The 288358-nt window shown below is 39.5% G+C and overlaps 2 long non-coding RNA genes across 2 annotated transcripts; one reads left to right on the top strand and one right to left on the bottom strand.

Moving 5' to 3' along the window:
• Window positions 1-83850: 83850 nt before the first annotated feature.
• LOC119620070 (uncharacterized) lies at window positions 83851-246885 on the bottom strand. Its single transcript, XR_012092662.1, has 3 exons — window positions 246604-246885; window positions 216042-216183; window positions 83851-84170 (listed from the first exon to the last, which is right to left on the bottom strand). It is a non-coding gene; the product is annotated as an uncharacterized lncRNA (long non-coding RNA).
• LOC119620069 (uncharacterized) lies at window positions 132096-138573 on the top strand. The gene is made up of 3 exons (XR_005236467.2): window positions 132096-132266; window positions 133511-133566; window positions 138066-138573. It is a non-coding gene; the product is annotated as an uncharacterized lncRNA (long non-coding RNA).
• Window positions 246886-288358: the final 41473 nt, after the last annotated feature.

Here is a 288358-nt window from a genome sequence, read left to right as displayed (position 1 = left end):
GGAACTTGGGAACACCCGGGCCTAACACAGGGCAGTTATAGACGTCCCTTTTGAAAGGCAAATTGGAACAACTCAAGAGGAAGGTAGCAGTAATACACAAACTTCTAAAACTCTGAACTCACCAGCTGGAGAAAGGGATTGTGCTGGGAGAACTTAAGAGTCACTGGAGGGTTATTTAGTTTTCCAAGTGAGTAGCAAAACTGTGCTAATGAGGTCTTTAACACCTGTACTCCAACCAGCAGCTGAGTCTAAGCAGAACCAGGTGGGGGTGTGCCAACAGCTTGGAGGTGGCCAGAGGGAGGAAGAGAAATCGCTCTTCCTGGTTGGTAGGCTACAAATGACGTTTGTTAGCCTTTTTATGCTGTTCTCTCCTTTCCACATTTTGCACATATGAGTGTATATTTACTCATAAAATAGGGCAAAATGTCATTTTGAAAAACAAAAGATTGCATTCAATTTATTTTTCCCAGATATTCATTCTTTGGTCACTTCTTTTTTGTCTCTGAGCAAAATGTAATTGGGTCAGGCACAGCTCTGATTCTGTCAATTGCCACCTCCAGAAAGAGTATTCTCACAGATGGCAGAGATGGAGAGATGGGAGGAGGGAGGAGAAAAGATCTTTCCAGGACCAGCCGCCTTGGCATGCTCTGGCCTTGCTTTCCTTAGGTTTCCTTTCCTTGAGAATTAAGTAAGTCTTTCTATAGCCCTCCTCCTTCAAAATACATCCTGGCAATTACTTGTTCCTCATCCCCCAACAGGTTCTGACGAATCAAATAGCGATGACTAGATAGATGAGAAATGAGATAATGTACTAATCTAGGTAAGTAGCTGAAAACTAGGAAAGGCAAGACTTCAGGTAAACCTGGTAGGAGATGACTTAGAACCTAGGCAAATGTGAGACCTCCTACCTTGAATCTAAATTTTGAATTCTTTATGGGGAGGTGTCCTACGGAGAGGAGAGAAACTATTTCTGCATCTGTAGGGCTCCTGGGCACAGGTAGAACGACAGGTAGTTTGCCCTGCTCCCTGCAAATGTGGTCCCATAAATTTCTCTGACCAATCAGATTAGCGACTCTGCCTGTATCAGAGGGGATGAAGAGAGTTCCCACCTGGGGAAGAGAGTTCGTTTACAGCCTGGGGAATAAAGGTGGGGCATGAAGGACAGAGGAAAAGGATGTTCCTCCTTATCTTCTCTTTCTGACAAAGAATCCAGCCCATTTCAGAGTCCCCCATGACTGGATTCTTCAGCCCAAGTGGTTCAATTTTTTCCTGAACCAAATCTTCATTTCAATAAAAATGTAAATGTCACAAATTGTACCCTTATAACAAACATAAAGCTAGAATTTACCACAACCCCTTCAGCTCCAAATCTGGCTTCTATAGAGATATCGGCAATAAACTGTATTCTACCTACCATTTTTTGAGAATAGGAAAGGTACCTCATGCTATGATTGTATTTGGGAAGAGCTGTGCATTATGAGCAAGACGAAAGCCCAGAATAAGGATGGTCAAATTAAATGTAGTAGGTTATCATTGTTTGAATAACTGGAATTTTAATCAGGACTCCTAGATGCTACGGTAGTTAATAGCTCATGATTAAGTTTCTGTTGGCAATTAATATTAGCTTTTAAATCAGTGTATGTTACCTGCGTTATGCATTACATTTACATTTTTAAAGCAATGAAATATTTATGTTTATTGCACAATGTTCTTATGAACGTTTACAAGCATCCCAATTATAAAGCAGTGCTATGGCAAATAGTTTTTGTGAGAACATTAATATTTAGATACTTGTTTCACAGTATAAGTTTGCAATGCCTGTATTGTCTAATGTTTGCACATTGTGTTTGATAGAAAAACAGGTCTAAGTAAAGGCGGTATCCCAAGTAGCCTAATGAACAGAGGCAGCTTACACCTTCAATTGAATTGAATCAATGAACTCACAGGAAACATTCATTAGTTGGAAATGAAAACGACTTTTTTCCTAATTATTTTTGGGATTTGGTTCATGAAGATATTTTTTGGAATTGACAAGAAAGCAAATTTATATACAAATATATGTCCTTTCCTTAACTGAAAGAAGTAGGGATGTTCTAAATGCTTATTTAAAAAAAAAAAAAAAAGCAATAAAAAGATGTTCCGCTTCTTCTACTCTGACCTAATTAATTTTAGCTATGTTTTGAGATTAGGCTATCAAAGTAATTATGATATTGAGATAATTTAAATAAGAACTACAATAAAAAGTCTTTCTGTTGGGGACAAAATGAACTTGGTCTCTAATGATGTCTATGATGTATATATTGCTTTAGGACTTTAAAATGTTCTTTCATGCCCTAAGGTGTATTTTCTTTTTCTTTTTCTGACGCTGAAGAAACTAACACAGAGCAGTAGTGTCCCACAGCAAATTACTGGCAGAACGCAGGGTAGACCCAGGGCAGTTCACCCTTTACTCTCAGACCTCTCAGACTCCATACAGCTCTCTTGTAGTATGCTGCTAATTTGCAAATTCTTTGGGGTCACAGAAATCTTTTTTCAATGAAACTGCATGAGGAAGCCTAATATTTAAAACACACTGGAGCTGCTTGATCATTCTAAGCCAATTTCAATGCTTCCCTCAATTTTCAAAATACCTGCCAAATGGCAAGAGTTTCCAAGCAAACTGATTTTTCCCTACTTCATCTCCAAAAGAAATGAAACTCAAAGATCTTCTAAAAGCTGCTTCCACTACTACAGGCTCCATCACTGCTGATGGACAGACAGTTCCATCACCCAGGCAGGTTAACACCCAGGGACCTCACACATTTCAGCAGAACCAGAAGATGGGAAGCTCAAATTGTTGTTAGTGAACAGGTGATATTTGGATCAACAGCCTGATGCAGCCCCTATCATCAATATTCTACCTGGGAATGCCCAAGCACTTTCCACATACTAGCCTTGAATTCTGGACCATGCAGAAAAATACAAAAAGGGAGACTTGCTGAATCTTCAAGATTCCTAACCTTAACCACTGGATAAGTTAACACATCCTTTCTTAATCTGCCTGTAAGAAGATGAGGACAGAAGTTAACCTCATATATTTGAGTATCTGCTGTAGGCAAGGCATCAAGTCTCAACTTGATGATTTCCCTATTTCATTTGACGTTATGAGATGAGGAGTTTTGTTCTCACTTAACAGATGAGGAAAATAAGACTTATGAAATCTTGGCTTCATACCTTACCAAGATAACTCTGTTAAGAGTTGGAATTTGAATCTAGACTAGTCAAATTCCAAACCCACGTTCCTTCTGCCATTCCTCTGAGCCTCTTACCACTGGTGCCTCTCCTAATCACCAGAAATAAAAGACTACTGAGCACAGGTTTTACATCATAAGCTACCTTTTCTATTGTAAAAGCCAGATACCCTTAGTAGACCATATGCACTTTTGAGGAGTTCAGATTGTAGTAGACTTTGCTTCAACAAGTGTCTAGTACAGAGAAGGGAATTCCTTAGTTTCATTCCCTCTTATTTTATTTTATTTTGTTTTTTGACGGAATCTTGCTCTGTAGACCAGGCTGAAGTGCAGTGGTGCCATCTCAGGTCACTGCAAGCTCTGCCTCCTCAGTTCACACCATTCTCCTGCCTCAGCCTCCCGAGTAGCTGGGACTACAGGTGCCCGCCACCATGCTAGGCTAATTTTTTAATTTTTTAATTTTTTGTATTTTAAGTAGAGATGGGGTTTCACTGTGTTAGCCAGGATGGTCTCGATCTCCTGACCTCGTGATCCGCCCTCCTCGGCCTCCCAAAGTGCTGGGATTACAGGCATGAGCCACCGCGCCTGGCCCGCATTCTCTCTTTTCTAAAGAATAATACTGCCTGCCATTATAATCTGTATTTATAATTACCTGCTATACCATGTACCTACTTGAAAGATATTAATGCACACTAATAATCAAGTTTTCCAAACCTCTTTCCAGTTTATTATAGGATAGTTTGTTTTGATAAGATATATGGGTCTATTCATTTGAGTTTCTTTTGATTAGGAAAAATAGTTACTCAAATCAAGGACATAGCTATCATTCATATACAGGGAGATTCTTTGACAGGAGAGGAATACACATTTATAAATACACTAATTGACTTCCCTATTCTTGAGTTTTCATAACTATGGATGATGCTTTGCATCTGGCCACACAGAAAACACACCAGAGCTGTAATTTCTGAATGTGCTAATGATGAATGTCTCCTCACTGAGTAGCTCTTGCTGAAGAGTTCCTGAAGGGGCATATCATTTGAGCTCTCAATAGCCAGTGCAGTTACCCATACTTAGAAAAAAATTATTGTATTACTTTCAATTTTTAAATAATCTAGACTTTGCTCTGTTCTCTGCAGTAACTAATATTAGGAGATAGGAGAACGGTCATTTTGCCAATTTCTTAGAAATGCAATTGATTTTTCCCAAAAACTTTGCATTGCATTTGGCATTAGATGACAATACTTAGAGCACTGATATCCAATAATGAGCCTGGAAAATATCTATACACCTATACACACAGATGTTTGAATAAAAAGAAATAATTCCTGTTTTCCTGAAAGTGGAGTTTCTCTGGTCGGAAGAAGGACGCTGAAGTTGCCCCAGTCAACCTTTTCTTGCCCCCCTTTTTCCTCTCTTCTCCCTCCCCACTTCTTGTCCCCAAAGGGACTCTGCAAAACCAGGTTTGGAAACTCCTGTCCCAGACCTCCCCATGATTTATTTTTCTTGAAGACACTTCCTGGACAACGAAATCATTTTTTTCCCTTTGTTCAAATAGACACATAGCTTTGCTGTACCAAAGCAGCCCCCAATCCCCACCCCACACTCCATGTTCCAGAATAGTTCCCACTGAAGGAGCCAGAATTCTGTAGGTGGCCCCAGGAGCCAGGGGAGGGGAGAGGAGTAAAGCTGGAATAGAAGCAGATTTTTAATCTTTCAAGACCCTTTTTTTGTTGTTGTTGCCACAATATTTTCTTTTCTTCTTAAGGAAAATATTTGTTCAGTGAATAGTTTTGGTCAATTTAAAAATAATTCTCAATATTACAAAAGAATTTGTGCTTATTGTAACTTAGTGCAAATAAAGGATATGTCCACAAATTTGGGTTTTAAAAACTTGTAAAAGTCTAGCCATTTTGGGGACATATAGAAGAAGCTGCAACTCCCTGTGGTCAGATATTGTTAATTAGAAGGTTCTGTGATGTTTCAGAAATATGAAAAGTCTTATGCTTTGAAGACCATTGGCAACAGAATAAAAAAAAAAAAAACAGACAAAATCAAAACGTGGTAGGGTCAGAGTGATGCGTATTTACCTGCACAAGGGCAGCCTGAGGCAAGAGGATCTGGCTCAAAAAAATATGAAAGCTGAGAGCAATTTTCCAGATTCTGCAACAATCTTCCCTGCATATTCCCTCCTGCCGCTCCCATCCTCCCTGGAAGCCTGCTGGGACCTGAAACTGTCCAGAGGGAAGGCTACCCCTGCCTAGCTCACTCTGGATGAAAGGGGACAAGGAAATGCCTCCACAGCCTCCATCCCATACTCTTACAATGACAGGTTGCACCAACAGATCTCAGGGAGTAGGGGGAGTTTGGAATGCGTAAGTTATCACCACAAACAGTTAGAGGATATCAAAGTTTTTAGGTAACAAACATAAAAACTCTGAGTGTAGATTCCAATAAGAGGACATCCCTATGATAACACCTCTTTTGTTCACCAGCATTCTAATTCACTTTCCTGAGCAGGGGAGAAAGTGGTGGGCTTTCAGCCAGCACCTGCAGAATTAGACTTCACTCATGGTCTGTTTTATTCACGCAGCAGCCAGCAGTCTTGGCCCATGGGAATAAGCCACCCGGGGGCATCCCCCACCACATAAGGTTGAGAATTGCAAGGTGATGAGACACCCAGCGGCTGCCCTCTCTGCATACAGGGACTCTGCACTCTCTGAGGTTTTGCTCCCTCCACTTCCAGAGGCCACAAACACATGTTCACTAAGGAGCAGCAAAACCCAGAGGAAACTTGACCCTTTAACCCCGTCACTGAATTCCCCTAGAGAATTTTAGTGGAAATTTAATAAGATTAAGCTGAGGTTCCAAAGGAAATTAGAGGTGTCCACATTCCCAAATGAGAATGTATACACCTGTTTTGGGCAGCTCCTTGGCTCTGTTCCTGGCCTATTTTTCTACTATTTTCATCATGGGAATGGCTCAACTTATTTGAATAAAGAAATTGTAGTATTTTATTGCTTTACTAGAGTATACATAGTTAAAGTGTTTTATGGCGACTTTTTTGTTTTTTTTGTTTTTTTTTTTTTGGAGACGGAGTCTGGCTCTGTCGCCCAGGCTGGAGTGCAGTGGCTCGATCTCAGCTCACTGCAAGCTCCGCCTCCCGGGTTCACGCCATTCTCCTGCCTCAGCCTCCTGAGTACCTGGGACTACAGGTGCCCACCATCAAGCCCGGCTAATTTTTCTATTTCTAGTAGAGAGATGGGGTTTCACCGTGTTAGCCAGGGTGGTCTCGATCTCCTGACCTTGTGATCTGCCCACCTCGGCCTCCCAAAGTGCTGGGTTTACAGGTGTGAGCCACTGCGCCCGGCCGGCCATTTTTTTTTATAAAGCAAGTAATTGTGTTATGTATTGCCTTAACTATGAATTTGGCATTTCATGTATTTTATCAGGTTAAAGTAGGGTGTCTCTATATTGTAATCCAGTCCATGAAATCTATGGTCTATTGAACATTTCATAAGAAATGAAATATTTGTGTCTTTTATTCAATAAGATGAGTGTGCCAGTGTCTTATATAAACACAGATTTTGAGAAAAGGATGAGGCTGAACAAGAGAGATCTGAACTCCTATCCTGGCCTTCGTTCTGTGACATAGGAGTGGCTGGGGGATGTTCTCACGGGGGGGAGATTCAGAGAGCTTTCTTCAGTAGCATGCCTGCAGCTCACATGTAAATCCATTTTAGGATAGAATGCAGCTTTTATTCTACAAAGACAGCTTTATCTCTGCACCAGGGCAGCTGTTTCTCTGTGGTGGTCATGAAGCCTTCACAAAACACATGTGGAAGTCACCAGCTTGAATTTTGTCCTTCAGGGTGCAGTTCAGTCCTCTCAAGGCTGCTGAGCCCTGGGATGCACTCCTCAGGCAGGAAGGTCCATCACGAGGTAGTTTATTTAGTTAAGGAATCATGAGTCAGGAGACAGGGAAATTCAGAAACCGAAGTCAAAAGTGATTGCGTGTAGAAGAGGAAACCAGCTGCACCTGGCAGCCTGCTACCAAGTCAGAAAGGGCTGTAATGGAAAACGGATGCGTTTATAGAAAGTCTACCTCCCTGTCCCCAGGCCAGAGCTGCTGCCCTCGTCACAGGGAGTCAACGCATTAAGTTTGGCAGTTCTTGCAGCACTTGCCATGCCAGGGAGGTTATTAAAACTGAACTGAAATGGTTTCATAACTCAAACTGGAAACAAGAGTGAGGAAAATGCTAACACTAAAGTGACAGACCAGAACGAAATGGAGCTAGATCTGTAGGCTCTCTGGCTCAGGTTTCAGGAGGTTCCACGTGTTAAAACAGGCTGAAAAGTTAGTTAAATAAAACAAAGTGCCAAGCCAGACATTTAACACCCTCGAAAGGGGGCTGGCCAACAAGAGTATTCTGTGATTCACGCTGTTTACTAAGCTTCACTTTCAGAAGTCTGAAAGCAAGATTAATTATAACTACATGCCCTAAAATGCCTGTCACATGCAAGGGACACCCCCAACCCCAATCTGCTTTTCATTTATTTGAAGGACTTCAAGGCTATTTCTTGATTCTCAAGGATAACCCCTAAATAAAGCCCGGATACCGAGACCGCAGATGGGAAAAGCAGATGCGTCAGTGCTTTCACTGTCACAGGCTTGAAGGTGTAGGTCAAATCCTTTTTGGAAAGACATACTCATTGCAGAATAACACAATTTAAAACACTGAAACACTTGCTATAATTCTGGAGGATCTGATGCTAGCAGAGTAGTTCAGGAGAGCCACTGAAGGACAAGGGGCAGAACTGAGTCTTCTAAGTGGTATTGTGCGTGTCCAGAGAATGCCATTGCTGCAAAACATCTATAACATCACAGAGCAGCTCTCAGTTGAGAAGCAGCACATGGCTTTCATCTTCACAGCCAAAGTGGAAGTTTCCAGGCCCATTGAACAAGGTAGTTTCAGGCTTTACCTGCTGGTAAGACCAAATCATGCCAATGCAGCTCAGAGGAGAGGAACGGCTGAGTCTGCAATACCAGTGGCCATGGCCAAAAATGGTGAGAATTCTCATCATAAAGAAGACAGGGAACATCGCCAATGGTCAAAAGCTAATGCTCTTTGTGGCTTCTTGGGATATTTCAGAGAGCAGTTTTTGTTCATTTCAAAAATAAAACATTTTCTATGTTCACGTTTTTCATAAACTTGTTGCTTTTTCTCAGTCAGCAGTAAATCCCGGTGGCTTCACTTTCACAGATGTGTCCAGATTGCAATATTTATCGCCACTACAACTGATAAGAGGTGTTTGAGCCATAGCAACTCCATCTTGAATAAGGGCTGGGTACAATAAGGCTGAGACCTACTGGGCTGCATTCCCAGGAGGTCAGGCATTCTCAGTCACAGGATAAGATAGGAAATTGGTACAACTTACAGGTCACAAAGACCCTACTGATGAAACAGGAGGCAGTAAAGAAACGGGCCAAAATCCAACAAAACCAACATGGTGATGAAAGTGACCTCTGGTCATCCTCATTACTCATTATATGCTAGTTACAATTCATTAGCATGTTAAAAGACACTTCCACCAGCACCATGACAGCTTATAAATGCCATGCCAATGTCAGGAAGTTACCCTATATGGTCTAAAAAGGGGAGAAACCCTCGGTTCCAGGAATTACCCACCCCTTCCCCAGACACTTCATGAATAATCCACCCCTTGCTTAGCGTATAATCAAGAAATAACTATAAGTATACTCAGTCGAGCAGCCTAAGCCACTGCTCTGCCTATGGAGTAGCCACTCTTTATTCCTTTACTTTCCTAATAAACTTGCTTTCACTTTACTCTGTGGGCTTGCCCCAAATTCTTTCTTGCATGAGGTTCAAAAACTCTCTCTTGCAGTCTGGATTGGGACCCCTTTCCAGTAACACAACCCTATGGCAAGGAAGCACATCAAATCTTACTTGGATTATTGGAGCAGCCTCCTATCAGGACAGCCTCCTATCCCGCACCCACCCTTGCCTTCCTGAGGTCAGTTCTCAAGGTAGTGTCCACAGTGATCCATAACCTTGGTGAGGATCTGTTCAAAAATTCACTGATACTGAGTTCTAATGTTCAACAGCAGAATGGGGTGACTATAATTAGCAACAACATATTGTATATTTCAAAGTAATTAGAAGAGAGAACTTGAAATTTTCCCAACACATAGAAATGATAAATAATGAGGGTGATGAATACCCCAAATACCCTGCCTTGATCATTACACACTCTACCCATGGAACAAAATATCACATTTATCCCATAAATATGTAAAATATTATGTATATATGTGTATTATTGGTTTTGACACTGCCAATAAAGATATACCCAAGACTACGCAATTTACAAAAGAAAGAGGTCTAATGGACTTACAGTTCCATGTGGCGAGTGAGGCCTCACAATCATGGCAGAAGGTGAAAGGCACTTCTTACATGGTGGTGGCAAGAGAGAAAATGAGAACAAAATGAAAGGTGTTGCTCCTTATAAAACCATCAGATCTCTTAAGATTTATTCACTACCATGAGAACAGTATAGGAAAAACTGCCCCCATGATTCAATTATCTCCCACCAGGTCCCTCTCACAACACATGGGAATTATGGGAGTACAATTCAAGACGAGACTGGGTAGGGACACAGAACAAAACCATATCAGTATGTACATAATTTTAATCCATGATTAGAATTCAAAATGTATTTAATACATGGTAAAGGAGATTTGAAACTAACCCAAATATGATCTTGTTTTTCCAGGACATTCTCTCAACTCACCCTAAAACTGTAACATATTATTTGCAATACAAAGTTACTAGTAAGGTCCCAGTGAACACATTCTGTAAGTTTTCCCACACTAACTCAGTCTACAAACAGTTACCAAGTCAGATATGACCCAGCAATTCTACTCCTAGGTATATGGCCAAAAGATTTGAAAGCAAGGACTGAAAGAGGTATGTGTACACCCAAGTTCATAGCAGCATTATTCACAACAGCCAAAAGGTGGAAGTAGCCCAAGTGTTCAACTGACTGAAAAAATGGATAAACAAATCATGGTCTATCAATACAGTGGAATATTATTCAGCCTTAAAAAGTGAATGTTCTGACACATGCAACGTCATGAATGGATCTTGAGACATTGTGCTAAGTGAAATAGGCCAGTCACAAAGGGACCAGTTTGTACAAATTCACTTATATGAGGTAACGAAAGGAGTCAAATTCCTAGAGTCACAGAGTTGAATGCTGCTAACCAGGAGCCAGGGGAGGGGGAAATGGGAAGTTGCGGTTTAATAGGACAGAGTTTCAGTTTGGGAAGATGAAATAGTTCTGGAGATGAATGGTGGTGATGGTTACACAACCATGTGAATGTATTTATTACCATTCAACTATGCACTTAAAACTAGTTATGATAGCAAATTGTATGTGATGGGTATTTTATCACAATAAAACATGGGGAAAAAATTACTGATGGCTTTCTATTTCACTCACAGTAAGACCCAATCAGGCCGCACATCAGTGCTTCACAGTTCCCACTGGGCATCAAGGTCATCTACAAGCTTTAAATAACACATATGACTGGGCCCAGCCCCACCATTTAGGTTTGGGTTAGTCAGGCTGGGGCCCAGGCAGGCTCTGCTCCCTGTGCAGCAGCGTCTCCTACTGCCCTCCCCTCTCACCACAGGTGCCATGGTCTCCCTCCTGGCCTCTTGAGGCTTCACTCTGGTCTCTCACACGCCTTTCTTCTTGCATGCCTCCTCTTTGAGCTGATGCTTGTAAATATCTATTAAATAAATGAACTATCCTGAGTTGAACAATGAGAACACATGGACACAGGGAGGGGAACAACACACACCAGGGCCTGTCAGGGGGCAGGGGGCAAGGGGAGGGAGAGCATTAGGACAAATACCTAACACATGCAGGGCTTAAAACCTAGATGACGGGTTGATGGGTGTAGCAAACCACCATAACACATGTATACCTATGTAACAAACCTGCACATCCTGCATATGTATCCCGGAACTTAAAGTAAAAACAAAGAAAACCGTAAGAAAATGAATGAATTATTCTAAAGAATACATTATGGTGGGGGAAAGAGCATCACTGTTTTTGGGGTTGGACCTACTAAAAATTATACTCATTGACTTGCATATTTTGAACTTCTCATTCCTTTCGAGAAACATAGGTACTGTCTCACTTGAGAGGCAGGTGCATTTGGAATGAATACTGTCCTGGCCTCATCATTTTTGGAGCTAGAAGGACCTGGTGGGATGTTTCTGCTCAGTGCGTTGTAAATAACGATGAGAGAAAAAAAACGAGCATCACAATACCCCTCCATGACTGGGGATTTTCTTTGGGTTCTCATATCTTAGTTTTATCCATATATATTTTTCATTGTATGTCATGATATGTCCATGAATGTTTAAATATTTAAAAGTTTATGAAATTACATGTCATAGAAACATGCTCCCTGTTTCTTGTAGCCTAGAGAATCCTTAGCTGCTCTGTACCCAGGAGCATAGTTTCCCTAAACTAAAAAGTTTTATCTTACCCAACTCCCTAATCAAATCTGAAGCAACTTAGGTCCTAAAAGGGAAAATTACTTAACCAAGATCATACAGTTAATTGGAAACACAGCTGGAATTTGCCTGCAGCCATTGGACACCAGGCTTTTGCTGTGTGCCTCTTTTCTGCTCACGACACATGGGAAGTCTGTGTCCGATGGAACACACTTCACACCATCTCACACTGCCTAACCACATTATTTCATGAGACCAAAGTCAAGGGAGAAGGGAAGCTCAGGGCATTAGGGAAAAGCACAGAAAACCTTTTCAAGCAAATCTCCATTTTCTGATGATGAGTCAGAATTTCTGCAAAAACATTCAACAGCAAATCAAGTTATCTAAATCAAGTTATCTAAAATCCTCAATAGAACTACAGTCATGGAATGGGGGATGTCAACCAATGGTGAACAGAGGGTGAAATTCTGTCTTTCCATAGAAAAATGGGTGAATAAACTGTAGCAATATGTGTACGATGGAATCTCATGCAACTTTTAAAAACAGTAAATACCTTATGGGTTATCCATAAGGTAACATAAATTGACAAAAGCAAGGTAGAGTCATATATGTAGGATGATATGAAGTTTTAAAAAAATTAATCGAACAACGATCCTATATTTAAGTATTCTTGTATGAGTACGGAGAAAATCCTAAGGGACAAATGCCAATTGGTTTTCATAGGAGTGTGAAAATGGAAGGAAGCCCAAAAGGGGTCGTTCACTTTCTGTTAAGGCAAGAACTGGACCACCTTCTCCTCATGCAAGATTTTCTCTTTCGAATTCCAGAAAGTCAGATGAAAATCAACTATTAGGAAAAAAAATCAAAGCATCCTAACTGCCTCTTCAGAGGAATAATAATCTGATTTGGCGGTTAAAGATAGTTATGCAAAGTCAAGAGGGTGTTAATTGTCACAGGTGAAAGTCTCTAAGTCTCTACCTGCTGGTGGTCCCTCATTGAGAGGGACCAGTGGTGGGAAAAAAAAAAAAGGACAGCGTGGAGACCATGAGGGCATCAACAAGATTCCATCAGAAAGAAAATGAATTCAGGTAGAATCGAATGAGAATTCCAACTGTAAGTTAAGGATGGCAACTCGATAGGGCATCTGTCTTAAGTCAAGGACTAGACTGGGCAATCTTGTGTGAAGGTATTAGTCTAGGATCCCCACAATTTTCCACAGACAACAGTGACTTGGACGATCCTCGGAGAACAAAGTCTGACAATTATGACAAGTATGCAGCCAAGCGGGAATAGTCTTATTTCCTTAAAGGTTAAATGCAGGTCACTGCAATGTCTCAAAAGAAATGTTGAAGTCAAGACTCATTCATTCTTTTACAAATATTATTAAATTCTGACTTTTGGTCAGGCACTGTCCTGTGAGCAGAGTGGTGACCAAAGAAAAATTCTTGCCTTCCAGGTGTGTCCATTCTAGTTTGTAATACAATAATAAGCAAACAATCTAATGGTAAGAAATAGATGTTATAGAGGTGCGAGCCAAGCTAAAGGAATAGTGGTGGACAGGTATTACTTTAAATAAGGTGGCCAGGAGCAATCCCCTGAAGCGCTGACATACAGCAGAGGCATGAATGGGATGAGGAAACAAGTCAGGTGAAGATGTGGGAACCCTGGAGAAGGCAGAGGAAACAGCAAGCAGCAAGGCCGGGGCAGGACCAGACTGGTGTGCAGAAAGAACAGCCGGAAGGCAGGTGTGGCTGAGGTAGCCTGAGCAAGCTGCAGTTTAGAGGAGATTGTTACTGGCCTGCAGGCCACTGGAAGGAAGTCAGATTTTATTCTGGAGGGCTTTGACGGAATAGTGACTTGATGTGACTAACATTTTTAAAAGATTATGCTGGTTGCAGGGTAAAGGTTAAATTGCAGAGGAACAAACACGGAAGCACAGACTGGTATGAAAGCTCTCACATTGCTTGGGGCAAGATAAGTTATTGGCCTCATTAATCTAAAGCAATGTTGACTTAGACTGGGGTGATGATGATGAAGATGGTGAGAAATTGTCAGATTTGGAGTATGTGTTTTTCTCTGTCCCTGTCTCCCCTACTCCCATCCAGTTATCTTGGTTTATTTCTTCCCTCTACATCATCACTTCCTTAAATATGTTTACATATTTATTCAGTTCACAATCTCACATTCTCCACTAGGATGTATGTTCCACTTGGCTCTGTAACTCATTGCTATTTAATCTGGTGCCCAGAGCAGTGTCTGGTACATAGTAGGTATTCAATAAATATTTGCTGAATAAATTGATTACCAAGCTATAGAGCGTTATTTTGGCTCCAGGATATATTTTGAAAATAAAACCAACACAACAAGCTAGTGCACTGGATTTGGGATGTAAGAAAAAAAAAGGAACAATGATGAATTCTAGGATTTTGGCTGGAGCAATTGGGCGCAATTTACTAATTGAGACAGGAGCAGGTTTTGGGAGTGGGAATCAAGAGTTTAGGTTGGGACAGATGCCTTGGTTTGAGTGTTTGTTTCCTCTGGAACTGGTGTTGAAACTTAATCCCCAATGTGGCGCTTTTAAGAGGACTTTGGGCCAGAGGGTTAATGGATTAATGAATTAATGGGTTAATGGATTAGTGTGTTATCGCAGGAGTGGGACTCTGGCTTTATAAGAGGAAGTGAGATCTGAGCTAGGATGCTCAGCCCCCTCACCATGTCATGCCCTGTGTTGCCCCAGAACTCTGCAGAGAGTCCCCACGAGCAAGAGGGTCCTCACCAGATGTGGTGCCTCAGCCTTAGACTACTCAGCCTCCATGATTATAAGAAACAGATTTCTTTTCCTTATAACTTATCCGGTTTCAGGTATTCTGTTGCAAGCTACAGAAAATGGACTAAGACAACAGGTTAAATGTTCATGCTTCTCTCAGACAATCAAGAGGAAATATCACATCAGCAGAAATACATGCACCTGGAGTTCAGTGGAGAGGCTCTGACTAGAGACATAAATTGTGCGGTTCTTGACCTCAGACAGCATGTAAAGCCACGAAACTGCAAAACAAAGTGCAAATAGGAAAGACAAGTATGAGGACTAATTTGGGGGCCACTCAAACTTTTAGAAGCTGAGAAATGGAGAAAAAGCTGGCAATGCAGCCTGAGAAGGTGGGGACAGTGAGGTAGGAGGGATACCAGGCCAATGGAGAGTTCCAGGATACAAGAGAATGGTGTCAAGGAGGAAGTGGTCAGCTGTTTCCACTGCTGCTAAGAGGTCCGTAAGATAAGGTATTAGAAGTGATCATTTGATTTGGTTACATGAAGATCCTTGGTGACTTGCATATGCACAGTGCATTTGTTTGCTAAGGCTATTGTAACAAAGTACCACAAATTGGTGACTTAAAACAACAGAAATTCATTCTCTCACAGCTTTGGAGGCCAGAATTCCAAAATCAAGGTGTCAGCAGGGCCATGCTCTCTCTGAAGGATCTAGGAAAGAACCCTACCTTGCTGCTTCTTAGTTTCTGGTGTGGGCTGCCAATGCTAGGGGCTCTTTGGCTTGTAGACATGTCACTCCAATCTCTGCCTCCATTGTCACATGGCACTCTCCCCTCATGTATTTCTCTCCTCTCCCAATGAGGACACAAGTCATACTGAATTAAAGGCCCACCCTGCTCCAGTGTGACCTCATCTTCACTATTTACAACTGTGATAACTCCATTCCCAAATAAGGTCCAACAGGTCGTTTTGGGGGACACAATTCGACCCACAACACACAGTTGCAGAGAACCAGTGGGTGAGGGCAGAATGTGAGATGAAAGCAGTGAGTAGAGACAACTCTTGAAGATTTTGGTTACTAAAAAGACCATAGCAATGGAACAGTTGTTGGTGTGGGGTATGCAATATCTAAGAGAGTTTTGTTTTTTTTATTTTAAAATGGGAAATATTACACTGGGATTGGATACTGATAAGAATAATTCGGTATAGAAGAGGAAATTATGATGCAAAGAAAAAGGGAAGAATTGCAGGATCAAAGTTCTTGCACAGGACAGGGACGATGAGATCCAGTGTGCCAACTGAGCTATCTAGAGAGAGGGGTAGGATCAGTTCATCCTCTGGTAGCAGGAAGAAGGGCAGAATACAGACACAGGTGAGATGAGACATGTACACTTAAATGTATACTGAGCAATGTGGATACTACAGGGAATAAGACAGATGTGTTCTCTCTGCCCTCATAGCAGATAAATCAATAGGTTGCAGGCAGTAATTGAATAACTGAATGTATTAAACCCTGGTGAGTTCCATGGTGAGCAAATGCAGGTAGGTGTTCTTGGATTTATAGGTACTCATCTCCATTGACATCTCTACCACCACCCTCTGGAGTCTGCATGGAGGCTCAAACTTCCTGCACCGCCAGTCAATGTTGGCCTCCTCTGTTCCTCCTCACTCTTATCTTGGTTTCCAGGGTAGAGCCAGTTGCCTGGAGTCGCATTTCCTGGGATCTACATTTCTACAATTTTGGCAGGCCTGATATCTGGGACTTTCTACCCAGGAGTTCTATTGGAAAGTTAACCTAACACTTTTTTTCATAATGGAATTCAGTGATGTGGATAAGCTCATCTGTAGTCAGCCAGCTCAGAGCCTCCTCCTTCCTACCTGGGAAAGCTTAGCTTATAGAGGAAGTTGAGCTCCTTAGAGAAAGGAGGGATTTGAATTTCAGATGAATATTTTATAGAATGCAAGATAATGCTACTATTACCCCAGCCCACCCAAGGTTTCCCTGCAAATACCCATATTCACCCATACCCAGCACCACCACCCTCCGCCACTCTCACCTGCAACCAAACACACACACACACACGCACACGCACGGCCTTTAGATGTGGCAGATTTTTTCCACAAAGGATTCTTAATAATCATTTGAAAAACAAACTTTTCTCAAAAACAACAGTTGTTGCAAGTCTGCAGAGGAAAGGGAACAGTTACACACTGTTGGTGGGAATGTAGATTAGTTCAGCTACTATGGAAAGCAGTTTGGAGACCTCTCAAAGAACTTAAACAGAACTAATATTCGACCCAGCAATCCCATTAGGATATATATCCAGAAGAAAACAAATTGTTCTACCAAAAAGACACATGCACTTGAATGTTCATTGCAGCACTATTCACAATAGCAAAGTAATGGAGTCAACACCTAAGGTGCCCATCAGTGGTGGATTGGATAAAGAAAATGTGGTACATATACACCATGGAATGTTACATAGCCATAAAAAAGAAGGAAATCATGTCCTCTGCCACAATATGAGTGCAGCTGGAGGCCATTATCCTAAGCAAATTGATACAGGAACAGAAAACAAATACCACGTGTTCTTACTTATAGCTGGGAGCTAAATATTGGGTACCCACAAGACAGCAACAATAGACACTGGGGACTTCTAGAAGGAGAAGGGAGGGAAGTGGGCAAGGCTTGAAAAACCAACTATTGGGTACTATGCTCAGTACCAGGTGATGAGATGATTCATACTCCAAACTTCAGTATCGTGCAATATACCCAGGTAACAAAGCTACCCATGTACCTGCTAAATCTAAAGTAAAAGTTGAAAAAGAAAATAAAGACATTAAAATACCTTCTTAAATATTAGTTATTCCCCATTTTTCTATTTTGAGTCTATTTATTATGGAAAAAACATCACTAGGACCATTCTTTCTTTTGGAAGGTATTTGTCATCTGTCATAAATCTGTATGGCTGGCTTTCAATAGGGACATTAATTTTAAAAACATGAATTATCTATTTGATATTCTTCCTATTCACCATTCTCTGCATTTGGAATACAAATTATGATGATTTAGTCATCTGTATTCTTTTTTTTTTAACCACAACTAGACAAGTTTGCCTAGAATTTTTTCTCTTCATTGGAAAATATTTTAATTTAGTACAAACATAAAAATATTTGTCAAGTTGTATTTCAGAAAATCTTGAGGCAATTTTCTCCTGCTTGTCTCAATTCTGCCTGACATTTGTTGTGCCCTTCAAGCAACAAGAAAAAAGAACAATAGATTTTTAAAATAAATAAAAAGCTTTTCAACGTTGATGTTGATTTCTGTTATCTTATAGAAATAGGAAGTCATAGAAGGCATAGTAAGTGGGGAAGTCAAAAGATCTTGGTCAAGTCTGGATTCTATAATTGACCAACTGTGTGAGCTGGACAATTTGGTAAACTGAGCTTCATGTTTCTCATCTGAAAATTAGATAATTGATCTAGAATCAGTAATCCTCCAACTGTCTATTATTGTGAAATTTTATTTTAAGAAAAAAAAGATTAAGTATGGAGGAAAGGATCTCCAAATTTAAGGCAGATAAAATCAGAACTGCCCTGTAAGAGGTAAAAAAGAAGCCTATTCAACTTCCTCTTTTCTTTCTGTGGTGTCCTCTGCTTTCTCCGAGGAGACCTGTAGTTCGAAATGCAGCCAGGAGACCACTGGCCTAGAAGATAGCCATGTTTCTTTCAGCTTCAAAAGCTGGGATTCTACTCAAACTGAGCTAACAGAGCTTGGATATGTGTTTACCTGTGAAAGGGAATCTGACCTCAAGAAGCTCCTCCACCCAGATAATAGGTGGTTTGGAAAGAAAAGAAATCACATAGGTTAAGAAGGAAGGTATTAAAAAAATAAGTTCTAATTTCAAGAGAAAAAATAATTTTGGATGAAAGAATAAAGGATCAGGAAAGGAATGTGTGATTTGAGGACATGGGAGGTAGAGAACATTTTAAAAAGTAAACAGAAAGCTAGCAGCTATTATTATTAAATTGTAAAGGCAAGTCATCCTATATTTTTTCTGCCAAAAATGACACCATGAATGACTGAGGTTACAGGTTCTAACTATGTTCATAAGGTCAGGGATGCCTGAACTCCAAGACAGCAATAAACAGACCAAGAAAAACTTCCAGGAAGGTTGAGGGCAGGAAAGATACACTTTCTTCCTCTTGTCTGCCCTTCTCCCATCCAGCCCCTATCAAACTTGACACAAGATTCCAAATTCAAGATGTTTCCAAATGACAGGAAAAAAAGAGACCTTCTGAATCAATTTGAAAATGAAAGACAATTTAATTTATTCAGAAACGCTTTCAGTTGATTCCAGAAATATGTTACAGCACTATGTGATGAAGCCGTCCTGATAACCCACTGCATATGTCTCCTAACTGAGGGATATTAAGCACTATGTCATAAAGGACTGAAAACTGCACCTCAATCATGATGCAGCTTCCTGATGTGCCAACTTTTGTGATGGCAAGTTATTTAAAAAGCAATTTTTTATCTTTATATAATATGCATATTATTATGGAGCAGAATGCAGTATTTACTTTTTTAAAAGATTCAATTGTGAGACTTTAATGATATCTAGCACGCATGACAGGTTCTCACCACTGTGTGCCCTCATTCAATCTCTTCCCCATTAGGCATATGTCTTTTTTTTTTTTTTTTTTTTTTGAGACAGTCTCTCGCTCTGTGCCCCAGGCTGGAGTGCAGTGGCGCAATCTCGGCTCACTGCAAGCTCCGCCTCCCGGGTTCACGCAATTCTCCCGCCTCAGCCTCCTGAGTAGCTGGGACTACAGGCGCCCGCCACCGCGCCCGGCTAATTTTTTGTATTTTTAATAGAGACGGGGTTTCACCGTGGTCTCGATCTCCTGACCTTGTGATCCGCCCGCCTCGGCCTCCCAAAGTGCTGGGATTACAGGCGTGAGCCACCGCGCCCGGCCTAGGCATATGTCTTTTGATGGCACAACATCGACGACACCCTACCCCTTTAAGGGATTTGGTATGTCTGTTATAGAAAACAAATTTCTCTAGTGTAAAACAATTTGAGAGCAACCAGGGCAACATCATGTCCACAAAGAGAAATAATCAACTGGATCTTTGCATCCATCATATGTTCAACAGGTGTTCTCAGAATAGGAAGAACTTTCTAGCATGTAATCATCCTTTTGGGTGTTCTCAGACTTTTGGATATCACAGGAGTAACTTAGCATTTCTACATGTAAAGATTTCTATCCATTAATTTCTGATAATTCTATAAAGCAAAGTAAAAATTTTATAAAAAGCAATCCCAAAGCATAGAAAATAAAATGGAGCCTCTGAGCTTAAATCTAAATGTCACTTGGAATAGTTCTTTTATTTGTGGTCAAGCCTACCTTGGTTGTCAGCTTGACTCAAAATAAAAGAACTATTTCAAGTGATTTTTAAATTCGGTAATTGGTATGTTCTTGCCACTACACTCCAGCCTGGATGACAGTAAGCCTTTGTCTCTGGAAAAAAAAAAAAAAAAAAAAAATCAGTAATTGGGATATACCCTACAGCCAAAACAACTACAAAAAAAGAGAAAATCTTACACTGTTTTCAGAAATCACAGTGTTGGTAGTAGTTTTGGTGTTGTTATTCTTAAGCCGTTTCAGCTGTTTTAGACACATGGTAAAATAGAAAAAAATGGGTGGGTAATTATATGATACTCTAATCATCAATCCCACTGTCATGGAAAACTTAGATACTTAGCATAGAGAAAGGAGACATAGATGGAAGATCAAAAAAATAAGACTCTACAGAACTAAATTTGCTTTGGAAGTCTCAATATGAACTCTCAATATACTTCATGCTAAAAAAATCCCAAGAAACAATGAACAACCTAGTAACAATGAATGTTCTTAGTTTCTGGACTGTGGCCCCAAGATACCATTTTTCAGTAAAAGAAACCAAGATTCTCAAGAGAAATGATGATTCCAGATCTGAAATACACAAGATGAACCAAATGATTCACGAGCCAACTCAAATAGGCTCCCACTGGCCAAAGATGTGAAATTTATGCATTCAAAAGAATAAAGACTGCAATTAGCTAAAAGATGCAAAATATATTTAAATTCATGACTTCATAATGATTTTTTTTAAAAAAACTCATTAGTCATCTTCAAAGATTTTTCATTATTGAAAACAGATAAATTAAGGGAGAGAATCAAGCACCTATCCTGCCTTTCCCATAAGAAACAGTTCTGGATATCAATGAGGGAAAGTTTCTCTTTATAGAAGTTATTATTTGGGCTAATAAATGAAGAAGTAACATAGACTAACACCATTTTAAAAATCCCTAATGAATTAACAGAGAAACATGTTAATTAATGCCACAAGGATACAATTGACAAAATCCAAACTGTGGGAAACTTTACAGGACAAACCTGGTTTATTCAATAGATAAACTGAAAGTACTACATAACAAGAGATGGAAGTAGAACTTATTAATTAATAATGACTTAGGAACATATCCACTAGTCACAAGATTTCCAGTGATCTCACAAATATAATTTTTAAAGTTTGGTTTATTTGAATCCCATTTCAAAGAAACTGAACTTTAAAAATTATATTTGTGAGAACACTGGAAATTTGAAGACTGAGTTCTCTAATCAGCAGAAACAGATTTAATCAGCAGAAATGGATACTGAAGATTATTTTTAAAATATAGCCCATAAAGAATTTGCAGAAATCCTTGGGAGGGTATTGGACTTCCCATGATCTATGGGAGGGCTACTGTAGTTCCAAAAGCTTATGTCTAGCGCCTTCCACCCCATAACCCCTAATACATGCATTAATCACCCTTTTTTACCCAAAGTGACCAAATAACCGATTTGAGGAAGCACCCAGGAGGCTTGGGATATACTCCTGATTGTCATTCATTACCATGTGACTTATGACCGGCACTCAGTTTATTTGGCCCTCAGTTACCACATTGGTACAATGAGAATAGCTTCAGGTTCTAAACATGACAATGACTGTATTTTAATTCGTGGTGTTGTGAATTGGGGCAGGGGGCCGGTAATCAGCAGCCAGCAGGCTGAAACTCACAGACAGACCTGCAGGTGATATGTCCTTTCTTGTGTTGGCATCCCCAGAGAGTCGGACTACGGCCAGAGCGGGGACAGACACACGGAGGGGCCGTGAACCAAGGGAGTCATCCCACTTCCTGTTGTTTTCCATTGTTATGGGAGTGGGGTCTGTGTCTGAATCATAGCCTCTTAGTGTGAGAGCAGTCTTGCTCTGAGAAAATCAGTATTTTGGCCTCAGCTACCAAGCTGCCTCAGCTTAGGTTCTAGCTGTTTAGGGGATTGCTAGGAAATGCCAGAGGCCCAGCACCTGGAGGCCTTAGGGGTCCTAAACCTGTTGGAAGTTAGTTTGAGACAGCCCCTCCCACTGGAGAAAGGAATGTCCCTGGTCCTATGGGAGCTTGTAGCCTCTCCTAGGAGAGGTGGGGCTTTCAGGCTACCTTGGTGGCCAGGCAACCTAGAGGAACCTCTCAGGCCAGGGTTATTTACATACTCATCTGCTAGTCTCCTCAATTAGGTATCTATGTAGGTAATTCACTTAAAGAAAGTTTGTCATTTATTCATATTGTTACCAAGCAAAAGGCCTTGCTGCCTGATGTGCTAGAAACCAATACTATGACACTGGGGATTTGAGAAAATAAAAGCTTTTTATTGTAGGTCGACCAACATGGGGACAGAAGTTCAGCTCAAATCTGTCTCCTTGTGCTGACTTTAAGGCAGTATTTTTATTAGAAAGGGTTTAGGAGCAGATTCTGAGATTAACAGTGCCTTCCACTGTGCTTTTTCTCCACACCCTGGTCACTTTCATGGAACCTCCTTAAGTGCGCTGGTCAGGTCCCAGAGTGGGTGACAGAACGCTGGGTGATGAGTCTGTGCCTAAATCCATGTTTAGCTGGTGACATTGCCAGCTCCTTTCAGTCTAGGGAAAGTCAAAAGCCACTTTGGGTTAGATACCTTCTGTTCTTCATGAGTCCCTCGGCTGAACCTTCTCAGTTGAGCAAGTGCAAGGTAAGCACATATTGCTTGCCCTTTTCCGTCACCTGTCTTAGTTTTCTGTTAGTACACAAAGCTCAGAGAAGAAGTGAAGCAGTTTGCAGAAAGAGTTCTGAAGTCTTGTGAGGGAAAAGATTCTAGACCCCCAGCCCTTCCTTCTCTGCATTTGGAGTTTGGGAAACCTGTTCTGGTAGAACAGAGTTGCCCCATCTGACAATTTTGTACGTTCAGGAAAGAGAGAGTATCTAGAGCAGCAGTCCCCAGCCTTTTTGGCACCAGGGACCAGTTTCGTGGAAGGCAATTTTTCCATGGACCGGGGGTGGGGAGATGGTTTCAGGATGATTGAAGTCATTCTGGTTTATTGTGCACTTTATTTCCATTATTATTACATTGTGATATATAATGAAACAATTATACAATCTGACATAATGTAGAATCAGTGGGAGCCCTGAACTTGTTTTCCTACAACTAGATGGTCCCGTCTCGGGGTGATGGGAGACAGTGACAGATCATCAGGTATTAGGCTCTCATAAGGAGCATACAACCGGGATCCCTCGCATACACAGTTCACAATAGGGTTTGCACTCCTATGAGAATCTAATGCTGCCTGCTGATCTGACAGGAGTTGGAGCTCAGGGGATAATGCGAGCTGTGAGGAGCAGCTGTAAATACAGATAAGGCTTCTCTCACTCACCTGTCCTCACCTCTTGCTGTGTGGCCCGGCTCCTAATAGGCCACAGACCAGTACCAGTCTGTGGCCCTGGGGCTGGGGACCCCTGGTCTGGAGAGTATAGAGTAAACTCTAACAGGAGTGCGGAGGCTGACTCTGGCACTTTGGGATACTGTGGGGTGGAGAGCCTTGTTTTACCTCAAAATATAAAATTGTATGCCCCAGTTAATCTGAGTAGAAATAATATCATTGACTCCCTTTAGCATAGCTGTGATAGGCTGAGAGCACTCTCAGAATTTAATTAATTTTCAAGGAAAAGCAATGGGGGTGAAACACAGATATATAAGATAGGATTCAATTTCCAAAGATTACCATCTGATCCGGTCACACGAGGTGCTTCCAGGCCTTAAAGGCCTTATCATCTTTTCAAAGTCACATTGTTTTGAAACGCCTGTATCCTATCCTGCATCGTTGTAATTCTGTGGAACCTCATCCATGATTCTACTTACTAAGTCTGAGCATGTTTATGACTAGAGAGTACCAGGTTAACAGCAACTTTTCAAGAGCTGTCTCATAAACAACTGGAAGCTTCTGAAATGAGGGCAAAGAAATTCCAGTTCCCCACTGTCCTCCACCTAGGGCTCTCCTTCTGAGTTCAGTTTTCATTTGACTCTCTTCCAGGTGTCTTTTCAATTACCATAACATTCATACAACAAGACTTCTGCCCTGAAAAGATCCTTAGAGTCTGTAAATTCCAATCTGTTCCCTTTACAAGAGAAGAAATGTTACAGAGAGATAGAGATAAGAGGAAATGGAGTGAAGAATCCATACCCTTTTGTATCTTTAGGGCAAAGCATTACAGCGAACATAGGGAAATGAATGGAAAATTATAGACACTTTGGAGATGACATAGTCTAGAAGGAAAATTCCATGAGCCATCTGGCCTCTTCACTGCCGTGTCTCTGGTTCCTCTCTCATGCTAGAAACTTAAGACATTTTGTAGTATTGAAACTGTGACCCAAACAGTTAAAGAAACCAGTGACTGACAGAAATTATTAAATTTATAGGATGGCAGATAAGAAAAGAAAAAACTTGCTGAAATGTGGAAACTCCCTCTGCTTGCAACATAATAAACCTAGCTGAAATCCGTTGGAACCAATATGGCCAATGGGAGTCAGTGCAGAATGAGCTTGCTGATGTCACAACCCGAATTTCCAATGCATGTTTCACACTAATTTCCCCCAAATTTGCAACATGTGACCCATGAGGAAGTATGCAGAGATAACTGTGTATGCCAAGGATTTTCTAGATCTTCCCTTTCCTTCCACCAAGGCAGAGTGGGTGCTGGGCCAGCTGGTCTCTAGACTGCAGAGCTATCAGACTTCCTGGCAGTCTTAAGTCTTAGAGCATTGGCGTTTCATTTTATTTAGAGGCTGCCTTCTTCCATATAATCTTCAGAAATGGGAAAGGAAGCCGGGCACTCTGTCTTTGTGTCTTACACCTGTAATCCCGGATGCTCAGGAGGCTGAGGCAGGAGATTCGCTTGAGGCCAGAAGTTTGAGACCACCCTGAGCACATAGCAAGACCCCATCTCTATTTCACACACATACACACAAATAAACTTCAAATATTAAAAATGGGAAAGGATTGTGTTCTCTTTACTCTCTCTTTGTCATCTCTGACTACACTATACTTTTGTAATTAGTGAAACACAAAATAATCACATAGCTCCAACAGGGAGTTGAATATGTAAAGGAATTCTTTAGAAAACAATGAATTTTGCAACATGAATAATTTTCTCCAAATTCTTCTGATTGTAAGTCCCCATTTTTCCTGCATATCTGTAGTCGGACTGTTTTAATGAAGCAATGGAAACCTATTACAGGTGTTTGATCTAGGGGTAGACCTAGGATCTATCTTCTTTTAAATAGAACATTGTGCTATGCCTACGAGGTTAAAGGCTCAGAAGTGTAATCTCTATAGAGGGACCTCTGAGCTGGAAATGTGGTTGTGAATTTACTTGGACATCCTTGGATAACATTGAGAGACGTATTCTAAACTTGCCCACTTAGGAAGCTATCTGAAGCACTCGCCCATCTGTAAGGTGGGATAATTCTTGTCCTATTTATTACACAGAGATGTATATATTATTCTAGCTGTAAATCAAAATGGATGCTCTCATATGAGGAAGGGGAAAGAAAGCACCAATAGGAAGCTGACTGAAACTTCAGAAAATGAAGGAGAATAAGTTTGTAAAGCATTGAAGGGAAGTGATGAAGACACAAGATACTGCTAGGTGGACAAGCGGGAACAGCCATGTGCAGGGCAACAAGAGATTGATTAAAAAGACAGAATATGTCTCTTTTTGGTTCCAGCTGTCTGCTGGGATGAATAATACCTTATACAGAATATAAAACAAAAATTCTTCCTTCATAACCTTTATCTCATGTGGGTCTACATCCCTCCCCAGAGGCAACCGCTGGTATCTGTTAGGGGCTATCCTTTGAGACTATACCTATGCAGTAGTGATAGTAAATGTACATGGATACCTAAATTAAAATTTTAAACCTATATTTCAGGAAACTAGACTTTAAAAATAAATTAATAACTTGTAACTTCACTAAGACTTTCAGGACATGCAATATCTCTTTATACAATTTTAACTCAGAATTTTTATTAATTCTATCATTTTAATTATAAGGATATACTAGGTACATGTTATGACACCAACATTTTCATTAGGATTTTATGCACATTGATTAATTTTTCAAAGTGAATTCTACTACGCATACTTTAATTATATGGCCCATTTTCTATATGATGTTATGTTTTTTGTTTTGGTTTGGTTTGTTTTTTCCTGGGATGGAGTCTCACTCTGTCACCCAGGCTGCAATGCAGTGGCACAATCTTGGCTCACTGCAACCTCTGCCTCCTGGGTTCAGGTTATTCTCTTGCCTCAGCCTCCCAAGCAGCTGAGATTACAGGCAATCACCACCACACCTGGCTAATTTTTGCATTTTTAGTAGAGATAGGGTTTCACCATGTTGACCAGGCTGGTCTTGAACTCCTGACCTCAGGTGATCCTCCTGCCTTGGCCTCCCAAAGTGCTGGGATTACAGGCCTGAGCCACCACATCTGGCCTGGTTATGCTTTTCTATCTTGTATTTGTGTTCAAAAAGTTATTTGAATTAGTATGATTTGTCATTTCATCTTTTAAACACCTTTTCAAGATTTAGATTACTGATTTATCATAATTTGTAGAATTTTGCCAGTGTGAATTTTGTTCTGTATCTTTTTATTTTACTCTTACAAAATCCAACTTTCTTGTATCAAATTTTGCAGATCTAAAATTCTTCAGGATTTTATTTTTTCTTGTTTACATTTGTACATAAGCAAATCTCACTTTGTGTAGTTTTAGCTTTTGTTATTTCTCTGTTCTTTTCACCGGTGACATTTGTTATGAATTGAATACATTACCGATTGTTTTCATTCAATTCTCAGATAATCCATGAGGGAAGTATGAGTAAATCCTTCTTCCTTGTGTTTCAGAATTGCTCTGTTGCTTGAGTTATTCTGTTGTGTTGCTCATCCTAGCCTTCTTTCTTTCACCTCTTTGAATACCAGTGTGGAACACAGAGCAAGCAGTGGGTTGACAAGACCTGAGCTGCTGCAAGAAATAAGAAACAAAACTGCCATGAATACATGTCTACAAAAAAGATAATTTGGCATCTCTAATGCCAGCTGGTCAGCATATGATGCCACAGTGAATTCAGAGCTCTGCCCGTCTACTGCCTTCTCTAGGGAAGGTGTCACTTTGACAGTGAGGCTTAAGTAGCATCTGGGTCCAATTCATCCATGAGGCCCCACAAGCATAGTACTAGGGCCACCATCCTTTAGGGGCTTACAAAAATGTCCTAACTTCTTTTAAAATCAGAAGGAGAAAACAAACTATTAGGTCAAAGAAAGGTTTTATATTCATCTATATAGCAATACCGTCATAAAATATAATTCTAGAAAGTAAAATTTTGAAGTATTTTGAAATTTAATTTAAAATTTTTTAAAGGGGTCCACAAAGGTAAAAGTGCCTAAGGCCCATGAAAATCAAAATGCAGGCTTCTTGGCATGAGGATATCAAATTGGTGCAGCAGCAGCGCATACCACACACCTAAAGAATGAAGAAGAATTCTTGGGGACAAGCATTTCATAACATGATAAAAATAAAGCTGACCAGTGTAAAAATATTCAACATTAACATGGCTAGTATTTTCCCATTTTTCTTCCAGGGAAAATTAGCTCAAATACCAGACTGTCTGGTCCAAGGCCAGACACCTGGCTACTCTGGCCCCTGGTTGGCCCTGGTACATCCAGTCTCTATATCCCAAGTGGCTGGTCCTGGCCTTGAACAGATGAGGTCCTGGCAGACCCATGCCTGGCCAGCTTGGATATGCTCAGAGAAACCATATTTTATAGGGGCCTTGCTGCTGGTCCTCTGTGTGGGTTTGTCATTTGTATCTTTGCACCTCAGCACCTGATGTAGGGAACTCAGTAAGAAGTGAATGAATTGTTTTCACTGCTCTGATGTGCAATCACACATCCTTAAAAGTTGTATTGTCTTGGAAAAATAAATAGTCTCTGATAAAATTTTGGTGAGAACTGAAATAACATTTCTTCTGAGAAAGCATAAAGTGCTTTCCCCCATGAATTTCTATTGCTGTCACTCCCTGTGTTTCCTTCCTGCTTTCTTCCCCCTTCCATGAAGTCAGGCATCTAGAAAGAATTTTGCAGGGCATCAGAGCCAGTGGCAATATGTTCTTTGCCTCCTGGGTTAGGTTGCTTCAGCTTCTTATAATTTCACTCCTAAAACCAAGGATCAGAATTTGGCAGTTTCTGCCCATGCCTTCCAGAAACAACAGATTCATTCTTCTACCTCCCCCTCTTTTCCCTTCTTTTCTTTCCTTAAAGGGCAGCAGATCTGAGTTCCTATCGATTTCAGGCCTATTTGGACCCTCTGAGGTGATGGCCAAAAGGAGCCCCTATACAGTGAACTTTGCCAATATGCTCACATTCTTTCCATCTCAATGTCATCAAAGGCATTCTAACTGCTTAACACTCCACTGTTCTTCCAAATCGTGCTATACCATAGACATGACCTCCAAGTTATTTACCATTAGCCCTTTAATGACATCATGGCTTGGCAATTTGACCTTTTCTCCCACTAGCTGGAAGCAGGAGTTTTGTTTTGTACAATAAATAAATACGTAACTTTCCTTACAGGCAGGCAATAGAGAGACAGGGTGAGAAGGGGTTACACTATGATTAATGAACTGTTTGCTTTGGAGTCAAGATAAACTGGCCAATTTGGATGTACTTTGGGACTGCAACCTGATTCTGGGCAACCCACGGACGCCCTCTAAAATTGTGACATCTGCACTCCTCACCAGACGCTGCCACTGATATTCCTGGGAGCCAAGCAATATTTTAAAACTAAGGCTGGGCATAGAGGTTCATGCCTGTAATCCAGCACTTTGGGAGGCTGATGCTGGAGGAGCACTTGAGCCCAGGAGTTTGAGACCATCCTGGACACATAGCAAGACCCCATCTCTACAAAAAATAAAAGATTAGGTGGGCATGGTGGTGCTCATAGTCCCAGATCCTTGGGAGGCTGAGGTGGGAGGATCACTTAAGCCTGGGAGTTTGAGGCTGCAGTGAGCCGTGATCATGCCACTGCATTCCAGCCTGCTGACAGAGTGGGACTCTGTCTCAATAATACATAAATCATAAAACTTAAAATATGCAGTTGTACTGTGAGTGCCAGTCTTTCCCCTCAAATCCTTTAGAATACTAGGAAAGGGAAATTAGTCCAATACTTCCTCATACTACTGAGCTACCTGAAAAAGGTTGGTACACTGCTTTGCGAAATTCTCTTTCCACTGAATAATCTCACAGGAGAGACCTTGTTTCTGTTACTTAACAACCTCTTTTGGAGATGTTCCATGTTACTACACAGAAAGATTTCTCATACTTTTTTAAAAAATAGACTTTATATTTTAGAACAATTTTAGGTTCACAACAAAATTGAGCAGAAAGCTCTCAGATGCCCTGCTCCCTCACAGGAACAACCCCTCCCACCATCAACATCCCCCACCAGGGTGGTACATTTGTTACAATTTGTGAACCTACATTGACTCTTCCTTATCACCCACAGTCCATAGTTTGCATTAGCGTTGTCTGTTGGTGTTGCATATGTGTGGGTTGGGACTAATGTATAATGGCATTCATCCACCATTATGATATCATGCAAGACAGCTTCAGTGCCCTAAAACCTTTCTGTGATCGGCCTATTCATCCCTTCCTCTCCTTTAACCCCTCTCCTTTAACCAATCTTTTTGCTATGTCCATAGTTTTACCTTTTCCAGAATGTCATATAGTTGTAGTCATACAGTATATGGCCTTTTCAAATTGGCTTCTTTCACTTAGCAAAATGCATTTAGGTTTCCTTTGTGTTTTGACAGCTTATTTCTTTTTGGTGCTGAATAATATCATCTGATATACCACAGTTTATTGACCTGTTCACCTACTGTTGAACATTTTGGTTCTTCCAAGTTGTGGCAATTATGAATAAAGCTGTTAAAAATATTTGTGTGCAGGTTTTTGTGTGGACAGCTTCATACATTTTTACAGCTGTGTAATTTTATACTATGAAGATACACCATAATTTTTGTACCATTCCTCCACTGATACTTAGATTATTCCAAGTCTTTTGCCACTACAAGTAGTGTTGCATTGAACAACCTTGTGCATACAACCTTTCACATGTGTGAAAATGTATTCTTAAGATAAATTCCTACAAGTGGAATGTTTGGGTCAAAGGGTGAAAGTATGTTGTAATTTTTATGTGTATTGCCAAATTGACCTCCATGGAGGTTGTAAATGTACCCTCCCACCAGCAATGTGTGAGAGTGCCTGTTCTTTCCCAATGGGAAACTTTATTTGCCATTCCTTCCCAAGGTCCCTGCAAGTAAGGCAGACCTGCTGCCCACTGACCCTACATAGTACTAGCCACGTGTATTTCTTTTTTGTGTAAACTTAGCATCATTTGCTGAGGGATCACTGAGTTTAAGCAAGTCAGAGCTACGCTGATCATGGGCATAAGGATAGCTCCCTTTCTAACTTTTTCTGCTCATTATCTGTGTCAGACTGACTATAGCAGTTTGGTGTTAGATCTACTTCTTATGGTTCTCTTTGAAATGTGCTCTCTTTTCTGGAACTCTCCATGCCATCAGAAAACTCCCCAAGCAGCCCTGTCATGGAGCAAGGGTTTCATTCAGGTCCAGTCTTTTCTGGGGGGCCCAGGCAGTGTTGGGCATATCCATGTTTAGTAGGTAGCTTCCAAGATGGTACTCAGTGATCCCCACCCCCTGGCATTCATGCCCTTGTGTAATTCCCATTGAGTAGGACTGGATCTCATGACTTCCTTCTAACCAAAAAAAAAAAAAAAAAAAGAGAGAGAGAGAGAAGTGATGGGATGACACGTTCAAGATTAGATTATAAACAACCTCAGCACTGTCTCAGATCACTGTCTCTTGTTCGCTCTTGCATCACTCAGTCTGCGGGAAGCCAGCTTCCGTGCCTGAAGCTCTGACCAAAATCTTGACTGTAACCTCCTTAGAGACCATGAGTCAGACCTATCCAGCTAAATGTCTTCTGGATTCCTGGACCTCAAAAATTATGAGCTAATATGGGTTTGTTTTTTCTAATTTTGTGAAAAATGATGTTGGTATTTTTATAGGAATTGCATTGAATCTATAGATTGCTTTGGGCAATGTGGTCATTTTCAGGATATTGATTCATCCAATCCATGAGCTTGGGATGTGTTTCCATTTGTGTGTGTCATCTATGATTTCTTTCAGGAGTGTTTTGTAGTTCTCCTTGTAGTGATCCTTCAACTCCTTGGTTAAGTATATTCCTAGATCTTTTATTTTTATTTTTATTTTTTGCAGCTATTGTAAAAAGGGCTGAGTTCTTGATTTGATTCTCAGCTTGGTTGTTGTTGTTGAATAGCACTGCTACTAATTTCTCTACATTGGTTTTGTAACCTGAGGTTTGCTAAATTCTTTCATCAAATCTAGACATCTTTTAGAGGAGTCTTTAGGGTTTTCTAGATAAATGATCATATAATCAGTGAACAACGATATTTTGACTTCCTCTTTTCCTATTTGGATGCCCTTTATTTATTTCTCTTGCCTGATTACTCTTGCTAGAACTTCCAGTGCTATGTTGAATAGAAGTGGACATCCTGTCTTGTTCTAGTTCTCAGGGGGAATGCTTTCAACTTTTCCCTATTCAGTATGATGTTGGCTGTGGGTTTGTCATATATGGCTTTTATTATTTTGAGGTATGTTCCTTCTATGCCTAGTTTGTCAAGGGTTTTTATGATAAAGGGATGTTGGAGTTTATCAGATGCTTTTTATGCATCTATTGATGATCATATGGTTTTTATTTTTAATTCTCTTTATGTCATGTATCACATTGATTGACTCACATATGTTAAATCATCTCTGCATCCCTGGGATGAAACACACTTGTATTATCTTTTTGACGTGCTGTTGGATCCAGTTTGCTAGAATTTTGTTGAGGATTTTGGCATCCTAAAATTCATAAGGAATCAAAAAAGGGCCCAAATAGCCAAAGCAATCTTATGCAAAAAGAATACATCTGGAGACAACATATTGCCTGACTTCAAGTTATACTACACGGCTGTGGTCACCAAGACAGCATGGTAGATACATAGATCAGTGGAACAGAATAGGGAACCCAGAAATAAAGCCAAATACTTAAAACCAACTGATCTTTGACAAAGCATACAAAAACATAAACTGGAGAGAGGATACCCTATTTAATTAATGGTACTAGGAAAACTGGATAGTCACAAGTAGAAGAATAAAACTTATACAAAAATCAACTTAAGATGAATCAAAGACTGAAAATAAATAAGACCTGGAACCCTGACAATTCTAGAAGAAAATCAGGAAAAAGTATTCTGGATGTTGGCCTAAAAAATTGTGACTAAGACCCCAAAAGCAAATGCAACAAAAACCAAAATAAATAAATGAGACCTAATTAAACTAAAAAGCTTCTGCACAGCAAAAGAAATAATCATCAGGGTAAACACACAACCCACAGAATGGGAGAAAATATTTGCAAACTATGCATTTGACAAAGGACTAATATCTGGAATCTAAAAGGAACTCAAACAAATCAGCAAGAAAATAAATAATTCTACCAAAAAGTGGGCAGATGACACAAATAGACATCTATCAAAATAAGATATACAAATGGCCAACAAACATGAAGAAATGCTCAACATCACTAATTATCAGGGAAATACAAATTAAAACCATAGTGAGATACCACCTTACCACTGCAGGAATGGTCATTATTAAAAAGTCAAAAAACAACAGATGTTGGTGTGGATGTTGTGAAAAAGGAATGCTTATACACTGCTGATGGAAATGTAAAACAATACAACCTCTACAGAAAACAGTACAAAGATTTCTTAAGAGAATTAAAAGTAGATCTACCACTCAGTCTAGCAATCCCACTACTGGGTATCTGCCCAAAGGAAAAGAAGTCATTATATCAACAAGATACCTGCACATGTATGTTTATTGCTGCACAATTCACCATTGCAAAAGTAATGACCTACCTAAATCCCCATAGACCCATGAGTGGAAAAACAAAATGTGGTATATATATACCATGGAGTACTACTCATCCATAAAAAAGAACAAAATAATGTCTTTTGCAGCAACTTGGATGGAGCTGGAGGCTATTATTCTAAGTGAAGTAGCTCAGGAAGGGACAACCAAATATCATATGTTCTCACTTACAAGTGGGAGCTATAAGTATAGGTATGCTTATAATGGACTTTGGAAGCTCAGAAAGGAGAGGGTGGGAGAAAAGTAAATAAAGAGGCATTATTGCAGTTCAACCAGAGCCTGCAGAGCAAACTCAGTTTTCTAAAAGTCAGTTCACTGTATCTGCCATCTTGGACTCTGAAATGACTAGCATTGGAGAAGTGAGAATTGGGAAGTTGCTTTTGTTCAGCTCTCTTCTGTCAGTGTTTAATACTCACATTTCAATATTTTTTTGAGGTAGTATAGAAAATCTAGGAAATCAATTATAGACTAAAATTGTCTTTGTTTAAATCCTGGCTCAGTCATTTTCTAGCAATGTGACATTTAAAACTTAGTCGAATTCTCTCCCTCCTTTACTATGAGGAATTTTTTTAATGAACATGAATAGTCACAGTAGTACAGGGTCCCCATGTACCTATCACCCAACTTCAACAATTATTAACTCAGCCGATCTTGTCTACTCCCCAGCCTCCACCATACATTATTTTGAAGCACATACCATATATTATTTTGAAGCACAATATATCATTTTATTCATAAAATTTCAGTATATATCTTTAAAACACAAGGATTCTCTTCAAACAAATAAAACTACAGTACCATTATCACACTTTAAAAATTAAAATAATTCTTTAACATCATAAAATATACAATCAGTGTTTAAACTTACAATTATTAATTTCCCATTTTTATAGTTTGTTTGAATCATTTTGCAAATAATGTTCACAAACTGCAATTGGTTGATACATCTTGTCTTGTCTCTTTTAATCTGTGCATTCTTCATATGTACTTTCATATTTTGTCTATGCAATTATTGGCTGAAGAAATAGCTTGTCCTTTAGAGTTTTTCACAGACTGTATTTTGCTGATTGCATTCTTGGGTGTTTAATATGTTCCTCTGTCGTTTGGGTTTCCTGTATTTGGATCAAAAATTGATCAGATGCCGATTCAGGGTGATTTTTTGCTTTTTCAGGGGGCCCTTTTTGGACAAGAATTCTTCATAAATTACATGACATTTGTTCTTCCAACAGGTAATGCATATTCATTTGTCTCTCTTGGTGAAATTAGCAGCTGTTTATGTTCAATGTCTACATTCATTAGGGGCTACAAAATGGTGATATTCTAATTTTGTATTCCTTCTTCACGTTTTAGCTGGAATATATCTATAAAAACAAACTTCCCCTCACCTACAATCTGGATACCCAATAGTACTGTTTATTTAGGAAAGGCTAGAAGAATGATTGATGTTCAAAATAGAGTTCGTTCTCTCCGGTGGTGACCAATTAGTCATGATTTGTTTCATTTTTTAGTGTCATCATGAACTCGTGGATGTCTACATATTTGATGTATTTCCATTTATTTTTGTCCCATGGGAGCCTATTGAAGGCTCCTGTGTCCTTTTGAAATGAGCTTATTATTATTTGACATGACCACTGTCCCAGTTTGCCTGAGAATGAGGGGGTTCCTGTGACATGCGACTTCCTATTTTAAAAGAGGGAAAGTACTGGACAAATCGGGACAAGTTGGTCATCCTAAGCTTATTAGTCTTTACAAGCTCCACTGCCATCTGGTAAGATGAGGTATTATAGGCTCATCGTGTACATTTTCTGCTCCAGACTTGAAGTTAGACTTTTCTCCAATAATAGATGGTTCCTTTTAGTGGGAAATGAGATTTGAAGAACCCAATCTTCTAACCTCTTCTAGCCATCAATTTCTGCTTCTGTAAAATGATGGTAGTAATAATCCATACACACTGGCTTGTTGTGAGGGTTTATATGCAAAAACACTTGCAAAGCTCTTAGCACAGTGCCTGGAACATAGAAACTGCTCATTAAAGATTAGCTGCTGTTACAAAACTCCCACAGGCAATATGGCCAGTGCCAGGGCTCATTCACGCAGCAAAACTCAATCATCTCAGGGAAATATTCATACATTTGGGGGTAAGCCATGTTAAAGAAACACAAATGGGAACAGGAATGTATTCTTTAGGAGTTGCTGTACAATGGCTACAGACTGCAATGTGTTTTGTGCCATTCATTATTTTCAAACTTCAAAATTCAAACCATCAAAGCTGTCCAACCTTCAACTACACAAGGCTATGCAGGTGGACATAAGACTGGTTCTAGAAATGCCTTGAAATGTTTGGGTTTGACACCTGAGATGTCCATATTTGTTGTAAGTTTGTCTTGTGTGGCAAGGGAAAGAAATCTCTTCTAATAGTTGAAAAATCAGTGAAAACTCATGCATTGAAAGGGATTCTCAAAAAGTAACATTGGGAGATTCAGAAAAGAACTGTCAGTAAATTATTGAGAAAATGATGTGATCCACACCAGCCCTCTCAATGTGGGTATTCAGCGGAACCATCTGAGGTTGATGGCTCTGGTGAGCATCCCATGTTTATGATGTACTTAAAGGAGAAATAGATCAAAGAATTCTTACTCTGTGAACCATCGCAAACAACTACAAAGGAATTGATGAGTTCAGTCTCGTAGTGACTGCTTTTCTTTGAAAGTGTAAGTTAATGCTTGACATATGTGAATCAATTTGCACCGATGCTGCCCCTGATACACTAAGTTCAAGATCAATGGCTTTATAAGAAAGTTGACCCTCTTATCATTATCACACATAATATTCTACCAGGATGCTTCTGTAGCAAAGAATTTCCCCGAAATATTGATGCCTGTCTTGAATACTGTACATTGTAGTGAATACAGTACATTGTGTCAGAGGATGTGTTTTTTTGACAAAGAAATCAGGATCTACCACATTATACAGAAACAAGGTGGCTTTCAATGGCCATGTGCTGACTTGATTTTTTTCTCAACCAAATGTTATTTTTTAAACAACTGTTTACATATAAATGAAGGTGAAAGATATTAATATAACAACTGAGTAGTACATGCACAAACCAGGCTGCAGGAGGAGAGGATCATTATTAAATGTTAGATGACAGTCCCTGAAGAAAATTATCTCAGCAATGTTTCTGGGTCATGGACTTTAGCTCTGCCCACAATTTACAAGAGCCTCTTCCAGGGAGTGAGTGGACAAGGCCTCGAGTAAATCAGAAAAACAGACTCATCACACCTGGCACCTCTCAGGGGGCTGGTGGTGTGAGCCAGCTGCTACGTATCCAACCCAAATGTGGGAGTGGGCTATTATGTATTTTCTAAGCACCCAAGGCCTCCGCATCACAGGAGCGGGGAAAGTAGAATGCACCTTAGAGGTGAAAAGAATGTCCTTGCAGTTATAGGGCATGGAAGGGAGAGCAGAAATTTCATCAGTGCACCAAGAAGGCAAGCCAAGTACAAACGAAAATGGTGGCAGGCTCGCCCAGGAGCTCTGTCCTCAGGTTCCAAAGACAGTACAATGGCAGGACCACCCTGATGACAGCCTTACTTCATCTACCTCTCAGTCAGCCTGCTCCTGTCGGCTCCCTATAGTACACGAATATGTGGTTTTAAATAAACCAATGCATACATTCAAATAAAGAATTTTAAAATAGCTTATTCTCTTATACTACATGGCAAATGGAATTCAATCCCAAATAAATTTTACACATCTATATATATATATAAAGAATTGAGATGAACACAGTAGATTAGCTGTACATGTGTATTAGGAAATTCCCAGTGTAGATATAGCATGCTGGAGAAATGAATTTCATTCTCCCCTTTCTGGGGAGGGATGAGGGAATCTTAGAAAATCAAGTAGACAGCCTGGGAAGAGATGTGACAACTCACTGGCGTGAGATGAATAACACCTTCCTTCCATGCTTTTTCCACAGGACGTTCCACTCTTTGTGTTTGGCTTTCTAATTTCTGAGGGTAGAGTTTTTTTTTTTTTTTTTTTTTGGTCTATTTTTGTCATAACTTACAGGTTTTCTTTTTTTCACTGGGCTCAGAAAATATATTTGGCATCTTTTCAACTTATGAGATCTATTGAGGATTCTTTTGTTGCAGTTTTTAAATGTTGCCTAGTTTAAAAAGAAGATGTTTTCTTCATTTTAGTGACATAATTAGAAAAAATAGATGTGTGTGTGTATGTGTGCGTGTGTGTGTGTTTCGGGTAGATCTATCTTATTAATTATGTTATTTAGGGTTCATTTATTCTTACTTTTTTTTCTTGCTATCATGGGATGAGAGAAGTGAATTAAAGACATTTCAACCAGCAAGTTCCTCCTTAGTCTTCTTTATATTTCCAATAACTTTAGCCTTGATATTTGACACATATTCATGAAAATTAGAGTTTCATTATGTATTATATCCTTTTTATTATAAAAATTTCCTTCTTTCTCTTTAATATCTTGTCTTTAATTCACCTTGAACTAATGTCCCAATCTGTTCAAGCTACTATAACAAAATACTTTAGACTGGGTAATGTATAAACAACAGAAATGTATTCTGCCCAGTCCTGGAGACTGGGAAGGCCAAGATCAAGGTGTCAGTGGATTTGGTGAGTACTGAGGGCCTGTTCCTCATAGACAGCACCTTTTATGTATCCTCAGGTGGCAGAAGGACAAAAAGCTCCTTCAAGTCACTTTTATAAGCACATTAGTTCCATTCATGCAGGTGGATCCCTCATGACCTAATCACCTCCTAAAGGCTCCACCTCTTAATATCCTCACCTTGGAGGTTCAGTTTAAACATGCATTCTGTGGAGACACAAGCATTCAATCATAGCAACTAATATTAATATCAGGAGAACTACTTCTTTTTGCTGCATTTTCCTGGCATGCTTTTAGCCATCTGTGCCAGTGTATATAGCATATATTTGGATTGTGTTTGGCAATACAAGCTTAGAATTTTTTTCTTTCAATAAATTTACATTTCTGGATAGAGGAGAAATATTTAATCATATGGATTATGCTTAGTTATGTTTTTCCTTCATAATGTTATACACACACAAATTAGACACACACAAAGACACAAATACACACACAAAATTATTTTCCCATATGGTATTTGTTTTCTTTATTGTGTGCTTTTATTCTGAGAGTTTCAAAGGTTTATAGTCTATTCTAGGATCTTTTAGTGGTTATCTTTGTAATTTTATGTACTATTTTACCATATTTTAAAATTTCTTATGTAGTAAGTGATAACCTGTCATAACGAAAGATGAGAAAATTACTACACTTGCACTTATTCCATCTTGCTTGTCCTACACTGACCAATTTTGGCTTACTATATTATCATTAATGCTTCTAGCTTTTACCTTTATACTTTTGAATAATACATTAATACCTCTATTCCTTGGTTTTTCAATTACACAGTAGATTTGAAAATCTAAGACATTACTACAAAAGACAAGGAACTCATGCTTACACTGCCTTCTTTCCTTTTCTCTACCTCTCATTTTTGGCTCCTTTTTCTATGATTGTTTCTATGTTTTATTCTATTCTGTAATGATAATTCCTCCATTTACTTCACCTATTTGTAAATCCAGTGCTTATCCTCATTACTCCATGGCTCCTCCCTTGATCGCTTGATTGGCAGCCTCAAGTTTTGTTTGTTTTAAAGAAAGAACGCATAAGTTATTTTTCCCTGAGTTATTACATGCTTGGAAATATCAAACAATAATTTGGCGAGGTAGAAAATTCTTGGGCCACACATTTTCTGAGGACATGACATTTTTCTCCATCTTCTAGCAGTTAATATTGCTGTAAAAAAGTCTGAGATCAAACAAATTTTTCCTCTTATAACTTTGATATTTTTTGTAAGCCCAGATTTTTTACTCTAAGTTCAGTAACTTTACTAAGCCATATTTTAATGTTGATTTTTTTTTCTGAAACAGCTGGGTTCATTTCAAACTATGGTCTTATTTGAGGAAATATTTTATGTGTTATTTCTGAATATTTGTGCTGTTTCCTCTACTAGGAATGCCATTCATAAGGGAGCTGCAATTCCTTTTCCTGTCTTCAATATCCATCCTTTTCTCATTCATTTTAAATATTTGGTTCTTTTCTATATATTTTCCTTTTTATTTTCAAATATATTCTCTTTATCCCTGCCCTATTTTAAGCAGTATCTTTTTTTCTTCTTCTAATGTTAACTTTCACTTCTGTAATTACCTTTTACTTGAGCCAACATAGCTGTTCTTCGAATTATTGTTTCAGAAAAGCCATTTTTATACCTTCTTAATGGAAAAAATGTTTCTCTACAATTTTTATCTATATTATGGCATAATTCTCTGGAATGTTAGTCTGCCTTTTGTCATGTTTCTCATTTATTTTTCTTGCAATATATTTTCAGTATGTTCCATGCAAACTTCTTTTGTATTATTACTCATCTTTTTATGAGATTACTCAATGTTTTATGTGGACTGTTCTTTATGGGTGAGATATATTTTATGGCAGAGAGGGCAGGGAAGTGAGCTGGGTCAACCATCAGCTTGGCCTTCTCTCTGTCCTGTGGTTTTTTCCCCATCTCAGCAGGAAGTAGAGTTGGCCAGCCATGATGATAAACAAAGAAGGATTCAGCATTTTACTTTTCTTCAATTGCAAGGCCAGTTGCCTGCCCATCCCTGCTGCCTTTTAGCAAAGATGGCATGTCTTTATCTTTCTTCATTCAGCTCTGTATCTTCTCACAAGGTTCAGGGATGCCCCCAAAGTTCACCTTCCCACTCAAACCTGGCTGTTCCACAAGGATAATAGCTTCCCTCCTTAGAACGATAGGTCTACTTCTGGCAGGCTCCATGTTACCCGAGCTCTGCAGAGGCATGGCTGCTTCCAGCCACCTCCCTTAACCAAGTTTGACCCGACTGCGCTAATCAGGAGCTGGGCTATTTTCAAGTTTGATGTATATTTTCATTTCTAATTTTCAAAAGGTATTTTAGTTGTTTTCAGTGAGTTTCACACGGAAGAGTGAGGCCAGATGCCTTGACTCTGCCACTTGACTAAAGACCCTGATGTGGCCAAGAAATGATTCTGGATCCATTTCTTCCAAAAGTGGATTTCATAAATAATGTGATCTGATGAGAGATGTACTCATGGAAACATGGGTCTTGGCTGAATGCAAATGCAGTTTTAGACAATTAAGTTTGATAATCTTTGGTGTGGTCCAAAAAGTGCCATCTCCGTAGCTGAGACAGTATCGGAGAGCCCTGAAGCAGGAGCAGTCGTCTGCTGGTGTGAGCTGGGATCTTCATCACACCTTGTTACTTCACCTCAAAACAAGCCAGGCGGCCACTTCAGAAAAAGTTCCTCATTGTTCAGTAGCACTGAACAAAGGATGCCTCAGAAGAGTCAATGAGCCCCTAAACCTAATTGGTTTATGTGTTATTATAAGATTTTTGTTAAATTAAGTTGTAATTCTCTCTTGGCCTATAGTTCCTATAGTTTTTAAGATGAAAGAACTAAACTGAGCCACTGTTTCTTGTGCATTGCTCTTTTAAAATATTCTTTTCAGAGATATATTGAGAAGTGGTGGTAGAATATATTTTGAAAATAAAAGAGACTCAGGCTTTAGTCAACATGAAGAATTGCTGTGCTTGTTGCAAAGAGGCAATGATCTCACGCCGGGAGGATGCACAGCTAACTCTTACAGAGCACTTCCTATGTGTGCCTCACCCAGTCTCCTCAACAGTGCCTCCTAGGGAGGTTCTATTACATTATCCCCATTTTACAGATGAAGAAACTGAGGCACAGTAAGCTTAGGTAATTTGTCCAAAGTAGTAATAACAGCATGCCCAAGACTGGAACCCAGGCAGTAGAATCACAAAACTAAAGCCCACATAAAACAAGCAAAGAGCATTCAAGTACTAATAGAATGGCCCTAAATTTAAGTCTAGTTTTACCCTCACTCATTTTTAGAAACTCCTCTCTTGAAGATTACTCCATAATCTTCTAGTCACTAAATACACAGGCATTTCTAAGATCTTATTTTCTCCTGTCTCTCTGAAGCTTTTGTTACTCTTGAACAAATCTTTCTTTATGAGGTAAGAGGCATCATTGCGCAGAGAAACTTGCACTTGACCCTACAGTAGTCAATACGGAGCTATTGAAGATCCTTGAGCGAGGGAACAATGGGCTTAAAGTGGTCCCTTAGGAGGATCAGCATGGCAGAGTGATTCAGGAGAGTCCAGCTGGGCTGGGTGAGCTGGAGAGCTTTTCTAGGTAAGATCAGCCAAGAGCTGCTACAGGAAATGGCATGGATTCATGACTGAACTCTAAGAAATGTTCATGCTATCAGGAACTTGATTAACAGAAGTAACATTAAAATACTCAGAATGTGATTTTTTCAAATGTCCTTAAGAAACTTATTTTCTTAGAGTTCAAGGCTACCATGGAGAATATGGTATGGCCAATTACTCAGTGTTTCCTTTGTCAGGATCCACGGGAAAATATCTCTGAGGTCGTGCTGCTCCTGAGCAATGTTATGGCATGTTATCAACTCTGAGTCCTACAGGTGCACATGGGCCCTCTTTGTAGTTCCTCCTCGGAAGCTCAAAAGGAAATGCATGACTTCTGCGGAAAAGAGACATGCAATTTTATAGCTGGCCTTTGTGTCCTCACCACAATCTTGGCTCCATCTGTCTTTTCTTCTTGTACTCACCTTTTGCCATATTTTCTCATTTATTTTGGAATTAATTCATTTTACCATGCCATATGTATTTTTTTTAAAGACAGGGTCTCCCTCTGTCACCCAGGCTGGAGTGCAGTGGTGTGATCATAGCTCACAGCAGTCTTGAGCTCTTAGGCTCAAGCAATCCTCCTGCCTCCATCTCCCAAGCAGCTAGGACTACAAGCAGGCACCATCACATCTGGCTAATTTATTTGGTTTTCAGTAGAGATGAGGTTCCACTATGTTGCTCAGGCTGGTCTCAAATTCCTGAGCTCAAGCGATCTTCCTGCCTTGGCCTCCCAAAGTGCTGGGACTTAGGCATGAGCCACTGCACCCAGCTCTCATATGTTATCTTTGAAAGATACTTTAAATATTTCTAGAAGATGGAAGGGAGAGAGAGAGAGAGGATAAGAGAAATGAAATTTTAAAACAAGAAACATGATTCAAGCAAACCAACTCTAAGAAGACGTATATTTATTTGTTTGTTTTGTTTCAGAGAGACGGGGTCTTGCTCTGTTGCCCAGGCTGGCCTCTAACTCTGGGCCTCAAACAAGCTTCATGCCTCAGGCCTCCCAAAGCACTGGGATTATAGGTAGGAGCCACCATACCCAGCCAAATGAGACATTTTTAAGACAATTGAGAAAACTGGAAAATGAGTACTATAATTGATTATAGTAACGAATTGTTATTAATTTTCTAGGTGGGATAATGGTACTGTGATTATTTTTTTAACTTCTTATCTGTAGCAATACACAGTGAACTATTTATAAGTTAAATTTTATATGCCTGAGATTTGCTTTAAACTACTCCAGAAAAAAAAATAGGAGGTAGAAATTAGGAGAGAAAAACATAAAAATAATTTTCAATGTGGGAAACTGTGAAGATGATGGCATTTCTCACAGCAATAGTGTATTTGAGAAAAGGCATGGAAATTCTAAGAGAGTCAGAGTGCATGGCTCCTTACCTGATTTTGTAGACATTTGGCTTAATTTTTAGCATATGCCTAAATAGTCTGTTTGCATTTGAGAAAGAGGAATGGATGCATTTGAGTCATGCAATGTTTAACAAAGTTAATAGCTGATCCTAAACTTTAGATTTTAGTAAGGAAAACAGGGAGGAAAAGAACAGATACTCATTAAATCCTTAATTTATTTCAGGCACCGTGCTCAGGGCTTTCCTTCACATGCATTATCTAAGTTTTTCCAACAACCTGGTTGGAGAAATATCCCCTTTCTCCTCTCCATTTTCTCTCCTCCCCTCTTTCCTGAGTGATGGGTGGGAACTGGACCTGGGTAAATGCCTGGCTCCTTTTCTGACCTGTTGGAAGCTGTCATAGTTGGCCCTGACGTCAATGATATTAACAGCGAACACTGACTTTTCTCATCTGTGGGCCAAAAAAGCTTTGTGGGCTAGCCAGAATGATGTCACACAAGACAAATCCTCCTTCAGAAGTGAGAGTCTCTGTCACCAGCAATGTTTTCAGAGCCATGTGAGCCACAGGGTGACTCCCAGAAAGAACAACACCAGGGGAGTTAAGGACCTGGACTATGGAGCCAAATGACAATGTTGGTTTGAATCCTAGTTCTTCCACACCCTGTGCGGTAACTTATCGTTTCTCCCCGTATGTCAGTTTCTTTGTCTGTGTATTGGGAATAACGGCAGTACTCATTCCATAGGCTGCTGTGAATGTTAAGCATGTTCATACACACAGTGTTTGATGCAATGAGAGGTGCTCAGAAGCTCTCAGTAAGTATTGGCTGTTGTTATTTATTATTAATATCATCATTATGATTATTTTCTAACTTACAGCCTTTTTGTCCTCTAAAATTAGATATGATCATATTTTGGAGAATGTGTTTGTTGCTTCTATAAGTAAGAATAAGCACGCGTATGCTGAATACTGTAAAGCGGCATTGTTCCAATAAAATAGGATGTGAGTCACATATGCCATATTAAATTTTCTAGTATTCACATCAAAAAAGCAAAAAAGGTGAAGCAAACTTTAATCATGTATTTTATTTAATTGAACACATCCACAGCATTGTCATTTAATGTATAAAAATATAGAAATACCAAAGAGTTATTTTACACTCATTTTATATACTAAGTTTTCAAAATCTGGTGTGTATTTTACACTTGTGTATTTTACATTTGGACTACATACATTTCAAGCGCTAGACAGTGCAGCTAGAAAATGTGCACCTACACTTTACAATAGCGGGTAGCAAGCCTTTAGAAGGAAGACCTCTGAGGCAGGCAGGGTCAGGTGGCAACCCCTGGTCAGCTACAGCTCCCTGGGAGTTAGTGAGTACCTCAAGTACCTGGCTGAGCTTGTGCAAAGTGACACTGGGCAAGTCAAACCATATTTTTGAACCTTAGCTTCTTCTAGAAAGCCAAAGAAGGGGGATAAAAAGGCTCACAGAAAGACATGTTAAACAAATTATCCTAGCTTTAAAATTTGCACAGGGGTCCAAGTGTGGCAGCAGGCCCCTAGGCCAGTGAAAATCATCTTCCAATCAATATGCTGAGATTGCCTATGTTCTGAGCAGGCAGGAAATCTCAATATCATATTATTAATAATTTCTGCTTTTCATGGGCTTCTGTTGAGTACTTGCTCTGTGCCAGCACTGTCCCAGGCACTGTGAAAACAGGCATGAATATAACGCTGACCCTAGGGAGTCTGTGGTCTTGTGGAGGGAGCCACACACACACAGTGCTGTACCTAAGGCCCAGACCCCACACCACCACGTGGACACAGGAGGGAGCAGCGAAGCCTGCACTGGATCATCAATGCATGAAAAAGTCACCAAATGAGTCACCTCATGGCTCACCTTTCAGCTTGGCTTGTAAGGAATAGGAAGTTAGAGGTCACTTGAAAGGATGGATAGGGGTAGGAAAGAACATTCTTGGCAGAAGGAGGAGCAGGAACCCAGGTCCAGTGGAATGAGGGGTGTCCCAGGCATTATCACACAATGACAGGGATCTAATGGTTCTTCCTCTTATTTGGGACACATGGGGACAAGTGATGGAGAGCCCCACTGTTCATCAAGTTGATGGATGTTAGAAGGTGGCAGCACGCAGGTCAGGCATAGGTGATCCTGGAAGAGCCAAGGCCAGTTTCTTACATATACCCCTTCCTGACCCCTCTCCTTTCCCTCAAGGTCCATTTTATGGGTTAGCTTCTGAGGGAGGCTTTTCCCGAACCTCTCAGGCAGCTCTGGCCACTCCCTCCTGGATGATAAAGATCACATAGCATTGACCAGCCTGTGGGCAGCCCCCGTGTGACAGGGAGCCCATGGAAGGTATTGTGTCCCAGGCACTGAAAGTGTCTTTCACAAAGGAGATGTCCAATAAATATTTTTGAATTGACTTCACAATTTCAAAAGCACTTGTTTAATATTGAATTCATAAAAATAGCCAACATGTACATTTGATGTATTCATGTTTGCATTTAAATCATCTAGTTCCTCAATATCATTGTCAACTCTGAGCTATTTTATGATAGCTGTGCCAATTTTCAACCTACTGGATGACTTAGCAGTATTTACCAAGGCATTCAGCACTGTGGATAGAATTCCACTTATTCTTACTCCTTTTTTGTCTCCCTCAGGTGGGCATACTGTCACCCGCTTGATGTAGTGCACAGGTTTGCTTTGACTATAAAGCGAGATGCTGTGTTGGAAAATGCTTTGCAAAAGACAATCTGCTCTTTGAAGGCAAGATGCTGTTGTTCTGGTATCTTAGGATCCAGGGCTGCCACAGGACACATGATGACTTTTGGGCTTCCATCTGACGTGGGTTTTCTTAGGAACTTATTTTCAGTGGTTGTCTCAGAGATGCCACCATTTCTTTCTAGCATGCTGTCCCACATAGCCACATGCCTAAGAATCAGGGTTATGTTCAATGGACTGGAAGAGGAAATAGGGATCCTGCTTTCCTTCCAACACAGGAAGAAGATAACACTGCACCTTTTGGGCACAAAGAACAAGCCCACTATGTGCCTGACACTGAGACTGTGGCTTCAGATTCATGATATCTAATGTTCGCAAAAGTCTTGTAGGAAGGTATTAATATTATTCCTTTACATATGAAAAAATAAGCCCCAGCAAGAGTACAAGATTTGCCCAAGGTACCACAGCTAAGAAATGGTGGAGCCAGTATGGGAATAGAGGTCTGAATTACTCCAAAGCAATTTTAATTAAGCAAAAGCCTTGGGAAGGTTCACTTTCATCATTTGTAAAATAGACTGAATAATATCTAATAGGAGTGAAGTGTTTCAAGACAAAGCAAGTAGTTTTCTTAACGTAAAAGGACATGCACAGGGGTAACAACACTAACAGCAATAATAGTTATCTAATGCTTCACCCTTTTCACAGCATGTCTGCATATATCTTCTGTAAGCAAGATGATGCTTTGCATTCTGAAAAAGATATCCTAATGGTTACAGCCATTGGAATCCTTATATGCATTTATATGGGGAAAGAAAATCTCCTCCTGGACTTTCCTGGAGGGCAATGTAATGCAAAGGTGAAGGGCACAAGCTCCAGAGTCAGACTCTGCCCTTACTGACTGAATGACCCTGGGCAAGCTACCTAACCTCTCTGTACCTTAGTGGTAGATAAATACACAGCCTCCGTTGTGGGCTGATTTGAGATTAAATGATATAATATGTGTGAAGCACATAATAAGTGCTAGTAGATGTTGTCAACAATGATTAGAGATATGCTAAACAGGACTGCTGGGCTTTTTCTACAGGTGAGATTTCTCCCCTCATTTTAATTTCCTCCTCTTTCCTCTCCTCCCAAACTCCAGCAACAGTTTACAGACCTTGTCTTTATTCCTTTCTATTTTGGTGATAATAGCAGGCCAATAGATCATTTCCAAAAGCAATAACTTCATGACTACATGTAAGATTTGCCGTTTCATGTGTTAACCAGATTAAATAATTTACCTCTCCTACATCCATTAAAAAGTGATATATTTTTATGTATTATTTTGCTAGACAGCAGAAACACACATTTCCTGTCCAACTTCATCAATCATTTTGTAACCTAACTGATGAGATCCCCGACTGAGGGGCTGAGTGGTGATTTACTCCACATCAGTGTTTCCAACTCAGTCTCCAATGTATCTGCTGAAGATACTCACACCTAGAAATCTGGAAAGACATACAATTTTTTAAGACATTGTTATCTATGAGGGACTAACCTAATGGAAGAGCAAGGTGGCAGACGAGGAGGGATGGAGACGGGAATTCTGAAAAGCAATACAAAATTTGTGGGAAGAATACCTAGCAGGTCTTCAATGTGATTCTCATGAAATGTGAGAGTCGCATTCCTGATTGAGATTAGAGCTTCTGTCCTTATTATCAATATTCACTCCTCCTTCTCCAGAGAACATGGGGACAAAGATGAACATTATCTAGAAACCATTGTACAAGAAATATCAAAGCTATAGTAAAGTCCTTGAATGGACAGAGAAATGCACCTGGCCCAGCACTGTTCGGGGGAAGAATTGGAGGGAGCCAATTGCTCTGCATAAGAAAATGGCAGAAGTTGGTGAGCAGGAGTAGCGGGGATGTTCCTGAGAGATAAAGAGGGAGCAAAAGAACCAGAGCTCTTTTAACACCAGGAATTTCGGGCACTGTTGCAATATAACCCCCCTCCAGTTCCCCAAACCTTCAGTAAAGTCTGGCATAAATATGTTCGTTTGTGGGTTTTGTTGTTGTTGTTTGTATGTGAGGAAATCATGGGAAAGGGCTATATTCCATGAACCAGTGGCAAAGGCAAAAGACTAAGCAACTGCTCTGAGACACAGCAGAGAAGCGGATGCAATGAAGACTGGAAGATGGAGCCAAATGTGACCACGAGGATATAGGAGCTTCAGACATTTGTAGAAACCATGATGCAGGTGTCAGATTTCACAGGGTTTGGAATGGGGATTATCTACTCTTAAGAACAGCATGTCACCTGCAAACATTTAATTTGGACACCTTAGGTAGAAAAAATACGCCCACTGGAAGTTCTACTAAAGCTTTGACATTTCTTGTTCACCAATGTCTAGGTAATGTTCATCTTTGTGCCTCTTTGCTAGTGGACACCTAAGTCAGCTTGTGCTCTTCCAAATGGGGAAGAAAACCTAAGGAAGGGTGTCCATCCAGAAGTAGTAGAAAAACTAATAATAATCAGAGAGTATTTAACTAAATTATCAAATGATTCCAGCACTGTTGATTTTGCCATAAATTTTCTCAATCATAAATAATAAAACCAAGATGCAAACATAAAAGAAGTATCATCAAACTGACTCTGAAGAAAAGCAAAGACACTTAAATAAAAGGGAATGACAAGATTTTTAAAGCAACCTCAGAAACTCTCAAAACTGCCATAAAAATTCCATGATGAATTATTCAAGTTGGATTTGAGTTCTGTGGGGGGAAAGGTCAAAAGGATAGTTTTTGTTAAAGCCTATCCCCAGACTGACTTTGACAGCTGCTGGCAAAGCTCTGCCGTTGGCTGGGAGTTAACTCACCAGGACCCACCTGCTGCTGTAGCCCATTTAGCAATGAGGAATAAGGCAGGCTAGATGCAGCCTCAAACATCAAAGGTGTGAAAAGACTCCCTTACCTGGACACTAGGGTTGGGCATGTGATGTGGAGATAACAGATGTGATGATGCTGTGTGCCGTAAGGAATACAGAAGATATTCAAACCCTTGAAAATGAAAAAGTCTATGCAATTCTAAGTATTCCTTTAATTAGATTATTATAACTTGTTAAAGTTATTTTCCATATGGTAATCTTACTAGTAAAAAAAGAAAATCTGGAAAAGTTGTCTTGGGTTTCCTTACACATTATACGGCTTATATTTTATGGCCGTGAGGTCATAGCTGTGAAATATCCCCCTTTGACAATTTGACTATGATGTATGTATGCTCTTATATTTCAGTAGCTCCGGGTGATTTTTCAGCTGTATAAAAAGTTCATTTCATTCCATCACTGCTGATATCATCTGCATTTCCATTTCACCCATGAAATGCAAAATGTCAGAGAGTTGGGGATACCATTTGGGACAAGTTGTGAAACAGTACAGATTAATAAGAAGGTAACAGAAATAACACAGACATATTAATATAGCAACACTAATAACTTAAATGCCTCACATTTCATTGGCATCTGACTTTTTCAATGTGTTTTCTCATTTGTGGATGGCTCAACTTTTTGATAAAGTGAGATAGAAGTCCCTGTGTTGGGAGAAGTTGAAGCAACTGCTGCTGCTGTCTAAAATACAAATAGTGGCTCAGAACTTTCCTTCTTCTTTGCCTTCCATTGGCTGCAGCGCCCCCAGCACGACCATGGCTGGCCTCCAGTTCTAATTCACTGAGATGTCCAGAAAGAATAATGGTAGAGCATGCTGGCAGCAGTGAACATTTCAGGAATATATAAAAAATAAGAATTCAAGAAAAGATGGCAGTTGGCAAATGCCACTGGAAAAATCTGATCATGTCTGTATGCCTGGTGACATCTATGCTAATGTTATTCTTTAAACCAAAGACAAAGAAATACACAGAGAGATAGTCATTATGACTTTCTTTATGATAGCAAAAAAAAAAAATAGCAAGAATCTAATGAGGGTTGAATTAAATAAATTACTACACACATTGTACTCTAGCTACACAATAAAATGTTGCACAGATATAAAATTCACACCTTAGCAGAATATTTACTGAAAGAGGGAAATATTCATTATAAAACATTTTATAATACACTTAGAAATTCATATAATTATAATCCAAATTTGAGGTACATATGAACATAGCTGTATTAAAAATAATAATTTTCGTAATTATCAAAATTTCTGCAATGAACATCTAAGAAAACGTAAAATTTTTTTTTTCTGGTATTTTAATATCCCTCTTGGCTGATTTGGTCAATCTCAACAGTTAAGTTTTTTTTAAGATATATATATATATTTATATATAATTTATATTATATTATATTTATATAATATATATTATATATAAATTTATATATAATTTTAAGTTCTATTTTAGATTCAGGAGGCACACGTGAAGGTTTCTTATATGGGTATATTATGTAATGCTGAGGTTTGAGGTATGATTGATCCTGTCACCCAGGTAAGGAACGTCATATCCAATAGTTTTTCAACTTTTGACCCCACCCAGTATTCCCCAATGTCTATTGTTTCCATCTTTATGTCTATGAGTACCCAATGTTTAGCTCCCACTTACAAGTGAGAATATATGGTATTTGGTTTTCTGCTTCTGTGTTATTAATAATGCGCTTAGGATAACAGCCTCCTGTTGCATCCATGTTGCTGCAAAGGACAAGATTTCATTCTTTTTTACAGCTGCATAGTATTTCACGGCGTGTAGGTACCACATTTTCTTTATCCAGTCTACCATTGATGGGCACCTAGGTTGATTCCATGTCTTTGCTATTGTGAGTAGTGCTGTAGTGAACACATGAATGTACATGTCTTTTTGGCAGAATGATGTGTTTTCTTTTGGATATATACCCAGTAATGGGATTGCTGAGTTGAATGGAAGTTCTGGCTTTAAGTTCTTTGAGAAATTTCTCAGCTGCTTTTCACAGTGGCTGAATGAATTTACATTCCCATCAATAGTATGTAAGTGTTCCCTAGAAAATGTAAAATATTAAAAGCATAATTTTCCCTCACTGTTTGATGAATTTTTAAATGTACACCAAGACTGAACTTTCAAATTTTAGGAAACTGAGAATGGAAGCTGGACTTTTCCTTTAATAAAGATTATCAGAATATCACCATCATAGGAGAAATACTAACAGATGACCATAGCCTGCCACACTATAACCAGGTGAAGCCCTCACCATTAGCCTCATTTCTAGTAATATCAAAGGATGAATAGCTGGGCCCTCTTTTTAAAATGGCATAGGTGTTCGTTTGTTGTTTCCCCCCTCCTTTGAATACCGGGAATTAAACTCTTTTAAGAAGTCACAAGTTTTAGAATAGTTTCTATAAATATAAATGTCTATATCCAGCCAGGTGTGGTGGCTCACACCTGTAATCCCAGCACTTTGGGAGGCCGAGGTGGGTGGATGATGAGGTCAGGAGTTCAAGACCATCCTGGCCAACATGGTGAAACCCTGTCTCTACTAAAAATGCAAAAATTAGCTGGGTGTGGTGGTACGTGCCTGTAATCCCAGCTACTCAAGAGGTGGTACGTGCCTGTAATCCCAGCTACTCAGGAGAACCACTTGAACTAGGGAGTAGGAGGTTGCAGTGAGCCGAGATCATGCCACTGCACTCCAGCCTGGGCAACAGAGCAAGATTCCGTCTCAAAAAAAAAAAGTCTACATCCAACAGGAAGGAAGTAGATAATCTGTCAGGTCTGGGAAGGGCCCCCATTGGCCCAAACCACTCATTGATAATCTTATGTTTCTTAGGAGACTCTGATTCTCTGGGTGAAAATGTGTTTAACTCGAGAACATGAGAATGCAGCTAAGACAGGCAACTCTTCATTAATTGGAGGCTAATTATGTACTTTCTCCATCATCTCAGGTCTGACTGTCCCCTTTTCCTCCCCTTCAAGCTACTGGTAACCTTAACTCTACCACAGGACGGGGCCCAACTAACCCCAGTGACCATGCTAGACAGCAGGTACAAGGGACCTGTATAGGCCTGAATCAGTCTTTGTGTGCTTGGGAAGTATAGACTCTCCTAAGGAATAGATTGGAAAATGACAAGGTAAGAAAGTCCTGGACTAAAGAATAAAGGACACTTTGGAGAAATAGGATCAGAAGTGTCCTGAGAGAGGACATTCACCAAACAGTGAATTTATGCCAGAGAGAGGAGAGAAACCTCATCAATGTTCCCTTAACTTATGAGTACATGAAGCATGGGTTTGATCCATGTTCTCCAATCCTATAGTCAGGCTCTGGGTGCAGTTACTATGGGGAAGTCTAATAAATTTAAGATTTTTTAACAGAGAGGATCACTCTGGGAAAAAAGAATGGCTTTTTTTTTTTTTTTTTTTTTTTTTTTAGGCGGAGTCTCGCTCTGTCACCAGGCTGGAGTGCAGTGGCATAATCTTGGCTCACTGCAACCTCTGCCTCCTGGGTTCAAGTGATTCTCATGCCTCAGCCTCCCGAGTAGCTGGGATTACAGGCACGCACCACCACATCCAGCTAATTTTTGTGTTTTTAATAGAGACGGTTTCACTATGTCGGCCAGGATGTTGTTGATCTCCTGACCTGGTGATCTGCCCACCTTGGCCTCCCAAACTGCTGGGATTACAGGCGTGACCCACCGCACCCAGCCTGGACATTTGTTAAGTGCAAACTATTTGTTAGATAGTAAGAGGAGGCAATGAGAGGTGGTCTGCCTGTCTTCATGGTAAAAAGTGCAAAAAAACAGGGTCCAATCAGCATTTCCATGTGGGGCCCTCCCATCTCTCCTGGACCCCCAGCTTTGAGGGCTGCCCTCTCCAATCTCCCACCTGAATTCTCATCCAATGAAGAGTAGCTCATGCTTCAGAGCTCTCCTTTTAATTTCCTCTGTTAAAACATCCGAAGCCCCCTTCTTCTGTAGTAGCTAGACTGAAAGAAAAATCTCATGAATTAATTCCCACTTATAGGCTGATAACTAAGAAGCAGTTATGAGTTTTGACTGATGACAAAACAGATCCGAAGAGTTTAAACTACTTACTCGATTGCACATAATGGGCCAGAGGAGACTCCATGACCCTTATTACTTGCCCAGCGACTCTCCTATGTATCCTTAACACAAAGAACTCTATAAAACCAAGAGTTTTCACCCAACGGAAGGAGTTGTTTTCTAAGGCAAATTTTCAGGCATTTAGGTTTACACGTGAAAAAAATATTTTTGGATCAATGGAATTTTGGGGCTTTTATTACACCACATAATTCTATCCTACTTGTGTTTAGGACTAAACTTGGCACCCCAAAATTCAAAGTTTGCTTTCAGGCACAAAATCCACATATAGGAAATTGAATGACTTAAAAGAGGGGAGCATGTGATGGTGGAAAGGAGTAAAGAATTAAGAGTTCAGGGGCTTTGTTCGGAGGCCAACTCTATTAGCTCCCGACTATGTGACTTTAGGCAGGAAACCCAGGCAGAATTGCCTTGAGATAGAGAAGGGAGAGCTAGTGCAGATCACAGCTGGCACAGAACATGGATTTCATCCAGTTACATCTTAACTTACACTCAACCAGATATGAGTGCCCATTGATGCATGAATGGGGCCAGTCCTGTGCTTGAGGAGATGGAGGGGAGTTTGGATCATAATCCCGAAAGACATAATCCCTAACACCATCATCGTGAATGTCGAAATCCCCAAACAAAATTCCTAAACAGAAGATGGGAAAATGCAATATGGGATGCCCAAGTTGGTGTATGACAAATCATAGAAGAATTTCAAAAAGAGCAATGCCACAGAGAAAATGAATGTGAATATATTCTCCAAAGAACAGCCATATCCCTAAAGAAAGAAAGCAGCTACTCATCATGATGCAAGCCTTCAAAATATAGTTAATCAGCCTGTGTGTGGTGGCTCACGTCTGTAATCCCAGCACTTTGGGAGGCTAAGGCGGGAGGATCACTTGATGCCAGGAGTTTGAGACCAGCCTGGGCAACACAGTAAGACCCTGTCTCTATAAAAAATAAAAAAAACAAAAATTAACCACGCATGGTGGCACATGCCTATAGTCCCAGCTACTCAGGAGGCTGAGGTGGGAGGATCACTTGAGCCCACGAGTTCAAGGCTGCAATGAGTCATGATCATGCCACTGCACTCTAGCCGGGGTGACAGAGCAACACTTAGTCTCAAAAAAGAAAAAAAAAAAGGTAAAGATTGCAAAAGTTGGCCAGATGTTATGTACCGTTTCCTTGAAATTGCCCATAATCTATCCCTGTAATATGCTTTTTCATATGTCAAACTTTTTTCTTTTTATTTTTTTTTTAGGGCTTTTTTGTTTTTTTCTTTGCTTTTTCTTTGTTTTTTTTTTTTTGTTTGTTTGTTTTTTTTGAGACGGAGTCTCGCTTCGTCGCCCAGGCTGGAGTGCAGTGGCGCAATCTCGGCTCACTGCAAGCTCCGCCTCCCGGGTTTACGCCATTCTCCTGCCTCAGCCTCCCGAGTAGCTGGGACTACAGGCGCCCACCACTGCGCCCGGCTAATTTTTTCTATTTTTAGTAGAGACAGGGTTTCACCATGGTCTCGATCTCCTGACCTTGTGATCCGCCCGCCTCGGCCTCCCAAAGTGCTGGGATTACAGGCGTGAGCCACCGCGCCCGGCCTTTGCTTTTTCTTTGTTTAGGGTTTTTTTTTTTTTTCACTTTTTAAAATTATCGGCACTATGTTTTACAATTCACTGTGTAGTGTATTACATCTTTGCATAATTTCCAATAATGGAGGTAAAGATGTTTCGAGACTTTTAGAGTTCTAATTTGTTTCATGCATATTTTGCAAGTTCAACTTCACAAAAGTGCATTATCGCAATATTGACTTTGTGTGTGAGCCTTGTGTGGTATGCAAAAACATGCACAATGTTTTTACATTAATTATCTCCTCAGTAAACGAAGAGATATCCTTTTAGTACATCCATGTTTGTGAAAAATAAAACGTCTCAAGATCTTGCCTCTTTGGGCGATTGCATATGCAGTGGTGACCCATCTCAGCTTTGGATTCAGATGACCTCAGTTATAAAGCTGGGTACACGCCATTACCAACCATAATGATATACATTTACACATTTTGCTTTTTGACCTATTTCTTTATGAATATGGCTCGTCCACTAGTAACTGTTATATCAATGCTGCTATCATTAGTATACCTGTGCTTATGCTGGCAAAAACATGTATGTTATTATTGCGTATCTTATTGTGTAAAGTGGCCTATCAGGTTTTCTGTGGTGTTTTTATGTGTTTCTCAAATTAGTTCCCCTTTAAAGTGTGAATAAATACCTTTAAAGGAATATTTTTACTATTTTTTCCAGAATTTTATTTTTAAGATTTTGATATTTTTGGGATTTCAACATTTAAGATTACAACATTGGAGATTGTGTCTTTTGGAATTGTGATGGGCTCTCAGTGGAGAGAAGTCCTGTAGCTCTTAGCACCTTCATAGAGGCATCTTACAATACCACCCTCATCTTCAGGGACTTCGTCCTCCCTCATCTTTCATATTTTGGGTCTTAAAGTCTCTGTTTTTGCAGAATATTTGAGTAGCTTGACCTCCTGGTTAAAACCCTCTCCAGGCCAGGCACAGTGTCTCACATCTGTAATCCCAGGGCTTTGGGAGGCCAAGGTGGGTGGATCACTTGAGATCAGGAATTCGAGTCCAGCCTGTTCCTGACCAACATGATGAAACCCTATCTCTACTTAAAATACAAAAATTAGCTGGGCGTGGTGGTGGGCACCTGTAATCCCACCTACTCTGGAGGCTGAGGCAGGAGAATCGCTTGAACTCGGGAGGTGGAAGTTGCAGTGAGCAGAGATGGCACTACTGCCCTACAGCCTGAGTGACACAGTAAGACCCTGTCTCAATAAAACAAAATAAAACAAAAAATAAAACCCTCTCTTAGAGGCCTGGACACCTTCAGAAAAATACGTGAAAACAGTCTATGTCTAGTCCTCTGGGAGGTATTAGTTTTTATTGATTCTTACACAGCTTCCATAGCCTCGTTTGATTGTCTTCCACCATTTTGGGTTGATAATATTTATGTACAATTTTATACCTTTATAAAATTTACAACTTGCTCATGTTTATTTCTCCTATTTAAAAAAGTAACACATATTCACTGTGGAAAATTTGGAAAACAGAGAACAAAGAAAAATAATAGTTTCCGGTAATCCCACTCTCAGAGTACCACTTTTAACCTTTTGGTGTTATTTCATTTCAGTCTTTATTCTCTGGATATAATATATGTTTCACTTAGTTGGAATCAATTTTATATCCAGCTTATTTTTTCATTTACATGTTCTCATACATAGATGTATGGATATTCATTAACGTCATATTCTTGATCACTCTAGGTCAATATCTAGACCGATTGTAGCAATTCTATTGCTACAATATGCAGAGAGATGTTCAAATAATACCTTGAAAACAGCATAAACTCTCTAGCTCTTGGGCTTTTCATCAATAAAATATAAAATACACAATGTTGATCTACAGGGTCCCCAGTACAATTCTTTAAAAACAGGATATGAATTTGGAGGGACATGCTTCCTACCGGGACTCTGCCACAGGGCCTCTAACCATAAGCACCAAGGACTTGCCTAAAGAGTCCAAGAACAAGGCTCCTTGGTCCATTGTAGATATAGACCCAGCTGACATAAGAAACCAAGACTGGCATAATTTTGTTCTCTGTGAGTAAAGCCTGAGATAAGTGAACAATTTTCAGCATGAAAACTCCAACTCCTGCCATTTCAGATGCCACATATTACATCTTCCTGGGACACTAGTTTCATGTTGTCATGTAAGGACAGTCAGGAGAGTGAGGCATAGCTTGGAGTTTTCCTCTAAAGGGCTCATTTCCATACTGTTAGCTGCTTGTTGTTGTTTGGCCTGTTTCAGCAAGTCCTGATTGTTTTGACTGTCCTTGTTTCAATTTGGTTCCTGACTTTCAGCTCTGTTTACTTAGCATTCTATCTTCTTTATTTAGGCCACCTTCTACCCTAACCTTGTTTTGTCTTTTTGTTTTATTCCAAAAAGGCTTCAGAATCCTGACAAAACAGTCATCTCTCACCAGGCCCTTTGCTGTGTGTAAGGCTGGAGTACAACTTCTGAGCAACCTCCTTTTCCTCTTTAATAACAATGGACCTTTTCTGATTTTATGCAGAACTTGGGAAAATGTGTAATTTCAGAAATGTTCCAAAAGGAGTGGAGGAAGTGAAATTGGGCCTTCACTCTTTCTTCCAAGGTTTAGAATCTTCAAGTTGTACCTACAAACTCCTGGAAATAATTTTACCTGAAAGCACACCATTTCTCCAGTAGTATATAGTTAAACATGGTGTCACTTTTACAAAAGTGCCCCAATATGAATTTTCAGTATGATTACTCAGTTTCGCTTTTGTGTTCACTGTTTCCTAGCAGGTTGAGAGCAGATGACTCAAAAGAAAATGATGGACACATAAAAACATATCTAGTTTCCAGGGTGGTACTGAACCTTGGTAGATCAGATGGCACTAAAATCTTTCTTCCACTAGAAGTGCTCTTTGGAATTATACCATCTCACCGGAAGGCCTTATTACAAAGCACACATGCTTGTCAGCAATGTGGTGAACTACATTCCTTCACCTGGGAGGCACAGAGAACGATATGGCAAAGGATGGGGATAGATAGTATTTCTACTGGGAAAGAGACACAGACTTGGGAGAAATAATACCATCTATCAAAATTGCTTTCATAACAATAGTAATGTAATCGTACCTTTTCTTAGCTCTAGTTTAATATAATGAAGATAGCAATAATCATTGCACAGATTGTTTTTAAAACTAAAGGAGCACATGTATTTATAAAGGTTGCCTCAGAACCTGATACATTATAGAAGTTTAATAAACTGGTTAAATACAAGAAAAAAAAAAAAAGCACACATAATGCAGGAGACAAGTAACAGGTGAGCACCTGGCATAGTTTGGGAGCAAACCAAGGTAAAAATGAAGACAGAGGAGAAGTGGGAGGGAGTCAGAGTACGGGAGCCAGCCTCAGGAAGGTGAGCCTAGACTGGGCATCCCAGGGGTATGCATGTCCAGGGTGCAAACCAAGAACTAAGTTCCAAGGGTGGTACCAGAAGGGCATGAGCGTGCAACAGAGGAGGAAGGGGGGACACTTTAGAAAGAAATCCTCTCCAAATTCTGCTGGACAGATACTGTCCTCTGAAATGACCTTTCCCTGCTAGACTCCATCTCTGATTATCAAAAAACTAAAAACATTGAGCCTTTCAAGGAAAATTACTACATTCACTTTTTCTTGGAAAAATGTGTTTAGATTCTCTGCTTTCTGAGCCAGAATATTGTTTAAACGACAGGATGGGATGTACTCTCACCCCATTCTCTACATTTCTATCCCTTGGGAGCCAGATGCTAAATTGTTTCCAGCCAGTTAATAACGATGTGGTCTTGAAGCTCCCAGGGGACCCCAAGGAAACCTGCCTCCCTTTCTAAGGCTCTGTTCTACGTGTTGGCTGCTGGGTAGATTCAGGTTAGTCAAATAAAGGGAGGAAATACAGCATGGAAGTGAATTCATCCACCGTACACCCCAATAGGGTAAACCCATGAAGTCATCACCTGTCAACAACATACTTTCTGCTCCCACCCTCCGGTATGTAAATACCTGACATGTGTAGTCACTTTAGTGGAAACGCAAAGCCAGGCTGAGCCAAATGATAGGATGCTTGCCTTAAGAGAGCATTCCACATGGTGCCATTGATAATCTTTCTGTTTATTTAGTCACTGGTGCCATTAACAAACACTCTCTGAGGACCTACTTGATGCAGGCAACATAGTAGGCGTTTCAGAAGACAAAGGGATGAGTCATCCAAGAGCTATGCCTTGAAGGAATGCCCAGTATAAGGCTCCAGGCAAGGCATGAACACAAATACAGTAACTGAAAATATGTTATTTTTGGTTAGTTAGTATGTAATAATAATAGCTATCATGTGTCAGCCCCTCCCCCGTGCCACACAGCTCAGGAACATGATGGCCGATCATTAACGGTCACCTTGCCAAGCACGTCACACACGTTTCATCAAGCGTGTCACACACGTTTAGCAGACAGGGAAGCTCAAGGTCAGAGAGATTAACTTACTTGCTCAAGGTCACATGGTTAGTGAGTGACAGAGCCAGGCTTTGAACTCTAAAGCATGGGCTCTTAACACACAATACAGTGACTCCAATCCATTTGTCCTCCGGGAGAAGCTCAGACCAGGTGTCCATGTCATGGGAGCTCAGAGGAAGGAGAGAGAGCCTCAAGCTAGAGGAACTAAGGAAGGCTTGTGCTCTTGAGCTGAGTTTTGAAAGATGAATAGGCTTTAGATGTGAGGAGATGAGAGAGAGAGAGAGATGGGGTGGAATGGAGAGATCTGGGAGGAGAAGGAAGCGTGGAGAAAAGGTTCCCATGGGGAAAGCCTTGTGGGTAAAGAGGAATGATCACAAGATACAGGAGGTGGAATGATTCGGAAGCTGCAGAGGCAGAAGGGCAAGGGATGGGAGCCTGAAACAGCAGACCAGGATCTGAGAATACATTTTATAAAGCAATTGAAAGTTTCTGAGAAGGGGAATGACCCAGTTGAAGCCCACGTTCAGAATGGTGGTGGGCAGATGGAAGGCAGAGAGAGGACCAGCAGGGATGAAGGCACTGCATCTCCTCCGGTGAAGAGGGCCAGTGGCAGTGGGACTTGTAAGAAGGGGACAGCTGCGAAAGCATTGAAGGAAGTAGAATCCACCAGATGAACAGTCAACATGAGAGGTGAAGAGAGGGGACAGAGGCCAAGGATATTTTTGTGCCTGTATAACAGGGAGGATAACTACTAAAGTAGCCTCTAAATAAATTTAATAAATTAATAAATTAATTACTAAATTAGCCTCTAAACTGACTGTTTTTAATCACTGGCAGTGCTGTTTCTCAGAATGTTTTGACCTGTGGGCAATGTAAGTGGACCCAAGACCCTATTTAATATCTATACTCTTGCTTATTAAAAGAAAAAAAAAAAAAGAATGAAGCTGTGTTTATGAGACAATGAAATACATAAAATTCTAAAAGTAACTCATGTCAAAAGCAAAAGCCTAGACACTGGGAAAGCATTAAAAACACTTTCAATATGGCAGCTCAGGACCACCTGGAGGAACCTAGAATCACTAGTGGGCCCACACCCCCATTGGAGAGGCCCCAGTATTTACTCCGAGAGGAGTTGAGGTTGGTCGCAGTTAACACAAAGTGAGCGCCACCATGTGCCATGTTTTGTGCTAAATGCAAATTCCTTTCCTGACCTATGTCCCCATCACCTACATCAGCTCCCCAGCCTCCTCTTTGAAGCTTCCCTACCCCACCTCATCCCAAAGGATCTTTCATGTAAGGCAAAGTGTTGTCTCCCACTTTAAGCCAAGAGAGACACAATCTCTATCACACCCAGGCCCACACCAACCAGTGGCTCCCTGCTGTTAGCTCCTGCCTGTGTTCCTCTGTGCCTTGGTGAAGGAAGAAGCCCTGGGTCCCTATCTTATGATATCCCAGCCTTTCCTTTGCTTGCACCAGCTCACAGTGGAGCCAAGCAGGGCTGTAAGTCTAGCAGACCCCTCACTGAAGTTGAGTAATTTGCAACCTTGCCCTGATCTAATCTGCAATCCAATTTGCTACTTACTCTCCCCAAGCTCTTATCAACAGTTTACATTTCAATGTGCCTTTTCTGGGCTGTATATCTGTGTTTTCAATTATGTCAGCCCAGGTGAATTAGCCTTCCATTGTTCAAGGTCAAACCTCAAGTTGTTATTTCCTGCCCATACAGCTAGTCCCTTTCCCCTCTATCCCTCTGGGGCAGTTTCTCAATTGTCGCTGGTGTTCCCAGATCCTATCTCTATCAGGTTTCATCTGTGAATTTAATTATGAAGCTATGCCCCATTTGGCTTATTTCACTCCATGGTCCAAACGTTTATTATGCATTCATTCTCCACAAGGCACCCTGGATTCCACAGATATGCGAGACATGCCCTCTGTGGCCATATGAAAAGAAAAAGTCAGGAGTCCCAAAAAGGAACTAAGTGAGCCTAATTTTGTTCATATTGTTGAGCCCCTTCACCTGACCAGCAGGCCCTCTGATCCTGCACTTAGGCGTTTCCATGGCCACAGAGGGCTCTTCTAGCACAGGGATCCTACAGTAGTTCAAGCAAGAAGAAAGCAGAAGCAGAAAAGGCTAAGCCAGAGCAACTCTTGAAAGCAGCCCTGACTTGAGTCTTTGAGAAAAGCCTTGGTCTGCCTTCCTCCCAGGGGCTCAGCTCCAGCTGCACTTCACCTCTGCAGGTGCAGGCTCCCAGCAAGGCTCTGCTGAGGGCACTGCCGTGGCTCCCTTGCTCACTTTGGGGTCCTGTGGCTGAGTTTAGCCTGTCTTCCTCCTGCACACTGCCTGCCCCATCATTTCCACAGAGGGGAGCACCCTCAAGTGCATCTTTGGAGGGGACAAAACACTGCTTGATATCCTGAAACAAAAAGGCAGCATGCATCACTCAGTCACATAGCCCACATGTCACTTCTGTCGGTGAAGCCTTTCCAGACCCTTCAGTTTAGACCTTTCCATTGCACCCCTGGCAAATGTGATGGCTCCAAAGGCTCTTTGCTCAATGTGATGGCCCCCAGGCACCCTTTGCTCATCTTATGTTCACTTAAGTGGCTGACTGTCCCATGAGCAGAAGCCGGGAGCATGAACCACAGTATCTCAGTGACCTTTGTGTCTTCCACCTCTTACCTAGAACGTAAGACGTCCTCGGTGAGTTTATCAAATGACTCCCTGAACAAATGCACATTAGGGAATGTAAATCTTCTTTTCAGATACTGCTCTTGTCTCACCAGCCAATTGCCTTTAAGTAAGTCACTGGTTTTCAATTTGTTTTTGTGTGTGTGTGTGTGTGTGTGAACAAAAAGCTTCCTTCACACCAAGTCTTACTTGGAAGACCCTGGCCCCCAATATATAAAACGATAATAGTGAAGTTCATCTTATTCACATAAAATAGGGAGGCCATGGGAGCCCCGGTATCACCCACTTGCCATCCCCTGAGCTAAAATCCTCCACATATATAAGCTCTTTACTTTTCTCTGACTCAGGCCAAATCTTTCTCCCCCTCGTGGCAGCTTCTCTCTGATCATCCCAGCCATGGGGGCCCTGCCTGTTTTTGAACTCCTAGGAGTCCTACCATGTACTCTTTTAACATATACAGAGTTTGTACCAATGAACACTCACCTTCACTAAGTCTTGCTGAAGGTCAAGTCCAGTGACATGTACCTTACATACTTATCCCATTTAATCCTCAGGGCAATCCTGGGAGGTATATACTCTCATTATCTCCACTTCACTCATGAGAAAATAGAGGCTCAGAGAAGTTAAGCAATTTGCCAGGGTCACACAGTATGAACTGGCAGCACTAGGATTTAAACCCCGAGCTAACCCATTTACTGTTTCTGCTTCTGATGTGCCATTATTTGATCTTTTCAACTATATTGTGAACTAAATTGTAGAAACTGTGTCTCTACTTCTTTCTCTTGTTGCCCGATTTTTAATACAATGCCTTTAGCAAAAGTATAATTAATAATTTTTCAGATTCACAAATTCCCCAACGTATATTGTATCTTTCCTCACTTCTGCCTCCTCTAACATCTGTCTGGCTAGAGGCTGTCAGCTGCTGCAGAGGCTATGGTCTCACTTTCTTTTTTCCCCAAAGAAAGTTGTCTTTCTGAAGCCTGCAAAGGAAGTCTCCACTGCTGAAAATATTAAGCACTTTCTCCAAAGGCTGGAAGCTAAGCAGGAGTTTCACAGGAGGGAAAAAATAACAGTGACCCCCTCAAATGCAGAGGGGAGGCTCAAGGCAGGAAATCGAAGGTAAGGTCAGAGAAGCTCCAGGGAGCAGGGAGATAGACTGAAAGTGAGACTATTTAGATTTTTACCATTTGGGACTCTCCCCGCAGTTTAACTTGACTAAATTTTAAAAACAGCCCAGTAGTGAAAGCCCTGCTCTCTGTGAACTCCGGCCTGTTTGGGATGTCACAGAGAAAGGCTGCACTTTGTGTGAGGCAGACCCTGGGGGCCGCCCGGTGGCCCAGGTGGGGTGATTGATTGGGAGAAGTCCCAGGGGCACTGCCTTCCCACCACCGCCTTGCACCTGCGCTGCGGATAAACAGAGGCTGCGGTCTGCAGCCCCCTCCCCCCTCCACCCCCGCCTGACCTACCCCCAGCCTTCGCCTCCTCTGGGCCTCACCCCATGGGGTCCTCTTACTTGAAAATTAACCACAGGCTTAAAGTGAAAAGAGAAGAGCCCTACACTGGCCCAAAGCATAGGCAAGTGAAATAAACAGCAAATAGAGCCACAATAACGCAGGCACCTCTGCACACGAATCTCAGAATCTGTTCCCTCTCATAAAACTCAATTCCAGTTTTTTTAGTCTTTACTACAGTATATGTCACAAGATTGCTAAAATGTCAGATGATTAACCACCTTTCATTCTCATTGCTGATTCAAAAAGTTTGAAGTTAATTGGGGATTTCAACAGAAGTCTTCTTTATCTTAAAGTATTTCAAATATTTATCTTTTCTTCGAAAATATAATAGTCTTCAATACCAGTATGTTTACAATATACTTAATAACTAATCAAATTTTCTCTTTAGTGACCTTTGCACTGTGCACATGAGCAATATCTTTAAAAACAAAACACACGCACGGGCGTGCACACCCACAGAGCAAAATGTGCTTTGACAAAGAAAAGCAAGAGACAGGCATAGACATGGTTAGGTGACTCTGTACACAGTTGTGCTTTCTCACCGAGACAAAAAACAAAATTGTTTTAAAGATATATATATTCTATTATCGTACTATACACTAACAAAAGTTGCTATTGTTATACATAGATACAAAAACTTAAAACCCTTAGTAAGTGCCGAATTTAAAACGTTCAGTGTTGCCTATCAATTTCCCGAGTCTCCTAAGACCTAAATCATATGGATAGCTTTTTGCCCTGAATCCTTTACTTCTTTCTCTTTCTTTAGAAAAATCAGATTAGATTATGCCACATATGGAGTTAAAAAAAAAACACATAATTTGAAAGAAAGTTATCTGCAGAGAGAAAATAAATAAAGAAGTCTACAAATAAACCCAATAGCAAAAGCCACCACAAGTAAGTCAAAAGCAAGTCAACTAGAAAAAAATTGCAAATTGTATCACAAGGGATTCATTTCTTTTATACATAAAGAACTCTGACAAATCACTAAGAAAAACTTCAACAATCCAATGTAAAAAATGAGCAAAATAAATGAACAAATAGCTCACAGAAAATGAACTGAATACAGCCATTTAAAGTATGAAAGGATGCTTACTCCACTCAAATGGAAAGACTGAAAAAGGAGAATGTTGGGGGAATAAGCTTATAAGGGGTGAGAAGATACAAAACCTCTACAGAGGATAATTTAGCCAAATATGTCAAAATTGTAAATGCATTTACCCTTTGACCTAAGAATCCCAATTCTAGAAATTAATCCCATGTATGTTATTTTACGGGTGTGAAGTGACATACAAAGTTATTTACTACCACACTGTAATAGCAAAAAGTATTTTTAAAAATCCAAATGCCAGTCAACAAGGGTCTAGTTAAATGAATTACAGTACAGCTCCACAGTTTTTTATTTGAAACCCTGGGTTTTGATGTGGTTTGCATGTCAGAATGTTTTGAAATTTAGAAAGCTCATACGGTGCATCGTACCTTATATATCAGTCCTTGTATCAGTCTAAGTCATGTTTTGCCACCAAATGAGTTTGCTGTTTGGTTCACAGAGGTTTGTTTTGTTTGGTTTGGTTTTTAATTTTAGGAATTACTGATAGGAGCTTGTAGGCATGCACACCCATACTACAGAATACCATACAGCTAGAAATAAATGAAAACACAGTTTCTGCACTGAACAATCGTGAAGATATACTGCTAAGTTACATTTTTTAAAAGATATAAGCATTTATGTACAAAAGAGGAAAAAAGAAAAACTACAGTCATGTATCACATAACAACATCTTGGTCAATGATGAACTATATATATAATGATGCTCCTACGAGATTATAATGGAGCTGAAAAATTCCTATCTAGTGACATCATAGCCATCATGACATTGTATCACAATGCATTACTCATGTTTTTGTGGTAATGCTGGTGTATACCAACCTACTATGCTGGCCTTCTATAAAATATAACAAATGTGATTATGTACAGTATGTAATATCTGATAATGATAATAAACAACTATGTTACTGGCTTATGTAATTACCATACTACACTTTTTATCATTACTCTACAGTGTAATCCTTCTACTTAAATATAAAACTACTGTAAAACAGCCTCAGGTCCTGCAGGAGGTATGCAGAAGGCGGCCTTGCTATCATGGGAGATGACAGCTCCATGCATTATTGCCCCTGAAGACCTTCCAGTGGGACAAGATGTGGAGGTGTAAGAATGTCCACAAGAAATGAAAAAGAAAAAAAATGTCCTTAAGAAATGAAAAAGTTTAAAAATTTTTGAAGTTGTAGTAAGCTAAAGTTAATTTATTATTGAGGATAATTTTTAAAAATAAATTTAGGGTAGCCTAAGTATACAGTGTTTGTATAAATTACAGTAGTGCAATGTCCTTAAAACCCTCAAAATCACTCACCACTCACTCATTGACTCACCCAGAGTAACTCCTAGTCCTGCAGAAGGGGACTCTTTCTGTAGCTGGTCCTGCAGGCTCCATTCAGGTAAGGGTCCTGTATAGGTGTATTATGTTTTTATCCTTTTTACTGCATTTATGATGTGCCCCAGGTGAGGGCTGGAGAGGTGAACTCCTCCATGACAGAGAGCAGATGGCAGCCGGGGCATGGAGTCCAATGTGGGTTCCTGCTGTAGACAAGCAGTGTAGTTGGAGAATGCACTGTCCTCTTCTCTGGATTGTTCATAAGCACTGACTGGGGAGGAAGAGGTGGGAAGGGTACAAATGGGTTTCTCTATTGAGGGAAATCTAGCTGCAGAAAGAGTCCCCTTCTGGTCTCAAGTACTGTATATTTGAAACTATAGTTTGAAATTCATCAGAATCCACAAATATCAATCCCATTAGACTTTTCAATCTTTATTCCCTTTGTTCCATGATGGGGAGAAACAAAGTGGGACAGTTCAGCGACTCTTCTCAGGATCGAGTACCTAGTAGAGGTCTGAACCCATTCGTCTGGGAAAGACTGATGGAGTCAGTGTCTCCTCTAAAACCTTTGGGTCGATCCCTTCCCAGAACCCCAAGAGCCCACACATCTCCCAGTCATTCTTCTGTTCTCACCCACCAGGAATGAACACCAGGTGGGAGTTTTTGAGTTACGCTGATCTTTAGCCAATGACCCCAGAAGAATTAAGGAAGAAGTAGTGAGTTCTAACGATACACACAGACTTTGAAGCTAGAGTTCTAGGGTGACCAGTTGTCTCCATTTGTCCTGGAACTGTCTTCATTTCAGTACTGAAAGTCCCACAACCCGGAAACCCCAAGAGTCCTGGACAAGTCAGGACTGTGGATCGCCTTGTCTAGGTTTCGATTCTAGCTCCACCACTTATCAGCTGTGTAACCTTGAACAAGTTACTTGACCGTGTCTCCATTTCTCCATGTGTAAGATAGGGAGAAAAACAGTACCTGTCTCATAGGGTTATTATGAAGATTAATGAATATTTGCAAAGTGCTTAGAACAGTGCTTGGGAAGAGCTCTATAAGTGTTGGTTAAAATAAATTATGTTAAACTTTGTTGAGTCTCATTGTCATCATTTATAACCAGTCTGTAACACAAAGCAATGAACACTCTTAAACTGTATGACTGTGCCGGTTGAGACACAAGACAGTTATTTGGTGGCTCAATATACTATGAAATCAGGGCTGGAGGCCAGCGATCCTTTTGCCCCAGTTCAGCCCACTCTGCCCTGTGTAACTCAGCCAAGCTTCTGATCCTTGCTAGTTCACACCTCTTGCCCTAACTGACTGACACACAGTAGGCTCCCAAAAAACATTTGTTAAACGAATGCACAACTTTTTCTCACACAGGCCTATCCAGGATTGGTGGATGGAGTTTATATTTTTTGCTTTTTGTTATTCTTTGCAAAGGAATGTGGCTAAGGTTTCGAGGTACTCCTTACCTATGATGAGATTTCCTGAGACTGTAAAATGAAGCAACAGCAGAGAAGAAAGAAGGCTTCTCTTCTTTGGCAGTTATTTATGGCCCTGAATCTGTGGGTAGCCTGAACACAGAAATGTACATCTCAGTCATAAACTGGTCAGCATTCTGGACACCTGAAGCCTTGAGATAGTGTAGGTTGGTTTTCGAGCTGCTTCTGCAGAGGTCTGCACAGAAATTCATATGCACACACTCAGTCACTTCCCTGCCGGCCTGTGCACCCTTGCCTGTATTCTGGGGACCTGCCAGGACACACAGGCCTGTCTGCTCGCAGGGTTCCACGCCAGCTGAGTCCTGAGTCAATGTAGGGCTGGTAGCTGAACCACAGACCTCAAGATGCTCAGGCAAGCCCTGCAAAAGTCTCTGTTCCTGCACTGCATCACAAGCAGCATATTGTTTTTGGCTAAAAGGTGTTTAAATGAAATCTTTTTTTTCCATATTACTTTGAAAAGTTTATTTCATCAAGCATGAAAATGTGTAATCGTATTATTTGGAGGTTTTAAGAAAACTCACCATATTGAAGTTGTTTCTGTTTTACTCACTTGAGGGAAAGAACAGAATGATATTTAACTTTCCTCAAGAGGCACAGCAACTTAGACTTGAGATGAGCAGTGCTTTAGGAATCACAGGGCATGAATGAGCCCAACAAGGAAAGAAAAGTCTACCCCTGACAGACCCATACCAGTGTAAAGTAACATGTTGGGTTCAGTTTGAGTGATGGTTCTAATAAAATCGATTGGGGCCCGCTGCCCAGCCAGCTTGCAAAGTCACCGATGCTCCACTAAGAGAGGTTGTACCATGTTTGCTCCCCAAGGCTGACTCATTCTAGAAGTAGCACAGCCCTTCCCCCAGAGAGCCACAGTCCCTTGAGGGGGCGAACACTTAGATAGAAAAGCCCCAGGAACCCCTAGGAGTCTGGGTCTGGGGAGCTGGCCTCCAGCCTCTCCTTTCATCCAGCACAAAGCACTTCTCTCTGATAGTTTTTGCCCCCATCAACAAAATCAGATTGCTCTAAGCTGCAGTCCCAGGCAGGCCTGCCTAACACCTTCTAGCAGGTCTAGGGAAGAGTATAAATGGAGGTCTGCCTAGCACAGGTCTAGATTTGTAAATATTACACAGAAGCTCACAAATCATTAAATGTGCTTGCTCCTCTATGTTGATAAATATATCCAGAAGGCTGAGGACCCATTTAGAATTCAGACTCCTCACAGTTCTGCAGCAGAACGTCAGAGCTTCTGGAAAACGTCAGAGCTTCTGGAAAACGTCAGAGCTTCTGGAAAACTGGATCACTTAGGTCCCAGCCTGCAACCCATCCTCCTGCCCTTTCCTCCCTGGCTCAGTCCAATATCAGTTCTCACGTCCATGCTCCCCATGCACTGCCCACACAGTTCCCCTTGGCCACCCCTTGATGGAACACACTAGATTGCACCTGGGCCTTGGAAGGGCCTTTGCTGTTTGAGTAGCCACCAAGGGGCAGTCTAGGGGGCAGTGCAGGCAGGCCAAGGGAAGCCGAGCTGAACCCCCTGAATAACAGGGCCCAAGCTGGGACTCGTGCCTGGGCCATTAGCACCAAAAAGCAGATCCAAGGCAAACAACCAGCAAAGGGGAGGAAAAGGTCAGGACTGCTGAGTTTCTTGGTGATGGGGCAACTTTTGTTTGCGTGAACTGGGAGGAGGTGGGGAGAGGATGGGAAAGGGGAACCAAAAGGTCTGAGTGATGCGTCACCCAAGGGGTGTGAGTGAAAGAAGCCGAGCATTTGACTTCAAGATGAATCAGGGTCAACTATTTGGGATTTGGCGTGGACTGAAAATGGTGGATCAAAATTTATCTCTGGAGATATCCCCTGCCTTTCTCAAACGCAATGTCAAAGAAAGGTCAGACATTAAAGTAACCACAAGGAACCTAAAAATATGTTCTTCATAGCTGTAAGACTTTGAAGAGCTTTTCTTTTTAAATGAAGGGGGGTGGGAGTGCCATCTTAATCAAGCAGCCTTTCGAAGTCCTAATGGCTTTCAGGTTTTCTCAAGACCTTCCTATAAAATCAAAAGTCACAGATGAATTTATTTTACAAATTTAAGCACATATGGGAGAAAAACAGCACAAAAAGCCTGAGGTTTGGTGACAGAAAGAAATCAAGAACAAAGCAGCAGGAGAGAAGTCTCTTAGAGTTTTTCAGACAAATGAGGAACTGGCTGAACATGATGCAGAGAGGAAGACGGTCTCAGAGCAGCCTCCTGAGACTCTATAATGCAAACATTCTGTTTATTTAACAACTTTGTTCCCAGAAGTTCAAATTCTCACTCTGCCTACATTCAATTCTGTCCGTATTCTACAAGGCAACTAGCATTTCTTCACACCCTTTGCCCAGCTGGGAGAATCACAAAAGACCCGTCCTCTCTCTTCTCTGTGCCCTGGATCTTCTAGTCATATCCAATAAGGTTTTGAGACCTGGGGAGGATAGATGACTATGAGAATGAGATCAATAAAGCAGCCAGGCTTGGGTGTAGAGGTTAACAGAGTATGAGGGGATTGAAGGAAGAGACAAAAATTACTCTTGTCACCAATGAGAAATTTTAGACTCCAAGAGGTTTAATAACTTGTCCTAAAGCAAGCATGGAAGCCAGAAAGAGACTGCAGACCCCCAAATGCCAAACCCTGCTCCATGCAGCAGGATCCAAGCACAGCCCAGTTACCCTCATCCCCGTACAGGGCAGAGAACCAGAGCACAGAAGATGACAATACCCAGAGGAAATCTGAAAAGCAGCATGAAAGTAATTATGGATTGGAAGGAAACTTATTCCAAAGACTTAGAGCTATACAACCTGGCCCAGCGACCGCATTGCTAAAAGGAAACACAATAGTGGTGGATATGAAATGAACATTCAAAGGGCATAAACAAAGGCTTAGGCTACTCCAAGGGAAACATAAATTCAGTGATGTGATGGAAAATATAGGCTCGATTTGAGGAGAATTACTATATTGGGAAGATCTATTAATCTGTTGACAGTCCCTCAAAGAAAGTGATGGCAGCCTGCTAGCTTGCTTCATTTAAAGTCAGTCTGTACGAGGAGCTGGAAAATACATTTTGGGGAGCGGGACTGAGCAACGGGAGAGGGATGGGTTGCCCTCATAAATCTTGTTCATTTTTCATCTTGATGATTTTTCTCTCATTTCCTCCCATTCTCTTTGTATTCTCATCCAAATGCCCCTCAGAACAACAAAATCCAATCCCATGGAAATTTCTTCCTAGGCTAAGGGAAGGGAGGTGCTGCCCCATGGTCTGGGATTGTGAGTGGGGTGGATAATCGGTCTGTTTCACTCAGGTCCTGCAAGGCCAACAAAAGGGGGATTTGCCCCATGGGTTATCTTCCTCTGCCGGTCTGGCTTCCCTGTGTTCAAGCGGGGCCTGCGTCTCCCTTGTTTGGTACCCAAGGACCAAACCTTTAAGATGCCAGCTCTTACAATCAGGAGTTGAGACTCCGACACAAAGGGCTGAGATGATCCAGGTGAGCTAAGACACCTTTTCAGCTGTGGTCAGGAGACTGAGCGACAGCCTTTCACACCCTTATGGCAGGAGTGTGACAATTTCCCTAATGCTTTTTCAAGGGCTTTCATTTTTATCCAAATAGCTTCTAGCATTGCCAAGTAAAAGGAGAGGTGTTGCTATTGTCCAAACTATAAGCGAACAGCACAGTCTTATGTGAATCCAATTGAATGAGAGTTTTGCTGGAAGGTCCAAATAGCAAACCACTTTTTCCAGATGTCACAAAGCCCGAGGTCTGTGTGAAGGAAAATGCAGTGCTCTGGACTTTGCATCTGGTATATCTGTGGAAGGGCAGAGATGAAAGGCCCCTTAAAGAAAATGTTTGCTTCACACTCAAGCTGCTCTGAGCTCTGAGGGTGCCTCAACAGCCCCTTGATTTAGTATTTCAGAAACACACTCTTGTGTGAGAGGTGAAATTATCCTAGGAAAAATGGGACTTGGATCCTAGGTTTTATTTACTAAAATAAAGATTGCAGAAATAGATAGGGACAGAGAAAATGGTTTTGAAATATGTTCCTTGTTATAACCCTGTTGCCAGCACTTAAATAAAAGGGTGGTTTAAAGAAGTAAATCCCTGCTCAGCATCCCAGGGGAGCAATTCTGTCTTAGGGATCTTTGCTGACACAGCTGATGCATACTCAAGACATCTGCAGGATGAAGTGCTCTGTGGCTAAAAGTAGAAGTGAATCCGCTAAGAAATAGCCACACTGTGTGGAAGCGAAACCTCATCAAGCTGTGCAAATGTGGCTCGTGGAGAACCTAGCCTATTTTCCTGGATTTACACAGCACCCAGTATACATCATAAAACCCAAAGAACAAATGAGACTTTTAATCATAAAATATTAGCATATAAAGGCCGAAAGCTGACACCAGCTTTGTTCTCCAAGGCACACAAAGGGCTCCCTTAGCCTTCCCACCTTGACTCACTCACATTCCTTGTCTTACCACTCTGTCCCAAGTCCCTGTGCTCTGCCTGTCTCCTAAGCCCAGTTTATCAGACCAAATGTGTGTCCACTGTCAGAAAGCTAGCTTTGTTCCCTTCCTTCCAAGTGGGTACATACACTTACCATTCACTGGGGTTCCTACATGTTCCAACAGGCTAGGGGCACCTTGTTCATGGATAAGTAAATTGGCTTCTGGGAAGCTCAGCTTATTATGCAGTATCTCTGGCATTTCAGAGGATGGGGAGCTTGGGTTCTTAGTGTCACTTCTGGCTCTTATTCCTGCTCCTGAATGCCCTTTCTCTTGTCTATTTCTTACCTCTGGAATGTGCCATCTCTTTTCTGTACTACATGACCTTACATTGAATATCCTACCCATCTACCCCAAAGCTACAGACTTTTACTGAAGGTTGGGGATAGCTATGGTGTGAATGTATACGTCCCCCACAAATTCGTATGTTGGAACCGAAGACCCAGTGTGATAGTATTAGGAGGTGAGGCCTTTGACAGGTGATTAGGCCATGAGGGTTCTGTCCTCAGGGATGGGATTAATGCCTTATAAAGGGCCCTAGCCAGGCCCTCTTGCCCCTCCACCTTGTTCTGTGTAAGAACATAGCACTTGTTCCCTCCAGAGGATGCAGCAACAAGGTACCATCTTGAAAGTGAAGAGTGATCCTTCATCAGACAGAATCTGAAGATGCCTGGATCTTGGACTTCCTAGCCACCAGAATTGTGAAAAATAAGTTTCCATCGTTTATAAATTTCACAGTTTAAGGTATTTTGGTATAACAGCAGGAATGAACTAAGACAGGCTTTATGAAGTCAGGCAAGCAACTGCAATGCAAAACAACACAGAAAACAATGTAAAATTAGGCATCTCCGCCTAAAATTTCCATTCTCACAGCTGACATGGTCATTATCCATCCCAGACTGTTTTTGCCTCTTGCCTTGGTTTCTCTCTATTCACTTGCTCTCATCTTCTCTATTTGCACCCATTCTCAAATTCCCAAACTTCTCCCTCTTGGTGTCAACAAGGAAATTTTAAAATATTCTAACCTTACTATATACAGCAAGATACTATTTTGGGCAATAGAGCTAGACTGCCTAAGTTGAAGTTCCAGCTTCGTCACTTCCTTGCTGTCCAGCCTTGGGCAAATCACCTAACCTTTCTGTGCCTCGGTTTCTCATTTGGAATAAGAATAGTACCTACTTCAGAGAGCTTTTGTGAGGATTAAATTAGTCAATATGTTTAAAGCACTGGAATCATGTCTGAAATCAGATTTCAATAAGTGTTAGTTACTATTATATCATTTATTTCACCCCAATATCTTCCTGACTATATTCTTGTTTTTTTGCCATCAAATGGTCAAAACAAAACTAATAGTTTATTCTCTAGGAAGAATTTGTCTAATAATTTTGATATAAATTGTTCTGCTTCCCGATGGGTAGCCACAAACTTTTAGGAAGCCAGAGAAGAGGTGGGCACTTCTGGGAGACTCTCCCTGAATAATCATGCTGAGCACCCAGGCCCTACTGCTGCTACCTTTTATCCATGTATTCATTCCCTAATCCACAAACATTTATTGTGCACTATATTAGTTTGGTAGGGCTGCTGCAACAAAGCACCACAAACAAGGTGGCTTAGAACAACAGAAATCTATTGTCTTAAACACTAGGTTCAGCATTGCTACCAGTGACGTCATTTTCGAAAAGAGTAAACAATTCTTGGTAAAGCGCTGAACAAAACAAAGCACTAGCTTCCCTCAATATACACAGTAGGACCATTCTTGGAAAAGTCTTATATATACTAAATTGTGAAGAAATAGATGTGTATATACATACATCTGAGTTTACATTCTAAATTTAGATAATTATACATATTTGAGTGGGGTCCTAAGCTCAGATCATTAAAAAAAGAGTTTCCACCTACGTGAATGTGTGAGCCATTGGGATGCTGTGTATGGTAAGAAACCATTCTTCACTGTGCAGGACTGTTCTGGGAATAGCAAGTCATGTAACATCCCTGGCCCCGTCCCCGCCACCACGAGCCATGGTTTACCCTAATCACTGCAACAACCAAAAACATCCCCACATTTCCAATGCCCATGATAGTGGGTACTGTCCCCATTGAGAACCACAGAGTCGGTCCAAAGCACTTTTGGTTCTTGAATCTCCTCTATAACATCCTAAGCACATACGGAATAAACATTTGTTGAATGAAGAAAAGTTCAGACTTGTTGAATAGTACAGACTCAGAAAAGTAATTAACTATCAGTTAAACCATAACTGTAATAGGTATACAAAGTTTCTCAGGCAACCATGCACTCAGAATGCCTTTTAAAAACAAAAGAAAAAGAAAATGTATTTTTTAGCAGTGAGTTCTCACTCTGTCACCCAGGCTGGAGTGCTATAGCGTAATTATAACTCACTGCAGCCTCGAACTCCTAGGCTCAAGGGATCCTCCTGCTTCAGTCTCCAAAGTAGCTAGGACTGCAGGCACCTGCCACCACACCAGGCTATTTTTTTTTTTAAGAGACAGGGTCTTACTATATTGCCCAGGCTGGTCTCAAACTCCCGGCCTCAAGCGATTCTCCTGCCTCAGCCTTCCCAAGTGCTGGGATTACAGGCATAAGCCACCATGCTTGGCATCAGAATGCTTCTTTAAGGATACTTAGAATATTCAATCCTTTCTTGAATTAGTAAAAACTTTAAGTTAGGTAGAGAAGTGTTAATAAGTATAACCACATACCTAAACTTTGTGGGAATCTTATTTATACCCATCTTCTGCCTCTTTCTTTTCAAAGCCCTAGGTCATACCCTGTATTATAACAACTCCTGTGTTTTCGGCATTCGCTCCTCCAAACAGCAGTGAACATCATGAGTCCCCTTTCTAAGAGCCTACGAAAGCTCCCAGTTGTCCTTCATAAAACATTAAAACTCTAGTTAATGTCTTCAAGAGATTTCTTCTTCTTACAGGCCCTGGCTTCTAATCTCTGGCCTATTCTAGCAACACTGCCCGCTCCTCTGCCCTCTCTGCCCTCATGGCAAAATCTTGCTCCTCCCCGTTTTCCAGTTGCTCTTTCCTATTTTAAGAATCACCATCTCTATGAATTCTTTCCAGATTCACTCAGTTAATGCTATTCACAAAATTCTTAAATTTGCCTGTGCAGTGGAGTCACCTGGAGAGTTTTGAAAAGTCCTGAGACTAGGCTCCACCCAGGACCAATTAAACCAGAATCTCTAGGGAGTGGAACCCAGGCACTGGAATTTTACAGCTCTCCAAGATCCTCAGCGTCAGCCACATTGGAGAACCACTGCACGTGCACTACACACAGCGCCTGTATCTTATTAAGCTTGAATACCATCCGCTGCACCTGTAAAGGGTTTTCTGGCATGGGCCTACCCTCTCTCCCTTCACAGTAACACAGGAAACTCTCAATACCTCTCAACCTTAAATGTGGTTAGGATTTACCTGGAGATCTTATTCAGATATCAGTTCTGATTCTGGAGGTCTGGGGTGAGGTTCTACATTTCTAAATAGCTCCAAGTGTCCCAAAATATGCTTTCCCAATGTGACCCTATATGTTTAATACTCCTACCTATATAACCTAATATGTGAATTCCTCTCAAGCTAAGAATTTCAAGACATGACGGAGGGGAAGCCTATCTCCTGACTGATTCTCTGAGGAGTTCTTTTAATCTGTTCCTAGGATATGCGGAATGTTGGGCAAATATTTTCTTACCAGGTCATGTCTAAATAAGTGATTTGATTAAAAATACATTCCAGTAAGTCAAAACCACAATGAGATGCCACTTCACACCCACCAGGATGACTACAATAAAACCTAATGGAAAATAACAAGTGTTGGTGAGGACGTAAAGAGATTGAAACCCTTGTGCACTGCTGGTAGGAATGTGAAATGGTACAGCTGCTTTGGGAAACAGTCTGGCAGGGCCTCAAATGATTCAACATAGAATTAACATATGACTTCACAATTCCACTCCTAAGAATATATCCAAAAGAAGTGAAAACACATATTCAAAATAAGAAAAACTTGTGCAGGAATGTTCATAGCAGCACTATTCACAATAGACAAAAGGTAGAAACAACCCAAATGTCCGTCAACTGATGAATGCATAAAGAAAACATAGTATATCCATACGATGAAATAGCATTCAGCCATAAACAGGAAAGGGAGTCCTGATACATGCCACAACATAGATGACTCTCAAAAACAATATGCTAAGCGAAAGAAGTCAGACACAAAAGACCACGGACTCCACGATTCCATTTCTATGAAATTTCCACAATAGGTAAATCCATGGAGACTGGAAGCAGAGAGGTGTTTGCCAGGGGCTGGGGAAAAGAGAGTGGGGGAGTGACTGCTTGGTGGGTATGGGGTTTCCTTTGGGAATGATAAAAATATTTTGGAATTAGCTAGAGGTGATGATGCACAACATTGTGAATATACTACATGCCACTGAATCGTACACTTCGAAATCATTAATTTTATGTTGTGTGAATTTAACCTCAACAAAAAATGTTACTACAAAATCCTAGGTCCCTGTGAATATAGTAATTTCTGTCATGGGTGCGGAAGCGTTATTTACGTGTTATTTTGTTGTCCAATCAGTGGAGGTGGTATACAGGCACCACCTCCTTCTGTTCAAGTCCAGGAACTATCTCTTTAGGTTCTTTATTTCAATAATACCCTGACTGACTAATTACATGTCTTCCACCATGAGGAAAAATGTAGCCACACTGTTATTACGTACAAGGCCATGGCTCTTCCAGGCCTATTTCTACTGAAATATTCTAGATCTTCTGGCCTCTGCATTTATTTGATGCTGATGATACCATAACCAGGAGGCTGTACCATCCACGTAAATACTGGCTTCCAATGTCTCTTTCCAAGATTGTTAGTGTGCTTGGCATGGGTGATGACAAGAAATGCAAATCTTACCCAGAGTATGTATGCAAATGTAGACAACAATTTGTTTTCTGGTCATGTTAAATGTATTGTTCCGAACTTTACAGGATAAATGTAGAACAACACATCTTCCAGCCATATCTTCTGAATTCTTTAGGCTGTAATCCCTGCATTCCTGCAATGTGATCTCTTTCAGTGCTGGCTGTATGGCTGCTTTCCACACATGACACCAACAGGGAGGGTAGGAGGGTCCTATGGCAGAGTGTTAAGAGTGGTTCCACTCATGCACGGATTGTCCTTCCCTCACCCTGGGCAGCTTAAAACTGACCTAAGAGAGCCTGAAGTCACTACATTGGGTGGACCCTACAAGAGAGGGCATGAATTGATAGGGTCACTTGTCATTTAGGAGTGATTGTCTTGAAAGCCCTTGAAGGAGACAGGCACAGCCTTCCTTGCTCAGGTCTAAGAATAGTACTGGTCTGGGGGCAAGTTGACCCTCTCTCCTCTCTGTAACGCAGCCTTCTGTGCTTGTGGGGAGGAGGGATGGGCACATATCCACCTCTGTAGAGTTAACAGCTCTTTCCCTCTCGTTAAATTGCAAATCCACCAAGCAAATCTATCATGTTCTGAGTCTTCAGAAACACAATCTCGGGGCTACACAAAATTTGAGTTTGGTTTTTCAAATGAATGCAAATTGTTGCAAATAACAGAAGTAAGCATTTAGAAAGCAAGAGATACTGATGGCTAAAGATTGGCTCTGTGGATTTATAAATGCTTTTTGAGAAAACATCGAGTTAGACTCGACCACATATGGAAGATCAAAGTTTGTGCTCTCACCTGATTTTAACAACTTGCCTTCAAAACCTTGTTTTCAATGATGTGGGAGAGAGCAGGGAGGAAAGTCACATTTTTCTTCAGTTTGTCAATTTTATGTCTTTTTCTTCTTTGTTGACTTATGCTTCTTTGACATTTATTCTGGAGATTTATCCTTAAATTAGCAAAATCTGGTACCAGCATTGTTGCTTACCGGAAGACAGTACATGGAGATGGCCTGAACTTTGAACTACAGTGAAGACTCTTTAGTTATGACCCACAAGGCAGACTCAGTGACCATCATTCTTTGGTTTTCCCCAGTGGTATTTTAATACATCTTCATTATGAGAAAATATGAAGGCTTGCTGACAGGTTTGAGTAAAGAGGAATCTAATTTTGATATAATTCTCCTCCTAAAATATAAATCTGGTATAATTGAGTTGATCAATGCTATAAAATAACTGTAAATAGGCACTACCATCTAGAAATCCAAAATTGTCTTCGGAAAAATACGTATCCTTATTTCAACAATTCATCTAGATAAATTTATAGCTTTTAAAAGACATTAAATTGATCAGAACAATGTAATTCTCTGAACACCTCAAACACTCATAAGACATAAAAAACAAAATGTAATACCTACTGTGTGCCAGACATGGTGTTAGGAGCTAAAAATACAGAGGAGAAGACAACAGACATGGTCTTTGTCTTCATGAGAGAGGAAGATCAAACAAATAATTACACAAGTGACTGCATAATTATAATTGTGATTAGTATTGCAAAGAAAAGTCCCAAGGGCTATGGAATTAGAAGAGGAGAGACTAACATTTTCCAGAGGTCAAGAAAGGCCCGCTGGCCAGGGGAGTGGTTATTTATAGTCATTTAAGCTGAACTCTGAAAGGACAAGAAAGAAGTAGCTGTAGTCCTCTTGAATAATGGATTTTTATTCCCCAGAAGTCTTCAACATTTATTTTTGTGCTATTTTCTTTTATCCCTTCCAAATATTCACTCAATTAAAATATCTCTAAGTTGGCACATAGTTGAAGAAGAGGATACAACTGCTAGTGGGGCTCAATTATCGTGATTAATTATGATAAATTATAAATTATCCAGACCCTAATCCTACTTCCTAAATCTAAGCTTGTCCCCATTTCTTGCTCACCAGTATTAAGGAAAAGAAACTGAACTCACAGCTTCTGCTTTACTGTTGGCTCTCACATTGCTCATTAATCACGCTAAGCTGTTGAACTGTTTAGACACCTTTCCAGGCGACTTACAACAGCACGTCCCATACGTCTGTCAGTAATGTTTCAGCTCCACAGTAATTGCAGTGTTCTCTGTGAGACAGTTTGAGAAATAATTTACTCAAGTGTGATTATTGTATTTGGGTAGAGATCAACAGGGAATAGAAAAAGAGACTATGTTAAAAAATCAATGATGCAGGTCTCAAGTTCCAAAGTTGCTTCTCCTTTGGAATATTTTTAGGAGAAAATACATTCCCATATGCCTATTAGAGATGGCCTTATCCTCTTTGTTTCTTGTTTGTTACTTTTTTGAAAACCCAATGGCACTTGATTACTCCACCAGCCATCTTGAATCTCCAAATGCCTTGTTCAATCAGAGAAAATCATTTTGATATATTTAGCCAAAAATCATTTACTGTATCAGAGACATTTTTCAACGTCAATTTTGGGATATCCCGCAAGTTTTCATATGTGCATAGATTATAAAATTAGATTAGATTTTTATATCTATGCACATGTGATAGGTTAGATTTTTATAATTGATACAAATATGACTAACGAAAAAATACTATGAATTAGGCCCGGCATGGTGGCTCATGCCTATAATCCTAGCACTTTGGGAGGCTGAGGCAGGTGAATCACCTGAGGTCAGGAGTTCGAGACCAACCTGGCCAACATAGCGAAACTCTGTCTCTACTTAAAATACAAAAATTAGCCACGCATGGTGGCAGGCACTTGTAATCTCAGCTACTCAGGAGGCTGAGGCAGGAGAGTCACTTGAACCCCAGTGGGGCAGAGGTTGCAGTGAGCTGAGATCATGCCACTTCACTCCAGTCTGGGTGACACAGTCAGACTCCATCTAAAAAAATAATAATAATACTATGAATTAGTCTCTGATGGCCACACTCTAAGTTTGAATAATTTGCAGCAGAGATTCCTTAACTTCCTCCATATCATGAGCTGGTTTTGCCCATTGGGAACACTGCCTGTCCACGTGTCTCCAACATCAACATAGCGGCATTCAAACTCCATTTTTGATTCCTACTCCTCTACATTTTGTGGGCTCATGGTCATATTGCTCATGCCCTTCTGAGATCCCACATCAGATCCTAGCCAGGGAAGGGACTCCTCAGTGTCAGCTATCAGCCTTCACTTCCCAAAGCCTCTCTCCCAGTCCCTGAGGTGATAAAAAGCTCTTCCAAAAGGCCAGCTACAAGGGTCTCCAAGAATACAGAAAGAGTTTCCTCCATCTGTGCCCAGGGTTGTCCATCTCTATCACCCTCCCAGGTGGGAGGTTCTCAAGAAGCCTCTTCCATTTTGGCTGCATGTAGTTTATTTTGTCCAGCATTTCAGAGGTGTCTCCTGACTCTGTCCTCAGCATGGAGAAGAGACTCAGCAGAAATAACAAGGGTTTTTTTTTTTTGTCCTCAGTTGACCTCCAAGGAAACTAGGACAGTGTGAAGCAAAGAAGGCAAGGTCTCTCAATAACACACCAGTGGTCAAGGCTGGCTTTCAGTGGCGCCTCTCCAAACAGTCAAAATCGGTGTCAAACCACCAGCCTGTGCAGCCTTTCCAAGATGCTCCAAGTGTTTATTTAGCCACTAAGTGTTCTGCCCAAAGTGGACTCCACCCAATGGTGAGCTAAGACAAATCAAACATTCGTTCACATAGTCGGGAGTGACATGCCCACCCAGCCCGGCCCTCTGATGCCTGCAGAGTCTAGCTGCAGTGGGTTCCATGCTTACAGGTGCCAGGCACCTGGCCAAGTATGGCAGTGATCTCTGGGGTGGTGCAGGAGGAGATGTTTGCACAGGGCACCAGCACCCCTGCCAGAAGCAGCAGTGAAGGCCACTGTTTGTTGTGGAAAGAGGATAGTTTTTGAGCCTTACTGATCAAGGTTTGGATCCTAGCTCGGTCTCTTTCTACCTGGGCAACCTTGAGCAAGTTCCTTAATGGCAACAGGACACAGCCTACCCATCTACGAAGCAAATGTAATGATAACATGACCTCAAGGGGTTGCTGTGAGGGTTAGCTATCACAGAAGTAAATAGCCTGATACAGAGTCTGGTTGTAGCAGGGGTCAAATAAATGACAGCTAAGAGAGAAAAGCCCTTTCCAAAGGAGGGACCAGGCTCTGTTCATGCTGCAGCTGATGTGGTAGGGTTCCCTTTGTCCCAAGTCTGCTCTTGAGACCGTACTGGACTGCCTATGACCCACTGTATATACAGCATAGTGGCAAGACACCAGCTTGGGAGACAGAGGCCTGGCTTAACTTTGCTTCTAGGCTATTCCATTGACTTGAACAATTCACCTCACACCTCTAGGTCACTTTATGCATGTATAAGATGGGACTGTTTTGAGTTGTTAATCTTTAAGGCTTTGGGTTTGAACCATTCCCCTGTCACTTACTTATTAGGTAACTTTGCAAGTAACTTCTCTTAGAATTTCTTTCTTCCCAAGGAGTTCATGGCAGAACAGGCATACAGCTACCCAAAACCTTAATTATTAGCACCCCTAAAAGGCAGTGAGCAAGGCTTTATGAGGGATTTGATCCAATATCCAACATCTATAGACTATCCTGTGCTATCCATTTAGACCACGTTGTCAAGATCTCCATTGCACACATACGGGAGGCTACGCGCACATCCAGTGGTGCAAGATTTTCAACCTTCAACAAAGGCTCCATCATAGTTTCTAAACAGTATTTCCTAGTGAAGGTAAATATAAACAGACTTCCTGGAAATATTTTTAACTCCACACATGGAAACAAATAGGAGTTTCTATTAACAGAGTCAATCAGAAATTCAAATGTCTCAGAACCTCCCTTTCCACATCCACAGCCTTGACTGGAGGCCCCAACAGGCCCCAATTATGCAGCCAATGGAGGAGCAAAGAAACCTCTTCCAAAAACCAAGTCTTCCTGCTGCTGGAACTGCCGCCCCAATCTTGATTTAAAAGAATCTGGGAAATACTGAGTAACAATAACTTTCCTACAGTGCTGTGGTTTCTTCCTACCCACTCTCTACCGCAGAACTCAGCTAAAAACAATACATTATGTCATCTCAATAATTTGCTGATTAAAACTCCCCTATAAAAAGATACCCTTCTTCCCCAGGGGGCCACCTACTCAGGTGGCCACTGAAGCAGCGTTTATGTTTCCAACTTTAGCCATCAAGGGAAGCTGAAAATTTTCTATACAGAGTTGGAATAACCTTTCCTACATCTCAGGGTTAGGCTTCTCTGCCTGAGGAAGAAAGGCTAATAAAATACGTTAGCATGTCCCTGTGTGGTGTTTATGCATATGTCATGAAGGAAGTATCTGGTCCTGGCTTCTTCCGAGACATTCTTCTCTGGTGCTAGAACTGGTAGTTATTTTGATAGACAACCATTGGCATACATACCTCCATACACATCTTACGGTAACATTTTCCACAGAAACACCAGGATTAAGTGCCTATCTTCTGCAGGAAAGGAACATCATGTGTTTACTTTTTCCCAACATATTACTTTGTTGGATTTTTCAACCAGCACCTGTAAAAATTCTCCTTGGAGTTTACTCAGCTCATAGAAAGTGCTCCGAAAGCTTTCTCTGTTGTCCTGCTATGTGTCCCTGGTGCCTGCAACTAGTGGGCACTCAATAAACATTTTCTGGATAAATGAGAACGCCTTAAAATTTTAAATTATAAAACGGAGAGAAAAGCACAGTTAGGAGACATTAAATCATAGATGGGGAAGAAAGCATGTATTTGGGTTAATCAAAACCCTGTACATAGAGGGTGAGTTCATGTTTTTTCCTTTAGGTTGTAAGAAAAGAAGAAAGTGCAAATAGAGAACTGGGAATAAATGGGAATGAGGCAGATTTGCCAAGCAACAAAATGAAATACATCTTAGTTGTTTGGGGAATACACACATACATGTACACACACAGATACACACACATACACACAGGTACATGCACACACAAAGAAGTTCACATACATGCATATACACACATATAAGCTCACACATGTGCACACATGTACACATATGTGAACATGTACACATTTGCACACATCCATATATACATGTAAGTGCACATACATACACATATAAGTGAATATATGTACTCACATACATATATGAGGGCACACATGTACTCAGAGATACACTTGCACACACATGTACTCATAAGTACACATATACACACATGTATGTGTGTGCACGCACATACACACAGGTATATGCATACACATGTACACACATACACACGTACCCATGTAAGTGCACATTCAGACACATACATACACATATAAGTGCACACATGTACACACGGGCATATGCATATGTGCATACACACATGCACACGTAAGTGCACACACAATATGCATGTACACACATAACTGCACACACAGGTGCATGATACACACATACGTGTGTATGCACATACACACTGAAGTGCACACACGTACACACTTAAGTGCACACACATGTACACACATAAGTTCACATGCAGGTACACCCACATGTATGTACACCCATATATCACACAGGTCAGGCTGGTGACAGATAAGTGCACAGAGTTTCCCAGGAACCCTCACTCCCTCTGGTATTTCTTCCTAAGAGTGTGAGACTTGCTGAATGACATACATCTTTCCATGTTTGTATCACTTGCTGAGGGCACAGTGAGGACAGGGGGATTATAAGATCTTATTTTTACATTGCGGTAAAACTTATCTGGACTCAAAATATGACCTCCCCCATTTTCTTCTCATCTATCCTGTCAAAAGTTTCATAGATTCTTTTGCCTGACATTCCTGACAAATTTTTACTTCCAATGCGGAGCTCTACAGGAAATGTGAGAATTTAGAAACAAAAAGCCATGAGAAATGTTATTTTCTACCTCTTTTTCCCCACTTCCCTCCCCCATAACTTTGTGGTTTTAATATGACTTGAACTAAAACTGCACAATACGCTGGTAGGCGAGTGACACATTCAATGGGTTATGAAGAAATAACAAAATGCTCAGATGTTCAGCTTGGTCCAAATGGATTCGCAAATCCCAAATCACATGCATGCCACAACCTCTTGAATTCACAGCACATGGTCAAGCAGATTCTTTATTCACTATTCAGGTAATATGAATAGTTATCATGACCATACCACATATAATGCAGACTTTTAAATTTGTATATATGGTTTAGGCATGATTATATAACACATATGTGTTGTGTATACAACATTACAGATAAAATTTTAATGATTCAAACTATATTACTCTTCAGTCTTGGCTGTAGGAGCCAGGGCAAACCAGAGGTCCATTTACTCTGATCCCCATCTCCACCATGCTCAGGAATTGAACAAAACTGCAAGAGCAACATTCACTCAACACATATTTATTGAGTGCTTGTTTTATGTGACACACTGTAGTAGGTGGGAGGAATACCATGGTAAACAAAACAGACAAAGATCCTACTCTCATGAAGTCTGTATTCCATCAGAGGGGCATATTTAATACATAATTAATGCATTAAAAATACATAATATGCCACATGGTGGTAAGTGCCTGTAAGAACAGTAAAGCAGAGTAAAGTAAAGCAGAGATCAATGTGTCCTTGTAGATAGGGAAGTCAGGGAAGCCTCTATAAGGAGATGACTTCTAACCAGAGACTGGAATGAAATGAGGGATTGAGCCATACTTGGGGGAAGAAGGTTCCGGGCTGGAGATCAGCAAGTGCAAAGGTGCTGAGGTGGAGCCTGCCAGGGGTTTCAGGCAGAGCAAGCAGGCCAGTGTGGAAAGCAGTGTGGCTGGTCGTGAAATTGAGAGTACTTACCCTGTTTCAGGCAGGCAGGTAGGTCCTACTCATCTCCAGGTGACTGCTGTCCCATACAGAAGCAGCGCTAATGTTTACCAAATCTTTAACATTTTTTCAAGAGAAACTGGGGAATTTTGACTTCTGCGTGAAATCTCTTAATGTTTTCATCTTGGCTCAAATTTTTTAAAAATTCTGTAAGCCAAAATAAACACATATGCAAGTCAAATCTAGTCTACAGACACCAGTTTGTGAACTCTGCTCTAAATAAATAGAAAAAAATTAATGTGTTTAAATGTCAGATCTTTTCACCCTATCTTTAGCCATCATTTTTTTTTTTTAGTGCATACCGGTGTCTAACCCAAGCTAGAGCCTCTACTCTACGTAGAGCACTACCGGTAACTCCTGTCACATTCCATCCGAGTTTGTTGTATGGGTCTCCACTTTCCTGGTTTGATTATAAGTTGCCTGAAGACTCCTTCTTATTTGATTTGGTATTCTCAGTGCCCAGTAGTTACCTGTGCTACATGTTTCCATAATGAAGCTACTAAGATTATTAATCAGAATAAATCTTCTGAATGACGTTGTATCTGAAATAATTGATATGCATGTTCAAAGTAATCACAAATATGTAAATAAAATCGGAAGAGAAAAGGTATTTTAAATACTTCAAAAATCAGCATAAGAAATTACATTGCACTTGTAACAATCACATTATCAATTGACGGTAACAACGCATTGCCATTATATTAGTAGAAACACGTTACCATAGTATTGATAACAATTATGTTTCCAATTGATTACCATGATACATGGTAACTTCAAGATGATACACTACCATTTGAAGGAGTGTCAGAATTATAAGCAAGAATTTGGGAATTTCCAAACTGTCACTCCATGGAAGCAAAGAGAGAAGACAGGAAATGAACATGACATAGCTATGACGATGCTATCTTCCACAGTGTAGAACTGGGGCATGTCTTGACTAATTCTAAATGGACATCAGATGGAAATAATTTTTTTTGAGAAAGAGACCCTTCTTTCATGAATTCTTCTCATGCTTCCTTCATAGGTGGGCAGCTAAAGCTTTATTTGCACTTAGAAAAGAAGCACACACAAAGCTCACACAAGCCATTACAGTGCATTGCATTTGGAGATTCCCAAAGCATCTTCTTTATATATTGTCTCATTTTATTCTCTCAACTACTTTTTGAGATTATAAGCAAGCTGAAAAAATAAGCTCAGAAAAACTGAGAATCCAGCCCAATGTCTCACAGTTAGCCCACACTAGAGTCAGGCCTTCCAAACCAACAGCCAGCAATCTTTCTAGTGTATCATATTTCCTTTTTCACATTCATGAAGCCTAAGAAATAGACATCTCTTCTAATAAAACAAAACACAATCAAAAAAAACTGAGTATGAAACACTTATTTAAGCTTAAAGCTGAACCCCATATTCATGATTCCTTCCATACTATTATGGATTTTTAAAATTTGTGATACTTCAAATATAAATTTTTTGTGCCAGATAAAATGAAATACATTCTAATATTTCTCAGAGGAGAAAGACAGGACCATACCATCAGAGCTGGTATGATAAAATAGGAACTATTTCCAAGACATTAATTTAGTCCTTGCTATTTTGAGTTTGGTTGGAATCCACTAACAAGAAAACAAAATAATTCTGGTGATGGTGTTAAGCTGAAACATGAGCATCAAATCTTGAATCTTCATTTGTTATGAATGATTTGTAGTTTTTCACCACTCCAAAACACCATTTCTGAAGCTACTAGAAATTCCAGCTATTACATATGACATGACAATGTATCCAAGTGGAAGAAATAAAATAAAGGCCTAAAGAAAAGAGTTGACACATCTATTCCTTAATGAAAATTGCGTTACCACTGTAACATCAAAGTATTGAAAAACAAGCATATATCTTGCTTAAAAGGTTCAACCTAAAAATGTTTTGCTTCTACTAAAAGGTAGAAATCTAGGACGTCATAATGTTAAGCGATTCATATTGTTCCCAAATTGTGAGACTACAGCAAGCACTACTAGCTAATCTGAATACAACCTACATGAATTGGTTAATAAGATGGTAAGAATTTAAATCATTGAACCTACAAAATAGAGAATAACACAAAAGAAAAATTATACACAATGCAACAGCATTTTCAAATATAGTATTGAAAAGAACATCACAGTATTTACCCACATCAGCCTAACCAGAATTATAAGGTTAGGGCTATATATAATTTAACCTTGAGAAAAAGCAAGCATATGTTGAAAATAATAGGTTTTCTTTGTTGGCAATTCAAAATAGGGCAATTGGCACCAAAAATTATATGGCAATTTTAAAATGAGAAAAAATTTGCTAAGAGTATAGGTAAAGAAGACAAATGGTGTTTAGTTGACTTTGCAGTTGAAAAATATACTGTCTTGGCCAGCCCTAGAGATAGTTCCCAAGCATGCTAAATGTGGAGCATTGGAGAAGTTATTTCATTTCTATAAGCCTCAGTTTCCATATCTGCAAGATGAAAACAATAGTATAAGTCCTAATTATTTCATATGAATGGTGTGGAAGTCAAATGAGAAAACGAGTTTGAAGACTAAATAAGCAAATATAAGATTATTTTTGTCATTAACTTCTGTATCATTAGTAGTTTTTGTTAAGATAATGCAGCAGCCATTAACTCTTCATTATGACATTCTTAATAAAATAAAAAAGGAAAATAGATGTTTACTCTAGTGGATATTTCTGGTTAGGATACAGAATCCATTCTTCTCTTTCTCCATTGAAACCACACTTGAAACAGTCTTTGGGAAACTATGCATCCACCATTATCAGTCATGTTTCATGCTGAGCTGGATTGTCTTATTTCTCAACACCCTGACCAGAATAATTGGCACAGAGATGAGTACATATCATAGATGAGCACAAAATTAATCAGAATCAATGAGATATTTTCTGAGACTTCCAGGAAGAAAAGCAAAAAAACTTTTTAGGAATTACAGGGCCCTCTCATTTCCTCTTTGACTTAATAGCTGAACTACCATTAAAAATAATTTAGAAAACAATTGAAGAAATAGTCTTAGATATCAAGACTTATGAGGTATAACTAAAACTGGAATACAAGACAAATTAATGTGGCATTTCCTATTTGAATATGTCCCCTCCATTACTCAGGTATTGCTAATGTGACAGTATTAAGAGGTGAGGCCCCTAAGAGGTGATGAGGCTACGAGGGCTCTTCCTTCATGAATGGGATAAGAGGCCCTTATAAAAAAAAAACTTGACAAAGACGGTTTGTCATGTTTGCCTTTTTGCCTTCTGCCATGTGAGGACACAGCATTTCTCCCCTCCAGAGGATGCAGCATCAAGGTGCCATCTTGGAAACAGCGAGCAGCCTCACTAGACAATGAATCTACCGGCACCTTGATCTTGGACTTCCCAGCTCTGGAGCTGTGAGAAAATATATTTTTGTTCTTTATAAATTACCCAGTCTGTGATATTTTATAATAGCAGCACAAGTGAGCTAAGATAGTAAATAAAACAGAACTTTAAAAATGAAGTAGAGAATAAGAAAACAAATTTAAGAAAATAAAATCATCAGAAAGAAGAAAATTTACAAATTAACAACTATAAAACTTGGTTATTTGAAATCAACAATGTGGAACATAAAATTCTTGCAAAGTTTACTAAGAAAACAGAGAAGTAACCAAAAATTAAACACAAAGAAGAGATAAAAATACAGAAGAAATTCAAATATTGATCATGAAATGACAGAAAAAAAAAGAGAAAATTTTAATAACCACTCCAGAAAACAAAACAAAACAAAAATCAGTAGAATAAATTTGTTCAGAAATCTTTTAAAGATAGAAAGCAGAGAGGAATGAATTGATGGAAGTAAACAGGACCTGTAATTATACATGAGAAGACATTTGTATAAGTTGGAAGTAGGGTTAGCAAACTCTGAATGCAGAAGCAATGTATATGAGAAACAGGGTCTGAAAATGAGTTACCTGATCATTGTACTCAGAGCATCCACAAGGGTGACTTTTTCTATCCACCCACTCATTCCTAACTTGAGAGAATACAGAAGCAGCAGACTTTTGCTTCTGAGTTTGGAGTAAGAAATATGAGTGTTTCAGTGTAAAGACAGGAAAGTCCCATTAGAATCTAGTTATATCCTGAAAGAAGAAGCAATTCCACTCATCCAAAAGATGGGCTGCCCAGCTAAACAACCTATCTCTCCTCTACAATAACTGAGAATAACTGTAGTAAAAAAACAACAGCATACATAGAAAAATAAAAAGCAAACGCAAAAAAAAAAATAAATAAGCCCAGAATCAATGAGCACCCTGATAAAAGCACCAAACTCAAAAAATAAGAGAGCTAACACTTGTGAATACACAGTTTATAGAACAAATAAACAAAAAACATTCACAAAGGATAATTAATATTCTCAAGGGATAAGAGAGCATATCACATCTACGAAATAAAAGAAAGCTATTATGTAAAAGAACTAGTTCAAGATCTTAAAATGTAAAAGATATGATCTTTGAAACAAACTCAAGAGACTGGCTGAATACCAGAATAAATACTGATTCAGAGCAAATTAGCAACCTCAAAGACTAAACTAAGGAGTTCTCCCAGAACACAATGTAAACAGAAATGTGATGAAAAATATGAAATAAAAGATTAGAGTATAAAGGAAAGATCCAAAGTTTCAACGTTTATATAATAAGCATTTAATAAGGAGAGAACAGAAAAAATAGGAGGAGGGGTGGAAGCTAAAAATTAATTTAACTATAATAAAAGACAATTTCACAGAGCTAAAACAAAACACATCTATAATCGTGAAAGAGCCCATTGAACAATAAACAACTCATATTTTGATATAAACAAAGTCCAAAAACATTTAGTAGCAGTACCAGAGAAAGTACGCCTTAGAGATGGAGGTGAGCCATCCCTGGAGTGAAGTCTACCCCACCCTGGCCTAAGTGAAGTTTAAAAACAGGTTTCAGTGGGAGCAGAGTGACCTGAAAGAACCTTAACTGCTTGCTGAAACAAAGCTCAGCAGTCTCTGGAGGAAGACAAAATCCAAACACTCAATAAGATAGCATCACAATGCCTATCATTCAATTAAACATTACCAGACATGCCAAAGGACAGAAAATGTGCAGATAATCAGGAGAGAATCTATGAATAGAAACCAATGCAGAAGTAACAGAGATGATGGAGTTAGTAGACAAAAACATTAAAGCAAATATTATGACTACATACAAATATTTATAGAAAAACGTGAGCATAATAAAGAGAGAAATGGAAGAAATTTAGATGAACCTAGTGGAATGTCTAGGGATAAAAAATACAATATTTGAAGTAAAAATTTCACTGAATGGGATGAATGTCAGATTCTATATTGTACAAAAAAGGTCAGTAAACCTATAGACCTAAGAATAGAATTTGTCTAAAATAAAACACAAAGAGTTGTGAGGCTGAAAAAAAATATCAGAGCCTCACTGATCTCTGAGGTGATATCAAGCAGTCTAATATCTACTTAACTGGAGTCTCAAAAGGGGATGAGAGCAATAAGGGCTAAAATATTTCCAAATGTGACTAAAACTCTAAACCCATTATTTCAGAAGCTCAACAAATCTTAAGCAGAATAAATACACAAATGTAATGCACACATATACCACATACACCACAACGAAAGCATATAATAATTAAATTGCTAAAAATAAGTGAAAAAGAAACATCTTAAATGTAACCATAGGGAGAAAACGACATTATGCACTGAGGAACAAAGAAAATCAATATACAAATCCTCAACAGCAGTTATGCAATCAGAAGACAATGGAATTATATTTTTAACAGAATAAGGGGAAAAATGATTTCTATAGTTCTCTATGCAGTAAAATAGCCTTTAAAATGAAGGTGAAGTAAGAACCTTTTCAGAGAAGCTTCAGAAAATTCATCAATAGTAGCCCTACATTATAAAAAGTAAAAGGAAATCTCTGTGCAAAAGTCAATAACAAATGACAAAAGGATCAATTCACCATGAAAACATCTCGATCCTAAATGAACATACACCCAGTAACAGAACTTCAATCTATCGGAAGCAAAATTTGGCAGAACTAAAAGGAAAGATTTATGAGCCAACAGATATAACTGGAGATTTCATCATTGCTATCTTAGTAATAGATAGGAAAAGTAGAGAGAAAATCAGTAAGGTTATAAAAGACTTGAACAATACCAAAAATTTCATCTAATTGACATTTATAGAAGACTTTTTCCAACCACAGCAGAACACATGTTTGTTTTTTAAGGATACATTCATTAAGATATATGCTGAGCCATAATAAAATTTCAATAAATTTTAAAAGATTGAAACAATAACAGAATATGTTCTCTGAATACAATGGCATTGATGAAAATCAATGACAGAAAAAAAAAACCTGGAAAATCTGTACATTAAAAAATACACATACTTTTAAATAACATGGGAGTCAAAGAAAAAATCAAAATGGAAATTAGACTTTTTTAAATTGAATGAAAATGAAAACAATTTGTCAAAACTCATGGAATGCAGCTAAAACAGTACATACAGTGAAATCTATAAATTTAAATGCTTACATTAGGAAAGAAAATCTAAAAAAATCAATCATTTAACTTCCACATTAGTAAGCTAGGAAAGAAGACCAATTAAGTGCACAGTAAATGGAAGGAATAAAATAACAAATATGAGGACAAAACCAACAAAATAGAAAAACAACAAAAAAAATAAAGAAAATGAACAAAGTCTAAAGTTATGTCTTTGAAAACACTAAATTTGATAAAAACCCTAGCTAAACTAATCATCATCAACAATAACAAAGACTGAAGTCACAAATCTATATCAGGAATGATAACAAGGGCACCACAACAGACCATACAGGCATAAAAAGGAGAGTAAAGGAATATTATCAATAACTTTAGAACAATAAACTGGACAACTTAGATGAAGTGAACAAATTCCTTGCAAATTTCATATTACCAAACTGCTTTAAGAAGAAACAGAAAATCACAATGAGATACCAACTACACACCCACTAGACTAGCTGAAATTAAACGGATTGACAATACCAAATGTTAGAGGAATCTGGAGTAACTGGAACTCTTATATACTTTTGACAAGAAAAGTGTATGGTTTCTAAAGAAAACAATTTGGTGGTTTCTTACAAAGTTATATGGGCACTTACTATTTCACCCAGCAACTCAGTTCTGAAAGTATTTACTCAATAGAAATAAAAACATAGGTCCACACCAAGACTCACACATGAAATGTTCATAGCACCTTAGTTCATAATGGCCCCAACTGGAAACAGCATAAATGTCCATCATCAGGTGAATGGATAAACAAATTGTGATGTATCCAGACAAAATAATTCTACCCATAAATTCAAGGAATAAACTATGATACCCTAAAAGCATGGATAAAACAAAAGCATGGATTAAAAAAAAAAAAAAGGCTGAATGAAAAATCCTGACACAAAACAGTACATACTGTGTGATTCCTTTTAAACAAAATTATATCAAAGGCAAACATAATCTATAGTGACAGAAAGCAGATTAGTGGTTTCCTGGGTCTGTAGTGGAGGAATTGGCTGGGAAGGACCACAAGGAAATTTTTGGAGATGATGTAAATATTCTCTGTCCCAATTATGGTGGTGGTTTCATGAACATATAAATTTGTCAAAATTCATCTAAATGGACACTCAAAATGAATTCATTTTGAATCAGTACAGCCACTATGCAAAACAGTATGGAGGTAAAAAAAAAAAAAAAAAAAAGTCCTCAAAAAATAAAAAATAAAACCATCATATGATCCAGCAATTCCACCTCTGGTTATATACCCAGATGAAATGAAATCAGTATGTTGAAGAAATATCTGCACTCCCATGTTCATTGCAGCACTATTCACAACAGCTAAGATATGGAAGCAACCTCAGTGTCCATCACCAGATAAATGGAAAAGAAAATGTGGTTTATATATACAATGGATGGTACCATTCAGCCATTTTTTTAAAAAAGGAAATTCTGTCATCTGTGACAGCATGGATTAACTTGTAAGACATTATGTTAAGTGAAATAAGCCAGGCACAGGTAGACAAATACCACATGATCTGGCTTATATGTGGGATCTAAAAAAGTCAAACTCATGGAAGCAGAGAACAGAATGGTGGTTACCAGGGGTGAGGGAGAATGTTGGGTAGATGTTGGTCAAAGAATACAAAATTTCAGTTAGATAGGAGAAATAAGCTCAAGAGATCTATTATACATCATGGTAACTACAGTTAATTACAATGCATTGTACTTCTGAAGATCTCTGAGAGATTTTTAAGCGCTCTCAATATAAAAAATAAGTATGTGAGGTAACATTCATGTTAGTTAGCTCAACTGAAATGTTCCACCAAGTGTACATATTTCAAAACGTCACGCTGTACATGATAAACATATGCAATTTTAATTTGTCCATTAAAAAATGAACACTTTTTAGAAAAATTGATACACTCTATCCCATATAAATTATACCTCAGTAAGGTTAATTTTTATATACTTTTTAAAAAAAAAATCCCTCTTCAGACTACATTTCCCATTTCAATCACTGCTCCATTTCTTTTGCTAAACTCTTTTAAAGAATTGTTCATAATATTTTTCTCTAATTCCCCTAATCCTATTCTCTCTTAAACATGCTACAGCCAGGCTTTCCCTCATACCACTCTAATAAAACTACTCTGGTCAAAGTCACTAATGGCTTCCTCTTTGCTAAATCCCTTTGTGGAACCAATTATCAAGTCAACTGCAAGTCAAGGAGAGAGGTCTCTGAAGACACTAAACCTGCAGACACCTTGATCTTTGACTTCCAGTCTCCAGAGCTGTGAGAAAATAAATTTTTACTGTTTTAGCCTACAGTTTGTAGTATTTTATTATGGCAGCTCTAGCAAATTAATACAACTAGCAATAACCAGTTAGAATATAAAATGGGGGACATATTCCATTTATTATAGCTACACAACAATAAAATACCTAGGAGTAACCCTAACCAGGCAAAAACAATGTTTTATTTAATTATTCTTAGCATCTATCATCTCCATGAGACTCTAGGCTAGATAGCGCAGGGACCAGGTTTTTTTCATCCACCACTGTATCCCCAAGTGCCCGGCATAAACAGTAGTGGGATTATCTGCTCATGGCTGCTAGAGAGGTCTTGGTTTGACATAAGTTTTAGGTGTTAAGAGATTAGATTGGGGCCTTGATTTTGGGGCCATTTCTATACCTCCAGATCAAGCAGGCTTGCTTTCCCTCATAGAGGCTTACCTAAAGCAAAAGTGATCACTTCAATGACATATTCCTTTAACAAGTGGAGATCTAAGCCAAAGGTACTTGTTACAATGGAAATACTATGCCTGATCACAGTGAGTTCCAGCCTCTGAGGACCTCGGCAATCTGTCAGAGGACCCTGCGAGTCTCCTCTCCACACCATTGCTGCCAGTTCAAAAGGGAGGTTCAGGAGAGCACTGTGGTCGGTCCTGCAACTTCTCCCACTGGCACACAACCGCCAGCTGTCATCCACCTTCCTAAGACAGTCCAAGATCATACTTACCTTGAGGACTCAGCTGCTACACATTCCAGGAGCCCTCTCCTTCCAGAGCTTCACATGGCTGATTTTTTTCTCCTCATTCTTTAAGCCTCAGTTTAATGTCACCTCCTTGGAGGCTCATCCAGACTCAAGCCCCACCCCTACACCCCATCTCCTTCTATCATCCTATTGTATTTTTCTTGGCTTAACATTTCTCTTTGCGTTCTCCATTGTGGTCTGCATTTCCCCCTCTAGACTGCAAGCTCCAAGGGACTTTCAATCTTGTCTAGAGTCTTCAGAGTTAACTCCCCCTCCCATGACAGTGCCTAGAACTATCCCTGGTGCAGGGTAGACACATAAATATTTGATGAACACATAAGTCATCAGCCCAATAAAGTCAAGCCTAATTCTCAGGGTGAGATTACATGCAGAGCTGTAGTTCCTGACCCTAACCTTAACTACTGAGAGGGATTGCTTCTTTTCCCTCCTGGTTTTCAAAAGGAAGGAATTTTTTTTCACTAAATGCCTTCTTTACTCCTCCCACCAAGGGAAATATATTAATTTGGGTGTAAAGTGATAGCCATTCTCCCACATTTCTGGGTTGAGATAATCTATCAAAGTTCCCAGGGAAAAAAAGACATTTCCTTTCTCTCTCTTTCTGTAGCTGAACTATAGGGGGCTGAGGCTGAGGCTGAGGGGCTCATTTTGGCTCTCATACTGGTCTATACCCTCAATTTAGCCTTTATCAGTAATAAAGTTGTCCATCTGCTTACTTATATTTCATCAGTTGGCTTATAAATCAGGCAGGGAATAAGGGTAGATTTATTAGGCCCCCTCAAAGATCCCAGTAATGATTATTTACTAGTGTTTTTGTCTCAGTCCATTACATTGTTTCAGCAGAGTAAGAAGGCCAAGACTCATCACATGGGCACCTGACCATTTAACCCTTAGTTGAACCAAGAAAGAAGGCATAGTAAAGTCAACTATTGGGAAAGTTTGGTATTCGCTATTGCCATTGCAATCTTGGCATCAATACAGTGGTAAAGGGCATTGAGATTAAAACGTCATCTATAAACATATACTGGAAGGATGCTTTCATTGAATTGAGGAGAGTCATTGATCTGCCTACAAAGGCCAAATCTCAGAAGGTTTATGTCAGATGCCAAGCTTTCGCTGTGTGTGTGTGTGTGTGCTTTCTCTGTGTGTGTGTGTGTGTGTAGATGCACACACACACACTTGCACATGCACAAAAGTGAAATGGCCTTGCAGACTCTCACAGCAGACACTAGTTAAATATTCGTTGACTGATTGATCTTGAAATGTGCATGACCTATAAAAGAAAACTTAACTTTCATAACATATATGGTAAGAAAGAGGAAAGATCATGTCTTTGTATGGGAGACTGAATACTTTTAAATTATTTCTTTGTTCAATAGAGATTTATTTAGAAATAAAATAATCTGAAGTTCATTTGAACATATAAACAAGCAGAAACAGGTAAGAAGATTTTGAAAAGGAAAAGTAATCCAGAAGACTTACATGACCAAGTATTAAAATATATGACAGCACTATTTAATTAATCGGTGTGATATTGGCAAGAATCATAAGGCTAAAAACAGATTATATTACATATAAGAATTTGATGTTTGATAAAGAACCACAAGTTAATAGAGAAATAATGAATTATTCAACTACTCTAGGTAATTTTTAAAAATTAGAACTTTATACATTATATAAAAATAACCTCGGCCGGGCGCGGTGGCTCAAGCCTGTAATCCCAGCACTTTGGGAGGCCGAGACGGGTGGATCACAAGGTCAGGAGATTGAGACCATCCTGGCTAACATGGTGAAACCCCGTCTCTACTAAAAAAATACAAAAAACTAGCCGGGCGAGGTGGCTGGCGCCTGTAGTCCCAGCTACTAGGGAGGCTGAGGCAGGAGAATGGCATGAACCCGGGAGGTGGAGCTTGCAGTGAGCTGAGATCCGGCCACTGCACTCCAGCTTGGGTGATAGAGCGAGACTCCGTCTCAAAAAAATAAAAAATTAAAAAAAATAATAATAATCTCTAAATGGATTACAAAGTTAAATGTAAAAATGATCCTATAAAGTTGGCATACAAGTGTCTCTACTGGGATGGAGAAAACTTGCTAGGCAAAAAGTAACTCTATAAATCTAAAAGTAAAGTTGATTACATAAAGAATTAAAACGTCTATATGTCAAAAATATCATTAACAAATAACTAAGTGGCAGAAAACCCTGCCTCTGGAAGACAATGTATTAGAATTCTTAACAGACAAATAATCCTCACAAGTCAACTACAAATACTTCAAAACCTACATACATACACACACACACACACACACGCACACACACATATACACATGTATGCACACACTTTTAACACAGGCCATTTTGAAAAGGAGGGGACTGAGGCCAAGAAAAGCTATGTAACTTACATGAGGCCACACAGTCAGCAGGCAGCAGAATGCAGATTGTTTCCAGAATCCAGGCATGAAAGCACCATACCTTGAGATATATTCATAGACAAAAGATGGGAAGGGGAGGGCAACAGCAGACACCAGCAGTGTTTTCTTCTGACTTGCAAACCAATATATAGTTTGTATTCCTTCTTTGGAACATGAGGGTTGTCTCTCCACCCACAATAGATCCCATGCTGGTGGCTCTGCTCTTTCAGACAAGAGCATTCTCTGGTGAGTCCAGGACCATGTTCTAAACAAAGGATCCCATGCCCAAGTCAATACAGCTCTAGGTTGAGTGCTGGCCAAAAAAAATAGCAATCTTACAAGCCAAAAAGGCCCTTTTGGGGCCCTAAGGTATGGCTTTGTCTCCTTCTGAAGCTGTACCCTGAAACTCTGTCTTTCCTAAAGCAATCCACTCATATGAGACATTCCTCTAAGCAATAAATCTCTTAACATTATTATTTCTGCAGGAGTCAGAGGGCCCAGACTGTCAGAATTTTCTTGGGAGATAAAATTGTTCTGGAACTGATATATTGGTACATTTCTCTTCAGTTTGTGCCCTATCCCCCCAACCACTCTGTAGATCTGCAAAGTCCTCTCCTGCAGCAGAAAGGGCTACGTCTTGGCATATGAAGCAAAGCAGATATCTACCTTTCATCCTTTCTCCACCATTCCACCATGACAAAGAAAACCCAAATTTTTGTTTCACTTCCTACACACTTTCAGATAAGTCACCTGAAATTAGTATCCCAGCCCCCTCATACTTTTTTTTCCCTATACTTGGGCTTCTCCTACTACATACCAATTATCGAAATTCTTCTCATAATTGGCTACAAATGTCACTGTTTTCTGCTTCTGACCTTGTTCCCTGTTGAGTCTGCAACATCTCAGACCACAAAAAGCAAATAGCAGGAGTATTTTGGGGAGACATGGCCAGCTAACTTCACAATTACTTAGTCTGCTCCAGGCTCTCCCAAAATCAAAGTCTGCTTGAATTTTGCCAGTGCTTTTGTTCCATGGCCTAACCTTGACCTCTTTTTCAATATCTTTCTGCACGTAGGTTGCACATAGCATCATCTCCTACCTAGAAGCGTCCTCTAGCTATGAGCAAGTCTCTCCAATCCTGTTTTCACAAAAGAGGCTTCCATGCTTACCCAATTCCCTGGAGGGCAAGCCATCATCCATCACTGTGCTACAGGGTGGTCTCTAGAGCTATCACATCCTCCACTTCACTGCTTCTCTGATTTCTGCTCCCAGACCCTGGGAAATCCCTCTGAGTCTTATGGGTGGGATGAAATTTTAAAACAGCAGTTCTCAATTGGACCCTTGTGGGTAAAAGCCACCTCCCTTCAATCCACACTCAACACTTTCCCATTCCCCATTGCAATTTTTCTTTGTTTACTTTTTTATTATGTGTGCAGATGTCACCCTCACTCTTAGAATGAAACCCCATAAAAGCAAGAATTATTTAATTCATTTTTAATATCCCCTAGGCGCTTTTTCACCAGCATCTGGTTCTAAGTTTTATTCATAGCAGGCGTTCTGCAAATATTTTATTTACTTACTTTCTTTGTTTGTTTGTTTGCTTGCTTGCTTCCTTGCTTTAAAGAGCACCTAGATTTTGAGGCCAGGGGAGTGTGCTCATGGCCATCTTAAAGTTTCTTCAATATTTTGATTACTAAAGCCAACTGACATGAGGGATATAGGGCTAGAAAGAGAGGGAGCGCAGAGCAAGTCCGGAATTCTTTCTTTTGATCTTCTGTAATAAACTTGCTCTGTAAATATGGTACTTTCCCTCCCAAGGCTGCAGCAGGTCCCCATTCTGACCATTACTTCAACATGCATCACTCTTCCTGCTCTGCCTAACTTTGTCACTGCAACAAGCTGCCAATCCTTCTTCAGGACTCATTCAAGGATTTCCTTCTCTGGAGAGACTTTCCTGCCCCCTGCTGAGGCTCCTCTGCTCTCAACCCCCATAGGACCCGATGAGAATCCCTAACATATCCTTTATCTGTTTGACTAGTTTGACTGCATGGAATAAACAACTCCAAAATACAGTGGCTTAAACAAGATAGAAATTTTCTTCTCATGTTAGGAGAAAAAAACCAATTATGAGTAAGTAGTTCAAGGTTGGTAAAGCTACTCCATGGAACCATCAGAGACCTAGGCTCCTAAACTTCAACACTCTTGTACTTGGCTTCCATACTCAAGGTCACTTCATGTTTCAAGATGGCTGCTGGAGTGTTAGGCCTGAAGAAGGAAAAAAGGCAACTAGGAAAAAGCAGCCCCTTCTCAGTTAGCTTCCTTTAAAGCACTCCTGGGAAGTCCACATAGCACATTTCTATTTACATTTCCTTACACAGACAATATTTTTGCTTCTTTATGATTTTCTTAATAATATTTTTGTTTTTTTGAGACAGAGTCTCGCTCTGTCGCCCAGGCTGGAGTGCAGTGGCACAATCTGGGCTCACTGCAAGCTCCACCTCCCGGGTTCACTCCATTCTCCTGCCTCAGCCTCCTGAGTAGCTGGGACTACAGGCGCCCGCCACCTCGCCCGGCTAGTTTTTTGTATTTTTTTTAGTAGAGACTGGGGTTTCACCGTGTTAGCCAGGATGGTCTCGATCTGACCTCGTGATCCGCCCGTCTCGGCCTCCCAAAGTGTTGGGATTACAGGCTTGAGCCACTGCGCCCAGCCTTCTTAATAATATTTTCTTTTCTCTAGCTTGCTTTCTTATAAAAAACACAGTGTAAAATACAGTATATATGTATTATAAGGAAGAAAAAACATGTTTATTATTGATTAAGTGGAAGTGATACACTAAAGTGGATTAAGTTCTCCAACCTCATCATCTTCATTCTAAGTAGGTTGAAGAGAAAGATGCGGGATTGGTCTTGCTGCCACAGGGGTGACAGAGACAGGAGAAGTAGACACATTTGGTGTAACTTTACAGAAAAACATCATAATTTCTGCCTTTTTTGCTTTTTCATTTCTTGAGAAATGATGTTTCTGTATGGTACCAATTTTTCTTTCACCATTTGCTTTAGTTTTAGTGCCCATACCATGGAAGAGTCCATGCGTAAAGGAAGTCAAAAGCAGTCTTGAATAATCACCCTTCTGCCAGACAGTCAACTGTCAATTTGTCTTCTAGCACTGCTTCTGGGTCATCTTCCTCATCACCCGGCAGTGGTTCAGAACCACTCATCTCCATCAAGTCATCCTCTGTTAATTTCTCTGGCATGGTGTCTATTAGCTATTGAATTGGATAACTGGAGAAACAAGATCCATATCTTGAAACCCTTCATCTTCCACCTTTATTGCCTTATCCACAATCTCTTTTATGATTTCCCTGGTTGGCTCCATCATAAATCCTGTGAAGTCATGCGCAACATCTGGACACAGTTTTCTCCAGCAAAGATTTATTGTTTTAAGCTTGATGGCTTTCATGGCTTCTTCTATAACAACAATGGCATCTGCAACATTGTAATCCTTCCAGACTTTCAGGATGTTCTCTTGGGCTCTATTCCACAGTATTGACAGTCCTTTGCAAAGGGTACCATGTGTAATGAGGCTTAAAGGTCCTATGACTCCTTGATATAGAGGCTGAATTAGAGACGTTGTGCTTGGAGGCAAGTAGACCACTCATCACCTTCAATGTTGAAGGCATGAGGCTCTGAGTGGTCAGGGGCATTGTCTATTATCAAAGGAACTTTGAAAGGCACTCCCTTAATGCAAGGTGCTTCCTGACTTCAGGAACAAAGCATTGTTGGAACTAATACAGACAAAGAGTTCTCCTTGTCCAGGCCTTCTTCTTGTACAACTGAAAGACTGGCAGCTGGTGTTTATCCTTTCCCTTCAAGGCTTGGAGATTGGCAACTTTCTGGATATGAGCAGCCCAGTCATAAACTTGACTGCATTTGCACAAAACAGGAGAGTTAGCCTAACCCTTCTGGCCTTAAATACTGGTGCTCACTTCTTTTCCTTACTAATAAATGTCCTTTGTGGCTTCCCCCCCGCCCCCCAGAATATGGCATTTTTGTCTGCATTAAAAGCCTATTTGGGCAGATATCCTTTCTCTTCAATGATTTTCTTTATACCATATGGGAACTGGTCTCCTGTCTCTTGATTGGCAGAAATTGCTTCTTCTATTAGCTTGATACTTTTTAAGCCAAACTTTTCCCTAAAATTATCAAACTATCCTTTGCTAGCATTAAATTCTCTAGCTTTAGATCCTTTACCTTCCTTTTGCTTTAAGTTGTCATATGATGACATTGCTTTTTCTCTAAACATATTAGAGTCTACAGGTATGGCTTTCTTGTAGCAATCCTGCACCCACACTAAAGCTACATTTTTTCAATACAAGATTAAACGTATTTCACAAAAGTGCAAGATTTCCACACCTGCTTGTGTCACTGCAGCAACAGTTTCACAAATTTCCTTTTATTTTTTTACTATGGTCCTTACACTGGATTTACTTATTTTGAAACGGTGGGCAACTGCAGCTGCAGACCTCAATCTATAGTATGTATCAGGCAATTCAACTTTTTCTTGTACCATCATTACATTTCTCTGCTTCTTGGGAGCACTTCCAGCATCACTATGGTGTGATTCAAGGTTTACTGTATTGTACCAAACATGATGAAAAGTATAGGAGAGGACTGTAGCCCAAGATGGCCAAATAGGAACAGCTCCAGCCTCCAGCTCCCAGCATGAGTGACACAGAAGATGGGTGATTTCTGCATTTCCAACTGAGGCACTGGGTTCATCTCACTGGGGCCTGTCAGCCAGTGGGTGCAGGACAGTGAGTATAGCCCACCGAGGAAGAGCCGAAGCAGGGCGAGGCATCGCCTCACCCGGGAAGCACAAAGGGGAAGGGAATTCCCTTTCCTAGCCAAGGGAAACTGTGACACACAACACCTGGAAAATTGGGTCACTCTCACCCTAATACTGCACTTTACCAAAGGTCTTAGCAAACGGCACACCAGGAGATTATACCCGTGCCTGGCTCAGAGGGTCCCATGCCCATCGAGCCTCCCTGATTGCTAGCACAGCAGTCTGAGATCCAACTGCAAGTCAGCAGTGAGGCTGGGGGATAGGCACCCACCATTGCTGAGGCTTGAGTAGGAAAACAAAGCGGCTGGGAAGCTAGAACTGGGTGGAACCCATGCAGCTCAAGGAGGTCTGCCTGCCTCTGTAGATTCCACCTCTGGGGACAGGGCATAGCCAAACAAAAGGCAGAAGAAACCTCTGCAGATTTAAATGTCTCTGTCTGACAGCTTTGAAGGGAGTAGTGGTTCTCCCAGCATGGAGTTTGAGATCTGAGAACGGACAGACTGCCTGCTCAAGTGGGTCCCTGAACCCCGAGTAGCCTAAGTGGGAGACACCCCCCACTAGGGGCAGACACACCTCACACCTCACATGGCCGGGTACCCCTCTGAGACGAAGCTTCTAGAGGAATGATCAGGCGCAACATTTGCTGTTCAGCAATATTCATTCTTCTGCAGCCTCTGCTGCTGATACCCAGGAAAACAGGGTCTGGAGTGGACCTCAAGCAAACTCCAACAGACCTGCAGCTGAGGGTCCTGACTGTTAGAAGGAAAACTAACAAACAGAAAGGACATCCACACCAAAACCCCATCTGTACGTCACCATCATCAAAGACCAAAGGTAGATAAAACCACAAAGATGGGGAAAAAGCAGTGCAGAAAAGTTGCAAATTCTAAAAATCAGAGCATCTCTCCCCCTCCAAAGGAATGCAGCTCCTCGCCAGCAATGGAACAAAGCTGGACGGAGAATGACTTTGATGAGTTGAGAGAATAAGGCTTCAGAGAAGCAAACGTCTCTGAGCTAAAGGAGGAAGTTCGAACCCATCGCAAAGAAGCTAAAAACCTTGAAAAAAGATTTGACAATTGGCTAACTAGAATAACCAATGTAGAGAATTCCTTAAATGACCTGATAGAGCTGAAAACCATGACACGAGAACTACGTGACAAATGCACAAGCTTCAGTAACTGACTCGATCAACTGGAAGAAAGGGTATCAGTAATTGAAGATCAAATGAATGAAAGGAAGCAAGAAGATAAGTTAAGAGAAAAAAGAGTAAAAAGAAATGAACAAAGCCTCCAAGAAATATGGGACTATGTGAAAAGACCAAATATACATCTGATTGATGTACCTGAAAGTGATGGGGAGAATGGAACCAAGTTGGAAAACACTCTGCAGGATATTATCCAGGAGAACTTCCCCAACCTAGCAAGGCAGGCCAACATTCAAATTCAGGAAATACAGAGAACACCACAAAGATACTCCTCGAGAAGAGCAACTCCAAGACACATAATTGTCAGATTTACCAAAGTTGAAATGAAGGAAAAAATGTTAAGGGCAGCCAGAGAGAAAGGTCGGGTTACCCACAAAGGGAAGCCCATCAGACTGACAGCAGATCTCTCAGCAGAAACTCTACAAACTGGAAGAGAGTGGCGGCCAATGTTCAACATTCTTAAAGAAAAGAATTTTCAACCCAGAATTTCATATCCAGCCAAGCTAAGTTTCATAAGTGAAGGAGAAATAAAAGCCTTTACAGACAAGAAAATGCTGAGAGATTTTGCCACTAGCAGGCCTGCCCTACAAGAGATCCTGAAGGAAGCACTAAACATGGAAAGGAACAACTGGTACCAGTCACTGCAAAAACATGCCAAAATGTAAAGACCAACGATGCTAGGAAGAAACTGCATCAACTAATGAGCAAAATAACCAGCTAATGTCATAATGACAGGATCAAGTTCACACATAACAATATTAACCTTAAATGTAAATGGGCTAAATGACCCAATTAAAAGACACACACTGGCAAATTGGTTAAAAAGTCAAGACCCATCAGTTTGCTGTATTCAGGAGACCCATCTCACATGCAGAGACACACAGGCTCAAAATCAAGGGATGGAGGAAGATCTACCAAGCAAATGGAAAACAAAAAAAAAGGCAGGGGTTGCAATCCTAGTCTCTGATAAGACAGACTTTAAACCAACAAAGATCAAAAGAGACAAAGACATTACATAATGGTAAAGGGATCAATTCAACAAGAAGAGCTAACTATCCTAAATATATATGCACCCAATACAGGAGCACCCAGATTCATAAAGCAAGTCCTTAGAGACTTACAAAGAGACTTAGACTCCCACACAATAATAATGGCAGACTTTAACACCCCACTGTCAACATTAGATAAATCAATGAGACAGAAAGTTAACAAGGATATCCAGGAATTGAACTCAACTCTGCACCAAGCAGACCTAATAGACATCTACAGAACTCTCCACCCCAAATCAACAGAATATACATTCTTCTCAGCACCACATCGCACTTATTCCAAAATTGACCACATAGTTGGAAGTAAAACACTCCTCAGCAAATGTAAAAGAACAGAAATTATAACAAACCGTCTCTCAGACCACAGTGCAATCAAACTAGAACTCAGAATTAAGAAACTCAATCAAAACGGCTCAACTACATGGAAACAGAACAACCTGCTCCTGAATGACTACTAGGTACATAACGAAATGAAGGCAGAAATAAAGATGTTCTTTGAAATCAACAAGAACAAAGATACAACATACCAGAATCTCTGGGACACATTTAAAGCAGTGCATAGAGGGAAATTTATAGCACTAAATGCCCACAAGAGAAAGCAGGAAAGATTTAAAATCGACACCCTAACATCACAATTGAAAGAACTAGAGAAGCAAGAGCAAACACATTCAAAAGCTAGCAGAAGCCAAGAAATAACTAAGATCAGAGCAGAACTGAAGGAGATAGAGACACAAAAAACCCTCCAAAAAATCAATGAATCCAGGAGCTGGTTTTTTGAAAAGATCAACAAAAATGATAGTCCGCTAGCAAGACTAATAAAGAAGAAAAGAGAGAAGAATCAAATAGACGCAATAAAAAATGATAAAGGGGATATTACCACCAACCCCACAGAAATACAAACTACCATCAGAGAATACTATAAACACCTCTATACAAACAAACTAGAAAACCTAGAAGAAATGGATAAATTCCTGGACACATACACTGTCCCAATACTAAACCATTGTTCTATTCAGGGAAGAAGTTGAATCCCTGAATAGACCAAAAACAGACTCTGAAATTGAGGCAATAATTAATAGCCTACCAACAAAAAAGTCCAGGACCAGATGGATTCACAGCCAAATTCTACCAGAGGTACAAGGAGGAGCTGGTACTACTACTTCTGAAACTATTCCAATCAATAGAAAAAGAGGGAATCCTCCCTAACTCATTTTATGAGGCCAACATCATCCTGATACCAAAGGCTGGCAAAGACACAACAAAAAAGAGAATTTTACACCAATATCCCTGATGAACATCTATGCAAAAATCCTCAGTAAAATACTGGCAAACAGAATCCAGCAGCACATCAAAAAGCTTATCCACCATGATCAAGTGGGCTTCGTCCCTGGGATGCAAGGCTGGTTCAATATACACAAATTAATAAACATAATCCAGCATATAAACAGAACCAAAGACAAAACACATGATTGTCTCAATAGATGCAGAAAAGGCCTTTGACAAAATTCAACAGCCTTCATGCTAAAAACTTCCAATAAATTTGGTATAGATGGAACATATCTCAAAATAATAAGAGCTATTTATGACAAACCCACGGCCAATATCATACTGAATGGGCAAAAACTGGAAACATTCCCCTTGAAAACTGGCACAAGACAGGGATGCTCTCTCTCACCACTCCTATTCGACATAGTGTTGGAAGTTCTGGCCAGGGCAATCAGGCAAGAGAAAGAAATTAAAGGTATTCAACTAGGAAAAGAGGAAGTCAAATTGTCCCTGTTTGCAGATGACATGATTGGATATTTAGAAAACCCAATCGTCTCAGCCCAAAATCTCCTTAAGCTGATAAGCAGCTTCAGCAAAGTCTCAGGATACAAAAATCAATGTGCAAAAATCACAAGCATTCTTATACACCAATAACAGACAAACAGAGAGTCAAATCATGAGTGAACTCCCATTCACGATTGCTTCAAAGAGAATAAAATACCTAGGAATCCAACTTACAAGGGATGTGAAGGACCTCTTCAAGGAGAACTACAAACCACTGCTCAGTGAAATAAAAGAGGACACAAACAAATGGAAGAACATTCCATGCTCATGGATAGGAAGAATCAATATCATGAAAATGGCCATACTGCCCAAGGTAATTTATAGATTCAATGCCATCCCCATTAAGTTAAAAATGACTTCCTTCACGGAATTTGAAAAAACTACTTTAAAGTTCATATGGAACCAAAAAAGAGCCTGTGTTGCCAAGACAATCCTAAGTCAAAAGAACAAAGCTGGAGGCATCACCCTACCTGACTTCAAACTATACTATAAGGCTACAGTCACCAAAACAGCACGGTACTGGTACCAAAACAGAGATATAGACCAATGGAACAGAACAGAGTCCTCAGAAATAATACCACACATCTACAGCCATCTGATCTTTGACAAACCTGACAAAAACAAGAAATGGGGAAAGGATTCCCTATTTAATAAATGGTGCTGGGAAACCTGACTAGCCATAAGTAGAAAGCTGAAACTGGATCCCTTCCTTACACCTTATACAAAAACTAATTCAAGATGGATTAGAGACTTAAATGTTAGACCTAAAACCATAAAAACCCTAGAAGAAAACCTAGGCAATACCATTCAGGACATAGACATGGGCAAGGACTTCATGTCTAAAACACCAAAAGCAATGGCAACAAAAGCCAAAATTGACAAATGGGATCTAATTAAACTAAAGAGCTTCTGCACAGCAAGAGAAACTACCATCACAATGAACAGGCAACCTACAGAAAGGGAGAAAATTTTTGCAATCTACTTATCTGATGAAGGGCTAATATCCAGAACCTACAAAGAACTCAAACAAATTTACAAGAAGAAAAAAACAACCCCTATTGCAAGAACAGAAAACCAAACACTGCATGTTCTCACTCGTAGGTGAGAATTGAACAATGAGAACACTTGGACACAGGAAGGGGAACATCACACACCAGGGCCTGTTGTGGGGTGGGGGGTGGACAGGGATTGCATTAGGAGATATACCTAATGTAAATGACGAGTTAATGGGTGCAGCACACCAACATGGCACATGTATACATATGTAACAAACCTGCATGTTGTGCGCATGTATCCTAGAACATAAAGTATAATGATGATAATAATAATAATAATAATAATAAAGTACAGGAGAACCCAAAGAGATCACTTTTTACTTTGATACACAATTCCTTAGCATCACACAGGATTTAAGCAAATATTCCCAGCAGGGGAACTCACTGCAATAGCAACTGTAGGTGGCTGCAAAATTATTATAGTAGTACAGAATGTACTACAGTTAATTTTATGCAGCTATGATTTGATACTGTATCATTACTTTTAAATATTTCTACTGTAAATGATGCCATGTATGGTCTCTTTGCATAAGTTTTAATAAATTTTAGCTTTCTATAATAGGTTTGTGTATATTTTATCGTAGTAAATCACAAAGTAGACTAGTACCTACATAGATTTTATGGATTCATGATATACCCCTTTTTCTAGGCTAGTTTGTCTGCAAATTTTTTCAAGCTGTTGCAAATCACCAAGACATTTTCCAATATATTTATTGAAAAAATCCCTATAAGTGGACTCACACAGTTCAGACTCATGTTGTTTAAGGGTCAACTGTACCATCTATTTTTAAGACCCTGGAAGGAAATAAGATCAGGCTTCAAACAAAAGACTCTGCATATAGTGTATAAGGATTTGACAGAAGTAGCAGAAACCTGATTAAGCCAAGGTATTATTAGAAAATCTAAACTGACACGTAAATATGGAAGAACTGTACCTTGTCAGCATCCTATCTCTCTTGACTCTGAGAATCCAGTGTCAGTTGCTCTTTCTCTCTGATTCACTAGAATCAAACAGCTTTCACAGACCAGCACAAGAGGCTAAATGATTTGCCTGCTACTAACATGTTTAGAGAGAAATTCAAATCTTCTGGCTTTAAGTGTATTAAATTACTCAACATTAAATTACTGACCACATTGTCAGTTCATGGCAAGTTTCAGTTGATAGGTTCTTTTTGATCAGTGACCAATGGTCATTTCCCAGTTTTGGTTTCTACCTAAACTTCACTGCTGGTCAGCCAGAAACTCAATTCACTCTTGGGTGGCTGGGTTTATTCCCATCAAATGGAAAACACTTCTGGTTAAATAGGAGTTTGCTAAGAAAATGTAAGGACAGCACAAATTGATGAACAAGTACTAATCAACCCAATCTGGTGAATCTTCCATGAATAAAACCAAATCTAAGTTCCACAAAATATCTTGATGACTCATTTTTATGGGAGAATGTGTTGTAGTCCCAGAGCTCTCTCTGAGGACACAAACACTCTTAGACTTCTGAAATAATTTGCCCTTTGTACAAGATAGACTCAGCTAAAAGAAACTATAAAAAAGTTATTAAATTGTTTGACTAGTTATTCTACTTTGACACCATGAAAAGTCTACTTCATAAGAGATTTTCAACATTTAAATAATTTTTAAAAGAGTTAATGGTTTTGAAAGTGTACTGTATAAAACGTAAGGGCAGCTTTTTCAACTTTTGATTACCAAATGTGAGACCCTGTGAAATGGAACCCAATATGACCCTGTTTTAAATGTCTATATTTATTGTCTATTTTATCCTGGGAACAAGGCCTAATCCAGAGATATTTTGAGCTCATCAAATATGTAAATTGTTTTTCAAACACTTTGGGGTTACCACAAAACCTAAATTGTTTTTAGCCAACCAAGCACTTTCTCTCTTTGGTTTCAAAAGCCAATTGTATTTTTTTTTCAAGAAAATTTAATTCAGATGTTTCTGATTCACTTGCACTTAAATAATTAAAACGCTATTTTGCAAGAACTGATTGGTGTGCAAGAAAGCTCTTGAGTCCCTTGTCTAAGATTCTTTAAATCTGTTTTCTGAAAAACATGAAATCTTGCTTTGCCAAAAGTAAACCAACTCCAATGGCACATTTGGGCCGAAAGTCTGATTTCAGAGCAAATCCAAAGCTGTCCATTTGGAGGAGGTTGAATCAGGCCAAGGCATCTCTTTCAGAGGCTTTGCTGAAAACCTGCTTCTAGGCCCAGGTAGATTTCCAACACAACATGCTGGGAGGGAGTGGTAAAGGCACAGAAGTTTTTATCACAAACACAACTGGAGCGTCTCAGGCTGGTAATATTTATTTTTAAAGATAATCTTGCTTTAGTTGATTTCCAAGCATCACTAATGCTTCAAGCTGAGATTTGTTTGAACCGTGAAAGTTCATATGCATATTCCCAGGAATCTACAGTTCTCTATCAGAATTTAAGTGTTTGGGGTTGAGGGCAGGTGTTACTTCTATCAATAGCTTCTGAAAATTACTATAAGGATATTCTGGATCATCTGAATGACAATCTTGGAGCCAATAACCATTGCACAAACACATTTTTGTTTGAGATCATTGTCTGACTATACCAACTAGTTATAAACCACCGCCTACTAATGAGTAAGGCATTGATTGCCTCCTCTCCTTCCAATCCAACACTATCATTGTGAAGACTCAATGGAATAACACAGGGAATGAGAATCTAGCACATTGGAAGCATTCCACAAATAGTAGGTACCATTATTTTGCAGGCTTTCCTCCAACACATGACACTCAACAGTATATAGTTTTTACCACTTCTTAAGGTGAAACCATTAAAAATAGTCTACATCAAGTTATTGCATCTAAGTGCAATATCAGCCCAGGTCATATCAGTTTCCTGGGTTTCCCTAGCAGGTTCTAAGACTGTCTCCCCTTAACCTCTTAGCTATGGGATCCAGAAGGTATCCTGTGGCCCTTAACAAATTCTCACCTACAGCCAGACTTATAGCTGTTTTAAGGCAAATGTAAACCACGAGCCATTAGCAATGAATATTCCTGGTGTCCATGAGGAGGGGATGTCATAATACATATGCCATAATCCAGAATACTTCATGTTAACAAAAGAAACTCTTAAAATTCTTAGGTTAATAATGTCAGTTTCCCTGTCTTCAAGGGAAAAAAAATCCTCCAGGTCTCTGAAAATTTTCTCTCTGGCTTCCAGATGAACACCTAACCTTGAAGGAGTCTCGGGATTTTGTCCTTAGTTACACCAAGATCACACCATCGACAAAGGCAACTGGATATAGACAATAAAAAGCCATTAATGAGGATTCTACTGGTTGATGCAATTGAACAAATATGTATTAAGCACCTATTGTCAGTCACCGTGCTTGTCGCCATTGAAGACAGAAAACGAGACCCAATGTGGCACCTATCCTCAAGTTAACGTGACTTGAGAAAAGCAGATTAGATAGAAATACAAATAACTAACAATGCAAGCCAGAATGTGAAAATTTTCATTAGAAAAACATAAAAAGGTCTAAGGTAGCATAAAGGGAAATGAAAGCATGTGACAGACATGCCATCTGAAATGCCTCTAGAAAGAGTGGTAATATTTAACAGTGAAGGACAATACCATAAGTAATTAATTCGTTTTCTACTCTCAACGGTTTCCCCATTAAGGGGTTCAGGCAGTATCTTTGTATACCCAGCTGTTAGTGCCTAGAAAATAATAAATGTTGATTAATGTTGAATTCAGTAATGAGATCATCAATAAAGTTTTTAAACTTAATTTATACTTGGAAGGTACAAATAAAGGCTGAATAACTGAATAAGTAAATGGGTTGAGTACTCCAAATAAATTAACTTTTTGGGAAGATCACATCACCTACCTCATTTACCAGGGAAGAAAACTGAAGTGCAGAGAACTGACTGATGGGCCTGGCCCTGCTCACAGTGCTGGAGAGTAGCACAGCCAAGACTAGAACCTCAGACTTTTGATTCTCAGTGGCCTTTCCACTCATTCCAGAAGCGAATCACTTTTTATTCTCATAATTCAACTGAATTCTGCTAAATAATCTCTAATTCAAATTTGTATGATTTTATGGCAAAATGGAGCTTAACTATGTCAATTCCTTTATCTCATAGCTGAAGCCAGATTGATTTCGCCACATCACCATGGCGATAGCTGACTACTCTCTACAGGAACCCAACTCCAAACAAAAGGACTTCATGACTGGCTGTGGGTCCTGCTGATCAGGCCTGGCTGGGAGAAGCTGGCATGGAGTCTGGGGCACTCCCCCAACAACAGGGCCACAGTGTCAAGGGTGCATGCCCCCCACAGAGCCACAGTGTTGAGGGTGCAGAGATGAGTGGAGAGGGAGCAGAGGGAAGCTCAGGGTCACTGAAAGGATTGTTTTATTTTATTGCATTTTGTTTCTTTTTTTTACAACTGGTATCCACATTTCAAAACAAAAGAATAAGACTTCTGGTAGATTTCCTCAAAGGCAACTACTGAGAGATTTGCCAAAGCCATTGCTCCGGGGGTTGGTTTACATAAACAAGGGCATTGGAAAGCCATGTAATCTGAACTTTTCTCTCTGGCCTATGCCAGCATTTTAGCTGCCAATAAGTAGACATGCTTTTTGTTTCCAAAAATAAAAAGTTATTATACTCTTGCTACCCTTGGCCACTCCACGGACGATCACTAAGAGAAGAGGGATGCACTTTGTGGTGTTGTTTTTGGAAAGCTCCTGTTTAGAAAACTCTTGAGGGCATGCTGTCATGAAGGGGCTGGCTGCTGTGGACAGGCGGTGACCATCTAATGGAGCCCCTGGAAGTACCTCTCCTGCCAGGGACACATGGCTTCCATTAGTCAAGAGCATGCTGGCTTTCTGACCTGGAGTTCTCTCCCATTGTCGTACATATCTGGTGCTTTTCTAGCCTGGACATGAAGGTAAAGAAGGGAAAACATGGAAAATGGTACATCTTCTGTAACTCTGAAAGAGAAAAATATCCTACGTTACTGTCAGGAAGGACTCAGAAATGTCAGCTTTCTCTTGAAATAATAGAAAATAGGGGAAGTTCTGAAATCGCCATTTCAAACCGTTTTTCTCTGCTCCCCACAGAAGTCCTCTCCTCACACTCTGTCTTCTACTCAGGGTGACCAACTTGTCCCAGTTTGCCTGGGACTTTCCTGGTTTTGGTCCTGGAAGTCCCTTAATGGCCCATATACAAGGAATGCCATCTTACAATTAATAAACATAGAAAAACAGGAAATAAGAAAGAGGAACATCAGGCCAGCCTCCACTCCTGCAGGCACCATTCAGAATTCTCCAAGGAGGGAAGAATATTGTCTTCTAGGCTGGAAGTTAGAAAATGAGCACAAATATCAAGAGTTCTTATAATAGTCTATTGTGAAAGATTTTGAGACCCTTGCACTTAATATGACTTGTGCAAGAAATTTCATCATTACTTTTACATTTCCAAAGTTAATTTTCTTCTAAATGAGTGGTACCAGTGAAATGCTCATTCTACATTCCTCCAGTCCCTGCTTCTCTTATCACACCGCCTTCTCCCCGTATGACCTTCCTGCATTCCTCTGACAAGTACCTTTGTGATAACATTGGGCCCCCTGGATAATCTAGGATAATGGCCCTATTTTAAGATCCTTAACTTAATAACATCTGCAAAATTCCTTTTACCTTGTAAGGTAACATATTCATGGGTTCTGGGGATTGGGACCTGGGCAGCTTTGAGGGGGCCATTAGTCCTCCTACCACAGGAGGGGAGAAGTTAGAGGTGGGAAGGGAGGTGGGACATAGAATGGTAAATCAAGATGGTCTGGCCTCCTTAATAGCAATAGGCAAGATTTCTCCCTGAGACCTCTACCAGCTAGCTATTCTCCCTGTATAACAGGAGTTAATGTTCCTCACAGGCACATTTCCGTAAAGAATGCTAGACTTTCCCTCCATGTCTTAAAGGTAGGACCAAAAGCTTCATCAAAACTCCAGCAGGCAGCTAAACTTTTTTTTCTAATGTGGATATTAGAAGCAAAATCACAAAACAGAGAAGCATAGGAAAGAAGAGATTTAATTTGGGGGTTTAGAATATGGATGGGTCATAGCTCCTCTTTTCACCCGTGTTTTAGCTATGCTTGTGCAGAAATGTTGTAGATTTAGAACAACTGTCTTATTCCGTTAAGGATAAACACAGAAGAAGAAAATGTGTATACAAATGTACACACAAATTACAGAGTGGGACTTGCACCACTCAGCATGTTGAATGGTATGGATAAAATGAACCAGAGCTATTTTATATCAGAGACAAATATAAGGCAGAGAGTCCCCAAAGTCGCCTTGTGTGAGGGTTTTGTTGATAGCAGAGGTTAAAGGATGCACTTAGTCATCCAGTCACTTGGCAGTCTGAGGCTTCCTTACCCTCCATTATCCCCGATGAGCTAAGCAACAGCAGACAGTGTCTTCATGCAAGGGGCACTGAGCACAGGCCTCCAGTCTTACAAGGCTACATCCTTGCCCAGAAAGGAAGGAATCCTGCAGATTGGTTATAAAGATCTCCATACAGGGCATTTGGTGTGGAGATAAACATAAACCATGCTTTTCCCCCTATAATTATGTTTACAATCTTTTAAAAATTCAACTTCTGCAGTAAATCTAAGTGCCAATGTGAGAAGAGCTAAGCTGTCCATTTTCACTTTGCCAATTTCCACAAAGAGAAACAAAGATTTTTTTCATGTGTGCAAGAATTCCCAAATTTAGTCAAGACTGGAATTTCACTGTTTTTATTTTTATAGCAGCAGTGTTTTGCCCTTGGGGTGGGAGAAATAAAGAAATGAGAAAAAGAGACAATTTGCCATTAGCTTAATGGGAATTGAGGGTGAGGGGTGAAAATCACAAAGTATTTTTGATTTTCTTCATGAGTGATTGGGTCAGTTATTTGGTCAAGTCCATAGGAGGATGTCAAATAATGCTGATACAGGGACCTTGAAAAATTACCTTTTGTTTTTGTGGAAAAGGGAGAGAGGAAATTGAGGTGAAACTGCAAAATGTTTCATTTTTTTATGAAACCAGCAAAAGAGAAGGTCCTCTTCAGCCGCCAGTGCAAATGTTTTTGCAGAGTTCAACTGCCAAGTGTCCTTTGATGCCTGCCAATTTTCATAATTGAAAGATACCTTTTTAAATGAACTTGCTGGTTTTCTATTGGGCTAGAGCAACCTTCCCACATCTCAGTCATTCTCTTCCCTCCAGCAAGGCCCAGTTCCTTCAAGGACTTCAGTGAAGATATGTGACATTAGAAGGCATATTGCCATAAGAACGCAATACTCTGTGACACTATTTTAGACCAAAGGGATTTTTCATCATAGTTTAAGACTTTTTACTACAAATTATATAGTGAAATGCAAACCAATAATCTCCAAGCAGTGTCAGACAATCCGTTCATACATGAGAACCCTATTGGTCTGCTATGAATAAAACCAACTCTCGCCTTGTTATTGAACAGCTTTGCATAAAACCTGAACTGGGAGAATAACCAAAGAAGTAGAGTGAAGGCAAACACTAGTGTCTATAAGAAAACGATTATTTTTGTAGAGGGAAAGGCTGCAGAAAGACACCAAAAGCGTGTTTTCATTGCACTTCATCAAGTCATTTAATAAAACTGCCATTCTTAACACACTACTGGCTACTTTGGAATTGTTTTCTCAGTTACTCAGCAGGAAACTAACATTTGAACTTACGAATCTTTTGAGTTGCAAATTCAATTTTAAACTTTTTATTTACAAAGCCTCAAGAATATCTATCACTGCAGGCAGAGGAATGATCATAACATTACGTTTTATGAATTATTACTTTCCAATCAAGGGTGACAGACTTGCTCATAAGAACAGGGTGAGACTTTTCATAAGCAGTAAAGTTCCATCCAAGTTCTCCTGATTCTCTTTTGCCAAAGAAAGGAAAGGATATTACATTTTAAAATAAAATTCCTCCAAATAAAATCCTACCAACGCTTAATGTCTGTGAGTTCTTGTGGTGGCTTTATGTTGTAAATGCTAAGGTTTTATATTACTTATATAAGCTTTAGTCTCCAATAGAGCTGGCAAACAAAACCCAAGAATGCTGAAACAGCTGTAGTACTGTATCTGAGTCATTTGGACCAAAACAGGCATGGGGGCACGAAGCCGGAGCAGTGTTCTCTCAGCCCACTACAACTCTTAACTTTTCATTTCAGCTTCCAGACAAAAACTAGTGATGGCTGCGAATCTCATGAAAACTCAGCGAGGCATACAAGTTGGATATTAAGGCAGGAACTTGCTAATATTTTTAAAGGGTCACTTCAAAGGAAAATTCCAGGTTCTTAGAATTAAATCCAATTCCGTAGAGGCTTTGATTCTATTCTTGCAAAGGGTGAATCTTACAGATATCCAAACAGCCAGTGCCAGTCCAGAAGAGATGTATTTTAAACAAGAAAGCCACACAGGGACGGTTACAAATCCTCTACATTAAACTGCATTAGTTTACACTTCCATTAATTCAGAGTCAGTTACAGAACTGGCCTGAAGTTTGGTAATCAAATCAAGGATAAAAAGAATTATAATTTAAATAGTTTAAAACAGTTTATTAGTCTTCTAAAAATAATTTAGAAGGATTTCGTCAATTATAAATCACTGACATGTTAATTATAAATAATGTTTAAAGAGTGGCACTCTAATTACAAATAAGGCTCATCTGTAGGTCTTCCAAGATCCCCTGCGAGGCAGCTGTTCTTTGCATACATAGTTCAAGTTACTCAGTGTGTGAGAAGGTGGTAAACTCTTTAGCTTTAAACACAGTTTATTAAAATGTGTGTCTCACAAATTCAGGTTGCCTCATTTCCATTACCCTAAAATAGTAAAATGTTTACTGCAGTCCTTTAGTGCACATTTATTCTCAGACCACCAATTCCTTGTGGAACCTTAGGCAAGTTACTTAACCTCTCTGAGCCTAAATGCATTCCTCCAGAGAAATATTAGTGCCATTCAATTAATGAGCTAATGTATATAACACACTTAGTAGAATACATGGAACAAGGTAGGCCCTTAGAAAATGATAGCTATTATTGATACTAGTTGTCAGGCCTCTGAGCCCAAGCCAAGGCATCGCATCCCCTGTGACTTGCACATATAACCAGATGGCCTGAAGTAACTGAAGAATCCCAAAACAAGTGAAAATGCCCTGCTCCTGCCTTAACTGATGACATTCCATCACAAAAGAAGTGAAAATGGCCTATCCTTGCCTTAAGTGATGACATTACCTTGTGAAAGTCCTTTCCGTGGCTCATCCTGGCTCAAAGAGTTTCCCCACTAAGCACCTTGCGACCCCCACTCCTGCCCAGCAGAGAACAAATCCCCTTTGACTGTAATTTTCCTTTACCTACCCAAATCCTATAAAATGGCCCCACCCTTATCTCCCTTCACTGACTCTCTTTTCGGACTCATTCTGCCTGCACCCAGGTGATTAAAAAGCTTTATTGCTCACACAAAGCCGTTTGGTGGTCTCTTCACACGGATGCGCATGACACTAGTTGTAATCATAAAAATGGAATATGATAGATTCAGCTGATGTTTTAAGCCACTGATTTAGAATTTCTCAGATTTTTTGAACCATAAATCTATAATAATTAAAAATGATTTTGACAAGAGTTCAAGAGGAAATAGGTCCCTTGTTTGCCAAAGGGATTTGGTAAATAAGGGTTGGGTATCAGTGAAGAAAGCCATGTGAGTGAGGAGATCCACAAAGACTCAGACTGATCACTGAGATAAAAATCATATTTCACCATGTCCCCGGCCGCCTTCTCCTCTACACTGCAAGTCTCCAGAAAATGATGATCAACATGCTGATTTTAATATGACCGCTTTGAAACACTTGTGCCCCTTCACCTCAATTTTTGGGAAACCTCATTTTTCTTAACTCTCCAAGGCAGTTTTCCAGCCAAGGAATCTATGAGCTAGTTGGGTAGAGCTAGTTGGGTTCTTAATCCAAAAGAATGTCACGTTTCAGTGTCAGAAAGGAAGGGAATCTGAAGCCATTCTCACATGCAGCACTGTCTTTCATATGGTAAATAATGCTTTGGTGGTGAATGCTATCAGTGTCTGTCTCTACTCAAAGGATTAGTGGGGGTCTTTTCCCCTTAAGTAATTAGAGAACAGACCTTTTTTTACTAAAACATATATCCTAGAAAGATATGTTTTGATATCTTTATTGAGCTCTTTCTACATGCTAGTTATTGCTCTACATTCTTCTGAGGAAAGAGGAGTGATAAGACGTGGGTTTTGTCCTCCACTTACAAATGCAGGTACCATGTGCAGGACCTATTGCTATTTGCAGCTCCAAGTCTTAGACCTATGGTTTTGCCTCTAACCCTCACCTAGAAAGAGACATCACAACCCAGCATAGATCTCCGTTTTATGCTTTTCCTTGCTTAGGAGGAGCTGGATTATACAAATTTCCTTTGCAATAAAGATATTTATCTGATAGGCAAAGGCTTTATTTCGTAAAAGTGAGTTCAAACAAGCCTCCAGTGATCTGGTCAAAAAGAAAGTTTACTTCTACTTCTTCTATTTTAAAAGGATCATTTTCCAAAATATAATTTTCCATTTCTAAAAGTTCTTCCTCAGCTCTGCCACTTATCTGCTGTGAGAGATCCTGGCCAATTTGCTTAACCTCTTGTGCCTCAGTTCCTGCATCTGTAACATGGGAAAATAATAGCCCCTGCCTATAGGGCTGTTGTGGAGGCATAAATGATAAAAGACAGAAGTCTCTTGGAGCAGTGCTTGGCATGTAGTAAGCATCCAACAAAGGTCAGTCATCATTATTATTTTTCTTTTTCTTTTTCTTTCTTTCTTTTTTTTTTTTTTTAAGACAGAATCTTCCTCTGTCACTCAGGCTAGAGTGGAGTGGCGTGATCTTGGCTGACTGCAACCTCCACCTCTCGGGTTCAAGCGATTCTCCTGTCTCAGCCTCTTGAGTAGCTGGGATTACAGGCACCCACCACCATACCCAGCTAATTTTTGTATTTTTAATGAAGATGGGGTTTCACCATCTTGGCCAGGCTGGTCTCGAACTCCTGACCTCGTCATCCACCAGCCTCGGCCACCCAAAGTGCTGTAATTACAGGCATGAGCCACCGCGCTTGGCCATCATTGTTATTTTTCAACTACATTAATATTGGTTGTAGTATTCTCCTGCTAGGTTGTTAGGTAGACACTGTGATGGAGTGTCACAGATGAGTGAAGTGGTTTTATATGTATTATAGTATCTTCTTAGTAGACCAAAGTGCCATTAAACCCTTAACCATGTTATATAGCTTAGAGAATAAAACCACTAAGAGTATAAAAACTTTATTTTAGCCCCAGTTCTTCTATGCATTTGCTGTGTCATTTTGGATAAGCCAATTGCTAGGATCACCAGGTAAAAATATAGAATGCTCAGCTAAATGTAAATTTCATATAAATAACATTTTTAGTAGAGTATAAATATGCCTCATGCAAATGATAAGAAGTTATTCATTATTTACATGAAATTCAAATTCAGCTGGAAGACTTGCATTGTAATTTGTTAAATCTGGCAGCCCTGAGCTTCAATCTCTTTATAGATAAAATAATAATATTGAATTAGGTCAGTGTTTTCCTAACCCTACAGAACATTTTCCAGGAAATATGTTTTAATAAAAAGAATCCATTCCCCAATTAATTAGGGAAATGCAACTGGTTGTTGCCCCCTGTTAGAAATTTACAGTATAAAGTAGTATACTGAAAGTTACAGAAACCCCAGCAGTAAATAAACCTGCTTGACTTTGTTTAAGCCACATTTACTCAAAGTATTTCTTCACAGGATTGTCCCTTTGCATTTATAAACACCTCTAGAACACCTTTTGGGACATGACAGACTAGATGATACCTAAGGATGTTTCCATCTCTAAAAGTTTAGGATTCTAAGGATCCAAGATTGAAATTTTGCAGTCTTGGCCAGGAGCAGTGGCTCACGCCTGTAATCCCAGCACTTTGGGAGGCCAAGGTGGGTGGATCACAAGGTCAGGAGTTCAAGACCAGCCTGACCAACATGGTGACACCCCATCTCTACTAAAAGTACAAGAATTATCCAGGTGTGGGAGGCAGAGGTTGCAGTGAGCTAATATTGTTCCACTGCACTCCAGCCTGGGCGAAGGAATGAGACTCTATCTCAAAAAAAAAAAAAAAAGAAAGAAAGAAAGAAAGAAAGAAAGAAAGAAAGAAAGAAAGAAATTTTGCAGCCTTAAAGTACCAATAAACAAAATGTAAGCATTAGTAATCTACTTAGTATAAAGCGTCATCCATACAGACAATATTTCTGAGGAGAATTCAATACCTGGTCTTGACTAGAGCAGGTGGTGCTACCAGAAACTGAGAATAATAATCTTTTCACTCACCTATTCAGCACTCAACATAGTATCAAATACAGACAACTAAATAGTGTTGAGCATTTGTTTGACTGTAATGTCTATCAAAGTGACATTGGATTCAGTCAGCATTGTTTAGAGAAGGAGTAATGGTTCAGCCGACTCCACTTTTCATCAAGGTTGCCAGGTGAATTAAACTAAATTCTGTTCTTATTAATTCAATATAAGTTCAATAAACGGTGGCTCATTTAGGTGTGATTAAGAGGAAATTTCAGAATTCTTCAAAAAATTCATTGAAAAATAGAACTTGAAGTGATGTCAGTGAAAATGACAAAGTAATGACTTCTGAAAATCCTTTCCCCCATAAAAGTAATGAGAAAACCAGCAAAAATTGTCAGAATTAACTTTTTCAGAAGTCTAGAAAGGAATCAAAAGCTTGCAGGAATCCAGAGAGTGTTTATTCAGAAAAAATGGCTGAATCTCAGTAAGTACAGAGAGTTTTGTGGCATTTTAATTTGTCCTATTCCAATCCACTCTACCTTCTCCAGCTCTACAGTAGATATAAAATAACCCACAATCTCAATGAAAAGCAGCAGCATTGTAGTCACTGGAAAGGGCAAAACAAGGTTGGAGCTTCTTCGAATCCCCATTCCCAGAAAAATATAATTATTTGACGTCTCTGGAGGTTCTCTGGAAGACCCTACTCAAAATGTTGTCCTTATAAGATCTGCTTCAAAAGTCATCTAATGCAAACAGCCTTTTCCTGTGGGGCATTTGTTGAAAACAATCTGTTGAATATTGCAGCTCCCTGAAGCAGTGAGACACAGTTGATACAAATAATAGACTAACCAAAGGCTTCAAAGGAAAATCTGAGATGTTCATGGGGAACTTTGAAAAGCTGACATATTTCTGGGAATCTAAAAGGCTGCATGCATATGTGGAGCCATGTACAAGTTCAGGACTATGCATACTGTCAGGAAAAACAGAGAATGCCCTGTGCTCTCAGTTCTGGCTAAACTTGAAGCTTCGTATAAGCAGGAAGTAAAGGTTAAGGCAGAATTGTCAAGTTCTTGACTGAGTGTCAAAGCCATGCTCCAAAACGTACACAGAACCTCTCAGCAAAAACTTGCGTATTTATTTCTTCCAGGCATGTAAAATACTTTCTGTCTGATCATTAGCTGACCACTGAGCAGAAAATTCAGTAGCTACTCATAACAGTAACAACAACAAATACAGGCTTTGTATTTAGTTCAGAAACCACTACCACCAGCAAAGAACTGGTTCAGAAAACCACTACCACCAGCAAACCCTAGAAGGAGGAAAGTCTGATTTTCAGTGCCACATCAAATTATTTTAAATACCCAGCTTCCAGAAAAAAAAAAATAGGACATGCAAAGACAAAGAATAGTCTATATACAGAAAAAATAGCATAACCAACAGAGATTATCCACAAGAAAATACAGCCATAGGACTTACTAGACATAGACTTTAAGTCAGAAATTTTAAAAATGGTCAAAGAACTAAGGAAACCATATCTAAATAATTATGGTAAGTATGAGAATGACATTTCAGCAAATAGAGAATACAAATAAAGAGAAAATTATGAAAATGAACTGAATAGAAATTCTGGAGTTGAAAAATAAATAATTGAAATAAAAATTTACTACAAGGGCTCAACAGCAGATTTCAGCAGGCAGACAAAAGAATCAGTAAACTTTAAGATATGTCCATTGAGATTATCCAGTCTAGGTAATAGAAATAAAAGAGAATTTTAAAATAAGCAGAGACTCAGAGATAATAAGGCCTAAAAACATGCATAAATGTAGTCTCAGATGTCAAGGATAAAGAGAAAGGGGAAAAAATTAAAAATAATGACTGAAAACTTTCCAAATTGGAAGGAAAAGGTTAGACTATATATCCAAGAAGCTCAACAAACTCCAAGTACGATAAAGTCAAAGAGATCTACACCTAGATACATCATAATGAAACTGTCAAAGGACAAAGAAAGAATCTTGAAACCTGAAAGAAAGAAACAACTATCAGGTCGATGGATTCTCAATAAAAATAACAAATAATTTCTCATCAGAAACCATGGAAGCCAGAAGCAATGGAATTACATATTCTAAGTGTTTAAAAAAAAAAAAAAAAAAAAAAAAAAAAAAAAAAGTCAACCTAGAGTTTTCTATCCAGCAAAAGTATTCTTCAAAATAGTGAAGTTAAGACATTCTTAATAAACAGCTGAGAGGATTTATCACTAGCAGGCTGCTCTACAAGAAATACTCAAGATAGGCCAGTATCAGTGGCTCATGCCTATAATCCCAGCACTTTGGGAAGCCGAGGCAGGCAGATCACCTGAGGTCAGGAGTTCAAGACCAGCCTGACCAACATGGAGAAACCCCCCCATCTCTACTAAAAACATAAAAATTAGCCAGGCATGGTGGCACATGCCTATAATCCTAGCTACTCAGGCAGCTGAGGCAGAAGAATCGTTTCAACCCTGGAGGCAAAGGTTGCAGTGAGCTAAGATCACAGCACAGCACTCCAGCCAGGACAAGAGCAAAACTCTGTCTCAAAAAAAAAAAAAAAAAAAGAAATACTAAAGATAGTCCTTCACACTAAAGTCAAAGGACACTAGACAGTAACTCAAATTCAAATAAAGAAAATAAAGGGCATTAGAAAAAGTAACTGCATATATAAGACAGTATAAATGTATTTTTTATTTGTAACTCTCATTTTTCTAATTTATTTCAAACCCTCTTAAAGCAATAATTATGAATCTGTGTTATGAGTATATGATGTATAAATCTAACTTGTATTATAATAGCACAACATTTTGCTGCTGAAATTTTAAATATAGTTAAAAAACTAAGGAAAGCAAAGTTAAGATATTTCTAATAAACAACTGAGAGGATATATCACTAGCAGACTGCTCTACAAGAAATACTAAAGATAATCCTTCAGACTAAAGTAAATTTAGTAGATAATAGCGCAAAGGAGGCAGGAGGAATTAGAGCTATACAATGCAAAATTTTTATATATTATTGAAATTAAATTTATTTTAATCTGAACAAGATGGTTACAAATTAAGACAACTGAAAAAACTTCTGGACTGGCATGTCAGCAAGACAGCTGTCAAGACTTGCCTGGTATTCAGCTTCCCCCACAAAAAGGGACCAAAACAATGAAGAAACAACTATATTTTCACTAGCGTGAATGAGGAAGTACACTGGAGAGCACTAAGGAAATTGCAAAATCCTTGTGGAGCACAGAAACCCAGGATAGCACCATAGACAGGAGAGTGAAGAACCCTATCTCAGCCACACTGTTTTCCCTGTTGAGATCAGCTCAAAGCCAGGATAAACTTCTTATGGGGAAAAGGTAAGCTACAACTGCTCAGAAGTCCTCATCACTGCTGCAGATGCCTGTGGTCTTTGCTACAGCAGAGGGAGATAGTCCTCACATGTTCTAAACCAGTTAGGAGAGTGGCCTAGAGTTCATGTAACTGCATTGCCTCAAAACAGGAGCCCATTTTGTGCGTGCACACACACACACCCCACTTCCCGTACCAAAGCTGTATGACTCAGTGAGCCATCTTGAAACTGGACCCACTACTAGGGTGAGTCCTGCCCTGGGATCAAGTAGCCACTATGTCTCCATATCCCTCAAGCCATGCCATCATTCCAGTATGCTCACTTGAGTGGCTGCATCACCACTACCTTAGCTGCTTAGAGCCTATTGCTGTGTGGAATAGCTAAGATTTTGGTGTTCAAACACATAGAGCAGCCCACCCATAAGGGAATAGGTGGACTTGCACAGTATGGAAGATGACACACAGCTGGACAGTCTGATATACCTACACACTTGGCCTGCCAGCCAGCCCAGCAACCCCTACCTCCACCCCACCTCGCCCAGCAAAAACATAGCAATGCCATCACAAACCAACAGCCTAGGTCACTGACACAATTGCAGACACTATAAATGAGGATTGCAGCTGAAGAAAATGCACAGAGATCATGCTACTGAGTCCATCTAAAACCAAAGCCCCAACACGCCATATTTGAACAACATTCTATGACTCATGTGCAGGAAACAGATTCTCCCTCTGAAAACTACTACTCCAAATTTGAAAAGATGACTGTTCCACTGGTATGCACAGATATCAACAAAGGAACACACACACACACACACACACACACACACACACACACACACACAAAAGTAAGGAAGTATGACATGTCTAAAGGAACAAAATAACTCTCCAGTAACAGAATCCAAAGAAAAGAACAAAATTCCAGAAAAGGAATTTAAAATAATGATCTTAAGAAAACTCAGTGAGATACAAGAGAATACAGCCAATATTCAACGAATATTGAATAAGGCCAATATTCAATACAATTCAATGAAATTAGGAAAACAACAGAGATTGGTATCATGAGAAGAACCGAATGAAAATCTTCACACTGATGAACACATTGAATGAAATAAAAATACAATTAAGAGTTTCAAAAACAGACTAGGTCAAACAGAATAAAGAATTTCTGAACTTTAAGATAGTTCTTTTGAAATAACTCAGAGGTAAGACAAATAACAATAAAAAGAATGAAGAGATCCTATGGGACCTACAGGACATCATTAAGCCAATAAACATAACAATGCCAGAGGGAGAAGAGATGAAGATAGGCACAGAAAACCTATTTAATTAAATAATAGCTGAAAACTTTCTAAGTCTTAGGAGATACATAAACACCCAGACTCAGGAAACTCAAAGGTCCCTAATTAGATTCAACCCCCAAAAATTTCTCTTTGAGGCACATTACAAACAAACTGCCAGACTCTAAATAAACCTATAACAAATACAGAAATTGAATTCATAATCAAAAAACTTCCCACAAAGAAAAGCCCATGACCAGATGTACTCACTGGCAAATTCTAACAAATGTTTAAAAAACAATTAAGACAAATCTTTCACAAACTCTTTCAAAAATAGAAGAGGGGGGACTATTTCCCATCTTATTCTATAAGATCAGTGTTGCTCTGATATCAAACCCAGACAAAAACATCCCAAGAAAGGATACTTGCAGAACAATATCCCTTATATATATAAATGCCAAAAAAACCTCAAAAAATACTAGAACACTTAATTCAGTGTGCAACATTTTAAAAAGAATTGTACCAAATAATCAAAGGGAATTTATCAATGGAATGCAAGGTTGGTTTGATATACCAAAATTTTTCAATGTCATATAACATGTTAATAAAAAAGACTAAAATTACAGAATCATCTCAAAAGATGCAGAAAAATAATTTGTCTGAATCTACAATAAAAATGATTTCATGATGAAACACTCAATAAATCAGGATGAAAAGGAACTTCCTCTACTTGGTAAACAACATCAGAGTAAAATGCACAGCTAATACCATGCTTAATGCTGAAATCCTGGAATCTTCGCCACAAAGACCAGGAAATGAATGTTCTTTCTGGCCCTTCTATTCAACATTGTATCAGAGTCTCTAGCCAGAGCAATTAGTGAAGAAAAATAAATAAAAAGCAGCCAAACTGAAAAGGAAGAAGTAAATCTATCTGTTTGCCAATGACATTATCTAGAAAATTTTAAGGAATTCACAAAGGTCTAATAAGCCAGTTTAGCAAGGTTAAAGGATACAGGAGAAATATAGAATACTCAATTATATTTTCATACACCAGCAATGAACAACCAGTAAATAAAATAATTTATAACAGCATTAAGAAGAATAAAATAATTAGGAATAAATTTAACAAAATAATTCCAAGACTAGTATACTAAAAACTATAAAATATAATTGAAAGAAACTAAAGAAGACTCAAATAACTGGAAATACCTCTTGTGTTCACAGATTGGAACACTTAATATTGTTAAGGTAACAAACTCCTTGAATTCATCTAGAGTTTTTGCACTGTCTCCATCAAAATTCCAGCTGCCTTTTTTGTATAAATTTATAAGCTAATTCTGAACCTCATGTGGAAATGCAAGGGGTCCAGAATAACAAAAATAATCTGAAAAAAAACCTCAAAGTTAAAGAACTAACACTTACTGATTTTGAAATCTACAGCACAAAGCTACAGCACTAAAGATTGTATAGTAGTGGCATAGGATAGTCATATTTATCAATGGAATAGGATTGAGAGTCTGGAAATAAACTCATACATTTATGGTCAACTGAGTTTTGACAAGAGTGTGAAGACAGTTCAATGGAGGAAACAATAGTCTTTTAAACAAAAGGTGCTGCAAAAATGGGATATACACATATACACATACCAAAGAATGAAATTGGATCCCTATCTCTTATCCTATACAAAAATTAGCACAAAATGTATCAAAGACCTAAATGCAAAAGCTAAAAGCATAAAACTCTTAGAAGAAACCACAGCTGTAAAATTTGTGACCTCAGATTTAGGCAATGGTTTGTTGGATACACCACCAAAAGACAAGCAAAAAAAGAAAAAAATAGAGAAACTGGACTTTATCAAAATAAAAAACTTGTGCTTCAAAAGATAATATAAAGAAGTGAAAAGCCAACCCATAGAATGGGAGAAAATATTTACAAATGATACACTGTTAAAGGTCTAGGATCTAGAATATATTTAAAAACTATTGCAACTCAACAATAAAAACATAAATTACCCAATTAAAACATAGGCACAGGATTTGAATAGACATTTCCCTAAAGAAGATATACAAATATCTTGTATACACATGAAAAGATGCTTGATATTAGTCATTAGAGAATGCAAATCAAAACCATAATGAGATAACACTTCATATGTACCAGGAGAGCTACAATAAAAGGCAATAATTAAGTATTAGTTTAAATAAGGAAAGACCGGAACTGTCATACAATGCTGGTGAAATATAAAATGATAGTTACTTTGGAAAATAGTTGGGTAGTTTCTCAAAAAGTTAAACATAGAGTTACAATCTAATTCAGCAATTTTATCCCTAAGTATCTACCCAGGAGAATTAAAAACATATAACAAAAACTTATACATAAATATTCCTAACAGCATTAATTATTATAGCCTAAAAGTGAAAACTCATGCACGTCCCTGTGAAGAGACCACCAAACAGGCTTTGTGTGAGCCACACGGCTGTTTATTTCACCTGGGTGCAGGCGGGCTGAGTCCGAAAAAGGAGTCAGCGAAGGGAGATAAGGGTGGGGCCGTTTTATAGGATTTGGATAGGTAAAGGAAAATTACATTCAAAGGGGGGTTGTTCTCTGGCAGGCAGGAGTGGGGTCACAAGGTGCTCAGTGGAGGAGCTTTCTGAGCCAGGATGAGCCAGGAAAAGGAATTTCACAAGATAATATCATCACTTAGGGCAAGGACTGGTAATTTTCACTTCTTTTGTGGTGGAATGTCATCAGTTAAGGCGGGACAGGGACTTTTTCACTTCTTTTGTGATTCTTCAGTTACTTCAGGCCATCTGGGCTTATACATGCAAGTCACAGGGGATGCGATGGCCTGGCTTGGGCTCAGAGGCCTGACAAAAACAACCCAAAGATTTATTAATTGATGAACAGATAAACAAAATGTAGTATATTAAGACCATGTAATAGTATTCAATCATAAAAAAAATGAAGTTCTGGTATATGCCATAACATGGATAAATCTTGAAAACATGTCTAAAGTAGGCAAATCCATTGTAGAGGCAGAAGTAAACTTCCTTTCTGCCCTTTCTGAAGGTTCACTGAAATAAAGTGACAATAGACAGATTAACAGGAGAAAAAGTTTACACATTAATTAATATGTATAACCATGGGAGCCATATAAAATATGAGACTCAAAAAAGGGCCATATGGTTGAGATTTAAATGTCCTCTTCATAGGGGAGAGAAAAGTAGGGAGCTGTAACCAATTGAAGAAGGTTAGTAAGCGATTTTCAGAGGAAACGAATGGACCCAGGAGGCAAATATTATTTTGTAAATAATTCTCTTAGGAAACTGAATGGGACTGGCAAGTTAAAGGAAAGAGAGGGGTGGAACTGCCTTGTGAACGAATGCTGTCTTAGTACGTAGAAAGTCTCCTAGGTAATCTCTCCAACCTACCCTCAAAAGAATAGATGAAAAGTCTAACTGCATGTAGTGATGACTTTCATAGTTTCTTCTTTTCTCAGGTGGGTAATCTTTCTGGATTATTTCATGAGATTCCTGTAGCGTGAGTCTTAAGACAATTGCATTTCTTTTGAGAAGTTTCCTTAGTTAGATAAGGAAATTCCAGAGAGAGTCCCTCCTTGCTCTCGAGGTCAAGGGAGAAGAAACAAAAGAGGGTTAAAACATTTTGGGTTCTGAGGCAGCTTCTAAGGTACTCCAACTTCATTTAATTCAAAGTACTCAGTATGCCAAAGCACCACTGTGCGGGGTATCATTTTCTCAGCCCCAACACCATAAACACTAAGAGTAGTTTAGTGGTTACCAGGGATGGCAGCAAGAAGTAATCAAGGGTTACTGATAATGAGCATAAGTTTTCTTTTGGGGGTGAGAGAAATATTCTGGAATTAGATCATGGTGACATTTGCACAACTCTGTGAATATACTTAAAAGCCACTGAATCGTACCCTTTAAATGGATGACTAGTGTATGTGAGTTATATCTCAATTAAAAACAAAAGTCTAGAACTTGACATATAATTCCAAATACTCAAATTAGAAGAGTCTGCTTCTAAGGTAAATAAGTGGAGAGTGGTCACAAGATCTAGAACAGAGGCTATTAGGAGATGAGGAAAATCAGGAATGAGAAGTAGGAAGCCAACTCTTCATAATTTTTTAGGTGAGCAGCAGAGGGAGCCCTTGATAGCAAAGAAAATTACAAAAATAATGTTTATACTTCTAATCATAAAGTTAATACAACCTTTTTACAGAAGATTTGAAAAAGTACCACATAAAGGTAATAAAAACCCACTAATCATTCCACTATCCTAAGAACCACTATTAACATTTCATTGATGCAAATCCTTCCAGTCTTTTTTCTGTGTGTGTACATATGTATGTATGTACATATATAGCCAAATCTACCCACAGCTCTATTGTACATGCAACTTTGCCTCTTATATTTTTCACTTCATGTTACTTTTTATATTTCTTCCAAAGCCTTAAATATTCCTGAGAATGTGGTTTTCCATGCCTACAGATGAACTGTCATTAATTAAGCCTATTTCTAGAATTTTTCAGTCACAAGTAACCTTGCAATAAACATCCTCATACCTAAATCCTTGTATTTCCTAAAATTGTATCTGAAGCAAGGATAGATTCCTTAAGAAGGAATTATTAGGTCAAATATTGTTTACAGTTTTAAGTCTTTGAATACATACATATTGCCACATTTCTAATCAGAAAATTTAAAAGATTGTTATACTTCCATCAGCAGTGGATAAGATTTTCCTTTATCTTGAACTTTTACCCAACTATGTAATTATCAAGGTTTTTTGAAATTTAAAATATTTACTAATTTAATGGATGGAAATTGGTGTCTTTTAAAATTATTTTTAAATAAATAGTGAGCCTGAAATTTTTTCATGATTTATTGTCTAATTTTTTTCTGCTTGTACAAATTACTTTTTTGTGAATATTGAAAATTTTTCTGCTTAGGATATTTAACTTCTAATCATTGACTTCGGAAGCTCTTCACGTATTAACCATGTTAACCTTTGTCTTCTATTTTGCCTTTTTTTCAAGTTATTCTTTGCCTTATGCTTTTTTAATCATGAGTTTTGATGTATATGTTTATAATTTTTATGTAAAAACATTCTGTCTTCTGTTTTATAGATTCTTCCTCTACCTTTTTGTTTAAAAAGTGCTTCTATACATTGCGAGTTGATGGATATTTACCATAATTTCTTTTACTCATTTGTGTTTTCATATTTTAAAATTTAATTATTTAATTCATTCAGACTTTATTTAGGGATATGATTTGGGTCTCTTCCCTTAAAAACTGAATTAATTTCCCCAGCACTATTCACTGGCATAATCTTTCATTTCCTTCCCTAATTTGAAGTGTCTTCATCAAACACTAAGTTCTTATATATATTCGAGTGTGTTTGGGGACTCTATTCTCTTCTCTCTGTCTAGTTGTATACCAATATCATGTTATTACAGCTTTATAACAGGTTTTAAACATCTGAAGTACAGTTTACCTTGTTTATAAATCTTTATTGGTTATTTTTATCCACAAATTATTCTAGATAAATCTTACAGTCAAAAATATTCCAATTGGGATTTTGATTGGAATCATATTGGATCTAACAATCAATTTGAGAAAAAGTGACATCATCCAATAATATAAAATATGTCTCAATTTATTCAAGCCTGCTTTCATATTAACTAAAGTTTTACAGCTAAATTGATAGAAGCCCTATATAAACAAACAAGTTTGTTTCCAGGTTTTATTATTCTTATTCTTGCTGGTTTTGCTTTGTTTTTCCCCTATTGTAAGAGATCTTTTCCCTCTTTACAATTATTATCTAATTATGGATTTTTTTTATAGTTTGTATCCAGGTATCATAATGAAGCATTAGTTGTAATAGTTGATATCTTAGGTTTTTCTAAATAGGTTATCCTTAAGAATTTAGAAATTCTCTACATAGTCATGACTTTGGGGTCTCAAAACCAATTCAACTTTTGGAATTACAGCTCTCATGCTTCATAAACATAACTTCTTTTTCTAAATAAAATCAAAAATTAAGTGTGTAAAATGACCACCTAAAAAGCACAAACAACTCTGAAACATACAGATTCCACTCCTCCATTTGGCTCTTAAAGGGTTAATACTTACCATGAAGAATTTTTTTTTAATCTAATAAAAAAACAACCCAAAATATTCTTAAAGAGGCATTAGTGACTCAAAATGTTATTTGGTTTTATATGGCCTCCAAAACTACAGTATTTTTAAAAATCAGGCTTATCGAGTTATAATTTACATACAGTAGAATTCACCCCTTTCAGGCACACCGTTCTACACATTTTTACGAGCATATACAGTCGAGTAGCACCACCTCAATTAAGACAGAATATTTCTGACACCCTGAGAAATTATCTGTGCCCCTTTGAAGTCAATCTCCTTCCTCTCACCCTCAGCCCCTGGCAATCTCTGATTTATTTCTGTCACTAGATATTCTGCATAGCATTTTTGTTTCTCAAGCTTCCAACCGGAGTCAAAGTTGGCCAGTAGCAACTAGGACAGAGTCCTCTGCTGCTCTTTTGAAAACCACCTTTTCTTTGCTGACAACCAACAGATGAGTCTCCATAGTCAGCAAAGCTGAACTCCAGCTTTAGACACAGGCCAATTCCTCGCGTAAAACTTGGCCTGGCGTCAACTGGGCGGACATGCCCAGACAAGCCTGCTGGGGTAGCCACACCCACAGGAGGGGGTCCTTACAACGTGGAGCACCAGTTGCACACTGTCCCCTTTTGATCTCAGTTCTCTTTTTCAGTTTGGAAGTGTGTATGTGTGCATGCGTGTGGGTGCATGCATTGCAGAGCCCCAGTATACTTTGACATGTTTTGTGCATTTACAGTGTGAGTAATACACTGGAGGGTAGATGAGCCAGCCCTTTCTGAGAAATACAGTAGTCCTCTTTGAACCTCTCCTCCTCCTGTCATCTGATTGCTGGATGGCGTGAGCCTGTGGTGTACTGGTGAGAGCTGGAAGGTCTGAGGCTAGATCACTCCTACTGAGTCAAAATACAACATAAAAACCTTGGGGGGAGGATCTGAGGCTGAGAACCAGCTTCAGAAAATTATAAGTTGCCAAAGAAACACACTTTTAAGCAACATGTCTGAAGCAGTTAGGAAGGTTTTTCACTTTTGTCATTTCTGCTAAGGTCCCCTTTCTCCTCTGACACTTCTTTCCCCAGCTTTCTCCACATGACTTGGGCTGCTTTCCTAGTTCCCTTAAATACTGCTGTAAAGAAACCTATCTGTGGTTTTATGTTACCCCATTGGAGTGTTGTCTGTGAATACAGGGCATAAAAGGGGATAAATTGCCTAACTCAATCCACCCTCGAGGCCTGCCACATTAAAAAGATATACCACGGAACTTTGGTCTGCCCTGAAATGATTGGAAATACTGTGAGACTGCAGAATTTAATGAAAACGCCAAGTCTCACTTGATGCAGACAGGTAACTCTCTGATCTACTCTTGGGCTTATATATAACATTTTATATTTGTCAAGGCCTCTCAACATTCACGGTTAATAACTAGTCCTGGAAGAATATTTACAGCTCATGTTAATTCTTATCCTGGAAACACGCAAGGTTCAAATAGGTGGGAGAAAAGCATATTTGGGTAGGCTTAAATTCAAACCCACGGGCACACCAACTCTACTATCCACCAAAGTCTGCAGCTGATCAGGTAGGGCCTCTTTATCTCAAGCACAAAATATCTGAATGGTACGCTACAAAAAGAAGTTGCCTTACTTATTTCATCCGGTTCTCCCTCTCTCTCTCTCTCTTAATATGCCCTGGTTAATTGTTTACTTGCTTGGCAAATTGCTTAGCACTATGTACAGAAAAGGGCACTAGGTGTTTTTCTAAATTGACTCAGAAAACGTTAAAATGGAGAAACTTCCATCTGGTTGCTTGGTCCTTCACGGAGAATTCCACCACTTCCCTTGGTCCAGCTCACTCAAGGCCGGTACCATGACAACTCCTGGTTTGAGAATCACTGATTTAAATGGGATTTGACCACATCTGTCCCCACTTGTGACTCTCTGCTCTGTAGATTTGCTGACTCACAGAGTCCACCGGCAAAGATGCTGACAGGCATGAACTGGTTGCAGGACACTTGGAAGGCATAGCGGGACATCTGCCTCACCAGCTTCCTTCAGGTGTTCCACTGAGCCCCAGCATTCAAATTTTCATCTGTGGGAGAGGAAGGGAAGGGAAGGCTCTGGTCTGTGGTGCCATAGGATTCCAGCGATGCCTCTTAAGCATCCCCCACCATTCTCCGATCGTTTCCCACATGCAAAGTGCCAACCTGGTCGTGCAATAGTGTAGACTGTGGTGAACACCAAGCGCCCTCCCATGAGACTTCTGCAGCATTCCAGCACTCCATCCTCCCCCAGCTTCCTGTTTAGGACAGGCCCAGGAGAGGAATGGTGAGGACAAAGTTAAATGTGACTTTTGATTCATCGTGGGTTCCTTCTTCCCATCCTCCCGGCCATCAGACCCCCTCCTATAAACAGATGTGTGCTCAGATTAGCTACTTTTTGGAAAAACAAGGAATGCTAATACTAGCAAAACTTTATTGAACTAATGTTTGTCTGTGTACCAGGAACTGCGCTAAATACATAACATTTATCTCATTCAATTCTGACAAGACCCCTATACAGACAGGTGTTGCTGCTGTCCCATTTTGTAGACGGGAAAACTGTGGCACAGAGGTGAAAAAGACTTACTTATATGGATAGATTGCATCAAAATTCAAGCCGAGGTTCTGATCCTAACGCCTGTGCTCCAAACTAGAGTCCTCCTGTGCACATTTCATGTCTGGAATTATTATAAAGCATTTTGCAATGACTAAAATAGGCACATGAATGAAGATGTATACAGGTCTGCCTGAGACGAGACGCGAAGCCAAAGCCCAGCTCAGCAAGGTCAGAGAATTTCAGCGTATCTCCATGGGCTGCTGGAACTTCGTCTGGGTGCGTTTGTTTTTATAAGCCTGGGTACTGCACAGTCACTTAAAAACATGTGCTTGCCAGAGCAGAACATCATCTGATGGCAGCAACCACCTGGTGCTGGCCATGACTGAGGAGGGAACACATCAGGTGAGTGTGGGCCAACCCTTCCTGCACAGAACAGGAGGGTGGCGGGGCGGGATGTTTCATTTTTAGTGGGAAGGATGAGGAAAGCAGTTCTGAAATGTTTTTCACAGAAATAGAAACTAGTGAAATAGAAGCTGGCATTTGACTACTTTAGAAAAAAGGGGGTAACAGGGAGACAAGTGATTGGCTGCTGCTGCCAAACTCAAGAACTTTAAAAATTTTGTTTGTTCCCCCAAAGAAGTGCATGCCCAAACCACCAAGAGAGAGTAAGTGATGACAAGCAGATCTGCAGGTCCGGGCTCCAGTCACAGTGGCAAGCACCCTATCTCACAACAGCCCTGTAACCGGCAAAGTTGCAGCTTCTGCTACAGTGTGTGTGCGTACAGGTGCCCTCTCCCCTCTCCCCTCTCTCTTCTCTCCTCTCTTCCTTCAGCCCAGATCCCTCCCTACACCAAGACCATTCCAGCTGCGTGCAATAATCCGGCAAGCAACTTCTAACCCAGCCTAGGGGACTCAGACGAGATAATGCTTAATTTTTCTGCAACGCCTTCTTAAGGCTCCAGGGATCTGTACCCCAGGGTGGAGAACGCTTTCTCAGAAGCAGAGCCTGTTTCTCCAGCCCGAGAGTGTATGTGCTGCAGAGCTGGGGACCCCACCCTGTATCTAAAGTAATTGCTGTATCTAATGGTGTGGTGCTGCTGACTTCCTTACCAGCTGTAGCATTCTGTTGCCCAACCCTGTTATTACTGGCTCCTGCTTTATTTCAGGGATGTTAACCTGCTCGTATGTGTCTGCTAGTACCTTGCTGGTAAACTCCATCTTAAAGGCTCTTCAGAGAAGGGCTTCGTGAGTTTTCCTTTTACAGGTCTTTATTGCATTTTTTTCCTCCAGGTTCCTCTCTCTTCCTCCTCTCACTCCTTTCTGCCTGATCAGAGCAGGGGATGTTAGCTTTTCCTACGGACACCTTAGTCACATTATATGAGAATATGTTGTTCTAAGAGCCTGCCCCTAGGTCACAGATTCAGACCTGTGGAAACGGCCTGGGCTATTCTGAAATGCTCAGATGGGGTTCCAGCAGCCTCCAGGTAAGCTCCATCCTTGTGAGCTGTAAGTTGGAATGAGTAAGTAGGCTAGACATCTAATCCTCCCTGTGCCAGCATCCCACCTGAAGGGCATGGCAGAGAAAGGGGAGCATGGGGACCCAACTCATTCACCATCAACAGGTCTTGTTCATTTCTTTTCTCTAGGAAAAAGCAACACTTCTCTCCATCTGCGCGAGGTGGACGCCAAAGGCCTGTTTATTGTAAGCACGCTTTTCTCCTCTGCACAGAGTGCTGTCATTGCAGCCCTATCTGTGCCATGGACCCACACAGTTCAACAGAAGCCCACCAGGGGCTTAGGTGTTCTTTCATCTAAGTAGTTCCAATATCCTCAACCACTACGGTAAGATGTCTACATGGCAAGTTAGTTCAGGCATAAAATACAGTGCGGGCAGCATATGTGGGTGGTCTCCAACCAGTTCTGGTGGCTGCTTGGACCACTTCATAGAGACTTGTTCCAAAGAACAAGGAGAGAGCTTTGTGAAGTGCTTTGACTCCCACTGAAATGGCTGCTACAAGAGGTTATTTCTCACTGCAGGAGGATTTGGGAATAGGGATAAGGGATAGGAGATTATAAAGCCAGACTAAGTCCAGCCCGTTTTGACCTTTTTTTTTTTTTTTTTTTTTTGAGACGGAGTCTTAATCTGTCATCCAGGCTGGAGTGCAGTGGTGCGATCTTGGCTCACTGCAACCTCTGCCCAACCAGGTTTAAGCAATCTCTGCCTCAGCCTCCAGAGTATCTGGGATTACAGGCGCATTCCACCACGCCCGGCTAATTTTCTTGTATTTTTAGTAGAGACAGGGTTTCACCATCTTGGCCAGGCTGGTCTTGAACTCCTGACCTCATGATCCACCCACCTCAGCCTCCCAAAGTGCTGGGATTACAGGTGTGAGCCACTGTGTCCAGCCCGTTTTGATGTTTTGTGGCCTTGGGTGTTTCTGAACTACAGTTTCCTTATCAATACAATGAAGATTGAACACACCCTATAGAACCATAGTGAGGTTCACATTACCTAATGTGAGAAATTGCTTTGTAAACTGGAAAACACCACAAATAAAAAGAGGCTATTGTTATTGGGCTTATTATTCTGAGCCAGGAGAACCAAGGTATAAAAAAGAGAAGTAAGAGTTAGATACCACACAGTCTGAGATGCTGGGAGAACAACACAAGCCTCTATAGAGCCTCCTAGGACCTTTCTTCTGGAATGTTCTACGATGACAGTGGCAGAAACGGGGGGGGGGGCAGCACTGCTCTTGTTAATGACAAAATGGACAATTCTGCAATTCTATCAGCTGTGATAGAACTCAGTCCAGATCATTTTATTGCTAACCCTCGAATCACCTGACTAGTTATCAGCTCATTGGAAAGAGAGTGTAGTGTTAAGAGCATGGACCATGGGACCTGGCTACCTGAATGTGAGCCCATCTCTGTGTCCCTCTAACTAGACAATTAGAAGTAAGTGACATGACTCATCTGTGTTTCAGTATACCCATTTAAAACATGGAGATGATAATACTGTCTACTTCATAGTGTGAGAATAAATTGAAAAAGAAATGGAAAGTACTTCAAAAAACTTCTGACATGTATTAATAGTAAGCTAAGTGTAGCTACTATTGTTTTCCAATAAAATAGCCCACTCTTAAAAATAAAATGTGTATTCTAAATTGTAGGAGGAGATGGATTCTTCAGGCACGATGGAGAGTAAATCCAATCCTTCTTCCTCCACTCTAGCGTGAAGGGTCTGCCATGCCAAAATAAGTTAGATTACAGAGTCCGGTGGAGCTAACATAGTGTGCATATGTACTTTGATCCTGGAAATAAAGAGTAGCAACATTTCCTCTCGCTGGCAGAGCCCAAAACTAGATAAAAACAGGCAGTGTGGCTGAATCTGCGCTCCTGCATCAACTGCAATGTGACTGTGGATGCCTGACTTCTCTCTGTGCCTCACTTCCTAAACTTGCAATGGAATAACAATAGTATCTGCCCTGTAGGGTTGTTGTTTAGAGCAGTCACTGAATAGCTACACAATACAATTCAGCTATTATTGTTATTAGGATACCATTTGCCATTACCCAACTTTGTGATTCGGGATCTTGAGAAACTGCATAAATTTCATCTTTCAAGTTAAAGTAGAAGAACCAAAACCCAGATAAATGTAACCTAAAGCCGTATGTTTTGTTAAAGACAAGGAAAGGAAATGCCACAGCATTATAATCATGTTGTTTGGTCATACAGTATGACAGTGTCTACAATCATCAATTCATGTCACTTTTTAAAAAATTACAGTGGGTTATTTGAATTAGAAAGCATTTCCATACATGAAAGCTTAATCCCCCTTAGACATTCCTCAATGTTCACAAATAAACTGACCTGGCAGGCATGCGCGTTCCTAGTCTTTGTGTTTAACATCAGATGTGGACGATAAGGGTAATAAACAATGTCTACTGATTCTGGTCATTCTGAAGTGCCACTTTTTTTTTTTCAGTTTCACTAGAGCTTGGCACACCTTCATATTTAGAGGCGATGTATCCTCAAGGATTACTCATCAGAATATTTGCACAAACTCATAAGTGGCAAGAACTGAAAATGCCTTGTGATTTTCAAAGTTTTAAAATAGTCCTACGGGACTGGTGACCTCAGGCAGGTCAGCCATCGAGTTTGGAATCCAACAATAAAAGTCATAAAGTGAGTCAACTGAGTCAGAGAGGATGAAACAGCATTATTTTTCTCTTCTGGCTTCTCTAGTAAAGCAAAAGTTTTGGTGTTAGGGCTGTCTCTGCAGATAGGCAGTTTGGTTTCCAACACGCTGGGAGCATTCCTGGAGAACGCTGAAAAGCAGAATAGGCTGCCAGAGTCCAAGAGCTGGTATCAGTAAAGTTAGCACAAGATTTAATAGAGTAGAACATACCTGCCCAATCCATTTCTCCAGCCTGATAATCCAGGGCAATTAAGAGAAATTGCCCTGGTATTTTTAGCATTTTTAAAGTTTCATCTGGGCAAACACAGAAATGGATAACTATGTTATCCAGACCTTACCACTGTTTGTTTTTGAGACTCTAAGATTAAAACTAAAGACCGGCCCAGCACAGCAGATATGTTTGCCCTTGCCTGAGAGGAGACAGAAACTTGGGAAGAAACAAGGGTCTTTGGAGTTACTGGGCTTCCATGAGGATCCTCAAGGTTTGCAAACACCAAATGGACAGGACTCCATCCCTGACGTGCAGGCCAGTCCTACCTCCTTCACAATGACGTGCTGACATCATGGTGCAAATTTGCAAACATTTTTTGCCTTATTAAGAAAATTATTCAAACATAGAAAAATGCAAGGGTTAAAGCCTTGCTTTCATGAACACAGCCTGTGTGTGTTGCAGAGTGACTTTTAGATATTATATGGAAAAATGCAGTAAATAGTGCTGAAGTAGCCCATTTTGTTCCATTGAATTGTTAGGCAATGATGGTCATCCCAGCCTTAATAAATTAAAATACATGATGAAAACCCAGTCTAAGGACATCAACTGCTATGTACCAAATAAACTACATATCCCATTTAAAAAGCATTTAAAATTGTGTCAAGAGAGGCTATGCTGGAGGGACTATAATTTTAAAATCATTTACTGTACAACCATACATTTAAATTTTAACTTGAAGCTAAATGTTGCAAAATTAAATCAATTTTATTTGATAACATGAGGCAGTTTACACTCTTTAATTTGGGGGTCGATGGAGCCCCTGGCACAGTCTTGAATTTAAGACCCCTACCCCACAGGAATAGTTAACCCTTGATCCCAGCACACTCTCTCCTCCTGGAAGAGTTATTTAAAGTTAGATGTGTTTCTTGCTGCTTTTTTTTCTTAGCCACTTTTCTATCCCAAGCCCAGCAAAGACATTCAATTCATCCCCCCTACACCTCTCACTCTTTCTTTCTCTTTCCTCCCTCCCCTCTCTCCCTCTCTTTTTCTCTCTCTCCCTCTGAAGTTTCTAAATCAGTTCCTACAGCTTCAGTTTTCTTTTTCTAAAATTAAAAACGTGGCTTCTGGCTATAAAACGAATCTCCCACCTTCAGCAGCCCCAGTCCCCAGGGACTGTTACTGGCATGATCTGTAAATGAACGGGAGTCACTTTAGGGCCCTCAGTTAGCTTTTAGTCAAACATTAGCAGCAGTGTTTACCCTCATGTAATCTGCAGTTGTTACTTCATTTAATGCCCGTCAGCATTTTTTTTTTAAAGAACATGTTCAGCAAATCCTTGGCACAGGCTGTTTGAATTCCTTACTCTTCCGTTCCCCCACCTTGACCCAAATCAAGCTAAACGTATCTGAGTAGAAGCTTGCTAATATTTTTAATTTGCTAGTGTAGTTTTCCTTCTTCTTGAGGAAAGTAAGAAGAGTTTGCTTTCTGTGCCAATCCAACTACATCCCACTCAGAGGCCTGGGCTTCGTGTCCCCACTGCACCTTACATCAAAGAGGGTAAACTGTAAATTGTTAGGGTTCCTGTTTCTTGTTGCTCTGGCAGTGATCTGTGAGTGATGTAAGATGGGAAGCATCCTCAGATTCCCATTTGGAGGATGCTGGTGTGGCCCCCCTGAAGAAAATCCATTGAAAACAAGCTTTGAAGTGCTGCCCAGTAGAGAGCTAAAAGCTGAACATATCACATCATAATTCATACATAACTTTGTGTGTTTTGAATCTTCCTCCTCCACAGCCACCACCTCGAATGTAAATAAATAGAGCCCTGGCCTTCCTACAGGGCTCTGGTGCTCCTTTCATAATGTGAGATCCATTTAGATTCAGCAGGAGAACTTCTCTAAGGCCATGATAAAGGCAGTAGGAAGTACCGATCTCCAACAGCACATAGGAGGCTCCCCTCCAAAGAAGAGTGAAGCACATCATTAGAGAATAAGAACACAGGGGGAAATTAAGAGGTGATCTTCAAAGGCTACAATGAACAGCTCCTCTCTGCTTTCACACACTGTACAAGAGAAGACTTCCTTCAGTTCAGGAGGCTTTGGTTAACAGCCACATTCTCAATATTCTGAGTTTCAAGGACAACACAATAAATGTCACGGTGGAAACCTCATGCTTTTTCAGGTGATATGATCCAAAAAAAATGTGTACATCTCAATAGTATAAAGGACTCTGAATCAGCCAGGGCTCAACTTGCTATTCTCTTCCTTTCCTGCAAGACTTGGCCTTGAGTTTCAGGGTCTCTCAGCCGTACTTCTGCTTCCTGGTGACTAGAAACCAGGATTCTCTCCCGTTTACTACTAGGGAAAACCCTACTGCTAAGGACCGTAAATGTCGGGGGATGACCCTGAGTCTCACAGATGGCACTTGAAGAGGAGCAGTGTGGAGACATAGGACACGAAGAAGGAAACAGAGACCCTGAGGACAGAGGCTCATCCGACAACTGCAAATGAACAAACACCAAAACAGGCATTTTTGCACTTTCAGACAGGGAGTTCCAGGACTGAGTGCACATATAGTCCATGGTTAGATTTCCAGGAAAGCCTCCGTGAGGGGCTGAATTATGTGCCATTAACACAAGATGCAGCCATCTTGGGAGTCAGCATATCTGTCTGAGCCCAGGTTATAAGTGCACACTGGTGATTTATGGTTGGGGGCCGGTGTCACTGTCCTGTCACAGTCCTGAGATCTCCAAAGCAGCCCAGGTGACACATATGTCCCTGTCTTTGACTCTCCTCCAGGCCAACTCTGTGATATTACTATCAAGGCTCCAAAATGTAGCTGTTTTGCTACATAAATTATGAATAAGTTCTACAAACTTCTTGAACCATCTGGAAAGTGCTCAAAACACAAGACTGCACAGACAAGGACTTTAAGGCCCAACTCACTCCCAGGTGATATTAGTAGCTCTTCTCAGCAAGACCATGTGCCCAGGTCCCAATAGCACTATTGAAAAAGAAAGGTCTGCTGTAGAATAGGTCCCCCTTTTTGCTATTTCCACTGCTGAGTGCCCCCATCATGGGCATGCAAGATTTCTTCTGCCATTTTCCTTTCACAACTTTCATCAACTGCCTCTGCAATTTCCTTGTCTTGCGCAGTCTCAACTCAACTTACTTAACAGCACTAAGTGTTCAGTTCTTATGGACAGTGTATGCCTTTAGTCTTCCTCCAAGGAGAGTGCTTGACAAACATAAAATGGAAATCTTAGGAACGCTTTTACACTGTTGGTGGGAATGTAAATTACTTAAACCATTGTGGAAGACGGTGTGGTGATTCCTCAAAGATCTAGAGCCAGAAATACCATTTGAACCAGCAATCCCATTACTGGGTATATACCCAAAGGAATATAAATCATTTTATTACAAAGATACATGCATGCGTATGTTCACTGTTGCACTGTTTACAATAGCAAAGACATGGAATCAACCCAAATGCCCATCAGTGATAGATCGGATAAAGAAAATGTGGTACATATACACCATGGAATCCTATGCAGCCATAAAAAGGAATTAGAGCATGTCCTTTGCAGGGACACAGATGAAGCTGGAAGCCATCATCCTCAGCAAACTAACACAGGAATAGAAAACCAAACACTGTGTGTTCTCACTTGTAAGTGGGAGCTGAACGATAAGAACACATGGACACAAGCAAGGGAACAACACATACTGGGGCCTGTTGGCAGATGGGGTCGGGGAGGGAGAGCATTAGGACAAACAGCCAATGCGTGCTGGGCTTAATACCTAGGTGATGGGTTGATAGGTGCAGCAAACCACCATGGCACATGTTTACCTCTGTAACAAACCTGCACATCCTGTACACATACCCAGAACTAAAAATAAAAATAAAAACAAACAAAAACAAAAGAATGGAAATCTTTTTAGAAAAATGTGTCACTGAATTGGAGGTGGAATCCATAATGATCAACAACAATAAATTCTTTTCTTCTCTATGAGGTCATCTCCCTCAGTCTGTGTGTGTGTGTGTTCATGTGTGTGTGCCGTGCCAGGTCCCCACTTTCCTCAGCACATTTGTGCATGTGTTTGTTTACTGACCAGTGCCCAGTTTGTGAGGCTCCCCCAAAGGCAGCCTCAGTCTGCTAGTGCCTGCCCAGGACCCTGCACTAGTCAATGAGAAATCAAACAAACTGGCTGCAATAAGCCGTTTACACCAGTTCTCAAAGAGAAAACTTTGGGCCCATTCCCAGAAGGCCAGGCATGTGAGTGAAAGGAGCCTGACTTGCAAAGCTTCCCCCACACTCGGGGTTTATTCTGTTTATTCTGTCATCCCTGTTTATTCTTTCAACTGTGGTTTCTCCGTGGAGCAGCGCATCACACTGCACCCAGATTGTGGAGACACACAGAAGACGTCCAGAAAGGGCCAGAGAAAACACAATCCCGCTGATTCATTCGCTAAGCCATTTGTTAACAAGCTGGTTTGGGGCTTTTCTTTTCCACAATTTTTCAACACTTGGGGAATTGAAACTGCTAGTTGTTTTCATCTTTAAATGAAATAGCCTGAATAATTGGGAATTTAAGCTAGTTTTCATTATTATAGTCCCCTTCAGAAATACATCTGACCAAAATAATGAGCTAAGGAAATAATTTGGACATCCTGACCATGCAAAACAGATGTGTAAAATATTAAGTGCAGAGCCAGTCAATACTTAGTAAATGTTGATGCAGACTTGGTTTCCTAAGGTTTAAAATGTATAACTAAATGACATTAACTTCTGAAATATCAGGGCACCAAGAGGGAATTAACAAAAGGCCACCAAAAAGCAGACTGCACATAATATAGCCTAGAGACTGTGGAATCAGGCACACTCGGACTAAACTAGATTCCACGCTGGCTGTGTCACTGGAGCTGACGGCATGTTCTCAGCAAGCCTCAGTGCTCTCACCTCTAAAATGGGGTTCAGAAGAATAGGGCACCAACTCAGCAGATTGGTGTGGGGATTTAAATTAAAAAATGCATGTAAAACACTTGACTAACTACAGTTTCTAGCTCAAAATAAACTCCTAGTAAATGAAAACTACTGGGCACTCTTGTCTTACAGATAATGGCTTTAAAAACTGGGAACTTAAAATAATTCTAAGACTCAGGAAACAAGGAACACCTCTTTGAGGGAAATATCTGACTCCCAAACCAGGTAATGGAACATCTTGGAAATGCAGACCTCTCAGAGTAGACTTGTTAAAAGTGCGAGGGACAGGGCTCATACTCAGTTGACACTCAATAAACATTTATTGATACTGACCATGGTTTCCTCAAGTTTAAAGTTTAAAATAAAATGTCTGGAAGAATTACAGAATTAACCACTTGTGGTTATTCCTGAAATATGATGGCATCGATGTGAAAATTGAAAACATTACCCCCCATAAAAAGCTGTATACCAATTTTGTTTAAAAGACTGGAATGACCCTAAATACAAAGATATCATGAAAAGTAGAGATTCGTTAAATTATAAGAACAAAATTAAGAAGTATTTCCTAGAAACGGAGGGAGCTTCACTAACTCCAGCAGAGAAATTTTCTTCGTGTGTCACCCGCTGACTCCACAGGGTCATGTAACAATGCCAGGGAGATGTCTGCGCAGACCCAGGGTGAGACCACCAACCCTTTGCATTTAGCCAAAGGGCTACCAAATTATGGTGCAACACTGGCTGATTGAATCATTCAGAGTCAAATTCAAACAGATGAACTCACAGAGGAGAGCTCCCACGCATAGATGGAGAAAATTAAGGGAGGCCATAGTTTAAAATGTTTCTTTTTATCAAGGTAGAGTTTGCAATGTGACAATGATTAAGCTGTAGGGGAGGCTTTTAACAGAATTCCCTCTGGCCTTCTACTAACTTACTGAAATACATCATTTGCTTTTCTCAACTTCCTTTAATTTCAGTCTAGCAATAACCATTTATCTTAACATTCACTCTCACATGGGACAAAAGAAAAAACAAATTTTGCAGAATTCAGAGAGGCATTGATTAATTGATGCTGGTCTGTCTTTGAGGAATACCTGGGAATTAGAAGGCCACTAAGATATATTACCTCCATCCTTGAGAATATGTTCCTCATCTTTAGGGACGAACCCTTTAAATGAGCTACCTCTCCTCACTAATATTGAATAAATTGATTTCTGGGACACTTAAAATGCCAGGCTGTGTGTCTGTATGGTATAGTAACAGCCCCCACACAGACAGGCATGCACACGCACACACACATATGTGCACACACACATGCCCTGAGTTGAAAGGAATCAGCAGGGACTTTTTCTTTGGCTCGCTTTCCACAGTCATTTGCACTTTTCCAGCAGAGAGCAGAACCATAATAGTCAACCCTTTGCAAGAAACGGGCACATCTCCACATTAAGAAGGTTTGGCTGCAGGTGGGTATGAGAATGCAGAGTTTATGGAAACTTTGTCTTTTATTTATTTTTTTATATCCTCTGTTGCAACTGCAGATCTGTGTGAGTGTAGCCAGCCTCCCTACCACGCCTTGTGGGAAACACACCTTGAGGTCTCAGCAGCCTCCTGGCCTGATGTTTGCACAGTTGAGTTGAGGAGGCTGGTAGTTTTCGGCCCAAACATCAACCCAGAGGTTTACTTTGCCCTTGTATTAGATTAAAATGCTTGAACATATTTATAAGCTAAATTCGTTGTTGCGTTGTTGGTCAGTCTTCTTTAAAAAAAAAAGAACTTATTCTATAATTATATTTAGCAGAAAGCCATTTTCTACTTTTTCCTAATGCAGGTCTCATGCTTAACTGTTCTGACATCACCTGGCCCCTCTACGGCTTAGCAACAAAAACTTCACTGAAATGAAGAACGCAGTTATTTATGCTGGCTACTCTGGCAGGAAAGAAATTCAAAACATAATTTTTTAAAGTTATAACTATGGCTTGCATATAAACATGAGCATGTGGCAAATATTTACGTAATTCGTCAATGAGGTAATGAGCAGAATGATAAAACTGGTGCAGAGACTATTTGAGAAACTAAATATATGCAGGCATCTGAGAATGAATGTTGGAATAAGATTGCTAGATTAGACAGAACACAAGTTAATACTACACTTGGCAATAAAAGTATAACCTTTAAAGTCATCCTTTTTTTACCAGACCAAAATCACTTGCATCACTACTGAATAAAATCTTACAAATCAGCATGTCATTTCATAGAGTGTGAGCCTTAATTAGTAACAAATAGTATGTCAAATAAGATACACTTCCCCAGAGAATCAGGTCATCTTTGGGTGGATCCTTTAAATGCTCTTATAAGACAGTGAAAACTGAGGCTATTCTACTGCCTTATTTCAAATTTGATACTCTGTCTTAACATTGGTAAAGGGATTTGGGGAGGGCAAAGGTGCCTCATATTAACAACTGAGGTCATGGGACAAATAGTTATAGAAATATTAATAGAACAATATCACCCCTCAGATTATGTTGAATACCAAAATACAGAGTTGGATGTAGAAGCAACCAAGCATCCCTCAAGGAATGAATGAATGACATGTGGCCTATCCATACGATGGGATATTGTCCAGGCTTTAAAAGGAAATTCTGACACATGCTACAACATGGATGAATCTTGATGACATTATGCAAAGTGAAATAAAACAGTTACAAAAAGAAAAATACTGCACAATTCCACTTAAGAGTTATCTAGAGTGGTCAAATTCACAGAAACAGAAGGTAAAAGGTAGTTGCCAGGGCTAGGGGAAGGGGAGAATGGAAAATTGTAGTAAAAGGTATATAGTTTTCGATTTGCAAGATGAAAAAGTTTTGGAGATCGGCTGCACAACAATATGAACATACTTAACACTACGGAACTGTACACTTAGAAATGGTTAAGATGGTAAATTTTATGTTATATGTTTTTTACTACAAAAATTTAAAAAATTGACAAAGTTGGTATCATCAGTTCAGATGCCCGTTATAAGGCAAGGGAATGATTCCCACCAGAGTGAGATCAAAGTGTGCATGGCAGGGAACCATGTTTTTACTGCCTGAAGTACTAGTTTATCACTTAACTTACAATGGGACACGAAGGAAATAAATGCAAAGATGCCAACCTAGCTGTGGTGGACTTCACCTCACATCATGGAAAACATGAAGCAATTTAGCAAAGTTGGCTGCCTACGCAGCCAAGGGCCCTGTGGTGCCTGTTAAAATCCAGCAGGAGCAGGGATGAGGTGCATTGGCCAGGGCCCAGTGTGCAGCCCCACAGCTGCAAAATGCTATCTGGCCTTTGAGTCAGCACTCAGTGCTCCCCTTACCACTCTTAACTCTTAACTTCAAGAGTTAAATGCTGAAAAAGCTCAACCTAAGATTCACTGAACAAACACTGAGAACCACCTTTGTAATCATCACGTTTGCATCTTTTCTCATTACCTCCAGACTTCTGTCACAGGCCCTTGAGAAACTGGACCTCCTGCAAAAAGTGCAAAGAAAATCTTCTTTTTGTCCAAGGGCAAAGTTCTCACCCTTTTCTGATGTGACTACCTGAAGCGGTGTCTACACTCCAGCAGAAAGTGGGAAACCCTCACATAAGAATCTTTACCACATCCCTACAAAATATTTTTATTCCTTTATAAAGTTGATTAATCTTCACAATAGAGCAATTATGTCTCTTTTCTCTCTTCTTCCTTCCTCCCTTTCTCTCTTCTTTCTTTCTTCTTTTTCTTTCCTTCCTTTCCTTTCCTTCCTTCCTTCCTTTTCTTTCTTTCTTCCTTTTCTTTTTTTCTTTCTCTCTCTCTCTCTTTCTTTCTCTTTCTTTCTTCTTTCTTGATCAATAGAAAGTTTCTCTAATTTTTATGGTGAACTGACATGATGCCATGGAATGCTGATTTAGATGGAACATTAAGCCCAGTTGGATTTTAAAATCCTTTATGCAGTCAAGGAAAACTACGCCCACCTCCATTAGGCAATGTCCTTCAAGGCCTTGCATTCCACCCACAGAGTATTTTACCATATGGTCATTAATTTTTCAGCATTATAAAAATTGAGAAAATTTTTTTATTTTCAAAAATGTTTAACACTAACACTTAACCCTACACTAAAAATAAAAAAGCAACAATGTCTAGAAATATGTTTTGTTCCATCATAGCTTCCATTGTTAAAATGTAGAACAACAAGCTGTCAAAATTCAAACACCCCTTAGCGCCAAAGAAAAAAAAAAAAATCGTTCATTCTGACTTAGGAGCCTCCTCTTGGTATGATCTGCTTCACCCTAACTGAATTCATTGAGGATTACCGAGGTTGTGCATTGAAGTGTCCCTTCCAAAACCCAAACGAATCTCTCACACAAAGAGGACAACAGAAAAAGAAGCATGCAATTTACCAGGGCAGGCTGCTTACTGCCTTTTTTCTCTGATTTGCTTTGCTTGTTTTTGTTTATGTTTTCATAAATCCTGTTTTGTTTAGCAACAGGTGTAACTCAGTTGCACCCACCCTAAAGTTTTTCTATTTCAGACTGTCTCCTGACATGGAATGACTCCAGAAGGCTCAGCCAAGAAAATAATTATGACAAGCTCAGAGAAATCTATAAAATGTTTAAACAGCTAACTAGCATGTTAACTACTGGAGGAAGCAGGTAGAATTAAATGGAAATACTTTGAGATTAAAAAAAATAAAAGAAGACAGCAAGAAAGCAAGCCACAGGGAAAGTAAGGGAAAGGAGCAGTGAGCCAGGAGCGAGAGGAGGCCGGCCTTGGAAGCAGCGACAGTCTGAAAATATAGGTGCTGTAAAATATTTACTTGTCCTAAGTGCTTTCTCCTCCCCTGCCTGGTTGTGCCAACTCAAAACCTCTTGTAAACTCTTCCACTTTTTATGGTTTTCTAGGTGCAGATGCTCATCAGCTCAAAGGTGAACTGCAGCTATTTCACAGAAAATAAACTTGGAATATGTTTATGTGATCGTTACTCCAAGACAGCAAGGAAAAAAAGAAAACGAAAAACAAAACGAATTCAGCACATGAGCCACTTTAAAAATCTTGATCCTCGCCAAACCCCACACCAAATGTGTGTCTTAGCCCCCTTTCACGTTCCTCCCCACCAGAATATAATCATTTGGACAACCCTAAGAGTCGCAAGCTAAGTCACTATTGTCATTGCTTGGCTTGTCTGGCAGTTTTGACACTGCCCAGCGTCCCCTCCAGGGAGCAGAGGAATCCGTGTAAAGATTTTACTTAATCATTATTTTTAACCTTTGGGGGTTGCAGCTAATGATATGAAAAAAGGCTTCAAAACCACACAATATACTGGGGCATAAAAATGGCCTATATCTGAAAATAACTCCAAGTTTAGTTGTTTTGGAATAAAGCAAATGTTGAAAGTAGCCCGAAGTGAAACTTGAATGTTTCAATAGGCCCAGCTGCCTCTGAGGCTGGCGTGGGGCTGGGGGAGGAAGCGGTGGTTTCTCTTTGAAGCCTGGCTGCCACAAGTCCAGGAGCGGCCAAACTGCAGAGAGGAACTGCCTCCCCAGCCTGCGGGTGCCCCCCGGGAGCCGCTGAGACAGAGCCATCATCATCTCACTTCTTTCTTGAAGGCAGAAAAAGAGGAGGAAAACAAGAAACACAAAAGGAGGACTTGGAAGATTTAGGGCTCTGGATGCAAATGTTTTTGTGGCAATAACAGTTTAAAGAAACCAAGCCGCCGCCTGCAGCGGGAGGCACTACGTTGAACACCGAGCAAACTGAGGAGGAGAGAATTGGAGTTTTTATTTTCTATTTTGATAAAACAAACAAACAGACAGACAAGAAAAAACTGGGATCCAAGAAATGAAGGAGACAAGATGACTGAGTGGGAACCTGTCTCCAACGGATTGTTGCATTCTTTGTTTTCGGTAATGAACCACCAGCAAATCCAAAGCACCCTATACCCTACGGTGTCCCCTCCTTGTCTTCCAAGTGACCTAGCAGCAAGCCTTTTTTTTTTTTTTCAAATTCTGTGGTCTATAATGTGTGTCAGAAGAGAACCTCCTCCCCCATCCTCTTTTCTCAGCAGAAAACTGGCTCCCTATGTCACTAACATTACAAAAGAGGAACTTCCAAGCACTCCCACGTCCATAAATACTCACCTCTGTTTGCAAACCTCACGTTCTGCTTCCTCTCCTGTCGCTCTGTATGAACAGTCCATAACCCTTCGGCCACCCTCCACCTATGTGCTGGAACCCAAACGCATTCACCTACTCCAGGACATCATTTGTCCCCCGTCTCTTCTGCTGCATCATCAACTTATACTTTTTTGACTATATTATTCCTCCATACAAACATGCTGCAATTCTCCCATTTCAGGAGAAAAAAAGTTTCTCTTTACCCCACTTCACCACCAGCTACCATCCCATCTTCTGCTCCCCTTTATAATAAAACTATGAAAAGCATTATTTATATCAGTGCTGTCCAGTAGACATATGTGAGCCACATCTGTCATTTTAATTTTTCTAGTAGCCACGTGAAAAAAATTTAAAAAGAAACAAATGAAATTAATTTTAATAATAAATTTTTGGGGTTATTTTCAGATACAGGCCATTTTTATGCCCCAGTTCTGTACAGCCCCAGTTTCTCCTCCTTCCATTCTCTTTAGAAGCCATGCCTCAGGCTTTTGCCTTCACCACTCAACTGACACTGCTCTTATCAAAGTCTCCAATAATCTGCTCTATCTAGAGGTCAGTTCTCAGCCTATCACTTGCCTAATGTTCAGCACTGTATTAGTCAAGGTTATCTAAAGGGACAGAACTAATTGGATAGATGAATGCATGAAGGGGAGTTTATAAGGAGAATTGACTCACGTGATCACAAGGTTAAAGTCTCACAACAGGCCATCTGCAAGCTAAGAAGCCAGGAAGCCAGTCTGAGTCCCAAAACCTCAAAAGCAGGAAAGCTGACAGTGCAGCCTTCAGCCTGTGGCCGAAGGCCCACGAGCCCCTGGCAAACCACTGGTGTAAGTCCAAGAGTCCAAAAGCTGAAGAACTTGGAGTCTGATGTTTGAGGGCAGGAAGCATCCAGCACGAGAGAGATGGAGGCCAGAAGACTCAGCCAGTCTAGTCCTTCCATGTTCTTCTGCCTGCTTTTATCCTAGCTGTGCTGGCAGCTGATGAGATGGTGCCCACCCAGATTGAGGGTGGGTCTGCATCTCTCAGTCCACTGACTCAAATGTTAATCTCCTTTGGCAACACCCCCACAGACACACCCAGGAACAATACTTCGCATCCTTCAATCCAATCAAGTTGACACTCAGTATTAACCATTAAGCATCATTTAACCCAGCAGATCACTCTTTCCTGCTTGATAAACTTTCTTCCCTGGGCTTCCAGGATACCACCACACTCTCCTGGCTTTCCCCTTACCTCACTGGTGGCTGCTCCCCCGTCACCTTTGCTGGTTTATTCTCATCTATTCACCCTCTAAATTATGTCCCAGTGGAAAGTCCCAGCACTCGTTCTTCCATCCTCTTTACTTTTCTAGTCACTCTGTCTCCTGGATGCTCTCATCCATCTATTTGTTGACAAATCTCTACCGTGGATCTCCCTTCTGAACTCCAGTCCCATAATCTCCCTTTGGGCCCATATATCTCCATTTGGACACTGCAAGGCCTATCAAACCTAATGTGTGAAAAATTGATCTCCTGATTACCACCCTTCAAACTTTCTTCTCCTGCTACTTATCTTATCTCAGGATATGGCACCTTCTTGCTCCAGTCTTGAGAACATCCTTGTTCATCTTTCTCATACACTAACTCCAATCCTTCAACAAATCCTCTCAAGTCTACCTTCAAAATATATCTCAAATCTGCCCATTTCTTTCCTTCTTGTCTGCTTTGCTTCTCACAGTAGGTGGCTGGTACTAAGTGGTCAATGATAAATGAACGACCACTTCCTGAACCCATGAGAAGCAGAGACAGGCTGGTGTTCCATTGTTTTATGTTCAGCTGCAGCTGATGTTACAGACACTATAATAATACTACAGAGCTGGGGGTGGGAACCAGAGGGGGCTGGAGATTTCCCTGAGTAGGGAAGAAGAGACACAGCAGAGTTGCTTGGTTGTGATCATTTGCAGCCTAACTAGGTGGAATGCCATGGCTGGGCCACTCCACTTTGCCATTCCTTATCCATCAAATGCCATTAACCTAAGTGTGCTAATCGCCTCCCCCCACTCCCTTCAAGAATCACCATCAATCTCTCTGGCATTGGTTGCTCTGATTATAAAGGCCCTCATGCCAGTCCCATGTGTCATCTTCCCTTCTCCCTCAACTTGATAAAAGAGATGGAAAACCCTTGTAGGCTCCTACTCTAAGGTCTAGAAATCAGTTTTGTGCTCAAGGAATTTTTTCTATGTCATTGAATCTAACATCTTAAAATCAAGTTGGAGAAATCACAAACTAGAAGATTTATAGATTTTGTATATAAAAATAAAAATTACTGCATTCATAAGAAACTAAACAATCTTAAAAATTACTCAACAAACTGGAAAAAAATAGTCACAGAAACTAAGTCACATAATTAATATTTAAACAAAGCTGTAGGATCCAAAAGATGAATAAATATGTAAATGATATGAACATACAGTCCTCAAGAGCCAATACAGGTGGTTAGCAAATATTGAAAACTGAGTTGGGCAAGGTGGCTCACACCTGTAATCCCAACAATTTGGGGGACTGAAGAGGAAAGATGGGTTGAGCTCAGGAGCTTGAGACCAGCCAGGGAAACATAGGGAGATCTCATCTCTAAAACTATGTTTAAAAATTAGCCAGGCATAATGGCACACACTTGTGGCCCCAGCTACTCAGCAGGCTGAGTGGGAGGATTGCTTGAGACCAAGAGGTCAAGGCTACAGTGAGCCATGACTGCTTTATTGCATTCCAGCCTGGGCAACAGAGTGAGACCCTGTCTTAAAAAAAAAAAAAATAGGATTTGGACATTGCTAAGGAAATAAGAAATAAGAAATCTGAAATAGGAAAAATAAAACTTGTATTTAAAAGGTTTTATAGTAAATATATTTTTCTGATAATAGTAAGACAGTTAAACTATTACACATATAATACTATTATACGTAATTATATATATATACTTGGTAGAATATCATGGAGTCATTAAAAAGAATGTTATACAAGAATTTATGATGATATTAATAAATACTTATGTTAAAAGAGTAGATGTTAAATTATATATATGGTAGGATGCCAAATTATAAATTGAATAATAACTACACATGGAAAAAGATAGGATGAAAAGACACTAAATTATTAGCATCTTTGAATAGTGATAGTATGAACATTATTGATATTACCTATAATAAACATGTACTATTTATAATGCAAAGAATGACCTTATTTTCATAATAAAAGAAATGGGAAAAAATATACTTCTCATTCCATTGACTCAATTCTCACCTAAGCCTCAATTGTTCACTAGTTGGTTTGTATTTAATAAACACAATTTTTGTGTTCATTTAAGGGCATTATTTTAGAATTTAAATTATTTGCAAACATGTTTCCCAAAAAATGGAGCACACAGACCAGGTGAAGAAATAAGCAATCTTAATTTCTTATTGGCTTAACAGAATAAGAAAGAATTTTAAAGAATGTATCCCCCCATCCCTCGCTGTTCCTCAAGGAGCTAAATAGGGCCTTATGTCCCTGGGGTTTCCCTTCCTTGTTTGTTTTTCCTTTATTTTAAAAATATTTCTATTAATTTATAGAAACTCTTTGTGAGGTAAAGCTATGAATTTTTTATTTTCTATATGTGCTACAAATATATTTGCTCAAAATGTGACTTCTTCTTATCTTTCTTGAAAATGTAGGATATAGAGGTAAACAAATGAATTCTCTAAGCAAAGAGTAGAGAGACTGATGTGACACTAATCCAAGAAAGCCAATATAACACAAAACAAATTAATACTAATATTGTATCATTGAACACCCTTTCAATATTCAAAATTTCCAGGTAATCTTGAAAATGCCTTTGTATTATTTGTTTCAATCAGGATCTAAACAATACTCATTATTTGATTTGGTTATATGTCTCTTAAACCTAAGAGCAAAATATTCAAAATGATATAAGTGCCCAATAATAAGAAAATGCTTAAATAAATTATGTCATCACCATGGAAAGAAGAAATACACAGTTAGTAGAAAAAATAATAATAATTGTTTTAAAAACCATTTACTAGTATGGGGAAATGCTCCTGCACTCAAATTAAATAATAAAAATGTCATGCTCTTATTTCCATGGGATAAGTTTCTAGATATGAACTTTCTGTGTCAAAACTTATATATGCAATTCCAGCAAAAGTGTATGAAAGTTCTCACTTCTTCTCGTTCTCACCAGCACAGGATACTGCAGGTTTTAAAGCAATTTGATAAGGGAAAAAGTATACCTGGACACTTTAATTTGGGTTGTGATACAGTTTGGATATTTGTCCCCTCTAAATCTTATGTTGAAATGTAATCCCCATTGTTGGAGGTGGGCCTGGTGGAAGGTGTTTGGGTTGTGTGGGCAGAGCCCTCATGAATAGCTTTATTTCCTCCCCATGGCAATGAGTGAGTTCTCACTTTATGAGTTCACTTAAGAGCTGGTTGCTTTAAAAAGCTTAGCATTTTTCTCTTTTTCCCTCTCACCATGTGACATGCCTGCTTTCCTTTTGCCTTCTGCCGTGAGTTAAAGCTTCTTGAGACCTCACCAGAAGTCAAGCATATGCTAGCACCATCCAGAATTGTGAGCCAAATAAACCTATTTTCTTCATAAATTACCCAACCTCAGGCATGCCTTTATAGCAATGCAAAATGGACTAATACAGAAAATTGATAGCAAGAATAAGTGGTGCTATAAAGATACCTGAAAATGTGGAATTGGCTTTGGGAACTGGGTAATGTGCAGAGATTACAAGGGTTTGGAGAGCCTAGAAGAAGGCAAGTGGAGAAGGGAAAGTTTGGAATTTCTTAGAGACTGGTTAAGTGGTATCGAGCAAAATGTCAATAGAGATATGCACAGTGAAGTCCAGGCTGATAAGGTCTCAGAAATGAGGAACTTCTTGGGAACTGGAGCAAAGGTTACCCTCGTTACATCCTAGCAAAGAACTTGCCTGCATTGTGCCCATACCCTAGGGATTTATGGAAGGTTGAACTTAAGAGTGATGGCCTAGGGAATCTGGTGGAGGAAATTTCTAAGGAGCAAAGCATTTAAAAAGTGGCATGCTACTTCTAACAATCTATGATCAGATATGGGAGTAAAGGAATGACTTCAAATTAGAACTTATAATTAAAAGAAAAGCACAGTATAAAAGTTTGAAAAATTCACAGCCTGGCCATGTGGTAAAGAAAGAAAGAGAACTTGCCTTGAGTCTCGGAAGAGACTTTGGACTTTGAACTTCTGAGTTGATTCTAGAATGAGTTAAGACTTTGGGGGACTATTGGCAAGGCATGATTATTTTTACAATATGAAAAGGACAGGACATTTGGGGGGCCAGGGGAAGAATGATATAGTTTCGATATTTGTCTTCTCCAAATTTCATGTTGGAATTCGATCCCCAATGTTGGAAATGAGGCCTAGTGGGCAGATCCCTCATGAATGGCTTGGTGCCCTCCCTACAGTAATGTGTCCTCATTCTATTAGTTCATATGAGAGCTGGTTGCTTAAAAGAACCTGGCATCTCTCTCTTTCTCCTTCTCTCACCATGTGACACACCTGCACCCACTTCATCTTCTGCCATGAGTAAAAGCTTCCTGAGAACTCACCAGAAGCCAAACAGATGCTGGCACCAAGCAGAACTTTTGAGTTAAATAAATCTCTCTTTAAAATAAAGTCCCCAGCCTCAGGTATTCCGTTACAGCAATGCAAAATGGACTAATACAGACTGTTTTTATGTTGAGGTGAAGGTAAAAGTTATCCACATATTTATTGGTCATTGTATTTCTTTGAAGGATTGCTTTTTTCTAGATTTTACCAGTCTTTACTTGTTTGTTTTTCCTTTCTTTTAAAAATATTTCTATTAATTTATAGAAGCTCTTTGTGAGGTAAAGCTATTAATTTTTTGTTTTCTATATGTGCTACAAATATATTTGCTCATTTTATCGTTTGCCTTTTCATGATAAACATTTTTAATTAACATATTGTGACATATAAAAGTTTTGAATTTTTATGTAGTCAAATACAATTTTGCTTCAAAATTTCTTCTAAAATATTTATAGGTTTACATTTTATATCTAGGTCTTTAGTTTATCTCTATTTTTGTATACGTTAGGAGAGGAAATCTAAGAAGTTTTTTTAAAAAACATTGATATTCTAGTATAATTTCTTAATAATACATGATTATCTCATTGATTTGAAATGACATCATTATTAAATCTTAAACTGACATATATATACTTGAGTCTGTTCCTAGATTCTACTCTTTTCCAATAATTTGCTTGTCTTTCTCTGCAAGTACCACATTATTTTTATTATAATAGCTTTAGTGTATGCTGAAATATCTGGGCAAATCTCTTTTCAATAATCTTTTCCAAAATGTGTTGGCAAGCCTTACACACTTTTTCTTCTACAAAATTTTATAATACATAAATAAATTATATACATATATCCCTCAATATCTGTGGGGGATTGGTTCCTGGACCTCCTGTGGATACCAGAATCTGGGGATGTTCAAATGCCTGATATAAAATGGTATAGTATTTGCATATAACTTATGCACATCCTCCCATATACTTTAAATCATCCCTAGATTACCTATAATACCTACTACAATGTAAATGCTATATGCAAAGTAGTTATACTGTATTGTTTAGAGAATAATGACAAGAAAAAGTCTTACATGTTTAGTACAGATGCAATTTTTTTTTTTTTTTTTTTTTTGAGATGGAGTCTTGCTCTATCACCCAGGCTGGCATGCAGTGGTGCAATCTCGGCTCACTGCAATCTCTGCCTCCTGGGTTCACGCCATTCTCCTGCCTCAGCCTCCCAAGTAGCTGGGACTACAGGCGCCCGCCACCATGCCCGGCTAATTTTTTTGTATTTTTAGTAGAGACGGGGTTTCACTGTGTTAGCCAGGATGGTCTTGATTTCCTGACCTCATGATCCGCCCGCCTCGGCCTCCCAAAGTGCTAGGATTACAGGCGTGAACCACCACGCCCAGCTACAGATGCAATTTTTTCCAAATATTTTTCATTCACAGTTGAATCCATGAATGTGGAAGCCATGGGCATGGAGGGCCGACTATATATATATATATATATATATATATATATATATATATATATATATATATATATATGTGTGTGTGTGTGTGTGTGTGTATGTGTGTGTGTGTGTGTATGTTTGTATTTATAATAACTAAGTAAAATAAATAAAAGTTCTCAGTTTCTGTTTTTCTTTTGTTTTGTTTTGTTTGAGATGGAGTCTCGCTCTGTTGCTGGACAGGCTGGAGCGCAATGGCACGATCTCGGCCCACTGCAACCTCCATCTCCCAGGTTCAAGTGATTCTCCTGTCTCAGCCTCCCAAGTAGCTGGGATTACAGCTGCATGCCACTAAGCTTGGCTAATTTTTTTGTATTTTAGTATAGATGGGGTTTCACCATGTTGCCCAGGCTGGTCTCGAACTCCTTAGCTCAGGTGATCCACCCACCTTGGCGTCCCCAAGTGGTGGGATTACAGGCATGAGCCACTGCATCTGGCCCTCAGTTTCTTAAAAATGTATATTCAATTGCAATAGCATTAGATTTGTATATACATTTAAAGACTGACAAAAGCACATGAAAATTATGTTCTCTGCAGTAAAGTTTACAACTTGAAATAATTTAATATTACTTATATAATATTTAATAATTTAAATACTCCAAATTATTATAACCCAGTAGGGGAATGGTTAAATAGGTTATGGTATATCCACACATGGTAACTAGTCTCCAGCATTGGCCCCTTACTGAACCACACCTCCAAAGATGAAGGTATGGCTCTTGTCTAGTTCCCTCCCACATTAAACCAAGGCTGGCATGTGTGCCTAATAGAATATAGAAAAAGTATATACAATATCCAAGATTGGTCTTAAGCATTTCAGATTTCACCTTGGTCACTGGGAACACATGCTCTGGGGGAAGCCAGCTGGCATGTGAGAAGTCCAGATACCCTGAGACCTTCCTGTTAAGAGAAAGCCCAAGCTAGTTCTGTGAGAAGTCACATGGAGAGGGAGAAACTACCTGCTATTCTCAGACTGTTGCAGCCATTCTAGCTGAGCCACCAAAAATATGTAAATGAAGAAGTCACCTTGGATATCCAATTCAGTCAAACCTTGAACTCCAGTCCTGCAGTTCCTGCCACCATTTGACAGCAACCTCATTAGTAACTTAAAATGAAAAGTACACAACTGAGCTTAGTCAACCCACGGAACAGTGAGAGACAAAATAGCTGTTTTCAGTCACTTACTTTTGGAGTGAGGGGTTATCTGGCCATAGATAGCCATGACAGAAACTGGTACCTGGAAGTGAAGTGCTACCTTAACAAAATCTAAATCTAAAACATGTGACATTGGCTTTGGATGAGGCAGTGGGCAAAGGCCAGAAGGCCTCAAAAAGATGATGAGGAGAATATTATTGGAGGCTAAAAGTAGAACTAGAGTTATGTAATGGTGAAAAATTTGGTAATATCTTACCCATGACAATGTAGAAGATACAAAATATTTCTAATGAATTGGTGAATTTGACTGGAGAGTTCCAGACAGAACATTCAAAGTTCTGCCAAATAGTTTCTTTTAGCTACATATAAAGTAGATAAAAAGAGATGAGCAGGAGACAGAACTGTTCCCTTTTAAAATATAATTTGGAGAAAATATAGAGGTCCTAGAATCCTCTGTGTAGTCAGCAGAAGGGTCTCAAAGTAAGAAAGAGCCTTAGGGTTATGATAAAGTAAAAGATGTGGCTGTAAGACATTTTATGAAACCTTAGATTTTAGGTTACCTATAAGAGATTTATAAATATTGCTTTTGTCCAATTGAATGACCCCCAGTAAGATTCACAGGCAATGCACAAAATTATTAACAGACTAGTACTGAGAAAAACACTATCAGCTTAGACTGAGACAGAAACAGTTCAAAATCAAAAGAGCCACAACATCCTACAGTCAGCAAGTCAACTGAGATAACTACTCAGTAACAATTACAACTTATTTCTTATGGATAAGAAGAAATGTCTCAGCAGAGCTAAGGGCTATGAAGAACCATTTCTAGGTAACAGGACTGGGCCCTAATTTGGCACCTGGCACTGCCAGCCTGAGATTCAGAATTGCTGTGAAATAGTAACTGCTGCATGCCCCAGCTCTCCCCTTTTTTGTATTACCCTATGTCAGTTTTACCATTGTTTTTTGGGTCTGGGGGCCATATAACGTGTCTCTTCAGTTAACAGGCCTTACACTCAACAAGTTGCACCTGAGAAACAGTACATGCAGTGTACTGAACCTGGTCCTGATTTCAATAGTGAGATTCTGGACCTTGAGACTGAGCCTATTTCTATGATGGGATGAGAACTTTGGGGCAGTTTTAGGAGGAAATAAGTGTTTTTTCACATGAGAGACAAACTGTGGTGGCCAGAAGGTAGAGTAGAGTACTTGTCACCAAGTGGCTACCATCAATTCCTTTTCTCCTGTATGCGTATGGCACTCCCCTGTCAAGAATTGGAGTCAGGAAGATCTGTTGTGCAGTGATAACCAGTACAACACACCAGGAACACTATGGGACATTCAAAGAATATGATAGACTTATATGCACCTGGAAGTAAGCCTGTATGTAATATAGCATTATGAAAAATAAGTATTTAATATATGTAGTATGACTCTATCATTAAACAAAATATATATACACACACACATATACATGCTTTCTATGTTTATCAGCAGGGATATAGACACATAGATACATAGAAATGTAGACAGATATAGAGTTGGTATATGTATCAATATATCTGTATAAGCATAGAATAAAATAGTCAAACTATACCTCAAACTGCTTATAGAAGTTATCTCTAAAGATTAAATTAGATGGACAGAGGGAAGTGAAACTTTTGTTTATTTAAATAAATTTTTTAAATGTGCTGGAATTGTAAGTAATTTCTGCTTTGAGGGATTTTCAGGATATTTTTAAATAAAATTTTAATTTATTATGCTTAAATGAGTGCTAGTATGTAGAAGGCAGTGTGTTCCTTGTCATTTAAGTTACAATAACAATATCAACCATCCTGTAAAAGTAAAAAATCATTTTAGAAAAAATGATGTATTTTTATGACCAAAGAAAAATTATGTACTTAATGCAAAATATGGAAAGAAATACAATGGGTTCTCCTATAAAGCTACATTGTTTTCAAAAACCTAGAACCTCTGCAAAGTCAGGCATTGCCAATAATAGGACTTATCAGTAAAAGTAGAGTCTATACAGCCCTGAAAACTTACAAAACTATGTAACGAAAACAACAGCACAGTAAAATCTTGTGTGGCATTTGCCCAGCATCACAGTCAGATGATCTTTTTCAGCTTTAAATACTGGAACTTAGAATTCCTTCTTCAAGAGGGAAGTCCTTGAAGGCATTTGCTTCTAGTAGACACCAGTTTCATCTCAACTTTAAAATCTATTTAAACTCTATAGGAATTCAAAAACATGTACTGGGATAATAAATACTTTTTATTATACATCAGCTTTGTTTCTTGAAGCATATTGATTGGGCTTTTTCATGAATTGTAAGAAAGCTTGCTTTTATCTCTTCAAAACATTAAGGTGCTGGGAAGAAAGATCTCATATGAACCTACATGACTTCTTTTTTTTTTTTTTTTTTTTTTTTTTGAGACGGAGTCTCGCTCTGTCGCCCAGGCTGGAGTGCAGTGGCCGGATCTCAGCTCACTGCAAGCTCCGCCTCCCGGGTTCACGCCATTCTCCGACCTCAGCCTCCCGAGTAGCTGGGACTACAGGCGCCCGCCACCTCGCCCGGCTAGTTTTTTGTATTTCTTAGTAGAGACGGGGTTTCACCATGTTAGCCAGGATGGTCTCGATCTCCTGACCTCGTGATCCACCCGTCTCGGCCTCCCAAAGTGCTGGGATTACAGGCTTGAGCCACCGCGCCCGGCCCTTACATGACTTCTACCACGATATAAGCATTCTTCTATTTATCAATCACCTATGAGTTAAATGACATTAACTAAATTCATGTTATAGCAGAACAGATGGTGCAACAAAATACTAATATTAGTTCTTTCTAGCAAAGCTGCATCATAGGAGAGGATCCTCAAAATTATGAGACTTAGAGCTTACATAGGGCAACTAGCGCATTTTCCCCTCATTCCTTCTGGAAAGAGAGAGTGACTTTCACTCTGGAATGTAAGAAACTCTCTCTGAGGATGTGCGGGAAAGGTCTCTAGGTTTTTGTTACCCAGAAACGTAATGCAAATGACTCTACGGCAGCGAATTCTCTAAAGCTGTCTGGAACAATACACTATTTCTAGCTTCTCAGGCATATTTGCTATTCAATTATTGTTTAACCATTTTTGCCAACTTTCTTTGCTCAGAAAGCCAATACTGTGCAGAAACACGAAAATATTCATGGAAAATTGTCTCCCAGCACTACCCTGGAACTTGTCATCACCCCAAACCTCACTACCACCCAAATCACTAAATCAGGTTCCTACTAACTCCTTTCTATCCAGCTAGCTAGTTCGACTCCTCAGATTACAAGTGTTCTTCAACTTCTTCAGGACCCCTATTCCATTGACTCTTCTACTCTCTTCCAATCTATCAGCCTTCTTTTTCAAATCCCTCCTTTCCAAGCTTGAATTCTATTATATGTCATTTCAAGAACATATTTGCCAGGGCCCCAAACTCCATTCCTTTCTGTCTTTATATCAGCAGCTGCTAACAAGATCCCAGTGTTGCCTGAACCCAACTGTCTTTTTTTCCTTTTTTTCCCTTAATCTTTCTAAACCCAAATACAGAAGTATTGCTGGAGAAAGCCACACACAGAGCGGATCTGCACTCTTGTGAAGTCATGAACATCAAAACCAGCATGTCCTCGACACATCTCAGCAAGATTCTTACAAGCACCTATCAGTTCTCTCTCCTACCTCTCTAGTGAATTTCTCAAACTTTCTCCAGTCTCCTCAGATCTCTGACTTGCCTTTCTATCTCACACCTTTCCTCCCACTCTTAACAAATGACCTCACTTCCTACTTTCCCTAGAAAACAAAAGCCAGAAGACATGAACTCCCACAATGGACCCTTGTATCTGCACCCATTCCATTTTTTTCCCCTTTCTGTAGAATAAAATTAGCGCTTCTCCTTTCTAAGGCCAGTTGCTCCAATCATTACACTGGCTTTCAGGAACCTTTCAGTAGCTCTTTTTTCTTTTTTTCATTCAGCATTTCTCTCTTGCTTGGATCTTTCCTGCTGACATTTACACTTACTCAAGTTTCTCCCATCTACAAAGGAAAAAAACAAAATAAAACCTCCTTATACCTTCTAACCAGTCTCCCCACATTGATACTTGCTGCCTTCCCAATCTGTTCTCCACCCTGCAGTCTTTGTGTTCTTTACAAATTACACAGTCACCGCCCCCCTCCACAACTCTACCCCACTTAAATCTCCTCAGTGGTTTCCCTAACCCTTCAATTGACAACTCAAATCCTTCACATGCCTTACAAAGTCCTGAATGACCTGACATATGCCCACATTTTCAGTTTTATTTTACACCACCCTCTTCCCTCACTCTCTGTACTACAGCCTGACTGTTCTTTTCACAGTCCATCAAACGGATCACAGCCCTCTGTCCCCAAGGCCCTTGCACATGCTGCTCAAGAAGTTACCTGTGGCCTCATTCTGTTAACCTCTCCCCAGTCCTAAGTGACCAGCTCACCCAGTTCAAAAATTATCTCATTTAGGCAAGACTTCCCAGAAAAACAAAGTCAGATAACTTTCCTTTAGAATAATTACCTCTGAAATACATATTTGTGATTATTTGATTAGTATTCATGTCCTCCCACCAGATCATAAGTTCCATTAAGGAAAAAAAAAAAAAAGATTATTTCACTGAAGCCCAGTTAATAGTAGGTAAAGTACTAAAAATACTTTTGACAAATGGATGAACAATTTAAAAAATGAATGAAAGAATGAATGAATAAATAAACTAATGAATTAATTAAGACTGACACATTACTGGTCCTGTAATCTAGTTAGGATCTATAAGGGGTCATATGAGATATACTGGAACTCTCTGTACTTGTTGCAATTTTTCTGTAAACCTAAAGCTGTTCTAAAAATAAAAGTTTTTAAAACAAAACTAAACTAAAGATACATTCTATACAGAGAAACAAAAATGAGAACAAACTTCTCGTTGGAAACCATGTAAGCCAGAAGAAAATGGAGTGATATCATTAAAGATTTTTAAAAAATTGTCAGCCAGAGTTCTGTACCCAGGAAAACATCTTTTAAAACTAAAGGAGAAATAAATTCTTTCTTGAAAAGAAAAACAGAGAATTAATCGGTAATAGGCCTGCGTTACAAAAAATGTTTGAGAAGGCTATCCAAGTAGAAGAAATATAGCACCAGAGAGAAAGTTGGATCTACACAAACAAATAAAGAGTTGGGGGAAAGGAAATGAATAAAGGTTTAAAAATGCATATTCTTACTCCTAAGTGCTCTAAATGATAATCGATTATGCAAAGAAAAAATAGCGATATACTATGTGCTTGCAGCATATGTAAAATTAAATGTATAGCATGAGGTAAGAGATGAAGGAATTTGGATATACTGTTACAAGGTCCACACACTACATGTGAAGTGATTTAATATTATTTGAAGGTAAACTCAGATTAATTAAAGATGCATGTTGTAACTCTAGGGCAACCACTAAAAGTAAAAATATAAAAGAGGTATAAATAATAAGCCAATAGTATTTTCAAGAGCTATCTGCATTTCCATATTCACTGCAGCATTATTCACAATCGCCAAGGCATCAAAGCAACAATCTAAATGTCCACTGACTCCTAAATGGATAAAGAAAATGTAATATATACATATAAGGGAATATTATTCATCCTTAAAAAAGAAGAAAATCCTGCCTCTTACAGCAACATGGATGAACCTGGGATACATTATGCTAAGTAAAACAAGCCAGACACAGAAGGACGAATACTACATGACATTACTTATATAATTAATCTAAAGTAGTCAAACTCATAGAAGCAGAGAATAGGAGGAGAGTGGTCAGAGATTGTGGGGAGGGAGAAACGGAAGGTATGAGTCAAAGAGTACAAAGTTTTGATTACGTAAAATGGATAATCTTAGAGATCTACTGTAAAGCATAGGGCCTGTAATTGCCAATAATATATTGTATCCTTAAAATGTTGCTTTAAAAACAGATCTAATGTTGAGTGCTTTTATCACAAATAATAATTATTATTATAATAAAGAAAGAAAGCAGGAGGAAATTTTTGGAAGTGAAGTACAGGTTTATGGCATACATTATGGTGATGGTTTGATGAGTACATACTTACCTCCTAACTCATCAAGTTGTGTAAATTAAATACAGACAGATTTTGTATGTCAATTTTACTTCAATAGAGTGGTTTAAAAATATAATAATAAAAGCCAAAAACTGGAAATAGTACAAATTTCCTTCCATGGGTGAATGGATAAACAAACTGGTACATCCATACAATGGAATATTGTTTTACAATAAAAAGAAATAAATTACTCATGCATGAAACAATATGGATGAATCTCAAATGCCTTCTGCTAATGAAATAGGTCAGACTCAAAAGACTATATACTATAGTTTCCCTTTATATGTTATTCAAGAAAAGACAAAACTATAGGGATGGAGAACAGATCAGCAGTTAGCAGAGGCTGGAGGCAGAAAAAAGACTGATGACAAATGGGCAATATGAGAAAATTTTTTGAAGTGATGGAACTCTCTGTATGTTGGTTGTGGTAGTAGATACCTTAGTCCCAACTATATACCACATACTTATACACAATGGAGTACTAGTCAGTTATAAAAAAGGATGAGATCTTGTCATTTGCAATAACATGGATGGAACTGGAGGTCATTATGTTAAATGAAATAAGCCAGGCACAGAAAGACAAACATCATATGTACTCACTTATTTCTGGGAGGTAAAAATCAAAATAATTGAACATATGGAGAGTGAGAGTAGAAGGATGGTTACCAGAGGCTGGGAAGGGTAGCGGGATGCTGGGAGGAGGTGGGAATGGTTAATGGGTATAAAAATAGAAAGAATGAATAATATTTTCTGTTTAATAGTACAACAGTGTGACTATAGTCAAAATAATTTAATTGTACATTTTTAAATAACTAAGACAGTATAATTGGATGGTTTGTAACACAAAGGATAAGTGCTTGTGGGGATGAACACCCCATTTTCCACAATGTGATTATTATGCATTACATGCCTGTATCAAACTATCTCATGCACCTCATCAATCAATACATACACTTACTATGTACCCACAAAAATTAAACATTAAAAAAAACTATATACCACAAATTCAAATTAAAAAAAATGAAGCTTCTCTTATACAAAGAGAAGACAGGAATGAAGAAAAACAGTCCACCCTCTACACCTGGTCCTCTACAGAGGGGGGCTTGACACCAAGAAAAATCACTGCCCTACCAAGCCACCAAGGCCTTGGGCAAACCATTTAGCTCTGTACTTCACAACAGCTTTCAGGAAAACAAAAATGCACGTTAAGATATAATAATCAAATCAGATATGTCCTGACACCCTCCGTCCCTCCACTAAGCCCCTGATTAGAGGCCAGCGCTGCAGAATGTTTGAGCAAATATAACCACTTTTTTCCTCTTCAACAAATCGAGGACTGGAAAGCCTATAAATGTGCTATTTCAGCTGTTTTTAGCAGCTTATCATGATTTTGTGAAAGTCTGGCCCCAAGACTTTGGATCCCTTCTTAATAACATTTAATGCTACCATTATGTAACTGAATCCATTTTGTCAGTGGAGTGGGAATATCATTAAACTGTAATTCATATTACTGTCTTCTAGCTTTCAGGCCCTCAAGTCCCTGAGTCCCAAACACCAGGAACTTGAAGCAGGGAGTGATCCTAATCCTTCCCCCGCCCACCACCCTCCTGAGTCAGGCTGTTTTCCACACTGTGGCGTTACCCGTTTCGTTATCATCAAGACCTTGTGATGGATGCTTGAGGCTCACAGAGTGCGTGCGTGGAATCTGTAGGGCTCCTCCTTATGTGTCAATGCCTTAAACTTCCTGATGCTGAGTGACATTCCTCATTTTGCTGAATCTCAGTCCGGGTGCAGAGTATTTTTGGAAATGCAATCATATCAGGAGATGGTACTTTTTACATCAGTTGCCCCCTCAACAATAAGTATATACCTGGCACTTTGCCACCTAACATGCAAGTAGCCACATTATTATTGAAACCACATGTTCATTAGCAAGGTTGGCACCAACTCAATCTCCACTGTCCGAAGTTAACGTTATGTTCCATTATAGACCAGACAACAGGACAGTGTAGGATACAGTTTGGGCATGAGAACAAACAGTCTTATTTGACGAAATCTGAGTCTTCAACTGTTAGAAATATGATCCAGATTCTATCTTGACATATGTCTGCACTGATGTTTCAGAAAAGGACATGTTTTGAAAGAAAATACCATTCTTTTAGTGTTATCTTTGCAAAATTGTATTTAATTCTTTCCACCACTTTCATGGACAACCGGAGTCCGCTGGCTTCTTGCTGGGCTAATCACTTCATCCCTAGAGATTCCGCAAGAGTATTTCACTTAATATAAAGGAGTGACTCAGAATCATTGCTTTCAATTAAGAAAGCCTGAGAGAGTTCTGAGAACAGTGTTCTCTTCTTCTAGAAGTAGGGAGGAGGGGTGCTAAGATAAGGAGGGAGAGAAGGAAAAAAGAGAGGGGAAAAGAATATAAGAAGAAAAAGACTTGTGTATTCAAAATGAAAGCATCAATTCCATGCATTTTGTTTCATAAAATTTAATTCAGATTGCACAAGTTGTCAGGCTTTCAGACATTATGACGTACAATGTGTAATTAATCTCTTGCTCCATCCTGATAGAAAGACATACTAGATTTTTTAAAACTTATTATCATTATTTATTGTCCTGTGTGTGTCACACGTAGGTCAGAGAGCTTGGATTTTTCTGTATCCCTTACTGGTGAGGCAAACCCACTTTTTGCATGTATGCTTAATAAAGCTGCCAAAAGTATTTGTTTAAACCCATGAGTTGCATTGCTTTACAAAAGTTTCTTATAGCTCACATATGTTCAAGTCCTTTCTCATTTATATGTGGCAATCATAAGCAGAATTTCATGAATTAAGAAACCTACGTGTGGGACATGGATCAAAGGATTTTTATGTTTGCTGCTGGAAATAGTGGCCTTGAAGACCAGGTATTTTCCCCAGATGATCCGTGAGGTATTATAATCTTCCCATGAATAGCTAGGCCTATTTAATAAAATATTTTCCAGAAATCTGAGGGTAACCTAGCCTCACCAGTTTCTCCCAAAAGTAGCCATATTCCAACCAAAAGTAGAGTACTCGTAGATCAGTGTAAAAGCAGCAGTCAATAAACTACATTGGCGAGCAGACCATCCTACCAAGTTTCCTGACAAGTAATTTCTTGGACTTCCCGAGGAGATGGATCTGAGCCAGTACTAGATTACCCAAAAGCAACACAAGTGTTTAGGCCCCAACAAGGCGAGAACACTAAATGATGACCAAATAACCTTTGTGAGAATTTGATACTTAGTTTTTTATAAAAATGATTAAAATAATCACATGGAAAAAGAATAAAAGTGAAAGTATTTTTTACTATCTTGTACTTATCTGTACTTTCTATGCTTATAGATAGTTTATTATTTTTCTTTTAACTGGTGTTGGAGGGGAATATTCTTTATGGTGCTAGAGGCATCGCACAGTCATCTTGCAGCTCTGGTCCGCTTACAGTCCTGAGACATGAGAGGAAAATCCCTGACCTGTTGTTTCATAAACGTCTTCTCTTTTCTTGGACTCAGACGCCACCTCCGTTTTGGGTCTTCCCAAGCCCTAACAGAGCAAGCAAACATTTCAGTGATTCACTCCTGTTTTCTACTTCACACAAATTCAGTCCAAAACCATCTGAAGATAGAAACACGGCCTCCTTTTCTTGGTGTGAGCAAAGGGTTAATGCTGACAAACTACGTGGTGAATGTGTCCCGGTCTGCGTGTGCTTGCACGTCTAGTCAGAACCGCTCTGCTCATGCTGGTTTCTTATATGACCTTTACAAGCAGCGAAGAAAGGCGTCCATTGTTTCCTTGCATCTCGTGGACTTAAAAACATGGTCCCCACAACAACTAAAAAGGCAAGTCAGGGAAGGAATGCCAAAAGCAAAAACAAACTATTTCACCCCAGGAAAAGCTATATATAGTCAGTTATGAGACAGTTTTTGACTTAGAAATTGCACCCGTATCTGTGAGATAGGTGGTGGATTGGATAGTTGTAAAATAAAGTTCGAATGCTCTCTTAGTCCCCATTCAGCTCCCTACAGTCTTCCTATAGTACTATGTAATTTTTACTTTCAAGCAAAAGATGGGGCTAAAAGTCAATAATGTGAGCTCACCTGGCTGAATTGGTACTAAGGCATAATTCTTTTATATGATTGATAGATAGATAGATAGATAGATAGATAGATAGGCAGATAGATAGTAGAGAGAGAGATAACAGATAAATAATAAATGATAGAGAAAATTAGATTAAATATATTATCTACAGTACTTATGTAGATATATACATGTAATATATAATTATGTATTATATATTACATCATGCATATTATATTAATATATATTAAACTAATATAGCATATATTATAACATAAATCAGTATTATACATTATTATATACATATGTTGGCAACCACCAATGGTAATTGCCTGGATCTGTTAATCCATTAAATGTTGCTAAGTGATAATACTTTAATTCTCATTTCTTTCCCATGCATTACCTAGACTCTACCTCTAAGAGAAATTTCCTTTCATCATTTGTTTATTCCAAAGTACTTTTAGTATAGGAGAGGCAGGATAAATGCTTCATATATCTTTTCTATTTAGTATTCTTTAAAATAATGAATTGGTTCCTCAAGTCTTCCTAAGGTGACAATGTGATGTTTTTAGTACCATTAAAAGTCATGCATTGAAATATATTTCACGTATCATGATTCATTGATATCTTTTGTCTTATTGTTGCTCAAAACTTAGTCAGTGGGAGCTATTTCAAAGCGTTTCCTTTTCAGCATATCCTCTTACGTAGTCTTATAACTTCCTTGAGCTTCATTGCTTTCTGGTGTGACAAGATGCTCCAGACTGTCCCTGAACATTGTGTATCCCAGAGTTAGAATCACCCATTTCTCTGGAGTCCTGGTTCTTTCTATGGGGAAATGGGACTTAAAGAACACAATCTGAATCCTGCAGCTACTCATTGTTACTGGACTGGTGATGGGTCTTATTTCTTTGCATTAAAAAGATGGATTTTTTTAGTATGTAGGATTTTTTTGAGATAAAATATATCTCAGTTTACACTGCTGCCTTTTTACTTAACCTCTTTCATCTTATATTTGAATTTTCTTTTTTGCATGTGAAAAACTCTAGCTCTAAATGACGCTCAAAATATGTTTTTAAACTTGGGTTTTTATCAATCTGATAGTTAAGTGCTATCTCAACATAATTTTAACTTGCATTTCTCTTACTATTCATGAGATTGTGTATCTGTTCACATGTCCAAGGGTTTTTGCATTTCATTTTTTTGTGACTCGTGTCTATCTCTAGCTGACTTTTCTACAGAGTCATTGGTCTCTAAAAACCTCTCCATCTTTAGAAGCTCTATTATATAAAAATATAACATTTTGTCCATTATAGAAATTACAAATAATTTTTCCCATATTTGTCTCTTTTTGTTTTTTGCTTCTCTTATGGCAGTTTTTTCAGTCATGTAAAATTTGTTTGTATGCATATATTATCAAGTGTATCAACCTTTCCCATTGTTTCTTCTGCATTCTTAATCATAGTCAGGAAAGTGCTTTGCTATTTTTTTTCTGTTACTTATACAGTGTCGTTGCTTACATTTAAATCCCTAACATATTTAAAGTTTATTTTGATGTGCAGTGTGAGGAATGGATCCAATTTTATCTTTGCAAAAGGTCATCCAGTTTTCCCAAAAACACTTTTTAAAAGTCCATCTCCTTTCTCCAGTAATTTGCATATGTAATTGAATCCATTTCTGGATTTTCTATCTTGATCCATTGGTCTGTTTATTTGTGTATGCAAACCATACTTTCTAAATTATAAGGCTTTATAACGTTTGCATTATCAATTTCCATTAGTCCATTCTCTATTTTTGTTCTTTACCTGGCTATTCTTTCTTGTTTCTTATTCCAAATAAACTTTTTAGTCAACCTGTCTACTTGGTTATTAAAAAAAATGGAATTTTTACTGAGATTGCATTACATTTATAAATTAATTTAAAGAGGACTGACAACTTTATTATGTTGAATTTTCCAATCCAAGAACATAGTATGCCTTTTCATGTGTTCAAGTTTGCTTTTACAAACTAACACTTATTTTTCAGTAGAATGTTCATGAAGTCCCAAGGGAATAATATTTTGAGGTTTTTTGCATAGTTATTACAGTTTATCTCTGACCTTTATAATGAAATAAGTTTGTCAGTTTCACAAGGTATGATATCTTTGACTGTTTCAACTGTTGACTTTGTTAAATGCATTATTGTATGGTCTGCTGCAGTAAAGTTGAAAAGTCTTATGTAATCTCATTCCCTTTCCCTTATCAGTGACTTCATTTTTTTGCCTGATTGACCAAAGGATTGTTTCTTTTTCTTTAAAGTTCATAGTTTTAGTGAAAATATCTCTTGAGTCATTTTCCCCAGATTTGCAGTAGTATCTTTCAATAGTTTCAAGTCAGGAAATTTTTTTGTGAATCATAATTTCAAATACTTGTTCTATATCATGGTTTTGGTTCCCTTTTGGGGAACTCCTAATATACAAGTGTTGGACGTCACTGCCTATCTTTATAGCTGTCACCTTCTCTTCCATCCTTTTAGTGTCTTCATTCACTTTGTTTTTAAAAGTTTTTTCTTTGTTCTTTCTTCTATTTCTCTGAAGGTATCCATTTGTTCTTGGGTTTTCTCTAATTTAGATTTCAACACTAAACTTGATTTTTTTTATTTTAAAATTATTTCCCAAGTTCTGCCATCTTTCCAAATCTTATTTTTCTCCAATCACCTCATTTATGAGTTTTTCTCATTCTTATTTGTGTTGTTCTCTCCTATCTATTATTTGCTTCTCAACTTCTTTTGGCCTGTTTTGAAATATTAGGTTGCAGTTTTATTTGCCTTGTGGACTTATCTTTCTGGAGTGCCTTCATTGTAGACACATTATTTTATTCATTTTCTCTTTTTGCTTACAATAACTTTACATGATATTTTTTACTGTAATCCTTTTCTGTTGCTCATGTTAGGGTAAAATGAGTATTCTTATACTTTACAATGGTAGGGAGGACCTAACTTTATACTTGGAATACTTGCATCTGTTTGTTTGCTTTTTTTTTGATTTTGTTTTATTTTTTATTATACTTTAAGTTCTAGGGTACACGTTCACAACGTGTAGGTTTGTTACATATATTTACACATGCCATGTTGGTGTGCTGCACCCATTAACTCATCATTTACATTAGGTATATCTCCTAATGCTATCCCTCCCCCCTCCCCCCTCCCCATAATAGGACCCTGTGTACTGCTCCCCTTCCTGTATCCAAGGGATCTCATTGTTCAATTCCCACCTATGAGTGAGAACATGTGGTATTTGGTTTTCTGTTCTTGTGATAGTTTGCTGAGAATGATGGTTTCCAGTTGCATCCATGTCCCTACAAAGGACACAAACTCATCCTTTTTTATGGCTGCATAGTATTCCATGGTGTATATGTGCCACATTTTCTTAATCCAGTATGTCACTGATGGACATTTGGGTTGATTCCAAGTCTCGGCTATTGTGAATAGTGCCGCAATAAATATACGTGTGCATGTGTCTTTATAGCAGCATGACTTACAATCCTTTGGGTATATTCCCAGTAATAGGATGGCTGGGTCAAATGGTATTTCTAGTTCTAGATCCTTGAGAAATCGCCACACTGTTTTCCACAATGGTTGAACTAGTTTACAGTCCCAGCAACAGTGTAAAAGTGTTCCTATTTCTCCACATCCTCTCCAGCACCTGTTGTTTCCTGATTTGTTAATGATTGCCATTCTAACTGGTGTGAGATGGTATCTCATTGTGGTTTTGATTTGCATTTCTCTGATGGCAAGTGATGATGAGCATTTTTTCATGCATCTGTTGGCTGTATGAATGTCTTCTTTTGAGAAGTGTCTATTCATATCCTTTGCCCACTTTTTGATGGGGTTATTTGTTTTTTTCTTGTAAGTTTGATTGAGTTCTTTATAGGTTCTGGATATTAGTCCTTTGTCAGATGAGTAGATTGCAAAAATTTTCTCCTATTCGGTAGGTTGCCTGTTCACTCTGATGGTAGCTTCTCTTGCTGTGCAGAAGCTCTTTAGTTTAATTAGATCCCATTTCTCAATTTTGGCTTTTGTTGCCATTGCTTTTGGTGTTTTAGACATGAAGTCCTTGCCCATGCCTATGTCCTGAATGGTATTACCTAGGTTTTCTTCTAGGGTTTTTATGGTTTTAGGTCTAATGTTTAAGTCTCTGATCCATCTTGAATTAATTTTCGTATAAGGAGTAAGGAAAGGATCCAGTTTCAGCTTTCTACTTATGGCTAGCCAATTTTCCCAGCACCGTTTATTAAATAGGGAATCCTTTCCCCATTTCTTGTTTTTATCAGGTTTGTCAGAGATCAGACGGTTGTAGATGTGTGGTATTATTTCTGAGGGCTCCGTTCTATTCCATTGGTCTATATCTCTGTTTTGGTACCAGTACCATGCTGTTTTGGTGACTGTAGCCTTGTAGTATAGTTTGAAGTCAGGTAGCACGATGCCTCCAGCTTTGTTCTTTTGGCTTAGGATTGTCTTGGCAATGCAGGGTCTTTTTTGGTTCCATATGAACTTTAAAGCAGTTTTTTCCAATTCTGTGAAGAAAGTCATTGGTAGCTTAATGGAGATGGCATTGAATCTATAAATTACCTTGGGCAGTATGGCCATTTTCACAATATTGATTCTTCCTATCCATGAGCATTGTATGTTCTTCCACTTGTTTGTGTCCTCTTTTATTTCACTGAGCAGTGGTTTGTAGTTCACCTTGAAAAGGTCCTTTACATCCCTTGTAAGTTGGATTCCTAGGTATTTTATTCTCTTTGAAGCTATTGTGAATGGGAGTTCATTCATGATTTGGCTCTCGTTTGTTTGCTTTTTAATGAAGGATTCAACAATGTGACTTCATGCTTTCTAAGATCTGCTTTCTCTTCTTCTCTACCTCACTCTTGGCTGGACTTGCTCTTTCCTTCACTCCTGTTGTTCTCATCCTCCTCAATATGAGTTCTAAATGAAGTCTCTCCTCAGTGCAGAGCTTTGTTCTGAAAGTGATCTTCAGTCAGTTTCAAGAGTTTTGACTCAGACAGCCACAGCATCATCAAACCTAATGATGGCCTCCTTGCAGTTACCTATGAATTGAGTCCTGTAAAGCCTCCTCAAAGAATCAGTTGTTCCTCTCAGAATACACCACAGAGCTTTCCAGTGAGTATCATTGATGATTTGGGGGTTCTCCACCACTCAAGTCCATCATAAGTCTCAATTCCTTCTCTCTGCTTCTTGCAAAGTTTTAGTGATACCACACAAGTCTTTTTGCTATCAGAGTTTCATCCCCACATACACATGCATTAGGGTGTATGTTTTGTTGCTTTGTTGTAGATTTCATCTGTGCAGTTTTGGTTTTGCTACTCTGCCTATGTTCATTAGAGGATTCAGGGATAGTCATAAGCTATATTGCCATTGTTACCATCTTCCCAGAATTCTTATTTCCGTAATTTCTTATGGAATAGAACTTGAAATAATTGTCATTTTCCTTCTATAAAGATTATATCTTTTCATACATCTCTAGGGCAGCTAAGGAATAATAAAAGCTTAGAAGATAATAAACATTTAAATAAGACATGCTTTCCACCAGTACCTGCAAGGGCTGTGAGCTAATTTTCTAAATGTAATTTTTAGCATTGTAGGTACTAAGATATGCATGCTGTAAAGGTACAATGCATGCTATTGATACTAAATTCTTTAGTTCTCTGTATGCTCATTCTTTTCAATTGCTTTAGGTTTTCTCTAACTTTGCCAGCTCACCATTTTGTCACAGAACAGCAATTTCTTCTAGTATATAATGTGTAACAGTCTATTCAATCATTGGTAACAGTTTTCCATCAATATAATAGATGTTCCAGATTTATTGTATGATTAAATGAGTTCCTGAATATAATATACTTAGGAGAGTTAGCAGAAGTTATACCTCATATATGGTAAATACTACACAAACATTAGCTACTATGACTACAATTGTGTTTATCATTTGTATTGTTTTTACCAAGGGCATACATATTCTGTCCCTTCCCCACTTGACCTTCTATCATAGTTTTGAATAAGAGAGTGCATTGTGTGTTACACAGAATATTACTTCTGCAGCCTATTAGGAGGCATTGCATACCAAATGTGTTCTATTGTCAAAAAAAAAAAAAAAGAAAAGAAAAAGAAAAACTCTAGATTAGAGGAAGGTAGGATTTCAGCAGCCCACTAGAGTTCTCAAACAGTGAATCTAAAGCACTTCTTCTCTGTCACTATGCTTATCCCACTCTCTTCCTTTCTCCTCCTCCCCCACCATGCTGCCCCGAGAATTATCAGCACTTGAAATTTACTCTCCGATATAGCACACCCAAGCATAGCATTCACCTCAGATGCAAATTCACACACAATGCTTTTTGCCTCAAAGGAAACAATGGATAGACGGACACAAAAGCAGATTTCTGAGTGGAGTTGTTTCTTAAAAAAATAGAATTTGACTGGTCATGATGGCTCACACCTGTAATCCCAGCACTTTGGGAGGCCAAGACGGCCGGATAGCCTGAACTCAGAAGTTCGAGACCCCTCTGGGCAACATGGTGAAATCCCGTCTCTACTAAAATACAAAAAAAAAAAAAAAAAATTAGCGAGGCATGGTGGCACTTGCCTGTAGTTCCAGCTAATTGGGAGGCTGAGACACGAGAATCACTTGAGCCCTGGAGGCAGAAGTTGCAGTGAGCCGAGATTGTGCCACTGCACTCCAGCTACAGAGTAAGACTCCGTCTCAAAAAAATAAAAATAAAAATAAAAATAGAATTCACTTGTACCAATGTCTGTAATTTACTTTAAGACATTCCATATAATCAACGTACTATGATGTTTGACCAGTTAAAGCTTTAATTCTAAGGATGGTTAGCTGACATGATATTAAGAATGCATAGTTCATGGGTGGTCACCTATATTACATCAGAAAAGACCATGCTCTGAAGAATGTATACAAGTCCTTCAGATACCAGTACCTCAATCGACAAGCTTTGCTAATTAGCATCCCGAATGCTTTAAAAAAATGGGTTTTATTCATTAAACTAGTGACTAGCATGATGAATACTAAACTTGGCTTCAATGGTGACATTAGAAATACCAAGACAGGGAAATGGGCCAAAACAGTTTAGAAACACTATTGAATGAATACAGTCTGAAAATCCAACAAATTCTGTGCTTTGAATGATTAGGAATGATGCTTGATTTCAATCATTGGTTTAAGAGGATTTCTGATTTCATGGTGCCTATTGTAGGTTACAAAATCCTGACTCGAATATCACATCTGCTTGGAGTCAATCTTTCATATGAAATGTGGTTAGCAGCCAAAAAGAAAAGAGAGCTTAGACTTTACCAGACCTACAAACTATATGAACTATTTTGTACCCATTTGCTAATGAAAGGCAGTAAAATAAGTGCATGGGGGCAGAATCTCTTCTGAGATGTGTATTTTTACAGTTCAGTAGGATGTCTGTGGGGGAGCAGGTAATCCTAGCCACCTCAAATTTCTTTGGTAGCTACTGCTACCTACCAAAAAAGAAAATAAACAAGTAGGACAAAACACTAAGAGTTGTGCATTAATCAAAGTATCACTTTTAGAAATGGTTAATTGCCTGTCATTCAAGGAATTCAAGAAGACACCAAATCTTGGCAGAGTTCAGATCACTAGAAGGATATCGGCCAGAGAGTTGCCAAAGTGCCTTTTAAAAATAAAATGGACATTACCTTTTAGAGCCGTTTTAGATTTACAGAGTAATTGAACGATAGTACAGAGAATTCCCATATAGCCCACACCCAGTATCATAGTCCATTTTGTGCTGCTGTCACAGAATAGCTGAGACTGAGTAATTTATAAACAACATTTGGCAAAGGCCTTTTTGCTGCTTCATCACCAACAGATGGTGAGAAGGTGAGAGAGGGAGGGTGAGAGAGAGAGAGACCAAACATACCCTTTTATCACAAACCCACTCCCTCAATAACAAATAAATCCATTCGTGAGGGCAGATCCTTATGGCCTAATCACCTCTCATTAGGCCCTACCTCCCAATACTGTTGGATTGAAAATTAAGTTTCCAACATGTGCTTTTTGGGGGATGCATTCAAACCATAGCACCCCGTTTCCCCTAGTGTTAACATTTTACATTAGCATGATACCTTGATTACAATTAATGAGCCAATATTAATATAGTATTATTACCCAAAGCCCATAGTTTATTTAGACTTCCTTAGTTTTTATCTACTGCCCTTCGCCTGCACCAACATCCCAAACAGAATACCACATTACATTGAGTTATCTTGCCTCTTTGACTCCTCTTTGCTATGGCAGTTTCTGAGAGACTTCCCTTGGTTTTGATGACCTTGACAGTATTGAGGACTGCTCGTGAGTTATTTTGTACAATACGCCTCTACTGAAATTTTTATATTGTTTTTCTCAAGGTCAGTCTGGGGTTACGGGTTATTAGGAGGGAGTCCCCAGAAGTAAAAATTTTCATCCCATGATACCAAGGGTACATACTGTCAACATGCTTTATAACTGTCAACATCGGCCTCAACCACCTGACTGTCATAGTCTGACAGGTTTCTTCATTGTAAAAATTACTCTTCCTTCCCCTTCCCTCATTTCCATACTGTACACTTTGGAAGGAAGTCACTACATTCAACCGAGAGCTAAGGAATGGAAGTTATACTACCCTCTTCGAGTAGGGGGAGTATCTACATAAATTATTTAGAATTATTCTCCATGAGACCACAGCACATTTTAACTTGTGCTTTTATGATCTCATGAGCTAGCTTAGGAACCCCATCACCTCCATACATATTCTTCCTGTTTTAAAATGATTTGCAATATTTTCTAATTTTCCTAAGTACTTTTCAGCACAAATCTAGATTTTGTATTTCACCAATTATCTCAACTGTCAGAAAATATATTACAAGGTCAAAGAAATGTCTAACATTTTAACATGCTTAAATGTTCTATTAGTGATTTCTTGAGTTTGCAAACAGCATCATTCCTAAAACATATACAAGGAGTACCCCCTAAAGGCAATTCGATTCTGGGGAAAACAATTCTGTAACACACTTACTTGCTACTGCAAAGCAATAGAAGCCATTTAAAAATATAAAAATAGAAAGAAATTAGCAAGTAGTATTTTCTTTTGTTTTTAGTTTAGGAATAAGAATTTAACTATGATAACTCTGTACATTTTCAGTACTTAAGAAGACAATAAACTACTCATTTGGAGGCAGAAACCCAGTATTGAACCCTAGAGACACAATCCCGTACAATAACGGGATGTTCTATAAATATCTCTTCCTTCTTGCAACTACTGTGAGATGAAGGCTCTCCATGAGAGCAGTATGGGGGAGGTCAAATGTCAAAAGTCCAATCACGAATTCCCAAGGGAGAAGACAAGATCCCGTAGGGTTAGGAGTTTCCAGATGTTTGTTTCATGCCAAAATGACGCCAGAAGCAATGGAAGGAAGTCTGAAAAAGCAAAAGAATGCTCTTTTCAGAGAAATTATTATTTTGGACCTGAACATTAAATGTTCCCATTCCTTACTATGCAGCCATAAGAAGGAAGGAGATCATGTCCTTTGTAGGGACATGGATGGAGTTGGAAGCCATTATCCTCAGTAAACTAATGCAGAAACAGAAAATCAAACACCGCATGTTCTCACTTATAAGTGGGAGCTGAACAATGAGAACACATGGACACATGGCAGGGTTGGAGGACAACACACACTAGGACCTGTCAGGGGGAAGTAAGTCAGGAAAGCATCAGAAAGGAGAGCTAATGGGTGCTGGGCTTAATACTTAGGTGATTGGTTGATCTGTGCACCAAACCACCATGGCACACGTTTACCTATGTAACAAACCTGCGTGTCCTACGCATGTACCCTGGAACTTAAAATAAAAGTTGAAGAAAAAAAAGTTCCCATTTCTCTGGAGAAGAGGCTAAAATAAAGTTAAAATAATTCTTTACATTTATAGTCATGCACAGATCAGGCATACTAGCAGGCAGGGGGGAGTTGGATAAATCTAGGATAAAAAAAGATAGTTGCTGTGCTTTCCTTCACCATTGATTTAAGCACTTCTCGTCACCCTCTCTTCTAAAGTGAAGATAGAACAAACATTTGTAAAATAAATATTGAACACCCTAGCCAAAAATGTAAAAATTATGGTGTATTTGAACAATACTCAACTGTGTGTGTGTGTGTGTGTGTGTGTGTGTGTGTGTGTTGGCAGTAAGTCTTTGCTATCTGCTTTAAGTTCAGGTATGGCAGTCATGGTATTATAGTATCTTTATTTGTTAGCACTTTACAATTGGAAAACTTTTGACATTTATATATGTACATTCTTATCCCTATGGATCATAAAAGGATATTATTATTATTTTCCTTTCACAGATGAGAAGACCTGCTCACTGAGTCGAAGTGACTGGCTCAAGGTTTCAGAATTGGAACCCCAGCTGAAAAGGAACCCAGCTCTTTGAACTTCTGCCCCTGTAACTTTGCTACTATTCTGTCCTGTTTTTCTTGATATTAGAATAAACTGAGCTTCTCCCAGGCAAAAAACTGAGCTTATCCCAGGCAAAAAGTATGATCTTTATATGCTGAGATGCTGAACCTAGTTTATTAAAAGATGAATGGATATATTTATATGTATTATGTACACACACACACGACACACACACACATCTTCCTTTAATGTATTATAAAATCTGCTTCCCAAAAACTGTTAAAAATCATTGCCTTGGCCAGGCACAGTGGCTCACGCCTGTAATCCCAGCACTTTAGGAGGCTGAGGCAGTCGGATCACAAGGTCAGGAGTTCAAGATCAGCCTGGACAACATGGCGAAACCCTGTCTCTACTAAAAATACAAAAATTAGCCAGACGTAGTGGCGGGCACCTGTAATCTCAGCTACTCAGGAGGCTGAGGCAGGAGAATTGCTTGAAACCGGAAGGCGGAGGTTGCAGTGAGCCAAGATCGCACCACTGCACTCCAGCCTGGGTGAAAGAGCAAAACTCTGTCTCAAAAAAAAAATAATAATAATTGCCTCTTCTTTATACCATCCCAATTTTGACAATGTTTACTTTAACTTATATTAAGAAAATTAAAGTTGTTATTTATTTTCAAATATAAATAATATAATGTTGAAAATACTTTTTGAAAGACACACTAGATTCCCATCCTCATTTAATGTTATGACTTTTTGGAGGATGCTAAACTTCCTTTTCATTATTTCTACCAATGCACATAAGTTTCCTTCTCCTGGCTAAGGAAAAATAAAATTAGAAGTAGAGGCCACTTATCTGAATATGTACCTGGCATTTGTATTTAGTCTGAGACATTAAAAATAATGCCAAGAAATAAAAAATATTGCAAACTTTTATTAAGGCTGATGAAAAGATCCTTAATCCACACACTTGCCTTCCAAAATATCTAGAGTAAGAAATGTTTGTAACATGCAAAATGATGTTGGAAATTGAAGTCATTTTCCAGATAATTTAAATTCAAAGGCTTCCTTTCCCTCATTTTGTTGTAGCATTTTGGCCCAAATTAGCCAGGTGTTTTGCCTTCATTCTGCACCTGATTTTGGAACCTGAAGAGCTCCTACCTCTGGAAGTGATGATGCACGTTGACACTGCACTAAGAACCACATTTCTGACTAAATCTACACAGACTTGCATAGCATAGTTCCCTCCCTGAAAAGAACAATCTGTCAGTCTCTCCAGCTTTCTAACCCAGTCATCAGAGAACTTCAAGGGGAAAAATACCTATTAGATCATCTTGTCCCTAAACTTACAAGCATGAGAACACTTCCTATGGCCTATTCGCTGGTACTTTGTCTGACCTTACATGACTCAAACAGCAGACTTCATCTTGTCCTTGGGGACTCTGTTCTACAGCTTAATATACTTCACTGTCAACATTTGCTGTGCACTGCTGACATTTTTCAGCATTTCTCATCCTGACTTTCTGTCCTACTCCCTGATCATTTTTACATTTTCATTGTCCTCAGAGAGAAAATAATAGCAGCTAACAATCAATGAACACTTGCTATGGAGCTAGCATTTTCAAAGTGCTTTAAATAAATTAATGTCTTTCATTTTCATAACAACTGTATTGGGTGGGTGAGTACAATCATTATACCCATTTTAAAGATAGTGAAGTTGAGACACAGGAGGATTAAGGCAGTACAACGGGCAAGAGACTGAGTCAGGACTTGGAGTCCAGAGCCCAGCTCCAGAGAGTGTGCTGTAACCACCATTCTGAACTGCTCCAGCAGTCACCATTGTCTATTTGGCTCATGTGAACCCCAAAGGTGTAGGTTTCCTCATAAATGAATTATTTTACCATCTTCTGTTGCAGGGAAGCTGAGGATCACCCTACAATTCATTCTACTATCCAGTAATTAAAAGACTGGTCTCGTTAACTGAATCCTCTTTATCCATGCCGTAAGTTTAAAATCTGGTCTTCTGAGCACAATTTTCAGAAAGAGCACTTTAAAAACAATAATAACAAAATAATTTTATTTCTTTATCCGAATTCCTCAAGAAAATGACCTGATCACTTGGCCACTGTGATTGTTTTACCAAAGCCTATTAAGGCCAAAAGAGATCTTTAGTTTTCATACTAAGCCTTATTTTTAATAATTTTATTTCAAATTAATTTTATTTCAGTGGTCTCCATTATCTCTCATTCCTAGTTTCTCATATTAATAATAATAATAGCTATCATCAAGTGAAACTTACAATAATCCAGGCATCTTTCCAAATGTTTTTCAGGGATTTTAAACTCTACCTATAAGGTAGCTACTATTATCACAAAAATATGCAGTTATATCTATAAACTGAGGCACAGAAGGGTCAAACAACCTGTCAAGCAACCTGACACAGCTAGTAAGAGGCAGACCATTATCTTCGGTATTAATAATTGGGATTCCACCGTCATACTTCTCACTAACTCTATTTTCTGAAGTAGAGATAGTAGGACTCACCAAAAGTTCCACATGCTCCTCTGTACTTCTCAGGTGCCTTGCAGTAGGCAGGGCTATGTGACTGGTTCTGATCAATAACATATGAGTGAAAGTGATATGTGAAAATAAGCACTGTTGTGCCAAAGCAGCCGTGGGTTGAGATGGTGACATCCTATGTTGGAGGGAGCCTAGATCCCAGAGTCTCTGCCTAGAGGAGAATTGCTCTAGAAGGTTGCCTGACCTGCACTGGACTTTGTGTAGCAAGAAATTAGCTTTTATTGTATTAAACCATGGAATGTAGACATTTATCTTATTAGTGTTAAGTGAGGTATATCAGCTGTATATTATACACTGTACATTGACTCTTAATACATTGATCTTCTTCCTCCTATTTCCCTGCTAGCTATAATCATATATCTGGACTTTTGATGACCATAATCTAATTTCATTAGGAAGGAAGTGATGTAAAGGATTTCTAAATTTACCAGTAATCAACAGGACCATTGATTTCATGCAAATGGAAGAAAATTTTTTAAATATTGGTCTTATACTTGGACAGTAATACTTCTAGGGATAATTAATCCCTAACTCTTGTTAATATTATTTTATCAACCAACTCATAAAAACCTTTAAAAATTAACACATCATGTTCAAAATTTCAATATACTTATTCAACAATCATGGTTTAAGCACTGACCATAGGCAAAAATGAATGAACTTATTAGCACTTATTTGAACTTAGTCAAAACAGAAAGAACAGTCAAGGACAGAGGAAAACAGGGGGTAGAATTTTGCTTAACTGAATTACAGAGTGCAAAAAGTACTGTAAAGCCAAATAGAGAGGTGCTTGCATGTAGACTAGGGAATTTGGACCTTTTCCTATAAAGAGTGAAGGTTTTTGAGTAGGAGAGTATAAGAGTCATGCTTCAAGAAAAGCCCTAATCCGACAGTTAAGCGTAAAATGAATCAGGCAGAAAGACTGGAGGCAAAGAGCACAGTGATTGACAGTCTGAGATCAGGGACAGCGGAGTGGTGAGAGGAGGAGAGGGCTTGGAGAAATATTACAGAATAAAATCAACAGGGTTTCCGTGTACATTTGGACTCGGGTAACAGAGTGAAAGACAAGAAGCAAAGAGATTTTCCTTTGAGATTTAGAACCTGGAAAACTGACAGGACGTTGGTTCCATGAATACACAAAGGAAACACATGTGTATTCCACGAATACACAACGGAAGCAAACAGGAAAGAAAAAAATCACGTATTCAGCTTTATCAAGTTATTTGATGTATATTTTAACACTGTGTCTCTCCAGAAAATTAAAAAGCTTCTTTCAGAGATGTCAGAGATGTTGTGTGTAACGATTTTCTCTCTTCCTGGAATTCTCCTTATCAATTCTGCTCTGAAAAGTCCTTTCATCAGGAGAGGCCTAACTCCAATGACAATTCCTCCTCTGCAAGCCCTTTCCTCCCCAGTACTCACTGTCAGGACCCCTCCTATTGGCTCGTAACCATATATACACCACTCTTTAATATTATGTTATTAACCAACTCATAAAAACCTTCAAAAACTTAGCACGTCATGTTCAAAACTTCAGTATACTTATTCAACAATCATGGTTTAAGCACGGACCATAGGCAATAATGAATGAACTTATTAGCACTGCTTTGAACTGAACTGAATGAACTTATTAGCACTAATATGTTCTGTTTTGAACTTAGTCGAAACAGAAAGAACAGTCAAGGACAGAGGAAAACATGGGGTAGAATTTTGCTTAACTGAATTACAGAGTGCAATTAGATTGCAAGTCTCTAGAAAACAGAAAGATGTATGCTTCCCTGTGTGCTTTGGCATCATCACAACTGTATAATGAATCCGTTCATTAGGAGAGAGCTAGCCTGTTGCTATATGGGGAAGGGGTTGCTTATTATTCATATGTTTGTACTATGGCATTCTCACGCTTGTTAAAATACACACTCAATATTTGACAAATATGAAAGTTTAAGCACTGTTAGCATAATTCTACCATATGTAATTTGCTCCAATTATTGGAAAATACCATGAGAAGAAATGTAAAAGGTTAATACAAAACAGATGGCCTCTCCCTTGTTGACCAAGATGCCGCCATGAACCCTACTCATGTATTTCAACAACTAAGAGTAAGGAATGGCCATCAAACACTAGGTTTTACAGATTGCAACACAGACACACTCAGAGAGAACTTTCTTTGAAGCTTCAGCAGTACCAGAAATAAAACTTCTCTGCTTCTCACACCCAGATTTGTAGTCCCTTCCTTCTGAATTTTCTAAAATGCGTGCATTACCCAAGAGATCATATGAAGCATATCTCGTGCAATCTGAAACTTGAGGTAGATAAATTTATCTTCCCTCCCCTCAGCTATAAAACTGAAATGCAAAAGTGAAATAGGCAATCTGAATAAGTATTAAAAGCAAAGTTGCTTCAGGATCCAATGCCAATTTTTCTCTGAGACAGGGCTCAGATTCACCACTTCTTTCCCAAACCATCAGGCTCAGAGCCCATTTTTAAATTCACTCAGAGGAGCCAAAGGGTTAAGAGATGATCCAGAAAGCATAATATGGCATGTCAAATCACTCTATTTCCAATTGAAATGCAGTGTTTATTATTTAGACTTCCCCTTTCCCTTCCTGCCCTCCTTCCCCCAAGCAGAAAGGCACTCCTTTTTTTTTATTAAAAAAGAAATACATTCTGATCTTAATTTAATCATGCAACTAGCATGAAAATGAATTCAATGAATAAAATTGTCACGAGGGGTAAATGATAGGATTCTCTCTTAGCCAAGTGTTCTGCCTAAAATTAGACTGCCTTTCACGATTTACTGCTGTTATTAAGTGAACGTCCTTTTGACAATAAAGTAGTGCTTCTTGGATAGAGAGTGCTCTGGAGCCCAAGCTAAAGTACTCAGTGATGGACGACTTTGATGGGCTCCAGGGACCTCACCATTTCAATGCTATAGCCTGTTCTTTGTTCACCAGATGAAGACACTCAAGAAGGGATATGCAGTTCAAGACCAGCACTTGGAGAAGGGCGCATGTAAGGACGTAGAGTACCTTGTTTCTGCCACGCTAACATGATGAATTACAGTGTATTAAGAAAGTGTTGACACATGTGGGAATAAGTTCTTGACAGGCTTGCCAGTAATTAAGGCACATTGTATGTAAAGTCACTACAAAACATTGCAGTCTGGTTCTTTGTTCAGGGTCCTCTGCCAAGGGGTGTTATTCATAAGCTTGATGGAAAATACTTGTATCTACAAAATCTCTGTGGTTCACAAGATGATGAGGGCAGAAAGGAGAAAGCTTGGGCTTTATAAAAGCTTTCAATGTTCCTGCCGCTAGATAGATACAGTAATGATTTCCCTACTGCTCCAGAGGGCTGTCGATTTGAAAAGATAAATCACCTGAGAAGTATGGGGGCATAATAGGACATAGGGGATGTTCGGGAGAAGCAGAACAATTTCTGCTCCTATGCAATGCCTGATCATTTATCCTTAATACTGCCACCTTTAAAGTTCGATGGAAAAACCAAGAACTGCATAATAAAGCAGTATTTGTGTCACATTCCTTAAGACCACCTGGCCCCTCATCCTTGGCTACTGCCAAGAGACTGAGCTTCCTATTTGTGATAATAACCAAGTGGACCCAGAGCTGACAAGCCCACAGCCCACGCCAGCTTCAGACCAGAGCCAGCAGACTTTGTCCAAGGCTGTCCCGCTTTGCTTCCAACTATCTGCACAGTCTCATTCTTTAGCCCAGCACAGACCTCAGGACCAAGCTCCCAGCCAGAAGCCCTAAGGAAAGACATATCTGAGTTACCTCTCTTGCTGTCCAACAAGATTTAGGACATATAAGATTTGCAAGGGCCGTACTATATGTCATCTGGCACTTTTAAACCTTATTTTCCTAATAAATTGTTTTATTGAGTGATAAGAAACAGAATTGATATCCAAGCCAGGTGTAATGGAAATTCTTGGAGTTGCACATCACTAGGAACCAAACTAAACCTCTTGTTCCCTAAGAAGAGTTGAACTGAAAAGTTCATGTAAACAACAGCCTCACACTGAGTAATTTTCACTGGAGAGCTATTATTCCAAATTGCATCTCAGTGAAGGACAGATATTCAGACTGGACAACCTACACTCAAAGGGCCAAAAAGACAGACTGAAGGTAGGGATGAGCTTTCGCTGGTCTCAGCTTATCCTGCCAAAGGGACCCATGGCTTCCACTTCATTTGCTGCTGAAATGAGTTAAAATGTCAGAACTCACTAAGACATACACGGTGAGCCTCTGACAATGGTTCTGGACCGCACTGTACTTTAGAATCACCTGTGGAGCATTCAAAATGTATACCAGTGCCCAGGAGATCATTTTAAAGCTTCCTAGATGATTCTAACATCCAGGCAGAGTGGAGGGCCACTGGCCTAGGGTAATCTAAAAGACCTAAGAACAACAGTGACAATAGATACTCCACAAAGAGGCCTTTCCAATGCAAAGTGGATGTTTGTCACAGAATTGCCACACTGTGCTCAGGTGACCTGTCATTCGCTGTATTCACAACTACTTTCTTCCCTTCAAGAAAAAATGATGCATTGATTTTGTATATAAAACTATAACATTAAATTAAAAATATTTCATGTTCAATATAATTTGGAAAATAAAATGTAAAGAAAAATATAAAACCTCGAATCCCACCAATCAGATATGTGACTTTAACTATTTAAAGTATTTGTTTCCAATGTTTTTTTCCCTATGCATAATAGCCTGCACATGCATTTTGTTGATAAAATATTGGCATCATACAGGGTCATACAGGAACAGCTTACTTATATCATTGAGACTAATTTGTTCCTTGAAAGTTAAAAATAATTTATCAATAGAACTATACAGTTTTGAAGGCTTTTGTGTATAAATCTTTGACAGTAATTATTTTCATGATTCTATTTGCAGATACCTTTTTTTACTTTTAGAATCAATCTTGATAATTTATAATTTTCTATGTAGAAGGTCCATTTATTTGAAAATTTCCATTTTTATTGGCCTAGAATTGAATGCAATATTTCCTTATAACCCTTGCTATGTTCTCATATGAGTTATTCTCAACAGGAGGAGGCAGGCAGTACTGAGAGAAACCATAGCTCATCATCTCCTGGAGGGCATTTTTAGAGCACATACCCCAACATTCTGCTAACGTCCCCAGTGCACCCGACTCCCACCCACCATCTGCCCCTGCGATTGTTGAAAATCACTGAAGTGGAATGAGAGCAACTACTGAGGGGCACACATTACACATGTGAATGGCATAAAGTCATTAAGAGAATGCTGAGAACCACCCCACAAGGGTCTCCTACTCCAGCCCCTCTTCTAATGGGAGAGACTGCAACATCACTGGGATAGTATGACTGTCATCTGCTTTGCCCGATAAGAAGCATGACTTGAACAAACACACGTTATGCACATGGTAATTTGGGGCTAACATTGCTTAGATTCAGTGTGGAATAGACCATCCAAACTCATAAATCCTATGCATGTTCCTGCTATAAACAATTGGGCTACACAATTAGATCCAATTACTTTTCAATTCCAAGAACTCAATCACCTCTGTCATAAGATGTTCATTACATCTGAATTTTTATTTTTGCTTTCTTGGCAATTTACAATCCTTTTTAACATTGGCCCTGCGGAACACATGGAGAGCTTCCAGACCTGTAAAAAGAACTAGGCGTCTTTCTGGACAGCTCGATGAAGATGTATGCTCAATGTGCAGTGGTAGTCCAAGAAAAAAAGCAATAGAAGTTAGAGGGATTTGGGAAAATATGGGATATATTATTCTGTTTCATAAATCATTCATGGCTTATCTTTATCATTTAGGGTCACTCTCTCCCAAAAGGAAAAAAGATTCCACAAAAGAGCCATAAAAAGGGAGCAAGACAGGGTGCAGATTTTCACATACAGAGAGATTGGAAAGAGCAGGACTTTGTTTTAGGAAAAAGAGGGCAATAACTCAGAGTACTTAGAGAATGTGAAATAATGTGCCGAAGTATAAGAAAATGAATTAAACAAGTGAATGAATGAAAGTTCAGCATGCTATACAAATTAACCAACTCACTTAAAACCTACATAGCCACAATTATAACAATGATTCAGAAACTAACCCAATTTTTATGAACTGACCCAGATTATGACAACATTTATTTAAATTGAATTAAAGACAATTTTTGATATAAAATCATATAAAACTCCAAGTCCTAAAAGACTAGCAAAACAAATTGCTGTCTGACTTCTTTTCTGTACTAGAAAAACTACCAGCCTCTAATTTAAATGTTATCAGCTACACTTTAAGAAATTATGCAAATAGATCAAATTAAGTAGTTTTGGGTAAAATACAGTCCTACATAAACAAAGGTCCACCATGAAAATGTCATTTTCCTGGAGGACTCAGTACATTAAATGAAATCTAAAAATCATATAATAAAAAAGCAACTTTGTTAAAACAAGACTCTCTGGGAAACACTTAATAAAGATGATTAACTTCCTACTTGGAACAACTGAAGAATGAAAAGCTTTGGCACATTTATGAGGGTAATGATGAGCGGCCTCACATAAATGGAGTACACACAGCACCATGGATAATGTACTCTTCCTTATTTTTACATTCCACTTAGCCTATAAATGAGTTAAGAACATAACTACATGTGTCACAGACACAAAGATTAAAAAGTTAAGACTAAGTCCTTAACAGAAACGCATCAGCAACAGACAGCCATCCCTACCTCTATCCTTTAAAAGCAAGCTGAAAACTTCTTGGGGGAGAAAACAGTATGAAGACTTAGGCCGTAAGAGCCAGAGGACCAGGGGAAAGACTGATTTGAGTTAATAATGCTTCCAGAAGTATCAAACCAAGACCATAGGTCTTCCAAGGTTCCAGCATTATTCAAACAGTAATTATTTCCTATCTCTTTACAGTATATCTTCTTAATCCTTAGATTGCATACCTAGCAAATAACAAGTAGTTTAATAATTAAGTGCATAGGGTAGCACAGTGGTTAACACATTGGGTTTGGCATTAAACGAACCTAGTATGAGTCTCAATTGTGCCACTAACTAGCATGCCACCTCAGGTGGGCTCCTCAGCCTCTCTGAATGTCAGTTTCCTCACCCTACCTCATGGGCCTTTTGTGGGGATTAAATGAGAGGCAAGTGCTTTGAACAGTGCTTCTCCAAAGGCAAGAACTCTATAATGTTAGAAAAACAGCAGCAACTGCCTACATTATGTGAAAACATAGACTTGTATAAGCTGTACGAACCTTCCTAAAAAGCATTCTGACAATGTGCTTCAAAAGTTTCAATATGTTAATACAATATCCAGCAAAAATGTCACCTCTAGGAATACAGCCTAGGAAAACAGATGCTCGTGTGTACAGAAATGTTCATTGTATTAATGGCTTTTATTTAAACTTCTCATTTTCAGATAATTGTAGATTTACATGCAGTTGTATGAAATAATACAAAGAGATCCTATGGACTCTTTCCCAAATTATTTCCTAATGGAAATAACTTACAAAACTACAGTACAATATTATACCCAGGATACTGACATTGATACAGTCAAGATGCAGAATATTTTCATCACCATAGGCTCCCCCATGGTGCCCTTTTATAGCCACTCCTACTCCCTTTCTGCCCCCACTCCCTAAGTAATCCCTGGCAATCACTAATCTGGTCTTCATTTCAATAATGTTGTCATTTCAAGAATGTTATGTCATACAGTATGCAATCTTTTAGATTGGCTTTTTATACTCCATATAATTCCCTGAGGATCCATCCAAGTTGTTGTTATGTGTATCAACAGTTCGTTCCTTCTTATTGCTGAATAATAGTCCCTGGTATGCCATGTACCACAGTTTAATCATTCACCCATTGAAGGGCATCTAGGTTGCTTCCAGTTTGGGGTTATTAACATATAAAGCTGTTGTGAACACTCGTGTATACGTTTTTGTGTAGGTATGAGTTTTTCTTTCTCTCAGAGGATGCCCAACAGCTCAATTGCTGGATTGTATGGCAGTGAATATTTCGTTTTCTTAAGAAGCTACCAAAATGTTTTCCAGAGCAGCTATACCATTTTACATTCCCACCAGCAATGCATGAGTGATCCATTGCATTACTTTAAACATCAAAACCAGTAAAACACCTCGATTTCTACTGACAAAAACAAATCATGCTACAGCCTTGGCATAGACCATTATTCAGCTATTTAAATTCATACATTTTAATTGGAAGAAAATGCTTACCATTTTATGTTGTTTAAAAATTCAAATATGAGTACGAATAAATATAACTATTGAAATACATACATTGTGTGTGTGTATATATATATACACACATATGGGCAGGTACACATGCACATATACACACAGAACTAGAAAGCTAATGAAAATATAACAGGCCTAACTCTGAGAAACATAAAAGTTTTTTAGTACTTACTATCTGGATTTTCTACATTAACTATGTGCCGCTTTTATAATTTTAAAAAGTCAATTCAATTAGGATTGTCCCACTAAATCAATATCTTTTCTTTAAAAATTAGCCCCCTAATATTCTACAGTATAATGTATCATTATTTATTCAGTCTATGCCCTGATTACAAACACTGATAATTTTTCCACTTTTTGCTACTTCAAACAATGCAATAATAAGCATCTTTGAATATATATTTTGACACCCTACTGGTTTCATGCAGGAGAGATTCTTAAAAGGCAGAATGGGTCAAAGAACATGATACATTTTTCATTTTAATCTGCTGGATAACCACTTTCTTAAAAGAGGACATTTCACATTCCCAAGAACAATTTATGAGAGCTATTTCCCCACACTCTTTTTACTTCTTGTTATAAATCTTTTACATTCTGGCAAATAAAATGCATGAAAATGATAGCTTGTTTCTGCTTTGGTTCACATTTCCAACACAACTGGTAACGTTTGCACCTTTTCATGTGTTTATTGTCTATCTGATTTCCTCTTATACCTGTTGATATCTGTTGTCCATTTGAAACTGGACATGAGTTTTTAATTTTTCTTATCAGTTTGTAGAGTTTTAAAAAAAATATAAGAACATTAAGTTCTTATGTTAACATGTATTAAAAGTATTTCTCCTTATTTTCAACTTTGTTTACTGTGTCTTTTTCCAAGCAAAGGTCTTTATTTACTTATTTTTATATTGTCAAAGTCTTTATTTACTTGTATTTTATACTGTCAAATTTGTCAATCTCCTTAGTTTCTGGGTTTCTTGTCTTGTTCAGAAGTTCACCTCAAGGTTATAAAAAGAATGACCTAGGTTGCCTTCTATTATGGTTAATGTCTTATATTTAAGTTCTTAAATTTATTTTATTTTTATATAATAGTCTTTGTATAGGATGCATGGTAAGAATCTACACAGATGGGAAGGAAAGGAATTATTTCCTTACCAATTTAAAATGACAAATTCCCATATGAATTTGTAATTATTCCTGGACTCTCTATCATGATTTATTTTTTGTGCTGATGCCACACTATTTTGATTAAGTAGCTTTATAAGTCAATTTTCAAAATGGTCTTAGAATTACAATCACACTTTTTTGCTTACATGAACCTTAAAATCAGCTATACCCATGATATATTAAGTGAAAACATCAAGTTATTGAACAGCATATATAGTATGATCTTATGATCATAAAAAAAAAAAATAGCAAACACTGTGGAGGAAGGAGGGAAGTGGTATGCATGTGTGTGTTTGCATTAGTTTGTGTGAGTGTAAAGAAAAGTCCAGAAGAACACAAACTAAGCTGTCAACAATGGTTACTCCGGAAGGATGAGATTAGGAGGAGTAGAAATAAGCCCTCTCACTCCCCCAACTCTGTCATTTGGTTGCCTTGTGGTTTGGCTTGTTACAAATATGCTGGTTTGGTGGGGGAAAAAGTCCAATTAAATATTTTAAGTAAATAAAATATAATTTTATTATTAGATCTGGAAGAGACCTTAGAATTTATTTCTTCCAACTCCTACTCAAATAGGAACCTCCTTGGCAATATCTCTGCCAGATGGTCTTTCAGACTGTTTGAAAACTTTCAGAGACAAGGAGTTATCTTGTTTTTGCTCAGCTGCCTGCTCTGTCATTGGAGAGCTCTAATTATTAGGAGCCTCTTTCTTACATTTATCCTAAATATATCAGTTTCTAATATTCACCCCGATACTGGGGTCTGCCTTCCAGAGCAACATAGTATAAAAGGACTTTTTTTTGCAGTTTTCAACACATTTAATTGTATGCTCCACCATGAGTTAGGCCAATCCTTCAACTGTAATATTATTATTAATTATTAGTTGTGTTTTTAGAGTGTCTCATGTATTAATAGTAGTCATTGTGCTAAGCATTTTACATGGACTTACTTATTGAATTCTCACAACAACCCAGTGATGTGGCTATTGTTATTATCCCCATTTTACAGATGAGGAAAGTAAACCAGAGAGGTTAATGAATTTGCCTGAAATCATTTCACTATGAAGTGATAGCACTAGGACTCAAATCTAAGTCTGTCTAGCTCCAAAGACTACATCCTCACTACTACACTGCATTCCACTGCTCCCTTATGTGTCTGCAGTAAGCTGGCAGGCCAGAGGCTGGCTGGTCTGGGTTGGCCTCAGCTGAAATGACTTGTCTCCGTTCTGTGTGGTCTCTCATCCTCCAGCAGGCTAGCCCAGGCTTGTTCTTATGGTAGGGTTTCAAAAGACAAGGTGGATATACCCAAGGCCCCTTAAGGCCTAGGCTTAGAAATGACCCCCACCCCCATCATTTCCATTGCATTCTGTCAGCCAAGGCGAACCACAGGCCAGCCACATCCAAAAAGATAAAGAACAGATTCTCAACTGAAGGAGCAATACAATCACACTGCAAAAGTAAGAATATAGGGAGGCCATTAATTGGGGCCACCGATGCAATCAATCTACCAGAATTAGATTTACCCACAGCAGAAATGTATGTCAAAGAAAGACAAGGGCATGGAACCAGTGGACAACATTTGACCCTGTAGGTACATGGAAGAATGCATCACCTTCTGAGTCAATATGAAATAATGCCATCATCCCTCCATCCTCAGAGTGGTAGGGTGCATCATCAACTGTCACTTGGTCAGTGGCTGTGCCATACTTTCTAAACACTGGCATTTCTTATTATCATTATTATTGGTCGACAGAAGGTCTCAGTTGATTCACAGGCAGCATTTAGTAAAAATATTATGGCAAATAAATGCTTTATCTAACACCACTATCTCTAAAGCATAGAACTGTCCATAAGAGGTGAAAACTGGCCTGTTTGCACTTGGATAAAGGCCCTAAGACCTCCAGACAGATCCACTGTTGAAACCTCTATTTTCTATGTGTTCTATTCTATGTAAAATTTGTATGTTTTTCTAAGGATCAGCTGGATATGACTTTCACATGACCATTCCAGAAATAAACAGACAAGGATTTAGTGACTGTGTCAAAGCATGTCGTTTTGTTAACTTACAAATGTTGACACTGACTGTTGACAGGTAGTTAGGAACTGTTTATAAGAATTGCAGGCAAAAAAAAAATGTAGGCTTTTTCAAGTGTGTATTTACTCAATATTTTAAAAATTAAACTTAGATTTTCTATAATGTATAGGAACACATCATCTATTTTGAACTTAATATGACACATAAACGTGTTTATAAGAATCGTATTCCTTTCTGAAAAGTTTTTTTAATCCTAAAGAATTTTTATGTGTTTTGGAGCATGTATTTATATAATCAAAGGTTTAAAAGTTTTAAGAAGTATAAAAATGGCTGAACCATGTGAAAGAATTCTGAGAAACCATAGATGAGAGGCTAATGAAATATTGGAGAAGTTGTTCAATAAATCCCAAGACTAAAATAAAATTCTAGGATGATAAAGACAGTGAAGGAACATTTGAGAAAGAGAAGAACGCTTGGATATAAGACGAAAAACCATAGGCAAAATCAAAGAGAAATACCCAAAGCAAATAATTTTTTGGAGAAGTACTTCAAAGAAAACATATGAGTTAAAATATGCACAAGGCAATGCAGATAATGTCAACAAGAGTTATACACATAGAATAAATACAGTCACATTCTGTTAATAATTGCTAAGAGCTGATAGATGACAGTACATTATGTCAGAGATGGCTAGCGTACAACAATGTGAGATGATCACATGCTACTACTTACTAATCTGAGGGTTATAAATCACCTTACATGTGTTAGTAAATTCTTATATCAGCTCAGCTGATGTTGTAGCATCTTCCATAAAGCCAGGAAAATAGGACTGGGGAATGGACCCAGTCTCAGGGCATGTTAATAGCATACCTGGAAGAATACCAAAATCTTAACCTATAAACTTCTTTCCTACTCTTGGTTCCACTTCCCCAAAGCAATCCATTGAGATGGTAGACTGATTGCCCCTGAATTAAATTGCCAACTTGTAACTGTTACTTTTATTCATGCAATGCTGCCGGGCTGCAGAAACTCCAGTTTGAAATAGTCCCAGGCTCTGCCTATTTAGCCCAGCTACAGGAAAAGTTAAATGCTGGAAACCAACATCTTCATGTATTTCCTTATTTGATTTAGTCAAGCTTAGGGGAAAACTCATGTGCCTATTTCTGTGCCTGGAAAGCCAGCTTGATGACCAGAGCTATTGAGTCAGGAGCCTGGACACAGGGAGCTCTTGGCCACTCCTTCCTTTGTTGCCAGTTCAGCTCAAGTGCCATGAAGACTTTTGAGTTGACCGTGACAAAAGAGAATATGTCGACAGAAAATTCATGCTTGGAAATATTTCTTACACAACTTCAATGTTTCTTTCAATGAAGTTTGTAACCCATTCAATAACTAACAGGGTAGCGACAATGTGTACCAATCAGCTGAGTCCAATCTTCAGACCAAAGGTACTATGTCACCTGTTGTGTACCCAGGACAGTGGAATGTAATTCCACAGCAAGAGAGTTAAAAAAAGGCAAAGGCACCCACAGGCACCAGATCCAAAAGGGAAGGCACTCTCCCTTTTCATTTCATCCCATTCTTCATATACAGAGAAAAGGGGAAATATCTCCAGGGTGGAAGGAGTTATTATCAACAGATTTCAGCAAAGTTGAAAAAGGATTGAGGGAATGAATGAAGATGACCATAGGAATAGGACCCATAATGAAAATTACTGTCATGACAAATAAAATAATGACAGTTTGGAGCATTATGTGTAAAATACAGAAGGAAGACCATAACCGTAATGAGAAAGCAAACACAGAGTAAATGTGCAACACAGAGATCATAAAGGTATATGTGTGTGACAGAGAGATTCAGAGACAGAAACACAGAGATGGAAACATAAATGAATAAGGCTGACATGCAGATGCAACTTTCTTTCCCTAGGTTTACCTGATTACAGCAATGAAGCCATTGTCCAGTCCTATTCCTGAAGGTTTGGGGCTAGAAATGAGAACAGGAAAGGAAATCAAGAGTAGAGAATGGACCACCATGTTAAGATTGGCTGTAGCTGCTGAACTAACCTTTAGAGATTGGAAGGAGAGGTCTTGGAGGACTTTGGACACACATGGAACAAAGGGGATTCCCTTAAGCAAAAGCAGAGCAGGCATTCTGGTGATTGACATTAGATAGGAAGAACCGGGGCTTCCAATGAGGCCATTTTCTTCTCCGTTGAGACTGGACCAACACAGCTTGGTTACAAGCTTCACTCAGGTATTTTTCTGCTTGTTAAAAAACCCCATAGTAGTTTTAACTCCGGGGTCTGCATGAGGAAGTGAATGGAGGAGGCAGGGGTTCTATCCTCCTGTGCAACTGACCCACACTGACCCACCAGCTCATGGGCCCAAGCCACCCAGACACCTCCGTGCCACCCTCCAGGTGTTTTTCCCCTACCCAGTCACACTGCTGAGTTGTTCCAGGAATGGAATGGAGCCATAACAGTGTCTGGCAACCACACACAAATTCACAGTTCCAAAGTAGGATTTGGGGAATGAGTTCAAGCAGCCACAAGATCTAGCCAAGGGCATAAAGCCAAGAGTCACAGTGGACAACGAGGCTGGAGGGCAACCCGAAGATCATGAGTTATCCAAGAGAAGAGGAAAGAGGAAAAAGCAACTGACCTTTTTCTTAGTAGATGGTTCTCTGTTGTCAGTTGACTTTTATTTTTCCTCATCAGTTACCACAAACTTTAAATTCCACCTCACAGTTGTGTTTCCTTAAAATATTCCTTCTGGGACTTGTGAATTTCATGTTGCTTCTCATCATTAGCCTATATTGTTGAGTTTTGTTGTCCTTGGTTGCCTATCTTTTTTCCTGAGTAGTTTCTGGTCACCAGATGACTTTGCTACTCATCCGTCTCCTTGGCAACTGATTAAAAAAATTAGCAGTCAGTACTAATCCCAAGGATTAGCTCTTTATTATTGCATTATTAATACTGTGTTTCATTAGCGACACTTTGTTGTTTTCTTTTGGCCTGGCTTCTGGTCTTGATTTGAACTGTGTGATTTTAAATCTATAGTTTAATACAGTTGAAAATGTTTACACATATGCTATGTATGTACGCCTACGTGTGTGTGTGCAATTATTCCAAACAATTATGTATAATATATGCCAGGTTTTTTAAACTTCCTTTTGTTTTTTTCAAATAGGCCCAACATATCTGAAAAGTACAGTTCACCCTTCTAAATATGCATTCTCACATATATCTTATATATTTTGTAAGAGTTTCTCGGTCACTTTGGAAGCTGTTTGAGAAGGAGACTCTCAAATGAATTTTTCAGCCTTTCATAAAGAGAGGCAACTGTTCCAAAATCAGGCAACAGCCTCTAGAATTCTAATTTCTGCAACAATAATGTCATGCCCCCACAGACAGGCTTTCTACTGAAATATGTTTCACTTACTGAAAAAGCCCCTTTAAGCCCTTGTAAGTATAGCCTATTTTTTCAAACAATGTAATATGCAGGATGAAATTCCTGATTCGTTAACTAAAACATTTACTACAACGTCACAGATAATAAACTCCGAATTATTTTTCAGTCAATCATAGCATAAAAGACTCCTTTTTGAAAAACTAGAAGTGGATTTGTTTGTGTGTACGTGTGTGTGTGTGTGTGTTGGTCATACATGTTCATGGCAGAAAAATTCAGAACTAAGAAGAAAAAAGAAAATGAAGTTGCCCATTATCTGTAATATGGCTGATTTGTTCATCTCATCAGTCTTCGCAGTTTAGGATTGATGCTAACAGATATCGCAGGTGAGCCAGACAGCTCTCAAAAGCGACTGAAGTATTAATAAATGCTCAACCATTAATTTCCCAGAGAGAGTCAGAGCCTTCCATTTGCTCCAATCTCTCTAATGATAGTACTGATAATAATAACACTCATAATTATTATTTTCAGTTCAGCTAACATTTGAGTATTTATTATATTAAGCCACTAGTTAAACACTAGGCAGACAGTATCTTACTTAATGTTCACAAATTTTTTATGAAGGAGTCATGATTATTCTCCCCATTTTGCAGGTGAAGAAACTGAAGTAATAGTTCAAATTCCCACAGGTGGAAGGGGAGGCTCTCAGCCTGGTGATCTGTTTCCAAAGGCAGGTTTTACTGTCACACCAGTGGACTGTCAAACTTGAGCGGCCATAAAAATCACCTGGAGAACTCATTCAAACGCCAGATACCCCAGCTCCAGTTCTTGATATTCTGATTCTGTAGGTCTGGGTTGGGGTCTAGGGATCTACATTTTCAAAGCGGCCCAGAGGTGATACCGATGGAAATGGTACACCAGGAAAGTGCACTACTCTTCTGCCTACAGGAACGCAGAAACCATGAACTCCCTTCAGATAGCTCTCTGTTCTAGGAGGTCTTTATCCACAGTGCTTCTTAACCTTTTTGGAGGGATCCCAAGACCTCTGAGAATCTGATGAAAGCTATAGACCTTCTTGCAATCAAAATGCACCAAAATTTTTTTTTTGCATTCATTTTCGGGGATTTAAAGCCCATAACCCCAGATTAGGGCTCCTGTTTTATTTAGTCTTTCTCTACCTCTTCTTTTCTCTTAGCCTCATTATTCCCACTTCTGAAATAGGGACACTAACCCTGCTGACTGCCTATTTTGCAAGGCTATTTTGAGGATAATTTTTTTTCATACAAGGGTTTTGAGATACAGAAATAGAAACACTGCATGTAAACTTCATGCTCATAACAGAAATAGAGAAAGAGGGAAGAAAACATGTGAATAGAAAGAAAAACTTAGCACTGGTTAAGAAAATTACGAGCAAACAAGCATGAGCATAATCACAACTGTCGTTTGCCATTTGTTGAGCATCTACCATGTGCCAGGCATTGTTCTTCGAGCCTTAAAATAATTTTTTCTAGTGTTCACAACAGCCCTTTGATGGTATTATCTTTATTATACAAATGAGGAAATCTAGGCTGAGAGAAACATTAAATAATTTGCCCAATATCAAAAAGCTAGTAAAGTGACTCAAACCCAGGTCTGTCTGTGTGCAAAGCCCGTCCAATTTTTATGACGTGAGGATACGGCCGCGGCTCCTTTCCAGACCTGATTCCATACACGGACCAGTCATTAGTTTCTGAGGCCAGCCCCTGGAACAGGGAGCCTTAACCACCTCACTCTTCCAACCATCAATTTCCCTCCTATGATGATAGCTTGCAGCACTCCAACAGGCCTTAGTTACCATTATCAATCAGTTGCTTTGCAAAACAACAGAAGGCACTGGAAATACTTAGGTTTCTGGTGGCAGGGCCACAGAAGACAAATCATGGCGTTATAAAGGTTAACATCTTTAGGCTTGCTCTGTGGCAAGTCTACTCTCGAGGCACTTGGGACCAGCTGCATGAATCATACTTCTAGATGTCGTTCCAACTAGTAGGAAACAGCTTTTCCTTTAAATAAATTTCACTTTCAGAAAAGGCTTTAAAGCACATTACAGATAGGCCCATGAAACATTTGGCTACATGTAAATCCTTCCACAGCAAAAGGAAACCTCCTTATGCACCAAAAAAGCGAAAACGAAGTCCAGGAAAGTCTTAGCTATAAGGACCAAAGAGATATCTGGTGGAAAAGAGTGCTTCATTCTCTTTCTGTTTCAAACCCATAACCATTATTTTGAAGGACTCTTTAGTAATAGATTTTAATAGCTAGAACAATAACCCAGAAAAGTGTTAACTGAAGTGTTCAGCCCAGCAGGTCATCTGCTCTCCTTCCCACAAGTAACTCTACGCCATTCTCCACTGCCTCAGCCCATCCTAATGTCTTTTCCTAGGGCTGCTTTTCACATCCTTGTTTTATGGAATAAAGCAGTAACCCAAGCTTGCCTCAGCACTAACAGATGTTGCAAGGAATCGCTTCAGCTTGAATCCTGTCTCTCTGCCTTCGCCCCACAACTCCTCTCCTGTCAACACCACCAGCCTTTGCAAAGAAATTTGTAACTCCAAAGGCACTGGTTATTTTTTTGCACCACTTGGTGAATCTTCTTCAGCAGAGTTTTTTAAAAGGAGAGCTGGCTCCACTAAATATCTTAGCCTATTGTTGGCTGGTTAGTAGAAGAAATTTGTTACACCAGTCAGTTGCTTTTCTTGTTGTCAAAGATAAGATTTTCTGATCTGCCTTTGCTATTTATTGACTAACTTCATGACTTTCAACAAATTATCGTTTGTCTCTGAACCTCAATTTTCTCCTCTGCAACACTTTCCCTTACCTCTGACATAAGAGATCATGTTTTCAAATACCATAAAAGAGGGTACAAATATAATGCTTTATTATAAGTTATTGCCATCAATTTTATATTACATGTCATCCGGAGGTCACTGAAATACCCAGGAGCAATGATTTATTAACACAACAGACAAGACCATCCTAAACCTAGGCCCTGATGAATAACTTAGCAGGCTCAACAGTTTTCTGAACACAGAATTTAATATGTAACAGATTCAACATTTTATTAAACATAATAAAATGCAAAATCGTGAATTTCTAATTGCTTACCACTTACTAGACTATAGTGGAAAAAAACACAATAGCTGGAATTCAGGAATCAAAAGTAACACACCAGCAGTTTTGCAAATAATTGTCTAAAACCAAGGCAATAGTAACTGGGGAGGGAAACCCTCTGTAATACCTAACTCAGAAAGTTTGATTCAGCCCCTCACTGGCAAGCTGTAGGGTCAGGGTTTCACTGCAAAGAAAAGAATTCAATCTGGCTAACTTAAGCAGAAAGGGATTACAATATACTAAATAGCTTACAGAACATTGGGAGGGCTAAAGAAACAAACTCTAGGTTCTTCTAGAAACAACTTACAAGTCACACAACAGAACCAGGCCTCCAAAGCTGTTGCCTGCTGATTGGGAAGCTGAGCTACAAACACACCCACTGCCATGATATAGACTTGGGCAAGCCCTGACTGTGGCTGTGGCTCCAGGACTCCATCAGTTGTGAGATGATCTGTGTCAGCAACAAGGGTGTCCTGTTCCCTGCCTTCCCACATCCATACTCAGTCCACACCCATGGCTAATGGCCAGGCAGTGGGGCCTTTGCTAATACTGCTACAGAGAAACCACATGCTTCCTCAACCATCCTTGCCAGGGGAAGTGATGCAGTTTGAATATTTGTCCCCACCCAAATCTCATGTGGAATTCTAACCACCAGTGTTGGAGGTGGGGCCTAGTGGGAGGTGTTTGCAACATGGGGGCAGATCCCTCATGAATGGCTTGGGCCATCCTCCTGGTGATAAGTGAGCACTCGCTCTGAGTTCACAGTTCTGGTCATTTAAAAGTGTGTGGCACCTTCCCCACTCCCTTTGTTTGCTGCTGCTTTGCCATGTGACATGCCTGCTCCAGCTTTGCCCTCCGCCATGATTGTAAGATCCCTGAGGCCTCCCCAGAAGCTGAGCAGATGAAAGCACCATGCCTCCTATAAAGTTTGCAGAACTTTATTGCAGTGAGTCAATTAAACCTCTTTTCTTTATAAATTACCCAATCTCAGGTATTTCTTTATAGCAGTGAGACCACAGCCCAATCAATACAGGAAGCAATGCCCCTGCTTCTCTTTGCCTTCCAAATAAGAATGCATCTAAACCACATCCACAACTCTGACTGCAGAGGACTCCAGAAAATGTAGTTTTTAGCTTTTAAACCTCTGCATTATATAAAGGTCCAGTAGAAGAAGGTTGAAATGGATGTTTAAGGACAACTACTCATGCCCATCACATAAGTCCTTGACTAAAAGATTCACCTTTGCAATCCCTTCTCCCCACCAACCACCAAGATTCCTGGAAGGCATATGGGAGAACTAAGGTGACAAATATAGCAAGGGTTTGGTTGTACAAATAAATGGCACAGAGTTGGCAGAACTGTTTACATTAGGCTTCTTAGGAGGGTAGGTTACAACCAAGTTGAGTGAACTTCCCCTGTATAGTAATCAGGCAGCAAAATTTAACAAAAAGCATTATTCTTCCACTTAGGTCCATCAGGGGACATGGAATCGTTTCCCTCCCCCTGGGGTCTGAGTTCATTATGTGTCTTTACTATATGCTCTACTCACAAGACAATATAGGGTGACTTATCTTCCAGTGAGACAATCAGATTACTTATTGGGCAGAACTTCCTGGCTCATCAAGGGTTCTGTTAGAGAGGATAGTAGAAAATCATCTATTTGTTAATAAATACCTAGTCAAAATAGCCTTTTCCCTGCAAGGACAGTTGCTGTAGTGTTGATGTTTGTATGTATTTCACAATAGGGTCTTGCTTTCAGTCTCATTACTATAATGCTGTGTTTGTACCTTCTGTCATGTGACTCTGAATTCCAAGTTCCCATCACATACTGAACAAAACTCTCTTTTTTGTTCTGTGATGAGGTTTTGCTCTGTTGCCTAGGCTGGAGTACAATGGTATGATCATAGCTAACTGCAAGCTTGAACACCCGGGCTCAAGTGATCCTTTCACCTCAGCCTCCCAAGTAGCTGGGACTACAGGCATGCACCACTGCACTCAACTACTATTTTTTTGTTTTAGTAGAGACGTGGTCTCACCATGTTGCCCAGGCTGGTCTCGAACTCCTGGGCTCAAGATTCTCCAGCCTCAGCCTCCCAAAGTGTTGAGATTACAGGCATGAGCCACTGCACCCAACTGGAACAAAATTCTACTGTGCTACTCTATGCCAGGTGCAGGAAACACAGAAATAAATAAAACAGCACAGTCCCTGCCCTCATGGAGCTTACAGTCTAGCGACAGGTTCTGAAAAGATGCTTGGCACAATAAACAATACCATTACAGCTCTGCAATCTGCGTGGGAGTTCTGAGAACGAATTCCTCCAGAGCTACTCACCTTTGGACTTTGTTCCCAAACATTAAGAAGTCTTAGCTACAAAATAAAATTGCTTCATTGTTTGAATGTGGACAATCATCTGAAAGAACACACTAGGTCAGGGCAATCTATGGACCAGGTGTAGTTTGCCAGGTCCTAAGGCTAACTCTGGGCAGATATTTCTGTTCTGAAGTGAGGAACCTAGAACTGAAATAGCCCATAATTGAGGAGTGGGGCTTCTGGTGAAGGTGCTGGTGTAGTTATGTCACTGCAGAAGCCTCATGGAAACTCCACCTCACTGATGATTAACTGGCCATATATCATATCATTTCCATTATCTTCCTGGGAAACAGGATGACAAGCAAGCAAAAGTAACCCAGTCATGATGAATTCCTTCACCGTCTGAATCGTACCTGCTTCCATTTAGCAAAAGAAAAAAATCATTTTTAATTAAATTTCCCTCAAAATCCACATGGGTTTAGATTGGGGGAGGTGTTAAACAAAAAAAGGGAAAGTTTTGCCAAAAAGATTTTAAAGGAGTTCTCTAGAGAGTTAGCGAAATGCAGACTGCTAAGCTCCCCTACCCCCAAGTCAATTCCAGTTTGTTTTGCATTTACACTGGAATTTGTGGTGACATTTCCTTCTATTGAAACAAGACACACTAGTCACGTTGGGCTTTCTGGTTCCATATTTGACAAGAAAGGGCCTAAACTTTGTGCATAAGACTTCTTTCCAGCTCTTTTCAACAATCTATTATGAGCAAGTGCTGGACATTTAGATTATTGAGATGAGTAAGTTATGATCCTTGCTGTCCAGAAAAAGTGCCTGCACCTCGCAAAGAGACCAAGTCAAGTTCCATTAAAAACCAAGGGCCCTGTCTGACAATGGCTACACATGAGCCATTCTACCTGGGCTTCAAGCAAGTATGGACATAAATTAAGACCAACCAGATGAGAAAAGTAAAGGCTGCTTATTCAGAGCTTGCCATAACAAGAGAGTCAGCTGCCATCATTTGCATTTTGGCAGAGACTCAAAGGAGGGCAGGAGAGTGAGAAAGATTTAGAGTGGAAAAAAGGGAGAGTCCATTCCCACTTCCTTATGCTGACAGGCTCCAATGAGGCCATACCTGGGGCTGTGCCTGAGGAAGCTGTAGCTGAGCTAACCAGAAGCCTGGCCTTCTATGGGATCGGCTAGGGGTCATAGTTGGCTTTCTCTGTTTGGTCCAAGTTGGAAGTCAGGACAAAAATTAGGGAACCTGCCAATTATTAATCATGTCCTGGCCATTTGGGGCTGATTGTTATAGAAGTTATTGTTTGGCTTCTTGGATCATGACTAAAGATAACGATCTGGTTTCCCGCAAGTCTGACTTCTAGCAGGCTGGCTACCTGGGCTTTTCACTGTAGATAAGAGGATTGGTTTTTTAGGCAGGTTGCTGCAGGCTGCGGGTCAGAGTTTTATTTTTATATGGGGTCCAGCCAACGTCCATTTGTATATTCAGCTCTCACAAGTCTGGGGTTCACTTCTGTCCTGGCCCCAGGACTCCATTTGGCATTGGCTCCCCTTCACAGTGCAAGCATGAGAGGTTCCCACCTGGGCCTCCCTGGTGTCTCCTGACACACCGAGCCTGCCCCTGACTGACTCCCTCCGAGAATGGCTCTTTTTTGCATCATTGCCCTTATTCCACTCCGTGTAACATAAGAAGAATAAGCCTTGTCCACAAAGAAACAGCAAATTATCCTCTATAATAAACAGCAAATCCTTGAGTCATTCAAAACCCTATGCCAAGGACCTGGTTTATTTCTAATGGTTTTAAGCATCTATGGGCATAAGAATCCATTTGCAAGCATAATAGCAACACTAAGGCAAAATAGAAAATATAAACATTACTGAACAAAAAGGCACTTACAGAACAGCAATGTACAGCGTTCCGTTTTAAATAATATGTGTATACATAGAAAAACATAGAGAATAGACAAAAATCTCAGTTAAGTTCTCTCTGTTATAGAATTAAAGGTGTCTTGTTTGAGTGAGTTCCTACATTTTTTTACTATCAGTGTGCATTTCTTAGGAAATAATAAAAATTTTCATTTATTGAAAGTCTATAGCATATTAAAAAAAAACTGGACCTTCTCATAGCAAAACATCTGACTTGTTAATTCAGTAATAGCCGCCACCTACCAATCTCCACTTCTATAGTTATTATCTTCTTAATAACTACAGCAAACCTATGAAGTGGGTGTTTCTGTCCATTTTACAAATGAGGAAACCAAAGTGCAAAAAGTTTTTTAAAGGACTGGGCCAAGATCAAAAAGCCTGAAACCCACGGCCTAACGTGAGAACGTACATCCTTGTTTTCCCGCTTGAATGTTGCCTTTTCCTAAACCACCCACGGCCCCGCCCCACCCCATCCTTTGCTTATAAAGACCCCAGACTCAGCCGGCAGAGAGAAGCAGCAGCTGGACAATGGAATGACTGTGGCTGGACGTCAGAGAGAAGCAGCTTGACTTCACAGGGACAACCTGACGGTGTAACTGCAGAGAAGAATCTGGCCCTGTGAGGGGTGGATTGCAGCTGATCCCAGTGAGGGGAACTTGTTCCCGCCAGTACCGAAATGGTTGGCCAGTTCCAGCACTTGTGCACTCTAGTTCCCTCCTCATTTGCTTGCATACTCCCTTCCCTGAGGAGCTGAAAGCAGGCATGCTGAGTAGACAAGGCACCCCCTTTGTGAGTCCCACAAAGGGGTCAGGGAAATATCCTGCTTCATATGGAGGTTCTTCAAAAAATGAAAAATAGAACTACTATATGATCCAGCAATCCCACTTTTGGATATTTATCCAAAGGAATTGAAATCAGAATCTTGAAGAGCTATTAGCACTCCTGTTCTTACTGCAGCATTATTCACAATAGCCAAAATATGGAATCAACCTAAATATCTACTGACAAATGAATGAAGAAAATGTGATATATACATATAATGGAAAGGTATTCAGCCTTAAAAAAAAAAAAAAAAAAAAAGTAATTCTGCCCTTGGGACAACATGGATAGACCTGAAGGACATTATGATAAACGACATAGCCAAACACAGACAAATACTATATGATCTCACTTATACATGGAAGGTAAAATATTCAAACTTACAGAAGCAGAGAGTAGAGCAGTGGTTGCCAAGAGCCAGAGACTGGGGGGAAATGGAGAAGGGATGGTCAGCGGGTACAAAATTTCAGTTATGCAATAAGTTTGGAGATTACTATACAACATAGTACCTGTGGCTAACAATACTGTATCATATACTTAAAACTTTCTGAGAGGGTAGATCCTATGTTAGGCATTCTTACCAGAAGATAATGATGATAAACATAAAGGGACAGGAGAAAACTTTGGGAGGTGATGAATATGTACATGGTCTTGATGGTGAGGATGATTTCATGAGTGTATACTTATGCCCATACTCATCGAGTTGTATACATTAAATATATACAGCTTTCAAAAAACAAAATTATTATTTGCTCTGGGGCCTCGCTATGTTGCCCAGGCTGGTCTTAAACTCCTGGCCTCAATTATCTTCCCACCTCGGCCTCCCAAAGTGTTAGGACTACAAGCTTTTCACATGTTAACTATACCTCAATAAAGTGTTTTCTTTTAAATGAATGCTAATCAGACTCTTGTTCTTTCCTCCCCTGAAACAATTAATTTTCAGATTATCTGCTGCTTAATGTGGCTATTTTGATTCTATATTTTTGAATTTGAAAAAGGAGTGGATATTCACGGAAGAGATCTGGTGTAGGAATTATCATGAGAACTTGAAGCAGTATAATTTAATTGTGTAAAATGACCCAAAAGGAAAACACTAAGACTCAACTTCAGAATTTGTGAACCTTGTTAAAAGGTTTTTGGAAACTAAAAATGTCACACCATCTTAGATACCAGATCTGTACTAGGAAACTGAAATTTAAAACTGTGCAATTATATAGAGTATTCAGCACACATCCCCAGGGGTCCCTTTAATTTGCGTAAACTAAATAAAAGAGATAAATGTTTGCATGGAGTTGGGGAAGGTTAGAATCTTGAATCATCTCAGTAATTTACTAAAATAAACCTCACCATAAACTTTGCTTACTTTCTTCACCCAAAATCAAGAGACCTAAAAGTAATGAAAGAATGAGAGGAGAGGGTTTATATATTTTTTATGTTTATGAGACAGCTGCGTCTTTTACTGCAGAAAATCTCACTGTCAGGGTTAAAGACTAATTTTCATCAAAAACTCTCTTTTGTTGATTGCTTATAAATATATGGTCTTTTTTTCCAAAAAAAAAAAAAAGACTGTAGCTTCCTTTTGGTCTTGAATGTCTCCGACTCTCAGACTTGGTCTCTGCTCCCCAAGGTAAATTACTTTGCAGCAATTAAACAAAATAGCCTTCAGCAAAAATGCTATTTTTCACATTCAATGAAAAGCATCTCTCCCTTAGTGTTGCTCCAAGATAGATCTAAGTCCAGGACTTCAGACTTGGCAAATGTTTTTAGAAGCACCTATGAAGAGAAACAGAGCCAAACCTGACCCCACTAGCTGAGTGTTTTATTTAAAATGCAAAGGTTTTCATCTACAGATAAACTAAGTGCTGTAATAGGAGTATTTCTGCTCAGTGGTGAAGTCTACCAGAAACAAAATCTCAAAGGGAAAGGCTACCAGCTAAATTGAACTCACTAAAGTTTCCTCCAGACAATAAAAGCCAGGTAAGTAAGACAATTGGAATAATTCATCCTCCAGGATCATAAAGCAAAAGGGGCAATATGAAATATGATTCTTAGATTGGAAAAAGAAGTATACAAGAGTCAGAAACATCCTTCCAAAATAAAAGTGTGAGTGGAGATTAACTAAATGTTAGAAGTTGCTCTGATACATTTTAGTCCACAAAAAAGAATTCTTTCCTGCCAGGACTAAGTGTCAGGTAGCAACCTCAAGTCTAGCCACTTTCAAACAAACACACAGGTATGGCAGCAGTTCAAAGCAGTCAGCTGTGAGTTACATCCAGCTGACTTCATTTTGGACCCTGTCTTCTGCATTCATTCCTTATCCAGCATACAGCCCACAGTGTGAGTCTGTCTACGGAGCTGGCAGACATACCTGGCACTTCTTTTGTCTCCACTCTCAGCTTAGAGTTTGCAAAAAAGCCTTTCTTCTCCAGCTTTTCTTTATCTCTGGTATTTGACATCCTCCAAATCCTTATTATCTACTATTATACCCATCCCTATACACATTTGGCTATATTCTCTTAAGAAGATAACTTCAAAATATATAAATCATAAATTGATGAGTTATAAAAAGAACCTGACACATTACAACTATAGTGAAAGATTTTAATGTTCCCAAAACAAATGAGGAGGAAATAAGTAAAGATACAAAAGATTCAAACAATGGAATAAACAAGCTCAATCTAAGAATGTGTATCACATACAGAATGTCATTCATTTTAACTACACACAAAACAATTTTTTAAATATCTTTGAAGTAAATTAAAGTGGTCTCAACAAATGCCAAACAAATGACATCATATAGACCACAGTCTCCAATAAAGTAAGGAATCAATTAAAATTTTTAATTCATGTATTTAAAAACTAAAAAATACTTCTAGATAATTCAAGGGTCAAAGAAGAATTGTAATAAGAAATATAAAATATTTATAATTAAACAATGGAAGCATTTGTATTCATGTGCAGCTAAATAGGAAAAGGTATAGACTTAATATCAGATTAGGAACAGAAATTTGTAAATTATTAATTAATACATTTAACTCAAAACATTATTTTAAAAACTACAGAGTAAGGGCTGTGTGTGTTGGCTCACACCTGTAATCCCAGCACTTTGGGAGGCCAAGGTGGGCAGATCACTTAACCCCTGGAGTTTGAGACCAGCCTGGGCAACATGGCAAAAGCTCATCTCTACAAAACATACAAAAATTAGCCAAGCATGGTGAGGCACACCTGTAGTCCCAGCTACTCTGGAGGCTGAGGTGGGAGGATCATCTGAGCCCAAGGAGGTCAAGGCTGCAGTGAGCTGTAATTGCACCACCGCACTACAGCCTGGGTGACAGAATGAGACCCTGTCTCAAAAAAAAAAAAAAAAAAAAAGGAAACTCAGAGAAGGTAAAAGGAACAAAATATGGTAAAAGAAGAAATTAATTAAACAGAAGAGAAAGAAAAGACAGTATCAACAAAATTGCTTTCTCTGAATAGATAAGTCTTTGGTAAAAGAAAGTAGAAGAAAGAGAGAGTGTATACAAAACAATATTAGAAATGAAGAGAGACTAAGTATAGATATAGTAAATGTTTTAGTCTATTCAGGCTGCTGCAACAAAATACCATAAACTAGATAATTTACACACAAAAATTTGTTGCTTACAGTTCTGGAGACTGGGAAGTCCAGCATCAAGGTGCCTGCAGATTTAGTGTCTAGTAAGGGCTGCTTTCTGCTTTACGTATGGCATCTTCTTGCTGTGCCCTCATATGGGTAGAAGGGCTAAGAAGCTCCCTTCCATCTCTTTTATAAGAGCACTAATTCCATTCAGGAAGACTCAGCCCTAGTGACCTAATCACCTCCTAAAGGCCCCACTTCTTATTCTATAGCATTGTGGATTTGGTTTCAACATATGAGTTTTGGACACAAACATTCACATTAAAGCAGTAAAGATTTGGAAAACTGTAAGAGAATACCATTAACAAACTTGCCAGTAAATATGTAAGAACTTAAAGACCATGGAAAGTTTCCTGGAAAAATATTACAATTTCCCAAAACTGACTCAAGAAGAAGTAGAAAACCTAAAGGGAAAGTAACTCAGTAATGTACAACAAAAAAATCACCTTCCCATAAAGAAGCACAAAAGTATGAGGACCAGACAGGCTTATAGGCATATTTTCCCAGACCTTTAAGAATTAAATAGCCTTTTTCTTTTCAAACTATTGCAGAAACCAAAAGATAGGAAAGTTCTCTACTTTCTTTCATGAGGCCAGCAAAATTTTAATATCAAAACTGAATAAAAAACAGCAAGAGAAAGTGAAATTATAAGCTCAATCACTTGTATAAGCATAGATGGAAAAATCCTACATATGATGCTAGCAGTTAAGAAAGTTTTAAATAGGAATGTAAGGATAATTTAATAGATGTAAAATCTATAAATGTAAATACTGTAATAATTTAAAAAATCTCAAATATACCATATTAGGTGATAAAAAGCTCAACATCCTCATATAATACAGAGTTTTAACCAACTAAGAAGAGGAAAAAAAACTACTTTTATCTAGAAGAAGTATATACATAGGCCGAGAGCGGTGGCTCATGCCTGTAATCCTAGCACTTTGGGAGGCTGAGGGGGGTGAATTACCTGAGGTCAGGAGTTTGAGACCAGCCTCAACATGGAGAAACCCCATCTCTACTAAAAATACAAAAATTAGCGGGGCATGGTGGTGCATGCCTGTAATCCCAGCTACTCAGGAGGCTGAGGTGGGAGAATTGCTTGAACCTGGGAGGCGGAGGTTGTGGTGAGCTGGGATCCTGCCATTGCACTCCAGCCTAGGCAACAAAAGCGAAACTCCATCTCAAAAAAAAAAAAAAAAAAAAAAAAAAAGAAGAAGAAAAGAAAAAGTATATATATAAAATAAACCTCTTACTTTGCTATCAATGATGGAAGCATCTGCTTTAAAGTCAGAAATACAATGAAGACACCTGTTATTTACGAAACTGTTCAACTTCTAACTGGAGGTCTTTCCCAACTCAATAAGATGAGAAATAGAAATAAGAGAAAAATAAAGAGGGATTCAAAACTGTCATTAATTGTAGAACTTATTGTCCACAGAAAATATTTTGAAAATTACAAACTTTTAGAATAAGAGAATTCTGTAAAATTGCAGAGTACAGGATCAATTAATAAAATATAGATCAATGACATTTCCATACACAAGAAACAACCAATTAGAAAATGAATGACAAATTAAAATATCTATTCCAAAATAAATGGAATTTTTTAAATCTGTAAGGTTCTTGGGAATAAATCTAAAGTAGTATATTACTTGAAGGTATGAAACTATATACCTTTAATGAAAAACATAAAGGAACACTCAAGTAAATGGAAAGATACATCACATTCATTTACCAGAATGCTTAAAATATCATGAAGATATCAATTTTTCCCTAAACTGATCTAAAATTTGTATTTTCCCTAAACTGATCTACAAAATATTCCCAGTGAATATTATAGCTTGTCATGAAAATTAACATGCTTAATCTGAATTTTATTCTGATGAATAAATGATCAAAAGTGGCCAAGGAGATTAAAGAAAAGGAATTTGTTCCATCACATCCCAAAGCTACTATAAGGCAGTAGTAAGTGAAGCAGTGCACACAAAGATTGACAGATAGGCAAACAGAAAAGAATGGAGAGCCACTGTGCCAAATACAATGATACTAGGTGTGCATTAAAGCATCTTAACACAATGTCTTGCACCTAGTAAGCACTCAGTAGACATTTATTAAACAAAGAGCTTGTGTTTTTAATATTACCATTTGATTTCACTTCAGCATTTACAGGATGCTTAGAATTTACTACATGAAACAAGACAGCAACTAAAGCAAGAATGTGTCTTGCCCTGTCACCCCCAGGCTCAAGTATAGTGGCTCAACCATAGCTCACTGCAACCTTCAACTCCTGGGGTTCAGTGATGCTCCCACCTCATACTCCCAAGTAGTTTGGTCTATAGGCATGAGCCACCATGCTTGTCTAAATTTTAAAATTTTTGTAGAAACAGGATCTTGCTATATCACCCAACTGGGTCTTGAACTTCTGGCCTCAAGTGATCCTCCTGCCTTGGCCTCCCAAAGTGTTGGGATTATAGGTGTGAGCCACCTAACCACAAGGATGTTTTAGTTTGAAAGTCATTATTCTGGGATGAGAACATAGTCTCTTCCAATGTTTCTCAAGCTTCACAGTGCATCAGGGTTACTAAAAAGACTCATTAAAATGCAGATTATGAAACCCCGCCCCTAAGGTTTCCAATTCAGTTGGTCTGAAATGGGGTTACGAGAGTTGAATTTCTAATAAGTTTCCCGGAGATGCTGATGCCATTGGTCTGGATACCGTATTTTGAGAATCACTGGTGTAGTCCTTCAGGGGTGCTTAGAGAAAGTAAAACACTATTTTTTAAAATCTGAATCTTACATCAATATAAATATATATATATTTACGTACACACACATGTATATATAAGTATGTATGTATATATAATATAGTAAGATATATATACCCAATAGCTATAATATGTAATAATGCAATTGTTAAAATCATATTCCTTATATTACAAATTTATAAAATAAAAAATAAAAATAGCTACCAACTACTGAGTATTTATTATGTGCAGGGCACTGTGGTAATTGCTTAAGATACATTACTTATTTTAATCTTAACAACTGTATGAAATAAACATGATCATCCCTATTTTCCAGATGAGTAAATTGAACCCCAGAGAGATTATAAGTGGCCTAGCCAGCTAGAGAGCCGTGACACTAGAATCTGTCAGACCCCAGACCCCAAGCTCTCAGCGTTTGCACTACATTGCCTTTATCTCTGAAATCACAAGTGACTGTTCCTGATCCACCTATCCACAAACCTGACAACTGTTTACAATTTAAAGCACCAATAACTGGAGCCATCGAGTCTACTCTGAAAGTCAGATTATGGGGAAAGGCAATAAAAAACTTGCTTCTTTTTACCTGAAATTAATCATTCATTCTGCTGAGAGGAAAGAAGACTCGAAGAAACAAATTGAAGATGTTAATAAAATATCCAGGTAGTACTGGTCTTCTTGATCTCCCCAAACCATAGAACAAAGATTCCTATGCAATACATTCATTTCCTCCCTCAGTCCCAGTGGCATCATTTGCAAACACAATGAAGAAAAGAACTAAACTGCACTTCTTGGGAAAATGTTGTTCTAGCATCCTTTTGTTTGCTTTTCTCTGTGCAGCGAGATATTACAGAAACTCTGAAAGTCTCTAAGTGTAAGGAGATGGAAGCAAAGACACTAATTATTCTTTAGCTATCCTGAAAGTTTGCTGATAAAAGAGAATGAAGTAGCAAGAGGATATGTAGCCAGATTGGCCCAGTCAGAAAGTGAAATTTCAAGAAAACAGAGATTGGGAAAATTGAGACAAGCTGTTCTTTAAGAAAGAAGGAGCAAAGTGTCATCTTTATTTTTAAAGTTGATGGCATATTCATTTTTCAGACTTTTATAGTTTTAAGTTTTAAAGAAGGAAAAAGTGAAAACATTAAAATACTGAATGGACAGAGCAGAACTTCCCATTAAAATAAATACACTTTGTTTTATTGTTGGGAAAACTCTAACGAGTGCCAGACTATTAACTAAATTCTGTCATTTTTTGAACGAAGAAATTTCCAGTCTATTTCCGGAGGGTAGGTTAAATTGGTATCTATTTAATATATCTTGGAATTATAAAATTAAAAGAAAATATGCTAAAATACTTTGAAAAACTACACATCTTAAACCTACTGCATAGCATGTTCATGCCAAAACCTGCTTCCTTTGTGTCTGAAATATGAGGCTATTAGCAACATTAACCTGAAGGAGACTCCTGCCTCAGTCTACATGGGGATCATTTTGCGGCATGGCTAAGAATGCCAGCTCAGTTGGTGTTGATCTTATATGTATATTGGGGACTGAGAAATCTGATATCTAATTAGCACTAGTATTTATGCATTGCTCAATTTATGCATTGCCTCTTTCTCATACTCTACTTTTAATTGACAATTCCTGTCAGCTCTGCCTTCGAAATTTATCTCAAATCCAACTCTTTTTCTCCCCTTCACCACTTGCACCTTAGCTGCAGCCCCCATCATCTTTCTCTTAGACTGCTGAACTAGTTTTTGTACTGCTGTTGCTGCTGCAAAATATTCTCACAGGGTGGTCAAAGTGATCCTTTTAGAACCTAAGTCAGATAGTGTCACTCCACTGCTCAAATTCTCCAACAGCTGCCCATCTAACTCAGAATAAAATCCAAAGTCATGACCACAGCCCGTAAGGCTCTAGTAGATCTGACCCCTGGTTACCTCTCACACCTCAATTCTTACCTTTCTTTAAGTCCTTCGTCGACATGACCATCAAAATGCTGCTCAGCAATCACAGTAACACTCCTTGCCCCATTCATTTCCCCTCTCTCACAATTACTTCTCCTCTCTCGTCAAAGTCCTCTCTCATTCCTGCTCTCAGCTGATGCTCTTGCTCCTTGTTGTGCTAAGAAAGCCCTAGCAATTAGAAGAGTCTGCCTGCTCCCATCTCTACATTTACCCACCTACCAACAATTAGAAGAGTCCACATGGTCCCATCTCCATATCTACCCATCTACCAGCAACCATGCCCATTGATTTGCCCTCCCCATGGATGTACTGGCTGTGCTTGTATTTACGGCCAATCTCTCTTCTCATGCATCAGATCCCTCCTCTCTAACCTTCATCAATTCTCTCTTCTCCTGTATCAATTTTCCCTCTCCCCTGGATTCTTCTCATCAGCATACAAACATCATATAATTTCTCCCTTCTTAAAAGCAGAAGAGCTCTCTCAACTTTGCTTCTGATTTCTACCACCTTAATGCGGCAAAACTTCTCTTAAAAAAAATCTTTACACTCTGTCCTCCCATTCACTCTTGAACCCACTACACCTACTCAATGCAGATCTAAGCCCAGTGGTCAGTTCTCAGACTGAGCCTTGTGTGACCCACCAGCATCTTTTGGCAGAGTCCATCACTCCCTCTTCCATACGTTTTCTCTGCCTGGCCTCCAGGATGCCACAAAATTCAGGTGTTGCTCCTAGTCAGAACTTACTCTCTTCTGCTCCCCTCACCCTATTCCCACCCCAGAACTCAGCTTCTCTGGCCTCATCTCCTATCAGGGTCCCCTCATTCTCTATCACTAGTAACAAAAGCTGGCCTCTTTGCTGTTCCTCAAATAAGTTAGTTTGCTCTCATCTCTGCCTGGAATGCTCTTTCCTCAGCTCCTTTAAGTTTTTGTTCAAATGTCACATAATCAATAACACCCTCCCTGACTACCATATTTAATATTGCAATATCTACCAGCCCTTAAACTTACTACTCCCATTTATTTCCTTCATGACATTTACCATTTTCTAACATACTGCAACATTTATTTATTCAATTTAAGTCTTCCCTTTGGCCAGAATATGGTCACCTTATCATTCAAAAGTTATCTGATGCAGATTTTTTATTGTAGACACCTGGCCTGTAGTAAGCATGTAGCAAATCATTGTCAAATTAATGAAGCTTTGGCTTCTAGTATATGCGTTAAAATAAATATCACTATTGGAGACATTATATCAAAAAGCTGAGACATACTTAGGACCCTAAACTAATGAACAAAATATTCAATAATAAACTATGTTAAGTTCCCAGAAGATTGCTCAGAGCTAGCTTGGCCAACATAGAGAACAATTTCCATAGCCATGGTGGGAAATACCAATCTTGAAAAGAGATGCCTCTCAAATCTTTAAGTGAGCCAGTACCCTAGGTAACTAAATGAGTAGAGAAAGTTAGGTTCTGGTTTACACATAAGATTATCCAGTTGCCAGTCCTCAAATGCTGTCGCCCCATGAGCAGTTTGCTCTTAAATTCTTCAGGTCTTCGAGTAGACATAATCATTTTACAGAAGCCCAATTCAGAAACAATTATACTGCAACATAAGCAGTAGAACCATTTCATGCCAAGCTAATGACTCTAGGACATGCAAGGCATGACTCTCTGTACAAATCCACTTTAGAGCAGAGGTCAAAACCATTAAACTAATGGTGAACTTGAGTCCCTGGGCTCTGAGTGCCCCATGACTCCAGGGGATTGAGATTTGTAAGAAAAATACTAAACATAGAGTCATGTATAAACACTCTAAAGGATTCTTTATACAAATGCCTTTTTGTCTAAAATCAGAACTCTGGAAAATAGAACATATGTTTCTACATTTAAATTGTTAAAAATCATTAAAAAGACATTCAAGAGTTGAAGAAAAAGAAAAAAATTCTCAGCATGAAGTATGAAGATATTACTGCTTGACTTTAATAAGAGTTCTATTACATCTGTTCTTTTCTGTTTAAAATGTTCATTATAAAGCTTTAGTCCCTTTACGTTTTCTTAAAAATCCAAGCTTTGCAACTTCTGAGAGATTTGGTGTTAGTGTGATGAGCTACCTTCCCCCTCCCCAAGAAACATCCTTATTGAGACTGAGTTTCCTTGGGCTGGTGGGGGGAGGAGGTGGTGAGTGACCTGGCCATATGATGTCAACATACTACCACAGAAGACAGAGATGAAAAACCATGTTCATGGACTTTTAAATTTAAATATGTAAAATCCTTATAACAAAAACACTCCTACACAGAGACTAGCTAGCTCTTCACCAAGCATTTTCTATTCTTGCCCCAATTTCCCAGCCTCCCTTGAAGTTAGCCATAACTGAAGGCCAGCCAATGAAATATGAACAGAAGTGATGTATACCATCCCCAGGACTTAGCATATAAAATTTCTGGAGCAATGTCAGTTTGACGTAGATGGGTGTGGCAACCTTAGAAGTCCTAGGTCAGAGATGGCAGAGCCACAGATGGAAGAAGCCCAAGAAAGAGCTATAAATGACGACTTAGAAGAGAATTACCTATTGAAAGAGAACCAACATTGGACATTACATAGATGTTAACATAATTTTATTGGCTGGACATAGTGGCTCATGCTTGTAATTCCAGCACTTTGGGAGGCTGAAGTGGGCAGATAGCTTGAGCCCAGGAGTTTGAGACCAACCTGGGCAACATGGCAAAATCCTGTCTCTATAAAAAATACAAAAATTAACTGGGCATAATGGCATGTGCCTGTTGTCCCAGCTACTCAGGAGGCTGAGGTGGGAGGATTGCTTGAGCCTGGAAGACAGAGGTTGCAGTGAGCCAAGATGGTGCCACTGCACTCCAGTCTAGGTGACAGAGCAAAGCCCTGTCTCCAAAAAAATAAAAATAAAAATAAAAACTTTTTTTTTTCTTGCTGTGTTACTATAGCTCTCATTACTTTAACAACATGATATCTTAGTTCAGAATGGTAAAACTCAGTGAAGAATTAAATTACTAATGCCTAATCTATTTAAGGTAAGCAACTGTACACCAAGCTCTAACATACATTGTCTCTGAGCACTCAAACTCAACAGGCTTGCAACAGTTGTAAAGAGACTAATACCAGGGTCTTCTTTTTAATAGCTAAAGCTTTCAATTAGCTAAACACTCGAAACTTCCATAAATAATGTATAAACAAAGATTTTGGGTTGCTCTTGCTACTGTTGAATAAAAAGAGTCATGGCCTTCTTCACTCTGATCAAGCTTCTCCCAATCCAACCTTCAAGAAGCCTGAGCATTGGAAAGAGTGGGGGAAGAAAAATAAAAGATCTGGGAGAAGGAAAGCGTCCTTGAGCCACTGATCATCTGCACAGGGTAAGGGAAGAAATTTTGGATTCAATATAAAGTTGAAGTTCTGATTTTACATGAGTAAGACTTTTAGTGCCTCAAAATATCTTAATAATTAAAACAAGGAAAGATGGAATAAAAAAACAGAGAAACAAATAGAAACACAGATATAAATCTTACCATATCTGCCAGTCACCATGGCTTACATCTGTCCAGCACTTCAGGAGGCCAAGGTGGGAGGATTACTCTTGGCTAGGAGTTTGAGACCAACCTGGTCAACATAGCAAGGTCCCATCTCTACAAAAATTTTTTTTAAAAACTAGTTGGGCATGGTGGCTTATGCCTGTAATTCCAGCTATTAGGGAGGCTGAGATGGGAAGATTGCTTGAGCCCAGGAGTTTGAGGCTGCACTCGAACTCCACTGCACTCCACCCTGGTCAATGGAGAAAGACCCTGTCTCTAAAAATATAAAATAATTTTAAAGAAACCTAATCATATCAGTAATAACATTAAAAGTAATAACATTAAAAGTAAATGGTCTAAACATCCTAATTAAAAAGCAGAGATCGTCAGGCTGGATTAAAGAACACAACCTAACCACATGCCATTTATAGAAATCACACTTTAATAAATTAACAATATTGGGAACAAGAAAAATAACAATGCTACAAATTTGACAGTTATTAAGATGATAATAAGGGAATACTATGAGCAATTTTATGTCAATAATTTCAACAACATAAGGAAAAAATGGACAAATTTCTTGAAATATACAAATTATCAAAGCTCACTCAAGAAAAAAATAGGTAACCTCATTAGTCCTATATATATATCAAAAGGTGAATTTATAGATAAAAACCTTCCCAAAGAAAACTCCTGGCCCAGATGCTTTTATTGGTCAATTCTACCAACATTTAAGAAAATAGAAAATCAATTCTATACTAACTGTCTCCAAAAAGACATCCAGATTGGAAAGTGAGAAGTAAACCTATTGTTATTCACTGATGACATGATCGTCTATGTAGAAAATCCAACAGGTCTACAAAAAAAAAGTTACTAGAACTAACAAATAAACTCAAGATTGTAGGATAAAATTAATTTGCAAAAAGTCCATTTTTATTTCATACACAAGCAATGAATATTTGGAAATCAAAATGTTAAAATATGTGTAATTGCATAAAAATATACTTAGGGATAAATTAAACAAAAGATTGTAAGATCTATAAACAGAAAAATATAAAATATTACTGAGAAAAATTAAAGAATATTTACACAATTAAAGATACATACCAAACTAGTTTGGAAGACTCAAAATTGTTCTCCCCAAATTGATACATAATGGCAATATCAAAATTAGCAGACAGAAGGAAACAATAAAGATAAGAGCAGAAATAAATAAAATAGAGAATGGAAAAAATCAGAGAAAATCAACAAGAGTTGATTTTTTGAAAAGTTGAAATTGACAAACCCTTAGCCAGACTAACTATAAAAAAGAAAGAATAATTAAATAAATAAAATCAGAAATTAAAGTGGAGACATTACAACAGATACCTAAGAAATTAAAAGGATCATAAGGGACTATTACAAACCAATATATATGAACAAATTGGATAACCTCAAGGAAATGGATAAATTCTTAGGAAAACACAAACCACAAAGATTTAATCAGGGAAAAATAGAAAGCCTGAACAAACCCGTAACAGATAAAGAGATTGAAGTAGTAACTTAAACCTCCCAACAAAGAAAAGCCCAGGACCAGATGGCCTCACAGCTGAGTTCTACTAAACATTCAAAGAAGAATTAATAACATTCCTTCTTAAACTTTTCCAAAAAATGTAACTAGAGGGAATTCTTCCAAACACATTTTACGAGGCCAGCATCACCTTAATACCAAAGCCAAACAAATATACCACAAGAAAAGAAAACTAAGGCTGATATCTCTGACGGATGCAAAAATTTTAATAAAATATTAGCAAACTGTTTTCAACAACACATCAAAAAGATCATACATCATGAACAATTGGAATTTATTCCTGGAATGCAAGGCTGGTTTAATATATGCAAATCAATCAATGTGCTACATCGTATTAACAGAATGAAAGATAAAAACCACATGATCATTTCAACAGATGCAGAAAAAGCATTTGACAAAATCAACATCATTCATGATAAAAACTCAACAAAATGGTTACAGAAGGAACTTACCTCAACACAATAAAGCCCACATGTGAAAAGCCCACTGCTAACATCATAATCAATGGAGAAAAACTGAAAGGTTTTCCTCTGTGATTCAGCGCAAGGCAGGGATGCTCACTCTTGATACTTTTATTTGATACAGCCAGAGGAACTAGAAAAAAAAAAAAAAAGTAATGGGCAACCAAATCAGAAAGAAATAAGTACAATTGCCTGTGTTTGCAGATTACATGATCTCATATAAAGTAAATCCTAAAGACTCCACAGAAAGAACTGATAAACAAATTCAGTAAAGTTGCAGGATTCGAAAACAACACACAAAAAATAGATGATATTTCTATATACTAACGATGAACTATTCAAAAAGGAAATGAAGAAAACAATCCCATTTACAATAGCAGAAAAAATAAATAGGAATAAACTTAACCAAAAAGGTTAAGATTTGTACATTGAAAACTGTAAAACTTTCGTGATTAAATTAAAGACACAGACCAATGGAAAGACAACCCTTGTTCATGGGTTGGAAGAATTTATGTTGTAAAAATATCCAAAGTGATCCACAAATTCAATGCATGGCATTCTTTACAGAAAAAGAAAAAACAATCCTAAAATCACAAAAGACCCCATTACACATAAAATTTGTTTTTACTTTAAGTTCTGGGGTACATGTGCAGAATGTGCAGTTTTGTTACATAGGTATAATGTGCTATGGTTGTTTGCTGCACCCCTCAACCCGTCACCCACATTACGTATTTCTCCTAACGCTATCCCTCCCCTAGCTCCCGACCCCCGCAACAGGCCCCGGTGTGTGATGTTCCCCTCCCTGTGTCCCTGTGTTCTCATTGTTCAACTCCCACTTATGAGTAAGAACATGCGGTGTTTGGTTTTCTGTTCTTGTGATAGTTTGCTGAGAATGATGGTTTCCAGCTTCACCCGTGTCCCTGCAAAGGACATGAACTCATCCTTTTTTATGGCTGCATAGTATTCTATGGTGTATATGTGCCACATTTTCTTTACCCAAGGACCCTATATAACCAAAGTTATCTTTATCAAGAAGAACAAAGCTGGAAACATCAATACTTTCTGATTTCAAAATATATTACAAAACCATAGTAACCAAAATAGTATGATACTGGTATAAAAATAGTTACATAGACTATTGGAACAGAATTTTAAAATCCAATGTCCAAACTCAAGAAAAATAGAAGCAAAATAAGAAACCAGAAATAAATCTGACTTATAACTATAAAAGCAAAAATTCTAAATAAGTATTAGGAAAGAGAATCTCTCAATATATCAAAAGACTAAGTAGAGTCTATTTCAGGAATAATAGGTAGGTTACTATCAGGAAATTAATACATCCATTGAATTAAGTGCAGCAAAAAAGCAAAAGATAAAAGCACATATCCTATCAATAAATACTTAAAAGGCATTTGACGAAATTCAGTAGCCAGTCCTTACTAAAATAGGGCTAGAAAGAAACCACTTAAATTCAACAAAGAAATTTTCTAAAAGCTAGCAGCAAATTTTAAAATCATAACTAGATAAAGATGATCTGTTTCACATTATGTTAATGCTATTACAGGTATTATAGTATATATAACATGAAAACAAATAACTGGCAGAAGTATTCGAAAAGATGAGAAAAAAACTATTTTTGGTGGTTACATGATTGTATACCTGCATGCATAGAAAAAAAATCAAAAATTGTAGTACAAAATTGTAAAATTAATTTTAAAATTTGTTCTAATTTCTGAATTCAAAATAAATATTTTTTTTAATTAGCAGATTTTCAGCCAGGCGTGGTGGCTCACACCTATAATCCCAGCACTTTGGGAGGCTGAGGTAGGTGAATCACTTGAAGCCAGGAGGCAGAGAGTGCAGTGAACCAAGATCACGCCAGTGCACTCCAGCCTCGGCAACAAGAGTGAAACTCCATCTCAAAAATAAAATAAAATAAAAGTTTATTTATAGTATGCAAAAATCTCTTACAAATACATAAGAAACAAGTAACCCAATAAAATAATGGGCAAAGACAATTCACAGATGGGTAAATCAGTGGCAAACAAACAAATGAAAAGATATACAAATTCACAAGTAGTAACCATGGACATGCAAATTGCAGTAACAATATGATTATCACTACCATCCATCAGACTGATAACAATTTGAAATGCCATAACAGCTATTGCTGGCTGGATGTAATGAAATGGGTACTCTCTGAGATTGCTTGTGGGAAGGGGACGTGTTTGGACCTTCCGGCAAAGCAATCTGGCATCATTTCTTAGAGGTAAAACGCACACCCACACTTAGGCCACTTAGCAATAACATTCCTGTGTGTTCCATAAAAATCAATTTCTTTGTAAAGACATATGTAAAAAGATATTAACTGTAGCATTGTTTTGTAAAAATGCAAAAAATTAGCCAGGCATGGTGGCAGGCACCTGTAGTCCCAACCTCGGCCTCCCAAAGTGCTGTGATGACAGGCATGAGCCACCATGCCCGGCCAAAGTATACTTTCTAATATGTTCAAATATATAGGATTTAAAATATTTTAGAGAAAAATATGAATACATCAAGAGATAAAATTCTGCTTCTCTAGTGATCAAAGAATTCCAAGGTGAAAGAATGAGTTACCATTTTTCCTTAGAAGATTAGAAAAGATTTTAAAAGTTGATAATACCAATTGATTGTGTGGATGTAGAGAATTAAACACTCTGGATGCTTTGTGCTTTGTGAATGTAAATTGTTAGAACCTTTCTGGGGCATACTCTGGCAATATTTATGAAAAGCCCTTAAATAATCAGTGTACAATCCTACAGAAATGTATATAAAGAATAAGGATAGTCAGTATTATCAAGAAATTATAAGCAAGTTACCTAAATAAAATATGTAAAGTGCATAGTGCAAACTTGAAATATTATTAACATTCAATAAATATCCTAAAACTGAGGGATTTGGTTAATCAATTGGTAGTTGATATGGTTTAGCTGTGTCCCCACCCAAAGCTCATCTTGAATTGTAGCTTCCATAATTCCCATGTATCATGGGAGGGGCCCAGTGGGAGGTAACTGAATCATGAGGACAGGTCTTTTCTGTGCTGTTCTCCTGACAGTGAATAAGTCACAGGAGAGCTGATGGTTTTATGAAAAGGATTCCCCTGCACAAGCTCTCTCGCCTGCTGCCATCCATGTAAGATGTGACTTTGCTCCTCCTTGCCTTCCACCATGATTGCAAGGCCTCCCCAGTCATGTGGAACTGTGAGTCAATTAAACCTCTTTCCTTTATAAATTACCCAGTCTCAGGTATGTCTTTATTAGCAGCATGAGAACAGACTAACACAGTAGTCAAGCTCAGGAGGAGAAAAAAAAATAATGAAATATTTAATAATTAGTACTAGCATCCTGGAATGGAAAACAATGCAAGTTTTTAAAATGATAATGCAGATCTATGTTCTGATTTAGAAGAACATGAACAAAACCCAAAATATTATTAAAGGGAAAAAGGAAATTGTAAAGCAGTATCTCTGAAAATGCATTTGCAATTATATTTTGTAGAAAAAAAAATCTGAAAAGAAGTGCCTGAAAATGTTAACAGTGGTTATCGCTGAATAGTGGAATTTCTGAGGTTCATTTCTTTTTTTCCATCTATGTTTTCTCATTTCTTTCACAATCAGAGTGCATTGTTGCATAATTTTTAAATTTTCCAAAGCATTACAGTGTGGATGAATGTTTAGAATAGGGAATCAGAATCCTAGCTCCTTAATGTAATAGCAGTGTGACATTAGGCATTTTACTTTTAAAAATCTGTTTACACATCTGTCGATTAATGATACAGAACCAAAATAAGCCATCTCCTGGTCATTCCAAATCAACAGGCCTTTGCCGTACTTGAATCCACAGGCAGTGAGAAAGAGGGTGCATGCTGACATTAGCTCACACTAGCAAAACTTCATGTTGCTCAAATAGATATTCAAAAGACAGGCTCAGATGCAGGAACTTGTGGAGTTATTTTCAAATGTCTCATGACTTGAAAGAACAGGTGTTGGAGGAAACTGTGTCTACATACTTGCTAGGAAAGCATTCTCAGGTTTCTTTTCTAATCATGGAAAAGATGATATATTAATGGGACTATTACCCCTACTTTCTGAAAACAGCCAAGCAACCAGATGCATGAAACCCATATTCAGGAGCAATGAAGTCATGGTTAAAAGTCCCAAGCATTCTAGCAATGAAGCTAAAAGAATTATATAACCTACAAGTCCCAACAAGTTTCCCCAGGTCCACCATGTACCTAATAAAACTCTTCTGAGGACCAATAAAAGACAATTCTAAATTCATCTATCAGGACCTTTGGATCAACTCCAACAAAATACAGAATGTCCCTGACGGGGTTGTTTAGAGATACAATTGCTGCATGCTCAACATTACTTTGGAAGACAAAAGGAATTTTTGATTTACAAACAGAAAGAGAAAAGGAGAGGACATTCCATTCTGGAACCAATAACCTACAATGACAATGAAGAGCATGAAGAGGGGTTGAGACCTTTATGCTGCTCAGGGAGGACAAGAGAGGTAGGGCAGTGAGACATTGCAGGGACACCCACATCCTCCACCAGCCCAGCACCGTCCTTGGAATCAATGAGCCTCTCATTTTCTTTAACATTTAGAGCAAACAATTCTGCTTTGGGAAAGAATGAGATGGCCGAGCCTCAGGATGAGTTCTGTGTAGCCTAGTAAAAATGATGTAAGCCTACCGTGCGCTGTGGCTCACGCCTGTAATCCCAGCACTTTGGGAGGCCGAGGGGGGTGGATCACGAGGTCAGGAGATCGAGACCATCCTGGTTAACACGGTGAAAACCCGTCTCTACTAAAAATACAAAAAAAGAAAAAATTAGCCAGGCGTGGTGGCAGGCGCCTGTAGTCCCAGCTACTCCTACTCAGGAGGCTGAGGCCTGAACCCAGGAGGCGGAGTTTGCAGTGAGCAGAGATCGCACCACTGCACTCCAGCCTGGGTGACAGAGTGAGACTCTGTCTCAAAAAAAAAAAAACATGTAAGCCAAACCCAATGTGAAGCTGAGCTGTTATCTCCCACCTGGGCTTCTGCAATGGCCTCTTCACTGGTTTCCCTGTGTCTGCAGTCTACCTTCCAGAGAGGTCTTTCTAAAACACAAATCAGATCATGTCCCTCCCTGAAGCTTCTCCTCACACTTAGAATAAAATCCAAAGTCCTCACCTTGGTCTATAGGGTAATCACAGGTGTTAGTTTTCCTGGGACAATCCTGGTTTATGGCTATTGGTGTTGCTCCCCTCTGATATCCCCACGAGTTGGTCATTTCTTCATTTGATGCCAGGTCTCTGATCAAACATCATCTCCTCAGAGAGGCTTTCCTTGACCTCTCTGTTGGAAAAAAAACAACTCCCTAATCCCTTTCCCTGCTTGACTTTTTTTCAAATATCTTATCACTACTTATTATGTCACATTTTTATTTCTTAATTTGTCTGTTTCCCTGACTGGAACTGCACCCTGGGAGGGCAGCTCTTTGTGGTCTTCACTAAAACACCCTGGATTGAGAGCTGGGCTTGGCACCTGGCAGTGGCTCAGTAAATATCTAATTACTCAATGAATGAATATATAAATGAATCTTTGGCTCTGCATAGCGAGTATTCATTTGCTCCAAACTTGTACTGAACATTGCTTAACCTGGTGATTTGTAAAACTGATTCTGCCAAGTGCCACTTTAACACTGTCAAACCAAATTTATATTTTTCTTCTGGTTGCTTTGCTAGTTTTTAGTTGTTATGAGCATTATCTATGGACAATGTCTCTGAGAGAAGTCCTGAGTATGGATTTCCAACAGGAAATTGCTGCTCTGTATGGCAGCTTCCCCCAGTCCCAGAGCTAGGCTTGCGGGTCCTTGTCTACTTAGTATACACCCCTACCCTTGAACTTCACCTCTCTGTTTGCATGCCAGAAGAAATTAACAAGGAGCTAAGAGTAAGCCTGATTTTACACTTTGTATTAAAGTGTCCGGAGAAGCACACACACACAAAAATAGAAGTTACCAAAATCCCAACACATCCAATTTCTGTTGGAACAAGCCAAGCATCCACATCATAACGGTAAGGAAATTAAGAAAATTTAAGAGATATAGTTGAGTTCATATAACTAGTAAGTGGCAATGCCCAAATGTACAGATACATATTTGTCTGGCGTCAAAATCTATGCTGCCTTCTAACAAAAACAAGGAAGCCAGTCTTTAAAGGGAGATGGATTTATTTTTCTACAAAATTTTAAGTAGCCCATGCCCCAAAGGGGAACCACAGAGCTGAACAAATGACCTGAAAACATATTCTTGACTGAACAGTAAATAGTTGTCAACCATGGTTCCCCAATGACCCAAACTCCAACTGAGCCTATCCACAAGTTCAGTTTTCCCAAGCTTTGAAAAAAGGCCGTAGACAGATGGGCTCCAACTACTGCAGCCCAGGCCTTTACACTTGTTTTTTTTTTTTTTTTTTGCCAACAAATCGTTGCTCTTGAATAAGTACACTAGAGGGAAAAGTTGGCCTTCAGTGCAACTCTCAGTGAACTTAAAGTTACCACTTATATTACTCAAAAACTAGAATTTCTTCTTACAGGCCTGAGACTCCAGCAGCAAGGCCTCTATGGGAGAAACTCGATCTCCTATGGGAGGTTCAGAGAGTAACTCCCCCAAGTTCCTGTTTCATTACTCTGTCTCAAAGCAGGCACTTGAGATACCAGCCAGCAGCCCTACAGCACCCCAAATTATAAGAACTGGACTGTATCTGACATTGCCAGATTTTCAGCAGTGGGAGGGGGAGGGCTCCTCTGCATTGTGCCTTTCTCTTCAGAAGGATTAACCTGGTGATGATCAACCTTTGCACAAGGATGGGGGTGCCAACACTCTGGCTCTCAGAGTTCTCCTTACCCTCTACCCTTGAATTTCACAAGTCAAGCTCATTGGTCTTCTCTTGTTTTCCTTCTATCTCCAATTCTAGGATCTGAAAAACAACCTCACATCTCTGGGGGCTCTCTGTGATATCCATCAGACCCCTGAACCAGTGGTGGTGGGGGCAGTTCCTGAGGAAATGAAGATATGGGGTGACTGAGAACCCCAGGAGTCAACCTCTGCTGAAAGCCCACCCTCTTGGCGTGTACCTTTAGGCAGGTACAGGGAGGGATCTCAGGTCCAACAACTCACCTCTTGACAGCCTCATGCCTTGTCTAAGAACCTGCAAGGCTATTAAACCCAAACTCTCCAATTACTGAAAATAAAAGGCAGCCAAAACAACACTCACCTGTCACTACTCTAATTTTCAGATTCCTCTCTATTTTGTATCCCTGGGTATTTCTCTTACTTTCTTGAGAGCTCAACTATGCACTTTAAAAAAAATGTCTGTTATGGTCTAGCTGGCATTTCCAAGTGTTTTTAGCAGGAGGGCTTCAGGTTATCTTGTTTGTCCGCATGACTGAAAATGGAACTATGTTTCTTTTTAATATGTTTTTCAGGGATAATGGAATTATACTTAATTGTATTTACCCTAACATTACTCACCTAATGTCACCCTGCTTCAATATATGTTTGAAAAAAAATATACCAGTGAGTGCATATTCTGTTCTGTCCCTAAGCTCAATGAAAATGTGTGTTCCCTGAATTGCCTTACTTCTTGTGAATATCCATTTCCCTTCCCACACTAACGCTCACGCAGGTCCATTCTCCTTTCCTTCTTCTGTTCTATTGTGAAGACCCTTCGTCCCCTGTTCTCAAAATTCGGGACTTAATCACTCAGCCCAGGTCCAACAACAGCCTTCTCCCAATACAATGCAATCACAACCAAGTGCACAGACTAAACCAGATTATAATTTCAGACTTGATAGTTTGCAAGGTACTTTCACATAACATTATCTCACTTTAGTCTTCTCAGCATTCCAGTAACATGGGTGCTATCGTCCTCTTATAGAAGAAAGAAAAAAGGCCCAGAGAGTTTAAGAGGCTTGCTGAAAGCTGGAAAGTGGTGAAGTTAGCTTCAGTTCAAGTCTCCTCAATCAGCATTCAGTTACCCTGGGACATAGCCAGCAGCCTCTGACAGCACCCCCACATCCCAGAGAGCCAAGTGGATGCACCAGTCAATTCTCTTTACACCTATTATAATATTTTTAAATACGTTAAGCAAAGAATGTAATTTAAAAATCTTTAAGAACTAAAATAGTCTAAGGATGGAAAAGAGAAACAGCATGTCGTGACATGCACAGTATTTCCCCAAAGGAATTTCTGTATCATTTTATCCTTCTGCAAACTTTAGAAACAAGACTACCTTACATTTATTTATTTTACATAAAACTGTACAATGGAATTTATTTGTTTGCCCTTAAATATCTGTTGTTTTTGTTTTGTTTTGTTTTGTTTTGAGGGACTATTTTTAGTTTGCAACAACATTGACTAATGGGGGTAGATGATGAGCCAAAAATAGGTGACCTTAACCAGGCATTCAAAAACCTAGGTTAGCCAACAAGTGCAGACATCTCATCTGGAATATTTCTCTTTGAAGACATACTCACTGCTCTTTGCAAATTCATAAGACAGGCCCATTGGAATTGCATTTTCTGAAACACCGTTTCCCAAAATGTGTTCTGGGAAACACAAGATTCACGAGATACTTACTGGGGATGAGGAGGAAGCAGTCTGTGAGCAAATCAGTTTGCAAAGCTGTGTTTTCTGGCAATAAGAATAAAAATGGTAATTATAACAGCTAGCAAAGACTTGGGCCCTAGCAACGTCATTATTCACAGCTAAAATAAGAACAGCAATAGAGAGCACTTTGCTCAGTCCAATTGTACAACCCAAGAGGAAAGATCAAGCCGCTATCAACACTTCATGAGAAGGATTCACTCCACAATCTTTACCATAGAACATTATTTCCATCCTTAGCTGCAGCACAGAAAGGTCAAGAGTCTGACAAATGTTCTCTAGCACGTTATTCCTTCATAGCCTGTAATATTTTACAGTATTTTTCTTTCTTTTTTCATTCATTTACTGTCTCTGTCTCCCACCTAAAATGTAAGCTCCAAAAGAGGAGAATCGCGGGGTCCCAGCTGACTAAGCACATGCTTGACATACAGCCAGGAATAGTTGTTAATTAAGTGGACGGGTGAAGTTCCCTAATTAAGGCCTGGCTTCTAAGGTCTAAAATTTACTAGGACCCATCAAAGAGATGGATTTTCAAGAGTAACTAGAAAAACATATCACTCAAATTCCCAGAATTTTATCTGAACTTTTCAGCTTTTCTCTGCAAGCCCACACAACTTGCACTCATAAGGTCAACCTAGTTTCACTGTGTCTCATGGAGTCATCCTGTTAGGCCACAATATGGGGTCACACGGGTGTGGCTGACATCCAATTCTGCCAGCCAAGTCTGCATCTCTTGTGTTTTAAATAAATCTGCTTGATGGAGATTCAACCAGATAGGGCCTGATGGCCACTACCTGAGCTCTGCCCTTTGTCCTGTGAGCCAGTTCACGGGAGCCTGGGTTCCAGAGGACAAAGCAGCCCTTGGCTCTCAGCCATGACAGAGCAAAGCCTCATGGAGCCCTAACGGAGGACCATGTTCCCCACAGAATGTCCCCTGCAGAATCCACATCCACACCTGCTCAAACTGATTTCTCACTCTCTATAGTGGAAACTTCACTTGCCACTCAGAGTTTTACCTTCGTTTTAAGCAATTCCCTTGAGAACAAAGGAACTCAGTCCAAAGGCCAAAGTGCCAATCAAATAATGAAAGTAAAAGAAAAATTATAACAGCCAACATTGCTGCGGTATTTCCCGAGTCTAGTTTTTGCTAAGCCCTGTGCATGCATGATTATTGTATTTAATCCCCTCAAACACCTTATGATGCAGCTTCCCCTGTTATTGCCATTTCACAGATGAGGAAAGAAAGGCATGATACATGTTAAATCAAACAACGGCAACCCAACACAACAATCACAAAGCACTGCATGCCCCATTCTGCCTTCCCACAAATCCAAAACCTGCAGTGACCGAGGGGATAGAAACATGGTACCTAGGCACGATTTATGCCTCCCCTGGCCACTCAGCAGCCATCTGAGAGGACTTTATTGTATTGATTCAGCTCATCTCAGATGCATATACCATAGGTCTAAATTGACTCCTAGAACTGCATTAGTTATTCCAGACACTTTAATCCATTACTTAATGCATTACTCAGATCCTGCTACCAGAGAGGGAATGGCAAGAAGTCAAGGTCGGTTAAACACGGATGAAAACAATAATAATCTTGAAAACACCTGCACCTGTGAAGAAAGAGCCATAGTTGGGAAGCCTCTCACTGTCTAAATGTCTCATCATTTGTCATTTAAAATGCTTGCCATGGTCTTATTTTTAAGCACATAGTATCTTTGTGTTAGAGATCAAATTTTAAATAATCATCCTCTAATTAGAGTAACCCCCAATCAAAAATGAGTCACTGACCTTTTCCTCAGTGTTTTATTTCAGTAAGCCAGAATAAACACATGAAATTGTTACTATGGAGACCAAAGGTACTAAAGGGACCCAGCCTCTCATTAAAAAATTGACACACCAGCAGGAAAAAAAAATGATGAATGTTGTAGTTATTTTAGGGAAAAACGTGTCCCAAATGTTGAGGTTAAATCAGCCACCCCTTTTCCTCCAGGGGAAAAAAAAAGTTTCCAATGCAAATGGTTTGAATTAATGCCATGGATATTTATAACAACAGTCTGGTTAGGGAATTTATTTGCTATTCATCAAGCCAATGTCCCTGAGGATTAAAAGAGCCCAAAGAAAATATTTTTAAAATAATAAGTGAAATGTCTTTTGGGTTGGGAAGCCACTATATTCATATTCAGCACCACGACTGCCGGGCTGCGTCCTCAAAGCCCAAGGCCTCTGGGACTGGACAATTCCACAGTGCCTTTGGAAGAGAGTAACAGAACACATGTGTCCCAGCTGACTTGCCGGTAGGAGAGCTGGGTTTTCTTAAATTGACACCCTCAAGTAGTAAATAAGAAAAAAGGAACCAAGAGTGGCCCAATATGCAGATCTAAAAAGTGGAAAAGGCATTGACTGTTTCTTTTTTAAACAACTTCTTTGGTTGGATTCTGGAGAGAAAAGGTGGAGAGGGAAGAGGTGTAACTCTTTTCACATATCATTGGAAAATACCATCCTCACTTTTTAAAAATAGCACTGCATGATGAAATATTGTTTTGGTGACATGATGCCTAAAGAAGCACTGCTCATGCATCACGGTGACTGTGACAGAGGCCTGGGTGAGCAGTAGTGTAGACAGTTGCACAGAGGAACCCAAATGTTGCTCGAGACCCAAGAAAGCCCTGGTGAGGACAGCACCAGGCTCACCTGCCCACCTGGTCTCCATCCAGGAGTCCAGAGACCCAGGACCAAACTGATCCCATCTTTATGTTCAATGTGGAGATCTTGTTCAGGTGTGGATTTTTGGTATTTATTTTGATTTTTTAAAACTGTATTTTAAGTGTTTATTATTTACCTATTTTTAAATGTTGCATTAAAATATTACTTATCCCTTAGCCCAGCAGGTGTTACACACCTGTGGTCCCAGATACTTGAGAGGCTGAGGAAGGAGGATCATTTGAACCCAGGAGTTTGAGGCTGTAGTGAGCTGTGATTGTGCCACTGCATTCTAGCCTGGGTGACAAAGACCCTGTCTCAAAAATGTATAAATAAGTAAATAAAATATTATTTATATTGATTACTGGATATCTAGTGTCCCCTGAAATGCTGTGCCCAGGACAAGTGCCTCACTCGTCTCACCCTACTGCCTCACCCTCAAATTTAGGAGTCTTTCAGGGTGGTTCAGAAGAAAAGCACCCTCTTTGTAGGACAGGCAGTGGGAGAACACTCCTCAGGGAGAGGTAGGTACCCAGATTCCCCCTCAAGGCAACAGCTTCTACTTAGATGATTTCTCTTCCCTCGACAAACCAGTCCAAGTGGAATCTGCAAGATACCATCAAACTGAAAGCAAGATTGGACTTCTGGCTTTGGACCCTTGGTTTCAGACCCAGTCTGCCATTTCATCGGGTGGGCATCCAAGCTTCAGTTTCCCTCTGTGTTAAACGGGGATAAGAAATCCACCTCCTGGGCTCACTGTGAAGGTTCAATGGGGTAATCATGTCAGTAGCTGAGAAGCACGAATATTTGATCTATATCAGCCATTATCACTGTTTTCCAAATCTTGGTTCCTCCACTAATGACTTTACCTCTTGGAATTTTAGTCTCCTTTTCTGTAAAATGGAGAAATAATAGTACTATCTCTTAAGGTTGCTGTAAAGATTAAACGAGTTACTGTACATGAAGTACCTAAAACAATGTGTACATATAGTGTTAACTATTACTATTACAACAATCACTACAACTACTACTGTTGTTCATACTATTAATAGTTTATTCTCCCTCCTCCTCCTCCTGCTATAACTACTACTATTACTTCTACTGCCACTGTGGCTGCTGGTTGTTGCCCTGGTAGTTGGGTAGTTAATACAGTTGCAATGAGATCTAGAAATGGCAACTCCCTCCTCTGTGTGAGAGATACTTAGCCTACGTTTAAACATTCAACTGAGTTTACTATACGCTATGCTTTTTAACATGTTTTAAGCTATTCAAACATTTTTATTTTCTGCACATAAGGCCAAATAACCTGTTGAACTGATTGCCCATTTTTTTAGCTGAGTTGTTTGGGTATGCTGTAGACAGAACCCGAGACAACAGAAGAGTTAGTGAACTTCAATTGTTTATAAAGGAGCGGCATAAAAATAATCTTTAAAGCTAAGAGAATGTTAATATTTAGATCCATCTAAGGGAAAATAATAACAGTTTGTGATTTCCTCCTGCCTCACTTCCAGGGCAAACATTTTTAAGGGAGGATTTGATTTGGTAACATAAATTGTTTTCTATATAACCCCAAATGACATGAGTGATTAATAGTGAGCTATAGAAAGAGATGCCCATAATTAGCAGCTTGGGTACAGTCAGATATAAACATATATTTTGTTTGTGAAACATGTATCTTGAAAAAAAATACATCCTGCTAGATGTCACAAAAGGGTCAAGATGCTAAGAAAAAAAGTCAAGACAAAATTTTTAAAATAAAATCAAAATCAAATATGATAAATACATGCATACCCAAAGCACACTAAGCCTGAGACAAAATTTTATCCAGGTTTTTAATCATCATCATCATTGTTGTTGTTATTACTTGTATCAATGTTGGTATAATATTGTGATTCTGATTTTAATTTTAATTACAAGGATCTTAACGAAACATACAGTATCTTAAATGCAGATAAATAAATGCCTTTCATATAATGGGTCATTAACATTTTAAGACCGTAAAATGCATCTTGTTTACTATCACTAATAATAGAATTATTAATTGTATTACAATTCACTAATATTCACTAAAATATTACTAATAATCCACTAATAATCACTAAGTCACTAATAATTGTTCACTAATAATAATTCAGTAACATATCATTAATAATTACATTATTATTAATATATCATTAATAATTCTATTATACTAATATATTACTAATCTATTATATTAATATATCACTAATAATTCTATTAATTCACTATAATTTTAATAATTCTAGTATTGGTGATACATTAGTGAATTAGTGAATTATTTCACTAATAGAATGAAAATTAATTAGTGAAATAATTAGCGAAATAAACTAATGGAAAAAATTATTTAGTGAAATAATTCACTAATAATAGAATTATTAGAGATAATAATGACATAAGTCACATCAGACACTTATTGGGCACTTACGAAGCATCAGAAACTGGCCTAAGTTCTTTAAATGACTCCTTTTGAGAATTCCTGTAGAAATTTTCATTCCCACTTTATTGATAAAGACACTGAGACAGAGAAATCAAGTAACTTGAGCAATGTCACATTTTCAGAGACAGAGATGGGATGTCAACACAGGTGTGTTGAACACCAAAGCTTGCTCGCCAAACCACAGTGCTAAACAGGGAACCATCCGAGTAGGCAGCCTCATCTGCTCACCATGAACATTCAGTATGCCAAGGTCAGCTCTCCTAGTCCCGCTCCATGCATTCATATGGCCACTCAACATATGTTAGGAAGATGTTCACTCAATTCAAACAGCAACAACACTATGTTCCACCATTTTATGACATTTGCTAAGCAGGAGAGCAGGACTTTTAGTCAGGATCACTGCCTCTCACCATGCAGGATGAGCACCACACATATCCAGGGGAGCCGCTCCCAGAGTATTGTTTGGCAGGCACACCCTGCAGTTGTGCAACATGGCAGCCCTGCCCTGACTGCTCAGAATGTGGTTTGTGACTCAGCACCAAAACACTCCAGCCAGTGATTGGACAGGAGTAAACACTTGACCACAGGGAGCCAATCAGATTCTGGTTAGTTGGACACTGACCTGAGAGACACAAAAGAGTTTCCTCTATCTATGAGGTCACTGCTAGAACTGAACAGGTGTGAGGCCTGGGGCAAGGCCATCACAGTCTCTGCGCAGGCTGGGGTGGCAGAAGACTCTAGAATGAAGAGGGACAGGCAAGGCACACAGGGAAAAATCAAAGCGCCCACGTAGCCCGTTACGACAGAGAAGGAAGGTCATTTTTAACTTTCCAAGAATCCCCTCAGACCCTGCTTTACTCTTCTGCTTGGTTTCCGAGAGATTTTTGTGTCTTTTTTCAACAAACCCGTCTCTGTATTTGCCTGAGGTTCAGGGCATACTGATCTACGCAGGACAGAGAAGTGCCCATTCTTAGCCAGATTTCATCAAATGAAAGTTATCTTTGTTATACAAAGGGTAGGCTTGAATCTCAGTCCCCAGATTCATGTGTCCAAGAAATATAACTTTATTTTTCCATACCACAGCTGAATTTCTATTTTGAGAGCCCATGCCTGTGACTTGGTAGCAGAAGCCTAATCTCAGCCACATGGGGATTCTAGGGGTTGAGCAGGGCTAAGTAGGCAGGGATGGGGTGGCGGACATTGGGTCCTCAGTCATCTTGAGCTGAGCACAGTGGCATCTGCTTTGATGCCCCGGGGCCCACCTGGTCCTGGCTACCATGCAGTAAGTTCACTGCTGCCCAGTCCATGTTCCCACCTTTGCCTCTGCTCTTCTTTCTCCTTGCACTCCTCTCTGGTGCCCAGTAATTCACTCACCACTCCACACCATGCTGGGGTGTGAGAAACTGTGGGGCTATTCGAAAGCCCATCTACTTGGCTCAAAGAATCATTCTTCCCATGGAAACTGGTACGATTGAAGGCCCTTCATCGCTGTACAACCATGTCTTCTTTGAGCACTACCCAGAAACTGAGGCCCAGGCCCTGGGTAAACACAGCTCCCACAATTCTATTGGGGGTTCTGGAATCGTACTTCCCAGGGTTCAGTCTGGGTAGAGACTGAGCACCAGTCCTCTTTCTCAGAGATGATCCACATAGACACTTCCAAATATGTTCCCACAACTCCCTGATGCTTCTTGACACCAAGGAATCTTTACCCGCTTTGGGGTGGATAACCGGCCCTCACAGCTCAGTTATTTTAGCTCATCTGTACCAGGTTCTTCACTTTCTAGAGGGACCTAGGCTTTTGGAATTCAAAAGGCAATACTTTACTTCTTTTTCTACACTTGCTCTATGACAGACCTTCCCTAAGACAATGAAGCCAGACTGACCTAGTTTACTGAATGGAAGAACCAAGGGACCCCAGTAAATACTAGAAAAACCTCAGCTGATATTTCAAAATATTGCCCCAACACACTGCTTTGGGACCCTTGGGCCTCACAAAGTTTGGTTTTGGTCTCACTCTCCGTTTTGTCTAGCTGATGTTGGTCAAGCTGAAGTTGGGGTACCTCCATCTTTCAAAAGCAGAGTTGGTGGCACTATGCTTCTGCCATTTTAAACGTGATAACGGTGATAATGCATGCTGAAACATTCATCTAGTTTTCTTTAAGTTGTGGCTTTAGAGTAAATCTTGCATTGTGAAGTTTTGGAAGAAAAAAATTGTAAATGGAGATTTGTCTTCTTTTTGTCTCACATCTACTGTGATAAGCATTAAGAAAATGTTTCCTTTACTTGCTAAAATAACTGTCAGTCCACACCAAAAGGCTCATAATTTATCATTGTTAATTCACTTCTCCATCTTTTTAAATATATTAAATAGTACTTTTCCTTATACATTTCACTGTCTCATATGAATAAGATTTCAATGTGGACAAAAGAACTCATCAGTGATTTATAGAAAATACATCCTCATGAAATAGCACTTTAACAAAGAAATTAACCATACTGCTTTATCAGAGTCAATATCAAAAGTGAGAGCTGTGTCTAAACCTGATTAAGATATTTACTTTTTCTTATTTTCTAACCCCCCAAAATATTACCTTTTCCAAGATTCCCACAAAGGCTTATACCTGCATCGCAATCTCTTAACCAAAAACTACAATAGCTCATTCTTCCCCTGATTCATTCAACAGAGATTTATTAAGAACCTACTGGTAAGGTTTGGCTGTGTCCTACCCACATCTCATCTTGAATTCCCACATGTTGTGGGAGGGACCAGTGTGCTGTTCTTGTGATAGTGAATAAGTCTCACGAGATCTGATAGTTTTAAAAAGAGGTGTTTCCCTGTACAAGTTCTTCTCTTGTCTGTCACCATGTGAGATGTGCCTTTCACCTTCCGCCATGACTGTGAGGCCTCCCCAGCCATGTGGAACTGTAAGTCCAATAAAACTCTTTCTTTTGTAAATTTCACAGCCTTGGGTATTTCTGTATCAGCAGCATGAAAACGGACTAATACACCTACTGTGTTGGGCACAGAGATGCAAAGATGACTAAGGCAAGAAACTTGCATTGTAGGCCAGTGGAGGAGACAGGGATTACAACACAAAGTTAAGTTCTATAACAAAGATTTTACTAGCATTAGATTCTGTTTTCTGTGTTCTGTCCCAGTGTCAGTTCCACCATCCGTCCAGCCTCCACTCTGGTGCCAGTTCCTTTCCTCCAAATCCAGTCCAGATTAAACCCCTCTCCTACCAAAAAACAAATAAACAAACAAAAAACAAAAAACAACTCAGTGGTTCTTCAAAGTGACAGTGGCATTTCCCAATCTGGTTTAGGGAAATAGTAGTTTCAGGGAATCTGAAAAGGGGGCCTATGGTTTGTTCCCCAAGTAGAGGGTAAACTTTAACATGCCTGAGTTTTTCCTTGTATGTCTTTCCACTTACAATGCCCCTTGCCATTCTCCTTCATTTCACTTCTCTCTCCTCCATCTGAACTCTTATCTATACTGCAAAACCCACTCAAATCTTCTCCATAATGCCTTCTCGGATTTTTCCAGTCTTAGTAAATCAATCCTTTTTAACATTCCCACCTCTTGTTGCATATTGTAGCACCAATCACTTTGTATTACTCTTTTCTCTGCCTCCCTCAATAGATTGAAAGCCCCTGGCCTTTCTCTTTTAGCTCCAGCATGCAGTGCATTGCCTGCCACGTAAATGATTGTATACACATTGAGCATTTCATCTCAATTGTTCACACATTTTTTAAAACTCCATTACTTCCTTTCAAGCCACCAGAAAAATCAGGCGTGAATTTGGTGTGCATCTTTCTCTTAAATTTAAATTCTATGTTTGAAACTGGGTTCCTATCAATAGACAGGCATCTGTGACGGCTACACAGGGATTCCTAAGTCACTCACTCCGTCTTAGAGTTTTCTTTTTCTGCTCCATTATAAAATCACAGGTTGTTAATTTCTATAAGTGTTTTTTAAATGGTATTAAATGTTGCTAGGTATCTCCCTATAAGCAAAAAGGAAAAAAGCAAGGAAACTATATTTCATCCCTTCACACTTTATGCTACCGTCCCTGGTAGCATAAGTGAATATTTGTTGGAAATGTGTAAAAAGCTGTACTCTGAGAAAAAAGATAACCCCATCCCAAATCCCAGTTTAGAGTCACGCTGCATGCTCCCCGGGCTCCCCAGGTTTTTCCTCTGGATTTTCTCTTTTCTTAATATGTTTTTATCTGCCTCCTAGTTTCCAAGCACTTTCAGATAATCAGACAAACAGCGGGGCTGTGTTGGTCTGCACACCGGTCCTCCTTTACCTGCCCCATCTCCCCTCCCCGTTGCCTCCTTTTATCAAAGAAACTCAAAGGGAATTTGTTCACTTTACCAACAACTCAGCCACTTACAACTCAGCAAAGAAGTTGACTTATTTTATTATCTGATAAGAAAAGAAACATGACATTCTCCTCATTATTAAAACACCACTTTTTCTGACTACAATGGGAAATTTCAGCATCGTATATCCCCCAAACATTTTGATTTTTAGTTAAATGGCATGCTTCCTTCACATTGTAAACCCTCCTGACATACATGTGACACACACACACACACACAGAGTTTCTCATGGAACTCTAAACAGCCTGCCCTCCATCTTCCCCTTCTTTCCTATTCCCCTCTCCCCAGCTCTCCACGTCTGCACCCTGGCAGTCTGGTCAACCCTGCAAGCTCGTCCTCCTTGGTGCCTTCATGCCTGTGATTTCTGTCCTCATCTTCAGGCTTCCAAACACAGCTCAGGTCTCATCCACAAAGCCTTCCTTCACTGACTACATGTACACAATGACCCTTCTCTAACCCACAATGTATTTTAATGCTCTGGTGCCTATGTTAGCCTTTATTCCAAACGTTTCTAGCCTTATGTTCATTGTTATGTCTTGACTATCCAACCAGTCAAGCAGTGAGCTGGAGGGAGGGCATGAGCTCTGTAGTCAAGCAGCTAATAGTTCTGGATCCTGATATCTGAGCTACAAGATGCCTGGTTTTAGTTTGTTTTAAATAAAGAAATTAACACCCTCACCCCTCGCAAAATCTAACGTTCCTGTGAGCATTAAACGAGGTCTCCCGTGTGAAGCACCTGGACTTCATGCCCTTCATGAACTATCCTACTGCTTCCCTGAGAGCAGGACCACGTCTTACCTCAGTCCTGGGTCCAAGGAATGCCTAGCACAGTAAAGCAGGATGTTCCCAGCAGCAATGGTTGAAATGCCCAGAATTAACAAAAAGCTGGAAACACAATCCTCCTTGGCAAGGAAATGAGACAAATCTTTCACTATTTAAGATCAACGTGCCTCTAGAAGTGAAATGGAACATCAGATAGCATAAAAAAGCAGATCAATCACAACACGCAGATCATTTCTACACTTAGAAGCCATTTTACTGAGCACACATAGAAAAACAAATGTCTAACACCTTTGACAAAGGCTGCCTGGAGTCTCACAGGGGTAAGCATGAAAAAGTCTCCTGCCTTTTTAATCAACCGAGTTCTGACTAGATTCTACAATGCATCAGATCAAAAGGCAGGGACTGAAAATACTACAATCAGACATTAAGTGCATTTCTTTAGTTTCTAAGTGAGTCAGAAAACACGGCACAGTTAAGCTATAGGCGTTTGCAGGCTAAGTCTTCTCCTTAACCTCAGGCGTCAGGACAAAAACAGCAGGCCCTTAGTTTGAGTCTTCTCAGCTACACAATGGGTGTGAGGTGAGCGACTCTTTCCAATTTGCATGATTCCTATCATTTCCCATCATGAAATGGAGGAAAATGCCATTCATCCACATAAGAAGTCTCACTGAAAAGCGAAGCACTTCTCTCTATTTACTTAAGCACTGGGCTAGAATACAGAGAAGTACAATAAATTCTAAACATGGTGCACATCTGGTCCAAAAACCACAATCAGTTTATTGCTGCATCTGAAACATTTTCAGCAACTGTCATATAATATATTTTCACACATTTCTAACAAGACATTTTCTTGGAAACAAAATAGACAGGTATATCTGTCAGTTCCATTTCTTGCAAACGAAACAGAAAAATGTTTGGCTCAGATGTCTGTACCGTCTTTGCAGCAGTGTAACTATCATATGAGAAGGGTATTAGTCAAAGATGCCAAAAGCTCGGCGGTTACTTCCAAAGAGTGGAATTACTGGCTATACAGAAAAATAAGATATATGCATGTATGTATGCACCTCCCTTCTTTCCCATTCCAACAGAACCATTTATTGCATTTACTCTAAAGAGATGTACCAGGGTCTTGTTAAACCCATCTATCTCCCAGTATGAAAATACTGGGCTTCCTATTAAATAGAATCTTCTCATCCCTGTGGCTTTTTGAGCAGAACTTTATTCAACATTTTATTAAAAATTAAAATGCAATTGAAATCACATTAAGATGCTTAAAAGCTCCACATTTTTACCCTAAACCCCTCATGGGAATTCACAAGGAGGGAAGAGAAAGGTATCTGATAGCCAGAGAACCCCAAACCCAATAAAGAAGGTTGCCAAAATGTCCCAATATAGGCCCCAGTGAAACCATTTACTGGCTCACTGTTGGCTGCATAATCTGCCTTTAAGCACTTTCTCCTCTGCAAAAACCCCAGGACTCCTTTAAGAGCCATGTCTCAGCACACAAAACTTTCAAGTGACTCACGCTTCCCTCCCCCTTCCCTGGCCCAGCCCCGCAGCCCCTTGCACCAGCCATGCAGTCTTTGACCTTTCCTGATAACCCACTCACAGCTCATTCTGCCTGCAGGGCAGACAAGCAATGCACAGGGGCAATTTTACTGAAGCTTTGACAACATTCATAAAAAGAATGGACATAGCCAACCCCCTTGCACACTTCTGAGCCTTTGCCTATGTGGCTGCCTCCACCAGGAATGCCCTGGCTGACTTTGGCGAATGACTCATCATGCTTCACAGCTCAGTTCAACTAGGGATTTTTGGTGACAGCTTTCCCTGACACCCCTTCCCTCACTGAATGAGGTGGTCCATCCTCTGTCATGGGGCGGAGCATCCCATACATCCTGCTCCCACTCCAACCTATTGCGCTGGTATCCAATAGAAGACAATATGTGTCACTGTGTCTCACGTACCAGCCTGCAAGCCCCTTTAGGCAGGGCCTTGGTCATGTTCTTGTATCCCCAGACCCTGGGATACTGACTTTTATATGGAAGGGACTCAGCAAATGTTTACTGAATAAAAGAATAATGGTAGCAATCCAGAAAATTCCTGACTGTACCCAGACTAAAGGGCTTCAGTTGCTTCTCCATGAACAGAAAAGAGAACCTCAGGAAATGGCCAGTTGAGAGTTTTCAGGTCTTTCAACCAACAAGGGCTGATGGTAAGGATGTCCAACGGACTGTACGAACACGAAGGAAAATGCATGCTTTCTCAAGCTGGGCCTGAAGTCTTGCTATTAGAATTAGAGAAATATGAAAGTGATAAAGGAGACCACCCAAGAGAAGGGAATTTGGGGGACTGCAGTGAATAGGAGGCTGAAGGGTGAGCACTCTCCACTCTGAAAGACGGCAGGTGAACGAAAGGCCAGGATGCAGGTGAGAAACCAGGGCAGGGGAAAGTGGGACAAGGATTTATTTGTCAAATTACAGCACCCTAGAATGGCATAGGGTCTCTTGAAAATAAAAAAAGGTACATTTAGGAAACATTTTGAAAGGCTCTCCCCATGTGAGCAGATTAGTTTAAAAGACGAGCACAGAAGGGATTGAGGCCCACAGAAAGAAGAAACCCCATGTGGCACTCATTTGAGTTGAACAAAGGGACCTGCGCTGATGAATACATATGAGGCCGGTCCTGTACCTAAGTTCCCAGTCCAGAAGAGAAGTCAGAGGAAACCAGGGAAGTTCAGAAGAGCTCGGTGAGTGACCATGGGCTCACACACAAAGGGCTGTGGGAGCCCACAGCCCACAGTCCGCAGCTCTGAGAAACACACTGCGTTCTGCCTGTGGGGCAGTGTCCTCACAGCAATGCAGGTGTGTTTGAAGGAGAACGCCTAGCAGCAGCTGAAATAACCAAAAACAAGGTGGTAAATGGCTGCCCTGGGCCAATACAGGGACAAATTGGCAAAGCAGAATGTTCCTCGCAGAGCTCTCCAACTGTTCGAGAATTCCACCACCTCTCCTGAGGTGCCCTGGAAAAGGCGAAGTGGAAAGGTAGAGCCTGTTAAAATTTTATATGGTTTCTGAGGCATCTTAATTTTTAATAAAAAGTTCTTAATAATGTTCTGGATAAAAGACTGTGGTACTTAAAAGATTCTTTTTATAATGCCAAACTCTTTGTGCAATGTATGTATATATTTTTTAAAAGACCATAGTCTGGCAAATACTGACAGCCTGTAACACATACCACATTCTCCTTCCGCTTACTCCACCACCTCATACTGTGGCCAAGGGCAAATCCATTCAATTCTCTGGCCTGGCTTAGCTTCACTTCAAGGTGAGGAGTTTAAAGTGAAATGTAACACAGTGGTAGTTTCCAACAGCCTTCGCCACTGAAATGTGTTCATCCAGCTGACACTGTTTAACCCCGGCTTCTGGCACATTCTGTAAGGCCCAAGCATGTGAAGAGACATGCATCTCAGGCACGTTTCCAGGGATGAAGGCTATCTGGGGGTTGGTAGTCCCAACTAAATAAGACAACTACTAGTAAGTGGAAGATGGAATCCTTGACACTCTTCTCTCCTTCAATTAGTGCTTCACAATTTTCAAAGTGCCTTCTTTGAGGTTTGGAGAAGTTGCTTGATTCACCAAGATTCTGCAGCTTCATGCCAGGGCCAGAAACTTCACAGACTTTCTTCCTTCAGGGTGAGGCTCTGAAGACAACCTTACTGCAACACCTGTGGCCCAGGTTGGTTCAACAGTGAAGTGTACTGAGGAGCAGCTCAACTCTGCAGCTGTTCAGAAGTGGCCCTCAAGCTACTCAGAGGAGGAAGAGACCAGGGGAAACTGTCATAGCAAAGGCAACAATGTAGGATGGATTGAGCACTGTGTTCTCAGCCTTCCTCAGCACAGGAGAGAGGCGGTCCCAGAGCATGGTTGGGAATGAGAAGTGAAAGGCTGGGTTGTAGAAGACCAGACATTTTCTTTTTTAATTTTTTTTTTTTTTTTTTTTTTTTAGAGACAGAGTCTTGCTATATTGCCCAGGTTAGTCTCAACCTCTGACCTCAAGCGAACCTTGGAACTTGGCTACAGGCTCACACTACCATGCCCACCTTCCCCAACTTGGCCAAACATTTTAGGAAGAGAACATTACATTTCATGGGAACTAAGGATTGGAGAATTGCTAAGAGTTTAAACTTAAAGAGTAGGGTAAATATGTCATTCACTTAGAAAATGAGTCAGTTGGTTGCATTTCGTTACCTTTTGTTTGAGGAAGAAACGTCAAGGATGCTGGGAAAGGCAGGGTTCCCTCAGCAACAAACTCTGCGAAAGCAATGGATTTTTCCAAGCTGTTGGTATCCCATTTGTGAAATTCGATTTTCTCCTATACTTCTTGAATTCATATGGTGAGTTTCAAAAGTCTCTTCTTAAGAAAAAAAATTGATTTTTCTTCAAAGGACTAAGAAGTTAACAATATCCTGTGAACACAGGGCAAACACACCAAACTTGAGAAAGAAAACCAAGTGACAAGGAAGTGGGAATGTTCCCATTTATTCACACATATGGAACTTGACTCATTTTCTAAGCCAGCGACACATTGATCCCACTCTGTAATTTAGCATTTTTGAGCCTCAGTGTTCTTACCTATAAAGAAGGAAAAATAATAGTACCTACCCATGGGTTGTTGCAGAGATTAAATAACTCACTGTATGTAAATACCTGGCACAGTGGCCAGGATAATAAATGATAGATAAACATTAACTATTATTCTTATTCCAATGAGTGCTTTGGTTTGTATAAATCATAAAAAGCGATCTTTGCACACATGGGTGCAAACAGTTTCCAGTGGTTCGTTAGGTCTATGAAATTTGATATTCCTTGCTTTTCCTTGGCAAGAATCTTAACTAGAAGAAGTTATTGATCCAGGTAGCAAGATCCACAGCTCTACATGACTGTTTCCACTCACTGCAAATTTCCAGAAAGTAATCGTTTCAGGCTGACGTTGTCCATGCCAGATCTCAACCCTGTGGAAACATGCTTGCATTGGAAGATGAAAACAGAATCCATACCCTGCTTCGGAGTACCTAGAATGGAATAAATAGACTTTTTTCTATCCCAAAATAATGTCTTTTAGCAGAACTTTAAAACATCATTAAGCATGTTAAGTTTAAGCTTCCCTGATCCCTGTATACAATCAATGTGGGACCACCTGCTTTGCCAGTGATAAAAACACTTGCTTTGAAGCTCTTGTTATTTTTAAGGTGTTTTTTTTTTTTAATCTCCCTTGAGACAAAGTGTTCTCAAGTTGAAAATTTACTTCTCATGTCCCAGTCTTTCAACTAAAATACTCTAGATTTTAACAGTTAACATCTCTAATTTTTTTCTCACATTTAACTTAATATATTTTACAGCTTTGATATGCTGGTAAAATGATTTTGAAATGTACTTTTAACAGAGATTAAATGCCAGAAGCCCTCTGCTCTCCCCCCCAGACCTATGCAGCCATGGGTCCTTATCTTCATGATGCTGATATGCAGATACAGTGTTCGGAAAAATCAGGTTTTCAACTGCCAAACCAAGCAAGACCTGCAGCTTAATCACTGATATCCATAGCTCCTAATCCAATGCCCTCCACGACGATAGGTTACTGAGTAAATACATGAATGGGCTTTGGGTGGGCCACACTAGCAGATGGTTTACTGACTGTCCTTTACTTGCCTGAATACTTTTTATAGAAATGCTACAAGGTATCTTTTATTATAAACACTACATTTCTCTAACATAAAAGTCTCTTCTCTCTTTGTCCTCGTTACCACCAGCCACCAGCAGCCAAGTTATAGAAGCAGTGGCTACACATACTCAAACCCATGACCACTCAGGGTTATGGATGTTTTCACTGCCTGGCAATCACAATCCAACCTGCCCAAAGGAAAGCGATTCAGCAGTGAGGCCTCTCTGAACCTTCTCCCCTCTGCCATGCTGCCCAAAACCAAATAATCAATTCTGATCTAAATTAGCAGGGGGATGTTGATACAGGAGAGCAGCATTCAAGCACCTCCTCTCACTTGACTCTGAATCAGAGCAGCCACTAGTGCTATGTCAACTCCCAGGTCACGGGTGCAGAAATGATGGCCCAGAAAACTTGCCCTCCCTCACAGCTCCACTTAGACAAATCAGAGCTCTAGCGAGCCTAAAGCTCCTGAAAGACAAAGACCAAGTCATTTGCTCCTTTGTATTCTCAGGGGCCTAGTGCAGTTCGTTGGGTGGCGGGGCGGTTAGGGAGGGAGTGATCCATAAATATTTGTAGGACAAAGAAATAAGGAGTGAGAGAGAGGGGGGGAAAGAAGGAGGGAGAAAGGAAGAAGGAAGGAAGGAAGGAAGGAAGGAAGGAAGGAAGGAAGGAAGGAAGGAAGGAAGGAAGGAAGGGAGGGAGGGAGGGAGGGAGGGAGGGAGGGAGGGAGGGAAGGAAATTGAGCCTTCCCAGACAGGCTCCAAAGCCCCCATCTTGCTAAAATATTACTTCGAGCACAGCTGTTTAGGAAACAGCCAACCTGCCCTACCTATGTGCTGTTACCTCAAAATTGTGTTAATTCCTTCTCCCTTTTGTACCCACTCGTCCATCCCTAATTTCATTTTTTAATGCCGTTTTTACAACAAAGCAGACAAATGGTCAGCAATCATCTGATCTAAGAATATAATTTGTTGTCCAGCACTTATGATCAACTGTGTTAGTCTTCTTGAGCTGCTCTAATAAAATACAATAGACCAGGTGGCTTAAACAACAGAAATGTGTTTTCTCACAGTTCTCAAGGCTGAAAAGTCCAAGATCAAGGTGCCAGTGAATTCAGGTCCTGGTGAGGGCTCACTCCTGAGTTGCAGTCACCAACTTCTCACTATGTCCTCACGTGGCCTTTCCTCAGTGAATGCATGTGAGGCAAGCAAAAGATCTCTCTCTTCCTTTTATAAGACCACTAATCCCACCATGTGGGCTCAACCCGCATGATCTAATCTAACCATCATTACCTCCCAAAGATCCCATCTCCATTATCATCACATGGTAGAGGGGATAGGGCCTCAATGTATGAATTTTGGGGAGGACATAAACAATATTTGTAGGACAAGGAAATAAGGTGTGGGGGGGAAGAGGGAGGGAGGGAGGGGGGACGGAAGGAAGGAAGGAAGGAAGGAAGGAAGGAAGGAAGGAAGGAAGGAAGGAAGGGAGGGAGGGAGGGAGATCTATAACACCCCATCTTTTAAATCTGGAGATCTCATTCATATTTGCAGCTTCTCCTGAAGAACAAGAACACTTGCCAGCCCTTCGCCTGTGTTATCACTTGGAATAAACTGGATGTGTCTAAATGGAACCTGTCTCCTTTGGGGAGCGCATGCCCCCGCCAGGTCACCATAGCCACCAAGACCACTTCATGTCTCCCATCCACCTGTTTCACTAATTTGTGCCTGGACCATTTTCAGTTTTCTGGATGACATGAGTGAGGAGGAGGAAACTCAGGTAAACGATAAAGTTTCGATGATCAGGATGGTGAGTTATCTTGTGTCTCTGTGCTTGTTGGCTTACTTTAAATGTAGTGTACATTTCAAAGTGGGAGCTAAGCAGGGAATTCCATAACACATGGAATCACATTATGGAAAATCATCAGAGGCCTTTCCTTGAGCTTTTGAGGTTTGTAGACTTGGGAAATTAGAGCCTTGGGGCATGTGATGATATGGAGGAACCAAAAGACCAGATTCTTTGATTAAGCTTCAGGCTCTTAGAATCTCCTGATTGCTCATCTCATACTAATTATCTGGAAGAAATATTAGAAGGCGAGTTAATGATACTTGCTGCTGACTGACTCTGGATTGGGAAGGAGCTGCCTGAAGTATCAGTGATTGGCTAAAGAAAAGAAATAATTATAGGCTGGCTGGATTACAAATTTAATCTCTATAGTATTTTCCCACAAGTAAATGAGATTCAATATGTAAAATATCAGGGAGGAAAAAACTATCACACACACTCATCTCTATGCACCTTAGAAAACTGGCTACTTTGGGACCCTCAGCTATGTGTTCCTTAGAGCTACATTCCAGAGGGTATTCCCCATACAGAGTATAACTCTCAAACAGGAGACACTTAGAAAGGGAAGCCCTTGAACCTACCTCACCAGGACTGAACGCCCGAGCAGGACCTCCACCATTCACGATTCAGTGAACACTAGGCACTTCCCTGGGCCGGCCACTTGTGCCAACACTAAGAATAGAGACAGGGAAGGGCCCACCTCTGGGCTTAGAGTATAGTTGGAAATGGGTCTTTCTTGGAAAGGAAAACAACAGAGAAGAAACTACATCCCTAACTTTGAAACTTCTGGGTGAACTTGGGATTTCCACACTGGGGAGCCTTGTCTTAGTGCGAGTTCCTCCAGCACAGCTTGCCTAGGCCTCCCACCCTTTGCCGACAGAGGACACCTGACCAGGTCTAGGGAGGCTCTGAGGCTTGGAGAGTGGCTGGCCTAGCGCCAAGCTGTCAAAGACAGGAAGCTGCCATCTGTACCCACTGCCCCCCACCTCTCTGCTTTTTTCCTTCAGGAATTCCCAACACTTTATGCCAGAACCACTGAGGGCATTTTTAAAAATATAGATTCCCCAACCTACCTCAGCCCTGCTAAATCAGAATCCTTGGATTGGGTGGAAACTGCTTTTTAAATAATCTTCTCAGAAAGTTAGAGAACCACTGGGTAGTAGAAAGACCATAGCCATCAGAGCCAGTTAAACCAAGATTTGAAATCCAGCACTGACACTTAATTAACATAATTAACCCTAGGGACCTGGGTTAATTACTTAACTTCTTTGTGACCCAGTTTCCTGTGCAGTAAAATAGAACAATGCCCAGCGTTGTTATGAACTTAGAATAGACTACACTAAACACTCATCACTGAGTTACTATGATAATCGCATCCCACCTCCACCAGTGCCTGTCCCCAGTGTTTTATAATCTGGTTAAATTTAAGTCAAATTTCTCCAGGATTGTTGTCCTAAGGGTATATTCCTATCTGCAGAAAGAAGAGATTTGTTCACTACTTTTTTAAATCCAGGAAATAGATTGTAAATAGAAATGATTCAGGGGATTGAGTTGGTTTTAGCTATGAGTGTGAGCTATGGGTACCCCTCCATGAAGAGTCAAAGTCAATTATAACCTGTCTAACTGGGAGCAAGAGACACAAAACTGATAAGAACTGTGGGAAAGGAGAGAGGTCGCCATTCTTTCTCTTTACATTTCTGTGATGAGCTACCTTTTATTGCATGATAAAAATGAGAAGAGCTATGGACTAGGAACCAGAAGACCCGGGTTCAAACCCCAGCCATGTGACTTTGGACAAGTCAATCCTGTCTGAACCTCAGTCTCTTTGTCCAAAAAATGAGAGATTGGAGTGCTAAAATCCTACTCCACTGACCAATGGGTTTCATATATTTTCAAAGTACAAAATATTCACCTAATAGCCACATAAATGAGGCAGGCACCAGATCATGAAGAAAAGGAAGACCTGCCAGGCTGCAAGCTCCCACTCTGGGAGTCTCGATGTAGGATATCTCACAGGAGTCTGATGTCAGGCAGTGTTTACCTTGAATTTGCCAACCCCCAAGCACTTTAGTGCTCACAAGAGTTGGCCTCAGCCCAAAGTCCCCAGTAGAAAGAGGAGTGAGCAGAGTGTCCACATGTCACCTGTCTCTGGATGCTCCAAGGGCAGGAGGGAGCCAGAAAATACTTAACCCCAAACGGGATAAAAATGAGATCCATCCAAGGCAGTAGACAAAAGGTAAAACTGCCCAACTGGTTTTCCAAGAAAGTTTGGAGAAGTTCATCAGAGGGTGTAACCCCTATCAACAGAGCCACATGAGAGTTGGCAGTGGTGCAGCCATGGTCTCTATCACCAGCTTCCCAGCAAAGGCACAGACACATTTTTATTTCTCTGTCAAGCCAACATGATTTTGTCAAGGTCAACAGCTGGATTACTCTTGGGTTGGGGTGCTCCTGCTTGAGTGCCACCTGGGGCAGGTGTAGCAATTAATGGGATACTTGGGGAAGGAAGGAATTGAGTATGAAAACCCTAAAGAAATGAACATTCTACTTCCTTAAGATTATACAGATCCTGGCATGGACTTCCTTAACTCTGCTTCCTCTCCACTTTCTAATGTAGTCACCTTTCTTCTGATCTTTCCTTCCATCTCCCCTGTCTTAGAAGACGTCATCCAACCTGACAGTTTTGCCTCATTGCCTCTGCATAGCCACACACCTCTCTCTTCTGGATTACCACAGAAAGACTAACTCTTCTTTCTGGACCTTCCTATTGGCTTATCTTCCTCTACATGTCCTTTAAATGTTGGCTTCCAAAAATCCAGCCTGAGCTCTTTGACCTCCTTTTTGCACATTTCCTCTTGGAACAATCTTTCCAAACCTATGGCCTCAGTCATCATCTTCATGCCACAGACTCTGAATTAATATCAGAGTTCCCAGATTCCATCTTAAGGTTCTGACTTAAGGTTGAGATCTCAACCATCCCTTTGGTCTCTCTAGTTAGCATAAAAGAAAATGGTCTGAGCTACAAGAAGGAAACCTACAGTAGGTTGCTTTTCAGAAGGGCTTTTCCCTAGGAGGCCAATGTGAGGACATTTTCCATTTCCCCATTCAAATCACTCCCCCATCCCCATCCCATAGCTACTGAAGCAGTACAGGAGTGGTTCAGAAACATTGGTACCTAGATTTGGATTTTACCTCCACACTTAGGCAACTTGCCCAACCTCTCCAAGTCTTAGTTTCATCATCCGTCTTGAGAGGTTGTAATAATACCTGCATTACTGAGTCATGATGAATATAAAATGAGATAACCCCTACAAAGTGCTTAGCACAGCGCTCAGCACTAAGAAAGAACTCAACAACGTTATCTATTATTATATGGCCATGATTATTATGCAAAACGGTGATTCACATTTGAACTTCTGCTATCTTAATAGGGAAAAAAGTTTTCATTTTCATTTCAATTCTTTCTAACTCCTTTAACCCTTTCCTGCCCCGTAGCTAAATCTAATCCAAACGGTAGGCACCAACTCCTAGGGCAGTTAGTGAAAGATGCTCATAGAGGGAAAAGGGCTTCAGTTCTTTTGAGTTTCTTTGCCTAATTATAAGTGTTTCCTATCAGCCAGGATGAGTTCACTCATGCCAAGTATCCTCTTACGCATAGTGAAGCTGAGAGGAAAGACACATGCCTGAATTCAAACTGCAATGAGAAAAAGAGATGGACATCACGCAGAATCAGGGAAACAAGGTGCCAAGTACAGGAAGCATGGGTTTTGGATAAGAATTTACATTTGCCAAATTTGTTCTGCTCTCAAGTTCCATCTTCTGCTCTTAAATTAAAATGTCCTTCTTTTCACTTTCAATCAAAATGGGTGGGACTGAGCAAGTTTGAACTCCCACAAGAGACAAGTGACAGGAAAGATGAATTCTTGACCAATTGGAATAATTCTGTTACTTACACCTTTTCCCCTGGGACGTGGGGGGGAAACACTAACAGTCTTCTCAGAGCTTCATTCTGTGTGGCTTTCCCGATGCTGCGTGTTTGTTTGCACTCATCACGGTGAGGCATATACTTTCCTCCCTGCTGAAGTCCCAGCTTTCATTTTTCTTTAGCAAGCAACACTTAGTTCGCTGCAGCCTGCTGATTACAAGGGTGCACAGACCCAGATGAATCATAGAAGCAGGCAGATGGCACAAACACAAATCCTCTGCATTGTGTCTTACGCCCACACTAACCTTCTCATGTGGCCTCTCTTCCCAGCATCCCTTTCCTTCATTACCTCATCCATACCCAAAGGACAATTAGTGCATTCAGGCACTAGAGACAGCTAACTGTACAAGGGAGAGTACAGCAAACAACCTCCTGGTTCCTGGAATCTAGACACAACACAAAGGCAAAAGAATTGAAAACAGTCATCGTATCTGCGGCAAGTGCTGCAGGGTGCCATCCAGATCTCTCATCAGGTCCTAAGTATTAATCCCCCAGCTGCCAGGAGTGTTGACTTCTGGTGGCTCAGCTGAGTTCCTTTTTAAGTTATGTCCATAGGCTAGGGGGGCCACCTTTCCCAATGACACCTCGCTCCCAAAGACAGACAGTATCCAATGCAATACCTGGTCAATGTGTATGTGTTGGGTGGGTTTGGTGGGGGATAGGGGTGAAGTCAAAGCTGATCTTTCTGCTTCATTTCAGAACAACTCTGAAAGGCCATCCCAGGTCCAAAGCTCCCCATAAGATTGGCAGGGGCTTTTATTTGGACTGCATCAACATTTGACTTCTCCTTCTGCCCTGTCCTTCTCCTATCACTCCCCAAAAGAATATTCTGTGTACAAATCTCCATCTCAGAACCTATTTGTCATTGAACTTCACCTAAAACAGGAACTCTGACAAATGAATGCATCAAAGTTCTAGGAAACTAGTATTCCAGAAACGTCCACCAAGACTTGAAGCACTTCTTAAGATTCATGGAAAGTTATGGGGTAGTCTGTGGTGTTACAGAGCCAGCCAAATTGGCCCCACAGTCAGATGGATGCACAAGTTAGGCTCTGGGGAATGACAGGACCTGGGACTGAAGCCAAGATGCCTTGGGCTCTGTCCCAGCATTTCTTCTGTGTGCCCTTACGCAGGGTTTTTAGAGCAGTGCTTCTCAAATGAGCAGTGTTGGAGGACCATTTTCATTTTCAATATATCACAAACCAATTTATTGTCAAGTACACTAAAATAAATTACAACTCCACACTCCTTAAGTGTGGCCTACACATACTAACTTCCTTCAAAAGGGCATAGTATGAAAGTAAGGACAGGGAAGAAGATAACTTTACAGTAGAGAAAACTGGCAAAGACTGCCTCTGTCAGATGACCAAGGTCAACATCAACAACAGTGATAAGTCGTGTGTATAGTATGTAGCCTTGATATGATGTGGTGGAAATGGCACTTCAGCTCTCTGGTGTTCCTCCCCCAAACCCATAAGCCCAGTTTAATCATGAGAAAGGCAAATCCCAATTGAAGGACATCCTACAAAACACCTGCCTAATAATCTTCAAATCTTTCAAAGTCATGGAAACCAAGAAAAGTCTGAGAAATTGTCATAATCAAGAAGAGACCTGATGATCAGTGGTAATATGGTATCGCTGGATAGGATTCTGAAAGAGAAAAAGGACATTAGGTTAAAAACTAAGAATATCTGAATAAAGTATGAATTTCAATGAATCATAATGTATCAGTATTGGTTCACTAATTGTAACTAACATAATATATTAATTTTACTATCTTACACTATCTATAAGATAGTGTGGACTATGTGGGAACTCTCTGTACTATCTTCTCAATGTTTCTGTAAATCTAAAACTGTTCCCAAAATAGTTTATTATTAAAAATAAAACAAATGACAACATACCTGGACTTTTAAAGACATAGGAAATATAGGCCTAGATGACTTAAAATTTCTCTGTCAAATTACCTTAAAAGTTTTTAAAAACCATATTCCAACCACCAGGAGTAAGTGGTTCTCAGACTGGCTTCAATCTGTTGACTATCTTTGAGGAACTCTCAATTTGACTCTAGGGTTCAGTTTCCTCATCAGTAAAATGGGATCATAGGGCTACGGGATCACAGTCCCCTCTGGATAGCCTCTGGATAGCCTCTGAAGTGCTGTGCTGAGTGATCGATCACCTTCTGCCAAAGCAGCAGGTGCTCAGAACCAGATGCCTAGAATCAAGCCCCCCTCCATGATGATGACATGAGGTCCTCACTATCCAGCATTATGAACAGCTGTCCTCTCCCTATACCTCTTGAACTCCAGTAATACAAAGTCTCTGGCCCTTTTTTGTTATTGTTGTTCCAGTACAGAACTAGAAACGAGGGAAAACATAAAAATAATGCTATGTGTTCAGGCTGTCACATATGGTCCCCAAGCCAGGGTGCTGAGTGTTCTTTTTCTCTCTCTCATTTGGAACCCCAGAAACCCAAGAGAAGACTCTGGTGCCGGGAAACTGATGGAGTTGCAACCCAGCTGTGGGCCAGGAACCAGACCGCTGTCTGCAGACCATGATTTGTCATAGTACAGACAGGACACAGTATGAAAGAAGACACATCACATATGGGAAGCTGATAAAATAATTAGAAGACAAACCTTCCAACGAGCAAGAAAGAAAAAAATGGCAGTTGAAAACCAGATGGTGGCAACCTGTCCCATTGAATAGGTTTTTGAGATGTGACTGGTAGGTTTTAAAACAACCAAAGGAGATAATTATACATCTGAGATGGCCAGAGATCATTCAGTTTCTTGTGGATCTTGGAAAGCCAAGAGGTGAAGTCCACAACTAAAGCCCCAAGAAACAGGATACACACAGAGCAAAGGCCAACAGGGAATTGGAATGAAGAACACTGGTCATCACTGATGACCAACATGGTGAAACCCCATCTCTACTAAAAATACAAAAATTAGCCAGGCATGGTGGTGCACACCTGCAATCCCAGCTACTCAGGAGGCTGAGGCAAGGGAATCACTTGAACCCGGGAGGCAGAGGTTGTAGTGAGTTGAGATGGCACCACTGCACTCCAACCTGGGCAACAGAGCAAGACTCCATCTCAAAATAAATAAATAAATAAATATTGAAACTGTTATTCCATGTGCCATTCATATGTTATCTCCTACTAATTACATATTATTTCCTGTCACTTAAACTTCTACTACAAAACTCTGTGGTCCATCTCCTAGCAAAAGAGTCAGTCTATGTATTTGACCCATATTTTAGAAATTCTTAGAGATGGAATGTTTCAGCAAGGGTAATATTTCATAAGAGTAACATATTGGCATAACAGGGACATACTGGCATAAAAGTAGCACATTGGCAATGCCATGTTACTTGTTTTAATAAATAATCTCAGAATCTCAGTGACTTAACCCATAAAGTATGGTTCTGAACAGGTCAGCAACAGGGGCTCTGCTCCAGGTGGACTTTGAGGAAGCAGCCTTCTCCCATGCTGTGGTTCCTCCATTTGAAACACAAACCAGCAGAAATGAGTAGGGAGAGCAGAGAAAGGAGAAAGCCCACCCACTCTTACCTGCCTTGGACTAGAAATGACGCACTGCTTTGGTCACATTGCATTGGCAAGAACTAGTCACATGACCTCACCAGACACAAGAAGGCTGGGAAATAGTTTGATTCTGTGCCCAGGAAGAAGAAATAGGTTTGATGAGTACTAAGATGATTGCCAGGAGTAATCATAAGAGGCACTCTCAGAAAGCTGCCCAAACATGTTGGTCTTCAGTAGTTTCACATGGCTCACAGAATGAAATGCTCACAAAACATGGGCACTGTCTAGACAACTTTCTTATTAGCACTTGAGTCAGTGCCCCACCTGTTAGCACTTATTCACAGGATTAAAAGTGTGGGTTCTGGAGTTTGACTGCCTTTACTCAAATCTGGCTTCTGCTTCTTGCCTCCTATGTAACCACTCTGGGATAAATTAAACCTCCTCTTTGCAACTTGGTTTTCTCCTTTTTACTTAGATATTGGTACAAAGGATAAGGATATTGTTACTTGTTTCAGAGGGCTGTGAAGTTTAAATGAGATAATTCTCATAAAACACTTCCCATAGTGCCCAATGCATAATAATTTCTTAACATTTGTTAAATACTTGTTACATACCAGGGAGTACCATAAGTGCTTTACATTCATAAACTAACTTAATGCTCACAAGAACCCACAGAAGTCGGAACAGTTTTCTCCATTTTAGACGTGGAAAAACAGGCCCAGAAGAGTTAACCAGTTCAAAGTGATACAACCAGTGAATAGAAGAAAAAAAACAGTAATCCAGGCATCCTGGTTTCAAAGCTAAATTGATTTACCCTATCATCACCTGCCTTTCAATAAATATCCCCTATTTATTGCTATTAGCACCTTTATTGAGGTGTAAATGATATAAAGTAATGTACTTATACTTAAAATGTACAATCTGATAAGTCTGACATTATACATATACCTGTAAAACTGTCGCCACAATCAAGATTATGAACATATTCATCATCCCAAGATGTTTTTCTAGCCCCTTTGAAATCCTTTTTCTCCACTACTCTCCACTCCCCCTATCCCCAGACAACTATTATCTGCTTTCTGTCACTATAAATGTCTGAATTTTCTAGATTTGTGTATAAATAGAATCATGCAGTATGTCATTTTTATCTGCTTCTATCAGTGTAATTACACTGAATTTCACTCATGTTGCACGTGCTAATAGTTCATTTATTTTCATTGGTAAGTATCCCATTGTATAGCTATACCACAGTTTGTTTATCCATTCATCTACTGATAGACACTGATGGACACTTGGGTTGTTTCTAGTTTTGGACTATTATAATAAAGCTTCTATGAATAATCATGTTCAAGTCCTTGTATAGACATACACTTCGATTACTCTTCAGTAAATACCTGTAAAATGACTGGGTTATTTGCTATCTATATGTTTAGCTTTTAAAGAAACTAGCTATTTTCTAGAATGATTGTACCATTTTACACATCCATCAGCAGTACATGAGAGTTCCAGTTGCTACCCACCCTCAACTTGCCGTGGTCAGTCTTTATTCTAACAGATGTGTAGTGTTATATCAGTGTGGTTTTAATCTGCCCCTAAGGAATAATGATATTGAACATTTTTCATGCATTTATCTGCCATCCATATGTCCTTTCTGGTAAAGTACGTATTCAAATATTTTGCCCTATTTTACTGGTTTATTTGTTCTCTTATTACTGTGTTATGGGAATTCTTTGTATATTCTGTATGCAATTCTCTTATTAGATATGTGATTTGAAAATATTTTCTTCCAATAGGTAGCTACTCTTCATTTTCTTAAGTTTCTTGCAAAGAGTAGAGGCTTTTAATTTGAATGAAGTCCAATTTATATTTTTTTCTTTTATGGTTTATTCTTTTGGTATGGGATTTATAAAAACTTTTCCTAATACCGTGTCACAAAGATGTTCTCTTCTATTTCCTTCTAGAAATTTTACATTTCTAGATCTTGAAAGTAGGCCTATGATCTCTTTTGGATTTGGATATGTTGCAAGGTTTGAATCAAAGGAGTTTTCTGCCTTTTTTTTCCTGTTTTTATGAATGGATGATCAATTGTTAAGAAGTCTATGCTTTCTCTATTGAAGTGCCTTTAAACCTTTATAAAAGTCAATTGACCAGATACATGAGATTTATGTTTCCATTTTATCTACTTATATATTGTCCATCTTGATACCATTACCACACTACCTTGATCACAATAGTTTTATGTCTCAAAATTAGGTAGCATGAGTCCCCCAACTTTGTTATTTTTCAAAATTATCTTGGCTATTCTAAGTCCTTTGTATTTCTATGTAAATTTTAGAATCATCTTATCAAATTCTACCAAAAAAAAAAAAGCCTTCAGAGATTTTCACTGGGAATGCTTTGAATTTATACATCAGTTTGGGGACAATTAAGAATATTGATTCTTCCATTCCAAGAATTCAGCATATTGTTCCACTTATTTATATCTTCTTTAGTTTTTCTTAGCAATGTTAAGTAGTTTACAACAGGGATCCCCAGTCCCTGGGCCATGTGGACCAATACTGGTTCATGGTCTGTTAGGAGCCAAGCCGCACAGCAGGAGGTGAGTGGTGGGCGAGCAAGGGAAGCTTCATCATATTTACAGCTGTTCCCCACTGCTCACATTACAGCCTGAGCTCCGCCTCCCGTCAGCGGAGCGGCATTAGTGCAGCGGCATTAGAGCCTCACAAGAGTGCAAATCCTATTGTGCACTGCACATGGGAGGAGTCTAGGTTGCATGCTCCATATGAGAATCTAATGCCTGATGATCTTTCACTGTCTCCCATCAACCCCATATGGAACTGTCTAGTTGTAGGAAAACAAGCTCAGGGCTTCCACTGATTCTACATTATGGTGAGTTGTAAAATTATTTCATTACATATTACAATGTAATAATAATAGAAATCAAGTGCGACATGAATAGAATGTGCTTGAATCATCCTGAAACCATCCTTCGACTGCCCCTGGTCTGTGGAAAAAATTGTCTTTCACAAAACCTATCCTTGGTGCCAAAATGATTGGGGACTGCTGGTTTACAATATACAGATACTGCGATTATTTTTAACAACTTCTTTCATATCCGTATTATTTCTCTATACAGATTATATCTAAAAGTAGCAGGTCACTAATACTTCTCTTGTGTCTTCACTGGGCCTCCATTTCCTCATCTGTGAAGACAGAATAAAAACAACTGCTGCCAAAGTTGGGCACAAAACTGCATGTGTAAGGCACCTAACATCTGTGCCTATTGCACAATGCTGCTGGTCTGATTACAGAGTTAATAAGTTTTGTTTAATAAAAGGATGAAAAGGGAAATAGAGGAGTCATAAGGATGAGGAAACAAAGTGTGGGTTCAAGGCAAGAGGCATCCAATCTGACAAGACTGAGCCTAAAAAGGAAAAAAAAAAAAGAAAAATAAGAAACAACAATGACCACAGTGGCATTAATTGCTCAGAAATTAACCCCAAGACTCAGATAACCAAATGAGGTGGCATGGTAGAAGAAGTTGTAATGCACCTGGCTAGACAAAGAATACATAGGAAGAATCTGTTGTGTGCACATACATTAAGAAATTAACAGGTGATGTTCCAGTTATAGGAATGGGAGCAACCAACAGAAATTTAGCCAGAAAAGGAGCTTGAATATGTAGCACTGAATACCCTCTGCATATCTGGGTAGTCTGTAACCTTGTCCATGTCCAGATAAGCATTAAATAAAGCTGACTTGTGATGCTTCTTAACCTCTATTCATCTGCTGATACAAGGGAGTCCATAACCCATCAGGAAAGGGGGCTCTACCCACTTGGAGTGGGCACTGATAACAAAACACCCAGCAAAATGCTAAGTGACTTACAATACACTCTTAGTTGACCAACTGTGAAAACATTTATAATCAGGGTTCTGAAATTTTATTGATTGGCAGGTGTGTAGAGAATAGATTTATTAGTCAAGGTAATTAGCACTTGCTACCACAACAAGCAAACCAGGAATCTCCGAGGCTTAGCAGGATAAAGGTTACTTTGACAGGACATAAAGTTGCTGTTTGTTGGACAGTGCTCCTGCAGTTCACAGCTATAGCATCTGGAACACATGGCCTCCAAGGTTGCCATACCCGAAAAAGAGAGCCACAGAGGAACCACATTGGCTCTTCACTGCCTCAACTCAGAAGATCTGCTCATACCCATTGGCCAGAACAAATCACACGGCCCTGAACTAACTGCTAGGGAGACTGGGGCATATAAAAATGCACACCATAAGCATTAACTATCTCTCCTACAGAAAGAACTAGGTTCTTTCCCCCACTCCACTCCATTTTTCTTCTGCAGAAGTGGTAGGGAGCAAACGGATAAGCTGTTCAAGCAAAGAGTCTGCTTTGAGGTGTGTTACATGGCCAGGGGTGAAAAAAATATGAAAATCTGGCCATGGTGATGGAGACAGCTCAGTATTTATGGAAGGAATTTTGGAGCACTGCTCTCAATGACAGCGTTCCTGTACCCAAATCTTTACACCCAAAAAGCTCTGAATATGTTCCAATGTACTGAACATGGAACCAATGGGTGGAAATGGGAAGGATTACACTTGTCATCACTCCCAGTAACCCATTGGGGGATTTTTGTCCTTCCTGCCCCCATAATTCTGGGTTCTGCAGGCTTTGACCCTAGAAGGGCACATTTTTGCCAGAGGATCATTGAGCTATAATTTATGATTGTTGACAAGGCATGTTGGACTCCTAGTGTCCAGGAATCAGCAGTCAAAAAGGGTAGTCAACATATCGTCTTATTATATGTCTGCAGGATCTGTAGTTATATCCCCTTTTTCATTCCTGATATTGATCATTTCTGTTCTTTTTCTCTTGATCAGTCTAGCTATGGTTCTATCAATTTTCTTGATCTTTTAAAGAATCAACTTTATTCCTATCTGTGTCTTTATACTTAAACTGCATCTCTTATAACCAGCATAGTTCTTCTAATGTTGTTTTCTATTTTGTTGATATCTGTTCTTACCTTAATTAGTTCTACTCTTTTACTGCATTGGGATTTAACTTATTCTAATCTTTTCAGCTTTTTAAGGTAGCCTTAGGTATTAATGTAGACTTTTCTTCTTTTCTAATACAAACACACAAAAATATACATGTTCCTTTAATTACTGTAGTAACAGTTGCTTTAAAACCTACATCTATGAATTCTAATATCTAAGTCATCTCAAGATTGATCTTCATTGATTATATTTTCTCTTGAGAATAGGTCAGGAATCTGGTTCCTGCTCTTTGTATGTTGGGTAATTCTGGATGGTTTCCTGGACATTGGGAATGTTTTGTTACGGAGATTCTGCATTTCTGTTATACTTCTCCCAACGAGTGTGATTTTTTGTTTTGGCAAAACTGCAAACTCTGTCTTTTGGGCAGTAGCTCTTATCTCAGTTAGGTCATTGACCTTTTACCGAGCTTCTTGCAGTGTGCCATATGCACACAAAGTTTGGGACTCAGCCAGAAAGTTGGGCACCTGATGCATGGGATTTGGGGATCCCCTCTCTGGCCCTCTTCTTTTAGAGGTTTTCTCTCACTTTCTCCTGGCTCTGGCTGCTCTCAACTCTTTCTTCTAGTTCATCAGGCCAGAAAGACTATGGGCTAAGAGCTATCTGCTCTTAAGCTAAAAACCATAAATAGGGGAAGACACACCTTGTCTTACCCTTTGACACATGTGCCAACTAACCCCCATAATCTGCTTACAGTTACTCACTTTCCGATGTCTTCAGATAGTTGTTCTTTGTATTGTTTATCTGTGGTCAGTCTGGTAGCAATTCAGCCATCCCAGGAGTGAAAATAAGTACGCATATTTTAAAGTAACAATTAGGTGTAAGACACTTAAGTGTGTGAGTTAACTTTTTGTGTTCATTTTTCCACAATGAGAAAACTTAGAGGAGCAAAAGAACACAAGACAGCTTGGAAGTGGAGAATGAAAGTTTCTGGAAGTTGAGAAAACACAGAAAAGGAGGTAGAGGCACCACGACAGCATAATTATGGGTTGAGTTGATTCTCAGTCCAATCTGGCGAGAGTGATGAAGGTTACTGGTAAACACGTGGAGAGCCACATGCTGTGCTCCATACCTGCTGTTTGTCCCTCAGCCCCACTCTCCACTCTCCACCTGCTGTCTGCCCTGGAGGCCAATCTATATGAAAACGGAGTCAAGGGTTCCCTTTTCCTCAGGCTTCCATTTGCATTCAACCAGCAGAGAATACCTGCAGGAGATTAAAGGGAGGGAGGAAAGTAAGGTCAGGATATTTTTTCCCCAACATCTCTCCCTGGTAGGTTTCTGTGAGTTGATTGCATTCCTCTACCAAAGGCCGCAGTTGCTGTCAGGCAGTCCTCTCCAAAACCTCTCTAGGTGCTGGTAAACACTCCTTTCCTTCCACCCTTCTGGCTTGGTGTTGGTAATGGCCCTCTACTGGGGCTCTGCAACATCCCTTGTTGCTTTTCCTAAATCCTGTGCACACTTTTGTAAACAGTTCCTTTATTAAACTCTTCACAGCATGAGTGCACCATCTGTTTCCTGCCAGGATCCTGATGGATAGAGCACGCTCAGAAAAATAACTTTAACAGGGCCTTAGAAACAGGATGGTAAAATATCAGCCCACTGTCAAGGAGGGGAGAACACATTAAATACCTCCAAAATAATAACTCATAAGCTTTATTCACATGTATTGTCTAATTTAATGCATTTAACAACACTCAGATTACATAGGTAATGATATCATTTCCACTTAAAGTTGAGAAAATTGAGACTCTAAAGCAGGTGGGCCACTGGGATTCCCTGACCTTCTTTAGGCTATAAATCCTCTTACCTTCCTACTACCCCTAACCCATTTCATTCAGACAACACACACCACCAATGCTGAAATGCAGAGCTCTCCACCTTCTGGGGCAGCCAGGACATTTTTAAAGTCCTTGAAGCCCAGGAAGGGTGTGGTCATCCCAAGTTTGCTCTGCTTCTGTTAAAGTCCAAATGCTAGAAAAATAGTTCATGGTCAATTCAGCCAGTTTGTTCAGAGACCTGAGTGTATTGTTCAGAGACCCCTCTTGCATTTATTTTAAAGAAACTATTTTTTAAAACTACAATACAATATGGGAGTTGTAGTGTGTACAGCTCACTGAAGTATTCCTTAAACATCACTCCAGGGCTCCACAGGAGTTCCCAAGCTTCAGGGTATGAAACCAATGATAAAGAATTTAAGTCAGCAGAATAGATCAAGACCTCAGGCTCTGGGAATGGGCAGATCTGAGTTCCTTTACAACATTTGCTAGAAGCCATATTCTAGGCAAGCTGCATAATTTTTTCTAATCTTAAGTTTTCTCATCTGTAAAATAGAGATAATAATAATACCTACATCATAATGTTAAATAAATTAAATAAACTCAGGCATTTTAAGTGCTTAATACAGAGCCTGGCTCACTATAATCACTCAATAAAATAGAGCCGACATTAATACTCAGATTCAAATTCACAGCAAAGGCTCATCTTATTATAATATAGCATGTAAATATTAAAAGAAAAATGTCTTTAAATCCTTTTAGACACATATTAAAGCTTTCCAATTGGGAATTTACAAATAAATTAAAAAAAAAACAACTAAGCCTTAAGAGTATCCAACATTGCTCCCATTTCCATTTCAATAAAAGACTCCATAAGTTGCTGGTCCTCTAAATAAGCCTTGTCATTTCCTTAAGTAAACTTTCTGTACCACTGGGTATAAAATGTAACAGAAAGCTATGTGCTCAATTTATTTTATAGTTTCTTACTTATTGTTTTCCATTTCCTGTTTCAAAGCTGTAAACGTTCCTTAAACTGCAGCTAAAATTATTATTGTCATTGAATTACCTAATTTCTTAGTGTAGAGTCTGGATTGGAGGGCACTCCATCCCCCAGTGAGCTACAAACAGGCATGTTGCTAAGCAAGAGCTGTGCAGTTTACTCCTGCATGTGGTTCTGACTGTGCCATTTGATGCAGGTGGGTTCTTTCTGCAAATTGCTCATTAGAAAATCTGGATCCCAATTTTAACCATTGACATTATTCTAGAAATACTTAAGGATTGATTGATCCACCAGAAATGGGAACATTTTGACCATATTTGGTCATCTTCCACAGGGAGACCAGAGTTCCCCCTTGTAAAGGCTTTCAATCTATTAAATATTTTATCCCCAAATTCTAGTGAGTCTTTGGAAAAACCTCCAATCTATCCTTCCCTCTTCGGTCAAGGCCAGGATCATAGAGCCCTGCCCTCTAAGGTTAGCCCATAGAAAGCTCAGGGAAGCACACTCCTCAGACATCAGTGTCCAGGTGCAAGCAAGACCTTCTGGGGACATCATTCTGTGGAGCTGGATGCAAGGCCAACATCTAATCTGTTCCAAGAATCAGAACCTAGTTAATGTCTCCTCTAGAAATGACCATAAAGTTAATGCCATAATCAAATATTTGGTTTTTCTGTTTATTGATTTGTTTTGTGCCTCCTTCATAATCAATCTCTATTCTGAAAAATGAGAAATGAACTACAGCTATTGGCATTTTCTGCAGATGGTCTCCCAGATGGACAGCAAGGTCCCCAACATAAGACTCTATACACTTATGATAATTTTTATCAGCCATAAACAGACATAATCTCAACCACAATGACTTTAGGCATCCTAAGGCTTCAATCAAATAAGTTTAGATGTCTTTGGTGGAAGAGAAGTATTCAATTTTTATTTAAAACGTCACCAGAACTTCAATGACTCTGAAAACCAATCTTTCATCTTTCCTTAATAGTACCACTGCCTGATCAGACAGGATTCCTGCTATTCTTGGTATAAAGGTTACTAAACTGTTAGACAAAATGTCTTCAATGAAAAACAGGTTTCAGTTTTCAGTAACCCAAAATAGCATATCACCGTGGCCACTGTGATCTTAGGTAGATCCACCACGGGTGAGGGAATCACTAAAAAAATGGGAGTTACAGAGCGGTGTGGCCTCAAGCCCTGTGAGCCACCAAGACTTGATGCCAGAAAGTCTGGATGTCATACAAAGTAGCTGGAAAGCAGGCTACCTGTTGCATGGTGGTGAATTGATGGCATCATCAGGCATTCTGCCCTCCCCACCACAATCTACATATCAGCAGATGGAATAAACTCGGCGCCAGTGCTGAAGTGGCTCCAACTGTCTCCATCATCAGACACGCCCCCTGGCCCTGGCCACTGGGAGGTGCCCCAGGGAGAGCAGGTGGGGCTTCTGCCCTAAATACAGGAGGCCCTTTCAGCTTCTACTCTAAGCTGCTTTTAAACCACCACTGGAGATGGGAAAAATCAAAACTTCACAGCAATGATAAGAGCACTGACAAGAAGCAGATTTCCTGAGTCTTGAAAGGAAGGGGCATTGGAAGATAATGTTTCTCTCACTGCCCCGCCTGTGTTTTCTTAGGCCTAGCTAAATCCAAGGCGGTCTCTCCCAGGCCTAGGCTGTCCGGAGGACCGCGCACAGGCAGCTGCCGAGGGAACAAGGGAACTTGCTGCCCAAAATGTGTAGCTGTGAGTCCAAGAAAAGGACACAGAACCCTCAGGAAGAAGGTGTGTAATATTTTTGTTGAATCAAATCGTGATTTTGTAAGGGGAAAAAAGACACACATAAAAGGCCATTTAGCGTTTGGCAAAAAGGGGCAAAAAAGAGCTTTCCATGTTCAGTACAAACTCACTTCAAGGGAGCTGTAGATCAAATTACCAGCCTGTGACATGTGGAGATTGGCTGAGCAGCGGGCTGACGGTAACTCAAATTCCAAAGCTTCTGGACTGTTCCCGAGCCCATAAACTACACAGAAAATGATCCTGTTTGCTGAATTATTTTCAGTTGCAACAGCTGCTATAACAACTCAGAGAATTTTAATAAGTATATACAGGGCTGGTGAGTAACCACTTCAAATATTCTACAATGGGGTCCCATCTTCCCTTTCAATCCTTTTAGGTGGAGGTGCTAGAGCTGCTGTGAGGGGCCTAGAAAAATGAATGGGCTTGGGTGCATATTCAGGGGTTCATACAAGAAGTAGAATTAGAACTGGAATTCCAAGGGGAAGATCCACAGGAGGAAAAGAAATGTATATTTTCACAATAAACATATACATATGCATGACTTTTATAATTCAAAAAGTGAATTTTTTAAAAATCTGGATAAACCCCATATATCATCATGATGAAGAAAGTATTGGATAAAAAAGATTCTGAAATGAATTTGAATTTAACAAGTGAGTTTGCAATTTAATTTACTAAGAGGTGAGTGTATGAGTGGCATTACAGAGACTACAGACAAGGTTTGGTTGGCACCTGTGTTTATGGACCCCTTGTAATAAATCAAGGGAATATGGGGATGAGGCCCAGGTTGTACTGGAGCAGGGACTGCAATTGCCAGACAGTCCAGGTAAGGACTTATTTATTCATTTGGGCTGGCACAGGGCTTTAAAGCATTGGAATCTGAATGTCTTTAAATGTCCCTTCATTGTGACAGCAACCGCCGCATGTCTTTTTTCTACATCCCGGATTGGCACATCCACAGGCATGGTCCCTAAGGCATTTGAGTTTCCAACACCTGCTGTCCAACCCCATCACTTCCATTTCTGATCAGGAAGTCAAATGCCAGGATATCAGTGAGTGAGAAAGGAGAAAACTGTGTTGGAAAGCAAATGAAACAAATTAACAGCATAACAAAATTGATAAGCACCATTCTAGCGGTCTATCAGTTTGTGGGGGCTGCCCTTAACAAAGTATCACAACCGGGTGACTTAAACAACAGAAATGTATTTTCTCGCAATTCTGAAGGCTGAAAGTCCAAGGTCAAGGTGTTGACTGGCAGGGTTGGTTTCCTCTGAGCCCCTCTCCTTGGCTTGCAGATGATCGACTTCTCCACATGTCTTCACATGGTCTTTCCTTTATGCGTGCATATCTGTGTCCTCATCTCCTCTTCCTGTAAGGACTTCAGTCATATTGGATTAGGGCCCACCCATATGACCTCCTTTTCCCTTCATTACCTTTCTAAAGGCCCTATCTCTAAATACAGTCACATTCTGAGGTATTGGGGGATAGGACTTCAACATACAAATGGTCGGTAGGTTACTATTCAAAGAAGAAAAAGTTGTCTATACTCTCTCTCTCTCTGTCTATATATATATATATACACACACACACACACACATATATATAGTCTATATTGGCCCACAAAAACGTTCCCCCTATAAAACCTTCTTTAGCCTTTAGCCAAACCAACCCATAATAAATCATAATACAGAGATTCACAAACTCTTCCACTTATACTCCTGGGAGTCTTAGAGGATGTCTCAAAACAGCCTTCAATAGGCATAAAATTCCTTTGGCATCTCTATTTTGCAGGCTATTCCAAAATATACCCATGTTTATTTTAATATAAAAGTAACTTCCCTCAAGTCTACTCACACTTCAGGAAATTGCACTATGTTCTGCCTGTGGCTTTGTGTTCTCTTTGACAAACCATATCTAGGCCTAGGGGTAACCACTAAGCCTCACTCCCCTCTCTGCAGCAGGGGTGGAGAGAGGGGATCTCCTGTTGTCTTCCTGCCTCAGAGTCACACCCATCCTGGGCCACTAGAAATTTCTCCTACAGATCTCCTGCCATTGCACTTGGCATTTCTGCTACTGTTGTTGTTTTCATGAGAATTTCAATGGCAAGATGAAAAAGGGCAAATCTCTCCATTTTAGATTATCACGTCATTTATGAGAGGACTATGAGTTTAATGTTAATATGACTTTTTTTGGGAACCAACAGTGAAGGTATGAGGTATCTGATAAGGGGGCCAGGCAGATGACCAGAGAGAATACAAGCTCTGCAACTTCAATCTCATCATCTTGGCCAATATATACAGGCTGCTCCTTTCCCCAGCCAGCATCCAGGACCAGAGACATTACCTGGTTTTACAAAATAGTAAACACATAAATGTTATAAAGGAGTAAAAAATAAAAATATAAAATAAGAACTAAAAAGTTACAACAAAAATATAGAAAAACAGATAGTAACATAAATAATACTCAAGACAAGACCAAAAATTGAAAAACAGGTAATAACGATAAAAATTGTTTTGTTTTTGTGTTTTTGTTTCTATTTTCTAACTTTTACCATGAAAATATTCAAACCAACAAAAAAGTTGCATAGTGAAATCAATGCCTATATATCTTGCATTTCAATTCAATAATCGTTAATATTTTGCCTCATTTACTTTGTCCATCTCTCTCATGAATGGCCTAAGGATAAGGATATTCTCCTACATAACCCTGATACCATTACCACACCTAAGAAAGTGAACAATTATTCCAGTTCATATTCAAATCTCCACAGTTGTCCTAAGAATATCTTTGCTTGCTGTGTTTTGTTTTGTTTTTGAGCCAGTATCTAATCCAGGTTCCGAAGTTGCCTGTGGTTAATTCTTGTTCTCTTTTACTCTAGGACGGTCTCACCCTATCTTTTGTTCCCCCCATACCATTGGCTCTTTTTGGATTTGTCTGAATGTGTCCCTATGCTATTGTGTAACTTTTCTCTATCCCCTGTATATATATATGTGTGTGTGTGTGTATATATATATATAAAAAGAACCCCTTAAAGGTGCATTAAAAATATATGAAAAATGTTAACCCTAAGGCAGCATTAAAGAAAATAATTATTAAATGTAATTAAGCAAGTAGAATATAAAAATAAGAAAAATAATTGAAATTATTTGATAATAGAGTTTACCTGAGAAATAATTTTTAGCAATAAAAAATTCAGAATGATAAATTTAAAAGGAACTAAAACTTTGGGTATAAAACTGGATAACATAAGAATGAAAATCTAATTTAATAAAAGGAAAAGGTGTGAGAACATGTATATTTATAAAAGGGGGATAATAATAGACTACACATATTAACATACGGTGAGTGCTGAGAACAGGCCCTGGTACCTTCTGATGGCTATATAACTGTTTTCTATGACTGTCATCATCATCATCACCACCACATTAAATGGATATTGAAAAGCAAAAGTTACAACAGGAAACCTAAAGTATTTATGAGGAAATAAAGAGAAGATAATATTATAATGAGCAAGAATAAAAACCCCCAGTCAGTAAAACATTTCCATTGAACCCCCACGCAATTCACAACATTGTCATTCAGGAGAGGAAAAGGGGGCAAATGCCCTGGAAAAGTCCACCAGCCTCCTGGTGACAGGTAAGGGTCTGGGAATTTGCACCTGTGTCCATACACTTCTGTGGACCTATCACAAATGACGGCAACTGTTTTAGAGCAAAGGACACATCGCCATGTGAACATCTTGGAAATGACAGAGGCTGGGTCACCTGTGAGGGCCTCCTGCACCAGCACACATTTTGCACCACCCACCCACAGTTGCTGCCATGCTAGCCCAGGAAGAGTCCCAGCCACTAAAAGAGAAGGAAGACATGCATCTGCACTCCTGCACACCTAGGGACTGCTTCCCGCAACTAAGTCAGCATTCTTTTGGAAAAAAAAAAAAATAGACTGTGGAAATCTAAGACACTCAACTTTTTGAGGCTTTCCCCAGGTTTGTCCATACAACAAAAGAAAATCTCCACATAAAGATTTTGAAATTGCTTCCAAATTCACAAGAGTGGCAGTTACTCCCTTCTCTCCTACACCTGATCATCCTTCTCCAACAACACAAACACACACACACGCGCACACACACAGCCCTCCCAACCTCTCAACACTCCCACAGCTGTTAGTCCCTAGAGTGTGGCCTTTGTCTCTCTTCTCCTCTACTGCTAACCTGTTAAGTGTCAATTATAGAACATAAGCTTTGGGGACCAATCCGTAAATTTGCAAGGCTGGCCACTTGTTTAAAAACAACAACAATCGAAGATAAATTTGTTTTGGCTTCAAGTTTCCCCAAATTCTTTTGTCCAGACATGATTGTTAACAGATCACAAAACTTTCTGGAGGAAGAAAGTGTTCTAGCTGGAATGATGACAGTCACACGGCTTCCCAAAAGTTCTGAGGAGAAGCACAACATGGAGAAGTACAGGTCAATTTTGCCAATTTGGAACACTCTGCAGCCCTCGGCCTGCTAGGAGCCTGGTCAGAGCTCTTGAATGGCCCCATCTCTCTTATCTCAGACAACAAATGCTCTGTGCTGCTATCCCAAGTCTCCATTTTTCTACCTGGGATTGAAGAGTTCCAAGGGCCCCTTCAGCTCCAAAAAACTGGGTTCTAAATAGAACCCGAGCTCTAATTCATTTACTAAACTGCACTGCACATCCAGACCACTTAACCTGAGCTTAAAGTTTTAGCGGTCCCCATAGGAATCCATTGACTAGAAATACTTAATCGAATGCCCAGTTGAATAGAGACCTTATAAAGCACTTCTGTTCAATATAAGTAGTCTCTGATCTGTACTTTTATCATTGCTACTCAATGCTCCTGAGCCTAGTGAATAATAAATGAAAACGTTTTCTTACTCAGTTGGAAACTAAGAAACACTTGATTTGACGACTAAAAGAAAAGGATTGGATGCTTTGAAAATGTTTCTAAAGGAAAAGGGACATCATTTGTCAGGCAATGAGAAAAGGTTACCGATAGTATTTAAATTAAGATTTACCTGTGTTAAATTAAGTTTAGCCTAAAGCTGGCTTCTTACATATTTTAAGTTCAGCCTAAATGTTTCTCCATACATAGTGAACTGTAATCTAACTGGATGTGTAAACAGACTGTCACCTATGCCTGTGCCAATCACACCAAGTTTGGACCAATCAAAGGCAGCTAACTGTTCAAACTGTGTACAAATAAGGCAAACGTGGAGCTGTAACCAATCCTGCTGTTTCCGTATCTCATTCTGTTTTCTGTATATCACTCTCCTTTTTCTGTCCATAAATCTTTTTCAACCACAAGCCAGCACAAGGTGACACTCTAAACCTATTCTGGCTCGAGACACTGCCTGATTCGTGAATCATTCTTTGCTCAATTAAACTCTACTAAATTTAATTTTTCTAAGGGTTTTTCTTTTAACACCTGCAATATAATCATAAATGAACCTGTAAGGGGAAAATAAATTGTTCTTATTTTAAACAAAAACCAATTGCAGTTACATTTGTTTTTAATTACTCATGTTTACCTTTCTGTTTGTTATTTGTCTATTCACCTTTCCTCCTGTATCTCAGATGTTTCTTCTGGAACCATTTCCCTTCTTCCTAAAATATGTCCTTTGGAACTTCCTTTAGTGAGAGACTTTGGTTAATAAAACATCTCAGCTTTTGTGTGCTTGAAATTGTCTTTATTTTACCTTCATTTGTGAAGATCGTTTCACTGGGTATAGAAATTTATGGTTGATGATTACTTTTGTTCAGGATTGGCCTTCTAAAGGAGAGGTGGAATCAGGAATAGATTCCTGTTTTGTTTTGTTGAGGAAAATACCTTCATGGGTAAGGATAGGCCTTTTCAGACAAGGAATGGGAGGCCTCCTGGGCTCCTGGTTGTACTGGGGCAAATCCAAGAGAGATGGATTGCTCTGCTTAGCAAAGTGAGGGGAATTTTGCATTCCTAAGGTGGCCTAAAAAAGAAAGAATATGCATCCATGAGTGAGGTAAAAGGGTGATATTAAGAGGGTCTAGATGAAGAAGGAACTTCAAAAAATATAATGGAAAGTGAAGAGGTTGTGAAAAGAAAACAAATCTTGGGACCCCGAAATCACTAAGCTGAAGGGAAAAGTCAATCTGGGAACTGTTTAGGGCAAACCTGCCTCCCATTCTGTTCAAGGTCACTCCTCTGATCACTGAGATAAATGCATACCTGACTGGCTTATTTGGAGAGGCTAACTAGAAACTGAGAAGAAAGCAACCATTGGTCTCTTATCCACCCATGACCTGGAAACCCCCTCCTGACTTCGAGTTGCCCCGCCTTTGCCTCAAATTGTCCCACCTTTCTGAACTGAACCAATGTACATCTTAAACATATTGACTGATGTCCCATGACTCCCTAAAATGTATAAAACCAAGTTGTGCTCAGACCACCTTGGGTACATGTCGTCAGGACCTCCTGAGGCTGTGTCACAGGTACGTGTCCTCAACCTTAGCAAAATAAACTTTCTGAATTAACTGAGACCTGTCTCAGATTTTTCAGGGTTCACAAGGAGAGGAGACCTACTCAGTGAGATTAAGAATGACCTATAAGTTTCTAGAAAATTTTTGTTAATATAATTGTTTAGTGAAGAATTAACTTTACACATACACAAAAAAAAAACCTCTGGCTTTTGCCCTCAGGTACGAGAAGGTAATACAAGGCCCCTTGAGTGTCCTGTCTAAGGGGAGCATCTTTGTTTGCCTGGGGACTTCGGCCATGAGAGAGTCTAATTACATGATTTGTGATGGAGGCTTCAAGCCATGTTGTATCAGTTCACACTTGCAGAGGAACTGGGGATAAAAGATACTAGCCAAAACTTCTGGGAAGGTCTGGAGACTGAAGATCAGCCATGCAGATAGTATGTAATTAGGTCTCAATAAAAATTCTGGACACCAAAAGCTCAATGAGCTTCCCTGCCCAGTCATGCCCCTCATACTGCCACAAACAGTGGTCGGGAGGCGGTAACACTGCCTATGATGCCAGCAAGAGAGGATGAATGGGAGCTCTACATTTGGACCCCTCCTGAACTTTGTCCAAGGCATCTCTTCCTTGGCTAATGTTAACCCAATATCCTGTTCCTGTAATAAACCATAAGTATGGCTTTCAGTGAATTCTGTGGCTCTTTCTGGTAAATTATCAAACTGAAGGGGTTGTTTGGCGAACCCTCTAAACTTGTAGCTGGTATCAGAGTAAGAGCAGCCTCAGCCCTCTGAAAAGTCAGCTTCACACAATCATCTCATACCAGCAGTACTCTAGGGGAACAAATGACAAGAGGCGACACTCTGCATAGGAGAAGGCAATGCCAAAACAAGAATGGCCTCTGGAGGTAAAAGCGACCATGGAAACCAAGTGACAGCAGAGGCACAGCGTAGGTCCCCGATCCTGCATCCCCACAAAATAAACTTCTTGGAAATAGGGGCTCCGATCTTTTTGTTGTGCATTAGAGAACAACTTTCCTTTTTCACATGACCGCTGTGTCAAACAATTCATGCCTTTTTATTTAACTAAAGTACAATCCCCCAATCATCCTATACCATCCCCATAAGATATAGGATTTAAAGGCTCCCAGGAGGCAGATTATTAGGTTGTAATAAAACCAGGCACATTAATAAATAAAAGTCTAAAATTCTTTCTTTGGCTGGGCCTTAAACTCTTGAATAAAATGCATGCAAATATTTTTTAAATATATGCATGCATGGCGCCTAATAGATATTCAATTGATGGCTTTGAACAAGGGAAAAATGAATGAATAAATAAAGGCCTGAATAAATATAGTTTATTCTCAATGGCATGTACTTATTCTATTAGAGAAAACATGAATACTTAAATAGGTAATCCACAAAAGTCCAACCTACACATTTAACTGGTAGACTCACGCTTCTCCCAGAAGTTCTTACCAGAGAAGCAAACAGGCAATAAAAATGACTGGCTCAAGTTTCATCTCTTCAGCCTGCCTGTGCTTGGTGCCTTGAAACTTTTAACTAACAGCAAAATTCCCCAAATGCCCTTTTGACACCAACGGTAAAAGAAAGAGTCTTACTGCCAATAAATAGGATTCTCATGCCCTGTTCCACTAAGCACATAAGATGAAAAGTTACACAATAAAAGCAGCACTGCAGTTTTTATTCCACTCGAAGCCATTATTTGCTCACATAGCATTTGTGGTAACTATCTTTGATCGTTGACTAGGGCCACAGGTGGTTGGCCCTAGCTAGTATATCAGGAGTGTAATCTGAGTTGTCTCTAAACACATCACAGCAATGACAGATTATACCAATCAGAAGCAACCGTGTAATACCAAGCTGCAAACTGCAGACATTCTTTGGGTTTATGCTCTTAATTTACTTGCCACGAATGGGCTCCTTGAACTTTGTAAGTCTTTCATTTTCCAAAGGAAGCACATCTTCCGGGGCTTGAGTTTAATTTGACGCTACTGCTGCCAAAACCAGATGGGATGCAAATGAAACTGGGTTCACCTTTCTCCCCCTGCACTGCTCACTAGGCAGTTCAATAGATCCATTGGCAGAAAAACAGAGAAAATTGCAGTGGTATTCTGAGACAAAGAAGCCAGAGCCAGCACTGAAAATTATAGAACTAGTAACCTCATTGCAAAGCATTAAAAAGCTTAGAAGGAAGGCTAATGCTCTGAAATCAAAAGGGTGGGACAATCAACACTAAAATCCAGAAGGTTCTACAGGAGAGGGAAAAAGCCCAAAAAGAAGCCATAGAAAAGAAAGCTTGTCTATGAGAGGCTGCTGGATTGATGTGTAAATTAGCATGGACCTTTTGAAGGGTAATTTCCATGTGTATTCGAATCCTTAAAACCATGCATATGCTGTGACCTCACAATTCCCCTTCTAGGACTTTATCCTGAGAGATAATTACAAATGTGTGCAAATATTTTCCTTCAAGGTGATTGGCCACAGACTGATTACAGTAGCAAAAAAACAAATAAACAGCCAAAATGTCCAACCATTGAGAATTCATTGAACTTTGGACATACAATAAAATATGACATAATAATTAAATATGTTGTGATAAAAAGAAAAAGATACTTACAATAATTAAGTTAAAAAAATAGAAAACCATGTATGTGGTATGCACCCATTCTTGTAATTAAAAGAGAGAGAAAAAGCCCTTCACAGATACATAACAAAATTTAACAGTGACTGTCTGAGTGAGGGTAACTATAGGTATTTTTATTGTCTGCTTTGTACTTAATTGGGTTTTTAACTTTTTGTGCATTATTTTTACAGAGGAAAAAAGTTATTATAAAAATATCCTTCAGAATAAACCAGAAGCATTCATTAGACTTTTTTAGCTACAAGGTACAAAGTCGTCAAGCTACTTCAAATTATGGTAGAATTTATTATGAGAATGCATTGGGTAATGAATAAGTTTAGAAGGAGAAGTCACTGGACATAAAAACAGGAATGTCTTGGGGCACTCAGGAAAGTGCACAGCCCAACCTGGCAAAAGACAATTGGAAGGTCCTAGGTTGATCTAGGAATAAGGTTACCTCTTTGCCCCTCTGGTGCAGGCATTCCATCAACCTCTCTGTAATCTGCATCTCCTGTCTCCCATCCACAGCTCCTGACACAGCCTATCAGCCACCCTGCCTCTCACTCTGCTTTTCTCCTTCATCTCTCGAGGCTTCCACCTACACCTGACTGATTTCCTCGGAAATCCTCAGGGACCCTGCTGCTTCCCTGCGGCCCTATGTGTTGTTTGCTAATTCACTGGTCCTGTCCTTGATGGGCAGTTGTGGCCAGTCCACGATCTGGCCAACCTGGAATCCAGGGCCCACCCCCATCACCAGCCGTGATGAGGGGAAAAGTCCAATTATGGCTGCCTATGAGCAGCAGCTTGTTAACTGAGTAGTTTTCCTTGGTAGAAAACTGAGGGTGTCAAGACATCACAACTGACCTGCCAGTAGGACAGTACCAATATTTCAAACACTATATGCCTAGAACACTGTTTCTACATTAATGAAATGTGCTTAATTTTGTTCAAAGTAAAGTTTCACAAAGTTATGTGGGCACAGAATCCTTTTTCTTTTTCCAAAACACCTGCTGTACTAATAGCAGGTACCAAGTTTAAGAATTGTTGCTACAGAGTAAACTGTCATCACAGAAAAAACAATTAACAATGATATTTGTTCCATTTTTCTATGCCTGTATTCTCTGCATAAGTCATTTGGTTAAGATCCTCTGTCTTCTTCAGAGGAATGAAAATATTTTACCATGAAAATATTTGGCAAGCCTAGATTCATTCTTACTATAAAAATGAAGAGTTATTAAAAATATTAGTAAAATAAGAGCAGCTTTCAGTTACTAAGGTCCTCTTGGGGATACAGAACTTCTAAATTAAAGAAATAAATAATCAAACTTAGAAATGAACTTGTAAACAGAAGTTTGTGAGTTTGTTGGCTTTTCTCCCCTGTGGATGGTTCATGACATAATTTAAAAGGGGGAGAAGTTGAGAAGTTGAAGACTTATTTAAAAAAAAGAAAGAAAAGAAAACAAAGAAAGAAAAGGGAGAGACAAAAGCAAGGAAAGGGAGAAAGTAGAGATTTAGAACAAACTGAGAGAGTGGCTGAGAGGTCTGCAGTCAGAAAGGAATCAGAGAAACAGGGCCCAGGAAGTGGAGGTACGAGTAGCAGGTCATTTTGATACAATTCAGAGGTGGCTAGTAGCCGGCTGCTTTGTGTTTTGCATGTCTTTGTTGTTGTTGTTGTTGTTGTTGTTGTTGTTGTTGTTCTTCATGCCAGTTCACCATGACTTTGGTCTGGACTCTGTGCTGATCCAACTCTAATCTCTCTGACTCAGCCGAACTGCCAGCTCTGGAATTCCTGGTCATCAGAATCACTGTGGTTAGAATACTTGGGTCTTGCTGAGAAAAAAGGGCACAGAAATCTAAGACAAGTGAAATGTGTGCTGCTTGTTTTACTATTTTTGTTTTAGTTTTGGTTTTTATCTCTTTAAGAAGAGGACTTCTATTCATACACAATCAAATGAAGCTTAAAGAGCCTGTTCAGTAACCAAACCAGATTAAAGATGACCACTCACATCACTTGTTATGTGCAAGGATATTAAGGTCAAAACCCTGTGTAGGAGAGGGAGAAAAGAAGGAAGGAGGATGAAAGAGAGAAAGAAAGAGAGAAAAGGGGAGGGGAGGGGAGGGGAGGGGAAGGGAGGGGAGGGGAGGGGAGGAGAGGGGAGGGGAAGGGAGGGGAGGGGAGGGGAGGGGAGGGGAGGGGAGGGGAGGGAAGGGGAGGGAAGGGAAGGGGAGGGGAGGGGAGGGAAGGGAAGGGAAGGGAAAGGAAGGGAAGGGAAAGGAAGGGAAGGGAAGGGGAAGGGAAGGGTGAAGGAGGGAGACAGCCAGTCAGACAGGAATGGGGGGTTAAAGTGAAAAGGAGAGAAAAGGGAAGGAAGAAAAGGAAAGAAGAAATGGAAAAGAAACATACATGAACCCAAAATAATTCCAACGCTGATAATAATATTATAATATCTGATTACTTTTACCTATAAAAATAAAAAACTAGTAACAATAGCCACTGTTATTGCATGCTTAGTATACGCCAGCACTGTGCACAATTTATCCAATATGGAATTTTATTCTCAGGACACCTCTTTGAGACAGACACTGGTACACTATCCCTCATTTGTAATTCAGAAATCCAGAATCTCTGAAAACTGAACATTTTTTCATAAGTCTCAAGCAAACTTACTTGGCAACAAAACCTAACAAACTAACATGAGGCTACTTACAGTCTTGATTTAACTCATTTGGTGCACATTTCACTACAGACAAATTAATGTTTCATTAAGGGATATTGCCCTCCAATGCCTCTGAGTGTTCTATATAACAAATGACAATATGTACTTTATTATCTTTCTATAATACTGAAAATTCTGAATACTGAAACTCATCTGGTTTCAAGAGTTTAGGATAAGGGATTGTTGCCACCTTTTTACAGATAAGGAAACTGAGACCAGTTCTGTTTGCCTTCAATGATGTATTTGCCTTGGAATTTTGGTTTGTATCTTTGGGACTTCGCTTTTTTGGTGATGGTTTAAAAATGTTTTTCTCCACACTATCTCCTTTAACTTATGCACTGATGAAATTTTAGCAAGTTCTCTGAGGGAAAAGTTTTTTAAAAACCTCTTTTTTCCCCCAACATGGAAAATGCTGACATCCTCAAAAATTTTCCTTGAACCCAAGTGAACTCACTTTTAATTCCCCCACCCTTCATTTTCAGATTACTCAGTGTATTTAATGCTACCCTTCCTCAATTCCACCCAAAGCTCACATGGCGACATGAAGGGCATTGGTGAGGAAGCGGGCGAGGAGTCTGCATGAGCCTGAGACATTGCTAAGCTCTCGGACATCTGCGGTGAGAGTGTCTACGCGAAGATTACCCATGCTGGGCTCCAGCATTTCAACCCCAACCCCACAATGAGCGCCTGGTCACTCTGTGGTCTAAACTCTGAGAGAAGAGAGCATTCCATACTATACTACACTTCGTAAACAATGATTTGATACATGGAAGAAACCATAAATATTATTTATCTTACCATGGGCCTCAGAATGTCCAAACACCACAGCTAATTAGGGTTCAATAATAGATTCAATAAGCTGAAGCCTGCTTTTCTGGCTTATCATAACAAGTAAAGCAATGTCCATTACGTTCTAATTTGTAAGCATTTTGTTTGATGGCTTTGAGTAGAAAGTGCTTAGCTTTGCCTGTCCTATAGGAGGTCTAGCCACCATCTAAAGTCAGCACTAAACTACATCTGTTGCCATTTACAATACTTTTTTCCATTTGTGGAAACAAGTTATTTGTTATAACCAAATATATATTCAAATACAGAGGGAGCTTTTGCTAAAAGATTAGAAAGTCAGTAGTATTTCCTAACCGGCAAGGAGAAGGATTTGGTCAAAGGAAGCCAATGAGAATTTCTTCTATGACCAGTCTTTCCCCAGGAGCTGGCTCCTGTGAAGATTATAACTCATGTGCTGCAGATGGGAGTACAGTTGACACTGTGAAGCAAAGCATACTAGTACATTTCACCATCTCAGGGTAGCCCAGTTGAAAAGTTTTAATCAAGACTCCCTAAACCATGATTTCTCAACTTCAGCACTATTGACTTTGACGGGTAGATAATTCTTTGTTGTAGGGGCTGTCCTATGCATTGTCGACGTTTCACAGCATTCCTGACTGACACCCACTAGATGCTGGTAACATCCTCCTCACCAGTCATGACAACAAAAAATGCATCCAGACATTGTCAATGTCCCCTGGGGAAGAAAAATCGCCCCCAGTGATGCTCCTCCACTCCTTGTGCATGATATACATTAATATTTCCATGGAGGTGACTTGCCAAGGTTCATAACCTTGTCCTTAAGCAAGAATTTGCATGTGTGTGTACCTTTATTTTCTTAATGAATGGAACATTTATTTAAAATCATATTGTGCTATTCATAGTATTCTTGTCTTGCATGTTTTACTTAATCACATATCCTCCAGAACTGTAAGAAGTTTGTTTCTGCTGTTAAGCTACCTAGTCTATGGTATTTTGTTATAGAAGCTCATACTGACTAAATACTAACTAATTAAATCAATCTCTCTTTCTCTTTCTTCATAAATTTATTTTTAAAATATCTTTAAAAGAATATACTGTGAGCATGATTTCCATTCTTAACTTATTAAACATTCATTTTTCACTTTATAATGATACCAAAACAAAATTATCTGATGTTATGTTTTTTAAAACTAGATAATAAAATTTTTCTTATTTAAAATATTTATATATACATATATAAGTAATATGTAAAATGATACAGCCACTCTGAAAAACAGTTTGGCAATTTCTTACAAAACTAAGCATGCAATTACCATATGACCCAGAAGTGATTGTACTATACCTGGTCGCTTATCCCAGATACATAAACTTATGCTCTCACAAAAATCTGTACATGAAAGTTCACAGCAGCTTCACTGGTAATAGCCAAAAATGAAAACAATCTAGATATCCTTCAGTGAGTGAATGTTTAGAAAGAAAAGTGATATATTTACTTATTTTCATAGTATAAAAGATTATATTATGAAAGTTAATATTAAAATATATAAATCCTTGATGCATTTGGTGCACAGTGAAGGGTGTAATTGTGTGTGGCGTGTGCATGTGTGTGTCTGTGTGTGGTGTGTGTATGTGTTTTCAAATGGCCACCCAATTATCTCACTCTTTATAGAATAAACTACTCCAACTGGCCTTCCACTCTACCACCCACTACATCCCTTTACCCTTCATCTTTATCCTCTTCAAATAGCTCTTGTGGAAGTTGAAATGCATTTGGTCGCGTATCTTCCTCTCTTCTTTTCAAAGAGGTCTGTACCAATATTATCACTTGCCTAAAGAGTTTTTTAATTAACACTCAAAACTGCAGAAGTGAAGCCCTGCAACTCTTAGAGCCTCCTGAACCCTACACAAAGCGTGCCTGGGTGGAGAGCTGAACAGCAGACTGCCCAAGTCCAGCTTTGACAAGAAGGGAAGCTTGGGCTTTGCTAGGACAGCAGGTCAGGAACCTTCCTGTGACATAGCCTAAGGTGGGGCTTCCCAGGAATAGTGCTGGGGGCTTTAAAGAGACTTTCTCCCAAACCCAATCCAGAGGCTGAGGTTGATCTGCCCACCTCTGTGTCCTGCATACTGCAGACCCTGGAGCAATTTCTGCTAACAAAGCTACTCCTGTGAGGAATCCAGCTCTGTCCTGCCAGCCATTTTCACAATATTATTTTCAACTCCCTTGTTGGGTCTTAAGAGAGGAATTTCAGGGAAGGGAGGGGAAACGGTGTCAAGGGCTTAAGTTCACACCTTATTATGCTTTTACTACTCTTCATAGTCACATCTCAACAACTCGTGGTAAGAAATACTTTGGCTCTTGGCGGAATGATTCCAAGTCACTCTTCGCTGCTTAGCTCTCCCTGGCTCATGGTTCAAGCTTTTCTCTCCAACAGCAAGTCCTCCATTCTCCTCATCTCACACCTCCGTTCCTAGAACAGCCTCCTCACCAGTTTTCTTCCTTCATTCCTCCCTCTCTACTCCATGCCACACACAGCTGTCAGAATAACCTTCTAAGAATCCCACTTACATCATGAAACTAATTTAATTACTCCCGCTTCTCTCTCCCTCCCCACCTCTCCTGGCTCAGTCTGAGTTCTATCTCCTCCCTGAACTGTTCCGCAGTGGCCCCAGTCCCTAGAGACCTTTGCTCCTCAATGCTGCCATACCAGGGCTGATATTCACGGGGTAGAGAGTGTCCACTCCCACAGTGTGTTCTGATGGGAAAGGCATCCATCGTAATCCAGTCTGATGCCTGCGCAGTATTGATTGTTAGAAATTTTGGCAGATATTTTGACTGTCATCCTTGTCTATAGCATCTGTTGTCTGGATCACTCATCTTGGTATAAACTACATGGCCTTGCTATTTAAATATTCCCAATGTGCATATGTTTTTACTATCCTACCAGATTGTGATTCATTCTCTCAGGGCAGCCATTCTTGCGCCCAGTCCCCAGGAAGGAGCCCAGAAGCACATGCCAAGCTGGTCCCTCCAACACTGGCTGGAGGAATCAATGGATGGAGTAAATAACTAGTTTACAATAAAAATTTAAACACTGCACTTACTTCCCATCATCCAGCCTACAAATTTTAGAGCCTCCTGCCTTGCCTTAGTGTACCCGCCTCCAACTCGCTCCACCTGTCTTCTGCCCTCTCCCTCTCACTGTTTATTATTCCCTGAATGTGCACGCCCCCGCCTGGCTGTCTCCCTCACACACTGAAAATGAAGTCCCTCTGGATGCTGCCCAGTGACAGTCCCTCCTCCCCTCTGTGTACTCTGGACTTCCTACACTGGTACTTGAAAGTTATTTCTGAGAGACTTTAAATTCCCGCTCAAGATTCCAACATGTCAGAGTTTTCTGGGCAAAGCATGGATGCCAAGGAAGATATTCCAGTTTCTTGGCTGACAAGCTTTATTGATGACTTATTTTAACTCTAGCTGAAGAAGACCATGAAACTAACCACCGTTTTTAAAACTGAAAACACACTCTCCTTGCCCCCAGCCCTCCCAATCTTCTTCAGTCTGTTCTGTTTCTATATCACTCATCTCCTTCTAATAGCTAATGATTTACATATTTAATCTGTTTACTGTTCATGTCCCTGAACTAAAACATGAGCTCCATAAGGGCAGAGATTTTTAAAATTATGGTGAAATACACACACAACATGAAATTTACTATTTTAACCATTTTTAAGTGTACAATTCAGTGGCATCGAGTACATTCACATTGCTGTGCAACTATCACCACCATCCGTCTCCAGAACTCTTCATCTTCTCAAACTGAAGCTCTGCACCCATTAAACACTAACTCCCCACTTCCTCTTTTTGCAGCCCCTGGCAACCACTCTTCTACTTTCTCTATGAATTTGACTGGTCTAGGTACCTTATGTAAGCAGAATCATATATTTGTCTTTTTGTAACTGGGTTATTTCACTTAACATAATGTCATCAAGGTTCACCCATGTTATGGCATATGTCATAATTTACTTCCTTCTGAAGACTTAATAATATTCCATGTGTGGTAAATGCATATAGGCTACATTTTATTTATCTATTCACCTGTTGATGGGTACTTGCATTGCTTCTACCTTTTGGTTAATGCTGCTATGAACATGAGTCTACAAATTTCTCTTCAAGATCCTGCTTTCAATTCCTTTGGGTATATTTCCAGAAATGGAATCTATATTTTTAATTTTCTGAGGCTCTACCATACTGTTTTCCATAGTACCTGTGCCATTTTACATTCCCACCAACAGTGCACAAGCGTTTCAATTTCTCCACATCCTTGTCAACACTTGTTACTTTCTGAAATGGCAGGGATTTCTGTCTATTCTATTTGCTGGTGTATGCCAAGCATGAAGAACAGGGCTTGACACAAAGTCAGCACCTGATAAGTATTCATAGAATTCAACTGTAGAACTGGTGTTGACAAGTGGCCCAGGACAGCCTGGGTTTGAACCTTGGCTCACACACTCAGACACTCCACATGGACACATTATTTGGCCTCCCTGAAGTTCAGGCTGTCATTCATCTGCAACAGCACCTGTCTTGAAGGGTGTTGTCAAAGCCCAATAAGATGAGAGATGTAAAGCTCCCTGCCCACAGTGTCTGATACAGGACTCTCTTGCACATTTCCTTCCTTCCACACTGATTCTCTTGAACAGCACATTAAGCTGACTTGGATAAGAAGACTATCCAGTAATCAAGGTTGGTTAGAGAGAAGTCATTGTGTTTTTTGGTTAAGTTTCATTTGATTACCTCTTGATTTGTGAATCTAAGAGAATTCCCATTGACCCACAACCTCCTACACTGCCTTTTTTCTTCTTCATAGCACATATCATTACCTGAAAGTATATGCAATGTCTATTGTTTTTATCTGTTTATCCATCTTCTCCACCAGAACACAAGCTTCAGGTAGGAAAGGTCTTTATTTGTCTTGACTACTGCCATATCTACAAGGCCCAGAACAATGCCTGCAACATAAAAAGTCTCAAGAAATATTTGTTAAATGAATAATTCATTTAAACAGTTACTAATCACCTGTACAGGTATAGGCACTGCGCTTACTACTGGGCATCCTATATAAATAAAATACAATTCCTGCTCTCAAGGATCTCACAGTTTAATTAAAAAATGATTACAAATGAACTATTAAATATAGTTTGAGATGCACAGTCAAGGAGCAGGTAAAAACTTATACAAAGAAAAAAGGTATTAAGTCTATCTAGAGGATGTTGTCAAAGAAGGCTTTCATAGGAAAGTGTCCCTTATGAATATTTTGAAGATTAACTAGGGTTGTTTCAGTAGGAAAAGAAGGAAAGGGCATTGTAAATTTAAGTGATAAAATTACAAAGACAAAACACATAAGGCATTATTGCGGAAACAACAAGTAATTTTGTGTAACTAGATATAAAGCTAAAGGGAGAGTGTGATGGAACAGGAGCCCAGAGCTCAGAGGGGGCATAAATCATGGAGGCTTATTCAAGCATCATGCTTAGACTTGGTGCTAGAGATGATCAGAGCCACCACAAGGCGATACACAAGTAGATATTTATTTTAAGGAATCTATATGGCCCTGGTATGGCTGGAGGCCAGGTGGGAACCCCAGAGCTTCCTAGAGGACACCCACCGTGGGCATGGGACCAAGCATTCCATTTTCATTCTCTGGGGGCTGCAATGGGCTGCTAGACTGGCAGCTGGGTGCTGGACTCAAATTTGAGTCTTCTCATCTTGGAACTCTTCACCTTCTCAAACTGAAACGGCAAATTCTGAGAGTCTGAATCTTGTTCCAGCACTTTAAAGAATGTTTTATCAGGGCCCTAGTCATTGGGGTTTTAGAACAGCTGCTTGGGTTAGGGTAGTTATATAGAATGTGGAAGAAATAGCCAAGGTGTCCCTTGGCTTTAACATTACACATTTCAAATTCTGTTTTATCTATAGAACTAACCCGGCCTATACTTGTGTTGACCCACTAGTAAAAAAGAGAATGTTTATTAAGCTTGGGCCAATTTATACTCTTTGAATGAATGTGTTCTGTGTGGTGGGAGGAGAAAGATTTCGCCATACATTGCTACGTCCCATTGCCCAACGAAGCACCACACATTGAGTGGCTTAAAACAGAAATATATTCTCTCACAATTCTGGAGGCTAGATGTGTAAAATTGAGGTGTCAGCAGGGACATGTTCCCCCCTAAACCTGTGGGTGAGTGTCCTTCCTTGCTGCTCTGCTAGCTACTGGTGATTCACTGGCAATTTCTGGCATTCTTTGGCTTGTAACTGCATTAATGCCAGTCTCTGCCTTGGTTGTCACATGGTATTCTCCTCATGTGTCTCTGTCTTCACAAAGCCACCTTCTTACAAAGACACCGGTCATACTGGGTTAGGGGCTACTCTGGTCTGAATGTTTGTGTCCCCTCAAAACTCATTATGTTGAAATCCTAACCTCCAAGGTATTAGGTATTAGGAGGTGGTGACTTTTGAGAAGCTATGAGGGAGGAGCCCTCATGAATGGGATTAGAACCTTTATAAAAGAGACCCCATAAAGCTAGTTTGCCTCTCCCCCATGTGAGGACACAATCAGAAGGCACCGTCTGGGGACCAGGAAATGGGCCCTCACCAGACACTGAATTTGCTGGTATCCTGATCTCAGACTTCCCAGCCTCCAGAACTACAAAAAATAAATATGTGTTGCTTATAAGCCATCTAGTTTACGGTATTTTGTTATAGCAGCTCAAACAGACTAAGACATGACCCCACTCTGCTGTGAGGGAGAACCTGTCCCAGGCCTCTCTCCTGGCTGCTGGTGGTTGGCTGGCAATCTTTGGCATCCCTTGGATTGCAGTTGCATCTCCCCACCTCTGTCTTTATGTTCAAGACATTCTCCGTGTGTACAAATTTCCCCTTCCTATAAAGGCACCCGTTATCTTGGCTTGGGACCCACCCTACTCCAGTACGACTTCATCTAAACTAATTGTATCTACAATGGCCTTATTGCCAAATAAGGTCACATTCTGAGGAAATGGGGGTTAGGACTTCCACATATCTTTTGAGGGGAAGATGTCATTCAACCTAGAGCAATACCTCTTCTTTTGGCTGTTCACTTGTAGTATTTGATCCAGTGCTATGAATGTGACGGTAAGTGTCCCAACGTGAATTAAGTCACCAGGCCAGCTCTGCCTACAAAAGTGCATAGTAGCACCAAGGTTAGTTACCTCACACTAACACACCAAACAGCTTCACTTTCAAGATGACTGGAGAAGAGGTTGAGTGGGGTTTCATCAAACTTGTGGTCATTCTGACTAAAAGCTGGAATGGAAACTTTTCATTGTCACTTAAGACATAATGGCATTGTTGAACTTTAATGGCACAGCAAATAGAATATCAGTTTATGGGGCACACTCAGGTGCTTCTGTGCTGTCATCTCACTTGAGGCTTTTCAAAGGACAGTGGTACTTTTAATCACAGCACCACTATATAATAATTAGTAATGACAATATGCCCTTTGAGTTGCCCTAGAGGGCCACAGAATCTCAGGCTGCCACCCCTGCAATTAGACTAATAGCTAGCAAAAAGCCAAATTAGGGAAAGAGGGGAGAGATCTACTACCAAATTCAATAGGCGTTTGTTTTGAATTAAGCATTCAACCTCCTGGTGGGGAAATCTACTCTGATTGTACCCTGCCATTTATATACGTAAAATACGTTAAAAGAAAAATACATATTCTGTACCCTGCTAGCCATTAACAGTTTTCAGAGTTCTTTCTCATTAGGCTATTTCCGATGGGACCCAGGAGACTCAAGTTCACGACTGAGGGAGCTGCCCCTATGCCAGAGAAGGTCCCCGAGAACAACCAGGAAGACGCCGTTTGTGTGCCCCTTATTTATTTTATTTCATTCAAGCAAACAGTTGGCAAAAGCAGACATTTCCTATTGCCTGGGCGCTGTTTAATCACTGTTTAAATATTTGCCATCCTATCTTTGTTTTGGTTAGAGTTGCTGAGGTAATATAATACAGATTGATACCCTCTGCTGAGTGAAATGTAGATTTCATCTTCTGAATTAGGGCTATATTCACTGGAAATAGTTTTCTCACTCCCCACCCCCACTGCTTGTCTTTCATTTTATACTTTATATTAATCCTTTTCATAGCTTCTCAAATGCCTACAGGTTACCGACAAATTGCCCCCAGGCAGTTTCAACACTTTCGGTTTCAGCAAACCTGGCCTTATGTGTGACTCATTGTGAAATTTTAAGGACCCTTAAGTCAGTCTCTGAGTACCAACTTAGAAAAATATCCGTCCTAGGCAAGAACTTCATCATCTGATGGACATTCTGAGGTTAAGGTAAAATGAGTTCCTGGTCTCAGGCCAGTTTCTGACCAGCAGCGGGTTTAAACCAAGGACCCCTTCTGTTAATGAAGCTCTGCGAAGGTGGAGCTGGATCCGGGCTAACTTGGCTTCTGTGTAACCTGATTTCCCCCAGGCCTCACAGGCTGGGTGTACTTAAACAGTCACCTTAACAGTCATAACTCAGATTTCACTGCCTCTCACTCCCACCTGTTGATAGAGAACCTATGGCTCCATATTTTGCAGAATTTTTATAAAAGTTCATTTCAATTTTAACAGACATTGAACTCTCAATGTCACACTTCACAAATCGAATGGGATCTGAACAGGAAAGAACTATGAGCATGCGGCAGTATTCTCACTCTTTCTCCTCCTCTCTGATAACCCTGATTCAGTTCTCTAGCAAGGCTGTTGTTTCCGGCTCCTTCTCGCCTTGGAACAAGCACCCTCTCACTCCCACACTCCTCAGTCCTCAGCAGTAGGTTCTTCTGCAAGAACTTGCAGACTGGCCAGACGGTCAGTTCTCAATCCCAACTGGACTCTACCTTAGGACCCCAGGAGACCTGAAATAGCTGCTCACTTCTCTGGAAAAAAAAACTGTGTTGAAATTAAAAAGTCTGAGGCCTCTTATTCCAATAATTACAGACTAGGTAATTACTACCAAACCATCTACAAAAGCAAACTAGAAAAACTGCATAAAATATTAAAAATATGTTTGATGAAACAAGAAAGTGAACACACTAGTAAATAATCATCACAACAGAACCCAACAGAAGACATAAGACAGAAAACGAATGAGAAGAACCCTACCAAAGCCCTAACTTACTGACATGAAAGTTTCTAGGCCATATCATAGGAATGAGAAACTCCAGTGCAGCTCAACAGATTCCCTACAATGAAGAAATAAAGCAAGGGTTTGGAAAGACCAACATGGCTAACGTTGGCAGGACAGAGGGGGGACAAAGAGCTGCAGGGAAAGAGAACCGGACATCTGTAGATGGCCTCCCTGAATATTCAACAGAGTACTAATCAGTGCACACAGCTGAGGAAGCTAGCAGAGACCAGGGGAAGAACCATCTAAAAGAATTACAAAGAACAGCAACTGGAGCTCACATGAGGTCAGAAAAAGTGACTCTTGCCAGTAGCTAGATTGGAGAACCTTATAATTTTACATATAATTGAGTAGAATATTCAGAAAGATGTTGCCTCGGTAGTAGAAAGTTATTAGCCGTAAGTTACATGATGTTCTAGTCTTGCTTTCCAAATATGAAAAGTAAGCCAGAAACGGATCAGTTTCTATGTAACTTAACTGCATCTCAGAACAAAGCCCAAGACATTTACAGGAATAAAAAAACAACCATCACAATGTCTGCCATTCAAACAAAAGTTATTGGGCATGCAAAGAATTGAGAAAACACTGAGGAGAAAAATCAGTCAAAAAACAACCCAAAACTGACACAGATGTTAAAATTAACAGACAAAGGAATTTAAAAAGATATTAAAACTGTATTCTATATATTCAAAAAGTTTAATGGAGACAGAGGAGTTATTTTTAAAGACCTAAATCAGATTCCTAGAGACAAAAACTGCACTGGAAGGGATTAATGGCAGGTAAATTCAACTAAACATTTAAGGAAGAAATAATGCCATCTGTACATAGACTATTCCAGAAAATTAAAGAAGAGGGGAGATCTCCCAATTCACTCTGCAAGGCCAGCATGGCACTGATAACAAAACTAAACAAAAATATTTCAAGAAAAGAAAACTACAACCTAATATTCTTCATAAAACAGATGTAAAAATTCTCAATGCAGTTTTAGAAAATCAGATTCAACAATATATAAAAAGGATAATACATCACAACCAATTGAGGTTTGTCCCAGGAATGCAAAGCCGATTTAACATTCCAAAATCAATCACTGTAATTCACCATATTAACAAACTAAAAAAGAAAAACTATGTATCATTTCAATACATGTATAAAAAGCATTTGACAAGATGCAACCTTCATTCTGATAAAAACCCTTAGCAAACTAGAAACAGAAGAAAAGTTCCTCAAATAAACAAAAGGCATCTACAAAAAATCTACAGCCAACATCCCACTTAATCATGAGAGACTGAATCCCTTTCCCCTAAGATCAGGAACAAAACAAGGATACCTATTCTCACCACTTTTGTTCAACATTATACTGAAGATTCCCACCAGCACAATATGTAATGAAGTACAAACTAAAAGCATAAAGATTGGAAATGGAGAAGTAAAAGCAAGAAAATGACAAGATCATCTGTGTGGAAAATCTGACGGAATGTACAAAGAAGCTGCTAGAACTAATAAGTATGATAACTAATACAGCAAGATTATAGCATTGCAATACTAGTATACAAAATTAATTGTATTTTGTATATAAGCAATGAACAATCCAAACATGAAATTCAAAAAACAATACAATTTACAATGACATCAAAGAATACAGAATTCTAGGAATAAACCTGACGAAAATGTTCCATTATACACCAAAAATAATAAAACATTGCTAAAAAATTTAAGATGGTCTTAATAAATGAACAAATATACCTTGCTCACGGATTGGAGGATTCAATATTTTTAAGATGTCACTTTTTACTAAGTTACTAAGTTGATGTATAGATGTAACACGGAATCTGATAAGGAATAAATACTCAAAGTATTAAATTGGTGCAAAAGTAATTGTGGTTTTTGCCAATAAAAATAATGGTAAAAACCACAATTACTTTTGCACCAACCTAATATATAAACTCCTAAATACAACGAAACCAATTTAAAAATGGGCAAAGGACTTATATAGACATTTATCTAAAGATATACAAATGGTCAATCCACACATGAAAGGATACTCAACATCACGAATCATTTGGGAAATACAAATCAAAATCATAATGAGATACTACATCATACCCATTATGAGAGCTATTTCCAAAAAAAAAAAAAAACCCAGAAAATAAAGTGTCGATGAGGATGTGGAGAAATCGGAACTCTTTGCACTATTGGTAGCAATGTTAAACCATATAGTCGCTATGGAAAAAAGTATGTAGGTTCCTCAAAGAATTAAAGATAGAACTACCATATGATCCAGCAATTCCACTACTTCTAGGTATATACTCAAAAGAATTGAAAACAGATATTTGTACACATATTTTCACAGCAGCATTATTCACAATGACCAAAAAGCAGAAGTAACCCCAGTGTCCATGGACGTATGAATAGATACGCAAAGTATGCTATGCCGATAATGGAACAGTATCTGGCCTTAAGAAGGAAGGAAGTTCTGACTCATGCTGCAACATGCAGGAACCTTAAGGACATTATGCTGAGTGAAATAAAACAGTCACAAAGACAAATAGTATGTGATTCCACTTCTATGAGGTACTTAGAGCAGTCAAATTCGTAGAGACAGAAAGTCAAATGGCCATTGCTAAGGGTTTGGGGGAGAGGGGAAGGGAGTCAGTGTTTCATAGGTACAGAGTTTCTGTTTGGCAAGATGAGTTCTGGAGACTGATAGTTGTACAACACTGTGAATATACTTAATGCCACTGAACTGTACACTTAAAAAGCGTTAAGACTGTAAATCTTATGTGTATTTTACCACAATAAAACATTTTTTACAATACTAAGTTTAAAAAAAAAAAAAAGACCTCTCAGCCTCTCGGCCAGGCTTCTATGCCTTATGTGTGAATAATGCCTTCAAGGAGAGGCTATTGGCCAAACACCAATCACCCATTGCCAGAACTTGATTCACCAGAGAATTGACTTTAAATTGTTTTTTCAAATGTGCTGATGGTTGTCAGCATCCAGGGTAATAAACCAAGCCAGGACAGGCACCCCTGTGTTTTCACGAGTCATCATTTGTTCCTAGCAATTCATTCACTAAGCATACCAACATTAAGCATCTTTCTGTGTTCCAGGCATTGGACAAGGTGCCGAGGTTTCAATGGGGAATAAGGCATAATCACGGCCCTCATGGAGTGCTCCTAGTGCCTAGTGCCTGGCAGGGTGGTGAGGGTCAGGGAGGGGGACTAGAGAGAGAGAATAAACAAACAAACAAGCAAACTTAATATTAAAAATTGTGTGGAGTGAGGACCTCACAAAGGTTTTCTTCTTCCTTTTCCGGGGACATTGTCTACAGGCACTCAGAATGGTCCAGCATTTGACATACCGATGTAGGCTTTCCTACAATACAACCTCTGACAAAACTAGGCTGTCTGGAAGCCCTGGTAATGGAATCATTTACCTTTATACCAAGAAGGTTGGGAAAGCACCAAAATCTGCATGTGGTGTGGCACCTTGTGCCTTCAACACTTTCACAACAACTTTCTGTTCCTCGATAAGGAAAGCACGCCTGATCATGTCATGAACACATTTAGCACACATGGAATCACCACAGGCCCTGCTGACATGTTTCCTTGTTTTGCACAATCTCATAGGAACTTTAGGTCTTACAGCATGAACCCCTCGAAGTCTGCCTGGGCATCTGAAGGCACAAGCACAGAGTCAGAAAGCTAAATTAAGAAATGAGACTTTTTGAGTAATAAAAATGAAAAGACTTGCAAAAAAATTGTGTGGAGTGAATAAACAAGTGCTTCTTTGTCAAGAAGAAGCTGGAGGAGGATATTACAGGAGAAAAAAAAAAAAATCTGAGAAGCTGCCTCCATAGAAGGTAACTCCTTGAATTGCTTACCAGACAGGTTAAACAGCAAACCCCATGAAGCTATAGTGAGATGCCCCCATTTGCGAGAAAACTGTAGATTCTCTCCTTTAGACTTAGATTGTTTTGGAAACCCACTCCATAAGCACACTATTAAAACATGTCAGATGGAAGAAAAGTAGATGTACTCATACATATATATATATATTAATATATACATATCCAAATGGGTTCTTTCAAAGAATGACAGGTTTTGCCTCCCTGAGATCACTGGAACTTAGTATTTTATCTATAGCTTTCTGTTTTCATGTTTAGGATTTATTTTGAACAGCAAGTTTTGCACCTGTACAGAAAGTTTTTAGCTGACTTCAACAACTCAATTCCTCAAGCTGTTCCTGAGTGCCCGCCTGCCAGGCCCTGCCCTAGGCACCAGGACACAAGAGTGATGGTGCCTTGTTGAGACATGAGCGTCCTAGCACTCAAGGAGCCAGCAGACTTTTGCTGAGCCCCAGGGATAACATGAGTTCCTCCCAAGGTGATTTTCCCTGGTTGGGAATATCGTATCAGATGACATCTCTGGTCTCAGACCAAATTATAAACTCAAAGAAACTTGGTAGGGTGGAAGGGCAGGGCAGGCCTGTGCATGCAAAACAGGGGCCCCGGCTGGCCTTCTAGGGAGGGCACGTGTTTCAAAAAATTTTTTGGCCATATTGGTTCCTTCACTCATTAGTTGAGCAACATCTACACCAGTGTTTATCCCAGTGGCTATGGGGGCCAATGGCCCCAACAGGAACTCTTTCCCTTCAGAGCTAGGGTCTCAGGACAAACGAGAAACACCTTGTGTGGAATAGGCTCCTAGCTCAGGGTCACACGGCAGTGGTGGCAGGGCTGGGATGAAAGGGATACACACATGCCTATCAGCCTTTGGGGGCAGCCTTCCTCTCCCCTACACCTCCAGCACATCCCGAGGTTGCATCTGGTGTGATGGCGCAGCTGGCTCTGACCTTGGCATGAGCCTAATCCAAGCAGAAGATGCCAGGAAGGAGGTACGGAGTGGCATGCTTTCCCTGCCTGGTGCCTTCAAGGCTGCGCTGCCCTTGGGCTGTGCTGGTGAATGGAGAAAGCTGGTGAGACAGTGGATACAATGAAGTCAACCTGTGATCTTAACCTGGAGGGGAAGTACTCCTTGTTGAAGGCCTAGAGATCCCACCCCGAGGAAGACTTCTCAGCAAACTGAGGGCAAGGCACACTCATCAAAGAACCCACTAGTTTGCAGAATCAGTCAAGCAAAGCGATTTATGCCATCATCAAAGGAATGATGTTATGCACAAACTACCTAGCTTGCTGCAGACACTGGCAGCTTTTCCTTGCCTCTCCAACTGCACAAGCAAATCGCAGTCTACCTCCAGAAATGAAAAGAAGCACTCCCTCTCCAGGGACAACCCCAGTAAGGCACGTGGGAAAAATATAAGGCTCATCCAGCGCTCAGCTCTCTCCAAAAGTCACCTCTTCTATTCCATGTGTGGCTATGGCCCACTCTCCACAGGAGGCATTTCTCTGCTAGGAAGGTGAAGCTCTTCCAGTCTTCCCAGCCCAACAAGAAGGCTCAGTCTTTGTGGTTCTCAAGTAGTTTGCAGGGAACAAGAAGCGGTGAAGTGGGAAATTCCAATTCCTCTGGAGTAAGAAGATGTTGTTTCTTTACTGGGGAAAGAGAGTAAGCAGGTGCATATATAACAGCCACGCTGTTAGAAGAGAAGATGTAGGATTTGAGCACATGAGAATGTTTTATTAATTTTGTATTTTAATTAGGTTTTAGGGGGTTTTTTTCTCTGTCTTCTGTGTGTGTGTGTGTGTGTGTTTGATTTGCTTGTTTTTCCTTCATGAACAAAGAAAGAGAATGGCATTGAGAAGGTGTAAAAGGGTTCTTTAATAGTTCCACCTCCTTGGATATACAGCAGTAGAAAGACAGTTGGTTTACTTTATACTGGGTCTTTAAAAAAAAAAGTCTGGTACCTTTGTCTATCATGAGCTGATGTGAATGGTAATAGTGCCAGCCTCCTGGACTAAGATTCCACCAGTTTCCCCTGTGATGCGGCCAATCCTCCACCCCCACTCCAGCTGAAACAGGGCTGAAACTCAGAAAACCTAGCCACGCCTGCATTTAAAAATATATTTGCAAGTCATCCAGGGATTTTATTTCCCTCCTCATAAAATTGAGAGCCTCAACATTTATTTTGTGCAGAGGCAGAGAAAAGTACCCCTAGTCTGTGGGCTGACCCCAAAACTGAGTGTCTGCGGCTATGACTCTTTGATAACTGGGCTGCTACACTTGTAAGGTTTCATTTCTTTATTTCCTTCAAAATGAAACAAAGATAAACAGTGAGAGTAGTATTTTATTGTTTGAACACCAGTTTCTCCCCTTAACAATCCTGTGTTAGGATGACATTTTCTTGATGTGATTTTAAACCTCAGTGTGTACCCAGCCAGTTCTGTACTCCAGAAGCTACTGTCTACTGCCAAGAGCTATTAATCAAAATAAATGGGTGCTTGCGATCCTGGAAGTGGTGTGGGGACTCTGCTTCTCTGCAGACACAGACTACCCTCTTCTGCCCCAGAGTGGGGGCAGCAGGAGGACGATGGTGGTCAGGGAGGAGCTGTGACATTCTGAATCCCTGGTGGTATAAGCGGGTGTCAACACAGCCTATGGATAACAGGAGAAGGGACTAAAATGTACTTACACTGCCCTAAGACTGGACAAACTCTGGGGACACTTCCAGTTCCTCTCCCACAATTTCTAGAGGCATCTGCACGCCTGTCAGCTTGGG

The sequence above is a fragment of the Chlorocebus sabaeus genome, chromosome 3 (assembly GCF_047675955.1).
Source record: "Chlorocebus sabaeus isolate Y175 chromosome 3, mChlSab1.0.hap1, whole genome shotgun sequence".
Lineage (NCBI taxonomy): Eukaryota > Metazoa > Chordata > Mammalia > Primates > Cercopithecidae > Chlorocebus > Chlorocebus sabaeus.
The sequence above is the reverse complement of the archived record's forward strand: the minus strand, read 5'-3'. Positions and strand labels throughout refer to the sequence as shown.